Consider the following 288,358-nt stretch of genomic DNA (forward strand, 5'->3'; position numbering starts at 1 on the left):
TATGTTCCAGTAATATTATATCCATAATTTGTATTATTTAGCATGTTGGATAGTGGGTTCAGAGCAAGACAGAACCAGAAAGGACTTAATGAGTCTCCTTGGTATATTCCACGCTTAATCTTTATTGACTGTAGTGTGATATTATCTGAATTTATTTGGATATTAAGTGTGGTTTTCCAGTTTTTCATTACTATGTTTAGGAACTGTATCAATTCAGGATCTACTTTGTATATTTCCAATATCTGTAGTAACCATGAGTGGGGTACACTATCAAAAGATTTTTGGTAATCAATGTATGCGTAGTGTAGCGACCTTTGTTTAGTTTTAGCTTGATATGTCACCTCTGTATCTATTATCAGTTGCTCTTTACATCCTTGTGCTCCTTTGCAGCAGCCTTTTGTACTTCATTTATATATTTGATCTGTGTTGTATGTGTCATTAATTTCTGTGTAATGACTGAAGTTAATATTTTGTAGATTGTTGGTAGGCATGTTATGGGGCGATATTTAGCTGGGTTTGCTGTGTCTGCTTGATCTTTAGATTTCAGATAGGTTATTCCATGTGTAAGTGTATCAGGGAATGTGTATGGGTCTTCAATGTAATTGTTAAATAATTTAGTTAGATGTGAATTTGTTGAGGTGAACTTCTTTAGCCAGAAATTTGCTATTTTATCATTTCCAGGGGCTTTCCAATTGTGCGTAGAATTAATTGCTCGGGTGACTTCATGTTGCAAAATTATCACTTCAGGCATTTGTGGTATCATCTTGTATGAGTCTGTTTCTGCTTGTATCCACCGTGCATGCCTGTTATGTTGTACGGGGTTTGACCATATTTTGCTCCAGAAGTGTTCCAGGTCGGTTATGTTTGGTGGATTGTCTATTTTAATTTGTGTGTTATCTATTGTCTGGTAAAATTTCTTTTGGTTTGTGTTGAATGTTTGGTTTTGTTTCCTTCTATTTTCACTTTTTTTGTATCTTCTAAGTCGTTTGGCCAATGCTTGTAATTTCTGCTTCTTTTCATCTAATTGCTCTATTGCTTCGTATTGTGAGATTTTACCTAACCGTTTTTGTTATTTCATTTCTTATAAATTGTGTTAGCTGTCCGATGTCTTTTCTCAGTTTTTCTATTCTGATCTGTAACCTGTGTTGCCATGCTGGTTTTGTGGGTTTCTTCTGTGTTTTGGTTGGTTCTGATCTCTGCCTAGTGTGTATATTTAGTGTAGTGAGTGCTCCTACATAAACCAGTAGTTGTAACTCTTCCATAGTTGTATTTTCATTTATTTTGTTGTGTATGATTGTGTTGATAGTTGTTATTGTTGTTTCGACTTGTGGGTTATTTGGTGGTCTATGCAAGAGTGGTCTAATGTCTGTATTTGTGTCTTTGTATTCTATATATGTCAGCTGAAATTTCTCTTCTATATCTAACATGTGTGTCACTTCGTGTTCTATTTGTGCTTGTTCTGGTGGCTGTCTTAAGATTTCGTTTTCCTCTGATTGTTTAATTGACGCGTTTTGTTCTTTGTTTGTTTTCTCTGGGATGTTTGGGTCCATTACTGTATTTTCTTCTTCTTCTAATTGCACATTATTTTGTTCCAGTATTTGTTGTTTGATGTTTTCCAATTCTGTCTGGTTTATCCTGTTATTTTTGATTATTACACGGATCTGATCAGCTAATCGTTGCTATGTTAAAAATTTTAATTCGGGTTTCTGGTAATAAATGTTGTGTATACTTGTGGTCTGTATCCAGTTGTGTTGGTTCCTAGGTTTGTTTCTTGGTAATAACAGAACATGAGGTGTCGATTAACTTCATGTGACCATCTCATCCTCTGTCTTTGTTTTCCTTCTAGGGTGGTTGCAGGAAGCATATCCTGCAAAACACTTCTATTTGGATTTAAATCATTTTCCAGTTGGCTAGCAGTGTCGTTACCATTGTGGGTGGGCATAGGGTTCAAGCGTCGTCCCCGACCATGACGGCACTTGTCCGAGGCTCCTTTATTTCTGTCCTTAACCAAGTAACCACACTAAAAGGGGGGTTAGCCCTATTAGTGGTTTGTTCTTTTTGTCATCTTTTACGACTGGCAGAACATACCAGAGGCCTATTCTTTTCCCGGGCCTCCACGGGATTTATTATTATTATTATTATTGTTATTATTATTATTACTGAAACTTCCTGGCAGATTAAAACTGGGTGCCGAACCTAGACTCGAACTCGGGACCTACCATCTGAGCTACCCAAGCACGACTCACGCCCTGTCCTCACAGCTTTGCCAGTACCTCGTCTCCTACCTTCCAAACTTTACAGAAGCTCTCCTGCGAACCTATTATTGTTATTATTATTATTTCGTTGTTGTTCAGTTGTCTAAACGTGTGTGTAGCGTTGCCAGGTTACTTGCTACAGTAAAATTTTCTTTGTCTTTGCTACAGCCGTCTTTCAAGTTTGCAGGGGCCACCGCTAGTTGGCGCTATTGGACTGCGACATTACTGTTCTTTCAAAATGTGCCGTTTGTTACTCTTAAAACTAACAAGGAGAGCTCCCCAGCAGTGGGATCGACTTTTTGAAACCAAATAAGCGCTAGTGTAACTCAAGATCCCCCGTATCAGACCCTGCATCCAGGTGGGCCTCCGTTTGCAAGTAACTGACGGAAAAGATTTCGGAATTTTGCGTGATGCTACATAGCGTTAAGGAAGTCGTATTCCATAGTCTGGTTACGTGTCATAATGGTTAGGATAGAAGCTTAACTATGCCTCGTCAGGTGCAGTAATTTTTTTATTTTTAAATCTTTATCGAAATGACTTTGATGCCTATTTTTACTTAATTTATTGGTTTAAATGTAATTTCTTTCGTTGTATTCCTTTGTCACATCGTTTTAATCACAGTATGAACTTTTCCATTTGTTTAATTTTTCTTTATATCATTCTTCTTCCAATCTTAATTTTTGTGAATGTGTATTTTATTATACCTATCTGTTTGACTATTCAATTATTAACAAACTCCGATATATTGATTAAAAAACAAAAGACGAAATAATCTATTTATATTTATTGTTCATCAGTGCGAAAAATGTATTTTACATTACAAGACGTGCCGTTTTTGGATGGTAATCGACATACAAATATTTAAAACATAACCTAAATTCTTTGTGCACTATGGAAATAATAGTGTAGATGAAGATTTAAATGAGAGAAGGTTATGCGAGAAATCGATATAATGAACACAATAACGTAGACGGAAATACCGGCTCATAAAAACAGGGGAAATTAAATCGGAATTGATACATGAAGATAATTAAAAGGTCACGAACAAATATTTCCAGTGGAGAAGGGATGATAAGAAGAAAAATTAGACCAAATGAAGAAGTTCATATCACTATTGAATCACGTGACCGAGGAGTGTAAATAAAAAAATTATATTTACATTAATTGAATGAAAATGATTATCAATGTCACTTCGATTAGAACCTAAAGTAGATTTCATTCTCTGGTGAGATTTGAACCCACAACCTCATGCATGTGAAGGTAGTTAGTATACTTTCCATTACCCTCACAACCAACTTATGTCATTCGGCTTTCTTCATGCTATCGAGTCTCACACAAAATTCCGAATTTCTTTTTTCGTCAGTTCCTCGCAAACGTCGACCCACCAGGATGAATGGCTACAGTGTGTGATACTTGGGTGCTTAACCTACATAACCGTAGAGATGGTTTCAAAAAGTCGATCCTACTGCTGGAGAAATCTCCTTGTAAGACATAACGAAAGAGGGCCGCCGTTTCATTATATCTACTGATACGGTGGTAGACACACATTTAGTAGTGTAGGCATAGTAACACAAACGGTCTGAAACCTGCACGATCTAAGCAACCAGGAAAGACCTCGTACTTAGTCCAAAGGATAATCTACAGAATTACTAGAAAATTTATAGCCAATGCACCAAGTCCCCGGCAGTCATTTAGTCCGCGGCGACTGCTGTGAACCTTTAGACCATTCATTAGGTTTCGCACTCGACTACTTCGACGTTACACGTTCGGTGTCCTACTCTATGGAGCTGAGTCATGGACTGTATTAGGCATTTCAAATGCGGTCGTATCGAAAAATATTAAGGATACCATCGACAGATATAGTCAAAAATATGGCGGTAGGAAGACACAGAAATTCTCTACAGCGTCCAGAGAGCAAAACTCGATTGTTTTGGTAGCGCAATTCCTCAACAATAAATAAAACCTGTTGAAATTAATAATTCAAGGAAACATTAATGACCGGCCAGTGTTGACGAGCGGTTCTAGGCGCTTCAGTCTGGAACCGCGCGACCGCTACGGTCGCAGGTTCGAATCCTGCCTCGGGCATGGGTGTGTGTGTTGTCCTTAGATTAGTTAGATTTAAGTAGTTCTAACTTCTAGGAGACTGATGACCTCAGATGTTAAGTCCCATAGTGCTCAGAGCCATTTGAACCATTTTTTTGAAAGATTAATGGCATACGTGACCCACGACGCACGGGATTATCCTGGCTAAATAACTCAAGCCAGCAGTTTGGGTTCAGCACTGAATCGATGTTCTGAAAAACCATGGACGGACAACAGAACATGCTACCGATCGGCAGCGTTATTGGAGGACGAGGCAATACAGACAATGCTTAAAAATTACATAAATGTTCACCATTAAATCTAATACTCCTCCACTCATATAATCGCACTAGCTGCAAATAAAATTAATCTGCAACTGCCATACAGTTAAAATTTGTTGAACCTAGTACTGTTAACACGATTAATGTCAACACTTATTTTGATCAATGTACGTATTTTCTCAGACGTCCACTGTTCAGGACGTACTGAAAAATAATGTCGACAGATGTTTTATGTGAAAACTCGCAACGCTTCTTCAATAAAACAAACTTCATTAACATTGTGCATCTGTATTCTTCACGGCTATAAATTTATTTCTCAACACACTCACCCTGGGAAACGGCACAATTTCCCCAACTAGATACTATTTTGTTGATACCGTCACAGTATATTGTTTGACTATGTTAACAGAGCCACAACCTTACCTGTGCTAGCACCGCTTGAAGCAATTGAAGTGCTCGAAGGTTTTCTTAGTTTTGCACAAAGACGAAAATCGAGACTGTGTGTTGGATGATCGACGGCAGTGAACCAAGGACGTCGGCTTGCTGCAGATGCCGCAGCGCTCGTGTGTAGCTTGGCACTGCCGTGCTTAAGCAGAGTGCCCTCCACATGCGGACGAGGTCTTCGAATTCGTGCTTTTAGTTTTGTGAGCTCTTTCTCACCCACCAACATAGTCACGTTACACACCGCTATGTTACTCAAAATCGGAGGCCTCTAGCAGCAGAGGGCTGCAGATATCCGTAGTAAAGATGTAGAATGTTACTGACTTTATGAAATAAAACAGACCGAGTCATTATCTTCTCAGCACGCTGTCGTGTTATACGCACAAAAATTAGAACAGTTGTTCGCGAGCAAAGTATGCTGTATTTTTAAGTGAAGATCTTTGTAATGTACATCTGTAGTAAACGTTATGCTGGTGATTTATGGTGACAATTCGTATTTATATTTACAATGAAAAGAGATTGACCAGTGGGTAACAGACAACTAAAACGCAAGTTGCCAGATGGATATTAACTGCAATACCGCCCACGGTGCCACGGTAAGTAGGAGGTTTGGTTTCCCGATACATGCCTGTTTTCCGAAAGTTTAAAGAGCAGTTTCAAGATTTTCGACATTACGTCGCAAGTATGACGAATTATGAGAAAGACTGCACTGTGTAAGGGAAGCTACTAGATGTCCCATAACCATGGCACTAGTTCAGGGATTCAGCTGCGCGAAGAGATTTTGAAAGTGACTGAAGTTTTTTAGAAAATTGATGATAAATCTGTTCCCGACAAATGAATCCGGGTGATTAGTTACGAAGTTCGAAACAACTGAAGCAACTGTACAGCATTGCATATTGATAACTGAAGCACGGAAGACTAGCTTTTCTACCAGAGGAAAGCCGAAATAATTGTGAAATATTTTTTTCTGGACCGAGAAATGTCATAACTGGGTTGTCATTTAAAACTACTTTGCTTTACTTCGAAATGGCTGCAAATTAAGCTATGAAAACAGTGTTATCCGAGACATCTATTTCCCGTTGTAATTTTCATTTCAAGCAATGTCTCTGGAAGACATACAAGAACTGGAATTAGTGGAGAAATACAGGGATGAAGAAATAGTTCGATTGCCTTGCCTCATGTATGCTGCAGAGCACATCTTCCACCGGACTGCCTTGATGACGCATGGATGGTAACAACGTAGCAAATGCCCAGTGGCGAAAAGATCATGAATTCGTAGACTATATAGTCAGTCAATAGATGGAAAATCCTATTACACCATCTGAAATGTGGAATTGGTGAAGACAGACAGTCGACTGAAATTATTTCGAAATAAATTCACTCTTAACTTGGCTTCAGTTGCGTTAGGTAATACCTCGATACCTAACACAACTGTATCAAAGTTATCTGCGTTCAGAGAGTTTATTTCGAAGTGATTTTGGTAAGCTTTCTGCCGTCATCAATTCGATGCACAGGACCATGAATGCTGTCGAAGTTTGGCATAGCAAACGATACTCAATAAGGCAAAGGTATCTTAACCTACAATTTCTGATCAATACGCTAAAGGAGAATGCTATGAACTCAATATCTGAAATAAAAATAAAAAATAATCCGTTGGTCAGCCTCTTCAGTGAAAGAGGTAAAAGATACATATGTGTTGAGAAAGAGTTAAAAGATATTTTAAGAATACATAATCACTCGGTGGATTTAAGAAGTTTAAAATTTACGTCGTTCCTACCAAAAGTTCGTAAAATAAGACAGGAAGTAATGTTGTAGAATGGAAAAGGTAAAAAAAATATATATATATTTTAAAACACGGCTATGCACTATGTGCATAGACAGCCTTAAGCCTAGATAAAATGTGGAGGGGCGTTCTTATTACAAAACGACAGGTAGAGCCTCCCCATTGTCGCGGCTTCCTTTGCAGGTCGGAGAACCCGCAGCTAAAATGTATGTGGTCAGGAACACCGCGTTGACTCACGGATCGCCAAGTCCACGGCCACAGAAGCCCATGACACCCTTCAAGAGGCGGCGAGGCATCTCGTACAGCAGTTATTTGAGAGTGAATTTATTCCTCGCTCCTCATGAGACGTCATCAAACTGATCTTCCTGCTTCTGGAGTGTCTACAGCGAGTATGAGGGAATCCCGAAACGTTACATCTTATTTTTGTTCTGCTCTCTGTTCCACACCTTCAAGGACCCACTTCTTTTCTGTGGTACTCGAACACTTGTACTTCTTCGATGTCATTTTCGCGACGGATTTATGTACCGTGCTTATGCTTTATTGAGAAAACACGGGAATTTTTCGAAGTGTATAGGGGTGTAACGATCATCTTAATAACCTATAAAACAATTCCAGGTATCGAGTATTACGTACCGGCTAACACTTCATTACAAAATGTTTACGAGGTTGTCTGTTATGACAGTCGCTTCCGTTTATGGAATGTACCGAACACAGGTGGTTTCTTCGATAAACAGAAGTTCTTACATGGGTCTTGACAACACAATCGAATTACAGAGGTTCAAATAGTGAGACTCGACTGCGTGTAACTGCATAGGCAGATTTTCGGTCCCTGCAAATAATTGTAACGCAACTAAGGACATTATAGCGACACGAACGTCAGCCGCGTAAATAAGTCTTACACTAAGTGGACATCCAGCGGACGCAGGTAAACACGTCCTGTTATACCATGCCACTGCTGCCTCGGTGTAAACACGGACAGCAGGAAGCGCTCTACGACCACTAGCTGGACTCCAGAGCAGGAAACGGCCGGGGTCCTCGGTGGTCTAGTGGTAAGGGGTCTGGAACGTTCCAGCGCCTCGGCTGGGGCTATTCGCCCCAGCCGGGCCGTGGTTCTATCCCCGGCCGGCGCTGGAATTTTCAGATTTCCGAACACTAGCCTCCACCTCTGCCCTGGCATATGGCACCCCCGTGGGGTCCGTGCTTCGGATCCCATGTGGAGCTCACTCCCACACTACAAACTAAACCTGATTATGTTGCTGCAAACATTTTAATTCACACACTTTCTTCACCAGACTTCATCTACATATACACTCCTGGAAATGGAAAAAAGAACACATTGACACCGGTGTGTCAGACCCACCATACTTGCTCCGGACACTGCGAGAGGGCTGTACAAGCAATGATCACACGCACGGCACAGCGGACACACCAGGAACCGCGGTGTTGGCCGTCGAATGGCGCTAGCTGCGCAGCATTTGTGCACCGCCGCCGTCAGTGTCAGCCAGTTTGCCGTGGCATGCGGAGCTCCATCGCAGTCTTTAACACTGGTAGCATGCCGCGACAGCGTGGACGTGAACCGTATGTGCAGTTGACGGACTTTGAGCGAGGGCGTATAGTGGGCATGCGGGAGGCCGGGTGGACGTACCGCCGAATTGCTCAACACGTGGGGCGTGAGGTCTCCACAGTACATCGATGTTGTCGCCAGTGGTCGGCGGAAGGTGCACGTGCCCGTCGACCTGGGACCGGACCGCAGCGACGCACGGATGCACGCCAAGACCGTAGGATCCTACGCAGTGCCGTAGGGGACCGCACCGCCACTTCCCAGCAAATTAGGGACACTGTTGCTCCTGGGGTATCGGCGAGGACCATTCGCAACCGTCTCCATGAAGCTGGGCTACGGTCCCGCACACCGTTAGGCCGTCTTCCGCTCACGCCCCAACATCGTGCAGCCCGCCTCCAGTGGTGTCGCGACAGGCGTGAATGGAGGGACGAATGGAGACGTGTCGTCTTCAGCGATGAGAGTCGCTTCTGCCTTGGTGCCAATGATGGTCGTATGCGTGTTTGGCGCCGTGCAGGTGAGCGCCACAATCAGGACTGCAGACGACCGAGGCACACAGGGCCAACACCCGGCATCATGGTGTGGGGAGCGATCTCCTACACTGGCCGTACACCACTGGTGATCGTCGAGGGGACACTGAATAGTGCACGGTACATCCAAACCGTCATCGAACCCATCGTTCTACCATTCCTAGACCGGCAAGGGAACTTGCTGTTCCAACAGGACAATGCACGTCCGCATGTATCCCGTGCCACCCAACGTGCTCTAGAAGGTGTAAGTCAACTACCATGGCCAGCAAGATCTCCGGATCTGTCCCCCTTTGAGCATGTTTGGGACTGGATGAAGCGTCGTCTCACGCGGTCTGCACGTCCAGCACGAACCCTGGTCCAACTGAGGCGCCAGGTGGAAATGGCATGGCAAGCCGTTCCACAGGACTACATCCAGCATCTCTACGATCGTCTCCATGGGAGAATAGCAGCCTGCATTGCTGCGAAAGGTGGATATACACTGTACTAGTGCCGACATTGTGCATGCTCTGTTGCCTGTGTCTATGTGCCTGTGGTTCTGTCAGTGTGATCATGTGATGTATCTGACCCCAGGAATGTGTCAATAAAGTTTCCCCTTCCTGGGACAATGAATTCACGGTGTTCTTATTTCAATTTCCAGGAGTGTATTTTAAGGTACTTAATATATCTCACTATCAAAAGAAACTGCATGGTATCATTAATATTTGTATGAAATAAAAACCTTACAAAAAAAATAAATAAAAGATTTTGTTTTCCTTCGTGTACTGAATACTGCTGAGGTAAATACCCAAACATCTGCCATTTTCTTGTAGTTAACAGTCAATATTCGAAAAAAAAGTTTATCATACTGATTCATATATTACATACTGTATTTCACACATTATCAGTGCTGAAACAGCAGTAATTATTTCAAAGTCACAAGAAAATGCAAAATATTATATTAATAGCAAATCACAAGCCAACAATGTGTTCTTTTTAGTATCATGATTGACTATGTGATAAATAAATCCTGTATAAGAAATCGTTTCGTAACAGTTGACAATACCTTTTAAAAATACTTTTCACTAATTGCATTTTCAAAAACGAACACAGATCTTATTTTTTCTCAAATTATTCTAGCGTCAAAATGTGTTGTTTGATATGACACAGGTCACTAATGAGATAAACTCTTTTTTTTTTTGTATGCAAAACGATATTTCTCGTGGTTTTATGTGAAATGAATGCCGATTCAAACAGATAACACTTAACATTAGTAAGAGGTATTTCTTGGCGATTTTACTAACACGTCCATATATTTCATAGAATATTTCGATTAATAGTTATATGACAATCTCTCTGCCTCTACTTTTTGTAAAAGTATCTTGTGGATCAGAAAAGAAATTATATTACGACCTCGACAGGTTAGGTCTAGTTGAATGAAAGAGATTGTAAAAGCCGTAGCCGAAGATGCGGAATGTTATCTTCTCTGCAAGGCGTTTGCCATCAGTAATGAGCGAAACTGTAAAATAAGAAAAAGGGGTGACAAACGTCTATTATTGTTGTACTATTCTATCACAAACGTTGCATTGCAAGAGACTTACTTACAGTTGCCCTTGCTGTTCAAAATTCTTTAACCCACAATACCGAGCGATTACTTTGGTACCATTTAATGTAACAGTAGCCCCGACACCTCACTGCGCAGAGGAAATTGAACCTACATTTCGTATTTTTGTTAATGAGAGAGAGAGACTGTCTGCTAGTATGGCTGTTTCTTTTGCTATTAAATTCCGAGCCACATATCCATTTTTAATGCTTAAAAGTGTGGACAAAACTTTTAGTAATACTAAATTACAAAGAGGGAATGATGAATGTAAAATGCTGCGTACATTAATGTCGCTGGAGATGTAGTTTGCATTATATGTTACGAGAACAGAATTATTTTGTAACGTGTGAAATACACAAAAATACGGTAACAGACAAACCGAGCAGTGATGCCATAGTCTGTTTTGTAATAATAGTGTAAAGGAAGAAATAAATAGCAATTAGACATTTAAGTCACTCAATTTTCGCGGCCATTTTGCGGTTCATCACTTTGCTACTAGGTATCGCTACTAGTCCCTCACACACTCAGTTATCACTTCGCTGCTAGGTGTCGCTACTAGTCCCTCATACACTCAGTTGTCTATAGTGCAGGGCTTCGCTACCAGAGGGCTCTATCAGCACCGGCGAGGACTCACTCTGTCGGCGTTTGCTGCTTCACTTCTCAACATCTATGCTAGCTGACGTGACTGCTAAATATTCAAACGAAAAAAATAACACCTATACCAAATAAGGCAAATAGTGATAAGTGCGAATACTACCGAACCATCACTTTCATACGTCCTGGCTGAAAATACTGATCCAAAATATTTACAGAGGAATGCAACACATTAGAGAAGACGAGCTAGAGGAAAATCGATTTTGACAGAATACTCTAGCCACTAGAGATCAGTTGAAGAAATTCAACCTATATTTATAATATATATAGATGTAGAAAATAACTTTTGACAGTTTTGACCAGAATACACAGTTTTAATTTAAGATGCAACCAGGGATAAAATACAGTGAGCGGCATGTTATCTAGAGCTCTGCCAGAAATCAGACAGCAGTTGTAAGACTTAAAAGGAAGCTGGTAGTTGATAGTTGAGGAGAGAGAGAGAGAGAGAGAGAGAGAGAGAGAGAGTGAGAGAGAGAGAGTTCTAGCCCCTTCTTCTATGTTATTCAATTTGCATACAGAATGTTTCTCACGTCGTGCTACACACTTATCGAGTCTGTAGAGGGGACCTAGTTGATGAAGTTTTACATAGGAATCGATGTCTGGAAACGTCATCCAGCGACGCTACAGAGTATATAAGTTACAGGCGCTGGAGTCTGTAAAATATGTGTATACAGGGAGATCCAATGAAGATGTTAGCAATTTTCTATGATGATGGATAAATGTATCAATTTGAGGTTATGTCCCTATAACGGAAAATTAGAAGAGAAGACATTCCTCTTACGTGTGACAGTATGTACCGGTAGTGTTGTAGCTAAGATGTAGGGCAGGAAACTTTCAGAGGTGTTAGTATGGACCGAAAGAAGAAAACAATGTCCAGTGCACATGGGCTGTAAAATGCATACCTTAAGAGCTGTGAGGACTTGTTCATCTTCGCTAGCATAAAACATATCTCCACTATTGCTATTGAACAAGTGCTCATAGCTCCTGAGGTATGCATTTTGTAGCCCATGTTTACCGGACATTTTTTCTTACTTTGATCCATACTACCACCTTTGAAAGTTAGCAACAACACTATCAGTACTTGTATTCCACAGTCAGAGGTATGATAACGATTTTCCCTTTTAACTTTGGACTCATTCGTTACCGGAACTGGGGCCCTTACCTCAAATTGTTACATGATCACGGCATCACACTCTACTTACATACATTTGCCGGAGCTGGCGCCTGTATTTTTATGCTCTGTAGCCTCGTTAGATGACGTTTGCAGGCGTGAGTTACTAGGTAAAATTGCAAGCTCTAGAAATGTGAAACACCTTGTATAAAGAAAGCAACATACGAAACGAACGAGATATTCGGGAAATTAATCGAAGATAAGAGAGAAGAAATAGAAATTGTTTCCAAATCGAACTTTGATTTCGCTGCTGCTGATTTGAAATTTCGTGGCATTTATTCGCTCTGAAGAGGATCGTTCAAACGGTGGTCGAAATGTCGTTATTTTAGTTGTTTCACTGTTTTATAATGACATGGCCTAGTACCCAAAATGATTTTCTTCAAGTTATTTATAGGAATTCTATCGCTTCTCACCCATATTTTCAGTATGATACTAGTAATTTTTCCTACACCTAGCAACTATAATAGTGCTTGAAATGATGAAAATAGTACCTAATACTTTTTGATATGGAGACAGAAACGGTGCTTGGTTTTGATGATAACAATATACAGGAAAATTCAGCCATGTTTCTGCGAAGTTGCATACCGCCGAAATCCTGAAACACAACCGTATATTTCGAATGCGGTACAACAGCTGTAGGTAGGAGACGAAGTACTGGCAGAAGTAACGCTGTGTGGGCGAGGCGTGAGTCTTGCCTGGGTAGCTCAGATGGTAGAGCACTCGCCCACGAAAGGCAAAGATCCCGAGTTCGAGTCTCGATCGCGCACACAGTTTTAATCTGCCAAGAAGTTTCATATCAGCGCACACTCAGCTGCAGAGTGAACTAATTCTGGAAAGAGCTTTATAGTTACTGGAGAGATACATGATGTTCCAAAATTCCCGTTAAAAACTTCTAGGGAACTGAGTGACGATATTTTGAACTGGAAGCCATGTATGGAAACGTATATCCGTGCTACAGCCGTATAAATGCATCTTCGCTAATGTGGTATGCAACAGGGTAATCATCTCTGGAGGGGGGTTACTTACGTCGGATCGTATGATGTCATTTGACGGCTGTCCTACCTCTCTGAACCGGTTCGAGTCTCGTTCATGTGTCTGTGAGTGTTAGAGCAACATTGCTGACTACACTTTTGCCCAATTCACCGACACGAGTATTCTGTGTGGCCAAGCTCACAGTGCTGGAAGAGCTGCTGCTCGCCTTTATCGAGATCGTTGTCCACAACGTCTGACTCCTTCCCACACGCTTTTAGTTACCATTGCGCAACGTCTTCGAGAAAGGGTGCCTTCACCGTCAGCAGGTGCGACTGTGGTGCCCCGTGGAGTCGCAGCGCACGCGAATTGGAAAGGATGGGAAAGGAAGTCGGCCGTGCCCTTTCAAAGGAACCATCCCGGCATTTGCCTGGTGTGATCTAGGGAAATCACGGAAAACCTAAATCAGGATGGCAGGACGCGGTATTGAACTGTCGTCCTCCCGAATGCGAGTCCAGTGTGCTAACCACTGCGCCACCTCGCTTGGTGAAGCTGGTGGAGGCTCACGTCGTATGGCGTGTGCATTCGGAGTGATGTGGGACCCCTGATACGTCTAGATACAGCTCTGGCTGGTGACACGTGCGTGAGCATCCTGTCTGATCACCTGCATCCATTCATGTCCATTGTGCATTCCGACGGATGTGGGTAATTCCAGCAGGACAATGCGACACCCCAGACAACCACAATTGCTACAGAGTGGCTGCAGGAACACTTCCGAGGTTAAATACTTCCGGTGGCCACCAAACTCTCCAAACATCCTGTTCGTTTCCAGTAAACTGTATAGCATTATCGAGCATATCTGGGATGCCTTACAACGTGTGGATCAGAGGAGACCTCTACTCCCTCGTACTCTTACGGATTTATGGGCAGCTCTGCAGGATTCATGGTGTCAGTTCCCTCCTGCGCGACTTCAGCCATTAGTCGATTCCATGCCACGGCGTGTTGAGGCACTTCTGGGTGCTCGTGGTGGCCATAAACGATATTTCTTTGGCTCTTCAGTGTAACAAATTACTTGTCAAAGTGACAGCGTTACCAATATGTTTTCAAATGGTTCTAGTATACGGTACGTCTCCGGAGACGGGTTACAATTTAAAGTACGAGTATTATGTCCCCTGTACAAGTTCTAGCAGTTAGTGATGGGAATTTCAGAACATCCTGTACGTTTCCAGTAAATTTTATAGCCGTTGTCGTATTACAATTGGTATCTGCGAATACATTCCATAATTCGTGACAGATCGTGAGGCGCGACTGCAGACGTCCGCAGCGTTTACCCAGGGGGCGTCTCGGCTACGGCAGCTCTGACGGCCACGAGAATAACCGGAGGTAGAGAGCGCAGCACGGCTAGTTTGAAGGCCACTTTCAACTACTGTTGCCAGATGTGTCTCTTTCTAGAGATACGACGACTCGCCGCACGTAAGCTTTAAGCGGAAAGCCAAATGCTCCAACTTCTGGCCACTGCTAACATTTCGAAATACACTGTCCTATCAGTAAGTGTACAGACACCGATTAGTGGACATTAATATGCAGTGTGTCCACCCTTTGTCTCTATGGCGGCTTGAACACTGCGCGGGACACTAAGTGAGTTGCCTGCCGACAATTTACGCACCACACACGGAGATAGTATCTACGTGTTTGTTTTTGAACATGCCAGACAATACATTCTCAGCAAGATTGCCAAGTCTCTCACCAATTTTGAACGTTTGGAACCCTATGGGGAGCTTCTTTAAACCAGGTCGCGATTTTGACGATGTGACGAACCAACTGAACTGAATTTGGTACGATATCCGTCAGGAGGTCATCCACTAACTTTATCAATGTCACGCCGAATAACTGCCCGCGTAAAGCCCAGAGTTGGGCCAACACGTTATCGACTTATCAATTTGTGAAGCTCTTTCTCTTGAATTAATCATCCAGTTTTTCTGCAACTGTAATCATTCATTTGCCCCTACACGTACATGATGTGTATCGATTTCCATCGCACTGGTGTAATTCCTCCGGGATACGTTTATTTACCTTAGTGTGTAAATATATTTGGAGCAGGTCATTCAAAAACGTTTGAAACGAAATAGAGGGGAGCTGGTTGTTGTTAGGAGAACAGAATGTCTTAGACTCGCGGATCATATGGTGTTATTGGCAGAGAGCGAGAAAAGTATAACTGAAATGTTGAAAGAATTAAACAAGAGACGTGAGTAAATTGGAATGAGAAATAATAAGAAAAAGGCAAAATGTCAGGTGTTAAGTGCAAGAAAAGTAAGAACAACTATAATGTTAGGCAGGAAGATACAGAACAATTTAGTGTTTTTAGATAACTGCCGGCCGGAGTGGCCCTGCGGTTCTAGGCGCTTCAGTCTGGAACCGCGTGACCTCTACGGTCGCAGGTTCGAATCCTGCCTCGGGCATGGATGTGTGTTATGTCCTTAGGTTAGTTAGGTTTAAGTAGTTCTAGGTTCTAGGGGACTGATGACCACAGATGTTAAGTCCCAATGTGCTCAGAGCCATTTGAACCATTTAGATAACTGCGACGCGCTATTATGGACGACATTGGATGTAATAAGGAGGTGAAAACACGTATAGCAATTGCCAACGAGACGTTTCATAACAGGAGGCTTTCATGTGGGTGCGTTGATACGGGATAAAATAGGCAGGCACAGTGAGAAATTAAGTGGTGTTGAGTCGGAGAAGAAAGAGAAATTTTAAAGGTAGCAGGATGAGGAAACACAATTGGCATGGACACTGAAAGAGAAGAGATTGTTTATTGATGGATGGTATGGAGGAAATAGTGAATGGAAGAAGAAGAACAAGTAGAAGAAGAAGAAATCGCAGAACATGCCAAGTGGTGGACAGTGTAGGGACAGAAGATAGTTGGGAGGAAACAAGAGGGTAACAAATGATGGGACTGCATGGAGAGGCACATGTGAAGACCTGCCCTAGGGCAGAACACTCATTATGATGATGATGGTGGTGGTGGTGGTGGTGGTGGTGGTGGTGGTGAAGAGGAGGAGACTTATTTAGGACATTTTGCAAGACGCCCATTTTCTTGTAATCGAAATTTAAACAAAAAAAATAGGCAGCTTATAATCTGTACTCTACAAACGACTGTGAACTGCATGGCAGATGGAACTTGCCACTATACCAGTTATCAGGACTTATTGCCACTCCACTGACACGTATGGAGCGTGCGAAATTTGACTGCTTAAAAGCCTCTGTGCGTGCTGTGCTTTGTCTAATCTGGTCTTCATTGTGCCTGGGCTTTAAGCGACTCACCGGTCAGAATTTACAGAGCTGCCAACTACATCTCACACCGGGAATATTATTAGGCTTAGTTTGCATCGCAAATCGAACAAGCATTCGCAGTCATTCCTTCTATTGACTACCACTCGCCTATATTCAATATTTAAGGATTCCTCCGGAAATATTCCAAGTAGACTTTCTCTGGATATTTTACGTCAATTTCCAAGCGCCTGCCAGTTCAATTTCATCAGAAACTCTGTGACACTCTCCAACGGATCAAACAAACCTGTGCCCATTCGTGCTGCCCTTCTCTGTATACATTCAGTATCGCCTGGCAGTCGTATCTGATTAGGATCCAAGAATCTCGAGCAATATTGGGGGATGGGTCGCACGAGTATTTGTAAACAATTTCTTTTGTGCACAGATTGTATTTTCTTAGAATTCCACCAATAAATTGCAGCCTGCCACCGTCTTTCCCTAAGACTGCGACTATGTGGCGGTTCCATTTCAAATCTATAGAAATTTTTACACCCAGGTATTCGTGTGGGTTGAGCGATTGCGAATTTGACTCGTTGACACTATACTCGTAGGATAACCTGTTATTTCGTTTTGTGAACCGAACAATTTTATATTTCGGGAACATTTGAACCAAGTTGTCATGCTTTGCACTACACTGAAATCTTATGAGGGCGTGACTTCTTTCAGACAGTACTTCATTACAGACAACTGCATCATTTGCGGAAAGACTGAAGTTCCAAATAGACCGCGTAACCACCGCCCCCTTCCCCCCCCCCCCCCCCCCCCCCCAGTTGCTATCTGAAGACTGGAAGTCCCATATGTAAACCACTTTCAGAAGTTCGTTTACTTTCCGTATCAGTTAACGTGTTAAAAACTTGACCTGAAGAATCATATCCCTTTGCAGTTGAAGACGCTCTGTTTTAAGAGAAGCTAGTTTTTCGAAAACATCTCAATGTTTATGTACTGAACTAGGTATTGTACAATGCTATAATTTTCAGGTACATTCGGCGATGTATGTGGATACTGTCTGGCAAATGTGTTGCGAATAGAGTGAGTAGTAAAGAAGTAATAAATTCAAAATTCGTGACTGATGCTGACGCCTTACTGCATGAACAGCGAAAATGTAGGAGTGATAAAAGTCGTTTTTTCTTTCATCATTCTGTCAGGGATGTCAGAGGGAAAAAAAGTTTCACAAAGTTTCAAAATTAAGTGCGAAGTTTGTTGTAAGTCGCCAGGTGCTGCCATTCACTAATGCTCGGTGAATATAATCTGTATAATTTTCGCGCCATGAAATTATGCTACCTTAGACGAGTTCGAAGTTCTTAACTTTTAACGCCCGACTTACTGCGTTAAACCTATGGAGAAGGATTGTATTTCATGTGCCATCGATGTTGAGGTCATTAGAGACGGTGCAGGAGCTGGCACTCCGTCAAGGAAGGGTAGAAGTAGTCCGCCGTGCCCTTTCAAAAGAACCATCCCAGCATTTGCTTGGAGTGATTCAGGAAAATTACGGAAAACATATATCAGGATGGCCGGACGCGGATTTAAACCGTCGTCCTCCCGAATGTGAGTCTAGTGTACTAGTTGACAGCTCGTCGTCTAGAAGCTAGCGTTGCTGCTCTGGATCATGGGATCCACGGCAGGGTTGCGTTCTCCGCCAGGGAACTAGGTGTCTGTGTTGTCCTTATCATTTCGTCATCATTCGTGAAGGTGGCGAGATTGGACTGTGTAAAGATTAGGGCTTTGAACAGACGCTGATAACCGCGCAGTTCAGCGCCCAACAAACCAATCATCATTATCATCATCATCATCATCATACAATGTACTACCACTGCACCAGCTCGCTCGGTATAAATTTAAATGAGTAGATTATGTCAGCATTTTTAGTATTTACATTGACTTCATTCTTCAATGCATGAACTACGAGAAGACAAAGGAATTGGGATAACGAATTAGAAATACCTGAACGAAATATGCAATGAATACAACTTTAAAATTTCTAGTAATAAAACGTAAATAAGTGCACTCCGAGGAAAATATTCATTCAGATTAAAACTAGTTTTGGATAATCCTACTTTAGAACAGGTCTCTTAACCTTTTATTTAGGCTTCGCTGTAAGTTTTGATTTTTTCTCTGATACTGAAAACAAATTGTACAAATTCTTAGCTGTCTGTGGCACCGTAATCCGAACATTGGGCAATAAAGTACCGACAAAAACAGGTTGTCCCGAAATTCTATGAAGTGTTCGCGGTTCTTGTGTTATGTTATGAAAGATAAAGTATGGTTGGAACCAAAAAAATCGGACGGCAGAGATGAGGTTCCTAAGAAACACGAAGGGTTGCAGACCAAGGCATGATTAGAAATGAAGATAACAGAACGAAATTAAATATTTTCAACAGAAACTAAAAAATTCAAAAATATCGTGAAGACTGGTGAGAATGCTAAGTTCTGGACTTCCCCAAAAGATCCAGAACTACAAGCGGAATGGCAGAAAATATATTGAAACGCCTCGGAGTGGAAATAATTTCCTTTGAGGGACTACCCCGCGCGGCGACTAATGAAGTACTTACACATTATACAATTCTTAAGTTATACACCAAAATAAGTAAGTTTTTAACCTGGTTTATGTTCACTGATTTATAAAAAAAGCATTTTTGCTTTCTAAAGTGGGCTATGAACTTTCTCAGGGTTGAAACTGTCTCCATGCCAAATTTCAACGACATCTGTTAAGCGGTCTAGTCACGAAAACGAAATAGACTGTGTTCTAAAGAAGAAAAACAACTGAGAGAAAGAAGCGGCGTCAGTTTCTGCAGCACGCGGCCATCATTTTGCAGGACAATGTTCGGGCAGGCTTGGTTCAAGTCGTGACTGATTAGATCGGTATATGGGGATGGGAAGCGCCGCGCCACTCACCACACTCCCCGGACTTACGCCCTCGTGAGCTCAGCTTGGTTCCTAACGTGAAGGACGAACTTTGTGGTATTCGGTTCAGAGCTGTTACGGAGATTCGCCGGACAATCGACTGCTCCACTCCAACTACCTATACAACTGGCGTACCCAGGGGTATCCTGCTCTTTCGACGTAACTGGCGACGGGTTATATTAGGAGAGCTATTCAAAAAATATCCGAGCTTTTTTAATTGTAGAAATCAACACTGGTATCAGGGCGTGTCTGCGCTCTATGGTTGCAGGCATACGTAGCACACACACCCGATTTTTTTTTTCACTACTTCGGAAACAACCAGTCGCTGGATAGCCTTTGACAAGCGAACGCGTGTAAATGGTATTTGTCGGATTTAGTGTTGTGGACAAAATGACATTATTGCAGCAAACTTTGTTTTAAGTTTGGCTGTTCTCGAGTTGAAACAATCGACATGTGTCTGTGGACGAAGCAATGGGTACGACACAGCTATAGGAGTAATACAACCGGTTCAAAGGTGGCCGCTGATCAGTGAAGAGAAAAGCACGTTAAGGTGCGCCCTCAATATCCGCATATCAGGTGGTTATTGACCCCGCAAGGTCCCTGGTGAAGCGGAAATGACGAATCACAATCAGAGGAGTTGCAGACGAGGTTAAAATTAGTACTGGATCCATTTATTCCATTTTAAAGTAACATTTGGACCTCAGGATGGTCTCAGAAAATCTTGAGCCTAAGTTGCTAACAACTGAGCAGGAGCAACTCTGATCGCAGATCCCACAGGACATGCTGGATACTGGGAATACTAATCTAAATTTTCTTAACACAACGAACACTCGTGATTAGTGCTCGGTTAATGGGCAGGGGCCAGAAACAAATGTTCAAACATAACAATGGAAGCATCCATCATCCCATAAACCCAAAACAGCGAAGCAGGTCCGCAGAAATGAGAAAATCATGCTGACTGTGTTTATTTGAAGCGAATTGTGTCGTCCGTGACGCATACGTACCAGATGGTACTAATGTCAATACACAGTTGTGGTATGTTAGCCTCGATATTCCCCTGACCTAGCACTGAGTGACATCTGGCTTTTCTCCAAACTGAAAGAAACTCTGAAGGGGATCAGATTCCAGAACAGGGAAGACATTATGCAGAATTTCACGGAGCAGTTGCGCACAATACCAAAAGACTCTCCAGAGGTGCTTCCAGCAGTGGCAACAGCAGTACGGGAGTTGTGTCGAGGCTGAAGGGGACTACTTTGAAAGTGATTGGTACCAAACAATTGTATCTCAATAAAGATGATTTTATAAATAAAAGTCGGATTCTTTTACAACAACCGTCGTACAGTGCTGGTGACGGCTTTGGGGAGTGAAGCTTTGAATCCTGTATCTATTTTGTACAAGTTGTAAATAAATATTTAGAAAACATCCCAAAACTTAAATGTTATTAATGTAGAGTAATGAAATGACGCTAATACACTTGTCTAGATAATATATTTAAGTGATTAACATTGCAAAATCACCAGGTAACGCAAGTGCGAGATAAGCCATTCGAAATGTGAAATGCTGTTACACTAGTAGCCGTTGTAACAACCGGAATGTTGAACGCAAGCATCAATAAGTTAATGCATTGTGTTGTGCATGTGACAGATGTCAGTTTGTAGTATGGAGTTCCAAGTGTATGGTACTTGGGCGGTCAACACAGGGACGGTTAATGCTGTTTGCGGATAATACTGAGTTGTCTGATGATATCCCATACGTGCTCGACTGGAAACAGATCTGGTGATCGAGCAGGCCGAGGCGACATGTCGACACCGGTACGTGGGTGAGCCTTATCCTCTCAGAGAACAACCCCCGTAATGCCCAACAGCACAAGAGGTCGAGTCACCAAACTGACGTACACATTAGTAGAGTGCGTGGGATATAACCACAAGAGTGCTCCTGCTGTCCTATCAAATCGTACCCGGCACGGTAACTCCGGGTGTAGGTCCGGTTTATCTAGCATGCAGACTGGTCGGTGGCAAACCTCACCTGACCTCCCCCTAATACACACACGGCCGTCACTGGCGCTGAGGCAGAACCAGATTTCACCAGAGAACACAAGAGACCCCCACCCTGTCCTCCAATGAGCTCTCATTTGACGTCACTGAAGTCACAGTGGTGGTGGTGCGCGGTCAGTGGAATACACATTACCCAGGAGTCTGGCTCGGGGCTGTCGCTGAAGTAACCGATTTGTAACAGTTTGTGGTGCCAGCAGCTGCTGCAGGTGCAGCATGTTGCTCCACAGTCCTACGCTGAAAACGATGGTCCTCCCTCTCGGTAGCGCCACGTCGCTATTCGGAGCCCGGTCTTCTTCCGGCTGTACATTCTCGTGACCACTGCTGCCAGAAATCGTGTACAGTGGCCACATTTCTGCCAACTCTCTGCAGTGCTACAGAAGAAACATCCACCTTCTCGTAGCTCCATTACACGACCTCGTTGAAACTTAGTGAGGAGCTCGGAATGCCGTGTTTGTTCCCTTAAAGGCATTCTTGACTAACATCAGTTCACCACGAGCAATCTCAAAGGTCATTAACGCTCATGACTGTTACAGTGTATAAGTAAATTAAACTTTATTTCCACCCTCATAGTGACGCTACTAGCACCACTCTTATGCGACTGGCGCGAAATCTGAATAGACATCATCTTTCAGGTGTAGAAACACGCCCACCAACATTTGTTTATGTCACACAACTAGTCCACGGTGTTGCGACTTTTTCTCCCCCCTGCCGGGTTGTTGCCACTACCTTTGTATGTTGTTTAAAACCGGTTTCAGTGGAATCTGGAAACGAATCGACTTGGTCCTTCCATTATAAATCGACCATGACAGACGAAGAGACTCAAAGAGCGTCCCAGAAATTTCCAGGCTCCAGTGGCGCGACCCTGGAGCAGGCGTGGATCGCAGCGACAGAGCCCAGTCCCAACTTCCAAAACAACAGCACCGATCCGATCACGACCAAACAGGAAGTGCAGAGCATCTCCCAGAAGTAGCTCCGTGACGTAAACATGACAATAGCCATGGTGGTGTCCAGAACATATCAGTCGCTGTGCAGGCAGGAGCGAAACCAGTTCAAGCAGATGGAGAGGCTCGCGCTGCCCCACGAAGGGCTCACCGCCACTTCCTATGATTTGGTCCTGGCGCCTGTGGGGGCACTATACCGTCGGGTCGCCGCCCTCGCCAAGCCTTCCACCAGCGAAAGTGCCCCACAGGTAAAAATCTAATCACTTTGACAGGTGTATCCCAACAGCTGCGTGTTTGGAACTAAGCTGTTGTACAGGTTCCGGCAAGAAGACCGTCCCATATTTCAAACAGTAGTAACAAACAAGCAACAAACAACCAACCAAAGATTCAGAGAAAAAATTTTCTTTTCCCATAAATTTGCTATAAAGTTATAGGTAACTTTAAACATTTAAATTCTGATGAAGGCACTCTTCGACGAGTTGAGACCTGGTTAATAAGACTGAAAATTGTGAACGAGGGCTGATTTTGTTTCATCTTTATTCAGAGGAACAATATAAATACCATGCCAGTTTACATCGGCTGGTTTTAAAAATTATGTCTGGTAAATGGCCTCCTCCATTGTTGAGACACTGAAGAAACCTTTTCCAGAAGTTCTCCATGGTCCTTCAGTGGAATGACACACACTTCCTGGATGATTGCCTCCTTAAGTTCTCGCAGGTTTGAGGAGCGATATTTGTACACTTGACCCTTTAAGTGTTCCCAAAGAACAAAAATTACAAGGCGATAAATCGGGTGGCTTTGGGGGCCAGACGATATCTCCTCGCGAAGGCAGAACAAGTCCAGAAAACAACTCTGTAAATCATCGATGACGCACCGAAGTGTCACACGATGGCTGTGAAGTGGTCGTTGCTGAAGCTCCTGACGGTATTTTGCTGTGAGGAAGCGGGAATTTTATTTATTTGCCGTACCTGATAGTTGGAAGCAAACCTCAAGAGAACAAATCAAAACAGCGCCAGAGGCGATCATCTCAAGAATTCGCAGTCTCTCAATTCTAGGGTAACCATCATCATGGGAGTGCTAAACACTTTGGGGACTGCCCAACGGAGACGCGCGCGCGCGCGCGCGCACACACACACACACACACACACACACACACACACATTTTACAGAGTCATTAACAGTCCGAGGTCGGCCAGCAGTGCAGAACCTGATGGTTCAAAGTTTGACTCCAAAATCGAACAGCTTTTATGTCAGGAACAGAACCACGTTGGCCAAATTTGAATCGAATGTGAAACGCTCGATGAGTAATAATCACGAAAGGACCATTACGAATATATACACTATCCGATCAATTGTATCTGGACACACCCAAAAATATATGCTTTTCGTATTAGGTGCATTAGGTGCATTGTGCTGTCACCTGTTCCCAGATATTCCGTATCAATGACCTCAGTAGTCATTAGACACCGCGAGAGAGCAGAATGGGGCGCTCCGCGGAATTCAAGGACTTCGAATGTGGTCAGGTGACTGGGTGTCACTTGTGTCATACGTCTATACACGAGATTTCCACACTCCTAAACATCCCTAGGCACACAGTTTCCGATGTCATAGTGAAGTGGGTGGTCTAGGGGTAGCGTCTCTGATTCATAATCAAAAAGTCTTCGGTCCCGGGTTCGATCCCCGCCACTGCCTAAATTTTGATAAATAATCAGCATTGGCGGCCGAAGACTTCCAGCATAAGAAGTCAGCCTCATTCTGACAACGGCCTTGTCAAAGAGGGCAGAGGAGCGGATAGAGGTTCAGGGCACTCTCTTGTCCTAGGGGTGGTAAATTGCTCCTAAAGGCGGAAGAATCAGCAATGATCAACGACATGAGGATGCAGAAGGCAATGGAAACCACTGCATTAAAGACACGTAACGTTTATCCACAGGATATGTGGCCTGTATTTGAAGAAGTGTCATGATGATCTCTCCATTGGCAAAAGATTCCGGAATAGTCCCCCATTCGGATCTCCGGGAGGGGACTGCCAAGGGGGAGGTTACCATGAGAAAAAGATTGAATACTCAACGAAAGGATAAAGTTCTACGAGTCGGGGCGTGGAATGTCAGAAGCTTGAACGTGGTAGGGAAACTAGAAAATCTGAAAAGGGAAATGCAAAGGCTCAATCTAGATATAGTAGGGATCAGTGAAGTGAAGTGGAAGGAAGACAAAGATTTCTTGTCAGATGAGTATCGGGTAATATCAACAGCAGCAGAAAAGGGTATAACAGGTGTAGGATTCGTTATGAATAGGAAGGTAGGGCAGAGGGTGTGTTACTGTGAACAGTTCAGTGACTGGGTTGTTCTAATCAGAATCGACAGCAGACCAACACTGACAATGATAGTTCAGGTATACATGCCGACGTCGCAAGCTGAAGATGAACAGATAGAGAAAGTGTATGAGGATATTGAAAGGGTAATGCAGTATGTAAAGGGGGACGGAAATCTAATAGTCATGGGCGACTGGAATGCAGTTGTAGGGGAAGGAATAGAAGAAAAGGTTACAGGAGAATATGGGCTTGGGACAAGGAATGAAAAAGGAGAAAGACTGAGTTCTGTAACAAGTTTCAGCTAGTAATAGCGAATACCCTGTTCAAGAATCACAAGAGGAGGAGGTATACTTGGAAAAGGCCGGGAGATACAGGAAGATTTCAGTTAGATTACATCATGGTCAGACAGAGATTCCGAAATCACATACTGGATTGTAAGGCGTACCCAGGAGCAGATATAGACTCAGATCACAATATGGTAGTGATGAAGAGTAGGCTGAAGTTCATGACATTAGTCAGGAAGAATCAATACGCAAAGAAGTGGGATACGGAAGTACTAAGGAATGACGAGATACGTTTGAAGTTCTCTAACGCTATAGATACAGCAATAAGGAATAGCGCAGTAGGCAGTACAGTTGAAAAGGGCCATCACAGAAGTTGGGAAGGAAAACCTAGGTACAAAGAAGGTAGCTGCGAAGAAACCATGGGTAACAGAAGAAATACTTCAGTTGATTGATGAAAGGAGGAAGTACAAACATGTTCTGCGAAAATCAGGAATACAGAAATACAAGTCGCTGGAATGAAATAAATAGGAAGTGCAGGAAAGCTAAGACGAAATGGCTGCAGGAAAAATGTGAAGACATCGAAAAAGATATGATTGTCGGAAGGACAGACTCAGCATACAGGAAAGTCAAAACAACCTTTGGTGACATTAAAAGCAACGGTGGTAACAATAAGAGTGCAACGGTAATTCCACTGTTAAATGCAGAGGAGAGAGCAGATAGGTGGAAAGAATACATTGAAAGCCTCTATGAGGGTGAAGATTTGTCTGATGTGATAGAAGAAGAAACAGGAGTCGATTTAGAAGAGATAGGGGTTCCAGTATTAGAATCGGAATTTAAAAGAGCTTTGGAGGACTTAAGGTCAAATAAGGCAGAAGGGATAGATAACATTCCATCAGTATTTCTAAAATCATTGGGGGAAGTGACAACAAAACGACTATTCACGTTGGTGTGTAGAATACATGAGTCTGGCGATATACCATCTGACTTTCGGAAAATCATCATCCACACAATTCAGAAGACGGAAAGAGCTGACAAGTGCGAGAATTATCGCACAATCAGCTTAACAGCTCATGCATCGAAGCTGCTTACAAGAATAATATACAGAAGAATGGAAAAGAAAATTGAGAATGCGCTAGGTGCCGATCAGTTTGGCTTTAGGAAAAGTAAAGGGACGAGAGAAGCAATTCTGACGTTACGGCTAGTGATGGAAGCAAGGCTAAAGAAAAATCAAGACACTCGCATAGGATTTGTCGACTTGGAAAAAGCTTTCGACAATATAAAATGGTGCAAGCTGTTCGAGATTCTGAAAAAAGTAGGGGTAAGCTATAGGGAGAGACGGGTCATATACAATATGTACAACAACCAAGAAGGAATAATAAGAGTGGACGATCAAGAACGAAGTGCTCGTATTAAGAAGGGTGTAAGACAAGGCTGTAGCCTTTCGCCCCTACTCTTCAATCTGTACATCGAGGAAGCAATGATGGAAATAAAAGAAAGGTTCAGGAGTGTAATTAAAATACAAGGTGAAAGGATATCAATGATACGATTCGCTGATGACATTGCTATCGTGAGTGAAAGTGAAGAAGAATTAAATGATCTGCTGAACGGAATGAACAGTCTAATGAGTACACAGTATGGTTTGAGAGTAAATCGGAGAAAGACGAAGGTAATGAGAAGTAGTAGAAATGAGAACAGCGAGAAACTTAACATCAGGATTGATGATCACGAAGTCAATGAAGTTAAGGAATTCTGCTACCTAGGCAATAAAATAACCAATGACGGACGGAGCAAGGAGGACATCAAAAGCAGACTCGCTATGGCAAAAAAGACATTTCTGGCCAAGAGAAGTCTACTAATATCAAATACCGGCCTTAATTTGAGGAAGAAATTACTGAGGATGTACGTCTGGAGTACAGCATTGTATGGTAGTGAAACATGGACTGTGGGAAAACCGGAACAGAAGAGAATCGAAGCATTTGAGATGTGTTACTATAGACGAATGTTGAAAATTAGGTGGACTGATAAGGTAAGGAATGAGGAGGTTCTACGCAGAATCGGAGAGGAAAGGAATATGTGGAAAACACTGATAAGAAGAAGGGACAGGATGATAGGACATCTGCTAAGATATGAGGGAATGACTTCCATGGTACTAGAAGGAGCTGTAGAGGGCAAAAACTGTAGAGGAAGACAGATATTGGAATACGTCAAGCAAATAATTGAGGACGTAGGTTGCAAGTGTTACTCTGAGATGAAGAGGTTAACACAGGAAAGGAATTCGTGGCGGGCCGCATCAAACCAGTCAGTAGACTGATGACCAAAAAAAGAAAGTAAAGTGGAAATGTGAAGGGACACGTACAGCACAAAAGCGTACAGGCCGACCTCGTCTGTTGACTGACAGAGACTGCCGACAGTTGAAGACAGATATAATGTGGTACAGGCAGGCATCTATACAGACCATCACACAGGAATTCCAAACTGCATCAGGATCCACTGCTAGTATTATGGCAGTTAGGAAGGTGAGAAAACTTGGATTTCACAGTCGAGCAGTTGCTCATTAGCCACACATCACGCCAGTAAGGCCAAACGACGCCTCGCTTGATGTAAGAAGCGCAAACATTGAACAGTGGAAAAACGTTATCTGGAGTGACGAATCACGGTACACAATGTGGCGATCCGATGGCAGGGTGTGTGTATGGCGAATGCCTGGTGAACGTCATCTGCCAGCGAGTGTAGTGCCAAAAGTAAAATTCGGAGGCTCTGGTTTTATTGTGTGGTCGTGTTTTTCATGGAAGGGGCTTGACTCCTTGTTGTTTTGCGTGGCACTATCACACCACAGGCCTACATTTATGTTTTAAGCACCTTCATGCTTTCACTGTTGAAGAGCAATTCGGGGATGGCGATTGCATCTTTCAACACGATCGAGCACCTGTTCACAATGCATGGCCTGTGGCCGAGTGGTTACACGACACTAACATCCCTGAAATGGACTGGCCTGCACAGAGTCCTGGCCTGAATCCTTGGGATGCTTTGGAACGCCAATTTGGTGCCAGGCCTCACCGATCGACATCGATACCTCTCTTCAGTGCAGCACTCAGTGAAGAGTGGGCTGCCACTCCCCAAGAAACTTCCCAGCACCTGACTGAACATATGCCTGCGAGAGTGGAAGCTGTCATGAAGGCTAGGGGTGGGCCAACACCATATTGGAGTCCAGCATTACTGATGGAGGGCGCCACGAACTTCTAGGTCATTTTCAGCCAGGATACTTTTGACCACATAGTGTACAACAAACGTACTGTCCTCACCTAGTCAAGCCACTGCGCCTACTGAAAATGGGAGGCGTACCAGCATCGATCGATACCACCTCAACATTAGTACCCCCACTATAGCTCACAGAGTGTCCCCATCACGTACGGGAGGTCCTTTCGCAGGACCGTGTACGTTAATAACCTTGCAGACAGTATCAATACTATCCTCAGACACTGTTGAACACAACTAAAGGGTCACTTTTTCGAAGCCCCATAATTGTTTCCCACTGCAGAGTCGAAGTTAGAAGTTTGGCTCAAAGGTACCTGCAACCTTCCTGTGTAATAGTTCTGAAACGTGGCGCTCTGCGACTTCACACTCGGCGTCAGCGACGCTTCAAACTGCAAGGGTCAACACATGCCAGAGAAAGGCCAGAGCTCAAAAGTTCATGTGACATTTAAAATGGGTTAATGAAGTCACATTGGCAACAACTTTCACCATAATCCTGCCAAGCATCACCGCGGTCGTGTCACGCGAAAGGAAGGTCGGCACACCCCTGTTACCCACATACCACCCCTTCTTTTGACGCCTATGTCATAGAGGCCAAAACCGCGCACCCAGCGTTGGAATCACGCGGTTTTCGTATAGGTGACCGAGGACAACATTTGAGATGCACCGCTTCTCAGAATCAACATGCAACGATCTCAGGGAATGACATACAGGGTCTTCATAAAAATTAATGAGACTGATTCTCTGCTGACGCGACTGTACTTCACAGCGCGCGCTCACCGGGGGGCCGAAAACGTGCGGCGTGCCAGTCGAGTTGAGTGGACACGTCACAAAGTCGTCGGTTGTGGTGCAACAACAGTTTAGTGTGAAACTAGGAAAATATGGTACGGAAACGTTGGATATGTTTCGTCAAGCCTACGGCTATGATTGCCTGTCAAAAGTCCAGCTTTTCAGGTAGGTGAAGAACTTTAAATAGGGCGAGGAGAGCTGAGGACGAGAACCATTCCGGACGCCCTTCAACCAGCAAAACTGACGTTTACATCGGCCGTGTGAGCGTTTTATCGAACACGGACCGTCAGATGAGTGTCCAGATGATAGGAGACCACCTCGGACTTGCAAAATGACAGTGCACAACATCATTACCAAAGAATTGTCGACGAAGGAGATCTGCGCCAAGATGGTCCCGAAGATTTTCTGAGACATTCAAGCACGTATGGACGCTAGAAAATCTGCAGAGCCTTTAAGCTGATCCGGAATTTTTAGATAACTCACCGGAGACGAAACCAGGGTGTTTCAGTACGACCTGGAGACAAAGCGCAATAGTGCCGAATTGCACACTGCAGCAGCCCCAAGACCAAAAGAGGCTGGCACGAGCAAATCGAAGGTTAAAGCCATGCTGACGGTGTTTCGGTGTCAGGTGTTTTTTTTTGTGGTTTTAGGGCGCACAACTTCAATGGTCATTAGCGCCCATACTACGTTAAGAATGCACCGCGAGGCAGAAGTTTAAAACAACAACTAAAAGGAAAACACGATAAAAGACAGACTGACAGGCATAGGATTAAAAAAACAGCATAATCAAATGTCCTTAGAGAGGTTTGTCAAGTTGATAAAACGAAGAACGCGAGCAACTGCTCGTGGGTCATCCGCTAAAATGGCATCTAGAGTACATGGCAGGCCAAGATCAAGACGCAGTGTGTTAAAATCCGGACAGGACGTTAAAATGTGGCGGACCGTCAGCAATTGCCCACATGGGCAGAACGGCGCCGGCGTAGCCGTCAGCAGATGGCGATGGCTGAACCGGCAGTGTCCAATTCGTAATCGGGCCAAAACGACCTCCTACCGCCGAGAAGGGCGGGAGGACGACGTCCATGCCGCGGGAAGAGGTTTCAAGGCCCAAAGCTTGTTGTCCGTAAGTGGAGCCCAATCGGCATGCCACAGCGATAAAATGCGCCGACAAATGACCCTGCTACAATCCGACGAAGGGACACAACAAGAAGCTGTCCGAGGCTGGAGGACCGCAGCCTTGGCCGCGGCATCTGCATCTTCGTTCCCAGGGATACCGACATGGCCAGGAACCCACATAAAGCTAACCGGAGAACCGACGTCCACCAGCTGCTGAAGAGAGCGTTGGATCCGGTGCACGAAAGGGTGAACCGGATATGGATCACTGAGGCTCTGGATGGCGCTCAGGGAATCGGAGCAGATGACATAAGCAGAATGTCGGTGGCGGCAGATGTAAAGAACAGCCTGGTAGAGGGCAAAGAGCTCAGCTGTGAAGACCGAACAATGGCCATGGAGCCGGTATTTGAAACTTTGTGCCCCGACAATAAAGGAACACCCGACCCCGTCATTGGTCTCTGAGCCATCTGTATAAATGAAGGTCATATTAATGAACTTCGAACGAAGTTCGACAAAACGGGAGTGGTAGACCGAACCGGGGGTAACCTCTTTTGGGAGCGAGCTGAGGTCAAGGTGAACGCGAACCTGAGCCTGGAGCCAAGGTGGCGTGTGGCTCTCGCCCACTCGAAAGGTTGCAGGGAGTGAAAAATTAAGGTGTTGAAGGAGGCGACGAAAGCGAACTCCAGGGGGTAGCAGGGCAGAGACATACAACCCATATTGACGGTCGAGAGAGTCGTCAAAAAAGGAACGATAAGACGGGTGGTCGGGCATTGACAGTAGCCGACAGGCATACCGACAAAGCAGTACATCGCGCCGGTAGGTGAGTGGCAATTCGCCAGCGTCAGCATGAAGACTCTCGACGGGACTAGTATAAAACGCTCCGATCGCAAGTCGTAAACCCCGATGTTGTATGGAGTTGAGGCGGCGTAAGATGGATGGCCGTGCAGAGGAGTACACGAAGCTCCCATAATCCAGCTTGGAGCGGACGATCGACCGATATAGACGAAGTAGGCCGGTTCGATCCGCTCCCCACGACATACCACTGAGAACACGGAGGACATTTAAAGAACGGGTACAACGGGCAGCCAAATACACTCCTGGAAATTGAAATAAGAACACCGTGAATTCATTGTCCCAGGAAGGGGAAACTTTATTGACACATTCCTGGGGTCAGATACATCACATGATCACACTGACAGAACCACAGGCACATAGACACAGGCAACAGAGCATGCACAATGTCGGCACTAGTACAGTGTATATCCACCTTTCGCAGCAATGCAGGCAGCTATTCTCCCATGGAGACGATCGTATAGATGCTGGATGTAGTCCTGTGGAACGGCTTGCCATGCCATTTCCACCTGGCGCCTCAGTTGGACCAGCATTCGTGCTGGACGTGAAGACCGCGTGAGACGACGCTTCATCCAGTCCCAAACATGCTCAAAGGGGGACAGATCCGGAGATCTTGCTGGCCAGGGTAGTTGACTTACACCTTCTAGAGCACGTTGGGTGGCACGGGGTACATCTACATCTACATCTACATCCATACTCCGCAAGCCACCTGACGGTGTGTGGCGGAGGGTACCTTCAGTACCTCTATCGGTTCTCCCTTCTATTCCAGTCTCGTATTGTTCGTGGAAAGAAGGATTGTCGGTATGCCTCTGTGTGGGCTCTAATCTCTCTGATTTTATCCTCATGGTCTCTTCGCGAGATATACGTAGGAGGGAGCAATATACTGCTTGACTCTTCGGTGAAGGTATGTTCTCGAAACTTTGACAAAAGCCCGTACCGAGCTACTGAGCGTCTCTCCTGCAGAGTCTTCCACTGGAGTTTATCTATCATCTCCGCAACGCTTTCGCGATTACTAAATGATCCTGTAACGAAGCGCGCTGCTCTCCGTTGGATCTTCTCTATGTCTTGTATCAACCCTATCTGGTACGGATCCCACACTGCTGAGCAGTATTCAAGCAGTGGGCGAACAAGCGTACTGTAACCTACTTCCTTTGTTTTCGGATTGCATTTCCTTAGGATTCTTCCAATGAATCTCAGTCTAGCATCTGCTTTACCGACGATTAAGTTTATATGATCATTCCATTTTAAATCACTCCTAATGCGTACTCCCAGATAATTTGTGCAATTAACTGCTTCCAGCTGCTGACCTGCTATTTTGTAGCTAAATGATAAGGGATCTATCTTTCTATGCGGCACATTACACTTGTCTACATTGAGATTCAATTGCCATTCCCTGCACAATGCTTCAATTCGCTGCAGATCCTCCTGCATTTCAGTACAATTTTCCATTGTTACAACCTCTCGATACACCACAGCATCATCTGCAAAAAGCCTCAGTGAACTTCCGATGTCATCCACCAGGTCATTTATGTATATTGTGAATAGCAACGGTCCTATGACACTCCCCTGCGGCACACCTGAAATTACTCTTACTTCGGATGACTTCTCTCCATTGAGAATAACATGCTGCGTCCTGTTATCTAGGAACTCCTCAATCCAATCACACAATTGGTCTGATAGTCCATATGCTCTTACTTTGTTCAATAAACGACTGTGGGGAACTGTATCGAACGCCTTGCGGAAGTCAAGAAACACGGCATCTACCTGTGAACCCGTGTCTATGGCCCTCAGAGTCTCGTGGACGAATAGCGCGAGCTGGGTTTCACATGACCGTCTTTTTCGAAACCCATGCTGATTCCTACGGAGTAGATTTCTAGTCTCCAGAAAAGTCATTATACTCGAACACAATACGTGTTCCAAAATTCTACAACTGATCGACGTTAGAGATATAGGTCTATAGTTCTGCACATCTGTTCGACGTCCCTTCTTGAAAACGGGGATGACCTGTGCCCTTTTCCAATCCTTTGGAACGCTACGCTCTTCTAGAGACCTACGGTACACCGCTGCAAGAAGGGGGGCAAGTTCCTTCACGTACTCTGTGTAAAATTGAACTGGTATCCTATCAGGTCCAGAGGCCTTTCCTCTTTTGAGCGATTTTAATTGTTTCTCTATCCCTCTGTCGTCTATTTCGATATCTACCATTTTGTCATCTGTGCGACAATCTAGAGAAGGAACTACAGTGCAATCTTCCTCTGTGAAACAACTTTGGAAAAAGACATTTAGTATTTCGGCCTTTAGTCTGTCATCCTCTGTTTCAGTACCATTTTGGTCACAGAGTGTCTGGACATTTTGTTTTGATCCACCTACCGCTTTGACATAAGACCAAAATTTCTTATGATTTTCTGCCAAGTCAGTACATAGAACTTTACTTTCGAATTCATTGAACGCCTCTCGCATAGCTCTCTTCACACTACATTTCGCTTCGCGTAATTTTTGTTTGTCTGCAAGGCTTTGGCTATGTTTATGTTTGCTGTGAAGCTCCCTTTGCTTCCGCAGCAGTTTTCTAACTCGGTTGTTGAACCACGGTGGCTCTTTTCCATCTCTTACGATCTTGCTTGGCACATACTCATCTAACGCATATTGTACGATGGTTTTGAACTTTGTCCACTGATCCTCAACACTATCAGTACTTGAGACAAAACTTTTGTGTTGAGCCAGCAGGTACTCTGAAATCTGCTTTTTGTCACTTTTTCTAAACAGAAAAATCTTCCTACCCTTTTTAATATTCCTATTTACGGCTGAAATCATCGATGCCGTAACCGCTTTATGATCACTGATTCCCTGTTCTGCGTTAACTTTTTCAAATAGTTCGGGTCTGTTTGTCACCAGAAGGTCTAATATGTTATCGCCACGAGTCGGTTCTCTGTTTAATTGCTCAAGGTAGTTTTCAGATAAAGCACTTAAAAAAATTTCACTGGATTCTTTGTCCCTGCCACCCGTTATGAACGTCTGAGTCTCCCAGTCTATATCCGGCAAATTAAAATCTCCTCCCAGAACTATAACATGGTGGGGAAATCTACTCGAAATATTTTCCAAATTATCCTTCAGGTGCTCAGCCACAACAGCTGCTGAGCCAGGGGGCCTATAGAGACATCCAATTACCATGTCTGAGCCTGCTTTAACCGCGACCTTCACCCAAATCATTTCACATTTCGGATCTCCGTCAATTTCCTTCGATACTATTGCACTTCTTACCGCTATAAACACGCCTCCCCCTTTTCAGCCTGTCTCTGCGGTATACATTCCAATCTGAGTTTAGGATTTCGTTACTGTTTACGTCTGGTTTCAGCCAACTTTCTGTCCCTAGTACTATATGGGCGTTGTGATCGTTTATTAATGAGAGCAGTTCTGGGACCTTTCTATAGACGCTCCTGCAGTTTACTATTAGCACATTAATATTGTTATTCCCTGTTGCATTTTGCCTACTCCTATCTTGCCGCGTCTCAGGAGGCGTCTTGTCGGGCCTAGGGAGGGGATTCTCTAACCTAAAAAACCCCCATGTGCACTCCACACGTACTCCGCTACCCTTGTAGCCGCTTCCGGCGTGTAGTGCACGCCTGACCTATTCAGGGGGACCCTACATTTCTCCACCCGATAGCGGAGGTCGAGAAATTTGCACCCCAGATCTCCGCAGAATCGTCTGAGCCTCAGGTTTAAGCCTTCCACTCGGCTCCAAACCAGAGGACCGCGATCGGTTCTGGGAACGATACTACAAATAGTTAGCTCTGATTCCACCCCGCGAGCGAGGCTTTCCGCCTTCACCAATTCCGCCAACCGCCTGTACGAACTGAGGATGACCTCTGAACCCAGACGGCAGGAGTCATTGGTGCCGACATGAGCAACAATTTGCAGTCGGGTGCACCCAGTGCTCTCTATCGCCGCCGGTAGGGCCTCCTCCACATCTCGGATGAGACCCCCCGGCAAGCAGACAGAGTGAACACTGGCCTTCTTCCCCGACCTTCTCGCTATTTCCCTAAGGGGCTCCATCACCCGCCTAACGTTGGAGCTCCCAATAACTAATAAACCCCTCCCCCCGTGTGCCTGCTCGGACCTTGCTGAAGGAGCAGCCACATGTCCCCTCACAGGCGGAGCGGGCGATGCCACACGGCCAGCCTCCACATTGACCTTCCGCCTCGTGCGCCGCGAACGCCGCTGAACCCGCCACTCCCCTTGGGGAGAGGGTGGCCCAACCGCGCCCGGTACCCGCGAAGATGTCTCGACAGCAGGGACAGTGGGTGAAGCATGTAACACCTGGGGTGTACCTTGCGACGCACCAGACTCCCCACTGCCGCTACACTCCGACGCAGCAGCCTGAAGACGGCTGACCGCGGCCATCAACACGCTCAGCTGTTCGCGAACATTGGCCAGCTCCTCCTGCGTCCGTACACAGCAGTCACACATCCTATCCATCCTAAGGAAACAATTTACTGAAGAGAGTTAATCAACCTTTAACTAGACATGCCGACGTGCATTGTCCTGTTGGAACAGCAAGTTCCCTTGCCGGTCTAGGAATGGTAGAACGATGGGTTCGATGACGGTTTGGATGTACCGTGCACTATTCAGTGTCCCCTCGACGATCACCAGTGGTGTACGTCCAGTGTAGGAGATCGCTCCCCACACCATGATGCCGGGTGTTGGCCCTGTGTGCCTCGGTCGTATGCAGTCCTGATTGTGGCGCTCACCTGCACGGCGCCAAACACGCATACGACCATCATTGGCACCAAGGCAGAAGCGACTCTCATCGCTGAAGACGACACGTCTCCATTCGTCCCTCCATTCACGCCTGTCGCGACACCACTGGAGGCGGGCTGCACGATGTTGGGGCGTGAGCGGAAGACGGCCTAACGGTGTGCGGGACCGTAGCCCAGCTTCATGGAGACGGTTGCGAATGGTCCTCGCCGATACCCCAGGAGCAACAGTGTCCCTAATTTGCTGGGAAGTGGCGGTGCGGTCCCCTACGGCACTGCATAGGATCCTACGGTCTTGGCGTGCATCCGTGCGTTGCTGCGGTCCGGTCCCAGGTCGACGGGCACGTGCACCTTTCGCTGACCACTGGCGACAACATCGATGTACTGTGGAGACCTCACGCCCCACGTGTTGAGCAATTCGGCGGTACGTCCACCCGGCCTCCCGCATGCCCACTATACGCCCTCGCTCAAAGTCCGTCAACTGCACATACGGTTCACGTCCACGCTGTCGCGGCATGCTACCAGTGTTAAAGACTGCGATGGAGCTCCGTATGCCACGGCAAACTGGCTGACACTGACGGCGATGGTGCACAAATGCTGCGCAGCTAGCGCCATTCGACGGCCAACACCGCGGTTCCTGGTGTGTCCGCTGTGCCGTGCGTGTGATCATTGCTTGTACAGCCCTCTCGCAGTGTCCGGAGCAAGTATGGTGGGTCTGACACATCGGTGTCAATGTGTTCTTTTTTCCATTTCCAGGAGTGTATGACACATGTGGAGACCAGCTAAGTTTCCTGTCAAATGTAAGACCTAAAAATTTTGTTGTCTCCACGAATGAGAGAGCAACGGGACCGAGTCGTAAGGACGGTGAGAGAAACTCTTTGTAGCGCCAGAAGTTAATACAGACCGTCTTCTCGGCAGAAAAACGGAAGCCATTGGCGACACTCCAGGAGTAAAGACGGTCAAGAGAACGCTGAAGACAGCGCTCCAGGACACGTGTATGCTGCGCGCTGCAATAGATGGTAAAATCGTCCACGAAAAGGGAGCCTGATACATCAGCTGGGAGGCAATCTATTATTGGATTGATCGCTATGGCGAGCCCTGTGGCACCCCATTCTCCTGGTGAAAGGTGTCTGACAGGATAGAACTCACACGTACCCTGAACTGTCGATCCATTAAAAAGGAACGAATAAAAAGAGGGAGGCGACCGCGAAGACCCCATGTATGCATAGTGTGGAGAATGCCCGCCCTCCAACAGGTGTCGTAAGCCTTCTCCAAATCAAAGAACACAGCCGCAGTCGGGCGCTTCCGCAAGAAGTTATTCATAATGAAGGTCGACAAGGTAACCAGATGGTCAACAGCAGAGCGGCGCCTACGAAATCCACATTGTACATTGGTAAGTAGGTATCGAGACTCGAGCAGCCAAACCAAACGAGAGTTAACCATTCGCTCCATCACTTTACAGACACAGCTGGTAAGCGAGATGGGTCGATAACTGGAAGGCAAGTGCTTGTCCTTCCCCGGCTTAGGAATCGGGACAACAATAGACTCGCGCCAGCATGCGGGAACACGTCCCTCAGTCCAGATGCGATTGTAAGTACGAAGAAGAAAACCTTTACCCGCAGGAGAAAGGTTCTTCAGCATCTGAATATGAATAGAATCAGGCCCTGGAGCGGAGGACCGTGACCGGGCAAGTGCGTTTTCGAGTTCCCGCATGGTGAATGGGGCATTATAACTTTCACGATTCGAGGAGCGGAAGTTAGGTGGCCTAGCCTCCTCTGCCTGTTTGCGGGGGAGGAAGGCAGGGTGGTAATGAGCGGAGCTCGAAACCTCTGCGAAAAAGCGGCCGAAGGCATTGGAGACATCCTCCGGGGCCACAAGGACGTCATTCGCGACCATCAAGCCAGAAACTGGTGAGTGGACCTTAGTGCCAGATAGCCAGCGCAGGCTACCCCAGACAACAGAAGAAGGAGTAAAAGTGTTGAAGGTGCTTGTGAAAGCAGCCCAGCTGGCTTTCTTGCTTTCTTTAATAATACGACGACACTGTGCACGTAATCGTTTATAAGTGATACAATTCGCCACTGTAGGGTGGCGTTTAAAGGTGCGTAAAGTACGTCGACGAGCACGTAAAGCGTCTCTACATGCTGCGGTCCACCAGGGGACCGGTACGCGACGTGGAGAAGAAGTAGGGTGAGGGATGGAATATTCAGCAGCAGTGAGAATGACTTCCGTGAGGTGTGCGACCTGACGATCGCAGCTTGTGAAGGTTTGATCCTGAAAGGTCGCTTTGGAGATGTTCCAACTAGATGAGCACGGGGAGGGGGTATGCTGCAGGAGATGGATAACACACGGGAAGTGGTCGTTCGAATATGTATCAGAAAGTGCATACCACTCAAACCGGCGTGCAAGTTGGGGAGTACATATAGAGAGGTCTAAATGGGAATAGGTGTGAGATGTGTCCGTAAGAAAAGTAGGGGCGCCAGTATTGAGGCAGACAAGATTGAGCTGGTGAGCTGGTTGAATAGGTCTGCTAACAGGGAGCCCCTCGGGCAGGATGCCGGAGAGCCCCAAAGGGGATGGTGGGCATTGAAGTCTCCAGTTAACAAAAATGGGGCAGGTAGCTGAGCAATAAGCTGCATCATGTCTGCCCTGGTAACGGCAGATGACGATGGAATGTAAACGGTACAAATGGAAAATGTAAAAGTGGGGAGAGTAATGCGGATGGGAACTGCCTGCAGGCCAGTGTGCAATGTGATGGGATCATAGTAAATATCATCCCGGACCAGCAACATAACCCCTCCATGAGCCGGAATACCTACCACAGGGGGTAGGTCAAAACGCACAGAGGTGTAGTGTGCCAAGGCAATTTGATTGCATGGGCGTAGCATCGTTTCCTGGAGGGCTACGACGAGCGGACGGTGCAAGAGGAGCAGCAACTTCAAGTCCTCTCGGTTGGAGCGAATGCTGCGAATATTCCAGTGAATAAGTGCCATCATAAGAAGAAAAGGAAGATGAAAGAAGGGGTCACCTCGAAGGCCGAGCGAGCACTGCCGCCGCTGTCAGTAGGCGGACAGTCATCGTCCATTGGGTCTATAGGTTCATCGGCCATCTTGGTAAGATGGCCGGGAGGGGGAGGTTCCTCCGCTGGTGAACGGCCAGATGTTCGGCTACCAGCGGTGCGGCCAGGCGAAACGGATGACGGCCTGGGGCGGCAACCGCTGGGTGCCGCAGGAGAAGAAATGCGCTATGGCGGAGAAGGAGAACTGTGCTTCCTATGAGCCTTCTTGGAAGGTCGTTTGGTGGAAGCATCGGTCGAAGGCTGGGAGGTCGAGGTACATAGGAAGTCTGCACGGGATGGTTCCTTCTTGAAGGCCCGTGCATCTGACTTCTGGGTCTTCGTCTTAGCAGAAGCTGATGAAGGGGCTGGTGTCTGTGGGGTGATGGGAGGAAGAGGAGACGTCGACCGCGCGATCTTAGCACTGGCCGAACGGACGAACGTGGTGATGAAGGTCAGATCGCATGTCTGGGTTGCCACCTCCCTGGTAGTCCGAGGAGAGGCGAGGACAGTACTCTATTTCCCCGCTGGGAGCAGCGTGGGCATCCTACTAGCCAACAGCTTGCGAGCAGCCGAGGTGGACACTTTCTCTTTGACCCGAATTTCTTGGATACAGCGTTCTTCCTTATAGACAGGAAAGCCGCGGGAGGATGCGGCATGGTCACCCTGACAGTTCACACAACGAGGAGACGGAGGTGGACAGTCACCCTCATGGGCATCCCTGCCACAAGTGACACATTTAGCCGCATTGGAACAAGACTGTCGAGTGTGATTGAAACGCTGACACTGGTAGCAGCGCATAGGTGTCGGGACATAGGGGCGAACAGAAATAACCTCATAGCCCGCCTTGATGCGCGATGGCAGCTTAACACTATCAAAGGTCAAGAAAAGTGTCCGGGTCGGTACAAGGTCATTGATGACCTTTTTCATGACCCTATGGACAGCCGTCACGCCCTGCTCAGCGAGGAAAGATTGAATCCCCTCGTCAGTCAATCCGTCGAGGGATCTAGTATAGACCACACCACGAGACGAATTCAAAGTTCGGTGAGCCTCCACCCGGACAGGGAACGTGTACAGGACTGTTGCCCGAAGCAGTTTTTGTGCCTGAAAGGCACTCTCAGTTTCTAGTAATAAGGTACTGTTACGCAACCTGGAACAAGATTTGACAGATCCGGCTATGGCATCTACGCCCTTCTGGATAACGAAAGGGTTGACAGAGGAAAAATCCTTTCCATCCTCAGATCGAGAAACTGTGGGGCAGGCGGTAGTACTTTTGTCACTGGTGGCTGGTCAAGTTTCCGTTTTTGGCAGAAGTCGAGAGAGATGGAGTGAAATCCATTGCGGAGGAATCTCCCATGATTGCCAGCATCTCCGATGGCGCGCTCCTTCCTTGTGGGGACCCTCTCAGAGGACACTCCCGCCTTAGGTGAATGTTTATACCTCAGGACACACCTCCCAAGAAACTGACGGACTGACCAATTGGCATGGTCAGAAGGTACCAGCCCAGCCCAGCCCAGCCCAGCCCAGCCCAGCCCGGCCCGGCCCGGCCCAGCCCAGCCCAGCCCAGCCCAGCCCAGCCCATCCCAGCCCAGCCCGGCCCGGCCCAGCCCAGCCCAGCCCAGCCCAGCCCAGCCCAGCCCAGCCCAGCCCGGCCCGGCCCAGCCCAGCCCTGCCCAGCCCAGCCCAGCCCAGCCCGGCCCGGCCCGGCCCGGCCCGGCCCGGCCCGGCCCGGCCCGGCCCGGCCCGGCCCAGCCCTGCCCAGCCCAGCCCAGCCCAGCCCAGCCCAGCCCAGCCCGGCCCGGCCCGGCCCGGCCCAGCCCAGCCCAGCCCAGCCCAGCCCAGCCCAGCCCAGGTACCATAGGTGCAACCACAATGGAGGAGTACCACAAACGTGTGGTCCCTGAAGAGGGGCAGGAACCTTTTCAGTAGTTGCAGTTTGGCTGGCTGAATGACCTGGCCTTGTAACATAAACAAACCGGCCTTGCTCTGCTGGTGCTGCGAACAGCTGAAAGCAATGGGAAACTACGCCGTAATTTTTCCCAAGGGCATGCAGCTCTACTGTATGGTTAAATGATGATGGCATCATCTTGAGTAAAAATTCCGGAGTTGAAACAGTCCCCCATTCGGATCTGGGCTGGGCAGGGCTGGGCTGGGCTGGGCTGGGCTGGGCTGGGCTGGGCTGGGCTGGGCTGGGCTGGGCTGGGCTGGGCTGGGCTGGGCAGGGCTGGGCTGGGCTGGGCTGGGCTGTCGATGACGAAGAGACTGAAGAAATGTATAACGAGACAAAAGGAATTATTCAGGTAGTTAAAACTAGACTGAACTGAAACCGTCCGAGGAGGCCTTGGAAGGCCCAGCGGTATCGGCCGCCCGTCGTGTCATCCTCAGCCCACAGGTGTCACCGAATGCAGATATGGAGGGGTATATAGTCAGCACATCGCTCTCCCAGCCGTATGTCACTTTACGAGACCAGAGCGATTACTTCTCAATCAAGTAGCTCGTCAGTTTGCCTCACAAGGGCTGAGTGCACTCTGCTTGGCAACAGCGCTCGGCAGACCAGATGGTCTCCCATCCAAGCGCTAGCTCAGACCGACAGAGCTTAACTTCGGTATTCTGACTGGAACTGGTGTTACGACTGTGCGAAGGGTGTTAGCTCAGACAGTTAAGGGAAACGAAAATTTCATTGTCGTCGGGGACTGGGTTCGATAGTAGGAAAAGGAAGAAAGGAAAAGTAGTACGTGAATATGGACTGGGGATAAGGAATGAAAGAGGAAGCTGCCTAGTAGAATTTTGCACAGACATAATTTAATCACAGCTAACACTTGGTTTAAAAATAATGAAAATGATTGTATACGTGGAGGATACCTGGAGAGACCAGTAGGTTTCAGACTGATTGTATAATGGTAAAACAGAGATTTCGGACCAGGTTTAAAATCGTAAGACGTTTCCAGGGACAGATGCGGATTCTGATCACAGTTTATTGGTTGTAAACTGCAGATTAAACTGAAGAAACAGCAAAAATGCCGGATTTTAAGAGATGGGACCTGGATAAAATGAAAGAACCAGAGGTTGTAGAAAGTTTCAGAGGGAGCTTTAGGGAACGATTGACCAGAACAGGGAGAAGCAATACAGTAGAAGAAGAATGGGTAGCTTTGAGGGATGAAATAGTGAAGGCAGCAGAGGGTCAAGTAGATAAAAAGATGAGGGCTAGTAGAAATCCATGGGTAACACATGAGATATTGAATTAAATCGAGTAAGTTTCCAGTCCCTAAAAAATGAGACAGGAAGTGAATCTGAGGATAGCAAAGCAAAAGCTGAAATGCTTCACTCTGTTTTCAAATGTTCTTTACAAAGGAAACCCCAGGAGAACTGCCTCAGTACCATCGAAAAGATGAGTGAAATATGTATTGGTACCAGTGGTGTTGAGAAACAGCTGAAATCGTTAAAATTGAACAAAACTCCAGGGGCCGATAGTATTCATATCAGATTTTATCTTGAATTTTCGGCTGAGTTAGCCCCTCTTCCGACTAAAATTAATCGTAGATTCCTCGAGACAAAAGACCGTACCCGATAGAAGGGAGAAAGCGCAGGTCACACCCGTCTACAAGAAGGATACTAGAAGTGATCCGCAAAACTATCATACAGCATTCTTGTCACAGATTTTTTGTAGAATCTTAGAACACGTTCTGAGCACAAACATAATGAGGCTCGTCGAACAGAATGAACTACTCCATGCCAACCAACGTAGATTCAGAAAACGTCGATCATGTGAAACCCAGCCCATACTTTTGTTACGTGACGTATTGAAAGTTTTGGATCAAGGCAGAATGGTAGATGCAGTATTTGTCGAATTCCGAAAATCATTTGACTATTACCATACCTATGATTATTTGACAATAAGCCTATGTATGGTACTGCCAGTACTGCCAGAAGCTGGCTGTGTTCTGAACACGACTTCTTGCTCGTCAAGTGCTTCGTAGGTATGCACGTTCGACGGGTGTTGAATTTATCACCCCAGATCATATAAAGTAACAGATTACTACCATGAAGCTAATAGCCTTTTTGAAAACATCAGCTGCCCTATACACTGGAAAATGTTATTTTACAAGTTGCTGAAATTGTCAGGAGCCCCGTCTTTGCTTATGGTTGGAGGACCCGGGCGTTTCAGTAGAATAAATTACTTTACTGGTTTTTTAATTATAGAGTTTGATCTCGTAAAAGAATAGTTAATTCAAATAGCGTGTAAAAATTATTATGGATACAAGAACGTCGAAGTTAGAATAAATTTGTGTATGAATTTACATAATTGACGTAGAGCAATGATGATGAAATGAATGGTTGTTAGAGTCGCCACCGGCATGGTGCCGGACAATTACAACTCAGATGATGCCCAGACACATAAAGTACACGAATTTCATTTTCGACCGTGATTTTAAAATTATGTAATTACCCAAAAATATATGAATTCGAACAGAAACATACAACAGATCAATGAATAAAGCAAGATGCAGAAAGAAACGTCACTAGGCGGATGAGGTGCAACCAAATTAACTCCATTACGAAACAAAACAAGAATGGTTACGAAAAGAATCCCGTTTGAAGCAAGAGTTAGGTGGCAGAATAACTTCCACACACATGCGTGAAGCGCATAGATCACGTTCGGAAGACTAAAGAAATAGAAACCAGGAATCAACTCCTCTCCTCCCACTACATCGCGATTTCCGAAATCGGGGGTGTGCGCTGCAGATGTGATTTGCCCGTGATTGCCATTGAGGTGGCTGAACTTTGCCGCTGCTAGCTGTTGCTGGGCTGAGTCGATGTGATGTGCCTGCAAGTGGCGGATCTTATCGTATTACCCGCCGCGGACGCGAATGGCAGCTCAGAGTGAAACTTCGAAGACTTGGCAGACGGCCCAAGTCAAGGAAAACGTGTACAAGCACGGAGTACAGAGTAGCATCACCAAGTACAGATTCGAACCAGAAAACCCATACGAATCCCAATACCGACTCCGAATCTCTCTCTCAGTTTTTGGTAGTCTGTCTACATACCTTCCAAACACCCCAAACAGTATTTTCTAACCAATTCCAAAAAGGGCCTACGTGTTCGTCCAGTCATTGTTTGGAAATTTGCAGACACTTGAATGGCTATTTATTTTGCTTGACGATACGTGTCTGGAGACGGCAGCTGGACAGCTGAAAACTCCACCTATAGGTTAATAACAAATAGATGTCATCACTTCCACCAGTGGTTTCCTGCTCTGCTACAGAGGACATCAGTCTTCCATTCCACCACTTCTTGTCTGCGGAGGTTTTTTTTCTTTATTGGTTTTCGATTGTCCCCAGAGGGGCGCGGGCTTGCAGCAGCATAATACGCCGCTCGGCAGCCTACAGAAAAGTTAAAAAAAAACAGAAATAGAAGATATAACAATAAAACCAGGCGATAAAACGGTTACTGTTAAAAACTGAAATATGACGAAAAAGTTGCGAAGAAAATATAAAAAAAAGGATCCATGATGCTGATTAAAATACATAGTAAATTGTCAGGCACAATTAAAAAAACACGGTGTCTGTTCGCAACAGTTAAAAAAAACGCCTAGCGACAGTATGGTGGCTGTTCGCAACAATAACACACAACGCACAACACTGAACACTCAGAGAAACACTCCACTATAGAGTATGAAGGCATATGGGGGGGAGGACCTTGACAGAGGAGGAGAAAAAGGGCGGAGGAGAGGAAAGGCAAAAAAATAGGAGAGCCCATGGAGGGAGAGGACACAGGAAAGGGGTGGGGCAGGGCAGACGCGAGAAGGAGTTGGGAAGGCAGTGCAAGGGAAAGAAAAAGGGCTCGGGGGAGAGAAAGGAGTCAAAGAAAAGATAGGTGGGGAAAAACAGGATGGAAGGGGGAGAGGGAGCCCAGGAAAAGGACAGGGGGAGGGAGGGGGAGGTGAGGATCAGAGTTGATAGAAATGAAGGGAGAGAGGGCATCATTCGGGAAGAGGAATTGATGGAAGCCAACTTGGGAAAGGAGATGGAGGGTGGAGAGGTGGAGGTTAGGAGGCACAATGGTGAAGGAACAGCAGTGGGTGGCGGTTGAGAGGAGCAACTAGGGGATGGAGGGGATCAAGGTAGCGGGAGGTGTAAAGGACTCAGATATGTTCAAGGGTTTAGGAGCAGATGGGGAAAGGAATCAGGTCATAGAGGATCAGCTTGGGAAACAGGAGGCTTATAGAGAAGGCGAGGTGGAATTTGGGGGGGGGGGGGGAGCAGATATCCAGGCAGGACTGGCATATCAGAGGATGGGACAGATTAAGGATTTGTAGGTGTGGAGGATGGTAGAGGGGTTCAATCCCCATGTTAAAGAAGGCGGAGGCAATTGTGGGCTTTGGATTGTGTAGAGCGGAGATGAGGGATCCAGGTGAGGTGATGGTCAATGGTGAGTCCAAAGTAGGTGAGGGTGGGAGAGAGGCAGACAGGACAGACGAAGATGGTAAGGGAAAAATCAAAGAGTCAGAAGGAGCGAGTGGTGTGCCCTACAAGGAGTGCCTGGGTCTTGGAAGGATTGATTTTGATTAGCCATGGGTTACAACATGTGGCAAAAAGGTGAAGGTGATTTTGGAGAAGGTGTTGGGACCATTGAAGGGTAGGAGTGAGGGAAAGGAAGGTGGTGTCATTAGCATACTGCAGGAGGTGGACCATACGGGGGATTGGGGCATATTGGCTGTGTACAGGAGGTAGCGGAGAGGGGAGAGGACAGAGCCCTGAGGCACACCCCCAGAGGGAGAGAAGGTGTGGGAATCAGCGTTATCGATGGTAAAGTAGGAGGGATGGTGGGAGAGGAAAGAGGCAATCAGATGGACATAGTTGATAGAAAGGTCAGAGGTCTGGAGTTTAAATAGGAGTCTGGGATGGCATATGCGGTTGTAGGTCTTTTTGAGATCTAGGGAGATAAAAATGACAGAGCGACAGGCATTAAGCTGGAGGGAGAGGAGATAAGTGAGGTGTAGGTTTTGGTTGTTAGCAGAGAAGGAAGGTCAAAAGCCACATTGAGTGTGGGGAGGAGGTGGTGTTGGTGGATGTGGTGATGGATGCACCAGGTAAGGATGGATTCCAAGAGCTTGCTGAAGACTGAGGTGAGAAATATAGGGCGATAGGAAGAGGCATCAGATGGAGGCTTGTTTGGTTTGGAGAACATCAGGATATGGCAGGTTTTCCACAGGTCGAGGTACAAGCCGGTGGCAAGGATTACATTGTAGAGGGCGGCAAGGACTGCAAGGAAGGAGGGAGGGCAGTGTTAAAGAAAGGTGGGAGGCAATGTGGTTGGCCTTACTGAGATTGTCAGGAAAGGGACAGTCATCAACGAGGCGAGGGTACTGCAGGGTAGGGTGGTTCCCAGTAAGGCAGTGGAAAGGAGACCAATACTTGAAGAGTTTATTCAGAGTATGGCGTTGAGTTAAGAGCATGTATGTCACCAGGCACGGCGTTTCTTCGCAGTAAGTATGTTGTGGATGTATCGTCGTAATTGCCAGAGACAGGTGAGTGTGTCCTGGTCACGAGAATGGAGGAAGGATTGGTAGAGGCGATGGGATTCACGAAGGAGAGGGACAATCCATGGGGGCAGGGCTGGACAGTGAGGATGGATGGCTTTGTGGGGAAAGTTCTATGTACTGACTTGGCAGAAAATCCTAAGAAATTTTGGTCTTATGTCAAAGCGGTAGGTGGATCAAAACAAAATGTCCAGACACTCTGTACCAAAATGGTACTGAAACAGAGGATGACAGACTAAAAGCCGAACTACTAAATGTCTTTTTCCAAAGCTGTTTCACAGAGGAAGACTGCACTATAATTCCCTCTCTAGATTGTCGCACAGATGACAAAATGGTAGATATCGAAATAGGCGATAGAGGGATAGAGAAACAATTAAAATCGCTCAAAAGAGGAAAGGCGGCTGGACCTGATGGGATACCAGTTCGATTTTACACAGAGTACGCGAAGGAACTTGCCCCTTTTCTTGCAGCGGTGTACCATAGGTCTCTAGAAGAGCGTAGCGTTCCAAAGAATTGGAAAAGGGCACAGGTCAACCCCATTTTCAAGAAGGGACGTCGAACAGATGTGCAGAACTATAGACCTATATCTCTAACGTCGATCAGTTGTAGAATTTTGGAACACGTATTATGTTCGAGTATAATGACTTTTCTGGAGACTAGAAATCTACTCTGTAGGAATCAGCATGGGTTTCGAAAAAGTCGGACGTGTGAAACTCAGCTCGCGCGATTCGTCCATGAGACTCAGAGGGCCATTGACATGGGTTCCCAGGTAGATGCCATTTTTCTTGACTTCCGCAAGTCTTTAGATACTTTTCCCCACAGTGGTTTAATGAACAAAGTAAGAGCATATGGACTATCAGACCAATTGTGTGATTGGATTGAAGGGTTCCTAGATAACAGAATGCAGCATGTCATTCTCAATGGAGAGAAGTCTTCCGAAGTAAGAGTGATTTCAGGTGTGCCGCAGGCGAGTGTAGTAGGACCATTGTTATTCACAATATACATAAATGACCTTGTGGATAACATCAAAAGTTCACTGAGGCTTTTTGCAGATGATGCTGTGGTAAATCGAGAGGTTGTAACAACGAAAAATTGTACTGAAATGCAGAAGGATCTGCAACGAATTGACGTATGGTGCAGAGAATGGCAACTGAATCTCAATGTAGACAAGTGTAATGTGCTGCGTATACATAGAAAGAAAGATCCTTTATCATTTAGCTACAATATAGCAGGTCAGCAACTGGAAGCAGTTAATTCCATAAATTATCTGGGAGTGAGCATTAGGAGTGATTTAAAATGGAATGATCATATAAAGTTGATCGTCGGTAAAGCAGATGCCAGACTGAGATTCATTGGAAGAATCTTAAGGAAATGCAATCCTAAAACAAAGGAAGTAGGTCACAGTACACTTGTTCGCCCACTGCTGAATATTGGCCACAAGTGTGGGATCCGTACCAGATGGCGTTGATAGAAGAGATAGAGAAGATCCAACGGAGAGCAGCGTGCTTCGTTACAGGATCATTTAGTAATCACGAAAGCGTTACAGAGATGACAGATAAACTCCAGTGGAAGACTCTGCAGGAGAGACGCTCAGTAGCTCGGTACGGGCTTTTGTTGAAGTTTCGAGAACATACTTTCACCGAGGAGTCAAGCAGTATATTGCTCCCTCCTACGTATATCTCGCGAAGAGACCATGAGGATAAAATCAGAGAGATTAGAGCCCACACAGAGGTATACCGACAATCTTTCTTTCCATGAACAATAAGAGAGTGAAATAGAAGGGCGAACTGATAGAGGTACTCAGAGTACCCTCCGCCACACACCGTCAGGTGGCTTTCGGAGTATGGATATAGATGTAGATATGAGTGGCTATGGCGTCAGTCAAGGTCTGGTGGAGGAAGGTAACAGTACGGGAGATGTCATCAGAAGATCGAAATGTAAGGTCGTGGTGTCCGACCTGGCTATGTATGGAGTGCTGGTAGGCATCCCAGTCAGCATGGGAGTAATCGTGGACAAGTTTAGAAGGAATGTCAGGGTGAGGAACGGGGTGGGGATGGCGACCATCAGAGATAGTGAGGAGGACAGGGGCACGATCGCTGCCAATTCGGTCACGGACTTTCATGGTGATGGGCCCAAGGAGGTTGGGAGAGGCTAGAATCACATCAAGAGTGGTGTTGGATTCAGGTTGGGTGTGTTGGGGGAGGAGAACCCGGTCTCCCTGGAGGGTGGGGATAAACTGATATCACCACTGGAGTTTAGAAGGAGCACAACTGTGGATATTGAGGTCTGTGGCAATCACGTAGGTGGAGAAAGTGCGGTCAGTATGGGCCAGGAAATCGTACAGGATGGGGTACGAGGGCAGATGCAGATGGTGGTACATGTGGTAATAAGGGTGATGAAGGAAAGGCTGAGGGTATGATGCTCAGCAGGACGTTTGAGGAGAGGTTGGAGCTGAACAGAGAGGTGCTTGAGGTGGGCAATAGCAACCCTGCCACATGCCAGGGGGTGCAGGTTATAGGAGGGTGTAAGGGGCTATGGAGACAGATATATGGGGTTGGAGGAAGGTTTCATTTAGGATGAAGAAATCCACACAGTGTCGATAGAGGGTGTGGAGGAAGAGGAGTTTGTGGGTGAGCAGGGAGCAGATATTATGGTAAAGGATAGTGTAGTGTTGTCACATAATGGTTTGGGAGATTTATACGAGGGTGGTGAGGGGAGTGAAGGCGAAGTGGGCCTGGTTGTGGGAGTGGGTGGCATAGGTGGTGAGGTGGGAGACAGAATGGGCAGCGAGGGCGATTTGGGAAAGAATGTGGGGGCATTTGAAGGGGTGGATGTTTTGGAGGACAATGGTGACAAAGCAGACGATGTCCTCGGGAGTACGGGGAGGGCAGAGCGAGTTGTTGGGGTCATCGACAGGGTGGATGGGGATGATGAGCTCTGGGGTGAGAGGAGGAGGTTTTGCTTCACATTTAGAGGAGTAGTTTGAATGGGCTTCATTACAGGTATTACAGGAGGGGGACAGGCGAGTTTGGAGCCGTTCTTCAGGAAGTGGCATCCTTTTCAGTGGGGACAGGTAGAGGGGCTCTTGTAGGCGGCAGCATTAGGATTGGAGGCGGGTATGTCAGGGTCAACTTAGTGACGTCGATTATAGATTAGGGCTCCCTCTGTAAGGAGGCAGTCGATGGAGGGGGAGGATTCGATAAATAGACATGTGAGGTAAGTCGGCCCGGCATCATTAAAGATGCAACAGGATGATCGGATTCGAATGTCAGGATGGGAATTTAGTTCTGCCAACACCTCATCCTCCGTTACCACAGGGATAAGTTTCTTGATCATGGCAGTGAAGGTTGGTGGATGTTGGCTGAGGCTGTCAGGGAGAGGACGGGGTGTGGTAGGGGTAAGGCTGGCTTGTGGGCCAAATTGGATGTGGAATTTTGGAGAGGAGATCGGTGTGGAAGGAAGCATCGGGGGATTTAACGAGGACCAAGTCCTTTCGAGGAATGAAAAGGGAGATGGGGACAGTGGAGAAGTATTTACGGATGGCCAGGGTGAGGGTGTGGGTGTCGAGGAACTGAGGGTCAGGATTGGAGAGAACAAAGGTGTTGGTAGAAGGGGTTGAAGGGATGGGGGTCGGGGTCACAGCCATGGGGTCGGTTGCGTCACAGGGATCAGTGGATTTCTTTGTGGAAATGGTGGGGGCAAGGTCAACATTAGGGCCTTTAGAAGGTTTCTTCGACAGGACAGGGTGAGAAGGGGGCTGAGGAATGGGTTGGAGGGGGACGTGTCAGGGGGCAGATCCTCCCTGAGGGGCGGGGAATGCAGAGGGGGGGGGGGGCGTTGCAGAAACTGTGGTGCAGTGGGTGGAAAGCTGTGCTGGCTGGGAGCCTGTCAGAAGTGGTGCAGTGAGTTGTGGAGAATCTGAAGATGGCGATAGAATGAGAGCTAAGGGTGAGGGAGAGTCAGAGGAAGTGACAGCCGAAAACGGTGCAGGAGTGGGGCGGACAGGGAGGGAAGGTAGGATGGGGATGAGGTCTGTGGAAGAAATACCTGTGATGGTGGTTGGAGCAGCAGAGGGGGAGGTTACAATATTGGAGGTGGTAGGGTGGGACATGGTGATGGTGTGAAAGTGCGGGTTGAAGATGGTGATGGTGGAGGAGATGGCGACACCAAAGAGAAACAGCAGCGGCAACGAGGACAGTGACAGTGGCAAGGGACTGTGGCGATGGCTGCAGCAGCGGCGGCGGCGGTGGCGGCGACGAGGGAGACCTCAGGTAGAGGGGGGTGGTGGTGACTGTACCAGGACAGGGTGGCAGCCCCTCCAGCCAGCAGTGAAGGCAGTCTGACGAATCCCTCCATGCAGTGGCTGGACGACGATGACAACTGGGGTGACCCAGTATCCTCAGTGTGGAGGCTGAGCCAGGGGGATAATCTGTGAAAGGCCCACGTGACTATCCATGCAGTCTGCTAGTGTAAAAGCTGCCTTCTGGGTGACCGGAAGCTCTTCCAAAGCACACGAAATCTCCTCCTGTTTTACTTGGTTGCGTGTAACGGGAAAAACTATTCCGGCATATCAATGAGCGCTGGCATGGAGATGAAGAATGCAAGAGCAGAGAAGGCTGTGAGACGACGTCAGCCAATAGCACGCTGCCTAGGACGTTAGCACGACAGCACGACAGCACGGTCGGTAGTAGACTGGCACTAGCACATCCAGACAGTAGATGGACACTGGTGGAGCAGTTATTAGCGACCTATATAAACTGCTTACATGGACACTGTATATAGTCAAAAAGATTGATTATTTGGTTGTCACCCATTGCTTCAGACAACTCGTTGTAAATCCAAAGTTAAGTATTGTCAGTCTACTTTATTGTAATAAAAAACCATTAATGTGATTTGCTTGAATTGTTGTATAGCTATCGGAGAAAGCAGCATCCTTTAGGCACCCTATAAGAGACGAGTGGGAAGGACTCCACACTGGCGACGAGTTACACTACGTTCCCAGTGTCTCGCGGCCATGGAATTTTGCTAATCAGTGTTTTCAGGTGGGCATTGCTGCAATTTTCTTTGCTTTTGAATTTATTTTGCTTACTTGCCTTGTCTGTTTGCTGCATTTCTCTCTTCCAGAATGCCTGCCCCTACCTATCCCGCCCCCTTCTTGGGCGCCACAGCTGCAGGCGTTAGGTGCAACATAGCTAATTCAGATGTTTCAGTTCCAGATGCAGCACATATCTACTCTACTAAACATGGTGCAGCAGCTACTAGCCGACGCTGCGTGCCCGACGGAACAAGCACCACCTACAGCAATTCCTACTGCTAAAAGCCTACCCGGCGGTTTCCTTGAACAACAGGAGGAATGGTTCGAGTGGCTGCCGCAGTTAGAGACCCACCTACTAGCTCACAACGTATCAGGTACTGTGAAACTTCCGCATCTATTTATCCATGGAAGGAAGTGCGGTGTTCCAATTAATTTAGAAGTTGTTTCCTAATGCTACTCTGAGTGAACTCATGTACATAAAATTGGTACAGTCGCTAACTAACTGTTATGACCAACAAGTGCATGTAGTAGCAGCTAATTATCAGTTCTTTGATTTCAAAAAACGGTCGAAACAAACTTATCGCGAGTGGGTAACAGATTTTCAGGGCATGACAAGGAAAAGCGAATTCAAATGTGCTTGCGGTGCTTTACACATTTAGATGCTACGTTTCATGATGCAATCGTATACAGCGTGCCTGATGTCAAACTGAGACAACAGATTTTGTAACAGTTCGATCCATCATCTCAGCAGGTCGTACTAATCTTAGATCAGTACGATTCAGGTGCACTGACAGCCAATAACTTTGAGCAGCCAGCTATTTGCCGGGTTGAGTCCCTCGTTCGCGATCGCCCCATTCATCGGCAGCTGCCGCTAGCCAAGCCGAGTAAACAACTCCTCTCCACGCCGCAGTTCCCTAAACAGGCGGCTACGCAGGCGAACACAATTAAGTCTTGCCGTTGGTGTTATTCACGGCACAAACGGCAAGACTGCCCCTCCCGACAACCTCAGTGTTACCCTTCTGGTAGAAAAGGACATGTACAATCCGTATGTTTGCAACAGAACAAAAATAAGAATTCAGCCTACTCACAAAAATCTAGTCACAGGGCCCATGTCATTCATGCTGTATGTTTCAAGTCTCCAACAGTTAAAGCAAAAGCAGCAAGTGTACAGTTTCTTCAGTGATATGCCAGTCAAACAAACTTTTTGTTCATTTACTTATTTGTGCAAAAATTGTGAAATTTCAGTTGAACACGAGTGCCTCTGTAACACTGCTAAATCGTCACACATATGAATTGTAGGCTCCCCACGCCTGTCTAAAACTAGCAGGCAACTGACGGCTTATAATGGACAAGACATTCCCGTTCTTGGAAAGTGTGCTTTGCCTGCCATGTATCGCTCGCATACGCGAACAGTGACTTTTACAGTGCCACAATCACGCGAGAGGGAGAAAACATTTGGTCTTGATTCTTTTGATTTGTTTCACTTTATCATTCAGGACAATGTGTCGTCAGTGTCTGCATTCAATACAAAAGACAGTGTAGCTAGCTTGCTAAAAGAATTCCCAGAACTCTTTTTTGAAGGTTTAGGCAAGGCTAACAATTTTGTTGTACATAGTACTCTGAAAGACAACGCTCGGTCGAAATTTTGCTATGCTGGAACTGTTCCCATTGCGTTACAGGACAAAGTCGCTGCTGAACTTAAAGAATTGCAAGATAGCGGAGCTGTTGCGCCCGTATAAGCTGGGCAAGTCCTCCGCTTTTGTTCCCCAAACCTCCAGGTCGCATTCACCTCTGTGTTGACTGTAAGCCTAGAGTCAACCCGCAAACATCATCTTACACCGGAATAACATATTGCCAATTTAAGTACTTTGTTTCGTGTGTTGTCTGATCCAGTACTAAAGTGTAGACTGGACAAGTGTGATTTTTTTTTAACCTGGATTCCGGTATCTTGGTCATGTAATAAACAGTCAAGGTCTACATCCTCTTCAGTCGCATTTGTTAGCCATACGTGACTTGCCAGTTCCTCTCAATGTCACAGAATTGCAGTCAGTCTTAGGGAACATGAACTATTACATTCCTTTCAGACCGAATGCTGCGTAAATAGCAGCTCCATTGGACCGCTTACGTGGCAAGAATGTCCCCTTTGTTTGGATAGATGAATGCCAAGTAGCTTTTCAAAAACTTAAAGATGCAATACTCAGTGATCGATCCTTAGTTCACTTTGATGCTGATAAACAACTTGTGTTGCAAGTTGACGCTACCTCTTACAGCATCGGTGCACCATTGGTGATAATGACTGGCCTATTTCTTTCGCATCAAAAGTGTTGTCCAACGCTCAGGGTAACAGTTCACAAATTGAAAAAGAGGCTTTGGCTGTTGTGTATGGTGTCACCAAATTCCATCACTATTGCTATCGCAGAACTACTTAGTAGCGGGTCACAGGCCTTTGCAGTCCTTATTTTATCCAACGAAACCGATTCCTGTACGAACTGCCCAAAAATTGCAAAGACGGGCTTTGTCGTTGTCTCGGTGCCTGTACGAGGTTCTGTATCGTCCGACGGCTCAACATGGCAATGCAGATGCACTTTCACGTCTTGCAGTTGGCCCTGATAAGGACTTCGACGTTTCTGCCGTATCTTGTTGTCACATCGATGCCCAGGATTGTGGATTGCTTCGATCTTTTCCGCTGAACTACAGGAAAATTGCACAGGCCTCGGAAGCTTATTCGCATTTGAACATTTTGCTACAATTCATTCGCACATCTTGGCCTCGTTCCTTGCATATCATAAAGAACTCTGTAATGCGCTGATACTTTGCACGTCGGCATAACCTTCCTGTACAAAAAGGTTCAAAATGACAGTAGACAGTCACGTGTGTTGATGCCTAAAGCTTTGCAAAAAGAACTGTTTTAGTTACCTCACCAAGGACACTGGGGGATTGTTGGTACGAAACAGTTAGCGCGTCGAACTGTACTTGGCAAGGTATGGACACCCAAATAGAACAGATGACGGGACAATGTCAGACATGTGCGGAAAATCATTCCGCTCCGCCACAAAAATTCTCTGCTTGGCCTAAGTCGCAATCACCATGGCAATGTGTGTACATAAACTTTGTAGGACCTTTTTGGAACACTCGCTGGTTGATTGTGGTTGACTCTTATAGCAAGTTTCCTTTTGCTGTGCCAATGAACTCGACAACGTCACGTAGCACAATTCAGGTGTTGTCCTCTATTTTTTGCCTCGAATGTTTACCTGAAGTAATAGTATCAGACAATGGGCCTCAGCTCACTTCAAATGAATCTGACAGATTCTGTCACCGCAATGGCATACAGCACCTAAGTAGCGCACCGTTCCATACGCAGTCAAACGTCGAATCGGAACGTTTTGTCCGAAGCTTCAAGAAGCATATGGCCAAACTTCACTCTGCACACACCAGGGATCAAGCAATGCCACTGTTTCTTCCCTCCTATCGTTCGCACCCACGAGATGGACCACCACCGGCGGAATTGCTTCACTGTCGCCGCCATCGGACACTACTCCGTCCTCCTCAGCATCCGGGGCCGAATGAAGGCCGCAAGTATCGCTTCGTGCCGCCTGGTATCGTCTTTTACAGGGTTTTTAGCGGCCGCAGACGGTGGGCGCGAGGCGAGATCGTCCATCGACTTGGCGCTTGCATGTATCTTATTTCAGGTCCAGATGGCTTGCTTGCATCGCCTACATCACAATCAGCTTCGCCTCTGTCACGTGCACGATAATCTTTCAGTGTCTCTCCCCCAGATTCACGGATCCAGATGACACTGTGGGCGACCCCACGGAGATGGAGCCTTCGCCTCCTCCGCCCCCTTTCGTCCTACCGATGGAACTGGACCGGCCCACACCGCAGCAGTCGCCGTCTTCTTCATCTGGTTCACGGCAACAGGAGGTGCACGTGTACCCTTTGGTCGCTTTCTAGGGGACGTTTCCGCCAGAGCGAAGGCCGGATGGTGAGCTACGGCCGGAAGCTTGACGTCCCCTGCAGCCACAGCTTTCGGTCCTGCGATCCGCCCACATTCCTGCCTCCCCCGCAGTGGTCACACTCCCTACACGACGATCGTCCGTCGCTATGGTAGGGGGCGGGCGGGGGGGGGGGGGGAATATTCCGGCGTAACAACGAGCACCGGCACGAAGGTGAAGAACACAAGAGCAAAGAAGGCTGTGAGACGACGTCAGCGAATAACATGCTGCCTAGGACGCCACCACGACAGGAACGGCCTGTACAAGAAGAGACTATAAGCGCCCAGCCTCGTCCGGACAGTGGTAGATGGACACCAGTGGAGCAGTTATTAGTTATCTATATCAATGGCTTACATGGTCATTGTACATATTGATGGACACTGATTATTTGCTTGTCACCCATCGTTTGAGGCAACTCGTTGTAAATCCAAATTTAAGTATTGCCTATCTACTTTATTGTAATAAAAACCATTACTGTGATTTGTTTGATTTGTTGTATAGCTATCCGAGAAAGCAGCATCCTTAGGCATCTATAAGAGACGAGTGGGCAGGACCCTACAAGAACTACTACGAGATTGAAATGGCAGGTCGCTGCAAGTTACCTCTACCCACTCATCAGCGCTCAATACCTACGAAAGGTTGACGAGCAAATACTGAATCGGAAAGTAAGTGAAGCAACAGAGTCTCGTATGCGAATTAAGTATGCAATAGGATAAAATGTGTGGAGAGTGGCCTGAAACAGGTCACTCAAGTGCAATCATATAGGGTATCAAGTGAAATTTATGACTGGATTGAGGACTTATGGTAGGGAGGACTCCGTACGTTATGTTGGATGGAGAGTCATCGTCAAGTGTAGAAATAACTTCGGGTGTGGGCAGGGAAGTGCTGGGACCCTTGGTGTTCATGTTGTATATTAAAGACCTTGTGGACAATATTAATAGTAACCACAGAATTTTTCCTTTTAACTTTTTGAAGTTATCTGTAATGAAGCACTGTCTCAAAAAAGCTGCATAAACATTCAGCCAGATCTTGACAAGATTTCGAATTGGTGTCAAGTTTGACAACTTGCTTTCAGTGTTCAGAAATTGAGCATTTTACAAAATGAAAAAGTATTGTCCTATGAATATAATATCAATGAGTCACAGTGGAACTGGCCAACTCACACACATGCCTGAAGGTAACACTTCGTGTGGATATGATGTGGAATGATCACATAGTGCCAGTCGTGGGTAAATCAGATGGAAGATTTTGGTTTATTGGTAGAATACTGAGGAAGTTCAATCAGTCCACAAAGGAGATCGCTTACAAATCACATGTGGGACCCATTCTAGAATATTTCTCAAATGTGTGGCCCCTGTACCAAATAGGACTGACAGGGGATATTGAACATATACAGAGAACGCAGGACGAATTATGGCAGGTTTGTTTGACCCAAGGTAAAGTGTCACTGAGGTGCTGAAGAAACTAAACTGGAGGACTCTTGGAGAGAGACGTAAACTATCCTGAGATAATCTGTTAACAAAATTTCGGGAACTGACTTAAACGATGGCTCCAGGAATATACTACAACCCCCTACGTATCGCTCACATAGGGATCATGACAACAAGATAAGAATAAATACAGTACTCAGAGAGCCATTCAAAGAATCATTCGTCCCGTGCTCCATCCTTGAACGGAATGGGACGAATCCCTAGTAACTGGTATAACGAGACTTACCCTTTGCCATGCATTTCAATACGGTTTGCAGGGCATACATTTAGATGTAGTTGTACATATAGCAGTACCAGGTTTGCAGAGCATATATTTAGATGTAGTTGTACATGTAGAAGTACCATTAAAGATCATGCATCGCTTCTTCAGAGCATATCTGTCGATCCCATTAATCCAAAAGAGGAAGTGGACCACAAAAACAATACTCACGCTTTGTCGAACGAGGATTTTGGAAGAGATTCCCTCTTTAGTGTGCCAGTCAGTCTTCCTCAGAAGGCTTTCGTTTCAGACACCATTGTCAGTTTAATAACAGGGTCACCATTGAAAATTCTGAAAGAGTGTCGTATCACTTTTTCTTTGTTTCTTAATGAAGACCCATCTTTCTCTATTGTACACAATGAAGGTTACATGATTTTTGGCAGTATTGTTGCACATCGTGGCAAGAACTACTGGCAGAACGTACACGTTACAAGTGATTTATCTGGGCCTTCTCGACCCTTTAGTCCTTCAGTACATCCCAACGATAGATGGCAACGATTTATCGGTGTATTGGAAACATCGATAGTTTGTATAACTAACCGATATTTATGTCTACATCTGCCCTTCAATGATTGCTCTCGCATCAGTCTACAGACTGCCGTATAACGAACGTTCACTAAAACGCTAACCATCGTGTGCTTACAGGTTATGTGCACAGGATCCAGAGTCTCCTCCTGTGCATCTGGAGTTGTAGATCTTGGTCACCCCTCGCGAAATTGGCATCTGTAAAATTCTCATTACGACGGTGGAGACCTTCAGATGTCTTCCGATCTAGACGTCTTCACTGTGGGTACCTCGCTTGGTACAAAACGACAAGCCAGTGCAGCACTGCCGTCAACTTTACCATACATGAAAAGTATTTCTGTCAACTCCTGATGAGTATATGTCGAACCTTAAACACAATACTCAGTGTACCCTTCACCTTCGACTTAACCGTCCTGCTAACGCCTTCATTCGCGGCAAGTACCTGCTATGTAAACGAAATGTCCAAAAATTCGTCTCTTCAAGGCCTAGCTATTTCACATAAAAAATGTTGCCTTTGTGTGGTATCTGATTTTTAAAATGGTTCCTTCCAATAAAGTACTAAATTTACGACATTTCGAAAACAGCTGATATCAGGAAGACAAATTAGGTACCGAAAGGTTTATCTTTTCAGGGTCTAGCTATTTTGTCCATGAAAAATTAAATTGTGATCATGTTTAAATGTCACAATGGTTCCTTTCACATCAAGTACTAAATTCAGGACACTCACAGAAGAACCTAGGAAATGAAATGAAGTGTTTAAATGTCACAATGGTTCCCTTCGCATCAAGTATTAAATTCAAAACACTCAGAGAAGAACCTAGGACATCGAATGAAGTGTACGTAAGTTCATGATTCTTGAAAACAAAGCTTGAGAATTTTAAAAATTCAAAAAATTTGGTCAAATATTTTGTGAAATGATTTGTCTAAATGCAAGACATGACATAGATTAGATAAACAATTGATATCGTTTGAATGCTACATGGAAGTATGTATACCAATTGGTGTTCGACAAATATTTCTCTAATCTGTTTCATTTCTTACTTTTGGACAAATCACTTCAGAAAACTGTTAACTGAAATTTTTTAAGATTTTCATATTCTACTTGTGGGAACAGAGAGCTGAAGTTATGCCATTTGTTTTTGAAACACCCTGTATAAAGGGAGACAGACGAAAATCAGGCATGTACGTATTATTATATCTAGCTTACCAAGAACTCCAAATGAATGGAAAAAAATAAAGATGAAATGAATCGTCAGAAATTTATTTGATACTGTAAATACTTATAGGGACTTCGTGTTGCTATGCTTATTTGACACAAAGTGTGACAAACCAGTGTGAAATGTAAGTTAATGCAGAGGGGAAGGAAAAAAAATTCTGTAATGACGCACTAATACAGGTCGGTTGTAAGAAATGCGTATGATCGATGTCCTTTTATTCGGAGAATTATGGGAAATACAGGTTATCTATAAAAGAGACTGCGGACAGATCACTTGTCCGACCCAGTCTTAAGTGCTGATCGAGTGTCTGAGGCGCCCAACAGGTCGCTTTAAAGGAAGATATCGAAGCAGTTCAGACGCGTGTTGGTAGATTTAACGATAGGTTCGATCAACATGCGAGTGTAACGGAAATGCTCCGTGGGCTGAAAGGAAAATTCTCGAAGGGAGATTACGTAACTTTCACGAAAAACACTATTGAGAAAATTTAGAGAACCAGCACTTGTGACAGTTTGGGCTACAATCCTACTGGTAGAAACGTAAAAATCACGTAAGGACCAGGAAGACAAGTGAAATCAGGGGTCGTAAAGAAGCATAATATAATCGCTTTTCCTTGCACCATTTGCGAGTGGAACAGGAAAGAGAAGCACTATCAATGGTACAATATACCCTCCACCATGTATCGTATTGTGGTGTTTGTGGAGTATGTATGTATATGTAGATGAATTCCACCCGATTCCCAAGAATAGTGAACGTATATAAAAGCCAAAGATGACTGCGCGATTCCGACTGGTCGCCGTGTCATGCTCTCGCATATGGCGTCACTTTGTAATGTACATGTTACAGTCAAAATCCGTTTTTAGTTAGAACGCCTTTTTACAACTTAAAACTATATTTTACTGAGCCACGTTTTGTCTAGTTAAAACTAGTTTTAACTGACTTTCACTTTTGACCAGCAGTAAATTCTAGTTGTAACTAAGGCTATCAGTATCAACTAGTAAGAACGCGCTCTAGCTAAACTAGATAGAACTAGTTTTCACTAAATTTATTTAGGGGCAAATACTAAAATTAAGGGCAACTACTTGTTGATTGAAATAAAAAACAGCATTTTTGTATTGTGCAATGCAGTATTAATTGGAATATTGTTCATACATCCAAACACATTCCAGATAATGAAAACAAAAAGGCGCCGACACGAAAATGGTGAATGTTGCTGCAAACTGGATGACAACGGGAAAACATAAGAAGAGAAACGCGTGTGTATTGTGAAGAGTGCGATGTTGGATTGTGTGCAATACATGCTTTGAGCTTGGTTCAAGAATCATGAAAGAAGGTTGTATACATGGAAGAATCAGGGAGATACTAGAAGGTATCAAATAGATTATATAATGGTAAGACAGAGATTTAGGAACCAGGATTTAAATTGTAAGACATTTCCAGGGGCAGATGTGGACTCTGAGCACAATATTGGTTATGAACTGTAGATTAAAACTGAAGAAACTGCAAAAAAGGTGGGAATTTAAGGAGATGGGACCTGGATAAACTGACTAAATCAGAGGTTGTACAGAGTTTCAGGAAGAGCATAAGGGAACAATTGACAGGAATGGGGGAAAGAAGTACAGTAGAAGAAGAATGGGTAGCTCTGAGGGATGAAGTAGTGAACGCAGCAGAGGATCAAGTAGGTAAAAAGACGAGGGCTAGTAGAAATCCTTGGGTAACAGAAGAAATATTGAATTTAATTGATGAAAGGAGAAAACATAAAAATGCAGTAAATGAAGCAGGCAGAAAGGAATACAAATGTTTCAAAAAAGAGATCGACAGGAAGTGCAAAATGGCTAAGTAGGGATGGCTAGAGGACAAATGTAAGGATGTATAGTCTTATCTCACTAGGGGTAAGATAGATACTGCCTACAGGAAAATTAAAGAGACCTTTGGAGAACCACTTGTATGAATATCAAGAGCTCAGGTGGAAACCCAGTTCTAAGCAAAGAAGGGAAAGCAGAAAGGTGGAAGGAGTATATAGAGGGTCTATACAAGGGCGATGTACTTGAGGACAATATTATAGAAATGGAAGAGATTGTAGATGAAGATGAAATGGGAGATACGATACTGCGTGAAGAGTTTGACAGAGCACTGAAAGACCTGAGTCGAAACACGGCCCCGGGAGTAGACAACATTCCATTAGAACTACTGACAATCTTGGGAGAGACAGTCCTGACAAACTGTACCATCTGGTGAGCACGATGTATGAGACTGACGAAATACCCTCAGACTTCAAGAAGAGTATAATAATTCCAATCCCAAAGAAAGCAGGCGTTGACAGATGTGAAAATTACCGAACTATAAGTTTAATAAGTCACAGCTGCAAAATACTAAAACGAATTCTTTATAGACAAATGGAAAAACTGGTAGAAGTTGACCTCGGGGAAGATCAGTTTGGATTCCGTAGAAATGTTGGAACACGTGAGGCAATACTGACCTTACGACTTATCTTAGAAGAAAGATTAAGGAAAGGCAAACCTACGTTTCTAGAATTTGTAGACTTAGAGAAAGCTTTTGACAATGTTGAGTGGAATACTCTCTTTCAAATTCTAAAGGTGGCAGGGGTAAAATACAGGGAGCGAAAGGCTATTTACAATTTGTACAGAAACCAGTTGGCAGTTATAAGAGTCGAGGGGCATGAAAGGGAAGCAGTGGTTGGGAAGGGAGTGAGACAGGGTTGTAGCCTCTCCCCAATGTTATTCAATTTGTATATTGAGCAAGCAGTAAAGGAATCAAAAGAAAAATTCGGAGTAGGTATTAACATCTATGGAGAAGAAATAAAAACTTTGGGTTTCGCCGATTACATTGTAATTCTATCAGAGACATCAAAGGACTTGGAAGAGCAGTTGAACGGAATAGACTGTTTCTTGAAAGGGGGATATAAGATGAACATCAACAGAAGCAAAACGAGGATAATGGAATGTAGTCAAATTAAGTCGGGTGATGCCGAGGGAATTAGATTAGGAAATGAGACACTTGCCATTGCAAGGAAAGCGTTTCTGAAGAAGAGAAATTTGTTAACATCGAGTATAGATTTAAGTGTCAGGAAGTCGTTTCTGAAAGTATTTGTATGGAGTGTAGCCATGTATGGAAGTGAAACATGGACGATAAATAGTTTGGACAAGAAGAGAATAGAAGCTTTCGAAGTGTGGTGCTACAGAAGAATGATGAAGATTAGATGGGTAGATCACATAACTAATGAGGAGGTATTGAATAGGATTTGGGAGAAGAGAAGTTTGTGGCACAACTTGACCAGAAGAAGGGATCGGTTAGTAGGACATGTTCTGAGGTATCAAGGGATCACAAATTTAGCTTTGGAGGGCAGCGTGGAGGGTAAAAATCGTAGAGGGAGACCAAGAGATGAATACACTAAGCAGATTCAGAAGGATGTAGGTTGCAGTAAGTATTGGGAGATGAAGAAGCTTGCACGGGATAGGGTAGCATGGAGAGCTACATCAAACGAGTCTCAGGACTGAAGACCACAACAACAACAACATGCTTTGCGCTATACTATACAAAGAGTCATTTCCAATAAATAGTCTTCAAGAAACTATGTTTCCTTTAGATCTACCCATAGAACCCTTCCTCATTATATAAAAATTAATAATAAATAATTTTTAATTCTGCAGCGGCGTTATTGCTGTGAAAACCTTCGAATTGTTAGGTATTCAGTTGTTAGATAATCGCTTGCCCCCACAACAATCGCACATAAGCGTGTGAAATACGCGCCGCTACAATAAGCGCTAGAGGCGCCAAGACCTCCCGCCTGGACAACAAACAACACGGTCGAGGGGTTAAGCAGGTGCAGATCAGCTTGTACGAGTTTATCATGGCAGATCTAAATCAAGAAAGACGATGGAAAGAAGAATTTGTGAGAAAGATGTTACAGATTGATTGTTAACATCAAGTATAGATTTAAGAAAAGAGAAGAGACAAAAGAGAAAACCACTACAATGTTATGACAAAAGAATCTTACGATAAATTAGTGGACGAAATTGAGGAAGCACAATCAGCTGAGAAAAAGACACAGAAGCAGTACAGAAGATTAAATCGATTCAAGGTTATTAATATTTGTGGGACCAGGAGGTTAGTGACATGAAAAGAGCCTGTAAAGTACTACTTATGTGTCGAAGAAATTTTCGACGAAGCAGCTCATCAGGCCGTTGGTCATGGAGGTTGAGACAGATTAAACGTTGAACCATAACAGTGGAGATGATAAACATTTATCTGTCTATGTGTGAAACTTGTCAGCGGAAAAGGAGCATTAAGAAAAGGGGGCATGTTTCGAAACCTATACTCCATTCAGAAATGAACAGTCGTTGCCAAGTTGATCTGATCGACATGGAAACTCAAGATGTATATAAGTATATAGTGTGTAAGTATATATAATTATATAAGTATATAATGGTATATAATATTTGGTGCAGTTGTTATATTGGTTACTGCTGCTACAGTGGCAGGTTACAAGATTTAAGTGAGTTAGAAAGTTATAGTCAGCGCACGAGCGATGGGACATCATGGAAATATATCCATATTGTTAATATAGAGAATTGGTGGTGTAATAAAATTGTGCAGTTTACGAAACGGACGGATATAGAATCCCATGAGTGCAATATCAGTAAGTCACAAATCAGTCAACACATAGAAATAATCTAAATGTGAAAATTTGTAACGATATGAAATGGAAATGAGAAAATCTCGAAATTTATGATAAGGTCTTATGGTACCAAACTGCTGAGGTCATCGGTCCCAAACCTTACCCATTAGTTAATCTAACTTACGCTAAGGACATCACACACGCCCATGCCCAAGGGAGGACTCGAACAGAAATGAGCATATAGCTCAGACGTACTTAAAGCAAGTGGCATACTTCGGGTTCACTGGTCTGGGTCAAGTCTACAAAGACAGTTCTTGTAAAACACTCGTATGTCCCGTCCTAGATTATTGCTCTAACGTGTGGGGTCATACGAGATGGGACTAAAAGAAAACACTGAACTTACACCAAGGAGGGTAGTGAAGGGTTTTTGACCCAAGGGAGAGAGTCCCTGAAATGCTGAAAACCTGAACTGGGAGATACTGAAAGATACATGCACAACTATTTACAAAAGTTTAGAGAACAAGCCTGAAGTGAGGAATTTAGGAACGTACTGTAAACCCCCACGTATCGCCCCGGTAGGGTCCGGGTAGACTAGCTGAGACTAAGTACGACGTGTACAGAGGTGCTTAAGGAACCATTCTTGTCGCACTGTATACGCGTTTCGAACGGTGGAACCGGAAGAAACCCTGTTGAATAGTAAAGTGGGAAGTAACCTCGGCCTTGATCTTCACACAGGTTTGACGAGTAGTGATGTAGATGGAAACGTATAAATATCGATATTAGCCGCATACATTGTCGATATTTGCTGCATGTCGCTTAACCGATAGCAGCTATGGCTCGAAGTACTGGCCAAATCCCACGTGTTCCGATATGGTAGTGAAGGCTCTGACTTCTATATACAGCATAAATGGCAATGTCCCGACTGACCGACTCACTCATTGATCATCACCCAACCCAAACACAAAGGGCAGAAGCTTGAAATTTGCAGAAGGTGTGGATCAGACGTCGTTTATGAAGGGAGTTTTTGAAATTTCACCCCTCAGGGGTTGAAATATTTTTTCAAAATACTCAGCTATTAAGACAATTTTGAAACTAGAGCTACGAAAATTGGTATCTGTTTTCTCACTAAGAAGAAACGAAATACTTGTTTCAATATTTTTGGAAGGGGAGTGAAATAAGGGATGAAAAATTTTAAGGAAATATTACGTTATATATATAAGAAAAAAGCTAAATCCATGAGAACTGGTATTTCACTTTGAAAGGTCTCTGCTGGATTCCTTTCATGTTAATTTCTTAAATCTGTTGTCATTCACGGCATAAATTCCTCTTCTAAATTTACTGTGGCGTTTCTGACTATCTGGGAGGAGACTGAGTAGTGGAACGTGTTACTTTTACACATAAACAAGAACGATCTGTCACACTACTACACTTTAAAACACAGTTTATATGTAATTCATGTCACACAGTCTCATACGGAACCTACATCCGCTTTCTTTTATATACTGTATATGATAAGATACTGCCATCCCCCTTCCCTTCTGTGTGACAGGATGAATGAGCAAATATATTTCTAGGTGCATGCTTCAGGGTAGCAGACAAGCCTGTCTGCTAGAGAACAGTAGGACCAACGTCGGAACAGGTAGCTACGCTTTCTAAAAGCAAAGAGGTTTCTATCCTTAGTATGGTCCTGTCCGTCTCTTGTCATGTTGGTATAGGAAGCTGCCCCTCTGGCCACTTCCGTTTGTATTTGTGAGCCACCCTCAGAAAGGGACCAGGGCAGTCTGTCCGTGGCGAGCGTCTGAAGTGGTAAGATCTCCGGCTAAGCGCGTGTCTGCTAAGTCCGTAGGACAATGGATTTCTTAAGTTCAGCCTAAATGAAAATTTAATCACCTTTATTTCAGGTTTAGCTCTAAAATATCTAATCTTAAATTGCAGTGCAGTGTAATTCTCGTGTGAAGTTCAGAATATATTCCGGTAGTTTCTTTGTCACTACTTTGTGAGTAAAGTGGAACCACGTGTTGATCAGTAACTCTAACTAAGTTCATCAATCTTAAATGCGAATGTGCGTGAGATTATAACGTCTCGTCTTGACAATATTTTTCAATATGGCAACTTTTCTTTATGTTCAACCCACGTGGGGTGTACTTTGTGAAACCAGTACCATGTGCTTATACAATTGTTTGACTCATCAGGTTAATAGTAAGACGATAGTAACCAGTTCGAGGTTTTTCTTTTGTAAATTGCTTTTCGATCTAATTTATTTTAATTATCAAAATTGTTGTGGAGTGACACTCTTTGTGTAAACGAAGTTGACCACGTGAAGCATGTGGTGTAATCATCAAACTAGCCCTCAGCTATTCTTTTCGGGAAGATTTCACAAAGAGTTAATATGAATTTAGTATACCAGTGTGTGGTAATTACATGACGGACAGGATTGTGCTACGAACGTAACTTCTTTCGGTGAAAATTGAATCGGTTGGCTGTGGTTAATTGATTAATTTCCTCTTGCATATGTTTCAATGTTCTTCGTGTGTTATTTTATGAATGCAGTGTTGTATGCAGTCTCCCAATCTTGGCTCCATATTTGATGTGTTCCGTAAGATTACAAACTCACATTTTCACAGTCCTAAATAAGGCACCAGCTTAGTTATGACTCACGTTTAATATGCTGAAATTTCAATGATCAATGTTAAAATAAATTTCCAAATATAAACTGATTTATTTCTTTTTATTTAAATTCTCTTATATATATATATATATATATATATATATATATATATATATATATATATATATATATATATATATATATATATAACCAGTTGTCGTGTGACTATTAAAAGATTATAATTAATGTTAGTCTGGTTGGGAATTTGGTAAGCTAGACAGGATACCTGGTGAAACAGTTGCTCAGTAATGCAAGATTAACTTCGCCAGACAGCTCACAGCTTTTAAACCGCTTTCATTGGCTAGCAGTACCGTAACCAGAACAAAATAAAGCAACAACGTTACAACTTCTCGGTTAGATATAAAGAAATATGTGGTGGGGGATGGAAGTTTATATGGAAGTATCACGAAAAGAACCTTGGTCTCCAATTTCCAGAATCTCTTTTTGATCAGAATTATGTTTTGATCAGAATTTTGTTACCATGCTTTAGAAGCCTTAATTACCGTGAAAATTATAAAAGGCGTTGCAGTTTACGAAGTAAATCATAGAAACCTTATTAACCATCACTACGACAAATTATCTTTGTCAGAATTCAGTATAAGAATAAATGGCTCGTTAATATATTAATTATTCAGCGGACGTTATGCATATTTATAAAATTATATTTGGTGTAATTACTACCAAACACGAGAGAAACAGCGGGCGCTAAGCTAGTACATAAGTAAATGAGCACGTAAGGTCATTTAAGTCTTGCTAAAACTGCCAGTGAGGTAAGGTAACTTGCTGTTGTAATGGGTGCACTAAAGCAGAGTACGCCGTCAACCCAGGGGCCTCCAGCGCCCGCGCCTCGGTGGCCGGTAGGGAGGCCGAGGCGAGTACTTAAGCCGGAGGCGGCCGTCAGTCACTCGGGCGGCAGCAGCAGCAGCAGCAGCGGCAGCAGCAGCGACAACAGCATGCAGTTCGCGGCTCTCCTGATCAGCGTCTTGTGGGGGACTGCGCTGGCAGACCCCACGAGGAACGAAGAAGGTGGGTACGGCTGTCCAGTCTGCGCCCGCACTGGCGGACGTCAAATCGAGAACCGTAGGCCTACCACCCTACCAGTGTTCAATTTTTTTCTCTCTCTGGTTGTAATCTACATTTCCATCTACAGAATTACCTTGAACTTCATAATTGGGTGAATGTGAGAGGGTAAAGACGCCACTTTCAAACAGCACCTCTAGCATTATACTCTCGATTAGTACATAGAAAAGATGAACAACTAAATCTGGATTTCCAGAAGGCTTTTGACACTGTACCACACAAGCGGCTTATACTGAAACTGCGTGACTATGGATCATCGTCTCAGTTGTCTGATTGGATTTGTGACTTCCTGTCAGAGAAGTCACAGTTCATAGTAACTGACGGAAAATCGTCGAGTAAACCAATTAATTTCTGGCGTTCCCCAAGATAGTGTTATAGGCCCTTTGCTGTTCCTTATCCATATAAACGTTTTGGGAGACAATCTGAGCAGCCGTCTTAGGCTGTTTGCAGATGACGTTGTCGTCAACAGAAGACCAAAACAAATTGCAAAACGGTTTAGAAAAGATATCTGAATGGTCCGAAAATCTTGGCAGATGACCCTCAATAACGAAAAGTTTGAGGTCATTCTCATGAGTTCTGAAAGGAATCCGTTAAACTTCGTTTACACGATAAATCAGTCAAATGCAAAGGCCATAAATTCAACTAAATACCTAGGAATTACAATTACGAACAACATAAATTGGAAAGAACACACAGAAAATGTTGTGGGGAAGGCTAACCAAAGACTACGTTTTATTGGCAGGACACTCAGAAAATGTAACAGACCTACCAAGGAGACTGCCTACACTACGCTTGTCCCTCCTCTTTTAGAATACTGATGCGCGATGTGGGATTCTTACAAGATAGGACTGACGGAGTACATCGAAAAAGTTCGCCGCGCGGGGTAGCCGTGCGGTCTCAGCCGCCTTGCCACGGTTCTTGTGGCTCCCCCAGTCGCAGGTTCGAGTCCTCCCTCGGGCATGGGTGTGTGTGTGTCGTCCTTAGCGTGAGTTAGTTTAAGTTACATTAAGTAGTGTGTAAGTTTAGGGACCGATGACCTCAGCAGTATGGTCCCATAAGACCTTACCACAGATTTACAATTTTTCGAAAAGGGCAGCACGTTATGTACTGTCGTGAAATATTGGAAAGAGTCTCTCTGAAATGATACAGGATTTGGGCTGGACATCATTAAAAGAAAGGCGTTTTCCGTTCCGGCGGAATCTTCTCACGAAATTCCAATCACCAACTTTCTCCTCCGAATGCGAAAATATTTTGTTGACACTGACCTACATAGGGCGAAACGATCACCACGATAAAATAAGCGAAATCAGAGCTCGTACGGAAAGATGTAGGTGTTCGTTCTTTCCGCGCGCTATACGAGTTTGGAGTGATAGAGAATTGTGAAGGTGGTTCGATGAACCCTCTGCCAGGCACTTAAATATAATTTGCAGAATATCCAAGTAGATGCAGATGTATGCCGTGATTTATTTTCGCGACGATCTATCCTTCCCATTTAAATTCGACATGACAAATTACCTTGTCATTCGGAGGATAAAGTTGTTGACGAAATAGCATGGAAATATTTTGTAGGAATGAAAAACGCTTTTGTTTGAATGATTGCCTTTCCAATTGCCTTAACATATCCGTCGTACGCTAACCCGTATTTCGTGGTGAAGCAAAACGAACTGCTCTTCTTTGAAATTTTTTGACATCTTTTATCAGTTTCACCCGTTAATGATGAAATACTACACAGCAGTACTGCAGAAGATTAGGAAAACCGTAGTGTCAGTACTTTCTAAGTCTTCTGTTAATCAAACGCAATTTTTTGTTCGCCTTCACTATAAAATATTCTATACGGTTATTTCAATTTAAGCTGTTCTGGTTCTAATCAACAGATGGGTAGCTGAATCGACCACCCCCAAACTTGAATCGTTCGTAATACATTATGTGAAAATATTTATACACCTGAAAAGAGGACGTCAATTTTGATCCGACGACGGATTATGCTACCTGGAGGGTAGTAGATGTACTGCTAACGGTTTCAACGTCTTACGTGAACGGACAGCGTGGTGACATTGCTACCAGAGCGCCATCTGATTCTACCCTTCAGTATGGAATCGCCGCAGCAAGAAGGCTCAGTGCGGTGCAGTTGTGTGAAGCCAGCAGGCAATCATGCCACAGAGACGCACTTGTGCTTCCTGAAGCCTAGTAAGCGAGTTTCAAAGGGGTAACATTGTGGCCTTCCGAGTGGCGGGATGGTCAATCCAGAGAAATTCTAAATATGCTGGATGTGCTGCGTCGATTGCGCAACGATGTTGCAATCAGTGGTCACGTGAACATTCTCACACTCTTAGACCACGTTGTGGACATCCTCGCAGCACAGAGCCCTCCAGGATCATCGAACTGAAAGGCCAGCAGTGGTGGATCGTACAGCTACCACAATACAGATAAAAGGGCTTACGGGACTAGACGTGTCCACACGAACTGCGGCGAACTGGTTAATAGCAGTGGGACTACGGGCACCTCCGCTCATGTCGCAGCATCGACGTGTTCAGCTCGACTGGTGTTGTCAGAGCATGACTTGGAAGATGGAATGGCGCTGTTCAGCGATGAAAGCAGACTGTGCGTGCACGCAGGTGGAGGTCGTATGGGCGTACGACCAAGACCAGGTGAGCGCTGTCTCGTAGAGTGCGTTTGTCCAAGGTACCTTGGCCCCAACTCCGACCTTACGGTCTGGGGCAAGATAAGCTGCAACACCTGTTCACCGTTGGCGGTTCTGGAAGGGACGCTAACCAGCAGAATGTTGTTAGGTCGGTACTGTTGGCGTTCTTGAAACGGGAAGGTGATGTATTGCTCCTGCAGGGTAATCCTCACCCACACATTGCCCGTGAAATTCAACGTAGCAAATTCCCTGGCCAGCTCTATCTCTGAACTTGTCTCCAGTCGAGCACGTGTGGTGTGTAATGGGATGAGAAGTGATTTGTGAGGCTCACCAACCAACAGTTCTTATAGAACTTCATGAACAGGTCGAGCAGGCATGGCCTAACATTTCCCAGGTCCGCTATCCGTACAATCGTCTGGACGCCACAGACAGCGCCTGCATTGCAGCCAGTGGAAGCTACACCAACATGGATGATTCACCGTGGCTCGATACCCGGTTCTTCAGAACGGCTTGTGGTCTTGATCTAAACTGAAGATCCAAAAAAATTGGTACACCTTCCTAATATCGTATAGGGCCCCTGTAACACGACGTGGCATGGACTCGTCAAATATGTGAAGTAGTGGTGGAAGGAAATGACACCGTGAATTCGACAGAGCTATCCATAAATCCTTAAGAGTACGAAGGGGTGGATATCTTTTCCCAACAGCACGTTGCAAGCCAGAACACTTATGCTCAATCATGTTCATGTCTGGGGAGTATGGTGACCAGCGGAAGTGTTTAAACTCAGAAGAGAGTTCCTGGAGCCACTCTGTAGCAATTGTGGACATGTGGGGTGTCGTACTGTCCTGCTGGAATTGCCAAAGTCTGTCGGAATTCACAATGGACATGAATGGATGCAGGTGATCAGACAGGGTGCTTAAGTACATGTCACCTGTCAGAGTCGTATTAGACTTATCAGAGGTCCCATATCACTCCAACTGCACGCATCTCCACCAGCTTGAACAGTCCCCTGCTGACATGCAGTGTCCATGGATTCACGATGTTGTCCCCATACCCATACGCGTCCATCCGCTCGATACAAAATGAAACAAGAGTCATCCGTCCAGGCAACTTGTTTTGCAGTCATTAACAGTCCACTGTCGGGGTTGACGGGCCTAGGCGAGGTGTAAAGATTTGTCTTCTGCTGTCATCAAGGGGACACGAGTGGGCATTCGGCTCCGAAAGCCCATATCCCTGATGTTTCGTTGAACTGTTCGCACGCTGACACTTGTTGACGGCCCAGCATTGTAATCCGCAGCAATTTGCGGAAGGATTGCATTTCTGTCACGTTGGACGATTCTCTTCAACCGTGGTTGGTCCCATTCTTGCAGGATCTTTCTCCGTCCGCAACGGTGTCGGAGATTTGATGTTTTACCGGATTTCTGATCTACCTCGAAGAAGCTGTGTCCCATCGCTCGTGCGCTGACTATAACACCTCGGTCAAACCTACTTAAATGTTGATAACCTGCCATTGTAGCAGCAGTAACCGATCTAACAACTGCGCCAGATACTTGTTGTCTTACTTAGGCGTTGCCGACCGCAGCGCCGAATTATGTCTGCCTACATATCTGTGTATTTGAATACGCATGCCTATACCAGTTTCTTTGGCGCTTCAGTGTATAAATGTAATCATTTCGTGTATGCCATATGCACTGTTGCAACAATATATCTTTAGTGATTTGGGAGCCTATAAAAATGTGTACTAATTTTTTTTCCGGCAGTGTATAAAATAATTTCAACGGAATTCACTTTGTACTGGTGTCGAGGATCTCACACTCTATATTGCTCAATGTCAACTCAATGTCAACTCTTACTTTACACACAACAAGACATATCGTCTAACGAATTTGCAGTCCATTTTGATTATCTATTGATTTCACAAAATGGTGAAAAACGAATTAACCCAAAACTAGCTAAGCGGTCGGTTAACATTATGACCTAAGCCATGTGTTAACAAAAGAAATAAAACTGAATTTTCTTTGTGGTTTCGTCGTACATAGTTGCTAACAGCACCTAGTCAGTCAGATTTTGTGCAAGAACTGGTTGCAAACCACACTTTTATTACCTCATACGAAAAAAAGACGGAGTCACTTGGTTTCGTCAATGAATGCTGTGAGACATGCACATACCACATTGCCAGTGATAAGTACCAGAGTATTACTGTTTCTACAGCTTCACATTTGTGTCCAGTAAATTCAGGGCAAAATACGACCAAACATTAAAAGAGGATTGTTTACTTACAAATATCTTTTAATTGACGTAGCAAAATCTGGAAAAATGGGAATCATTTTTAGTGTTACATTTGAAGTATCATCTTACCATTTGCAGAAAATAATCAGTTGGTTTTGTTGGATCCTTGGCCTGGATATAACTATGCCTCTGTCCTTAGCAGGACGACGAAAAGACTAACATAATTCGGATTACACCCAGTACTAGTAGTGTGATTTCTTCCGTAGTTTCTTTCTTGTCGATCACATGGTGGAGAATTTCTCCCGGAATCGTAACTGCGCGCTGGACCGTTGCGTCTGAAGTTATTCTGTCTCCCTTGATAATAATTATTTTGGTTCCCATACTGTCTGTTCCTCTGATTGTCTATGTGATAGTCATTACTGCAGAGAGGTGATCTTTCGCTGTAATTATTACTACTCTGCCAACGGTTGTCATATGGGAGGTGTCTGTTTTGGTCACGATTTACGTTGTAAGAATTGCCTTGTCGTGCCCATTTATTATTTCTGTCATCGCGCAATTGTGATGGATGTGACCTGCAATTGTTGTGTTCCTGTTTTCGCGTTCCGCGATTGTCAGTGTCAATTTCTAATTCTTGTTAGAGTTCCTGAAAAGCTTCAATGTCGTCTTTGCAACGTCCTGCCAAAATAGTACGTCGTAAATGTTCAGGTAATTTGATTAAGCAAATGCGGATGAGTTCTGAGGGGCTGTATGGGTTTGACAGGTACTGATTCTTATGCAACATGTCTTCAAAATATTTCATAAGACTGGAAAATTCAGATTGTTCGAAACGTTTCATCATTATGATGCTATGTTTTACTCGGTCTTGTGTAGCTTGAGACCAATATGCTGAGAGAAAGGCATGGTAAAATTCTCCTTCACTGTGGCAATCGTGAATGACCGATCGCATTCTTACAGCTGGTTCATTCTCTAAATAGCCACACATAAATTCTAATCTGTGCTCTAATGACCAGTTGGGAGGAAAACAATGAGAGAATTGATGGAGCCACGCTTGTGGATGAATGTCGTTGCCGGAATTCTTAAACGTTTTGAATTTACGTGTAGTAATGAACTGCTTATAGTCAAAATCATCGTGTCGGCGAGTCGCATATCGGTCATTGTTACGTTGTGTCGGCGGTTCCATCTCAAAATTCGGTGCACCTTGCCAATTTCATTCATATTTTCCGAAATGCCCTGTGTTATTATTTTGTGGCTTTTCCGTATTTCTAAGTCCCTCTTCCCATGTTGGAGAGCGAGTGTCCCCTGAAATACGTAATTCTTGTATTACTTGTGCCAACTGATCTTGTACTTCCCGGATTTCTCTTTTGTGTTGTGTATTAATTTGATTCTGATTTTGTTTGAATTTCTTAATTTGTTCATACTCTTCTGTGTCAGTGATGGCTACAGGTCTTGTGTCATTCAGATCATCATCTACCTTTGCAGATAAGTTAGTGAACTGATCCGAAAGTTCGGCTACTTTCTCCGATAGTGAACTGATTTCCTCAGTGTGTTTTTCTGAACCAAGTTTCAGAGTGTCCATTTGTGTTAAAATCGTATCTACTGTGTCCTTTAAATTTTCCTGAGTTTTTGCAAGTTGCGTAACCGAATCGGTAGATGCAACTGAGTTAATTTTAGCTTACAACGTGACGTGATTTTCATGAACAATAGTTTGCAGTTCTTTTATGGCTGCTTCATGATTCTGTAATGCATTTTCATGACGCGAAAAATAGGTTGAAAATGCTCACAAATTGGTGTTTTACGTCATTACAGAGTTTTTGACATTTCGATTCGATTTTAAGTAACTCAGTAATTAAATCTTCACATGTTTGTTCAAGCGTGGTGTCTAACTTCCGAAGATTTTATTCCATTGTGTCTAACTTTTGAAGCTTTTGTTGTGTTTGTCTCTGATTTTGTTCCATTGTGTCTAACGTTTGAAGCTTTAGCTGTGTTTGTCTCTGATTTTGTTCCATTGTGTCTAACCGTTGCTGTGTTTGTCTCTGATTTTGTTTCATTTGTTGCATTAATTGCAATAATAATGTATTAGTGTCTGGAATCTGTTCCTCTATGCTTTTTGGCAGTGCATTTTCACCGGCAACATTCACATTTTGACAAGCAGAAAATGTGTCTTGACTCATTTGAGAAAACGGTGAGGACCCAAAACCTAAGTCTACAGTATTTGCAGTATTGTGTCCTGTCATTTCGGATTCCTGAGGCGAGCTGTTGCCGACCGATCGATCGATAATGCTTCCCTGTTCACTACCTGTTTCACTGTCTACACCATTGTTTGCAGCCCGCTCCATTTCCCTATGCACAATTACCAAATTACTTCTTTCAACATTAGTTAATTCGCGCTAACACACTGCTTTCGTCTTCACTGTCATTTCTCAGTTTACTTTGGAGCCTAGTATTACGTTTTTCACACGCCATTATTGTCACAATATTTCACACAACAACACAGAAAAACACAATTTGAAGAGCAAAATAAGAAAACACATTAACATAGCACTGAAAATAATATCTCGTTAATTTCAAGCGCAGCTGCGAAATACTTAATGCAAACCTACATGCATGCCACAACTGTTTTACGGTACAAGAATGAAAAACTACAACTACAAAGGAAATTCTCTCTAAAATTACGCACTAGTAATAAACAAAGGCTACACTAATCACACAAACTACAAGAAAAAATCATAAGATTCCAGTGAGGTATCCTCGGCTAAGGGTCGACATATGAAACGTCCCCTTAGAAAAATTGTACATGACTGTGCTTAAACTGACACACAATATTTTTAGCGCAACGCAATCTGACTTTCAAAAATCCATACAAAAGAATAGCCCTGACTAATATTAACCTATACGTTTCACAAATCACTTACCTCACAAAAATCTTCGTTACTCGAACTACTGCAATACAGCGAGCGCCACTACTGCCAGCTAAATAAAAGATTCAAACTACAGAAGGCACTAACTACTGATAGGCATAGTTAGCAAATGAAAGATTTTAATAGAGAACAAACAATGTATTTACCTTAATGGTCATAATATACACTCCTGGAAATGGAAAAAAGAACACATTGACACCGGTGTGTCAGACCCACCATACTTGCTCCGGACACTGCGAGAGGGCTGTACAAGCAATGATCACACGCACGGCACAGCGGACACACCAGGAACCGCGGTGTTGGCCGTCGAATGGCGCTAGCTGCGCAGCATTTGTGCACCGCCGCCGTCAGTGTCAGCCAGTTTGCCGTGGCATACGGAGCTCCATCGCAGTCTTTAACACTGGTAGCATGCCGCGACAGCGTGGACGTGAACCGTATGTGCAGTTGACGGACTTTGAGCGAGGGCGTATAGTGGGCATGCGGGAGGCCGGGTGGACGTACCGCCGAATTGCTCAACACGTGGGGCGTGAGGTCTCCACAGTACATCGATGTTGTCGCCAGTGGTCGGCGGAAGGTGCACGTGCCCGTCGACCTGGGACCGGACCGCAGCGACGCACGGATGCACGCCAAGACCGTAGGATCCTACGAAGTGCCGTAGGGGACCGCACCGCCACTTCCCAGCAAATTAGGGACACTGTTGCTCCTGGGGTATCGGCGAGGACCATTCGCAACCGTCTCCATGAAGCTGGGCTACGGTCCCGCACACCGTTAGGCCGTCTTCCGCTCACGCCCCAACATCGTGCAGCCCGCCTCCAGTGGTGTCGCGACAGGCGTGAATGAAGGGGCGAATGGAGACGTGTCGTCTTCAGCGATGAGAGTCGCTTCTGCCTTGGTGCCAATGATGGTCATATGCGTGTTTGGCGCCGTGCAGGTGAGCGCCACAATCAGGACTGCATACGACCGAGGCACACAGGGCCAACACCCAGCATCATGGTGTGGGGTGCGATCTCCTACACTGGCCGTACACCACTGGTGATCGTCGAGGGGACACTGAATAGTGCACGGTACATCCAAACCGTCATCGAACCCATCGTTCTACCATTCCTAGACCGGCAAGGGAACTTGCTGTTCCAACAGGACAATGCACGTCCGCATGTATCCCGTGCCACCCAACGTGCTCTAGAAGGTGTAAGTCAACTACCCTGGCCAGCAAGATCTCCGGATCTGTCCCCCATTGAGCATGTTTGGGACTGGATGAAGCGTCGTCTCACGCGGTCTGCACGTCCAGCACGAACGCTGGTCCAACTGAGGCGCAAGGTGGAAATGGCATGGCAAGCCGTTCCACAGGACTACATCCAGCATCTCTACGACCGTCTCCACGGGAGAATAGCAGCCTGCATTGCTGCGAAAGGTGGATATACACTGTACTAGTGCCGACATTGTGCATGCTCTGTTGCCTGTGTCTATGTGCCTGTGGTTCTGTCAGTGTGATCATGTGGTGTATCTGACCCCAGGAATGTGTTAATAAAGTTTCCCCTTCCTGGGACAATGAATTCACGGTGTTCTTATTTCAATTTCCAGGAGTGTATATAGCAGGTCATGACATCCATTCATACAAATGTACTGTTTCTGATGGACACGCCTCCAGATTATCCAGTCTCAAAAATCCGCCATCTCACTTCCCCACATCCACCACTGCTGACGGCTCACCTCCAACTGCGCAACGCTACGCGCTGTTAACATCCAGCTGCCCAACACTACAATGGCAGACAACAATGCAAACAAGCCACAGACTGCAGACAGAACAGCCAGTGATTTTCATACAGAGCGCTATGTGGCGTTACCAATATAAAAACCGAAAGAGCCTACTTACACAAGGACATCACCCCGAAGTACCTATCCAAGACGTTGCACTGTGACGCGATTAACGTCATTCAAGATAGCTGCTGTGATGATGATGATGAGCGTTTGGCGTCATTGGCCGGGAGGCCCCTCGCGGGGCAGGTCCGGCCGCCGTGGCGCAGGTCTTATTACATTCGGCGCCACATTGGGCGACCTGCACGCCGGATGGGGATGAAATGATGATGAACACAACACAACACCCAGTCCCTGAGCGGAGAAAATCTCCGACCCAGCCGGGAATCGAACCCGGGCCCGGAGGACGGCAATCCGTCACGCTGACCACTCAGCTACTGGGGCGGACATAGCTGCTGTGACAGCAGCTGATGACGCGATTGATGTCATTAATTAAGACGTTCTGATCCGTGGCCTCTCTCAGGCAACAAGGACATCATCCGAAAGTACAGTTATCCAAGACATCATAGATTGTATTATTAACATTAATTGAGCTATATTAACAACCATGTTAAGTAATAAAGTTATTGGTTAATCAGCTGCTAATGAACAACGTTTTTAAAATAAAAAAAAGTAAGATGTACAGAAAAGTTTTTGAGCTTCTGCAATTTTTACTTTCTATAGGACTTCTTTTCTTTTAGTGATGATGACTCCAGTTGATAATGGTTGTCTTTTGGTAGAATCCAATGGTTACAAGAACTAGCAATGCATGTGGTCTGCATAAGTTAATTTTTAGCACATTATCGTCATGATAATCAAAATTGAGAACCTCCCCCAACAGAATGGAAAGAAATGTGATTTAAACTGTTACTGTTCACTCTTAGATAAGATACTAATGAGGTATTACAGAGTGCCCAAACGGAGACACCTCTGCATGGCTCAGGATAGCAGTTGGGTACATGTGAAGCGTCACTGACGCTAGTAAAACATTGTCAAAATTCAATTATTTATTAGCCATATTTACAGTCGTCTTGTTCCACACCAGCCTTGTAGCCAACGCCTCATTCAGCTGCCAGGTGGATTCCTGCCGGTGGCTGCCGAGTCAGCTTATCGTCTGCAGACCTAGGCGAACAGTGAGTAGCCTCACGCTGCCGCCGCGGATGTGGTCCAGCACGAACAGTCTGCTACCAGCTGCTGGAGCGTGCTCGATCCGACTCCGAATTCTTTTTGACCCTTGATGACCCATCCACGATGCGGTGTTGTCGGAAGCTGTGTGGTCGGTCGATCTCCTTCCTACCGGCCAGGTAGGTTTCAGCACCCGGAGGCGCCAAAGTGTTGAGCAGGAAGATGGACCCCACGAGGCCCTGCTGCCGGTTTTCTGCTGGCAGCATTTCGCTATGTGGTATTGTCGGCAGACAGTCAGTTTCTCCATCAGATATGGTAGGAGGCGAGCAGTATGAAGTTCATCAGGCAAAGAGGTACATCTTCGGCTGTTTCGTAGACTGTTCTGGAGTATCTAGGACATAGATTCGCTTCAGGATCGTAATCATGAAATCGAGTGCTGTCACTGTGAACGCCATCGATCCCAATGACCAACTCCTTGAGACCTAGGGAGCTCGAGTATTTAAATGGAGCTAACGGGAGGCTACAGTGCGATGCTCTGTGTCATTATTCTGCCATATTCGCCAAACGGTCTATTAACTGCTGTAGCAAGCTGAATGAGTTTTAGTAAAATTTTCTATTTTTCAACCCCTTACAATTCCGTGCCATAACATTACGTCATATTTTTAAAATTTGGATGCCTATGGACACCCCATACCCTTATTCTGCTAAGCCCCAAATTACTTGCAGTTTAGTCTCTAGGAGGGGGGGGGGGGGGCATGCACGGCAAAGAAGAAATCAAATAAAAGTGTGACCCTAATGTAGATACGCTGCCTAACAGAAATACTGAAGCACGCACAACTGGAGAATGAATAGAAATGACAGTTTATGGGTTGGAAATAAAACTGATGTTATTTCAGTGATTACAATATCGAACTAAATGTACATATAGCTTGGCGCTAAGGGTCTACATACCTGTACCACATTGAAGCCACTCTGGCCTGGATGCGGGCACTGATTGGGTTTGGAAGGGTGTCACAAACAGTTGAATCCTGTGCTGATGCAAGCTGGTACAAAACTATTGTAATTGGTCGTTGATATCATGGATGCCGTCACTGGGACGGAATTGACATCCGAGCTGGTGGCTCTTCAGTTCCATATCAACAGTCTGTACAATCTGTCGATACCGCTATAGCCAAGATGAAAATGTTACGTTCTTATCACATCTACTAACACCTCTGGTAGCTAGGTCTCACACTTTCTATTGTTCACACTCCTCTTGAAGCAGGCTTCTCTCTTAATTGTATACATTAAGGCCATAATTCGTATACCCTTGTTATATTTGGTTGTAATTCTTGTGCCGTTACAATCTTTCTCCCATTAATCTGGATGCACACCTGTTCCCAGTTGACATCACTTCCATTAAGACGTCATCACTATACCGCAAATAAAAATCATCAGTGTCGTCTTGCTCTGGATCGCAGCAGATGTCGTCACCTATCTTCTTTTGTTTTCCTTTACAAAATCCAATCTCGAGGCCGTGATCTCGCATCAACATTGCGGAATACGTGGTGCCATACACAGTGAATCTGAGTTACTCTAGAAACGTCAGCACTTGTTGGCCGGTATGCAGGTACGTCTTCCTTCCCAAATGCAATATCTGAAACGCTTTGTGGCAACCACTTCTCACAGCACCTCTAATTTCGTTATGAAATATTGCGTCTCCCTATCTTGTAGTGATTGGCTGTGCCACATGCACACAGTCCTGAAACGCTTCCTTGGCCTTATTAAATGACCCCCCCCCCCCCTTGCTCTTCACCTCATGTACACTTACTCCCTGCTGGAGCAGCTCGCACAGAGAACCCAATAAATGTCCGTAATTTAGAACATGTCCTTGGCAAAAGGAACATAATCCTAAAAGCTGGGAAGTTCCCGTCGTCTCGACGGTTTTTTCTTGTTAAAAATTTAGTGACCTTCTCATTCGCTGGACAGATTCTCTTTGTGAGGCTTCAAATCCGTTTAATTTAATATGGGTTACGCATAGCTTTGCGTTATTTGGTCTCAGTGTGACCCCAAGTGCAGCAATAACTTCCAAGACCTTGTGAGCGTAGGCTTTCGCGTCCGTTTTCAGTGTCAATAAAATTGTTCAGCACGTCACCACACAGTGAATACATTGGATTCTCCAAAGTTTCGAGCAATGGTGCAAATGGCCTTCCTCGGGCTGTTGTGGTGACTACTGAACGAGAAAAACTTGATTTCTTATTTACAAGTGGAAGAAGCCGTTTTCGTAATCTGATAGTGTATTGGAGATGAGTAGGAAGACATCGTTTACTGGTGTTTATTTCTTCTCATTCGTGGAAATAGAAATATTTCATTTGTGTTTATGTATTTAATTGTTATTGGTGGAAACAGGCGAACGAGAAACAGGTGGCAGTTGCAACGCGACGCTGTCTATATGCTTCCTGGCACCGGCAGAGGCCTGCCAGCTCTCCGTGTGAGCACCACAGCTGTGGCCTCCTGCACGCCAGTGCCGATTCCTTTGAGAACGCCGTCGTCTCGTAGATCTGCTACTGCGGACAGCCAATTCCTTGCAAATCTGTAGTTACGTTGAAGGATGGCTTAATTTCTATCGCCTCTCTAATCTTCTTCCTGAAGGTAAGTGGCTGTTTCGTCAGTACGCGGTTCGTCGAAACATTATCGGTTTGCCGCGCTCATACTGATGTGCCACCACTGCTGACTCGGTCTGCTGTCTCAGATGGTTGATGTGTCTTCCATGTCCAGATATCCTTGTGCTACTCGGTCGTCGCGAGGCGGCTACATATGCTAGTCCACAAATGGTTCAAATGGCTCTGAGCACTATGGAACTTAACTTCTGAGGCCATCATTCCCCTAGAACTTAAAACTACTTACACCTAACTAACCTAAAGACATCACACTCATCCATGCAGGATTCGAACCTGCGACCGTAGCGGTCGCGCGCTTCCAGGCTGTAGCGCCTAGAACTGCTCGGCCCAAACGGCCTGCCCGCTACTCCACTCTCGCAGCCAATTTCGTAGACTTCATCAGTATGTTGATTGTCAACTTTGTCTTTCCTTCTATTCTTTCCTATTACCTTCACCGCATATCGCCATAGTTTTACCTGTCACCTTCATCCCATCACCAGTGGCTCCGAAGATGGACCTGAGGAATTGTGGTTCTGCCTCCAGATGATATTCATCGCTGATCACTGTGACCCTCATTGCTGAAATTGTAAGTAGGCCGTTTAGGTTTTTTTATTGGTAACGCCACGTAGCGCTCCATATGAAAATCACTGGCTGTGCTGTGTGCAGTCTGACGCTGGTCGGCATTGTTGCAATAGTCGCTATTGTAGTGTTGGGCAGTTGGCTGTTAACAGCGCGTAGCGTTGCGCAGTTGGAGGTGAGCCGCCAGCAGTGGTGGATGTGGGGAGAGAAATGGCGGAATTTTGAGAGCGGATGATCTGGACGTGTGTGTATCAGAAACAGTACGTTTGTAAGAATGGATGTCATGAACTGCTATGTATATTATGACTTTTGAACTCTTTTAAGGTAAATACATTGTTTGTTCTCCATCAAAATCTTTCATTTGCTAACTATGCCTATCAGTAGTTAGTGCCTTCAGTAGTTTGAATCTTTTACTTAGCTGGCAGTAGTGGCGCTCGCTGTATTGCAGTAGTTCGAGTAACGACGATTTTTGTGAGGTAAGTGATTTGTGAAAGGTATAGGTTAATGTTAGTCAGGGCCATTCTTTTGTAGAGATTATTGAAAGTCAGATTGCGTTGCGCTAAACAATATTGTGTGTCAGTTTAGTGTTGATCAGAATAGGTAAAGAGCGAAATGTCTGAGTACGTTCAGTTTTGCTCAGCTGTTTGAAAATCAAATAATGTAAGACATTTATCAGCACAGTAATTCAATAATTTTCTAAGGGAATGTTACAAAATGTGCAGGGCGGATATCTTTCCCTTTCTTCTCAGGGCACCGTGTGGATGGCCATTTGCAACACTCCCTGAAACTTTAGACAATACTACACGTTCACAATGGGGTCGCATTCGATGAAGAATGTTAGTAACAACGGACGCAGAGGCAATTAGATGCAAGATTACGACGTCGAGATTGGATTTTGTAAAAGGAAACAAAATAAGCTAACTGACTGGCTCTGCTGTGAACATGTGAAGGCCGGTGTTGACCAGTGCTTGCAGCTTAGTAATGACGTATTACTGGCAATGATAACACACTAGGACCAGGTATGCTTTACAAAATTGTTATGGAAGGAAGATTGTAATGGCACAAAAGTTACAGCTAAATAGAGCCAGAGTAAAGGACTTGATTCAGAACGAAGTAGGGGAGAGGATCCATGGACACGAAATATCTTCTTAATATACACAATTAAGAGAGGTACCTGTTTGAAGTAAAATGTGAACGATAGAATGTGGAGGTTTGGCTACCAGAAGTGTTAGTAAAGGACGTGATAAGAATGGAACGTTATTATCTTTGCCACGTCCGCCCCTGGTAGCTGAGTGGTCAGCGCATTGGAATGTCGTACCTAACGGTCCGGGTTCGATTCTCGTCTGGGTCGGAGATTTTCTCCGCTCAGGGACTGGGCGTTGTCTTGTACTTATCATCATCATTTCATCCCCATCGACACCCAAGTCACCGAAGTGGCGTCAACTCACAAGACTTGCACCAGGCGAACGGTCTACCCGACGGGAGGCCCTAGCCACACGGCATTTCGTCTTTGCCACAGCAGTACGGAAACAACTTACAGAACTGTTGGTCTGGAAGGAAGTGCAAGCCACTACGGAGGAGGATAAGAACAATAATATCGTGTTGTCATGAGCGTAATCCCACAAAACACTACTCCAAATTGTGGCGACCTTCAGGCTACAAAACCATGTGCATCAAATGAACGAGTTGCTCTGCCTGGATTTCTATCGACCGCTACCATAAGGGTGTTTTCGGAGACAATACGCCCTTGCATTGGTGGATGTGTTCACTAAATTAGTGCGTCCATATGCAACTAACTTTAGCTCAATGACGCAGTGTCTCTGGATCTTAATTAACAGTACACACTGTACCTGAATGCAGGAAGCCGAAACGTATTCTCTCAGGTCGCGCCACAGTATTCACTTTGCTGCAGTGGAAGAGCAGATTGCCAATGAATGGAGTACATGTTTCATTCTCATCGATTCGTAACCGTTAACAGATTATGATTCAAATATCTATGCACCAATTGGGCGTATACTTTAGTATATTAGTATCAGACACTCAGAATGGGTTAAATTTCTTCCTGAAATCGAGAGGTACGTCAATGCAGTGGTACAGGACAGCCAATATATACTTCGAAAAAGAAAAACTCGAACTGATATTTAAAATATTCTAAAAGGAAAATGAAAAATGAAGGAGAGAATTTGGTGGAGAGAAAAGGTGCGAAAGTCCATAATAGAAAACTCTGACAGAAAAGCAGTGTAACGTTCTTTTTCAATAAAATCTTTTGGATACTTATTAAAATTATTCTGCTGTATATAGAATACTTTGAATGACGTCAAGTGCATACCAATATTTAAATTGCCAGACCTCTAAAGCAGCATAAAGCAGCAACGGTGGACGCGATGTATTCTGGTCTCTCATTATATATATATATATATATATATATATATATATATATATATATATATATATATATATGCTACATTCAGACTCAGCGGTGTGAAATGCTGGCCGTAATACTTTGAAATCCTAATGAAATTTTTTTGGCGATAAATGAAGAAATCCAACGTCTTTGAAAAACGTACGACCTGGACAGAGAGGCAGTACTGATTGCGGTGAATTACTAACAGATTTTTTTGAAATGAAAATATATAGCAAGTATAGTTACATTGGTCAGAATAATATATCATATTTAGTGATTGATTCAGAAACAATGAGATTTATACAGCAAGTATTATCCAAACTCATTAAACCAGCATAAATGCAGATCATCAAAGTACATATAGCTCTGTTAACAAATCTTAGAAACATTACAAAAGTGATATATGTAACTAGCCTTTTCATCAATCAGTTTACGGACGTTCTGAGGTTACTCAACAACTACAAATTATCAGCCAATTTATCTATACTACCGCGCTGGCAAAACGAAAATCGTAATTATTTAACATCTTTACCTTGCTTGCACGAAGACTTCAGCTTTCATGTTCTCGTAATTCCTTTATTAATGTAGCAGTTGGTGGCTTCTCAGAGCACACCACAAAAACTACCTACGTTATCGTGTTTGCCCACAGACAGCTACCTACAGCTGTGTGCCCGGCGCTCTCTTCCTCCAACACGAGGTCTCAGGCCAGAGGTAGAATTTTTGCCTCTGCGGTCGTGCACAGTGAGCGATTCGCATTATAAAGCCTATCAGAGGCATGCATCGTTCATAAAATCATAGTTCCATTTTGGTTTGCATTAATAATACTGTCATATTGGGGTGCAACATGCAAGAGTACCCCAGTAGGCTCGTTTCAGAAGAAAGAGCAGGGGAAGAGCAGAATATTTTCACCGCGGGGGATAGGGTCCTCAGCGACTCTGATAAAGCATTTGATGCATGAGAAAAAAATAGCAACGTTTTTCTACTTGGGCATTCTACACTGGAATGCGGCAGCGATGTTATTGGTAGTGATGGTTTGTAAGTTGATGGTGTGAATATTATCTGTCTCCATTAACAAAGTATAGAGACCAATGAGGTTAGTACGTCGAGGATTGCTGATTAAAAAGAGACCAAGTTGGTAAAGCGCAAGCCTGTGGAACGTACAATGTGAAATAGTAAAAACGTAAAGTGAAAAACAAAATAGTGTAAACGACATTGTATGCGAAAGAGAGAGTTTTATGGATTGAAAACAACAAAAGAATTGTTACTTGTATCTCGAGCTCCTCTTCCAAGCCGTGAAGGCCCAAGGGCTGTCTACCGGTCGCCGTGTCGTCTTTTGCCTTGGCCGTTTTGCAGACCTCTCGGACCGTGGAGACGCTATTACTCTATCCAGTTGGTCCTCAATTGGAATTCTGAGGCTGAGTACACCCCATACCACGACTCCCACCGAGGAAAAATCCTTGGTAGTACTGGAAACCGAAGCCGGATCCTCCATCTATGTTGGCCACTCAACTTCTGCTTACAAACAATAAGATGCAACATACTGCAGTTGAAGAAACAATATCGTGAGTACTGTGGAACTGATTCTGTGTCGCTTCACTGTGCAAAAACAAAAGTGCAGATAGCCACCCCCAGCTGTATATGCTTATTACACATTTCTCAGTGTTCGAAAGCTGTTTCTACTCATGTCTCCAGTTAAATGAAATGGACAGCGTTTCAGAAGACGATCTTTTTTTAGTCGCTTGAAAGTAGATTACCAAATAGAAGACATGTTTCTGAAAGTCTTTAATAGCTGACGCCCACGTCAGCAATTGTCTATCCATAGTCTGTCTTTCTTTTTCAAATACGTTGTATTCCAATATGTTACAGGTATGTGGAATTTACACCTTTTATACGTTACTTGAATCCTACTGAATTCTTTCAGCTTCATTTCCATTGTAATGAGCTGAAATTTAATCAATCTCATAGTGACATGAAGATCAATTGGTAAAGTATACCAAGTAATCTTGATCCAGATATTAGAGAATATTAATACATGGCACTGTTTCTTCTCTTTAACTGTTTTATCTAGGAGTTAGCAAACATCGAGGAACTATAATACATCCAGATAAATTAAAACATTATGCTGACCTGTAATATTATTGTAATAATGACATATGCCTTTGACAGGTAGTGGTCTTATGATTGAGGTGTGTAGAGGTTCTAAAACGATTGAATTTCTCTTCCAATCAAACTGGGAACAACAGATTGCTTCACAAATACTTCATGACTTTGAAATGAATTATTTTCAAGAAAACTGTGTTAAAAAACTTCTAAAAGAGTTTCAGAATTTTATGGACAATCCCACTTGTACTTGTTACAGCAGATGTTATAGAATTGCGATTACACATGCGACTTTATAGAAATCACTACACAATGTCTTGCATTTTTGCAGTATAGTGCTGAGCGAAAGACATGAAATTCCTAATTTACATTTCTTCTTTGTTTCAGGTGTACACCAAGAAATGTTTCAATCACCTGAATCTAATATGAGACGTATGTACACATCAATCTTAGTATTTGGTTCTCACATAAGCAATAATTCTAATTTTTATTCAGCTATTTACATGTATCAAGTGCAAAATTAATAATTAGTAGTAAATTTGGTTGCATAAGAATTTTTTATTTAAATCTTATTTAAATATTCCTCGTATTATAGTTCCTTTTTAATTCATGTGTAAATATCTCTTCCTATTAGAGATTATTAGAAACTTTCCCTCCAATTAATACAGCATCAGATATACCACTAAATTATTTCCTATGCCTCATACATGACTCAGCAGATGATGGTTCCTTTCAGTCACAATCCAATACTGTCAAAAATACTTGGGGATTTATTGCGAGTTCTTAATAGGAAGCTAATACAATTAATTTTCTATTACTAACATGATCCTGCACCAGCTGATGGAAAAAATGTCAAAACTCAATAGTTAGTATTTTTAAAAATAAATGCAGCGTATTTCCCACAGAAAACAGAGCCTCATCTTTTTATGTGGAAATTTGTGTTGCACAGGCTCACACGAAAAAATTTAAACATGTTTATGTCAAAACTTCAGATTCCTGTTTTCTTAATCATGAATTGTCAACAATTAAAGAGCATCCTGGTCACAAAATTATCAAATATGAGCACAGGCAACATGAAGAGGAGATCTTCATTTTGTACTGTTACCTGCGTGACATGTTTAGTTAAAAGGAGTTATTACTGAGTCTATGTACATGCAGTTAGCAGTACAATCTGATAGGCTGGTTTTGACTCTAGGTGACCATCAAGTCTGAAGATGATCCCTCCGTGTATCAAGACCAGAAACAACTAAAAGAAAGTCGTCAGTCTTGCAGTATGCTTCTTTACAACTAAAACAGGATGAAGAGTTTGAGGTTATTAGTTGTAAAACATTGTAATGAAAATGGATTAAAAACAATTTATACCCAAAGTAACAATGGAAAGAGTTTATAATCAATATGATACAAAGAGATAAATAAATGGCACCTTTAGTATGTTGAAACCCGTCATCTAATAAACAGTGTTTAAGCGATCTTGGCTTCTGAATTATTTATACAGCAGAGTGATCGCCCCACAACACACTAGGTGTTCACTGCAAAATAACACTAAATTTGCAAGAAATGTACACATTAACATTTATGGAATACTATAAATATGAGTGTAGTGAAGAAACAATATATGACTAAGGAATTTATGTGAAAGGACATTGAAAATCGACTCATTATATTATAGATAATCAAAAGGAATGATACAGTCACTAAAATGCAAGAAAAATATGGTAACATTATAAGACCTAAACATAATTTTGCTGCTTCCAAAATTTTCAGTTTCAGTAGAAAAACTCATAATATAAGGGGACGTTAAATTTTTTTTAAAATTTTATGTGGAAACTCTTAAGGCTTTTGAAATGAAACAAACGTTATTAAAATTCTACTCCTTTATTCTTTCTGTGTACATATTTGCAGCCGCCTATGGTAGTACTATCAATGGAAAGTAACAAACGAGTCAGGTGGCGGGAGGGGGACGCGGAAAGCAGTGCAATCGTTTTCGTAATTCGGAAATGGAGCGATTTATTTGTCGTCCGAAAGGGAATGATCATTGGGTTTTGGGGCAAGGACTGAGCCATTTCCTAAACGACTAAGTCTGTAAAATGTTCACATGCCACCGTGGTTAAAGTATACCACGCATAGCAGACAGGTCCTACGAAACTGAGTTACACCATGGTCCATAGATGACAGTGATCAAGGATGGCTGTTGAGATGTGTATGGGTAAATAGACGTGCAGCTGTTCAGAGATGAGCCAAGCGGCTGTCAACTTTGCCTCCTCGACGACCATTCAGCGAACGTTGCTGCATATGGGCCCTTGCAGCAAGTACTCTTACACCCACGCTGACTGCGGTTCATTGGCGACGAAGGCTACAGTCTGCACTGCAGTGCCGCAGCTGGTCGTTCGACGAGTAGCGTCAGGTCGCCTATTGAGGCGAGGCACGTTCTGTGCTCCGTTGGACTGGAAAAAAACAGTCTGCAAGGACTATTGGAAGAGTCCAGGCTGGAGGAGTGAGCATTATGTTCTGGAGAATGTTTTTATGGTATTTCTCAGTTAATCTCAACACCAGTATACTTCTATCAAACAGGACCGTTTCCACCCCCACACGCAGTTTGTTTTTTATCAGCACAACGGCGTCTACCAGGGCAATGCAACCTGTCACACAGCTAGCACCACTTTGGGGACAAGTCCCCTGGCACCTCCAGATAATGAGAGCAAATGAGTGCATCGCTGTCTGCGATGTCATTATGTCCAGCTTAAATCCCCTATTTCAGAAGCCTCAATCGCAGTGTCTGGTCATCCCGACTGCGTATCTGATTCTGACAGAATGTTAGTCTCACTTGTTAGTTTATAAATTGGTTGGCGAATATGATGTGCTGCCTTCTGCCAGAGTGAAGACCTCGCCTCTGAGACTGCAGTCAGCCTGTTTTAGTGGACGTAGCCGCTGCAAGCTGCCACCGCGGACTGACTGATGATGCAGACTAGCCTGAGACTTACCGTGGTCACGGGCTGTAGCTTGTGAATGCAGACTATTGCACTCAATCTGGTGACTCAGGTACATAAGTACCACCTCCATTGCTGTACATTGTGTTGCTGATTTGGGTCCTGGGCTTTCACTTTCATGACACCCACCAATCGTGTGTGAGTGTGTGTGTTTGTGTGTGTTTGGGGCTTATGGGCACTCACTGGCGACAATATCAGTGCCCTTATATATAATAAGGAAACGAATGTGGGTAAATTGTCTAAAAATGTTTCCACACCAGGAGAAGTACACCTACAAAATAATATTCACTTATTCAATCAATCCTACATCACTCGCACTGATACACACAATCACTCCAGTCATTCCCTCCTCACTCACACTAACACAGTCACTCCACCTCACACTCTGTAAAACAAAGAAGAAGTAGTGAAAAATGTTATACCTGGGATGAAAACAGAACCAAAACCACAGAAGAGTGAAAACAACAGCATAGGGAAATATGACTGGATGATCACTTACAAAAAAAACGGGTCAGCAAGGCACCCTCTCGACACATTAAGAACATCTCACTAAAATTTATGGAAAGAAGTCGGTCATATCACAAAATCTTAAAACTGTAAGCACATTAATTTGAATGTCACTTAAAATCGAGGGTAGCTCTGCTGGCAAATCTGCCGCTGCCCTCTGGTCTGAAAATAAAGTACAGTTTAGTAAACTGTGACGCACAGATACTGTACACCACTGTAGAGTTTCCCATCGGAGCAACAACCCATGCAGCGGAGGACTGTAGCCTATGCAAGTAAGGACGACCTCATCCCATGAAAGGAGGTACGCCATAGCCGCATTGTGGACTTTACTACAGGCAGCTTATTATCTGTCATGTTCTGCAGTCACTCGTCTGTCCATCATTGCATGGTTCTGTACCTCAACAGGGAAGTGGTAGTGTGCAGGGGGATGGCACACTGAACCAACTGGAGATCATGCCACTCCTCCTCAGCTGCTACGTCCAACCTTTCTTTCTCTGCGATACTCATGCGACCTGGTACCTACAGAGAGCCATGTCTTTCCCCAGCCATTGCTGTTGGAAGACGACATCCTGGATACTCTGTAGTACTTTAGCTGCTTGGTACAGTGAAGGGCACTCAGGGAATCGGGACAGAAAAGGAGTTTAGCAATCGAAGCATATCTCATTGCTCCAGTGCCGACAATATCGCATATAATTCTGCATTGGAGACAGTAAAATCTCAAGGCAGTCAAATCTTGAGGACACGATAAGGGAAAATAGAGCACCCAACGGAGACCCTCTGTTTCGCTCCAGCCATAAAGACAGCTGTAGAGTTGTGGAGCTCAGTTAAAATGTCATAAAATAATGTATTAAAAACATATGCAGGAGTCCAATCTCTCCTGTACTCCACTAAATCAGAAATTGCTCTGGGGTTATGCAGAAACCAGGATGACAGGTGGTTAAAACCCTGGATTTTGGGTAGTATATGCTTCAAACCAAGTGAATCCGGCGCACACTTCATTCAGATCTAAAACATCTTAGCTGTTCGTGAACGATTGGAAAAATGCATTCCAGAGACAAATGAGCAACAGTGAAGTGTGCAGGTGGACTCCAAGCTGCAAGCAACTTACGTGCCTGATGCACTGTGAGTAGCTGCTGCCGGTCTGGGAATGGCGATTTCTCATCCTCAGGATAGAGACTGGGTATGAGGCTAGTCCCATAAGCACCTGTGGCCAGCCCCACCATCTGTGATAAGCTGTTGGCATTCACTTAACCGTATGTCCATGTTGAGGCTGCTGAGATTGGCCGAACAAGTTCCTGGTGAGCAACAAGAGGTTTGTGCCTACAGACTCCTGTTCCAACTACCAGCTTGAGATCATTGTTGGGTTCTGACAGTAGTGGGATAAAGCCGACACTAGGACAATTTATTAGTGTTGATAGCATACATCAGGAGCAAGTATACATTCATGGGCGAACCTACTGTTCTGTTCCATGTCAGCACTTAACCTATTGTTCTCTCTTGATTGACCTATTGATATATGCCACTATATATCTAATTGATATCAAATTAATTAATTAATCCTGTTACTCCGCCCCTCCACCCCTCGGGAAATCTCCCACCCTCTCCAATCACCCTCGCCGATACAAATACACTTTCAGGACTGCGTTATTCGAATAGCTCCCTCCCACTCCATCAGTTAGCAAATTGACAACAAATTAATAATGCAAATTAATTAAAGTGATCAATTAATTACACCCACTCCATCTACATCTACATGATTACTCTGCAATTCACATTTAAGTGCTTGGCAGAGGGTTCATCGAACCACTATCATACTATCTCTACCATTCCACTCCCGAACATTGCGCGGGAAAAACGAACACCTAAACCTTTCTTTCCGAGCTCTGATTTCTCTTATTTTATATTGATGATCATTCCTCCTATGTAGGTTGGGCTCAACAAAATATTTTCGAATTCGGAAGAGAAAGTTGGTGACTGAAATTTCGTAAATAGATCTCGCCGCGACGAAAAACGTCTTTGCTTTAATGACTTCCATCCTAACTCACGTATCATATCTGCCACACTCTCTCCGCTATTACGTGATAATAGAAAACGAGCTGCCCTTTCTTGCACCCTTTCGATGTCCTCCGTCAATCCCACCTGGTAAGGATCCCACACCGCGCAGCAATATTCTAACAGAGGACGAACGAGTATAGTGTAAGCTGTCTCTTTAGTGGACTTGTTGCATCTTCTAAGTGTCCTGCCATGAAACGCAACCTTTGGCTCGCCTTCCCCACAATATTATCTATGTGGTCTTTCCAACTGAAGTTGTTCGTAATTTTAGCACCCAGGTACTTAGTTGAATTGACAGCCTTGAGAATTGTACTATTTATCGAGTAATCGAATTCCAACGGATTTCTTTTGGAACTCATTTGGATCACCTCACACTTTTCGTTATTTAGCGTCAACTGCCACCTACCACACCATACAGCAATCTTTTCTAAATCGCTTTGCAACTGATACTGGTCTTCGGATGACCTTACTAGACGGTAAATTACAGCATCATCTGCGAACAACTTAAGAGAACTGCTCAGATTGTCACCCTGGTAATTTATATAGATCAGGAACAGCAGAGGTCCCAGGACGCTTCCCTGGGGAACACCTGATATCACTTCAATTTTACTCGATGACTTGCCGTCTATTACTACAAACTGCGACCTTCCTGACAGGAAATCACGAACCCAGTCGCACAACTGAAACAATACCCAATGGGCCCGCAGCTTGATTAGAAGTCGCTTGTGAGGAACGGTGTCAAAAGCTTTACGGAAATGTAGAAATACGGAATCAACTTGAGATCCCCTGTCGATAGCGGCCATTACTTCGTGCGGATAAAGAGCTAGCTGCGTTGCACAAGAACGATGTTTTCTGAAACCATGCTGATTACGTATCAATAGATCGTTCCTTTCGAAGTAATTCATAATGTTTGAATACAATATATGCTCCAAAACCCTACTGCAAACCGACGCCAATGATATAGGTCTGTAGTTCGATGGATTACTCCTACTACCCTTCTTAAACACTGGTGCGACCTGCGCAATTTTCCAATCTGTAGGTACAGATCTATCGGTGAGCGGGCGGTTGTATATGATTGCTAAGTAGGGAGCTATTGTATCAGCGTAATCTGAAAGGAACCTAATCGGTATACAATCTGGACCTGAAGACTTGCCCGTATCAAGCGATTTGAGTTGCTTCGCAACCCCTAAGGTATCTACTTCTAAGAAACTCATGCTAGCAGCTATTCGTGTTTCAAATTCTGGAATATTCCATTCGTCTTCCCTGGTGAAGGAATTTCGGAAAACTGCGTTCAGTAACTCCGCTCTAGCGGCACAGTCGTCGGTAACAGTCCCACCGGCACTGCGCAGCGAAGGTATTGTCTGCGTCTTGGCGCTTGTGTACTTTACATACGACCGGAACTTCTTCGGATTTTGTACCAAATTTCGAGACAATGTTTCGTTATGGAACCTATTAAAGGCATCTCGTATTGAAGTCCGCGGCAAATTTCGCGCGCCGGCCGCTACGGTGGCAGGTTCGAATCCTGCCTCGGGCATGGATGTGTGTGATGTCCTTAGATTAGTTAGGTTTAAGTAGTTCTAAGTTCTAGGGGACTGAGGACCTGAGATGTTCAGTCCCATAGTGCTCAGAGCCATTTGAACCATTTGAAATTTCGCGATTCTGTAAATTTTTGCCAATCTTCGGGATTTCGCGTTCTTCTGAACTTCGCATGCTTTTTCCGTTGCCTCTGTAACAGCGTTTGGACCTGTTTTGTGTACCATGGGGGATCAGTTCCATCTCTTACCTATTTATGAGGTATGAATCTCTCAATTGCTGTTGCTACAATACCTTTGAATTTTAGCCACATCTCGTCTACATTTGCATAGTCAGTTCGGAAGGAATGGAGATTGTCTCTTAGGAAGTCTTCTAGTGACACTTTATCCGCTTTTTTAAATAAAATTATTTTGCATTTGTTTCTGGTGGATTTGGAAGAAACAGTATTGAGCCTAGCTACAACGACCTTGTGATCACTAATCCCTGTATCAGTCATGATACTCTCTATTAGCTCTGGATTGTTTGTGGCTAAGAGGTCAAGTGTGTTTTCGCAACCATTTAAAATTCGCGTGGGTTCGTGGACCAACTGCTCGAAATAATTTTCTGAGAAAGCATTCAGGACAATCTTGGAAGACGTTTTCTGCCTACCACCGGTTCTGAACAAGTATTTTTGCCAACATATCGAGGGAAGGTTGAAGTCCCCACCCCATGAGTGGGGTATTTATTTGTTACGAGACTCATGTTTTCTCTGAACTGTTCAGCAACTATATCATCAGAGTCTGGGGGTCGGTAGAAGGAGCCAATTATTAACTTAGTTCGGCTGTTAAGTATAACCTCCACCCATACCAATTCGCACGGAGTATCTACTTCGACTTCACTACAAGATAAACCACTACTGACAGACACAGACACTCCACCACCAATTCTGCCTAATCTATCTTTCCTGAACACCGTCTGAGACTTCGTAAAAATTTCTGCAGAACTTATTTCAGGCTTTAGCCAGCTTTCTGTACCTATAACGATTTCAGCTTCTGTGCTTTCTATTAGCATTTGAAGCTCAGGGACTTTCCCAGCACAACTACAACAATTTACAACTACAATTCCGACTGTTCCTTGATCCAAGCACGTCCATGATGACATCACGGGTTTTCCCCAGCAGGCACGTGGGTCCCTTCCCCGACTGTCCCTCCGTCTACACCCCTAGTGGGAAATTGAAATTTTCGCGGTAAATTCAAATATATATAATTCAAATATATGGGAAGATCAAAATTTGTTTGTTCACATTAAGGTTTGGTGACCAACTGACCAACTTCATAATATTACCATCAGAGGGTCCTGTTGTCCATGTCCACCTCTATGTCCACGTCCACATCCATAAACACCCCTACCATTTCTCCCCCACTACCTCCCTTCCTCCTCCTCCTCCACCTCCTCCACTTGTGAGGGAGCTTCAGTGTGCGCTGAGGTTCACACGAGGACAGACATAAGTCTCTATTTTGTGTGCAATGCAGTACATTGTGTCTTTAAACAATTTCATTTGCCATTGAGTGAACACTAGACAGCAGCTCCATCAAATTTCATCAAGAACTGCTAGATGTAGAGTGGATATTTTCGCTTTAGCACTAGAGAGTTGCTCCAGCCAGTCTAGCCAATAGCTGTATATGGGAAGGATGGGCACACTGATAGGACAGAAAGCTATCACTGAAGTACAGGGGAATAATCTCCTGCCGATTTACAAATGAATAGCTGCTGCCGGGAGGAACATACGGATGTCTAACAATAATATTAGAGCAGCACCCACTGTCCTACTACACGTTTTTTTTCCTTTGTTGTAATTTCATACCTCTGCCTCATGTGGGAAGGGGTGGCCTGGTATCGGAAAAATCCATCGCTCTTCACGCAAGAGACTGTGTAAACAACTTAGGAGACTGATAAAAACAGATAATTGGGGTTAACAGAAGAATTTATCACATGATAAGGGGAAACAATTGGAGGTAAATATACAAAAAGGAGGAGTTTAACGAGGTTCTTCTGCATAAAGCCCACATATAAATAAAGTCACATGTGACTAAGATGTGGCACAGGAACACCGGCGACAGAGAGAACACGATAAAAAACGGTGTCCACAGTATTAAAAGTCACACCTGGCGACGACACTTGAAACACAATGCACGTAACTAACACATACGGCGGGCACAAAAATACGACGGAGAGTAAACTAGATTAATCTTGGAAGCCCATCTTCATCTTCTTTTTCATTTATACTCCGCAAGCCACCCAACGGTGTGTGGCGGAGGGCACTTTACGTGACATTGTCATTACCTCCCTTTCCTGTTCCAGTCGCATATGGTTCGCGGGAAGAACGACTGCCGGAAAGCCTCCGTGCGCTCTCGAATCTCTCTAATTTTACACTCGTAATCTCCTCTGGAGGTATAAGTAGGGGGAAGCAATATATTCGATACCTCATCGAGAAACGCACCCTCTCGAAACCTGGACAGCAAGCTACACCGCGATGCAGAGCGCCTCTCTTGCAGAGTCTGCCACTTGAGTTTGCTAAACATCTCCGTAACGCTATCACGCTTACCAAATAAACCTGTGACGAAACGCGCCGCTCTTCTTTGGATCTTCTCTATCTCCTCTGTCAACCCGACCTGGTACGGATCCCACACTGATGAGCAATACTCAAGTATAGGTCGAACGAGTGTTTTGTAAGCCACCTCCTTTGTTGATGGACTACATTTTCTAAGGACTCTCCGAATGAATCTCAACCTGGTACCCGCCCTACCAACAATTAATTTTATATGATCATTCCACTTCAAATCGTTCCGACAAAGGGGGAGAATCCAGAAAGGAATGAGGCGGGTATGGCAGGAAAGGGCAGAAGGGGGGAGCTGGAAGCACACCAAGGGTCAGGAGACAGGGAGGGTGGGGAAGGCAGCAATCCAGGAAGGAGCGCAAAGAGTGGGAAAGGAGAAGTGAGAAGTCAGGGGGTAGGAGGGAAGAAACAGTAAGGGGGTGGGGAAGAACAGGGAATCCTAGGAAGGAGGGAAGGAGAAGTAGAGCCAGAGCTGGAAGTTAAATAATAGGGTGAAGCTCATTATCTGGGTTGGAGAGACGCTGAAAGTTTCATTGGAAGACGAAGTGTCCAATGAGATGGAGGAGATGTGGGAAAGCGTTGAGGTCATAGAGGATCCTCATGGGGAATGGGAGGCAGATATGGAAGATGAGGTGGAAATCGTGGTGTTCAAGGATTTGGAGGGCCTTATAAAATTTAGGAGGGACAGAGATTCTGGTGACGCTGGCATAGCAAAGGGTGGGATGGATCAAGGATTTTTAGCTATGAAGGATGGTGGAAGCGTGCAATCTGCATGTCTGGCTGGACAGGAGTTTCACAAGATAGAGTCCGTTGTGGACTCTACATTTGATGGAAAGGAGTTGGGGAGTTCAGGTAAGGTGACAGTCGAGGGTGAGGTCCAGGTATTTCAAAGTGAGAGTAAGTTGGATATGATGGTCATAGATGGTTAGGTAGAAATCATGGAAGGAGGGGGTGGTACAACATATAAAGATTGCCTCTGATTTTGAAGGACTGATCCAAAGGAGCCACTGGTTACATCAAGTGACAGACGGGTGTAGGTGAGTTTGAAGAGAGCTCTGGGACCGTTGAAGGGGAACAGAGGGCAAGGAAGGCGGTGTCTCAGCATGTTGAAGGAGATGGATGGGTGGGTGTGGTTTGTGCATATCAGCGGTGCACAGGAGGTAGAGAGGAGAAAGGATGGAGCCTTGCGGCATGTCTGTGGAGGGTAGAAGGTATAGGAATTGGTATTATGGATGGTGACGTAGGAAGGATGGTGGGAGAGGAAGGATGCAATGAGATGGATGAAGCTGATAGGAAGGGCATAGGTCTGGAGCTTGAAAAGGAGCCCAGAATGCCATCCATGTTCATAGGCATTCTAGAAGTCGAGGGAAACAAAATCAGCAGAGCGATGGGAGTTAAGTTGGAGAGAGAAGAGGAGGGTAAGGTTAAGGAGCTCGTCATCAGTGGAGGAGGGGGTCCCAGAACCACACTGGGTAAGAGGGAGGAAGTGTTGTTCGGGTAGGTGGTGATGGATACAGCATGAAAGGCTGCATTCAGACAGTAGAACACAGATGTGAGGCATATGGGATGATAGGAGGAGGTGTCAGAAGGGGGTTTGTTGGGTTTAAGGAACAATATGGTGTGGAAGTCTTCTACAGTTCAGAGTAAAATCTCGTGGAGAGAATCGTGTGGCAAGGGTGGCGAGGAAGAAGAGAGGAAATTCCTTGAGTTGTCACTAGGCAATTGTGATCAGGGGCGGTGTTGCACTTGGAGCGGAGGATGAGTTTAATGTTGTGTGCTGTTATAGGGGTGTTTAATTCTGAGGGTGGTAATGGGCCCAAGTACTGCAAGCCAGGAACAAGTGTGGTCAAGGACGGTGGGGAACAGGGAGTAATCAGGTATGGAGAAGACTTCAGAGAGGTGGGAAGCAAAATGGTTAGTCTCACTAAGGTTGTCAGGGAAGGGACGGTTGTTATGGAAGAGTGGGTAATTGAGAGTGAGAGGCCACCAGTTAGGTGTTGGTAGGCAGACCAGTACTTGGGGGAGCTGACAGGGAGGATAGCTTCGAGTTGTGTGCATGTTTGGCCCCAGTCCTGGCCTTTCTTTACTGTCAGAAGGTTTCAAATATTTTGTAGTTACCAGTAGCAGAGGAGTGTGTCCCAGTCACAAGTGTGGAAGAAGGAACAGAAGGGCCTTCAGGATTCATAGACTAGTATGGCCTGTGGAGGAAGGATAGAATGGTGGGGGTGGGTAGGTTTAAAGGCAAGGTGGACCTCTGCAGTGGCAGCCACCTCGCACTAAGAGGAGCGGACTATTGGTATGGTGAAGGGCATAGGAGAGGTTGGAGGAAGGTTTCATTGAGGATGAAGGTGTCAAGCTGGTGTGGGGACATGGTACGTATGAATAGAGGCTTGTTTGCAGGGAAGGAGCGGTTGTTTGGTAAAGGAGATGATACCGTGATTGTACCACGATGGAAGTGGAAGGAGGGGGAAGAGAGTGGCTTAGGCGAAGGTGTTGAGGTGGGTAAAGACAAAGTGTGCTTGGTTGTAGGAGTAGGTGGCGTGCATGTTATGGTAAAAAATGGAGCAGGCAGGTAGGAAGATGTGCTGGTGGGTGTGTGGGCATTGGAAGTGGTTAATGTTCTGAAGCACTACTGCAAGGAAACGGATGGTCTTCAGCTGAGGGGGAGGGGCAGACAGAGAGAATTGTTCGGGGGGAGAGGCTGATCAATGGTACCAATACGGATCATAAGCTTGGGTTTAGTGGGAGGGAGTTTTGCTTTTCATTTATAGAAATAGGTTGAGTGGGCTTCATAACAGGTATTATATGAGGAAGGGGAGGCAAAGGTGGGACATTGTTTACAGAAGTAAGAGGCTTTACAGTGGGGGCAGGTGGGAGAATTTTTACTTTCAGAGGATAGGTGATTATTGTAAACCAGGAACTTTAGGCACTGCTGGGACTGGGGAAGGAAGCAGCGATGGTCAACAGGGTGGCAGCGGTTATAGATGAGATTTCTTTGTGTAAATATGTGGTCGATTCTGTGAAGACACTCATGAGAAAGGTGGGTGCAGAGTCATTATAAATGTGGCAGGGTGGGCGTTCAGTTCCACCAACACCTCTGTGACCACAGGGCTGAGCTTAATCATCACAATGGTGATGGTTGGAGGATGGCAAGGGGGTTGGAGTTGGTGGGGAGAGGAGGGGGTAAGGAAGGGTGTCAAGTTGGCATGGGAGACCTTTTCGAGTAAGTCAGTATGGAGGGAGGGATTGTGGGATTTTATGAGGATGGTGTCTTTGCAGGGGATGAGTTGGGAGGTGTGCATGGAGGGGGGTTTGGGATGTTGGAACAGGGGTGGTATCCATGAGGGGTAAGAAAGAATGGAGGTTGATGTTGGTGGGGGCAGGTGCGGTTGACACTGGGCCATTTAGGGTGTTTTGTGGTGAGGGAGGCCTGGGAGGAAGAGTGAGGGCAGGTTGGAATGGGATATCATTGGAGGCAGGCCCTTCTCAGGCTACAGTGGTGACAAAACGAGGTAGTGACAGTAATGCTTCTGCAGTGCTACTGTGGTCTGACAGACTGTGAACTGGGAGGGTGAAAAAGATGTGGTGGTTGTAGGCAAGTGGGAACTCCTTAGGACAGATGGTGGAGGTGGGAGTGGGAGGCTGGATGTGTGGAACAGGGCCAGAGGAGGAACTCCACGAATTGATGCTGATGACAGGGGAAGAGGGGGTGTATATGATGGTGGTGCTCAGGGTGTCAGTGATGAAAGGGAGATGAGCCTTGCAGTGATGGGTGTCGCCAAGGTAGGAAGCGAAATGATGAACAAGAAGACAAAACAGCAGACGAAGATGGAGAGGGAGAAACAGCACTAGGATGCTGACACATGATAGGCGACGACAGCGACAGTGAAGGCCAGCTGCAGGGACGGTAGTGGCAGTGACAGCAACGAGGGTCAGCGACATGACAGTGACAGCGATGGCGATAGCGACTGCGATTGCGATGGCGATGGTGGCAGGCAGCGGAGGTAGGCAACCAGCAGCTCTCCACGAAGTAGTGGGTGGCAGCAAACAGCAGCAATGTGCAGCGGCGATGTCGATGGAGGTGAAGAGACAGCACAGGGCAGGACCACTGATACTTCTTCCAATCGGTGAGTATGTTCTGAAGGTAGCCCAAACTACAAATTCTTCCATGTGGAAGGAGGAGTTTCAAACGTCTCATGCCACTAACCTGTACAATTCTGCCCCTGCACACAGGACTCCTGTAGAAACATCATCTGGAATTAAAACATACTTGTACCTATTAATAAGACGCAAGTCGCATCTTAGCTAACAGAAACATGAGAAATATATTATACAATATATTTCACAAATGTGGTGTTCATTCATTTACCATATGTATTGTGTACCTGAAGAGAGGGCCAGCTATGGACTTGAGCACAGCACAGATCAAGCTAATCTGTGACGTCCTGCTGGCCGAGCATTCATGCTGCTAGCTGCTGCACATTGCAAGACAAACAACTGCGGCTTGGATGTATACAGCAGTTCTAACGAATTCCACCGCCACATTGAACATGCCCCCCCCCCCACACACACACACACCTGTATAAAAGTCCACTTTACTCATTTTGAGACATGAATATTGTTGACCATGCACCTCGATTTTCTCACGCGAAATGTAAATTTTTTCGCTTTTATACGAATTATTTTTGAAGGCAGAAGAAATCTGCACACGCGTTTTCATATCACTTAAGTGTTGTTACTTGTGGGGAAAATACTGTAACAATACGGCATAGCACATATTTTCTCTAAGTATTCTCGCGTCATTAAAAAAAATCTGCTCTAATTGGCTTAATATCTGTTATATCTGGCATTACTTGGTCGTATCGACACGGACTTCCACGATCCCATTGAGAGTGAACATCTCCCCATTCTTCTCACCATCTCTTCCACCCAAGGCCCCCTTGAGCCTCCCTATCTTCTGCCCCTCCGAACTGCATCCTCGACTACTGCCACGCCGACTGGGACACCTACCGGGAATCCATTGCCTGACAGATCGAAAGCCACCCCTTTCACCGTTCCGATGACGTCCCCATGCCTCTTCCTTCCTCCAGACGACCATCACTGACGATGTAGAGGCCACCATTCCTACCAATCTCATCCACCATCACCGCCCATGCTCCCTCCACAGTCTGTCCTTCGTTAATCCCGCAGGCTCTACCACTCCTTCCTCCCCACCTGTGAACGGGATATACTCCTCCGTCACCTGCAATTACAACAACACGTCCAGAACATCCTCGCAGCAAAGTAACGCTGGGACTGGTGCCAAACATGTACATGCCTCAACCCTGCCCTCCCTGTCAACTCCTCCAAGTAGTGGTCTGCCTTCCACCGCCTTACTGGTAGTCATCCAGCCCCGCATTATCCTCTTCTCCACGACAATCCCACCTTTCCTGACAACCTCAGTAAGGCTAACCATTTTGCTTCGCACTGCTCTGAGGTTTCCTCCACTCCTGACGATCTCCATTTTGATTACTCCTTCCTCCCCACTGTCCTTATATGCACTGATATCCTGTAGTGCCACTCACCCTTAGTTTCTGGTACTTGGATCAGTTACCCCCTCAGACATAAACACTCCCATCACCATACACAACATCACACTCGTCCTCTGCTCCAAATGCAACACCACCCCTGGTCACGACAGTGTCACCTACTGCGACCTTAAGGAATCCCCCCTGTCCTTCCTGGCTGCCCTTGCTACCCTGCACAATTTCTCCTCTCCACTGGTTTTACCCTGTCCTGTGCAAGACTTCCCATGTATTTCTGTTCCCTAAAGCCAACAAATCCCCCTCAGACCTTTTTCTATCGTCCCATCTGCCTCACCTCCAAGTTCGGTAAGAAGTCCATCGTCTCCCTACATATTCATCACCATCTTAATCAGCACCACCTCCTCCCCCTTACCCAGTGTGGCTTCTCGCCCTCCTTCTCAGCCAGCACCCAACTCCTTAACCTTACCAATCTTCTTTCCCTCCAACTTGACTCCCATCACTCTGCTATCTTCGTTTCCCTCGACTTCCAGAAAGCCTACGACCATGTCTAGCATCCCGGCATCTTCTGCAAACTCCAAACCTATGCTCTCCCGATCGGTTTCGTCCATCTCCTTGATTCCTTCCCCTCCCATCGTCCCTCCTATGTCACTATCCACTAATCCAACTCCCTTACTTTCTGTCCCACTGCTGGCATGCCCCAAGGGTCCATCCTTTCCCCTCTCCTCTATCTCCTGTATACTGCAAATATACCCAAACCTCCCCCACCCGCTCCACCGCCTTCCTGGCCCCTTATCCTACCCTTCAACGGTCCCAACGTACCCTCAAAACCCACATTCACCAGCTCACCACTTGTTGCAACCCCTCCAAGACAAAGGCAATCATCATAGGGCGCACCACCAGTTCTTTCTGTGTTCAAGATTTCTACCTAAACATGTCTAGTAGTCATATTCACCTCAGTCCTACCCTGAAATACCTTGGCCTCACACTTCACTGTCACCTCGCCTGGAGTCCCCATCTCCTTACAGTCTCACACAAAGCCCACAATAGACCCTGGCTCCTTAAACTCCTGTCTGGCTGGACATGTGGACTTCAGCCTTCTACCATCCTTCGCAGCTATAAATCCGTGATCCTTCCGATCCTTTGTTATGCCAGCGTTACTTTGATTTTCACCTCTCCCAGATTATATAAAACCCACCAAGTCCTAGAAGGCCATACACTCCGCCTCGCCTTCCATATCTGTCTTCTGTTCCCCACACACATTCTCTACGATCTCATCCCCTTTCCCCACATTCTTCTTTTCCTTAAACACATCTGCACCCTGTATGTCGTCCACGAACTCAGTCCCCCCATCACCTAGTGTCCCTCTTCCTCTCCAGACCCAGCCTGTTGCCGCACCTTTACCATTGTGTCCCATACAGTTTCCATCTCCACACCCTCCGTCTCGTTTCCCAACCCAAGTTCCAGCATCTGCCCCTCCCATATGATGAGCTTTGCCCTGAAATCTACCCCTTCTACGAACTCCTCAGGGCTCCCTCTCTCCTCCTCTTCCCTTCCCCTGAGCAGTTTTTCTCCCTCCTACACCCACCTCCCTTTCCCATGCCCATTATGTGATTCTGAGTTCCCTCCTGCCTTGTCTTCCCTCTTTGTCTCCCACCCCACCCATCTCCTGCCTCTTGGTGTGCCCCCTGCCTCCCTTTTTCCTCTTCCTACCATCCCCCCAGCCCCCCTGCACCTTCCTCCCCTCTTTTTCCTCCCTCTCAGGCCTACTGTCCCTCAGCAGGCCCCTACCTGCGGTTTTTATTCTTTGTGTGTGCTCTGTCGTTTACAGTGGTGTTTTTATACTGTGACCGACTTTTTACATGTGTGTGACTAAAGTGTATTTTAAGTGCCCCACAAATTGCCAGCTGGGTTCTTTAACTTAATGTAGGCTTTTTTAACTGCCCCCCCGTTCCCAGTGAATGTCCCTATGCTAGTGTATATTTTAACTTCCATTATCTCTATTTACTGTGTTTTCATATCCCCCTTTCCTCGCCCTTTTTATGTATGCATTCCCCTTTTTTATATTTTTTTGTAAAGTCACTAGGCTTCAGAGTGGCGAACTTTGCCACTAGCAGCCCACCCCTGCCCATTGTGGCAAGAGCGTGAAATTACAATAAAGGGAAAAAAAGAAAGGTGTAGTCCGCAGAAGCTTTTATAAGACCCTCCAAACCCTAGAACACCATGTGCTCCACCTTGCCTTCCTCTATCCGCCTTCTGTCCCACACATGGCTCCTGTATGACCTCATCCCCTTCACCCACCTCCTCCTTTTCGTCCAACATATTCACTTCCTTTAAACTGTCCATAGCCTTGATCCCCCCCCCCACCTCCTGGTGTCCTCCTTTGTCTCCACTCCCCACACATTTCTGTGCATCTATCGCTGTATCCCCCCTCTCTCCACCTCCACACACTCCATCAGGGCAATTTCCAGCATCTCCCCTTCCCAGGTGATGAACTTCAGCATGATGCATCCTCTTCCTGCCAACTGTAGCCTGGCCTTGGCCCCCTACTCAGGTCACCGCTCGTCCTCTCTCCTCCTTCCCCCAGAGCGGTTTTTCCCCCTTCCCCCACTGAATCTCTGCACCCATTCTCAGCTGTTTCCATTTCCTGTCCTTCCCTCCCCAGATCGCTCCAGCGCACCCCCCGCCCCATCTCCCCTTCTCTCCCTCCCTCTACCACTGCCCATTCCCTCATTTCTTCCCTTCTCCCTCATATCCGTACCCCTGGCAGATCCTCCCAGTTTGTTCTTTGTCATCAGTGTGTCACATCACTGTTGTGTTCTGTGCTGTTCTACAGTGACATCAAGTGCTGTGATTTTATTCATGTGCTGGACTTGTACATAGCATTGCTGTTCGTGATTGTTCTATGATACACGGCCATTGCAACTTTTACACTCTGGCTGTGCTTTGCTTGTGTTCTTTTAATCGTCACAGTGTGTGGTTTTCTGTGTACACAACTTTTTTAGATTTTTACAGTCACCCCCTTTTGTATGTTCTCTTCCATTCTGTTCGCTCTTTTCATATCTCCATTTCGCCATATTTTCTCCTTTATGCTGTTTTAAATGTCTTCCTGTCATGTACTTTCTGTCTCTTGGCTGAAGAGCAGCACCTATGCTGATGCCAGCCTGCCTGAGACACCAGAATTGAAATTCAATAAAGAAAGAAAAAAGGGGCAGTTATCCACCATCGTCTATTCATTTGCCAGGGCTGCCCTGTGAAGTGATCTACGAGTCTGCTGCCTCGTCACTGTCACCATCGCCATCCTTGTGTCTGTGTTTGTCGTCTTCGTCTGCCTATCCTTCATCACTCCATCTCTCCCTGACCACTTTCTCCTCCACCACTCACCCTGCCGAGTTCCCCCTCTCCCCAAACAACCCCAACTCATGCATCCCCTGCCCAATCCCACGTCGCCACACCCAGTGATTCACTGCGACAACTACCTCATAGCGCCACCAATCTCCAGGGTCAGCACTGTCAAGCCCATCCCTCGACTTCCTTCCCATCTCACCCTCACCAGAAAGCCCGCCAAACGCCCCATTGTGGACCCTGCTCCTGCCACCTCCATTGAAAAGGCCCACTCCATCCCAACCATTCTAACCCCATGTCCACTACTCCTCGTCCCCCCTCAAAATCTCCTGCTGTGTACATCTTCTTTCTCTCTTGCCCTGACCCAAAGTTCCTTGAAGCCTGCTCCCTCATCCTTGAGATGAGAAAGTACATCCCCAACGCCCTTGCTGGCCCTCCATACTTCGCATCTACAACAATTCCAGCCATACCTTCCTTATGAGCGACCATACTGACTCCGCCTCCTCCGTTTACCTTCTCCTAGCTGAGGGAACCCTCATATACGACCACTGCCATAAACCTCACGTGTCCCAATCCTATCCCCAAACCTACCACTGCCATAAGCGTCTTGTCTACAATATCTACAATAACCATCTCATCTCTGTCGACAGAAATCTGCCCACCTGCGCTCACTGCTATGAAGACAACCTCACCTCCCCTCCTTCTTGGAATGTCTGCTATGAAGCTCACCCCACATACTTCTAGAAATGTAAAGATAAACCATCTTCCACCATACTCGAACTCACCGTCCCTGCCTGTCCTTAAACTAGCCAATCCACTCTGACAATTCTGTCTGCCGACCACTACTGCCGAAGACATTATCTATTTCCTCACCATGGTCTTCCAGACCGTCCACCCATTCCATCAGGCACACACCCTCCAGAATATTTCCCTTGCCACCCATTGCATCTTTCATCTTAACAATTATGACACCTTCTCCCAAAACCAAGCATGCCTCATCTTCACTCACCTCAAACCCTCGTCATTCTCATTTCCCTCCCTCATCCTCCTTCACTACACGACAGCAGTACAGTATCATTAACTACAACATGCTCCCCTTCCTTGCTATGAAGCCCCTCTTCATTCACACCTGGTCCCACCATCATGTAGACACCTTCATCCTCAATGAAACCTTTCTTTAACCTTACCACACTGTCTGCACCTCTCCTTTGTTCTATATAGTACCAAAAACCCCCGACCATTAGCGTGAGATGGGGTTGCTATTGGCCACCTGAAGCATATCCCTGTCTGGCCACAACCCCCTGCTTCATGACTTTACTGAACACTTTATTCTCATAGTCTTTCTTCCCACCCTGACTATAATCTGCACCATCATCTATGTTCTCCCCGCTACTCTCATCCCATACTACATCCTGGCACCTACTGATTGCACCTTCTCTACCTATGTGACTACTGCATGCCTTAACATGCTTCCCCATGACCCCACATACCTCTACTGACTTCATCCAAGGTGACCTTCTTCTCCTCCTCCTCCAGCACACAAATCCTGATGTAACACCACCTCTGATGTCGTCCTCGCCTCCTTCAACCTCCTTGGTCACATACCGCCGAAGTCCTCGATCTCATTATCATTGATCACCTCGCAGCTCTCCTTATCATCTCCCTCACCCCTCGTCCTCCATCACCCCCTGCCCAAAGTTATTCACAGTTACCCCTGGGCCGACTGGAATGCTTACCAGGACTTCATTACCACCTAGGTCAGAATTCACCCCCTCACATTCCAACATACTGGTGACATCACCCACACTTCATCCATCCTCCAGAAAATCCAGTCTGATACTGTGGCAGCCAACATTCCTGTCAAAGCGATCCATCAACATCGCCCTCCCCTGCCCCCCCCCCCCCCCCGCAGGACCATACACCTTCTCTGTGAGACCCATCCGCTCTACTGTTCCCACCTACACACTCGTGACTGGGATGCACTCCTCTGTCACGAACAATTTCAGAGACTCATCTGCAGCGACTGACAGCAAAGAAACGCCGGAAGTGGCGCCATACTTGTGCACGCCTCAACACCACTCTCCCTATCAACTCCTCCAAGTACTGGTCCATCTTACGTCTCCCCACTGGCAGCAACGTTGCCCCACATTATCCACTCCTATATGACAACCACCCCTTTTGTGATAACCTCAGTAAGGCTAATCATTTTGCATCCTATCTCTCTGACGTCTTCTCCATACCTGACGATCCCCACGTTGACAACATCATCTTCCCCAAGGTCCATGAACATACTGACACCACTGTCCTAGCTTCCAGTTTCAAACATTTACCCGGCTCATACGATAGTAGTTGGTGGTGACTTCAATTTAACCTCGATATGTTGGCGAAAATACATGTTTAATTCCGGAGGTACGCATAAAATGTCATCCGAAATTGTGCTAAACACATTCTCTGAAAATTATTTCGAGCAGTTAGTTCATGGGCCAAAGCGAACAGTTAACGGTTGTGAAAACAAACTTGACCTCTTAGCAACAAATAATACTCACTTAATAAGGAACATCAAAACTAATATAGGGATTAGTGAACACAGGGTTGTCGTAGCGAGATTGAATATTGTAATCCCCAAATCCTCGAAAAATAAGCGAAAAATATACCTATTCAAAAAAGAAGATAAAAATTCACTTCACTCCTTCATGAGAGACAATCTCCACTCATTCCAAATTAATAACATATGTGTATACCAGATGTGACTTAAATTCAGAGAAATAGTATCGGCAGCGATTGAGAGATTTATGCCAAATAAACTAACAAACGACGGAGCTGATCCTCCTTCATACACAAAACGGGTTAGAACACTGTTGCAGAAAGAACGAAACAAACATGCCAAATTTAAACAGACTCAAAATCCCCAAGATTGGCGATCCTTTACCGAAGCTCGGAATTTAGCGCGGAGTTCGACGCGAGACGCCTATAATAGTTTCCAAAACAAAACTTTGTCTGGAAACCTGACAGAAAATCCAAAGAGATTCTGCTCGTATGTGAAGTATGTTAGCGGCAAGAAACAGTCAATGCCTTCTCTGCGCGATAACAATGGACATACTATCGAAGACAGTGATGCCAAAGCAGAGTTACTAAACACAGCCTTCCGAAATGCCTTCACAAAAGAAAACTCTAGAAAAGGAAAGCCACCTAGACGCAGAAAAAACCAAAACTGATGGAAACAACATACAAACTAAATACAACAACAAAGTTAAACCAGAGGGAACGACAATATACAGAAGTCCTCTGCTCCAGCAACAAAATCAGTTACAAGTCCAAATCAATGCACATGAGCAACATAATAAAACCCGAAATCAGGTTAATGAACTAGAGGAACCGACTTGGAGTACTGTGGCATGGAGGAGCTGGTACAGAAGAAACCAGAGTAATTATAAAACCATAATGGGTATCAAAAAAGACGAAGAAATGCAAGCAGCAGAAACAACAGCGTGGCTATACATCGGTAACTTAAAGAGAACCACCACAACTGCTACAGTAGTGAAATTCCTTAACAAGAACGGAATACTGGGACAACTAGAATGTGAAGAACTGCGCACGCTGGGCGACAAAAAAGCTTTCAAAGTAGGCATTCCGTTTGAAAAGCTACAAATCACACAAGAACCAGAATTCTGGCCGGAAAACATAAAAGTACGTCGATTTCGTTTCCCAAGACGATCAACGGAAGAGGGAGCAGAGCTCAACTAAACTAAGAAGAAAACCAGAAGAGCAAGAAGTAAAAGCAGTCTTGTGGAATACAGAGGGAGTAAAAAGTGCTCTTAACCTAACACCAACAGACATTCTGCAAAACTCGGATCTTGCAATTCTAACAGAAACCTTCCTGATAGACAGCTGGCAACATAAAGATTTCTATAATTATCACCTAATGGCAAAGAAGGGAGAAAGAGGACGACCCATGGGAGGAATATCTATCCTACTGAAACCCTGGATGACGCCCACCAAAAAAGTCATAAAGCAAGAAAATAGTATGCTAATAGAAGCGGCAAATATAAATATAATTGCAGCCTATTTTAAACCGCACACAAATGCTGTAGAAATAATTGACGAAATAGTCACACTCATCAAACAATGCGACAGCAAACAACCATTATTGCAGGCGATCTCAACTGCAGAATAGACACAGAAAACTATAAAACAAAACTAGTCGTTGAAACCCTAGAAGAAGATTGTTTCACCCTACTTAATGATAGACAGATACCTACATACATATGCCACAATGGGAAGAGCCCCATTGATATCGCATTAACAAGAGGAGACATAGAAGGAAGTATTCAACCAATATGGCATGACTCCATTACTCCTATACGAAAGCACATTCCAATGAAGATAAAAATAAATATCGTCACGTCACCGCCAGCAAGAAAGACCCACCAAATCACACAAAGAAAAATTGATATAGAAAAATTAACAAACGAGCAAGAACAATTAACAGAAATAGAAACTTTCATAGAGGAAGGAGACCTTGAAAAAGCAACAGACCAAATAGAAGACGTCCTAAAAAATTCAGTCATATAAACAATACCCAAAACAAGGACGGCCAAAAGATGGTTCGATGCTGAATGCTACAGCAAAAGGAACACTGTTCTAAGAATCCTCCACAGACTAAAAAACCAGCATGACGAGGAAACATACAAACTGTACGCAGAAGAGAGGAGAATCTACAAAAAACTAATAGAAGAGAAGAAAAAAGAATACATAGACAGTGAAGCAAAAAGAGAAGCGGATGAAGCAGAGAAAGACCCATACATAGCGGCAAGACCAAGAAAAATGGCTCATACACCAAATATAGACCTGAAGGAATGGGAAGACCACTTCAGTAAGATACTGAACAAACGAGGACTCAAAACACCCCCAAAGAAAGAGAAACAACATCAAACTAAGGAAAAAGACAATACATGGGAACCCCTAAATGAAGAAGATGTGAAAGGAGTAATAAAAGCACTGAAGAACAAGAAAGCAGCAGGACCTGATAATATATATAATGAACATATAAAAGATGCAAAAGAGGCCCTCCAACGCATATGAACCAAACTGTTTAACAAATACCTGCTTGGAAGAATTCCGACACAATGGAGACACTCGACAATAAAAGTTCTCTACAAAGATAGAGGAGACCCAATGGACCCAAACAAGTACAGAGGCATAGCCCTGGAAAATACTCAATTCAAGATGTTTTCAAAGATAATAACTCAAAAAATCCAAGCCTCTGTGGACAGTCATCTCCCAGAACGACAAATGGGTTTCAGATCTGGAAGATCAACACTTACAGCAGTCAGGCTTCTTCTAAACAACATCGATGATGCTCTACAAAAGAAACAAATGTTCTACACAGTGTTCATAGACTTTACAAAGCCTTTGACCTATTGGAAAGAGAGCTCATAGTCCGAAAACTGGAAAACACAGTGGGAGAAGATAGCGTGTTGTTGTTGTTGTGGTCTTCAGTCCTGAGACTGGTTTGATGCAGCTCTCCATGCTACTCTATCCTGTGCAAGCTTCTTCATCTCCCAGAACCTACTGCAACCTACATCCTTCTGAATCTGCTTAGTGTATTGATCTCTTGGTCTCCCTCTACGATTTTTACCCTCCACGCTGCCCTCCAATGCTAAATTTGTGATCCCTCGATGCCTCAGAACATGTCCTACCAACCGATCCCTTCTTCTAGTCAAGTTGTGCCACAAACTTCTCTTCTCCCCAATCCTATTCAATACCCCCTCATTAGTTACGTGATCTACCCACCTTATCTTCAGCATTCTTCTGTAGCACCACATTTCGAAAGCTTCTATTCTCTTCTTGTCCAAACTAGTTATCGTCCATGTCTCACTTCCATACATGGCTACACTCCATACAAATACTTTCAGAAACGACTTCCTGACACCTAAATCTATATTCGATGTTAACAAATTTCTCTTCTTGAGAAACGCTTTCCTTGCCATTGCCAGCCTACATTTTATATCCTCTCTACTTCGACCATCATCGGTTATTTTACTCCCTAAATAGCAAAACTCCTTTACTACTTTAAGTGTCTCATTTCCTAATCTAATTCCCTCAGCATCACCCGACTTAATTTGACTACATTCCATTATCCTCGTTTTGCTTTTGTTGATGTTCATCTTATATCCTCCTTTCAAGACACTGTCCATTCCGTTCAACTGCTCTTCCAAGTCCTTTGCTGTCTCTGACAGAATTACAATGTCATCGGCGAACCTCAAAGTTTTTACTTCTTCTCCATGTATTTTAATACCTACTCCGAATTTTTCTTTTGTTTCCTTTACTGCTTGCTCAATATACAGATTGAATAACATCGGGGAGAGGCTACAACCCTGTCTCACTCCTTTCCCAACCACTGCTTGCCTTTCATGCACCTCGACTCTTATAACTGCCATCTGGTTTCTGTACAAATTGTAAATAGCCTTTCGCTCCCTGTATTTTACCCCTGCCACCTTCAGAATTTGAAAGAGAGTATTCCAGTCAACATTGTCAAAAGCTTTCTCTAAGTCTACAAATGCTAGAAACGTAGGTTTGCCTTTTCTTAATCTTTCTTCCAAGATAAGTCGTAAGGTCAGTATTGCCTCATGTGTTCCAACATTTCTACGGAATCCAAACTGATCTTCCCCGAGGTCGGCTTCTACCAGTTTTTCCATTCGTCTGTAAAGAATTCGCGTTAGTATTTTGCAGCTGTGACTTATTAAACTGATAGTTCGGTAACTTTCACATCTGTCAACACCTGCTTTCTTTGGGATTGGAATTATTATATTCTTCTTAAAGTCTGAGGGTATTTCGCCTGTCTCACACATCGTGCTCACCAGATGGTAGAGTTTTGTCATGACTGGCTCTCCTGAGGCCATCAGTAGTTCTAATGGAATGTTGTCTACTCCCAGGGCCTTGTTTTGACTCAGGTCTTTCAGTGCTCTGTCAAACTCTTCACGCAGTATCTTATCTCCCATTTCATCTTCATCTACATCCTCTTCCATTTCCATAATATTGTCCTCAAGTACATCGCCCTTGTATAAACCCTCTATATACTCCTTCCACCTTTCTGCTTTCCCTTCTTTGCTTAGAACTGGGTTGCCATCTGAGCTCTTGATATTCATACAAGTGGTTCTCTTCTCTCCAAAGGTCTCTTTAATTTTCCTGTAGGCAATATCTATCTTACCCCTAGTGAGACAAGCCTCTACATCCTTACATTTGTCCGCTAGCCATCCCTGCTTAGCCATTTTGCACTTCCTATCGATTTCATTTTTGAGACGTTTATATTCCTTTTTGCCTGCTTCATTTACTGCATTTTTATATTTTCTCCTTTCATCAATTAAATTCAATATTTCTTCTGTTACCCAAGGATTTCTATTAGCCCGCGTCTTTTTACCTACTTGATCGTCTGCTGCCTTCACCACTTCATCCCTCAGAGCTACCCATTCTTCTTCTACTGTATTTCTTTCCCCCATTCCTGTCAATTGTTCCCTAATGCTCTCCCTGAAACTCTCTACAACCTCTGGTTCTTTCAGTTTATCCAGGTCCCATCTCCTTAAATTCCCACCTTTTTGCAGTTTCTTCAGTTTCAATCTGCAGTTCATAACCAATAGATTGTGGTCAGAATCTACATCTGCCCCAGGAAATGTCTTACAATTTAATACCTGGTTCCTAAATCTCTGTCTTACCATTATGTAATCTATCTGAAACCTGTCAGTATCTCCAGGCTTCTTCCATGTATACAGCCTCCTTTCATGATTCTTGAACCAAGTGTTAGCTATGATTAAGTTATGCTCTGTGCAAAATTCTACAAGGCGGCTTCCTCTTTCATTCCTTCCCCCCAATCCATATTCACCTACTATGTTTCCTTCTCTCCCTTTTCCTACTGACGAATTCCAGTCACCCATGACTATTAAATTTTCGTCTCCCTTCACTACCTGAATAATTTCTTTTATCTCGTCATACATTTCATCTATTTCTTCATCATCTGCAGAGCTAGTTGGCATATAAACTTGTACTACTGTAGTAGGCATGGGCTTTGTGTCTATCTTGCCCACAATAATGCGTTCACTATGCTGTTTGTAGTAGCTAACCCGCACTCCTATTTTTTTATTCATTATTAAACCTACTCCTGCATTACCCCTATTTGATTTTGTATTTATAACCCTGTAATCACCTGACCAAAAGTCTTGTTCCTCCTGCCACCGAACTTCACTAATTCCCACTATATCTAACTTTAACCTATCCATCTCCCTTTTTAAATTTTCTAACCTACCTGCCCGATTAAGTGATCTGACATTCCACGCTCCGATCCGTAGAACGCCAGTTTTCTTTCTCCTGATAACGACGTCCTCTTGAGTAGTCCCCGCCCGGAGATCCGAATGGGGGACTATTTTACCTCCGGAATATTTTACCCAAGAGGACGCCATCATCATTTAATCATACAGTAGAGCTGCATGTCCTCGGGAAAAATTACGGCTGTAGTTTCCCCTTGCTTTCAGCCGTTCGCAGTACCAGCACAGCAAGGCCGTTTTGGTTAATGTTACAAGGCCAGATCAGTCAATCATCCAGACTGTTGCCCCTGCAACTACTGAAAAGGCTGCTGCCCCTCTTCAGGAACCACATGTTTGTCTGGCCTCTCAACAGATACCCCTCCGTTGTGGTTGCACCTACGGTACGGCCATCTGTATCGCTGAGGCACGCAAGCCTCCCCACCAACGGCAAGGTCCATGATAGCGTATGGGCAAGAATAATCAAATCAATCCTCGAATACAACTTAATTACAATATCAGACAACCTCTCTTTTTCGAACCCCATTCTGCAATCGAATGGAGTCTTACAGGGTGATCCAATGAGCCCTTTGCTGTACATTCTTGTCACTGAAGAAGTACTCCGAATTGGAGAAAATGAAGAAGATGTGAATGTATATGCATACGCTGACGACATAGCCATAGGTTCAACAGATATACAGAAGCTGCAGAGAATCATTGAGAAAATAGACACATGGTGCAGCGAACACAAACTACACATAAACATAACAAAGACAGAAATGGTAATTTTCAGAAAAGGAGGCAAAACACCCAAGAATGCGGAAGTCAGTATCAGAGGACAAAAAATAAAAATCTCATCAGACTTTAAATACCTAGGAGTGACATTGCAACCAACAGCCAAATGCTTCACAAAACATACAACAGAACGTGCAGCCCAAGCAATAATAGCAATACAGGACATCAAAAACATCCGCCTACTCAGTCTAGAAACAGCCATGAAATTATTCAACACAAAATCCTGGGCTATGGGATGGAGGTTATATGGGACCACCTGACATAAAGAAATCTAGAAACACTAGAAAAGGTAAAATCGACCTATCTAAAAAGAGCACTAGGTCTCTCAAAGACAACAAGATCTAGACTAGTGTACCTGCTAGCGAGAGAGACATTCCTAATTGAAGACATCAGACTTCGATATATGATGCCACACACCAGGGCTTCCAGAAAGCAACTGAAGATCATGGAGGAAAAACGATAAAAAATATGGCCGGAGTTTTATGGCACCGAAGCAATGACGAACCGCTCATGGACAGCACCAAACTTCGAACAGCGATATGTCGTAACTAGACTTTCTATTCACGGCTTTCATCATCTAATCTGCAAAAACAAAATTTATTACGACCCAACCGCAACATGTGTATGTGAACTGTGTAACGAAGCCTGTGAACGATATCACATAGAACTGTGCAGTAAAAGAGTGAAATCGATAAATGAATATGCAAAAATGTAAAATGTAAATGTAAAATGTTAAGCAAAGTAACTGTATATGGCTATATGGCTGCAATTTTATTAAATAAAAAAAGAAGACGAAGTAAATATTCCAGGATTCGAATCGAGAACAGCTGCCAACATGAGTAACGTAGAAGTAAATATCCTCGGAGCAGTGAAGCAAATTAAATCACTTAATAAAAGCAAGTCTTCTATTCTAGACTGTATACCAATTAGGTTCCTTTCCGAGTATGCTGATGCATTAGCTCCATACTTAACAATCATATACAACCGTTCGCTCGACGAAAGATCCATACCCAAAGATTGGAAAGTTGCTCAGGTCACACCAATATTCAAGAAAGGTAGTAGAGGTAATCCACTAAATTATAGGCCCATATCGTTAACATCGATATGCAGTAGGATTTTAGAACATATATTACGCTAGAACATTATGAATTATCTCGATGGAAACGGTCTATTGACACACAGTCAACATGGATTTAGAAAACATCGTTCCTGTGAAACACAACTAGCTCTTTATTCACATGAAGTGCTGAGTCCTATTGTCAAGGGATTTCAGATCAATTCCGTATTCCTGGATTTCCGGAAGGCTTTTGATACTGTACCACACAAGCGGCTCGTATTGAAATTGCATGCTTATGGAATATCGTCGCAGTTATGTGACTGGATTTGCGATTTACTGTCAGAGAGGTCACAGTTCGTAGTAATTGAGGGAAAGTCATCGAGTAAAACAGAAGTGATTTCAGGCGTTCCCCAAGGTAGTGTTATAGGACCTTTGCTGTTCCTTATCTATATAAACGATTTGGGAGACAATCTGAGCAGCCGTCTTCGGTTGTTTGGAGAAGACGCTGTCGTTTATCGACTAATAAAGTGATCAGAAGATCAAAACATACTGAAAAACGATTTAGAAAAAATATCTGAATGGTGCGAAAAGTGACACTTGACCCTAAATAACGAAAAGTGTGAGTTTATCCACATGACTGCTAAAAGGAACTCGTTAAACTTCGGTCACACGACATATCAGTCTAATCTAAAAGCCGTAAATTCCGCTAAATACTTGGGTATTACAATTACAAACAACTTAAATCGGAAAGAACACATAGAAAATGTTGTGGGGAAGGCTAAAGAAAGGCTGCGTTTTATTGGAAGGACACTTAGAAAACGTAACAGACCTACTAAGGAGACTGCCTACACTACGCTTGTCCTTCCTCTTTTAGAATACTGCTGCGCGGTGTGGGATTTTCACCAGATAGGACTGACGGAGTACATCGAAAATTTTCAAAGAAGGGCAGCACGTTTTGTATTATCGCGAAATATGGGAGACAGTGTCACAGAAATGATACAGAATTTGGGCAGGAAATCATTAAAAGAAAGGCGTTTTTCGTTGCGACGGAATCTTCTCACGAAATTCCAATCACCAATTTGCTCCTCCGAATCCGAAAATATTTTGTTGACACCGACCTACATAGGGAGGAACAATCACCACGATAAAATATGGGGAATCAGAGCTCGTACGGAAAGATACAGGTGTTCATTCTTTCCGCGCTATGCGAGATTGAAATAATAGAGAATTGTGAAGGTGGTTCGATGAACCCTCTGCCAGGCACTTAAATGTGATTTGCAGAGTATCCATGTATATGTAAATGTAGATGTAGACCTAGATGTGGATGTATAACCCTACCACTACTATTGCAATTTAGTGTGCCTTTACATAAAAAAAAGAAAATTTTGTCTCTACGTTGCCATGTATAACTCCGTTACTAAATTTGGTTTAGTTTCCAAATAAAGTACGCTATGAGAGGATAGTCCTGTTAATAGGAAAAGCTAATCAACCGAGTTACCCTTTTTACAGGATTTGACCGTATGTTGTGTCTAATGGATAAGTAAATCAGATTATTCAATTCTTTTCCTAAGATCTTACCCAGCGGTTGGTTAGAACGAAATTCGTTATAAATAGTATTATATTGAAGCTAGGACAACTCAGTTCCAACTTCAGTTAGTGGTTTGAAACACGTACTAATGGTCGCCAGTCTTTCTTGGCAATGAAACAGTGAAGTATTGGAAACGCAGGAGTATGAATTTTACCTACTTTCTTGCCACTGTTTAATTTCGTTCTTCAAATAAATATTACTCCACTTATACAATGTTGGGCTGCACCCTTATACACTACATTTTTAAAAGAGAAAAGGCCCAGTCGATAACTTCAAGGAAACTAAAAAAAAGTTTGGCCAGGGGGGACCTTTAGAAAAGTATTTTATATAATCAACAAACTTAAATACTAAAATACATAGATACTAAAGCACACACTTTTTATAGTGAGCACTTCAAGAAAACCTCTTTCTTACTGGAATTTACTTTCAAAAGCTATTGTTCTTTGAACTAAGTCTGTATAGTCATTTAACAGATTCTAATAACTTGGACACATTCTGATTGAATTTTACTTAAGCAAACCTTTACTATACACTTTGCAATTGTTAAAAAAAGACAAAAACAATTTAAATGGTGCCTCTTTATATTAACTTTGCACTTCACAAGTCTGTAACACAGGATACTCGGATTAATCAAACACCAGGAAGTAACCCTACATAGGTGTATGATTAGGATGAAATAAAAGGGGGAACCAGTTTCTTCAAAATGCAAGAATGATTATTAAAACACAGTTTAAATTAATGATTCACGCTGTACAAAAGTAAAAAAAAAATTTATCTGGTGGCTGTAGGCTTGGGTGTGGCGAACAGTCATGACTGCTACACTACCCACAGTACAGCCTGCAAGTATCTTGCTGTATGGGCTCAAATTCTCTTCTTGGCATCGTTCAATTTTACATACAGTATCCCAACAACTCACAGGAATGCCATAAGCCGCTTGCAGTCTTCATCTGAGGCATTTTTGTTCGTATTTGCAGGCAAAGCTTCTCCTGCTCCACAAAGTTGTTGCCTCAGTCACTGCTGGCAGCAGACTGTGTGACTGACTTCCCGTGCTTGCCCTAGGTAGCACGTCAATTCGCCCTTGCCACCTTTTCTACCCCCTCATTTCCCTATTCTTCTCCCTCCTTCTGCCCTCCCCTCCTTTGTCAGTTCTTCCCAGTTTAGCTTGTGTAGTGCTCCTTGATTTCTGTAAATGTCCTGCTACAAGTACAATGTTTTAAATTATTTTCCAGCTTTGTGGGTTTTAATGCTGTGATCTACGTTTTCATTGTTTTATAAGTGCCGCCAGTGTTTCTAAAACAACTTCATCCAGTGAGGTTTTCCTTTATGCTCTCTGTGGTTTTCACTTGTGACAATGTCTCCCATTCACATTTTTCTTGTTTTATATATTCCTTTCATATTATATCTCCTTGTCCTTTTTAAAATCTCTCTGTTTTACAACTGTATGTTCCGCTCGGCTGTAAAGCGGCATCAGAGGGAAGCTCCCGGCGCGCCCCCTCCCACATGAGTCAGTGGGTTGAAATTATAATAAAGGAAAAAAAGGAAAGGAAATACAGACGCAGTGGGCCAGGTAGTCACTGTTCTAATATTATTATTACCCATCCTTATTTTCCTCGGCAGCAGCTTTTCACTTGTGGATCAGCAGGAGGGGCTACTCCCACGTACCTCAGTGATAGCTTGCCGTCCTTTCATTATTACCCATCCTTCCCGTATAGGGCTATTGGCTAGACTGGCTGGAGCAACACTCTAGTGGTGCACTAAGCGAAAATATCCTCTCCACACCAGCAGGTATGCACTTGTAGACCGGCAGGAGGCTACTCCCCTGTATTTCAGTGATAGCTTGCTGCCCTGCTATTATTATCAACCCATACTAACACATAGGGCTACTGGATAGATGGAATAGGGCAACTGCCCAATGATAGACTAATAGCGAAAATATCCACTCCACATCTGACAGTTATTGACGAAACTGGATGGAGCCACTGCCTAGTGTTCGATCAATCGCAGCTCAAATTGTTTAAATAAACAATATACTGTACCGCATTGAAAATAAAGGCTTACATCTGTCATCTCAGCCAGCTCTGCACAGACTGAAGCTCCCTCCCAAGTGGAGCAGGAGGGTGTGAGGGTGCAGCAAAGGGGGAGGGGTGGGGTGTTGGTGTGGAGGGGTGGACAGCAGCGTCCTCTCGTAGTGACGTTATAGAGTATATAAGTCGGTCTCCAAACCTCAAGGTGAGCACACAATATTTGATATTTCCTACAATAAATTTTAATTTCTCGCCACGTTTTGAATTTTCTGCCAAAATTTCAATGTCCCGTCATTTCCAGAGGTGAATGGGGAGAGGAGTGTTGGAGGAAGTGATGCACGTTCCAGATGGGGAAAACCTATGTCCTCATCAGTGGATGGGGGTAATCAATTGATCATTTTAATTATTTTGTATAATTAATTTGATATCAGTTTGATCATTGATAGACTGTGAGGGGACTATGCGAGTAACTCAAGTCTGATATTATTACTCTGTTGGCGAAGGGGTGCAGGGGGTTGGAGTTTTCTTGAGGGGTAAGGTGAGATGATCATGGAGGGGAGGGGTGGGGGTAATTAATTAATTAACTTGATATCAATTTGATATAAAATGTGGTATAACGATATGTTAAGGATCTGTCAATCATAAGAGAACATATGTTGAGGGCTGACACGGATCAGAACAATAAGTTTTGCCCATGTATGTATGCTTACCCCTGATGTAGGCAACCCACCGTAAGAAACTGTCCTCATGCGGGCTTTATCCCACTTCTGACAAAGGCATTTGACAGCTGCAGCGAACATTCCTCTTCACACTAGAGTGAGCGATTCACTGTGCCTCCCACCTTGCTGGTGAAGACTGTCCACACCATAAAATCGCAAGTAATAAATGTGTTTCCAGACAATGCTGTTTAACTAACACTTTAGGGAATCCGACAGCAACCCACACCCGCTCCCGAATTCGCCTTCCTGCACCTGTTGCGTCACCACCTCAGACGCTCACATAGCACGTCCACTAAAAATCCTGACCCAATGGATAATTGCTACAATTTTTTGGCTTCTGGCTTTCTGATATGTACCATTGTTACGGAAACTGGAGATTCGCCATGGTACAGTTTGTTGCATTCAGATGCATACGTTTAGGGACACATCCACCAAAACATGGATGTATTGTCTCCCAAATTGCCCTTTGAGTAGCGCTCAACAGAAATTCACACACAGAAAATAGTTCAGTGTGGGTGGTTTTATAACCTGAACCTCACCTTGAGCTTGAATGTTCTCGCGCTTTACCCTCTGTCACAAGTCACAGCTCTTTATGATTGCTGCAGTTCCTTTCAGTAGTGGTTCCCCTGCACTAGGAACATCAACAGTTCTGTTCAATGTTTTGGTATAGCCGTGGCCAAGATGATTATGGTACATTCTTATCACGTCTTCTATTAACCCTCACATTACCAAGGGACCGCAGGGTATTTTATGCCCAGCTATTCAAAATATCTACTCGTGTGCACCATACTTAAAAATTTTGAGAAAAATTGTTATTATTTTACCAGATTCTATAACTGATTTAAATATTTCAGTGAAACTCAACACAAAAATTTAAGTGTTAGTAGTGGATGTGGCTTTTCGCACCCATGTCATATTAATATTTTCACGTTGAAGACTTTTCTTGCAAAACTCAGTGAGAATGAAATTTGTACCTCCTTAATTTTTTTGTGGTCGTCATAAAGTATTGCCCCTTGGCTACGGGACGGGGGACTGTTCTAAGAGACATTTTCAGATTCTGGACCTTATTTAAACATCAGCAACTGTTTAAAAAGTGGTTTGTTAGGAAACGTTAACACGTAATTAACTCTCGCTTTGGTAGTACACGTTACAGAAAATATATTGGTATTGCTAGGGTGAACTACTCTGGTAGCCAACCATTCCACCCACTGTCCTTCACTTTCCACGTGAGGCATATGAGTCTCTTAGTTGAGCGCCTGAAAGCCTTTTATTCTTGTTGGGTTTGGCTGTATGTCTTTTTCCACTAATGTCTTCCTTCAATAGTTCTGTATGAATGCCCGATCCCAGCGTCCCGTCAGTGCCACATCATAGCCCAGCCAATCAACTACTTGGTCTGTTTAGATTTTAAGAGTCGGATCTAGGGGTCGTATTTGGAATCAGTATTGCCCAACACATGACGCACTTGCTCGTGAATCTTACTGATGCTAGGAACATTAGCGCTTGGTGGTCAGCGCGCACGTACATCTTCTTTCGCACGTGCACTCGAGTGACAGAAGTCACGGGATTCCTCCTAACATCGTGCCGGTCCTCCTTTCTCCCGGAGTAATGCAGCAACTCGTGAGGCATGGACTCAGTAAGCCGTTGGAAGTCCCGTGCAGAAAAGCTGAGCCGTGCCACCTCTATAGCCGTCGGTAATTGCAAAAGTTTTATCGGTGCAGGATTTTGTGCTCGAACTGACCTCTCCAATGTGTCCCACAAATTTTCATTGGGACTCATGTCGGGCGATCCCTGTGGGCAAGGCGGCCGGAGTGGCAGAGTGGTTCTAGGCGCTACAGTCTGGAACCGCGCGATTTGCAGTGAATCACACAGCAAAAGACATGAGTTTCATTGCGTTATTTTTATTGTTTATTTCAGGAGTAACGGCAGAAGAGAGTAGATCAGCTGCATCTTATAAGACAGGTGGGTAAACGTTAATCTGAATATTTGGAATTCACATAGCCAATAAGAGTAGTTTTTTAACTACAAATCTCTATTAAATGGAAAATATTAAAAAAGAAAAAAGTATGTTTATATCTTAGTTTTAATTACACCTTATTTATTTGTTCATGGTATAGTTTTTCTAAAACTTATGTACAAATTATTTTCCTATAAGAGAGTACCAAGAACTTTATCTGTCATTAATACAATATGGAAAAGGAAAAATATGTATTTTGAATCTAATACAGTTGAACATGACGGACCATATATGGTTCCTCCTGATCACAACTTTTCCAATGTTGTCGAAAACCTCTGGTCATAATTGCTATTCCTTAGTACGATGTTAGTACAATAATTATTAATGTTACATTATTAATAAAATTCGGGCCCAGTTAACGGAAAAAAGTGTAACAAAACGACAGTTACTATTTTTAAAAATAAATGCTGTTTTTTTCTTTCGTGGAGAAAACTGAGCATCACCTCTTTAGAGGAATTTGTACGCCCAGTCTCGCATGAGAAAATATCAATATTTCTATGTGAATGTAACTGAGTATTGTTTTCTTCATAATGAATTATGAACAATGAAATATCATCTTGGTTAGAAAGTCATTTTGCTTCTGGTTTCATTTCAAGCAATGATAATGTGGCCAGCAAAAGCTCCCAAGCGACAAGAAAGAAGTGTAGATGGTTTCTGTATATACTGGTAAGAAAGGTGAAACAAAGGGCCTCCAGAATTACGCAGATGAATATCCTGAACATCGGTTTATGTAAAATTCTTGAACATATTCTCAGATCAAATATGATACATTTCCTGAGAAGGAATGGCTTCTGTTCACGAATCAGGACGGTTTCAAAAAGGATCACTGACGTGAAACTCAGCTGCTCTTTTATCGTACGATATACTGCCAACTTCCACCCCCCCCCCCCCCCCCCACTCATGAACGTTGGACCTAGCCGTTGGTGGGGAGACTTGCGTGCCTCAGCGATAGAGATAGCCGTACTGTAGGTGCAACCACAACGGAGGGGTATCTGTTAAGAGGGCAGACAAACGTGAGGTTTCTGAAAAGGGGCAGCAGCCTTTTCATTAGTTGCAGGGGCAACAGTCTGGATGATTGACTTCTTGGGCTTGTGGCATCAACCAAATGGCCTTGCTGTGTTGGTACTGCCAATGGCTGAAAGCAATGGGAAAATACAGCCGTACTTTTTCCCGAGGGCATGCAGCTCTACTGTGTGATTAAATGATGATGGCATCATCTTGGGTAAAACCCTAAATAGGGCAGGTAGATTAGAAAATTTAAAAAGGGAGGCTAAAGTTAGATGTAGTGGGAATTAGTTTAGTTCCTTGCCAATAGGAACATGACTTCTGGCCAGGTGAATACGGACTTATAAATTTAAAATTAAAGAGTGGTAATGCAGGAGTGGATTTAACAATGTATTAAGAAAATAGAGCACGGATAAGCTACTGCGAATAGCATAGTGAAGGCATTATTGTAGCCTAGACATACGCAAAGCCCACACCCACCACAGTAGACAGTAGTACAAGATTATATGCCAACTAGCTCTGCAGATGAGGAGATTGAGGAAATGTATGATGAGATAAAATAAGTTATTGAAAATTTAAGGGAGACGAAAATTTAATAGTCATGGGAGACTAGAATTAAAGTGGAGGAAAAGGAAGAGAAGGGAAAGTAATAGGTGAATAGGGACTGAAAAAGAATAGAAGGCAAAGCAGTAGGTGAATACAGACAGGGGAAAAGGAATGGAAGAGGAAGCTACTGCTTTGTACAGGGCATAATTTAATCATAGCCAACACTTGATTTAACAATCATAAAAGAAGGCTGTATACGTGGAAGAAGCCTGGAGACACCGGAAGGCTTTAGTCTGACTATATAATGGCAAAACAGAGATTTCGGATACACCTTTTAAATTGTAAGACTTTACCACGGACAGATGTGGACTCTGACCACAAATTACTGATTATGAACTACACATTAAGACTGAAGAAACGACAAAAGGACAGTAATTTAAAGAGATGGGACACAGATAACCAGTCAGAACCAGAGATGTAGAGAGTTTTAGAGAGAGCTTTAGGGAACAAATGACTAGAACAAGGGGAAAGGAATACATTATAAGAAGAATGGGTAGCTTTAAGAGATGAAATAGTGAAGGCAGCATGGGATCAATTAGGTAAAAGGGCGAGAGCTAGTAGAAATTCTTGGGTCACACAAGAGGTATTGAATTTAATCGATGAAAGGAGAAAACATAAAAATGCAATAAATGAAACAGACGAAAGGGAACACAAACATCTAAAAAATTAGGAACTGCAAAATGACTAAGCAGGAATGGCTAGAGGACAAATGTAATGATGTAGAAGCATATATCACTAGGGGTAAGATAGATGCTGCCTACAGGAAAATTAAAGAGACATTTGGAGAAAAGAGAACTACCTGTATGAATACTCAGAGCTCAAATGGGAAACCAGTCCCAAGCAAAGTAGGGAAAGCAGAAAGGCGGAAGGAGAATATAGAGGATCTATACAAGGTAGATGTACTTGAGGGCAATATCATGAAAATGTAAGACGACGTAGAAGAAGGTAAGAAGGGAGATATGACGCTACGTGAAGAATTTCACAAAGCATTGAAACATTGAAGTCTAAACTAGGCCCCGGGAGTGGACAATATTCCGTTAGGACTACTGATAGCCTTCAGAGAGCTCTTCCGTCTGGTGAACAAGATGTATGAGACAGGCGGTATACGCTCAGACTTCAAGAAGAATGTGATAATTCCAATTCCAAGGAAAGCAGGTGCCGACAGGTGTGAAACTTACCGAATTATCAGTTTAATAAGTCACAGCTGCAAAATACTAACACGAATTCTTTAAAACCAATTGGAAAAACTGGTAGAAGAAGACCTCAGGGAAGATCAGTTTGAATTCCATAGAAATGTTGGAACACACGAGGCAATACTGACCCCAAGAGGTCCCATAGAAGAGAAGTCAAGGAAAGGCAAACCTACGTTTGTAGCAACTGTAGACCTAGAGAAAGATTTTGACGATGTTTACTGGAATACCCTCATTCAAATTCTAGAGGTGGCAGGGGTAAAATACAGGGAGGGAAAGGCTATTTACAATTTGTACAAAAACCAGATGGCAGTTATAAGAGTCCAGGGGCATGAAAGGGAAGCAGTGGTTGAGAAGGGAGTGAGACAGGGTTGTAGCCTATAACCGATGTTATTCGATCTGTATATTGAGCAAGCTGCAACGAAAAAAAAGGAAAACTTTTAAAAGGAATTAAAGTCGAGGAGAAAAAAATAAAATCTTTGAGATTTGCCGATGACATTGTAATTCTGTCAGAGACATCAACGGACTTGGAGGAGCAGTTGAACTGAATGGACAGTGTTTTGAAAGGAACATATAAGATGAACATCAACAAAAGCAAAACGAGGATACTGGAATGTAGTCGAATTAAATCAGGGGATACTGAGGGAATTACATTAAGAAATGAGACACTTAAAGTAGTAGATGAGTTTTTTATTTGGAAATAAAAGTAACAGATAATGGTCGAAGCAGGGAGGATATAAAATGTAGACTGGAAACGGGAGGAAAAGCTTTCCCGAAGAAGAGAAATTTGTTAACATCTAGTATAGATTGAAGTTTTAGGAAGTCCTTTCTGAAAGTATTTTTATGGAGTGTAACCATGCATGGAAGTGAAACATGGACGATAAACCATTTAGACAAGAAGAGAATAGAAGATTTTGAAATGTGGTGCTACAGAGGAATGCTGAAGATTTGATGCATAGATCATGTAACTAATGAGGAGGTAATGAATAGAGTTGTGGAGAAGAGAAATTTGTGGTACAGCTGATCAGCTCTTCAGACAGATTCAGAGGCATCAAGAGATCACAGATTTAGTACTAGCCATTCAGGTATTATTTGTAAAACTTAGCCATAAAAATCGATTAATGAAATTCCATGCACAATGTAACGATGAAAAGTGTTTATAATAAACATGATATCATGAAATAAGTAACTTAAGGTTTGAAGGAATATATTCATGAATACTTTATAAAACGCTATTAATGTGAGTACAGTCCAAAGGTAACCAATGGTAATGAAAATTATATGGAACGACATTTACAATCAATTCACTGTAACGTGGAAACTCTGTAAGAATGATCCAGTTACTAAAATGTAAGGGAAAAATAAGAACATTATGAAGAGCTGAAAAAAAATTTTCTTACTCCCAAAACATTCTTTTACAAGACATAAGTACAAAATATATATAAACATTATGAAAGTAAACTTGGAATTGAACGACATAAAATACAAAACAATATGTACCTATGAAAGGAAACTGTGTTTGTGGTATTCGTAGCTAGGTCTTTATGATTTTTAAAACTTTGGGTAATTTCCTTATGCTACCGATCAGTCTGGTCCCATTTCATATTAATGAGCTAGGTGAGACCAATGTTCATTAGGTACAAGAAAGTTTGTCTCTGGGCGTGTAAAGTCGGAAATTCCAGACTCTTTTTCCAAATTTTGCTTCTACACTATAATTTCATTCATAGACAGGTGGTTTATTTCAGTTTCGTTGATAGTATACGTTCTCAGTTTTGTATTCACTACGGCCGGGTCAAAGTTAGTGGACTGCAAAGTGAGTCAAACTTGTTCTTTTTACGACCCAACTTCGATTATCCCCAGCTGTGTTTCACTTCTGAGGGAAGATACAGTTGTAGCACTTACTCGCATTTAGTCCATTTGAGGGATAAAATTTATTGTACCATGCAATAATTTCGTAATATTTTTCAAACTGTAAATATCCGATTTCGATTGAGATCTCTCATGTTAATTTACAGAAACTGAAAAACAATCATTTATGATACCCATTACGTCGTCTGTCACCTTGGTCATCTTTGATACTAATGGGTGTTGTGAATCGTAAAACAGAGCTGTAAAATGAAAATATTAATCGGTTTCAAGAGATTGCATCCAAGATATAATTAACAAGGGGAGTGAATAAATTGTGAATGTGCTTGCAGACTTTCTTAGAGTATTCCAATAATAAAATCCTCTAAGTTGATGAACCGAGTGGTGTCGCCATCTAGTCGCAACATTTCAGTAAGTTTCGTACTTGTAATCTTCACGGGATTCCGTGTTCTGTGTATCTGTATAACCGATGGAATCACTGACCACTTCTTCAGGTAGGCCAATCACGCTCGTGCAGAAGAGGGTGCTCGCTGGTGGTGGGGGAACGCGGCACAGCCGCTGGTGGGGTAACCCCCTGTTGCAGGTCTCAAATCCTGCTGTCTGTCCAAGCTGTTAGCCGAAGTCACTGCCTTCAGAACGGAGCACTCCTGTCACATTTTTGCAACTGCGGAATCTCATGCTGTACTGAGGTGAAATACGCTGTTCCTTTTGTGAAGTGGCCACATGTGAGAGAAAACCTATAGGAGCTCCTATATCCTCTCAGTGGCATACCATACACCAGAGATAAAAGGGAACACAGGCGTATCCTCCTTGGGCATGTTGATCAAGAGAAATCCGGATGTCACATTAGTACATTCAGTCGACTGTGGGCCTGGCCGAATTTGCACTCCTGGAGTGTACTTGCACTCTATAAGTGCAAGGGAGTCTGCTCAACGCTCTGGCTCCCCACCCCAACCCACGCCCCCCCCCCCCCCCCCACTGCTCTTATCCGAGCATGTGTGCGAGTTAGACAACAATACGCCAAAGGTTACACATACAGGAATCTTAGAAAGACGTTCTTGCAACACAGTGCAAGTAGCTGTAAAAGACGAAAGTTGCAGCATTCTTTTATAAGCAGAATATTATCACAGGTTTTTATTTTCAGCGTTTCTTCTTTCTGCTAAAGCAATAACTTTTCTTACTTCATTGTATGAGTGTATTAGATAGAGCTAACACAGTGAGCAGAACTGCAAAAATATTTACATACAGGTATTTAATATTAAGTTGCAATGTTACGAATTTATACACACATAGATTTTAGAATGTGTAATATATATTGGTGTATGGTTCGTGATACAGTCAGACACATGGAATTACTGAGATTAAAATGTTAAAAAAATGGTTCAAATGGCTCTGAGCACTATGGGACTCAACTGCTGTGGTCATAGGTCCCCTAGAACTTAGAACTACTTAAACCTAACTAACCTAAGGACAGCACACAACACCCAGCCATCACGAGGCAGAGAAAATCCCTGACCCCGCCGGGAATCGAACCCGGGAACCCGGGCGTGGGAAGCGAGAACACTACCGCACGACCACGAGATGCGGGCTTAAAATGTTAAACCCAAGCGTTTGTGGCACTCAATTTCATAAGAGAAAAAAAAAAAAGTTTGCACACGTGTGTTGAACCGAAAACTGAAATAATTCTAGTGCCCTTTCTGTGCAGTGAAGATCATATAGTTCATGGGGTAACATTCTGCAGAAGTCTTGTACATTCCTGGATTACTCAAACAGCTTGTTGAGATATCAGCTCAAGCTGGACGTAATGAGGCCCATTAGCACTCAAAAACGAGAACAGTCCGACAAATAAACGGAAATCCGTCTTCAGTCGTGCAATGTCTTAGAATTGCTTTGAGAACTCATGACGAAACGCTTTAGTTATTGAAACATAGCCAATAATGTGTCCTTCATAAATAAGTGCCTTGAGTTACGCAAAATGTTCCATGTCAATGTCATGAACCTGAAGCTGATTTTTCCACAGAGTTAATTTTTGTTTGATAGCATCAGTGCTGTCCCCCATTCCTGTTGCCAAATAATTCTTCCCTGGCGTTAACACACTTGATGAACTCAGATACTTGGCGATGTTGACCAAAAAAGATTTGGTCAACATTCTAATTACCACTAAGTTTCCGTATTGGCCGCTTTCAGTTCAGCCATCATTCTCAGTCGTTCGTCAGAAGAGAAGTACATGACATTGTCTTCATGACTGGTGTTGTAATGAAGTTCCAATAAGACGTGTTTATCTAACTCATTGATCAGCGATGGCGTATCAGTCGACCTTCGTGGCTTTCAAACTGTATAAAACATAAACCAATTCCAATTCAGCGTTGAATGATGTAATGTCTTCAGTTTCTCTTGTTGGGATAAGTTATATAAATGGCTTAGCATTCCTGAAGCAGAATATACATCTAATTTTACACAAATAGTAGTGCTAGCAAACCACTTGGTTTGTGACAAGGCGATTCCTTTGGTCTGGCAGTGTCCGGTTGGAAATTCCATTTTCCTCCTCCTCCTTACCCAGCCGCAGTCGCCGATGCGCATGGAGAGAGAGCCAAGGGCGCGGATGGAATGGTCGCTCTCGCGGAGCGCTGTTTGGCCAGGCCTGATCTGCAGCAAGAAGACGCACGTGGACCTGCAGCTTAATGTCCGGAGTAGCCACTGCCCAGTGCAGCACATCTCAGTTCTAAACATCGTAGTACAAAGAGCCAGGTCCATCTGTTAACAAGAGCTTGCCAACTACACTCCTGGAAATGGAAAAAAGAACACATTGACACCGGTGTGTCAGACCCACCATACTTGCTCCGGACACTGCGAGAGGGCTGTACAAGCAATGATCACACGCACGGCACAGCGGACTCACCAGGAACCGCGGTGTTGGCCGTCGAATGGCGCTAGCTGTGCAGCATTTGTGCACCGCCGCCGTCAGTGTCAGCCAGTTTGCCGTGGCATACGGAGCTCCATCGCAGTCTTTAACACTGGTAGCATGCCGCGACAGCGTGGACATGAACCGTATGTGCAGTTGACGGACTTTGAGCGAGGGCGTATAGTGGGCATGCGGGAGGCCGGGTGGACGTACCGCCGAATTGCTCAACACGTGGGGCGTGAGGTCTACACAGTACATCGATGTTGTCGCCAGTGGTCGGCGGAAGGTGCACGTGCCCGTCGACCTGGGACCGGACCGCAGCGACGCACGGATGCACGCCAAGACCGTAGGATCCTACACAGTGCCGTAGGGGACCGCACCGTTACTTCCCAGTAAATTAGGGACACTGTTGCTCCTGGGGTATCGGCGAGGACCATTCGCAACCGTCTCCGTGAAGCTGGGCTACGGTCCCGCACACCGTTAGGCCGTCTTCCGCTCACGCCCCAACATCGTGCAGCCCGCCTCCAGTGGTGTCGCGACAGGCGTGAATGGAGGGACGAATGGAGACGTGTCGCCTTCAGCGATGAGAGTCGCTTTTGCCTTGGTGCCAATGATGGTCGTATGCGTGTTTGGCGCCGTGCAGGTGAGCGCCACAATCAGGACTGCATACGACCGAGGCACACAGGGCCAACACCCGGCATCATGGTGTGGGGAGCGATCTCCTACACTGGCTGTACACCACTGGTGATCGTCGAGGGGACACTGAATAGTGCACGGTACATCCAAATCGTCATCGAACCCATCGTTCTACCATTCCTAGACCGGCAAGGGAACTTGCTGTTCCAACAGGACAATGCACGTCCGCATGTATCCCGTGCCACCCAACGTGCTCTAGAAGGTGTAAGTCAACTACCCTGGCCAGCAAGATCTCCGGATCTGTCCCCCATTGAGCATGTTTGGGACTGGATGAAGCGTCGTCTCACGCGGTCTGCACGTCCAGCACGAACGCTGGTCCAACTGAGGCGCCAGGTGGAAATGGCATGGCAAGCCGTTCCACAGGACTACATCCAGCATCTCTACGATCGTCTCCATGGGAGAATAGCAGCCTGCATTGCTGCGAAAGGTGGATATACACTGTACTAGTGCCGACATTGTGCATGCTCTGTTGCCTGTGTCTATGTGCCTGTGGTTCTGTCAGTGTGATCATGTGATGTATCTGACCCCAGGAATGTGTCAATAAAGTTTCCCCTTCCTGGGACAATGAATTCACGGTGTTCTTATTTCAATTTCCAGGAGTGTATATCATAGCATCGTAGGAAATTTCTGCAGAAACGGTTACAACGAAACGCAAATGAAACGCACCTTACAGACTATCTAATGACCCTCCCTTGGCCACTAGAAAAATTATTAAGTATTCCTGATAAGAGCAAAAAGAACAAATAGGCTGGCAGCCTCGAAACTCTTAGCTGCAAAATTAATTGTAACTACTGTTCCCTACTCTTACCAGGTCCTGTTTCCTTCCTAGTATTAAATGATTTAAATAAATCTGTCCTTTGGTGTTACTTTTTAGTTTGAAAATTGAAATTGACTTTTTCATCATAAATAAAATATTTCATGCTGTGTATCTTAATTAGTGCCTTCTTGGCTGTAAAATAGTAAATTATTAATATTTCAGTAATGCGTGGCGTCTGCGGAGTGCAGTCGAGCGCAATCGAGGTTAAAGTTCTTCTTAGCAGCCAGCATAAGAAACAGCTTTTCAAGATCTGCGCCGTAATGTAGCTCTCAAAAATTCTTGACGCTATTATTGAAGAGCAAGTCAGACGGATACGATTCTGAACAACTATGATAGTCTGTATCGGTAGGGCAAGTCCACAAATTTTCGCTTTTCATAAAAGAGAATTTGTTCATTCCAAAACACCGTGATACTAACAGGGATCACATAGTACTAGCATTCAAAACCCTAAGCCTTCTGATTGCATGCACTTTGTATCGTAATTACTATTAGAGGAAAGATGAGCATAATATTCACTTCAAAAATGAGAAAAATTTTACCTCATAAGATAAAAATTATTATTTCATAAAACGTTCTTCTCAGTGCTCAGCTATTATATTCATCTTCTTGCAAGAGCGTATACTGACAAAAACTAATATTTTCTTATATATCGCAGCAATGGCGGCTGTCGTTTCTTTTTTAACAATAGAAGTACATCTCCTCCGAAAATACGTCCTTCCGTAGTCAAATCTACTATCATTAGCAAGGTCACGGAACACACAAGCGTGTTAAAAATCACCGAACGCTTACAAGCCAACGATGTTATTTACAATGCTGCGCTCTCGCAAGCGAAAACGGTAATTCAGGCTATAAATTGATACTGAACTACCGCGTATGGTTATCGGTCGTATCAAAGCATAGCCATAATTAGCAACACGCCTTACGGTAATCCACGCTGATCAAAGCGTAGCATTGATAAGCAACGTATCTTAAGGTAGTCCACGCCGAGGGTCCTGCAACTCGGGTGTCTTAAGAGGCGCAAGGTATTAACCTGCACAACAAATTAACGCGAATAGTGAATTTCAACTGAGCACAGAGTGGGATTCCGCATTTAAGTACATGGAACACGGCATCCTGACAGTCAAGTGATTACGGATACAAAACTCATTGAAATGCAGCAGGAGCAACCTCTATTTGGCCCTGGGGCACCAGACTGTGAAACTACAAGGATTGCATGTTTCAGCTGCTCTGTAATTACGATTACACAAAGCACTTAACTACAACTTGGTGCAGGCAAGCTTTCACACATGAAATAATTAATTATAATTTGAACATGAAGAGGGCAGGACTATCTGCTCTGATCATTGTTTCCTAACTCCGAGGTACCTGTTGGTGGTACAGAAACACAAGTGGAAGACGTTAACTGAAGTGTCTGAAACTACGTGCATCTGTACTCACAAACTAGGTTGACGCACAAAACATGTCAGAATGAACAGTAACAGAATAACAAATTTTCAGTGATTAATTATATTATTAACTCGCATTGCTCTGAAGGCACAATGCTCACTGAGTTTGACAGTCGTTTATTGTAAGTGTAACGATTCCACTGGAGTTTATTCACCATAGTGGCTGTATTGCTTAATAGTGACTCAGGCACTTTGCCTTTTGAATATGTTTCGTTGCATATTTAACAGCCATTTGACACATGTGCTACTGGAAGTTAGTTTATTATTTAGACGGATCTGTTGCATTGGTTGAAAGTCAATTTATTATTTAGATGGATCTGTTGTATTACTCGATTTTAAAACATATTAACTCTAGATTGTACCAACTTTCTTTTGTAACTGCTGAATATGAGAGAACTTTAACGACATGGAACACTGGACTGTGATGCACTCACTACTCACATAATGAAACATGTCAGACTAGTTGCAGTGACTTAACAGCTAATTGTGCAAATGAAAGCTCCATACTAGAGAGAGAGATTGACTTGACAGAAATAGAAACTTAATTTCGCATAGCGGCTTCCTGAGAATATGTCCACTGGTTGCACAATACGAGTAATAAGAATTACTTATCTCTATAGTTACTTCAATGGGCAGTTAATATGCCTCTGTTGTTGAATCGATGTAAGGTGGCTAGGTCCTTCGTACAAATAGGTAGCCACCATTAACAAGCTGTATTATGACGTCCGTTCCATCAGTGGAAAGCTGTCTTTTAACAGTGGCAGATATAGAGCCAACATATTCCATCACACTGGGGAACAACTCATAATAATTTTCAGTTCCATAAGCAGCATTTACAGAGTTTATCTGAGGTTTATTCCTTGTCTGCTCAAAACGCTCTCATAAACAGTTCTTCAAAAAGGCAAGCAAAGACTGACTTTGACATTCCAATCAGAAGGCTAGATCATATCGAGATCTTTGTACAACGATAAATCCCGTAAGTGTCGTAATATTTATTTCTCTACAGCAGTTACTTTCTCGTTAATTACATATATACATCGACAATACGTTTTAACTGTTTGTTTTGTGTACAACATAATTTAAGTACTAAACATCTTAATCTTTAACAAAAATTTGGTAAAACAAAACAAAGAATGCGTTAAATTAATTACAATTAACATTACAATATAGTATCAGCTCGTCCCGTCGCACTCTATTAACTCTCACCATTGCCGCTAGACACAATGAGCTTGCACATACCTTATAGCCGTACTGGCACCTGCACTGTAACAGTTTACCTACACTATGGACATTTCTTGGAAATGCAAAAAGCAAAAGTTGAGTCTGAAAAACTTATATCCATGGTAATATATGCATCGTTACTCATGCCCCTTCGTTTCATCACCGGTTCTCAAAACTAACATGAGACGAAGTACCACAGTGTCATGTGTATTTGTTGCACTGTGTAGAAGTGTAACCATTTGTGCAGGGGTTTGAAGTTAAACTCACAAACATCGTAACCATGTTGTACTTGAAACTTCCTGGCAGATTAAAACTGTGTGCCCGACCGAGACTCGAACTCGGGACCTTGGCCTTTCGTGGGCAAGTGCTCAACCATCTGAGCTACCGAAGCACGACTCACGGCCGGTTCTCACAGCTTTCCTTCTGCCAGTATCTCGTCTCCTACCTTCCACACTTTACAGAAGCTCTCCTGCGAACCTTGCAGAACTAGCACTCCTGAAAGAAGGATACTGCGGAGACATGGCTTAACCACAGCCTGGGGGATGTTTCCAGAATGAAATTCTGAATTCTCGGTCGGGCACACAGTTTTAATCTGCCAGGAAGTTTCATATCAGCGCACACTCCGCTGCAGAGTGAAAATCTCATTCTCATTCAGTTTACAAACAAATCATAATTTTTAAGGGTATTTTCGTTAATTTTAGTTTTTCTATCAGACTTTTAAGGAGATATTTTATATAGTTTTGCAAATAACGCACAGACACAGATATTGATGAAAATTCGTCCACATAACATAAGATAAACATATTTTAGAATAGCAAAAATATGCAAATACTTATGTAAGTAATTATTATAGAAAATTATTCTGTTCAATCTTTTTCTCTACATTTAGGTGCATGTATTTTCAATTATTATAAACAATATTTCATACATAGGAAACATTCATAACCATCACAGTCCTATACTAAGAAACTGAAATACAAAAGACTTTCATGTTTGACTAATTCAAAATGGTTCTCATGTAAAATCAGTAAACAATGGAATGGTGACATGCTATTAGTCTAAATACAATAAATATTATTTAGGTTCTAGCCAAAACACAATCCATAAATTAACATTTTCTTTTAACAGTTTTTTGCAGTTTGAAACACATGCTGTCCATATTTACTTTTAATCAACTCATCAAATTTTTGGTACTGAAAATAAGTGATAATTAAAACTTTGTCATTGTACACACACAGTTCACTTTCTGGTAGACTGACTGTAATTTTTACTGGATATTTGCACAGTCCTTTATCTACTACGTTTCTGCTCTACATAACTAATTATGTTCGAAAAATTATATTTACCTGTCACTCACTCATGCGTTCGTTTCTTATACACTTTTAGGTTCTCTATATTTCTAACTCCATATTTCTTTTTAGATTTTGGAAATACCAGGTATTAGGCATTCAGATGAGGTAAGTCAGGCACCTTAAAGGGATGTTCCACACAAAGTAAGATAGAATTGAAGAAAATAGTTTATTTTACAAAATACATTCACAGCTCTTCAATACAATCTCCGTTCTTGTTTACGACAGCTTCCCAAAGTTTTGGTAACTTGTGTATTTCGGGTAGAGCACCTTCATTGTATCTCTGGTTACTCAGTTCACCTCAATGGAAATGTCATCAGTTGTATCAAAATGCTTTCCACAGAGACGTTTCTAGACTTTGGGAAACAAATCAAAATCCAGTAGATCCATATCATGAATGTATGATGGCTGGGGAAATAGTTCCCATCCATCTTTGTCGAGCGTTTCTCTCACTATTAGGGCAATATGCGGCATTGCGTTATCGAAAAGAATGAGAACACCAGTTGTAAGCATGTGAGGACTTCATTGACGAACTGTCTAGCTCACAATATTTTACAGAAACAGCTTACAGTACACGCCCGTCACAGGCTCACTTGGGGTACTCCATTTGTATGGTTATGATAGTGATGTCGATGAAATGCTGCCGCAAATTTCACGTAATATCTGTAACAATAAACAAAACACTTAACGTAGAAACCCCTAATTATTCTTAATTGTGTGTTTCTGTGCAGTTAGAGTGGTTCTATTGTAAAATGCATCGCTATTCTCTTCTCTGCTTTATCATACAGACAAAGAAAGTGAATCGCTGCTTGCTGTGTTTTCTGTTTTTCCAGTTATCCTTTCCGTTATAATGTTTCTTTTCTCTCCTGTCTTTCTTTTGGAAGCTGTCTTTATGTGTCACTATGAGAAAGCGTCCTTTGAGAAGTATCGAACTCCAAATAACCACTGCATGCAGTTTGCTTTCCAGTGCCCGTTAAGGAACTGTTTGAGACGGGCCTGAATTCACTTACAGGGACAATTCCAGTCTTGTTTGAAACCAACTGCATTTCCATATCGCGTCAGTCGTCTACAGCCACTGTTGGTTAGGATTTTTAGTGACCTCTGTTCATATCATATTACATGGCTGCTAGTGGTTACAATTCCTTGAAAACGCGTTTGACACCTACAAAAGGGGCTAGATCAGATATGTGGTCATCGGCAAGTCCAGCACAAATACCTCCTCTTCCCCAGGGGACTCATGGCTCTTCCATGAGTTTGTATGTGGCGCACATGGGGCCCCAAGCTACTGCTGCCTTTTCTTCTTTTCTGTGCTGCATTCCCCTCCCCTGAGCCCTTCCTCCCTGTCACTGAGCATTCCCCTCTGCTCCTTCCCTTTCCTCTCTCTGTGTCCTTGCTTACACTGACCGTGCTACCCTCCTGGTTTCTGCTCTCCCTTACAATGTTGTTCCTCTTGTTTCTCATTCTCACCTTTCCTTGTCAGCGGTTTTAATCCTCTTTGGTTTTTGACTTCCGCTTCTACATTTTGTCCCCAGAGTTCGAGTCAACTGGGGAAGGCCATCTTAATTAGCGTCTTTAGGGTGTGACCTTACCGGCTCTTCAATCTTTTTGCTCAGATCCATTGACCTTCATTGCTGTACAGCCAGCCCAATAGCCAGTCCATGTGGTGAGGTCGTTATGTACCCTTTTGATAGAGCCCAGTGCCAACACAGGGATTACACTACTGATGCCTGAGCTGCTATCTTCCAGTGTATGTCTAGGAGAGGTTGTGTGTCATTTTGCTGCATCAGAACTCACAGCAATGGCCGCCGTGACAGACAGCCATTGCTGTGGCCTGGTGGCGCCCATGGGGAGAGCCCTTGCTTGGGGTGGGTGGTATCATAGGGACACTTTGTGTATGACATGTATTAAGCTCATACAACTGGCCGTTCTTCTATGGCCGTGTCTTAAGTTAGGAATGGATCCTTTAATGCTTATTATTATGATCCAGCAGCCTTCCCTTCCCTGGCTACACCTTCGGAGGAGGGCCAGTCTTACTGGCTTGGGGTGAAACCCTTTGCCTGCTACCTCATCAATGCAAGGACTGACAGGAATACTTTCACTACTTTTAAGCCGTTATTTTTTCGTGGAAAATATCAAAGACAAGTTTGGCAAAGAGGACTCCCTAAGTAAGTTGTAGTCGGGTTCACTGTCGATCACTGCAGTGATGATTTGTAATATCGATCTCCCTCCTGACAGGCCACCTGCGCCCACAGCCCTAAAAGCCCCCTTCAGCAACCCCCTCCCCCCTCGACGGGCGTCTTTCATCACCTGTAGGTCCTGTGGTGGTGCATGGTCACTTCCATAATAATCTGTGTTCGCTGGCGAGATTTTCAAGACCTTAAGTGGCACCCAACCTCAGCCAGTGTTATTACCTTTAAGTACCTTCGTCACGAAACATGTTACATAATGAAACATAGTAAGTGGGTATGTTGAGAATACTTTGTCTTCTCCTTACGTTCTTCTGTCCCATCGTCATGAGTGTGGGATATATTCTACCTCTCCAAGTTTCCAGTGGCTGTCTTCCATCCCAGGTTGTTCTGAGTTTTGGTTGGCACCATTCCCAATCTCTGTGGACTCAGAAGTATGGCGTTCCATTGGATTCTGTATTATGTGTCCTTTTCGTCACTACTGCTAATGGACTTGTGGCCTCCATCGGACTGTCATTCACCCCTGCTGTGTATGTGGACGGTTTCTGTATCTGGGCTAGTTCCCACTCAGTGCCCTCTGTGGGATGAAAGCCCCTGGGTTCCATCCAGCCCACTCCTGTGTGAACTCTCTTACACAGTCCTCACTTTTCTACACTTAAATCGCACATGGTGCATGTCTGTCGCTGAGCTATGGTAGATCTTGATCCGTAGCTCTACCTCAACATCCAACGCCTGACCATGATCCCTCAGTTCTGTTTCTTGGGTCTTGTTTTTGACCAAAAGCTTACTTGACGGCCCCACATCAGTCTTTTGAAGCTTAGCTGTTTCCTTAATCATACATCTTTCCTGTGGATCGCTCAACTCTTCTCCGCCTTTATCAGGCCTCAATTCAGTCTCATCTGGACTATGATGTTCAGGTTTATGGCTCAGCAGTCCCTTACATAATGCTCCTCTTGAACCCAGTCCATCATTGTGGTATCCATTTGGCTAACAGTGTGTTTCACACTAGCCCTGACGACAGTCTTCTTGCTGACCCAAGGATCGCTTCACCTTTTCAGTTGAGCAGTCACAGTTCCTGGTTTGCTAAATTCTCGGTATCTGCTCTTTTGTAGCTCAATCCTACTATTCTATTCTTTTCGTGGTTTTGGGACATCACTGCCCCTTTGACGTCACTTGGGTGGGTTTTCTGGTTAGGTTCCACCTCGCTTCTCTCCACCATGATTCCATCTTTCATTTCTTGTTGTGTTTCACATGTGCTCTCTTGAACACCCACCCCCACCCACCCCCATCCCCACCCCACACACACACACACACACACACACACACACACACACACACACACACACACACACTTCATTAGTTTCTCCTTCCTGGATTAGGATGGATCTGTCCAAGGGTCCAAAAGCCTCCATTACTCTATTGGTGCTCTGTGGTTGATTCTGCCTGCTCTTACAGGGATTTCAGGATGCCACTTCTTTTTACGACGGTGGCTTTAAATCTGCTGATCTTGTGGGATATGCCTTCATGTCTTCTGTTGGAATGGAACACTATTTCTTGCCTGCCACGTGTAGGATGCTGGGCCCTCTGATTTATTAAATTGTTCTCCCTCGCTCAAGTTTTATTATGTATGGATTCGAATAGTGGACATCAGGCTATAGCCCACTGTTTTAACCGAGACCCCTTTGTCTCTACCATCCACAACCTATTCGCTGATTTTGGCCATGCTGTTTATGTGGCTAATTTCCTTTGGGCTCCTGGCCATGTGGGTATCCTAGGTAATGAACTAGCCAGTCATCTGGCTAGGGGCAGCAGCAATCTACCCCCCCCCCCCCAACCCCATTCTCCTTAACTCCTATGTCGGTGGATTTGTGGCTTCACATCAAACTCCGTTTTGCTCAGTCATAGGCCAACTCTTGGTGGCCATCCTCGTGTCTAACAAACTTCGTGCAATTGAGGGAATGCCCGCCATGTGCACTCTTCCTTCCATCTCTCCTGGTGGAATCTACCATCCTCTGCCATCAGGTGTAGCGCTCCTGGGAAATCACCTGCTGTCGTCCCTCCACATCTTTCCCCGCCTAGTGTTTTTTACTCCTCCTGCCCTCCGAATGTTCCTTCTGCCTCTTTGTTTGCCCTATCGACAGGACTACGTGGTTGATGACCTTTCTCCCTTAGTTTCAGCTACCAGGGATTGTGGGACGGATGACCTCTCTGCCGCCAGCCCCAATCAGCACAGCAACGAAATCTACTGCCTGGCATTCTGTGACGTCTACCGAAATCTACTGCCTGGCATTCTGTGACGTCTACACGTCTGCATGTCGACCTATAATAGGTACTGTCTCCGTACAACTCACTGGCACATAGTGCAAGGACTTCACTGCCACCACTTACATGAAGGGTGGAGTAGTCACACGACTACATGGTAGAAGCATTACACATCTACATTATTCAAAGTGACCTGTGTGTTCTTTTAGGGGGGGAGACATCACTAAAACCTTGTCTGGTGAGCGTATATACGGAGCAGACAGTTTGACAGCAATTTGGGACATTAGATCACTTACTTATAGTGTCTCAGGTTGACATCAAAATTCCTTGATACTCACATCTATTGTGACAGTTGACAAATTCTCCAACAAGCTCCCATCAGGAAATATTTTAGTCTCCCATATTTTGTGCTGGCATCAGCCAACTCAGGGTTTCTATCACATACTGCAACTGCTCTCTTTGCTGGTAACTGGCAATGCCCGCCATATTCCGTGGATCGACTTTCCTTTATGATGTTATTTTTGTTTTGTACCTACAGGGACCAACTGTACCCCAGGAGCAACGTTTATTCTTGGTTGTAACGTCTGCAGATGTGGTTCTGATGGTATCAACTTTTTGTGCACAATGATACCAAAGTGTTGATAATATATAATGTAAGTACTGAAGTCTGAAAGTTTTCTATTGGATTATATTTTTCTTATAGCATTTGCCACGTTCACTAAAGTGTTCTACAAATGGACTGATACAAATTGTCCATAGTACTAAGTGGACACTTAAATCCCAATTTTTGCAAATTGGGCTAGAGTGTGTGTACTAGCACTATGATGACAACGCTATGTGTAATGGGAAATTGACTACACAGATCAGCCAGAAAATCATGACCACAGACCTACTATCGATATAAACACCCTCCAGGCGGTAACGGTAGCGTCACCTGGCGAGGAATGATTCCTAGTCAGACACATGCACGGTGTATGTAGTATCAGTGGGTGTGCTGTCCAGGTATACAACTGAGAATGCACGCAATGTATCTGAGTTTGACCAATGGCAGATTGTCTGCCCACAGACCTGACACTAGCATTTTAGGTGTGGTGAGTGTCTTCAGGACATGGCGAAAGCAAGGTGAAACCATGTCCAGACGTCGTCGACTTAGGAGGTCACCCCTCACCACAGATGTTGGATGTCCTAGGCTGGGCAGTGTGGTAAACCAGGACAGGCGGTGAACTGTGGCGGACCCAACGTCGGACATTAATGTTGGGTTGAGTACAATTGTGTTGAACCCACAGTGCACCCGACACTCCTAACGATGGGCCTCAGCAGCCGATGATCCATTCGTGTGACAATGATAACAACACGACGGCGCCAACTACCTATGAAATGGGCACGTGAGCATTGGCACTGGACTTCTGAGCAGTGGCAGAGCGTTTCATGATCTGATGAATCCAGATACCATCTTCATTATGTCGATGGGAATGCACGAATCTGTCGTCTTCCAGGAGAACAGCTTCTTGACACCTGTATTGCAGGGCAGAAACAAGCTGCCAGCCACTCCATTATTCTCTGGGGAACATTCAAGTCTGCATCCGTGCATTCAGTGGAGCTCGTGAAAGGCACCGTGACGACCGAGGATACTGTACACTGGTTGCAGACCGCGCACACCCCTTCATGACGATCACGTTCCCTGACGGTAGTGGCATTTTTCAGCGCTATAGTGCGCCATGTCACACGGCTAGTAGTGTGATGGAGTGGTTGGAGGAACACAGGAGGAACACAGTGGCGATTTCCGGTTGATGTGCTGCTGGCCCCAACTCGCCAAATCTTAACCTGATGGAGCGTATCTAGCACGTGATTGAACGTGGCATCAGAGCTCAGCGACCCCTCGCTGCAATTTGCGGGAATCAGGTGACTTGTGCGTGTAGATGCGGTACCAACTCCCTCCAGCGACCTACGCCAAGGCCTCATTGCTTCCATGTCACGACGTGTCTACTCTGTTATCCGTGCCGAAGGTGGAAGTACGAGCTATTAGGTAGGTGGTCATGATGTTCTCTCTGATCAGTGTACTTTCTGTAAGGAAACCAATGCCTGCAAATACGTGACTTGTCTCAGTACACTTTGTACTGACAATTTCTGATGTTTAATTATTTGACATTAATTTGACAATCATAAAGCCTTCTCACGTACTTCACAGTTACCATTATGGTTTGCCACATGTAAAACAAAATCACCACCATGAGACCACTCTCTTTCTTACACAAACAGCCCACCGATCCTCCCGAGCAAACTCACTCATTACAACTCTTAATGTTGCACCTCTTACGTGTAAGTCGACAGGCCAAAAAATGTTTCTTTTTTCGCGATTCAGTCACCCACTGTCTGCAGTAAGAGCGATCAGTAGTAGTTTGACACAGACGTCGGTGGTAGACAGAAGAAGGTTTCTCAAATTCCAAGTTCAGCAACCGACAAAGTGGAATGTCCAGTGCGTGTTTTTGTTGCTGACCGACGATCACAACGTGGTATAGGTCCTCTAGCTCTCACATTCATAGTACGGTGAAGTCTACATTGGAAGTTGGATGTAAAAGACTTGTAAGACGTTCATGATTAAAAGACAGGCGTGTCACTGTTACACAAATCATTTTAACACTTCTCGTTTATTATACCACTGAAATGCAGACGTTTATGTGTGCACCTCAGCATAAGAATTTCCTCTGGCGCCACAAGATATTTTCCGTTCACAGTATAATTTCGGAGATGCGTAAGGAATGGTAGACAGAAAGAGAACTGGCTGACCGTAATGCCTATAACGAAAACGAATCTCTTTTCTTTAGGAAATTTAAAGCTCCTCCGTTTTAAGTGAAAAGGATAGTAACTCGTACCTTTCACTTCGTTCATTGAACTCACTTTCTAACAATGGCTAGACTCATACTCATATTAACAGATAAATTTAGTTCCACTTTCACACTAGAGTTTCTTATTGCTGTACTGTTTTTTTTCAGTCCAACCAATTATGCTAAAACGGTTCGTGGTAGCTTTAATAACTGCTTAAATAATACTGTAGCCCGCCAACGGATGCTACTAACCAAGAGTAAGATTGACGATATGACTTGTGCTTCATTACTAGGGCTCGGATTTGTATATTTTAACATTATAGAGCCCGAAAGGGGTTAAATGATACAAAAAGGCCTAAAAGGGTCTAAAGAGGACTTTCCAGGGGCGACTCGTGCTGCTGTGCTGGCTATATGTTAAAAGTGGGAGCAACACTGAAATAATCACATGTCAGTACGATCCACTGCACCCGCATTGCCAAGGCCTGTGCCATCTGGCAGAGGAAGTCAGAAAGTCTGAAGTGGCCCAGCCAGCTGGGCGCGCGGTCTGCCGCGCTGCTTCCCGAGCAGCAAGGCGCGCCGGCTCCCCGGCACGAACACACCCGCCGGATTGGTGTCTAGGTTCGGTGTGCCGGCAAGCCTGTCGATGGTTTTTAAGCCGGTTTTCCATCTGCCTCGGCGAATGTGGACTGGTTCCCCTTACTCCGCCTCAATTACTCTGTGTCGGCGATTGCTGCACAAACACCGTTTCCATGTGCATACACACCACCATTACTTCACCACGCAAACATTTAGGGTTACACTCGTCTGGTATGAGACGTTCCTGGGGAGGAGGGGGAGAGTCCACTGGGGGCCGAACCATACACTAACACTGGGTTCCGTGTGGGGCGGCGGTGGGGTCATTTTCTGTGACAAGAAAGTATTTCTTAGAGCTCCTCTCCGCATTCAGTTGTTTAAGGAAATAGCTCCAAACATCTTCCTTCCACCAGAACCAATACTTACACATTTGTGGACCTGGCTGATTTATATTATGCCGAATACTACCAGAAAGTCAAAGAGGTAGTAGACACAACCGACTCTAGTGAATCAGCTTTCACTAAAAAAACCCTAGACTGCCTTTAAGAACATTAATAATGTTGCATCCTTGACATATTTAAGAGCTCACTTGCAACATCTATCTGTTGCAGTTCAATGCCTTGCGTCCGCACCCAAGCAGTAAATGTAATCTCCGAGATGGAGATGTAGCTGGAGGAAATACCTGGTCCAGAGGGAATAATATGCGTCACTAAATTAAGGAATATACTTCTGACGAATCCCGGATATGAAGAAAGTGTCCTCTATTACGTGGGGGCGGGGGGGAGGGGGAGGAGTTGTAAGGAAGCTGTCCTCAAAGTCTGTGATGATGATGATGTTTGGTTTGTGGGGCGCTCAACTGCGTGGTTATCAGCGCCCGTACAATTACCCAATCTTTGCTCAGTCCAATTTTGCCACTTTCCTGGATGATGATGAAATGATGAGGACAACACAAACACCCAGTCATCTCGAGGCAGGTGAAAATCCCTGACCCCGCCGGGAATCGAACCCGGGACCCTGTGCTCGGGAAGCGAGAACGCTACCGCGAGACCACGAGCGGCGGACCCTCAAAGTCTGTAAAGAGAATTTAGCCACACGCTATAGATACATGATTCCAATGTACTTCTGTGTGAGTGACACATAAAAACTTTCAGTGAAACTACTATGACAACCACTTTTTATTAAAATGGTACAAAGAAAAAATAATTGTAGCGCGCGTAAATATCTCAATTATCTCAATTTTTATGCATTTTTTTTAGTGCCCTTGTAGGAAGTATTTAATTGTTTATTTTCTACAAAGAAATAAAACTATAGAAACATTTTCTATGTTAAAATTAGCGTTCATTGTACTTTTGATTAAAAGATCCTAAAAACGGGGAGATAGTTTGTTTCAACCTAATATGGGGTATTCCAAGAAAATAAGGCGTTAAAATCCGTTTTATAAAAACCTAAAAATCCGATCCTAATTTCGCACAGTCGCCGTAAATAAAGCGATTAGTCAGTGACTGTTTCCTTTACTCTGTGACCAGAACCTTCGAACCTCTTATCTTATCCAAATCTGCAAACTGTTCATATACTTGTGGTGTGACTCGACTGCATTTGACTATTCCACACGAAACCTGAACAACTGTTTCACATAAAGGTGCATGAGCGGTAGCGCCTAGGCATCGTTGAACGAAACAGTAATAGACGAAGCCTTCTGTGACGGCCTAATCTTGTTGTTGTTGTTGTGGTCTTCAGTCCTGAGACTGGTTTGATGCAGCTCTCCATGCTACTCTATCCTGTGCAAGCTTCTTCATCTCCCAGTACCTACTGCATCCTACATCCTTCTGAATCTGCTTAGTGTGTTAATCTCTTGGTCTCCCTCTAAGATGTTTACCCTCCACACTGCCCTCCAATGCTAAATTTGTGATCCCTTGATGCCTCAAAACATGTCCTACCAACCGATCCCTTCTTCTAGTCAAGTTGTGCCACAAACTTCTCTTCTCCCCAATCCTATTCAATACCCCCTCATTAGTTACGTGATCTACCCACCTTATCTTCAGCATTCTTCTGTAGCACCACATTTCGAAAGCTTCTATTCTCTTCTTGTCCAAACTAGTTATCGTCCATGTTTCACTTCCATACATGGCTACACTCCATACAAATACTTTCAGAAACGACTTCCTGACACTTAAATCTATACTCGATGTTAACAAATTCCTCTTCTTGAGAAACGCTTTCCCTGCCATTGCCAGTCTACATTTTATATCCTCTCTACTTCGACCATCATCGTTTATTTTACTCCCTAAATAGCAAAACTCCTTTACTACTTTAAGTGTCTCATTTCCTAATCTAATTCCCTCAGCATCACCCGACTTAATTTGACTACATTCCATTATCCTCGTTTTGCTTTTGTTGATGTTCATCTTATATCCTCCTTTCAAGACACTGTCCATTCCGTTCAACTGCTCTTCCAAGTCCCCTGCCGTCTCTGACAGAATTACAATGTCATCGGCGAACCTCAAAGTTTTTACTTCTTCTCCATGAATTTTAATACCTACTCCGAATTTTTCTTTTGTTTCCTTTACTGCTTGCTATATATACAGATTGAATAACATCGGGGAGAGGCTACAACCCTGTCTTACTCCTTTCCCAACCACTGCTTCCCTTTCATGCCCCTCGACTCTTATAACTGCCATCTGGTTTCTGTACAAATTGTAAATAGCCTTTCGCTCCCTGTATTTTACCCCTGCCACCTTCAGAATTTGAAAGAGAGTATTCCAGTCAACATTGTCAAAAGCTTTCTCTAAGTCTACAAATGCTAGAAACGTAGGTTTGCCTTTTCTTAATCTTTCTTCTAAGATAAGTCGTAAGGTCAGTATTGCCTCACGTGTTCCAACATTTCTACGGAATCCAAACTGATCTTCCCCGAGGTCAACTTCTACCAGTTTTTCCATTCGTCTGTAAAGAATTCGCGTTAGTATTTTGCAGCTGTGACTTTTTAAACTGATAGTTCGGTAATTTTCACATCTGTCAACACCTGCTTTCTTTGGGATTGGAATTATTATATTCTTCTTGAAGTCTGAGGGAATTTCGCCTGTCTCATACATCGTGCTCACCAGATGGTAGAGTTTTGTCATGACTAGCTCTCCCGAGGCCATCAGTAGTTCAAATGGAATGTTGTCTACTCCCGGGGCCTTGTTTCGACTCACGTTTTTCAGTGCTCTGTCAAACTCTTCACGCAGTATCTTATCTCCCATTTCGTCTTCATCTACATCCTCTTCCATTTCCATAATATTGTCCTCAAGTACATCGCCCTTGTATAAACCCTCTATATACTCCTTCCACCTTTCTGCCTTCCCTTCTTTGCTTAGAACTGGGTTGCCATCTGAGCTCTTGATGTTCATACAAGTGGTTCTCTTCTCTCCAAAGGTCTCTTTAATTTTCCTGTAGGCAGTATCTATCTTACCCCTAGTGAGACAAGCCTCTTCATCCTTACTTTTGTCCTCTAGCCATCCCTGCTTAGCCATTTTGCACTTCCTGTCGATATCATTTTTGAGACGTTTGTATTCCTTTTTGCCTGCTTCATTTACTGCATTTTTATATTTTCTCCTTTCATCATTTAAATTCAATATTTCTTCTGTTACCCAAGGATTTCTATTAGCCCGCGTCTTTTTACCTACTTGATCCTCTGCTGCCTTCACTACTTCATCCCTCAGAGCTACCCATTCTTCTTCTACTGTATTTCTTTCCCCATTCCTGTCAATTGTTCCCTTATGCTCTCCCTGAAACTCTCTACAACCTCTGGTTCTTTCAGTTTATCCACGTCCCATCTCCTTAAATTCCCACCTTTTTGCAGTTTCTTTAGTTTCAATCTGCAGTTCATAACCAATAGATTGTGGTCAGAATCCACATCTGCCCCAGGAAATGTCTTACAATTTAAAACCTGGTTCCTAAATCTCTGTCTTACCATTATATAATCTATCTGATACCTTTTAGTATCTCCAGGATTCTTCCAGGTATACAACCTTCTTTTATGATTCTTGAACCAAGTGTTGGCTATGATTAAGTTATTCTCTGTGCAAAATTCTACAAGGCGACTTCCTCTTTCATTCCTTCCCCCCAATCCATATTCACCTACTATGTTTCCTTCTCTCCCTTTTCCTACTGACGAATTCCAGTCACCCATGACTATTAAATTTTCGTCTCCCTTCACTACCTGAATAATTTCTTTTATCTCGTCATACATTTCATCTATTTCTTCATCATCTGCAGAGGTAGTTGGCATATAAACTTGTATTACTGTAGTAGGCATGGGCTTTGTGTCTATCTTGGCCACAATAATGCGTTCACTATGTTGTTTGTAGTAGCTAACCCGCACTCCTATTTTTTTATTCATTATTAAACCTACTCCTGCATTACCCCTATTTGATTTTGTATTTATAACCCTGTAGTCACCTGACCAAAAGTCTTGTTCCTCCTGCCACCGAACTTCACTAATTCCCACTATATCTAACTTTAACCTATCCATTTTCCTTTTCAAATTTTCTAACCTACCTGCCCGATTAAGGGATCTGACATTCCACGCTCCGATCCGTAGAACGCCAGTTTTCTTTCTCCTGATAACGACGTCCTCCTGAGTAGTCCCCGCCCGGAGATCCGAATGGGGGACTATTTTACCTCCGGAATATTTTACCCAAGAGGACGCCATCATCATTTAATCATACAGTAGAGCTGCATGTCCTCGGGAAAAATTACGGCTGTAGTTTCCCCTTGCTTTCAACCGTTCGCAGTACCAGCACAGCAAGACCGTTTTGGTTAGTATTACAAGGCCAGATCAGTCAATCATCCAGACTGTTGCCCCTGCAACTACTGAAAAGGCTACTGCCCCTCTTCAGGGACCACATGTTTGTCTGGCCTCTCAACAGATACCCCTCCGTTGTGGTTGCACCTACGGTACGGCCATCTGTATCGCTGTGGCACGCAAGCCTCCCCACCAACGGCAAGGTCCATGATTCATTGGGGGGGGGGGGGGGGGGCTAATCTTAAACTTGCCAAAATAATTGCCTGAAAACAAATAATATAGGCATATAGGAAATTAAAATTTAGACGGAGTTTATTTTTCATTAAACTCAAACCAAGTTTGCAAACATGGCCAAACAAATCAGCAAAACTCCAAAAACCGGTTTTTCTTAACTAACTGAAAAACTGTTTCTGACTTTTCGAGAAATATTGAAAAAAACCCGCTAAAAATCGAGTTCTGTACAACGCATTAACAATCATGTTTCCATAGTTGCTATTTACTGTAAATATAGCCCTTGGTAAGTAAAAAAAATACTTGTTTGAGAAATCAGAATATATTAATTATTCTTCGAGATACATAGACTTTTGAGACAAACGCGCTCTCGATAACTGGCGCTACAGTTACGGTTTTAGACTTAATTTTTTGGCGAAGAGTTGTGCTACCATGCTATTAAAGAACTTTTACGATTTTATTAATTGTAAGGATCATAAATGGCTTCGAAGAACTGGCACTTTGGTCAGTTGTTTTTTGTGCTAACTATCTCACTTTTTAATTTATGAAAATAAGTTTAGATGAAGTTAAGGAATTCTGTTACTTTGGTAGAAAAATAACTTATGACGGACGTGTTGTGAACTCAGGGGTTCTACTTTCATGAAAATCTCGCTGCTGTTGAAAAAGAGTAATAAAGTGGTCTTAGTAAGGCGGGTGCGTGGATTCAAGGGCAGCACACACTCAGTATCCCACAACAGTGAATACCAAAATTTATCACTCAACTTTGGTAACGCTGGTTACAGCTGTTGTAGAATGCAAGTTTAGCCAATCTGTCCTGCGTTGACTACAGCTCCATGAACACAAACTAAATAATGTATTCTAAACTCAGGTCCGCAGAAGACATCTTCTGCACTGAGGTACTGCTCGAAGAACAGTTCCAAACTAACAGTACTCAGTTAAAACTCAAGGTAGGCGGCCTCTGTCCATACACGGTAATTCTGTTCACTGTTCTGTTCCTGCTGAAGGCTAACCACTGTCTGTCTATTGGCCACGATTTCTATCTAACTCGACGACTCAAAGACTGAAAACACGACAAACGGTCTGTAGGAACTCCCTAGCAAGGCTCGGACTGATTTACATCTTGCAATTGGCAACATTTTTTTGTGGTACGTTAGGGTGCAGCGTCACCGATTGATCTCGGTCTCACTATCTTGGTGTAAGGGTAAAATTTTTATGTCTACAATGACATCATTCCAGTGAGGTAATTGGAGTGTGCGTTGAAGGTGTGGTGGTGGAATTTTAAGCCCTGTACCACCCTCCGACGATGGAATTTAAGGCAGCAGGCAACAAGGAACACAACTACGTGGTACTGAAATCGGCGGTCGTAATATGGGCGTCACTGGTCGTAGCCACTTTATTAGTGGCCGTAACAGGGCTATCGTTAGCCACGGTCCAGATTCCTCGAGGACGGTAAGAGGAACAGGGTGGCGGTGCCAGTGCCGGGGAGTCGTGCTGCCAATGTGGTTTAAGCCAGTGAACATGTCGCGCAGCGCATCTACTTTATCACAGAGTTGCCTTGTCTTATCTCGAATGGACGTCTTTAGAGTTACCACGTTTGTTTCCTCATGGAGGGTGACAACCGTCGTGAGGGGAGGGGCATGCAGGCTCCACCAAAGCACTTTGTTCTGCAGGTTCTGGAGGGTCTGCGTCCGGGAAGCACCATCGTGGCCCACAATGGAGGTGCCATAAGTGGGGGAAGGGTGGACAATCGACCAGTAATCTGAACTTGGTGTCTAAGTTCACTTTCCTGCTGTTGAAGAATGTGTACATAGCTTTTATCAGCTTTTGTCCTTTTTAGGTGTTGTATTCTCCATGGCGATGGAAGAGCAGCTTTGTAACCATCGAATCACATAGATACCTGGTATGGGACCTGGACGCCTCTAATAGTGATGTTGTGTAATGTTATAGGGCTCTGTTTGGTGAAATAGACTGCCGTAGTCTTGGTGGCATTAAGGGAAATCTTATCTGAACGACACCAGGTGACAGTCAGATCCATCTACTTCTTGAGACGAGCGATGAGCTGGTGTGTGTTAAGATCGGTCGTGTAAAGCGCCGTATCATCGGAGTACTGGGTCAGGTTGCAGTGTGGGATAACTGGCATATCATTAACATAAATGTTAATGAGGCTGGGAGACAACACAGAGCCTTGATGGGTATCCATGGACATGTGACATAGGCTCGAGCGTTTTCCTTGGTGAGTAACGAAGAAGGTTCTGTCGTGGAGAAAATCATCTACGATCTTGATATAGATGACTGGTATGGTCTTCTGTATCAGCATTTTGGGCACAAGATTATACTGCCGTATCTTGTCATGCGCGTTTTGCAGATCCAGGAAAACCACTGCCATCGACATGGTGCGGTTAAAGCTCTTGCTGACATGTTCCGTTATCTTAGGAACTTGGAGTTTGCCAGCAGGTGGGAAGCGAATTCGAATTTTTTGCGGACGGATTGTCTCAGCCGCCGCCAGAGGCTGGGAAATGTGGTGGAGGATGAAAGATTCTAGGACCATTACCATGGTATTCAGAAGGCTAATTTGTTTGTTGTTAGAATGCACCCTAGGATCTTTTGAGGGCTTGGGATGGCAATCAGTTTGACCTGCTTCTGCTGTGGGGGGGGGGGGGGGGAAGGACGGCTGTGAGACAGCAGTTCAGGATGCTGGTAAATAAGGCCAATGGCTTCTACAGGAGCCGACGGAGGTGTTCGTTTAAGATGCCATTCAAACCTCGAGCTGACTGCCCACACTTCTACCGGAGGATCCACTAGACTTCTGCCAGGGCCTCCACAATATGGCGTTCATCCTGGAGTTCATCGAGCGTAAGGTCCAGGATGTGCAATTGGTTCTGGGCCCCAGAGGCATCAGCCAGAGTTTCTACCACTTGGAGATCATCTTCAGTTAAGCCATCTACCGTGTGGATAGCGTGGTTGGTCCTCAGTGCAGAGCGCCATAGGGCTGTCACAACAAACCAAGGCAGTCATCTTGTCCTCCCATTGTTCTGTTTTACAATAAGCGAGGTGGTAGTAGAATTCACATTGGAAACTCCTTATGTGACACTTATCCTGAGGGACACGAAACTGCTTCCACCACCTGCAGTAGCCGTTCTTCCGGATTTTTGGTTTTCACAGGAGGAGGGGCAAGTCATTCAGTGGGGTTAAAGACCATGGGACAATGGAAGTAGAGGCCGTCCTTGCCTTCCGGATTTTCGTGGTTACCAGTGTTAACCAGATTGGCAGATGTTGTCAGATTGAGATTTTGCCAGGTGGTATTGTTGAGGATCCTGGAAAATTTGTCCCAGTCAGTGATGGCTGGGTCAGAGGCCAGTTCAGAAAGTCCAGCTGGCAGTTGGAATGAACTGAGTGTGGAGAGAAGGCAAGGAAGAAGAGAAAGTGACGCATTTGTGTTGAGGGGAAGCGATCGCCGAAATTGCGGACCAGTTATGAGAGGGACTTCTGTCCGTTGATGTAGAAGAGCTGATTACCGCCGAGAGTCACGTGTGTATAAAGAAAGAGCAGGTTCACAGCGCTTCCTAAGGAATGAAGAGCATTGGGGCATATAGTCGGTATTGTAAAGTTACTGTGGCTTACATTGTGTAGGGTTTGTGTATAATGGATATTAAAGTTAGTATTGCTTATGTTATGGGATGAGTAGAAAGGATGACCGTGTGTGTGTGTGTGTGTGTGTGTGTGTGTGTGTGCATTGAGGGGGCTGTGGAGGTAATTTAGCGATCTCTGTAAAAGTAAGCACAGAAAGCCGCAGAAAGAAAAGCAGGATGGTACTTCGATAACGGGTCCTTAGGAAATTAGGCCTGTAAATTCGATAAAAAGGAATAAGAATGATTAATCGGTTGTTCTGGGATATGGGAGGGTTGAGGACTTTTGCGTATGTTGAGAGCTGGAAGGGGCTGAGGTTAGGAGCGCAATCTGTATTATTTTCATGAACAATTTCTGTTAGGGTAAGAGTTTGAAATTACAAATAAGCTGAGAAAACACGAAAGCGAGCGTTAACTATTTCGGGGGGGGGGGGGGGGCACTATACAATTTTGGAGAGGTTTTTAAATACACTCCTGGAAATTGAAATAAGAACACCGTGAATTCATTGTCCCAGGAAGGGGAAACTTTATTGACACATTCCTGGGGTCAGATACATCACATGATCACACTGACAGAACCACAGGCACATAGACACAGGCAACAGAGCATGCACAATGTCGGCACTAGTACAATGTATATCCACCTTTCGCAGCAATGCAGGCTGCTATTCTCCCATGGAGACGATCGTAGAGATGATGGATGTAGTCCTGTGGAACGGCTTGCCATGCCATTTCTACCTGGCGCCTCAGTTGGACCAGCGTTCGTGCTGGACGTGCAGACTGCGTGAGACGACGCTTCATCCAGTCCCAAACATGCTCAATGGGGGACAGATCCGGAGATCTTGCTGGCCAGGGTAGTTGACTTACACCTTCTAGAGCACGTTGGGTGGCACGGGATACATGCGGACGTGCATTGTCCTGTTGGAACAGCAAGTTCCCTTGCCGGTCTAGGAATGGTAGAACGATGGGTTCGATGACGGTTTGGATGTACCGTGCACTATTCAGTGTCCCCTCGACGATCAGCAGTGGTGTACGGCCAGTGTAGGAGATCGCTCCCCACACCATGATGCCGGGTGTTGGCCCTGTGTGCCTCGATCGTATGCAGTCCTGATTGTGGCGCTCACCTGCACGGCGCCAAACACGCATACGACCATCATTGGCACCAAGGCAGAAGCGACTCTCATCGCTGAAGACGACACGTCTCCATTCGTCCCTCCATTCACGCCTGTCGCGACACCACTGGAGGCGGGCTGCACGATGTTGGGGCGTGAGCGGAAGACGGCCTAACGGTGTGCGGGACCGTAGCCCAGCTTCATGGAGACGGTTGCGAATGGTCCTCGCCGATACCCCAGGAGCAACAGTGTTCCTAATTTGCTGGGAAGTGGCGGTGCGGTCCCCTACGGCACTGCGTAGGATCCTACGGTCTTGGCATGCATCCGTGCGTCGCTGCGGTCCGGTCCCAGGTCGACGGGCACGTGCACCTTCCGCCGACCACTGGCGACAACATCGATGTACTGTGGAGACCTCACGCCCCACGTGTTGAGCAATTCGGCGGTACGTCCACCCGGCCTCCCGCATGCCCACTATACGCCCTCGCTCAAAGTCCGTCAACTGCACATACGGTTCACGTCCACGCTGTCGCGGCATGCTACCAGTGTTAAAGACTGCGATGGAGCTCCGTATGCCACGGCAAACTGGCTGACACTGACGGCGGCGGTGCACAAATGCTGCGGAGCTAGCGCCATTCGACGGCCAACACCGCGGTTCCTGGTGAGTCCGCTGTGCCGTGCGTGTGATCATTGCTTGTACAGCCCTCTCGCAGTGTCCGGAGCAAGTATGGTGGGTCTGACACACCGGTGTCAATGTGTTCTTGCCGGCCGCGGTGGTCTAGCGGTTCTGGCGCTGCAGTCCGGAACCGCGGGACTGCTATGGTCGCAGGTTCGAATCCTGCCTCGGGCATGGGTATGTGTGATGTCCTTAGGTTAGTTAGGTTTGAGTAGTTCTAAGTTCTAGGGGACTTATGACCTAAGATGTTGAGTCCCATAGTCCTCAGAGCCATTTTTGAATGTGTTCTTTTTTCCATTTCCAGGAGTGTAGTATGATTGTAAGGGGAGGGCAGCACTGAAATGTGCGTGTGTACCCGCTCTCGGCTCTTCTGACAACAGACGCAAAGGTGGAGATGTGTCGCAAATAGGCCGGCAAGCAAAGGAATGCGGCCTTTACATGTGTGTTGGACCGCACTGAGTTAGGACGGTGGCAGACGACGCGCGCTGCCTGGCTTGGATAGTCATGTTCGGCGTCCAGGTGATAAAAATTTCTCAGGTGTTTGGTGTGAATGCGGCTGTCATCAGGTCATGTTTGAGGGGTCGAAAAGAGACTTTTGAGTGAATTGAGAGCTGTCGGACGTGTGACTTAGTGTGGGACAGGTTGATTGCGCGCGTCTGTTGAGATATTTTGCTGTGCGTTATATGGACAGATTACGAGTACTGATGATGTTTAGAGTTATGTGAAGTGCTTTATTTAGGAGCAGTTTGATATTGTGCACTGAAATTAGGAGCTGTTTGCGTGTCTGCCGACTGTGCGACATGACAGCAGGTCCGTCAGGGCGAGTGTTTTTTGTTTGAAAGTGATAGATATCCTCGATGCCTAAATAAAATGTACGTTAAGTATTTGTGGGACGATATAGAATATGAGAGAGTTCGAGTTCGTTATTATTTTTTGTACTTGGAGGTTTTGTTAGATCGAATTGCTGAGGCAAGTAGCTACGAGAGCGCGAGGGATGTGATTGCAGCATATCTCCGCCTTTCAGCGGTTAACTACAGGTGGGGCGAGCGATGTTCTCGGCTTAGGTACTGGGCGTGTGCTCTGGCCATGTCCTAGACCGTGTGGATTGAACAACAGTATTCGGGCCATAGTTCAGCTACAATATTTACAGAGGAGTATGTCCGACGCGAGTGTAAAGGTCCAGGCTGTGAAAAGGGGCGGTCTCGCGGTCGTGGTGTGTGAGAGAGGCAAAGCAGACGATTTTGAATCATCACAGGTTAGTGGCTTCGTTTGGCCCAATTTTCTTGTGTTGGTAGCGAAACACGAACTGACCATCAGAATTCAAACTTGGCTTATTTGTATAGAAAAAATGTGATATACGTTAATGTAGGTTGGTGCACGTTAGTAAACGGCAGTACACATTAGCACATGTTGGCCGGCGAACATGGGTCGGTAAGGGGCCGCGGTGGTCGCTAGGGATTTCATTCCAAGTCGAGGTGGGGGTGGCACTGGTGAAAATTGATTCCCGGTCTAGGTGGACGTGGAAGTTTTCCGCATCAGAGAGGTTAATTAATTGATCAATTTAATTAAGTAGTCATGGGAACTTTGTTACATTCACTTGCGGAGGTACTAAGCTCGGCGCGCACGAAGGCTCACGTGTACGGGCGTGTGTTTTCGCGATGATCATCGATTATGTGAGTGCAGAATGTGGACTGAACAATGAGAGTGGGTTGATCAATTAACTTGGCGAGGGACGTCGTGGCGAGCGTATGTGCTGGACCACTTGTGGCGTCATGGAAGATTCCACTCTCGAGCAAACTTTGGCGCCAAACGTGCGGCAGGGCATTCTTTTTCAACCAGGTGCTGGATCAACCGACCGACCGCTATGAAGGCTGCATCGGCAGGTTCCAACCTGTCCACCGAACAGCTTTGGCGCCAACTGGTCGGTGGGGGGGGGGGGGGGGGGGGCGGACTCCACTGTCCACGAAAACATGTTTACATCGCTGGACCAACGCGGGCCTGCTGCGAAGCCAGGCCAGCCGGCGGCAGCAGGCTGCGACGTGAGCTGCCGCTGGACCGGCAGCCGGCAGCGGGCACGTGACGCACCAGACGGCCGCCGCGTGGGGCGACCGCTCGCTTGCCGGTGGCGCGCGGTGCGGTGCGGGTCGGCGGCGACCGTACGAACTAGTTCAGTTGGACTGGGGACCTCGTGGCGGTTGGACTGCGACCTCTTGAATGTGTACTAACTCTGTTGGACAAGTGATGACGGTGCTGTCTGAAATGAAGACTTCAGTCCTTTTCCCACGAATTCACAGGAGGTGACTTACGTGCACTTTATTGTTATTTAACGCGATTTTCATACCTTAGGAGTGAAACAATAAGTGACAGCGAAAAATTCAAACTTCGTAGGATGAGGTGGACTTAGGTTAATGCACATGGCCCAGTTGGTCTGTTTTTTTTTTTTTTTCTTAGGTGTGGCAGATTATCGTGTTTGAATTTGAATTTGTGAGGGATTTTTTGTTATGGAAGTAAATTGGCTTTCTTGCCGCAAAAATCGACCATCTTGAATAAATAATAATAAATGCTAATAAATAATAGTAAATGGTAATAATAATAAATAGAAGTACGGTTTTCCAGAGATTATGGAGTGTGAATTAGAACATGGAGCGATTTTCTATGTTAGTGGAGGTAGGCCAATAATAATAAATGATAGTTACTAATTATAAATAATAAATGATAATAAATAATGATAATGAATAATAATAAATACAAGTATGATTTTGAAGCCATTACTATATTCGAATTTGGGGTGAATTTTCTCGTGGAGGTGGGCCAATAATAATAAATAATAATAAATGATAATGAATGATAATGAATGATAATAAATGATAATCAATAGTCGCAGGTTCGAATCCTGCCTTGGGTATGGATGTGCGTGATGTCCTTCGGTTAGTTAGGTTTAAGTAGTTCTAAGTTCTAGGGGACTGATGACCTAAGATGTTAAGTCCCATAGTGCTCACAGCCATTTGAACCATTTCTTTGATAATCAATTATAATGAATAATAATAAAGACATGTACGGTTTTGCATGTATTATCCTGTTGGAGTTCAAACTTCCCGCCTATTTTTTCTGGAGGCTGAGGTTAGTGAATGTAGCCCAATTCGTCTATTTTCCCGCCAAAATTCAAAATTCCCGCCATTTTTTCTGCAGGTTAGGGTGTAGTGCACTACTGGAGTTCAGAAGCTGCCTTATGTCAGCCTTACATATCGAAACCTATGAGAAGTAAAAGTTTCAAAAAGATAAGTCCCAAATAAATAAAGTACACTCGTTCCTCCTTCCATCAGCCTATGCACTGAAATTATTGCGGAAACTTAGCAGTTGTTTGGCTATTTGGACGTAAATGTTTTGCATTATTTACGAGCGGTTCGCATGTCTGTAGGCTGGGCTACGAGTTATTTTTAACTGTTTACAATTAGCAAGCGTGTGTCTATGTAGGAGTGTTTTGCAGGTCTGTACGGTGTGGAACATGTCGGTGTGATACATATACTCCATTCCTAAATAAAGTAAATTGGGTCCTCCATCCACGAGCCTAGTGCAGGGTGAGTCCTTTTACCCAAAACGTGTACAAAGAGGTTGAGTGCTGGTGGCTTAGTTTAGTGGTGATGAGCTTGGTTTGCAACAATTTTCTTAGGTTGGTGGCGGGAGCGCAAGTGAGCTTTGTTTACTGGCAGATTTCAAACTTGGCACTGGTTCCTACGAGGACGTGGCGGTCGGGTTGCTGAGGTTAGTACAAGTGCCCTTTATTTATAACAATTTTGTTAGGTTGGGAGAGAAAGCAGAAGTGACCTTTCTTTACTGCCAGAATTCAAACTCGGCGCTGGTTGCTAGGAAGAGGTGGCTGTCTGGTCCTAGAAAAGTAGTTGAAATTAGGTAGTTGATCACCTTTGCACACGTATAAGAAATTGTAAAGTGAATTATTTAATATGATTAAAAACGAAATGGAATTAAGTACTTAGGTATTTACAGAAGACTAGGTACGTCGCATGTACGGAGGGTGTATGACGTAAGCGGGGCGGCAGCACAGCAATTGTACAGTTATTACGCACACACGAGAGAGAGTCAATTAGCGAGCATTCTAGTGCGGTCCAAACATGCTGTTATATAGTCATGGCGGATTCCACTGTCGAGCAAACTTTGCCACCAAAAGTGTAGCACTGCGTTCTCGCTCTCACAGGGACACGTGGTGGACGGTGAGCGGTCGGCATCGACAGGTTTGAACATGCCCAGGAAAACAAATTTGCCGCCAAAAGTGTAGCAGGGAACAGCCGACTGTTGTGTGATGCAGCTCCAAGGCAAACAATTTTGGCGGGAAATGTGCGGAGGCGACGAATACACGTCGTGAGCGGATAAGGGACCGCTGTGACGTCAAACTCGGCAAGTTCCAGCGCGTCCAGCGAAAACATGTTTACGACGTGGGAGTGATCGCTGGGCTCTCGCCCCCAGCGTACCATCAGTCCAGCGCGGACGGCCGCCGCACGTGACAGGCGTCGGCAGTGTCTCCGTGCGCTGGCCAGGGGGTGGCGAGGATTTGAACTAATTCAGTTGGAGCGCGGACGTCGTGGTGACTGCACTGCGATATCAAAGATGTGCGTGCTGACTGTGTTGGAGAACAAATGATGACCGTACTGCTTGAAATAAAGTCTTCAGTCCCTTCCCCCCTGCAAAATCGAAGGATGTGACTTACGTTGCTACAAGTGCAGTTTATTATTTGACGTGATTATGATAGGCTACCAGTGAAAAAAGATGGAGAAAGCTCGTACATGTGATCAAGTATTTTGTTGGGATTTGAACTTCTGATAGATTTATGTTATGGATGGAAGTAAAATGGATTTCTCGCCGAGAAAATCGGACATCTTGAATAAATAATAAATGACAATAATAAATAGAAGTACAGTTTTCGAGAGAATATCGTGTTGGTATTTGAATTTGGTGCAATTTTCTAATGGAGGTAGGCCTATAATAATAAATTATAATGAATGATAATAAATGACAATGAATGATAATGAATATTAATAAATGATAATCAATAATAATAAAGACAAGTACGGTTTTTTGCATGCATTATCCTGTTGGAATTCAAACTTCCCGCCATTTTTTCTTCTGGGGGTTAGGTTAGTGGATGTAGCACAATTGGCCTATTTTCCCCTCCAAAAGCTGCCATCTTGGATGACGTCATGCGATGTTGCCAACTCTACATACCGCCATCTTGGATGGCGTCATCGCCGCCATCTTGAATAAATTTGGCAACAACGCAGCTTGTCTTGGCACATAGGTTGCCGCACTACTATCGATGTACATACGGTTGTTAGTTCCTCTGTATCAGATGCCACATATGATGGGTTATAAGCTCGGAAACCGTTTTTGGGAAATAAGACATTTCTAGTGCAGCTCATGGTGTATAGAGGACGTCTTTTAATAAATATCTAGAAACTGCTGCTCACCAAGCATTCAAGATATTTACTTCTAATACACTGCTGGAGTAGGGGGACTGCCCCTCTGCTTAGAGGCCTCCCTTCGGAGTTCTCTTGCATAGCAGGCACGTTGAATTATGAATTCGCACAGAGTTAGCAACAACGTTCTCACACCAGGCCTGATACAAACGTGTGACCATTAGAGGTCCCTCAGCCGGGCTTCTGACATAGTCATCTCTAAGGAGGGATTTGTACTGTGCGATATTCATAGGAGCTGCATCTGCTTTGAAACTGTATGTCCATCGGGTCAGCTAGTGCTTCTGATTTCACCTCTTGGTTTCTCTATGTTAACATTGGCTGCTGTAACTGTAGAGCACGACACTTCCATAAAGGCGGGCGAGACTAGTTCTTTCTTTTCAATCAAATACGAGGTGTGTGAGAAATGAAAAAGAATGATTTTTATCTGTCAAGGTGTTCTTTTTTTTTCAAACAGCAATACTGTCCCCATCAAAGTAGCTCCCTCCTGCAGCTATACACCCGCTTACTCGTTGTTCCCAGTCTTCACAGCAGCGCCGAGAAGCTTCAACTGGTGGGGCTTCCACCACGTCTGTCACATTCTTTCGAATATTCTCCAGAGTCAATTTTTGGAAAAGAAAAGTGTCACAAGGACTCACATTAGGTCAATAGGGGGACTGTGAAACGAGAGGAATGCCTTTTGAGGTCAAAAATTCCGTGATGGAACTAATCGTGTGCAATGGGACGTTGTCACGACGCAGCATTCACTTGTCTGCAATGTCCGGCCTCACTCGATTCGATCTTTTCCTGAGCCTTTCAAGCACATCTTAGTAAAGCACTTGGTGACAATTTGTGCTGGACGAACAAATTCTTTATGTACAATACACCTACTGTCAAAAAAGAAAATCACTATTTTTTTTACCTTTGATTCGCTCAGTCGATCTTTTTTTCGGTTGCAGGCAGGGATGTCTCAGTATGGCACACCTCATTGTGCCGCTTTGTCTCAGGACCGTACTGAAAAATCGTTCATACCCTAACCTGTGGTCGCACTGCTGATCCAGTCGTGGTCGTCGGCAGTCGCCTCAAGATGATCAACGCACTCGTTTCATCGATTGTTCTCCTGCTCAGTTGGGAGGTTTTTGGCACCGTTTTGGCACAAACCTTACCATGTGCAAAACTTCGGACAAAATATGATGTACGGTGAAACTGTTTAACAGGTCATCAATTATTCTTATTGTTAAACGTCTGTCTTATCTCATAAGAACGCGCATAAGAACATGTTTCGGCTAGTTTTTGAAAAGAAAATTATCTGCACCAGCGAAAACCTTGTGTTCTGCAAAAGTAATGTTCCCTTCAGGCCTGTTTGAACTTTTCAGCTCACGAATTATCCGAGTTTAACACAAAACTTTATGGTATATAGTTGCTCTAAATCCCGCTGTTCAATTTCCGTAACACAAAACAAAAACACAACTCCACTGATGGCGCTCTCAAAACCCACTTGATGGCTGTACGGAGCTGAAACTCTGACTGGGAATCTGGAATACAGGAACACACCGGTCTACACAAGAGGAATAACACAGCGCTGCCGTTTCGCTTGTAGTGTTGTCATCTCACTACTTTTGTTAAACACTTCGTATGCCAGCAGGCTTCGACTTGCACAAAGGGATTTCTAATGAGGGGAAATTGGAATGATATTCCAGTTCTGGCAATCGCCACATAACCAAAGGGAACTTCCAGAAAGCCTTGAACGGGACTGGGGGAATGAACATATTCTATCCATTCCTGGGACAATGTTGGCCATTGTATTACGTAAGCCAAAAGTTAAAGATCTGTGTGCATCTCTTTGATGTGTGTATGAGGATGTTGTGTATGTCGCACGGTCGAAGTGCAGTTGCATGTGAACAGTTACATTTATTTAATACTAGTGTTTCAAATCTCGCGGTGTGATATTAAACCTAATGAAAAGCAGTCTTCACATCTGCGCAGACTATTAAGTTTGGTGCTTTCATTCACAAACGACTGTAATATTAATACAACTATAATACTAATTTTACGCTATGATTCTCTGGCCTGTGTAATACAAAGATATACGAGGGATGGAACTTAAATAGTGGCAACTCGTTATTTACAATCAATAGAAAAGAGTTGCATCTTTGCACCTGTTAGTATCCTTCAAAGTAGTCACCAGCATTGTGTAGAACCCTTTGCCAGCGATGTGGAAGGCGTAGTATATCGTTAGCAGAGACTGTTCTGTTGATGGTAGAATGGAGCGGTCTAAATTTACGGTGATTCTCGTGTACGACTGTGATGGTGTTGTCGTAACGCATTGCGACCCTCCACGGCAGACCGTCAATGCACAGTATTACTGTTCGTTTTTGGAGCATCACCTGCGACCAGCTTTGCGAAAGAAGCGGCGACACTTTCTGGCAACCCACCCATCATGTTGCACGACAATGCGCGGGCGCATACAGCACAAGCTGTGGCTGCTCTGTTCGGTCGATAGGACTGGGAAGTACTGTACCATCCACCATACTCCCCGGACTTAAGCCCTTGTGACTTTGATTTGATTCCGAAGATGAAGGAACCACTTCGTGGCATTCGCTTCAGAACTGTTCGAGAGATTCGACAGGCAGTAGACCGTTCAATTCGCACCATCAACAGAACGGACTCTGCTAACGGTATACTACCCCTTCCACATCGCTGGCAACGGGTTCTACACAACGCTGAGGACTACTTTGAAGGACGGTAACAGGTGAAAACATGTAACTCTTTTGTATCGGTTGTGAATAAACAGTTGGCACTATTTAAGTTCCAACCTTCGTAAAATGTGCGCAATAGGAGTGTAATTTGAAAGTGTTGCAACGGTTTGGGTACGAGGCTATCAAATTCTGGCGCGTGTCTGTTTTCATAACACTGCCTTGTGTATGTTTTAAGTACGACGTGTTTCTTATGTGTCTGGTCAATTTTAGTAAAATACTGTAATTGTCTGCAGGTGCTGTTCGGGAAGATGTCCTAAAGAAGGCAGTGGAAACAGCGGCACGACTTTATGAGTGGGCACTCTAGAGCATCATCCTAGCTGTATGTCGCACTGTCCTTATGACGACTTAATGTACTGTTGTTCTGCTGATACGGATCTCTCATTCAATAAAACCACATTTCATCAAATCGCATAATGATACCTCAAGTCCCATCACAATTCCTAGAAATATACAAAAGGAATTGTGGGATACCGGGCGCAAAACTTTGACTTGATATTTACGATAAAACTATGTGAAGCCACACAGCTATCCAACAGCGTTCAGTCAACCAGATGTAGCAGCAACCGCCATACCAACAGGGACTGAGGCTGATACCACCAACATAACAGCACCCTTCTATGACTGAATTCACACGTGTTTGGATACTGTCGCTGCAGCATGTGCAACACAGAGCGACAGCCACTTGTTTTCTTGGCAAAGCAGTGGAGTGGATACAACGACAGCTATGAATTACTGAACATCCGATTTTAAGAAAACTATTTGGTGAAAAAATTTGATTCTTCCGCAACCTATAGCTTGATATCCATAAATGATAAAGGTCAGAATTTATTTTCGTTATCCGTCATTGTTACTGTGCTGCACGAAATTGAGTACATGGCTGCAGAAATTTTTAAGAATTTGCAGAGGTAATATCACATTATGTAGAGATCCCGTATAGTTCACTTACGGCCATACATTATTCTGTATGAAATGTAACCAATATATCTAAATTGTATTTAAAGTTGAGACCGGAACGATATCTCTTTTCATTCTTGAGATATTGATTGTTATATCCGCAGACGGGTCGCTCACGGCGCGTCCGAACCCTTCCTGCACTTCCGGAATCAAGTGGTCGTAAAAATCGTCGTATCGCATAGAAGGTTCAAGGTATCGAAACGACAAATTTTGGAAATGACATCACGCAGAAAGAACTATTTTATCATATGTTTAACACTTGATACGTTTTTGTGAACGCGTGAGTGGAGCAAAAACAAGACTCCCTATAACTTACACCATAAGGTTTTGTCCAAATTTTCTTAGCCAAACAAAGGGAGAGAAACAGGTAAACAGGTTATCAAAGTGACCAGCATGAGGTCTAGTTCGGCATGAAAATATTTAACTGCTTGAAAGTAATCAGGGTAATGAATGAAAACTTAATTAATAAACCAAGGAAAAATTGAAAAATTTCACGAAAAGCTGCTGTAAATGAAGTGTCAAAAATTTCATCTGTTCAAGACCTAGGTATTTTGCACATAAAAGATACATTGGTATGGTATTTAACTGTCAAAAAGGCTTGCTTCGAATCAAGTACGTTAGGAAGGCAAACGAGGAGTCAGTAAGATCATGCTTTCTGAATAAAACTTGAAATTCAAAAATGGGAGAAATCAGTCAAATATTTTATGAAATTATTTGTGTAAAATAAATAAGTAGATCAGAGAAACGTTCTACGTGCCTCTGAATGATGCTCAAAATCATGAACAGAAAATGAGGTGCACCAAACGTTTCCCTAATATTTTTTATTTCATACTTTTAGACAAATCATTAAACAAAACATTTGACGTTCTTTTAAAAAGATTTGAAAGCTTTACTTTTACAGACTATTTAGAGTAATTGAAACATTTAGTCTTAACACTGACTGCTGATGAATTACGTTCGGGACATCAAAAATCTGTAAAATTTCATGATTCATTGTAATTTATTAGGAATTAAATGTGTGTGATATATTGGGATAGGTGTGAAGATAAAGTTCTTTGGCAAGACCTTAAAAATATTCTTAGCGATGCAGTGTAAACAATACACATAAAACTTAGTATACAGACTCGTAACTGAGTCAGTAAAAATATAAGAATTCTGGTATCGAACCCAGGACCTTTTCCTAACACGTAATTACGACGTGTATATGCCACCCCTACACCACAGGTAACTAGTGGTCAATGACATCAGTCTGTGTGCTTATCTTTCTATTTATCATAGTCAGTCATTCCTCCGCATTTACTGGCTGTTAAAAGTTCTTGATCATGTAAACAAACATTCGTATTCTAATTATTGATGATACAGTCGAATGCCTTTCAGCGTTCAGTCTGGAGCATAGCCCCCCTTATACAGTTCCTCCATGATCCCCTATGCAGTGCTAACATTGGTGCCTCTTCTGATGTTAAACCTATTACTTCAAAATCATTCTTAACCGAATCCAGGTACCTTCTCGTCGGTCTGCCCCGACTCCTCCTATCCTCTACTGCCGAGTCCATGAGTCTCTTGGGTAACCTTGCTTCTCCCATGCGTGTAACATGACCCCACCATCTTAGCCTGTTCGCCCTGACTGCTACATCTATAGAGTTCATTCCCAGTTTTTCTTTGATTTCCTCATTGTGGACACCCTCCTGCCATTGTTCCCATCTACTAGTACCTGCAATCATCCTAGCTATTTTCATATCTGTAACCTCAACCTTGTTGATAAGGTAACCTGAATCCACCCAGCTTTCGCTCCCATACAACAAAGTTGGTCGAAAGATTGAACGGTGCACAGATAACTTAGTCTTGGTACTGACTTCCTTCTTGCAGAAGAGAGTAGATCGTAGTTGAGCGCTCACTGCATTAGCTTTGCTACACCTCGCTTCCAGTTCTTTCACAATGTTGCCATCCTGTGAGAATATGCATCCTAAGTACTTGAAACCGTCCACCTGTTCTAACTTTGTTCCTCCTATTTGGCATTCAATCCGTTTATATTTCTTTTCCACTGACATTACTTTCGTTTTGGAGATGCTAATCTTCATACCATAGTCCTCACATTTCTGATCTAGCTCTGAAATATTACTTCGCAAACTTTCAATCGAATCTGCCATCACAGCTAAGTCATCCTCCTACATATGGACCTGACCACCTGCGCTTTCGGCCTCACAATCCCAATTTCACTGCAGATTAAATAATGATCAGTGTCATCGAAGAATCCCCTGAATACACGTGTGTCCCTCACAGCCTTCCTGAATTCCTGATCTGTTATTATATAGTCAATGACAGATCTGGTTCCCCTGCCTTCCCAAGTATACCGGTAAATGTTCTTATGTTTAAAAAAGGAGTTTGTGATTACTAAGCCCATACTGGCACAGAAATCCAAGAGTTGTTTCCCTTTCCTGTTGGCCTCCATATCCACTCCAAACTTACCCATAACCTTTTCATACCCTTCTGTTCGATTTCCAATCCTGGCGTTAAAATCACGTATGAGCTCAACACTGTCCTTGTCCTTTACTCTAACAACTACATTACTGAGTGCCTCATGAAAACCATCCATCTTATCTTGATCTGTCCCTTCACAATGCGAATATACTGACACATCCTAATTTTCTTGCTAGACACTGTCAAATCTATCCACATCAGTCGTTCGTTTACATACCTTATTGCAACTACGCTGGGTTCCATTTCTTTCCTGATGTAAAGCCCTACACCCCATTGTGCTATTCCTGCTTTGACTCCTGACAGGTAGACCTTGTATTCTCCCACTTCCTCTTCTTTCTCACCCCTTACCCGAATGTCACTAACAGCTAAAACGTCCAGCCCCATCTTACTTGCAGCCTCTGCCAGCTCTACCTTCTTATAGAGTAGCCCCCATTGATATTAATAGCTCCCCATCTCATTACCATTTGTTTGCCAAGTAGTATCTTAGGAGTCCCTGGTTTGTCAGTTAGAGGTGGGACTCCGTCACCTCCAAAGGTCCGAGGCATTTTGCTCTGATTCTTGCCAGCATCATATTTAAAGTACCAGGGAAGCAGGTTGCTAGCCTTACTTGCCCTGAGTCCCATTGGGTTTTACCCCTAACGGCTGAGGGACTAACCGGTGGAATTGGTAGTCTTTGCCGTATGAGCACAAAGGTGACCACAACTTAGAATATGTCCGAGATGCCCAGCCTTATTCCAAAGTAACTGGTATCCCGACTGTTGGGACCACTTACTTGGCCACTCATACGTTGCCCGTGGTTCATGAACTAGGACATGACTACAGGAACCCACACCATGAACCACAAATGTTTTAATAAACATTAATATTACCAGCTGTTAGCGCAGTTCTTCGTAGAATCACAATTTTATCTGAACTCTCAGAGAACTTTAAATGGACTGCACTGCATTTCAAAAAGCTTAATTATAGTATTTTCTTAACGTTTCTTCCTGGGAGGTCGACGCCCTTCTAGGACGGCAGCATCTTTCGTGGGTCTTCTATATTCGCTTCCGAACAGCAATTTCGTCTGGGCGCGATGTCTTGTAAAAGCATACAAATGTTCTGCTTTGTCCAGACTGGAGCTGCAGGAAACATCACACTAGCACAGTCTCTCCTTAGCATAACGTGATCTCTGGCTTACCAATTCTTTCAAAGAAATTTCGTTCTGTAAGCCGTTAACGTTACGTTCTTTAAACATCTGTGACTGCACACATTATCTACTGAGATGTGAAACTCGACAATAATGTTTGGCTTTCATTTTGAGAATCTCATTTTCCCATTTACTGTGTCAGAAGACTAAGTATGTAGTAACTCAGAAAGAGGGAGAAATATGTTTCATTATTATGCAGCTATCCCTTACTCGCTCTCATACCACTGCTCTGTGTTATCTCAAGTGTTACGACCACATGAAACTACAATCGTCCAGTCATAACTGTGGGTTCTTTGATAGTCCTGGGAGACGGCTTATCTTAACTGCAACACATAAAATGTTAGTTCACTTCATTACATGAACGATAAAAAGATTTACTTAACTCTACCAGGCAGCTGAATGTGATTTGCAGAGTATCCATGTAGATGTAGAACTTGATACAATCATTTGCTGCAGGAGTACTTGAAAATTTACAGCTGTCATTGACTATTAAAGTATCACTTTATGTACTAATTAACAAACTCTTCTCTTAAAGTGTAATATTCAACATATAAAAAAGCACATGTCCATCTCAGACTTGACTAACACTGATCCCATTCGATGATGTTGACTGCATCGGCTGAGGTCACTAACTGGGCAGAGAGCTTTCATGCTTGGTTCTATATTGACCTCCATGCGAGGGCACTGTTGTGCTGAGACAAATGTGTGTGTCTTTTTAACCTCTCCTATTCGTCGTTGCCGATTGTAGCAAGACGTAAGACATCGCTAATGTCTGTGGTACTAGTGTGTGTTGCCAACTTTAGCGTGCTGCAGCGATATTTTTGGGATGTCGCATAAAGTAAACTTTCTTAGTGTACAGAGTGTTAACTAACATGGTAGAAACCTCTGGGGAATGGATAGAGGGCTTAAAAAGAAGCAAAAAATATTAAGCGTCGGTTCTATTGGTTTTTGTTTTAAATTTTTATTTTGGAAGTGTTTAGACAATACCTTCTTACGTTTGTGTTAGTTTGCATGGCACTATTCTCCGTAAGGCGAAAAAAGAGTCCTGATACGTGATGCAGCCTTGGCGCACATCCTTCGCGCATACACAACGGTCAATCAGATTCTGAGCTTTTGTTTACATTACTGTGGCAATGCCCCAGTGTTGCCATAGTTTTGCGTGATCGCTGCTTCCAGTCAGTTGTGCCACATGCTACGTTCAAGTGTGTGTATACTTATGCATTCCGCTACTTCTGTGAGTTGCTTGCCGTGTGTATAAGTGGAAAAGTGTGTATAAATGGAAAATGGATGCCTGTAGTGCAGAGAAGAGGGCTTTTGGGAAGGAGCTACGCTGAAATCCCAAGCACGTGAATTTATGTACTGATTGCGTGTTTACTTTGGAAGGGAAAGGGACAATGGTGGACCTTTGATATCAGTGAATAAAGTGATTGACTGAGTGGCAGAAGCATTGAACATGCCTACAGCGACAGTGAAGAGAGTCACAAATGAAAAGAGGCTGCCAATTCAGCCGCGAATCCTGTTACTGAGAGGCCTGGAAATCCAAGGGAGAGACTGTAGTGTGACTGAAGCGGACAACTTCGACGAAAGTGCTATCAGGCAACACATATACGCGTACTACAGCAGGAAGCAGTATCCCACACTTAAAATGTTGATGGCATCGCTGTCGGACAGTGGTTTGTTCACATCCATTGTTTTGAAAAAAATTGTCATACGTTGGAAAAAGTTCTCAGGACGGAAGGTATTAATGGAATGCGGAGACACTGTAGCATGGAGACGACGTTTCCTGCGCAAGTTGCTAGCAGTGAACCCGGAAAATGTAATATGGCTTGACGAAACATGGGTCAACGTGCGTCATGTACGTTCCGTCGCACGGACAGACGACACGCGCCACAGAAGGATGCGCCATCTGGTAAGGGAGAGCGACTAACTGTATTTCATTCTGGCTCTATGAACAGTTTTGTGTCTGGTGCTGTGATGATGTTTCAGTCAAAAACAACTGTCGACTACCACGAGCAGATGAATGCAGATACATTGAAAGACTGGGTAGTTACTCGTTTGCCACCAAACGTCAGTTCTGGTAGTGTTTTTGTAATGGACAATGCGCCGCACCATTCTGTACAATTAAGTAAGGTACCAACGACTGCTACAAGGAGAGACGAAATAGTCAGCCGGTTGAAAGATAATAAAATAGACTTTGAACAGAATATGCAGAAAGCAGAACTTTGGTATTAGTGTAACAATGCAAGCCACAGAAGACTCATTATGTGATTGGTACATCAGCAGAGAACCACGGCCACAAAGTTATACGTGTTCCACCGTACCACGGCCATTACAACGCAACTGAACTCACCTGTGCTCAAAGAAAAGCAGATGTTGCGGAGCGAAACAGAACTTGCACGTTGCGAGACACAAAGAGGCGCCGCGCGGTCTGAAGTGCCTGGTCACGGTCCGTGCGGCTTCCCCCGTCGGAGGTTCGAGTCCTCCCTCGGGCATCAGTGTGTGTGTTGTCCACAGTGTAATTTCGTTTAAGTTAGATTAAGTAGTGTGTAGGCTTAGGCTCAGATGACCTCTGCAGTTTGCTCCCATAAGATCTTACCACAAATTTTGCACAGAGAGGCTGGTAAATGGGGCTGTCACATGAATAACGCCAGAAAATTAGAAGAACGTCGTGAACCAAGTGTGAAAAGAGATTAAAACGTCAAACATCGAAGAAGGTGTAAGAGGAGAATCCGTTCATAGTATTGTAATTCCTTTATCAGACGATGAGGACAGCAGCAGCGAAGATACAGAAGACTAAGTGGTAGTGACGAGAGATGACCAATCAGATGACGATGATCTTGGGATTTCCGTTCTCCCACACGAAAAGTAGAGGTAACGTCTCTAGCCTATATTTCACATGTAACATTTGTGCGATTTGCTCTACCTTCTTAATATTGAAAATCTGGTTGTGTGTAATTTTTATTTTGGCTGTAATCATAGTCACGGTAATTTTTTAATGATGTTACCGCCGTTTGAAGGTAATAATTTTTATTTTATTGTTATACGATCCAGAGTTCGGCCTCAACTTATTCATATGTCAAAAGATATCAGACTGGTACGAAATACATCGAAATCTGAACTGTATAACAATAAAATAAAAACTGTTGCAGTCAAATGGCTGCAACATAGTTAAAGGAAACATTTATGTGTGTGTTGTGTAAGGTGACAAACACTGGTAGCGCATGTGAAAAAATATTCCATCAAGGAACACATCGGACAGCAGAATGCTGCCCCTACTGGAATGCTGCAATGAACGACGCGGCATTGTCACGTTCTGAAGGAGCAGGGTGTTGCGCGGGCCGAGGGGTGGGACGGGAAGGGAAGGGGAGATCTGCCAACCCGCTCCGCCCGGCGATGGCTCGCTGACCGTCCGATTCGAATGCTGGCAACTGCGCTGCCAGCTGCCAGACATATTCCTCTCTCGACGTACAGAGTACAGTGTGTACACAGATAGTTTTAGTTTTAGGAGTACAGTCAGTAGTGGAAGTTTACTCTACAGTTCTTGTTGGACTAGTGTTCAGTGTTATTTCCGAGAGGGGCGGCAGTGAACGAACATGCGTTAGCGACCTCAGCTAGACAACGAATTATTGTGTCTGACTTCTCGTCACAGGTGTGACGCCTGCTTGGTGGTATTTTTACTGGACGAGTCTCTCCTGTAAATTTCTGGCTAAAATATTTTCTAATCTGAACATGGTATACGTGTACCTGATATAAGGTCTTGCAAACTGCAAAGTGCCTGAAGCCAGATGTTTGTATTTACATTAGATTAGGTGCACTTTTTGTTTCGATTCCTCCATACTGAGGAGGTCCTGCAGGATATAGAACATGTAAGTAGAACAAGAACACACAATAAATATTGAAAGAAGTATACTAGGGCACATTTGTTTGTGGCATCCGAATGCGATTTTTGTAAACGATGTATGTCTTTGATAGGCTTTATATCGCAGACCCAGAGATACTGCTTGGGGCACAGTTGTAGGTAGCTGTCTGTGAGAGAAAGACGATGGCGTAGGCAGTCTTTGTGGTGCACTGTGTGAAGCCACCAAGTGTTAGATTAATGAAGGTATGGCAATATTGTTGAACATGGGAGCAGAAGTCTTCATGCAACCAAGGTAAAGCTATTAAGTAATTATTATTTCTGTTTTTGCCAGTGTGTTAGTATAGATGAGTCGGCTGATAATTTGTAATTGTTGAATAACCCCAGAATATATGTAAAGTGATTTGATAAAAACTGCAGTCAGATATTTCACTTCTTTAATGTTGGTAAGATTTATTAACAGAGATATATGTAATCTGATGATCTGCATTTATGTTGGATTAGTGAAGTTAGATGATACTTGCTGTTTAAATCTCATTGTTTGTGAATCAATTGTGTTTAATGTAACTGCAATTGTCAGATGTTTTTAAAAGCCAAACTAGCGATATAATTTTGCTTCTAACAAAAACTCAGTGTTAGTAATTCACCATAATCAGTACCACCTACCTGTCCAGGTCATATATTTTTTAAAGAAGTCGGATTTTCTTAAAGTCTTCTTTATCAGCCAAAAGAATTTCTGTGCATTTTCAATATTATGGTCAGTATTGCACACTGCTGAGCCTGTAGACAGAATATTTTGTTCTTCATGAGAGACTACAATATATCGCGTTTCTCCGTTGCTGCTTTGTAGGTAAGACAATTTAATTTATTTGTTATGTGTACAGGGACCAGTTTTGAACAGGCCCAGATGATTCAGTGCGTAAGGCGCTGAAGGTTTTTTGCAGTGACTGTTCCTCTTTATTGGCATTGGGAGCTCCATTGCCCAATCAATATCGTGTAAAGTTTTGTTGATAATAACACAGAGTAAGCACACCACTTGCACTTACAACACGCTACGCGACAATTCGAGTTAAGTACTCATTCCACATATCAGACATTCATTCAACGTAATCTTAAAGTTTATTACTTCAGTTTTTTAAAGAAAGCTACACTTGGTGACAGATCTGCCAGTCGTTCGCTTTGAGAAATCTTTGATATTAAAATAGTCAGATATATATATATTCTGTTCTCTGAACCACTGTGTAGCAATAATAACAGTTAGATATTTTTTGGTGCAACGCGATATACTAACTTGTATAAAATTTTTTCACAGTTCATTGGCCTTGTTTTCCACTGATTGTATCGTTCAATATTTTTCTCTTTCGATTTGCGCCCTGTATTTTATACGATGCCGCGTAAAAGTGTCAAGGTTCCGGCGCGTAATCTGACAAAGTTGTCGAGATGGACAGTTTTCCGATTATCGGCAACATTGTGGAGAATTATAGTGACAACTCTGCGGTGCAACAGTTGCAAAGCACCACAGAAAACATGAGTTCCGTTTCCAAATATAATTTACAGTTTCGTGACCCTATAATTTCACCCACTAATTTGATGCTAGATTCTGGTATTCCGGACGCCACTGATCTGGAGATGGCGGATGGGCACAATTCAAAACTTGATTGTTTACCGAATGAGGTCAGTGAGTTACCAAATTTTCACACAATTAATCAGATTGCCAATAGTATGTCAGAGGAAACAATAGTGAAAAGTACTCAGTCTGTTCTTAAAAAATCCATCAGATTTAATTAACGGTAATTGTGCAGATAATGCAACTAAACGAGACGTCCATGTTGTAGATGATGTCTCCACACCATAAAACACAAGTGACGCCCGACGCATCACTTGAAAATAATACAGAAGCGACGCTTCAAAATTTCATGCTAATCATTGTCAAACAGTTTACTTAGTTTAACGAATGGTTTACTAAGAATGATGAACGCTTTACCATCACATGACAAGAAATAGCAGAAATACGAATTCACACCACCACTCAGTTCAATGAACAATTTTCCACCATACGTGACGAGGTTAAATCGCACACAGAAACGACTGATAACTGTTTGAAACAGGTAGATATACACATTAAGGCCAGTGGAAAACGTCTTTGCGATAAAATTGGAGCCACAGCCAGGCAATGCGCAGACGGTACCAAACTTGTGAGAGCTGACATTAATGCTTTAAGACATCAACGTAGTGAAACCTATAAAAAGCTTATAAATGAAATTCAGTCAGTTAATGACAGAATAGATCAACAAGACACTTGGTTAGATGCATTTCCCAAAAGTCCATGTTGACGCCTGTATAGATTCCATTACAGACGTTCCCATGTCGCAAACCCCACATTCTATTGAAAATTCCGTCTACAATACAGAGCAATATTTTACTGAGAAATTAACCATGATCTCTGTTAAACAGGATGAAATTGTCGGTTCTTCCTCCAACGCTACGGTCAGCAACAGCAGTTTGATGCTCTCTGAAAACAATAATGAACCAATTGTGCCTACTGAATCTGATAACAAAGCTAAGTTTCCCACGTCAGATATTTCCGGAGCGACGCACATGACCGCTCTGTTCAGCCACACACGCAGTCTGAAACAGTTAATAGTGAACTCGTCAAGCCCCCTTATCCCCTTCAGTCCTGAATTATTTTAAAAATAGGAAATTTTTTTCACTTTATCGTGTCTATATGGACCTATTTATTGCATATTCGAACAAAATTTCAGTATGTCATACTTGGTTTAAAAAATGAAATATCCAATAAATTGGACATTGGGTCTCGGAGGTGCTGGTAATGTTAAATAAGAAGTCAGTAGTTACAAATTATACAGCAATATTTATTGTGCAAAATCTTTTCAAGAGTGGATTTTTTTTTTACAAAATACAGGAATCTATACGTTATATCAATAATTTTAACTACTGGTATTATGATTTACAGAACAGTTAATAAGTTGAACACTTACAAAAGACAGTTGTCTTTACATCCATTTTGTATGAAAGGCCACAAAGCAATTTGCATCTTTTTTTAGGCAAAGGTGAACATCACATTTTGAACAGATTATTTTTGATTTCCCTTGACATGGTGTGTTTTTGCATTTATCTCCATCTTTTCGTTGATCTACCACTGGGAGATGGTTAATACCATCATATTGTACATCTGATTGAGGTCGTCTCTCTGCTCTGGATCTTTTCTGTTGGGTCTCTTTTCCAGCTTCTTCGCTGCTTGGCCTACCTCTTCTTCTCTCTGTTTGTCCTTGCTCTCACAAGACTTTCAGCTACACTCAGTCGAAAATACAGTAAGTCAAGTACTTTTCGTCTTGAATTTTTTTCACTGAACAGTGTTTTCGATATTCTAACCAGCTGTTGACCAAAGCAAAATCAACAGCATGCATCAGAGTTCTTAGAGTCCATTTCTGGATGTAATAAAGATTCTGTACCGTTCAATCAGCTGATCAAACAAGTCTACTCCACCCACTGATTCATTGTACAATTTAACAACTTCAGGGCGCCTGATTTTTAAATATGATCTTGAAGTTTTGTCCCATCGTTCAAAAGTGTCTTCTCTACCTATTCCAACAAAATTTGAACCCAATACCACAGTTCTGTTATCAAACCACGTTGTCATGACTACATTATTGTCTCTACTTACAACGTCAGAAAATCCTCTCTCCTTCTTTCTAATATCTTTGTCATTTATCAACGTAGAAGAAAAAAACCTGTTTACTCGAACTGTTCCAGCAGCAACCATTTTTCTGTATTATAGTAAAGACGATAAGAAGAGAAGTAATTGTCAAAATATAGCTTGTGTCCTTCACTTTCTATTCTATCACACAAATGGAGAACAACAGACACACCTAAACCGAATAGTTTCTTGTTCTGTTCATCAAGCTCAGTCGCACTACCCTGATATATTTGGAAGTCATAAGCAACACCAGGTCTTCCAGCCAAAACAAATATTTTAATTCCCCAAGGACACAGCTTGTCTTTCACTTACTGCTTGATTGAAAGCTGACCTTTCAATGGAACCATCTGTTCATCAGTACACAAAGATTCTTCAAGGGAGAGCTCTAAACATCTTCTTCTCATGGCATTCTACAAAGGTCAAACTTTATACAATTTGTCACTTGAGTTTGCAGGGCGTTCCAAATTGTTGACAATATGCAGAGCATTTTGCACCTGGAAAAACCTATCTCTAGTCATAGAACCTAAGAATAAACCTATTCCAAGAAACTTGTCCCATTAAAGTCTCACTTGAGGAAATTTCAAGTTTCCTATCGCTATATGCAGGCCAATGAGAGCTTTTGTTTCATCTGGGTTAGTTGTTTTGAAATTTGTAGAACCAGACTGTAATGCATATATATTTGTGTTTCTGGAAAACATTTCCCATTCTTGTTCAGTAACGTATTTCATAAAGTAAGAGACAGGTTCTTCTTCAGTCTCTTGATCAGTATAACACTGATTCTCAAAATGAATAGGAGGAGGTGACCAAGGGTGACGTCTGTACTTTATTTCTTCTTTCGCAGTGAGATAGTCATATTCTGTCTGGTTCACTACTACATACAGTCCCTGCAGGTGCGGATAGCTCATGTGGCTCTTCGTCACCTTCTAGATCATTATGAACTGATGCTACCTCCACTGCATCTTCTGTGAATTCAAATTGTGTCACTAACAAATCATCTTTCGCCGTCGTTTTCTCACTTCCCATCCTTGGAGTTGTGGAAACAGCGCCTGGAATATTTTCAAGATGATATTGGTCATCTGAAATATCGATATCGATATCAGAAACATCTCCTGCTGCTAAGAGATCCAGGATCTCCTTGATTTGGTCTGGATTTGTTGTGTCGTATACCTTCCCGTGATCTACAAACAAAAACCGAGTTTTAGCAAACTACCATGTATGTTACAGATGAAGTCATAAAATACAAAGCTAACTACTGGGTACCACAGATAAAATAATTTATTAGCTAATATGTTATACTATGAATCCAAAGAGATACGCAACATTAATTGAAATAACGTTATAAGACAGTAGTAGGTTGAAAACAACCATTATATCAATACCTTCACTGCAGCTAATGAGGAAAAAAATATTACCATCGAATCCTGATGTCCAGAATTTTGGACGACGTAATTTTGTGCCATAATAGCTCAATTATGTTCATACTCTCACATCTCTTACGTTAAACGCAATCTCTACAGATGGCTCTTACTCAATATATTTGTTTCAGCACCAGAAAATGAGTATATTACAGTATTCAACACGTATATATAACTTACCTGGAGCATTTCGCAACTGGTCCGCCATCTTGATTGTTTTTCGATGTAGTACACAGTTCCAGCAACAGAGGGCAGCAAGATGCATGGAACTTAACGCGAGAGATGTCCAGTTAACAGGTAACTGGGTTTCAATAGTGATGAAATCGTTTACTGTTATAAAATGTGTATAAATATCAGTGTCCAATATATAGGTATGAAAGGGTTATTAAGCATGATGCGACTAACAGGAAAGAAGTTTTCTATCAACAAAAAAATGGTACACACAACGCCGCCTTTTGTCATGCAAACGTTCCGTTCACACCACAGCTTTCCGCTTCATCATCTGCAAACACGTCTGCTTCAGTCAACCTTTGTGTTGATAAATGCTATTCTCCAGCGATCGATTTGCAGACCAGATTCATACAGCAAAATCAGTCCTCAACAAATAACTTTTATTTCCCTCAGGTCAATGATGCGGATAATCAAACATCAGACGCCACCTTCTGTCTCAACACAGAACAGAGTTTCTTTCCCTCCGTGACGCATACCAGAAATTTCAGATGGTCACTGCGTCACAACGATAAATTTTTTGAAGAACAAGACGATTTCCCTCACATTGAATCTTTGAATTGTGCAATAAATACTGCCAAAAAGCAAACTACGTATATCCCTCACAGCCCACTGACATAATTAGCAGCTCATTCTGAGAAGCAAAGTTTTTCTAACAACACTCCTGTTCGCTTTACTGTTGTTACGGTTTCCTCTGAAACCACGCAATGTATCATCATTCCGATTATCTCTTTCAGAGCAGCTATGTATAATCATGACAACCTACAGTCAGAACCCACCACTAACATCTTCAAGAAGACGATGTCGATTACTACAGAAAGTAAAACACAGCAGCTTCCTGGAAGTCACTTTCAAAATACCAGCACGCATACAGATGTTATTTTAAGCAAACAAAGTTTTATTATCGACGATAAGCCAGCCCAATCTGACGTCACAGCTTGTAAGAATGATGGCTACAACATTTCGAATTTATTTCAACAGCCCACTTCTAATTCTAACGAACAGCATGGTCACTCTGATTACGTTAGAGAACTTCACTTGACAGCTGCTTTCATAAAAAAATTATCTTCTGACACAGTTGACTATCATTGTCAAGCAACATTGTAAGTAAATGTCAGGATTTTACTGTCTATGATCAATCAGTTCCGTCTAACGAGGCGGCTAGTCAAGATAATGCCAAAAACAGTTCCAGTCAAAGCTACCTCCTTTTACTCGCGATGACCATATGATTTAACAGCAGTGCATAGATCCTATGAAATTAATCACAAAGTCATTAGCAAGAAATCAGTTAACAGTAGAATAGCCATAGATCAGTAACACCGCCAATACACTGTCTATTATATTTATTTGAAAACATCGATTTCCAAAACTAATCACATCTACGTTCATCCCAAAAATATTATGCCAAGCCAAACACAAAGACGGATCAATTACATAGCGCTACGTAACTACAACGTAGCATATTCTGCCATCACACAAATTACTTTTTATACGATTTTGCTTTCCCGGACTGCGACGTTAGACACAATTTTGACACTGATACACTGAATTTGCCAAAAATTTTTTACGTCTTTTGTCGCAATACCTGAATATGTACTAAATTTCAGTTTCCGTCCTATAGCAATAATGAGAAATTACTGAAATACCAATAAGCTAAGTTTTAGCGCCCAGAATACGACTACGATTATGAACAAATTATAAGCAGTCATCATTTGAAAAGAAAGTTCTATGGCATTGATTCTAGGAAATTTATGTAACCAGCTGCTTTATATACGTCACAGATATGCACCAGTCTTGACAACATAAATTATTTCTTCAGTTCTGCTTCTTGCATTCTGAAGACATTACACTACTGTTATTAATGTATATATTTTTAACACTTTTTCAGCTTTTTATAAAATTTTTTTGCTAAGTTTCAGAAACTATGAAATTTGAAGTAGTCTTGGCAGAAGTCGTTACTTACATTACCAGTAAATCACTTATGCTTATTTTAGTTATACTTGCGAGTCCACATACCTATAAAACAAACCAGAACTTTTACTTGACACATTTTCTATGCTTATACAAATTCTATTGGTGCCTTGTTTTCACGAGTCCTCGACTGTTCAGCATTTCAAGAGGTAATGACGTGCCTGGCAGGGAGAATCTTGCAGGTCGGTTCTCTTACCAAAAGTATTGGCCTTGCATTTTTCTATTTTTATACGCTTGTGCATGAAAACAACAATTGAAAGAGACACCATTATTTATTTTGACGTGTGCCCCCCAATCACATCTCTTGGGTGGTCTGACCACTGTAACTCAAAACATATTTTTTATATAATAAGAATTTGTGTACCTTTTTTTTATTTATGAATTTGGCCAGCAATGGACCGCATACAACTTAAGACTTATAGTGTTTCTTTTTCTTCCATTCTTCCCAGTACTTCTTCACTTTCTTGCCAACTGCTCGTCTCTGCTCATCTGTCCACACTTTCTTGGGTCGAGGTTTTGGCTCATCTTCTTCACAGTTTGCGTTTTCTATCAGCAGCCTGAAGTGATTCCTGTAACATACTATTTCTTCTGTAACATCTATTTTGTTGGCGTCTTCCTTTACTGCTTCTTGCCATCCTACAGTTTTTTCAGCTTCCTAACGTAATTAAATTTTTTTTTTGTAATCTGTGTTTCTTCCATTTTTTTTTAAATGTCCATAAAATTTTAGCCGTCTCTTCCTCATTGTATATGTGACCTTTTCTGTATTTTTGTATAAGTCTTCATTTCTCCTTTTAATTCACCTATTTTCTTTGTTTTTCTCAGTACCTAGAATTTTTCTTAGTATTTCTCTCCCTCTTTTCTCTAGTTCTCTTAATTCGCCTTTCCTATTCAGTGTTAGGCACTCTGATACATATGTTGCTTATGTCCTAATAACTGAATTATAATGTTAAATCTTCGCTTGTATGGATATTGATTTCTTATTGTGGTAGTTTTGTGTTAATTTATATGCAAATTCTAACTTTTTCATTCTTTATTTATTTGTTGTGTTATCCAGTCCATTGGCTTGGATCCATTCCCCAGCTATTTGAATCTATCTCCTCTTTTAATTTTTCCGTACTTTGTTTTCATAAAATTTTCTGCGTTAGGTTTGTGTTCTATATACTCGGTTTTTTCACAGGGTATTTTTAGCTCAGTTTTTTCAGCAATCTCGTGTAACAGATCAAGCATTACTGTTGTGTCTGTTCGGTTTTCAGTTATCAATACCGTATCATCCACAAAGGCTAAACATTTCAATTCAAATTTGTTCTTTCCTTGGCCCGTGCTTATACCTTTTGTGCCTCTCTTTTTTAATGTGCTTTCCCATTTTTTTACTCTTTTATCTAAAACCAAGTTAAAGAGAATTGGAGACAGGCTATCTCCTTGTCAAACTCCTGTTTTGATTTTGGATGGTTTAGAAATTTCGCCTTGAAACTTAATTACTGATGTTGTATGTGTGAACGTTTGTTCAGCAAGTCTTCTTCTGTTTTCATCTATCCCCAATTCATAAAGTATCTCGAATAGTGTTTGTCTGTCAACTGGGTCGTAGGCCTTCTTGAAGTCTACGAAACTACTGTATTTTTATTTTGTATAGCTCTCACTCTCAAGATTGTTTATAAATTAAGAATCTGTTCTGCACATGTCTACCTTTTCTAAATCCTGCTTGATAGTCTCCTATATTAGGTCCTGCTTGTTCCTCTATTCTATTTAAAAGTGCTTTAGAAAGTATTTTGTATGTCACTGGTAACAAGGATATGCCCCTGTAGTGGTTGGTGTCTGTTTTATCTTCTTTTTTATGGAGAGGATGGATCAATGCTTGTTTCCAGTCACTGTGTATGATTCCTTTTGTCCAAATGTCTTTAATTACTTTGTGAATTTTCTGCCATGCAGATAAGCCCCCTAGTTTCCACATTTCTGCTACTATTCCATCCTCACCTGGTGCTTTGTTATTCTTCAATGCTTCGATAATCTTTCCTATTTCTTCTGCTGTAGGTGGTTCCGATGGTGGATTTTCATGTTGTGGTTTTTGAAATTGTAATCTGTCATTAGGCTCTTCACAACTTAATAGATTTTCAAAGTATTCAGCTATAATATGGCAGTTCTCTTTATTGCTTAAAACCATTTTCCATTATTATCTTTAAAATGTAAACTTGGTGACTGGAATCCTGTTAAAACTTTTCTGAAATTCTTATAGAAGTCTCTAGTGTTGTTCCTTTTAAAGCCGGAACCCATTTCTTCTGATCTGTCTTTGTCATATTTTCTTTTCACTGATCTGATGATTTTTGCTGTCTTTTTCCTTTCTTCTTTAAACTCTTCCCAGTATTTGTGTGTCTTATTACTGTTCCATTTTTTCCATGCCTTTAGTCGATTGTCAATTGCTTCATCACACAGCTCGTTCTACCATCTGTGTTTTGGTATTGTTCATGGTTGTCCCATTTCTTTAACTAGAATTGTTTCTTTAATTTCTCCCCAATCGCCCATTTTTCTTGTGTTTTAATATATCACAGAATTTGTCCTGATTCTGCATGAGAAATTTAGTGTTTACTCTTGCAAATCTTCTTGGTTCTGGTTTAGGATTGTTTGGTTGGGACATTATCTTTATTTCAGTCAGATAATGGTCTGAGTCTATGTTTAGGGCCTTCCTCACTCTGACATCCAAGATTTCCTTGTACCCGTGAGTCGTTATTGCCACATGGTCCAAATGATATTCACCTTGATTTGGATTAGGTGATACCCACGTTTTTTTCTTTATTAGAAGTTTCCTGAAACATGTCGACATTAGTTTTAGATTAAATTGTTTACAAAAATCTATGAGTCTTTCCCCATTTCTGTTGGTTCTTGCATGTGCTGGAAAATCTCCAACTACTGATTTAAATTTTATTTCTTTGTCAATTTGTGCATTAAAGTCCCCCACTAAAATGTTTATATGATCTTTTGGTAATATGGATGTGTCATGTTCTAGCATTTCCCAAAAATCTCCCACTTTGGCAACATTTGTTCTGTTATGTTGGTTCATAGGTGCATGTGCATTTATAATAGTGTAACGTTTATTGCCTGACTTGAACGTCAGAAACGAAATTTGCCCTGATGTGGAGCTAAAATTAGTTATTGAGTCCGTACATTGCTGTTTGACCATAAATGAGATCCCTAATATAGTCGTATTATTGGAATTCTTAATGGCTGGTTTTCCTTTGTAGATCCTGTATCCACCTGACTCAAAGGCATTTTCATCCAGATACCTTGTTTCTTGAAGTGCTAATATAATTATGATGTGTTGATTGAGAGTGTCTGTTAGGTGTTTTAGTTTTCCAACTTTCGTAAGTGTGTTGATGTTCAGTGTCCCCAGTAGATGTTTTTCCTTGTGTCTTATCTTTGAAGAAGTACTAGGACGCTCCGACTCTTTCTTAAATGATGTTCTAGGCTCTCCAGAATCCAAAGGCCTAGTTGCACCACAATTAATAGCGATGGAAGATTGGTTACTTCCTGTAGTAGTTTTCCTTTTGAAATTTACCATCATGTCTTAGGTTAAAGTTTAGTTTGGGGTAAGTTAGTTGAACCTTTCGATGATAAAAATTCAAGCATTTAGCTTAGAATTATAAGCAATCGTCACCAAAGTTAATTTGTCGGTAAAGAGGGAGGAAAGGGTTATATCTAAATGAAAGGAAAAATGCTAATGAAACAGGTGGAAATTAATTTTGAAAAGCGGTAAAGTTAATAAAGAAAGTAAATGTGCGGCCGTTACGTTAACAATTAACTAGCAGTAATTAGATATTTGAGATTTGGGGGGAAATTACGGTCGCCAGTCCTAACGACAATTACTATAGTAACTGAAAAAGAAAGGTTATTACACATATAATTAGCACTAGAAGCGTGTCAACTGAAGGTTGACACGTGCAGTGTGAAAACTGAGAGTTTGTCAGAAGTAATAAATTTCGCTACGCTTTGACTTAATTTAGCAAAAGAATTAATAAAACCGTAAAATCGAAAGTTAATTTAGTGACTGAAGTTAATAGTGAGCTTTCTTTCTGAAGCACATCGAAATTCAGTAAAATACGGTTAGTCTTGGACTACCTCAACAATCATTTCAAAAGCTACTTGAATCTATGCAATTTAGAAATAAGAGATTTAACTTTGAACTTGAATTAAATGATTCTGAACAATTAACAATAGTAAAATTTAGTACGTACCAAGCTGAGCTGCAGTCACAGGTAAGCTAAAATACGGTAACAAAACTCGCACTCTTAATTTGTGCTTGTGTAATCTAAATATTGTAGCCAGCTATGAATACTTTAACTGAACTTTGAAATTAAAGCAGTGGAATCGGATTATATTACTTTAATGCTGGCGTTTGAATTTCAACGACAATCGGGTTCATTTCGGAAAAGGAAGGGACCCTGCTTAGTAATGCAATTGGGACAATGAGCAACAAACGTTCATGCTAAGTTGCTGTAATTTTGTGATGCAACAATTTTAAAAGTTTGAAAAGCTGAGGACTGTCATACAGTACTAAAACTGTACGTGCTTCCAGTCTTCCTTGTTGGCTGATTGAAGGTTTGAAGCCGTCGATAGAGGAGGTGGCGACAGTCACTCATTGTCGGCCGTCGCTGTTGCAGAAGCTGGATGTTGGCGCGCCTTCTTCTCGACACGGTCACCAGGCGAAACGGGCTCTTGATGTGCGCCAGCTAATGCTTCCCGTCCGCGACACCGTGTCAGAAACTATCATGGCAAGTCGAGCGCAATTACATGCTGCCCAACCCCGAAAGCGCGGCAACTCGCGGGAGTGTCACACAACACACCTGCTCCACTGCACCACTGCACAAATGCTGCGCAGCTAGCGCCATTCGACGGCCAACACCGCGGTTCCTGGTGTGTCCGCTGTGCCGTGCGTGTGATCATTGCTTGTACAGCCCTCTCGCAGTGTCCGGAGCAAGTATGGTGGGTCTGACACTCCGGTGTCAATGTGTTCTTTTTTCCATTTCCAGGAGTGTATATACAAACAGTAAAATAATTACAATATATAAAGAGACAGAAATGTCATATCTTCAGGTGACAAAATAAGGAAAAAAATTTGCAGTGCAATAGATGGAAATGGGAGGATATGCATTTCCGGCGTTACAAGCTATCCGTGGCCATACAAAAGGATTTGGACAAATCCGGATGTACAAGCAGAGGAGATGATATCAGCGCCTTTTAAACTTTCAAATTCCCGTTGCGCAGCATCACTCCACTTCCATACCGTGTTTTTTCCCGTCAGGGCATACAAACAAGGTATCGAGATTCCTTTAATTTTGATAAATCTTTTATAGAAATTAATGATCTCACGATACGCCCGCTACTGTCTCTTGCTCTGGACTGGATACTCTTTGATTGCCCGCAGTTTTTCCGGGTCTGGGCGAATCCCGTCAGTGGTTACTATATGCCCAAGAAACTTGATCTCGCATCGTCCTAATTCAGATTTCTGTAAATTTATTGTCATGTCCATTATAATTGTCCGGGCTGTTATGCCGTGGTCAGTTGATGAATTCTGTGTCGATTCCCAACGTTTCGTCTCCGACTGCGGGAGACATCTTCAAGGGGGTCCGTAGCTCAATGGAAGGTCCAACACACCCACTGGCTCGCTACAGTACAGACGAAACGTTGGGAATCGACACAGAATTCATCAACCGACCACGGCATAACAGTCCGGACAATTATAATGGACATGATATTTCCGGCCGTGAAAGTCTACATTTTAGTAAATTTATTGTCACCACACATCGTCCAAAAGCCTGTAAATCTTGATTCAGGACATCATTGTGGTAGTACCACGTCTTCTCCGCAATCAGTATGTCGTCCACGTAAAGTATAATCCTACGCTGCAACGAGTTGGGAAACACTGTACCTACCGCCCGGATAAATGCGGCGGAAGACACATTGAGTCCGAATGGGAGTTTCCGGTAAACATAACATCGCCCACACCATAAGAATGCCGTATATTTTCTACAGGATTCATCCATCTCCACTTGCCAGTAAGTCGACCTCATGTCAAGGGAGCTGAGAACGGATACGCCATGAAACTTCTGCAACAGCTCATCTAGCGTCTCAGGCCTATCCCTTTCAGTGTCGATGATAGTATTTATTTGGCGTGAATCAAGGACTAGCCTTACTGAGCCATTGTTCTTGAGGATGCATAAAATCGGGCTGTTATAGGAACTAACACCCGGTTCTTTAGCTCCTTGTTGTAACATTGACTCTATCTCACGTGACACTTTCTCTCTGTACGCAAGCGGCACGACCCACGGTCGTACGAAAAATGGTTTATGGGGTTTAACGCCGAACTTGTAGGTAAAACCTCTTATAGTGCCTGTGTGTCCCAAAAACACACCGCTGTTCCTTTGCAAAATACCTTTCACGTTGTTACAGATCCCATCATCTTTAATGTAATACACTTTCTCGTTCATTACAGACTCCAAATCTATCGCATCTGGTTCTTTGTTATTCTGTGTTCCTAGTTTGATCCTCGCATTGCCATGGCCCAAATGTCTTGTGTCCACTGACAGTCTAAGAGACTCGACTATCTGCGTGTCTACTTGTATAGCGTCATCGAATTCCATCCTAATTTCTTAGTCACCAATTTTTATGGTGGCAAATCCACATTGCAGATCCAAGGTGGCTTAGGACCAGCCGAGAAAATCTATGCCTAATATGGCCTCAACCGTCATTCTTTCTACAACCAAGAACACAACACTAATAGTTTTCTCTTTGTACACACACTCAACTTGACTTTGCTTTTTAACTTCGATGCTTTTCCCAGGGACAGCACCTCGCACCTTCGTACGCTGTAGTGGCAACGTCGGCCACTTCACATCTCCCCCACAACAATTAAATACGTCTTCCCTTATAACAGACGCTTGACTCCCTGACTCTAAGATACAAGGAATTATTACGTTATTTACATCCACGCTGACAATTGGTAATTTAAATCCCGAAAACTCCTCCGGTTCCTCCAAAAGAACTTCCCTCATCTCACCATAATCTATGTACATATCTAACTTATTATCCCCTTTATCATTATACTCAGGAACCGCGCTTGCCTGTCAAGTTGTTCCGCTCGCCACTACTGCCACATCGTTCTCCTTAATATCCCGTCGTGGATCTGCTGGCCTTATCTCGACATCAGGAGATGCCGAGTAGCCAGTATGGCTCGCTCCATTACCATGATGGTCCCGCCTCCGTTGGTTTCGTCCCCGGTTATTTGAATAGCCAACTTCTCCCACGTCCGTTACCATTTTGCGGATATGGCACATAATGTACGTTCCTGTTGTACCTTTGCTGATAGCCGTTATGCTCAAGGCGTTCAGGCTCATTTCTCCGCACTTCTTGCGCTATCGCCTCCCTGTGTGGGCGATTGATATCTTCCTGTGCCTGACGGAAACTCATTAACGACTGCACTTCCTCACTATCTTTTACTACATTATGCGCCTGTAGCGCATCTAGTCGCTTACCGAATTCGTTTACTTTCTTTTCGACACTAGTCGTCGTTACAACGCCCTCTGCAATCACGCCTTCTATGCTTTCGTTCACTGCCTCGGATCTTTCGTTAACTGTCCTGTCATTCCCTTCGACCCTCTTGTAGTGAATCTATTATAATTTTTTGTTCCTGAAATTGCCTATTACGTTCTTCCCTCAAATCGCCAAACCGCCTGTCTATCTCTTCAAACCTCTGTCCTTCTTCAAATCTCTGGCCAGACTTCTTATCTATCTCTTCAAACCTCTGTCCTACTTCTTCAAACCTCTGGCTAGACTTCTTATCTATCTCTTCAAACCTGTGTCCTATTTCTTTCAGAAGAACGCTCATCCGAGCTGGCACATCACTGGCATGAGTCTCGCTTGGAACGTCACGATTTGTGGCACCTGTGCCTGGCGAGGCGCGTCCCCCTGTCTCGCGCTCTCCGGCAGCGCCTTCGCCTAACGGTAAACTCGGCCGACCCCTCTGAGGCCATTGTCCACCCTCCCCAGGACAAACCGGATCGCTGCCAGCGTTGGGACAACGACCTGCGCTCGGAGAGGGAAAGTCGCCAATGGCGGCCATTTCCTGTTCGCCTACATCACGTAACTCGACTATATTTTCTGCCTCCATGTTCGCGTTACTCTTTGCCTGTGACCTGGTTATTACGCTCATTACCCTGTAGCAACCATAAAATTAGCAACCTAAACTTGCTCTACCTCTCTAATATCTCCCCTACAACTTTCACAAAATCAATGACAAATAAAAATCAACAGTATTGAATATCTCTACACACTCGTTTCGGACAACGCTGAGTACGAGCAAAACAACGCTGATCAATCTTCAACAAAGCAACATAGAACAGTTCCTGAAAATAAAATGATTAATTATGCTAATCTACACCAATTCCTAAAACAAAAAGGATAATTATTTTATATGCTTGTTTTAGAGAAGTGCCTAGGATTCGGCGATTAAATAATCTATCCTGGCAGGATTCGCCAGATGAAAGTTTCCCGTCTAACCTCCTTGCCTAGAGACGTCAGATGAAAGTTGAAGTCGTCAAGCTCTGAATGAAAATTGCGCAACGGATAACTGGGGGAGGGTAGCTTGAGAGCGCTACCTAGAGAGCGTGCCCTTTCTGTACGATACTAGGCGAGGGGCTGGAGGGCTCACACACTGATGTGTGGGTCCCTGCTTCTATATATTTTATTTTAAATGAATTCCTTTAACTTGACTTCTTTGTGATTTTTTAGGTATGACAATTGATTACCTATTTATTTTAAACATTGTCACTCGATTTTACAGCGATTGCAGCAATTGCTCCAGTTTACAGATATTACAATTTTACAACTTATACCTCGAGTATATTATATACTAAACTGCACGCACATTTCTACGGGCAAGACGGAATTGCGTTGGCCAAATGTATACCACTAAAGTCTCCCAATATTTTAAATAGGACATCCACTATGTGAGGAGGTTAGCAGGCAAACTGGGGACCAGATACATTAACACATGGGGTCAAATTTCGAAAATTAAACGAGAACATCATTTCCTTACACAATCCAAAGCTGGAAATAAAAGAATTAGTACAAATATTCAGATACCTCTCTTCCATGCGTGAACATTGAGACAGACGCACTGAGGGCACGTCTGCTCACTTATCCATCTTCTCTAACACTCCTCGAATATGGCGGGCACCCGGAGGTCTTCCTCTTCTCCAGTGGAGCCGCGGTCGAACCACTTCGCCGTGACCAACCTCTCCACCCCAAATCTTGTGACACTGGAACGTCTTTGACTTTTACCTGCCTGTGATGTGTCTCTGATCCCCCACCCAGGAGTGAGGTTGGCACTATTATACTACAGAACTACTTCCCAACTAAGATATGGCCACGCCTTACTGAAAGGTGTGAGGAGGATTAGGAAAGTACATGTGCAGATTCACATTCACGTACAAGAAATGCATAATGCATGTCTCATATAAATACGTATTATGAAGCCTGACACATTTCTTTCCACCCGTCCACATGGGGTTCTGTTGCACCCGCGGCCGGCCGCGTCGTGCAATAAAATTGGCGGCGGTGCCGCCTCTGTTTGTATTTCCCCGTGCGAGCGAGCAGCGAAACCTGCTGCTCATAGAGCGGAAAGTGCTGAACGGTTTCAGATGTGGGTCTGAATGCAAGTATTGAACCTTTTCCGTCCTCCTCTAATTACGACTCTGATTCTAAATTAAGAGATTCTGTTGTGAATCGTGTAGCGTTTCACAAGCAACCGAACGTAGTTACTAGGCAACAGCAGTGATATAGATATCTTACATCAATGTGTTAGGAAATAAATTATTTAGTTTCAAGTCTTACCCAGTTTTCCCCACGTTATGTCTTCTTTACCTACGTCATTCACCTTGTAGTTTCCTTGCTAGCCCATACATAGCGTTTCCATTTGCACAGGTCCAATAATTAGAGTTCCCTTTTTATTTAAAACAAATTCTTTAGAATAGATCTTGTTTTCAGGAATCTTGCTGCAAGCTGCTCTTATTCATAGTGTTCACACACTCTTTACTTTATTTTAAAATTTGATTCATGTGAATAATCCCTGGATCATGTTATTAATTACATCCCATTTTTTATGAGTGACATTACAATGAATGTTGTTTTATGAGTTTTTTCTGATTATTTTCCTACTCAGTCGAACCTCCTGTCTGTCATGTGGCTAGAGTTGGTGGCGACCCAATCTTTTACTTTGATTTTAATGTCAGATAGCGTTTTCTTTTGCGTGTTGCTCTTTTAGGCATCAAGATATAGCTCAGGGCTCCACTCATTTCATAAACACCACTTAAGTGCACGTCGCTTTGTAACGCCGGAAATGCATATCCTCCTATTTCCATCTATTGTAATATAATTTTTTTTCCTTGTTTTGTTACCTCAAGATATGACATTTCTGTCCCTTTATATATTGTAATTGTTTTACTGTTTGTATATATATATTTATGCATTTATGTTGGTTTGTTTTGTGAATATTATTTGTATTTATACGCTCGGTCTTGCCTAGGGAAAACTATGCCATCAAACGAATACATCGATAGGTCGTGTGGAGAACCAAAGTGTTGAGGATCTTTGGTAGTGTTAACTCGGTCGCGTGGAGCGCGGGCAGAGGGAGAGTCTGGCTGGGGTGGTGCAGTGGAGCAGGTGTGTTGTGTGAAGCTCCCGCGAGTTGCCGCGCTTTCGGGGTTTGGCAGCATGTAATTGCGCTCGATTTCCCATGATAGTTTCTGACACGGTGTCGCGGACGGGAAGCATTAGCTGGTGCACATTAAGAGCCCGTTTCGTCTGGTGACCGTGTCGAGAAGAAGGCGCGCCAACATCCAGCTTCTGCAACAGCGACGGCCGACCTCCTCGATCGACGGCTTCAAACCTTCAATCAAGGAAGACTGGAAGCACGTAAAGTTTTAGAACTGTATAGCAGACCTCAGTTTTTCAAACTTTTAAAATTGTTGCATCACAAAATTACAGCAACTTACCATGAACCTTTGTTCCTCATTGTCCCATTTGCATTGCCAAGCAGGGTCCCTTCCTTTTCCGAAATGAACCCGAGTGTCGTTGAAATTCAAACGCCAACATTAAAGTAATATAATACGATTCCACTGCTTTAATTTCAAAGTTCAGTTAAAGTATTCATAGCTGGCTACAATATTTAGATTACACAAGGGCAAATTAAGAGTGCGAGTTTTGTTACCGTATTTTAGCTTACCGGTGACTGCAGCTCAGCTTGGTATGTACTAAATTTTACTATTGTTAATTGTTCAGAATCATTTAATTCAAGTTCAAAGTTAAATCTCTTATTTCTAAATTGCGTAGATTCAAGTAGCTTTTGAAATGATTGTTGAGGTAGTCCAAGACTAACCGTATTTTACTGAATTTCGATGTGCTGCAGAAAGAAAGCTCACTATTAACTTCAGTCACTAAATCAACTTTCGATTTTCCAGTTTTATTAATTCTTTTCCTAAATTAAGTCAGAGTGTAGCGAAATTTTTTACTTCTGACAAACTCTCAGTTTTCACACTGCATGTGTCAACTTTCAGTTGACACGCTTCTAGTGCTAATTATATGTTTAATAACCTTTCTTTTTCAGTTACTATAGTAATTGTCCTTAGGACTGGCGACCGTAATTTTCCCCAAATCTCAAATATCTAATTACCGCTAGTTGATTGTTAATGTAACGGCCGCACATTTACTTTCTTTATTAACTTTACCGCTTTTCATAATTAATTTCCACCTGTTTCATTAGCATTTTTCCTTTCACTTAGATGTAACACTTTCCTCCCTCTTTACCGACAAATTAACTTCGGTGACGATTGCTTTTCCCAAATTTCCATTAGGTACACGCGGTTTAAATTTTCACTGTCATTAAGGTCGATAAGTGAGGGGGAGGCTACACGTGGCGACGTGGTGACAGGACAATCTTCAGATTTGAGATTGTTCTGCACACGAATTTTGCATTGTGCAAATCTCGTAACAAAGCACTGGTTACGAAATGGTCGATACGTCAGCGAGAATATTAGTGGGAGGAATCCTAATTAGATTTGAGATTTGGCATTTATATTGAAAATTATTAAAATGAGTGAAGGCAACAATTGCCAAAATTTGGTAGACTAGGATACGGAACAATCGGTCGAACAGTGGGAAACGCGCACCGCGGTACCCATTGTTCAGGGCAGGCGGCTAGCATGAAAGACGCGACCGCCGAACGCAACAAAGAGCAGAAATGGAATTCCAAACTTTAGAAAATGTTTCGGAATCGGAAGTGAAAACCAAATGTGAATCCCTTGATGACGAATACGGGGAGACAATTAAAGAGGAAGGCGCTACGGAAGTAAAACCGGTAGTTTCCGGGAATTTAACTGATTTATTGAATGTTTTGATTAACGAAATCAAGAGTCAATCGGCAGAAATTAAAGCTCTGCCTGCCAAGCAAGAAGATTAGGCTGCCAAGCCAGAAGCTCAGGCTGCCAAGCAAGAAGCTCAGACTGCCAAGCAAGAAACTCAGGCTGAAAAAATTGAACGAAAGCTAGGCAATCAGAACAAAGCTATTAATGTTGTTAACAACAATGTTGGAGTTGTTAACACAAAAGTTGATAAAATCAAAGAAGATATTGTTGTGATTAATACCGAAATCGGTAATCTTAAACAGGAAATGATAGGCGTTCAGGCGGAAATTGCGAGCATAAATACTCGTTTTTATTCCGAAATTGGCAGAATCCAGAAAAGTGTAGGAGAAGCAGTTGCTCCGATCATCGAGAGTAAGGTGACGGAACAAATTCAATTAGTGAAAAAAGAGGATCAACAGAAGGTGGAAACTTTAAAGGCTTTAGTATCCGAAGGAGATACCAAAGTGATGAAGCAGGCTAATACCTACGAAGAAAAAAAAAGGGAAGTAGAAACGCTTGCGACAACCACTTGCCAAGTAATTACGAGAGTGTCGGAATTAGAAAAGAAACTTGACGAAAAACAGAGCTATGTGCCAATCTGTGCACATAGTTCGGAATTGTTGACGAAAGCGGAGCGGTTCGACCCTTTGAAAAAAGGCGGTATACACCCGACGGATTTCATTAAAAATTGTGAAAGAGTTTTACCCAGATCATGGACTAATGAGAGAAAAATTAATGCGGTTATTGATGTGCTGGCTGGTGATGCCAAGCGTTGGGGCTTAAACCTCAACATTACGAACCTGATTTTTGACGGGTTTAAAAATTTGTTTGTGGCTGAATACTGGTCAGAGCAAAAACAGCAAAGTGTCTGGCGCGAATTTGTCGTATCGAGGCCTTTCTATGCGAATTCGCGAGGCTCGATGAAGGAGTTTTGTCAGGGCTGGATCCGCAAGTTGGAATATTTGCGTGATCGCCGCACGGAATCCGAAATAGTCTGGGAACTCTACAGGAAGCTTCCAGATGACACAAAACGCTACGTAGGAAGCAATTACAGGACAATCAATGATTTCCTGGAAAGAGTTGAGGACGAGGACAACTGGCGCAATAATCGTGATAGTGGTAGAGGCCGTGGTAACAACAACGGATACCACAGCAACCACAACAACGATAACCGTGGGAATAATGCATACCGCAAAAATGGCAGCAATAACAACAATGGTTCGGACCGTAATAACAATCGGTACAATGCAAATAATAACAGGAATGACGGAAACCAGTATCATACTAACGTGATACGGGCCTCACAGGATAGTAATAACGCCAGAGGGTGTGATCAGCCGCCTCAGCAGCATCCGGGGAGCGTATCTGCTGGGACGAGACAGGGAAACCATTAGCCGCGCCGGTGAGGGGCCGACCGGGCGTGGAGAAATTTTGGAGGCCCAATAACAAGAGAAAACCCAGGTTTCGTCGTTATGAAAATTCCGTATGAAATAATCAACGGCGATAGAGTGTGCCAGTGTTAAGAGAAAGGAGTGCGCCCACAAGTATTAGATCAGCTGTATACACGGCCGTAGAAAATACATTCACCGTCAGTGAGAACAATTTAAGTAGTGTTCCGGAAATCGATTATAAAGTGGCAGTTGTAATACCCACAGCGGAACTGGAGATTGAGTTTAAGAATGATTCGCAAGTGTTGAGAGAAGATCAGATGTCGGATAACACGTCCGTCATCGAGCGAGGGGATGCAGAGAGGGATGAGGTCTGGTTAAGGCAGTTCGGTCGCTTATACGCCGAACTAAGAGATTATAGGGGTCTGTATGGGAGAAGTGTTTATGGGGAGCGCGGGCAGGATTTGCCGCGTCTCGTCCCACAGGAAGATAGTATTTGTGAAGTGATAGAAATTTCTGGCCCTGACCGGCAGACTTTACTAGAAATAGTTGATGTTAATGGGGGGCACGAGCAAGATTCGTCGTGTTTCGTCCCGCAGGAGTTGGATGTTGAAGTAGTAACGGAAAGTTCTGACCCTAACCGGCAGACTTTACCGAAAGTCCGTGTGTATTTGCTTTTAGAAAGCTTTAATTGTCTGGTGCTATTAATAGTGTTCCGTAGATTTCGTGTTTGTTTTTTTGTTTTGAATACAGTCAGAGAGAGTCCCTTTAGTCAGCCATAGTCAGTGTCAGTGTCGTCGTAACTGCCGTCTGCTTCACGTCTGCTGTGCAGCGAGCTACCTTAATTTAAGTATTAACTGTATTTTTCTTACTTGTCACTTTTTCCGGGTGTGTTTTTTTGCTTTTAGGAAGCTTTAATTGTCTGGTGCTATTAATAGTGTTCAATAGATTTCGTGTTTGTTTTGAATATAGTCAGAGTCCCTTTAGTCAACCATAGTGCCAGTAGTGCTAGTGTTTGTTTTCAATACAGTCCAGAGACAGGTAGTGCAATTTTCATTGTTTTCTACAAGAAGTGGCTAGCAACCCCAGTTTAGTGAATAAACAGCCGCTTTTAGTGAATTAGCAGTCTAGTTAAAGGTTGAACAACTCGCTTCAGTAAATTGATTCCTTAGGGTGGATAGGATGTGTGACTGCTGTGTACGGACGCAGGAGGAGCTGGCCACTGTTCGCGAACAGCTGAGCGTGTTGATGGCCGCGGTCAGCCGTCTTCAGGCTGCTGCCTCGGAGTGTAGCGGCAGTGGGGAGTCTGGTGCGTCGCAGGGTACACCCCAGGTGTTACATGCTTCACACACTGTCCCTGCTATCGAGACATCTTCGCGGGTACCGGGCGCGGTTGGGCCACCCTCTCCCCAAGGGGAGTGGCGGGTTCAGCGGCGTTCGCGGCGCACGAGGCGGAGGGTCAATGTGGAGGCTGGCCGTGTGGCATCGCCCGCTCTGCCTGTGAGTGGACATGTGGCTGCTCCTTCAGCAAGGTCCGAGCAGGCACACGGGGGGAGGGGTTTATTAGTTATTGGGAGCTCCAACGTTAGGCGGGTGATGGAGCCCCTTAGGGAAATAGCGGGAAGGTCGGGGAAGAAGGCCAGTGTTCACTCTGTCTGCTTGCCGGGGGGCCTCATCCGAGATGTGGAGGAGGCCCTACCGGCGGCGATAGAGAGCACTGGGTGCACCCGACTGCAAATTGTTGCTCATGTCGGCACCAATGACTCCTGCCGTCTGGGTTCAGAGGTCATCCTCAGTTCGTACAGGCGGTTGGCGGAATTGGTGAAGGCGGAAAGCCTCGCTCGCGGGGTGGAATCAGAGCTAACAATTTGTAGTATCGTTCCCAGAACCGATCGCGGTCCTCTGGTTTGGAGCCGAGTGGAAGGCTTAAACCAGAGACTCAGACGATTCTGCGGAGATCTGGGGTGCAAATTTCTCGACCTCCGCTATCGGGTGGAGAAATGTAGGGTCCCCCTGAATAGGTCAGGCGTGCACTACACGCCGGAAGCGGCTACAAGGGTAGCGGAGTACGTGTGGAGTTCACATGGGGGTTTTTTAGGTTAGAGAATCCCCTCCCTAGGCCCGACAAGACGCCTCCTGAGACGCGGCAAGGTAGGAGTAGGCAAAATGCAACAGGGAATAACAATATTAATGTGCTAATAGTAAACTGCAGGAGCGTCTATAGAAAGGTCCCAGAACTGCTCTCATTAACAAACGGTCACAATGCCCATATAGTACTAGGGACAGAAAGTTGGCTGAAACCAGACGTAAACAGTAATGAAATCCTAAACTCAGATTGGAATGTATACCGTAGAGACAGGCTGAACAGTGAAGGGGGAGGCGTGTTTATAGCGATAAGAAGTGCAATAGTATCGAAGGAAATTGACGGAGATCCGAAATGTGAAATGATTTGGGTGAAGGTCACGGTTAAAGCAGGCTCAGACATGGTAATTGGATGTCTCTATAGGCCCCCTGGCTCAACAGCTGTTGTGGCTGAGCACCTGAAGGATAATTTGGAAAATATTTCGAGTAGATTTTAATTTGCCAGATATAGACTGGGAGACTCAAATGTTCATAACGGGTGGCAGGGACAAAGAATCCTGTGAAATTTTTTTAATTGCTCTATCTGAAAACTACCTTGAGCAGTTAAACAGAGAACCGACTCGTGGGGATAACATATTAGACCTTCTGGTGACAAACAGACCCGAACTATTTGAAAAAGTTAACGCAGAACAGGGAATCAGCGATCATAAAGTGGTTACGGCATCGATGATTTCAGCCGTAAATAGGAATATTAAAAAGGGTAGGAAGATTTTTCTGTTTAGAAAAAGTGACAAAAAGCAGATTTCAGAATACCTGTTGGCTCAACACAAAAGTTTTGTCTCAAGTACAGATAGTGTTGAGGATCAGTGGACAAAGTTCAAAACCGTCGTACATTATGCGTTAGATGAGTATGTGCCAAGCAAGATCGTAAGAGATGGAAAAGAGCCACCGTGGTACAACAACCGAGTTAGAAAACTGCTGCGGAAGCAAAGGGAACTTCACAGCAAGCATAAACATAGCCAAAGCCTTGCAGACAAACAAAAATTACGCGAAGCGAAATGTAGTGTGAGGAGGGCTATGCGAGAGGCGTTCAATGAATTCGAAAGTATAGTTCTATGTACTGACTTGGCAGAAAATCCTAAGTAATTTTGGTCTTATGTCAAAGCGGTAGGTGGATCAAAACAAACTGTCCAGACACTCTGTGACCAAAATGGTACTGAAACAGAGGATGACAGACTAAAGGCCGAAATACTAAATGTCTTTTTCCAAAGTTGTTTCACAGAGGAAGATTGCACTGTAGTTCCTTCTCTAGATTGTCGCACAGATGACAAAATGGTAGATATCGAAATAGACGACAGAGGGATAGAGAAACAATTAAAATCGCTCAAAAGAGGAAAGGCCTCTGGACCTGATGGGATACCAGTTCAATTTTACACAGAGTACGCGAAGGAACTTGCCCCCCTTCTTGCAGCGGTGTACCGTAGGTCTCTAGAAGAGCGTAGCGTTCCAAAGGATTGGAAAAGGGCACAGGTCATCCCCGTTTTCAAGAAGGGACGTCGAACAGATGTGCAGAACTATAGACCTATATCTCTAACGTCGATCAGTTGCAGAATTTTGGAACACGTATTGTGTTCGAGTATAATGACTTTTCTGGAGACTAGAAATCTACTCTGTAGGAATCAGCATGGGTTTCGAAAAAGACGGTCATGTGAAACCCAGCTCGCGCTATTCGTCCACGAGACTCAGAGAGCCATAGACACGGGTTCACAGGTAGATGCCGTGTTTCTTGACTTCCGCAAGGCGTTCGATACAGTTCCCCACAGTCGTTTAATGAACAAAGTAAGAGCATATGGACTATCAGACCAATTGTGTGATTGGATTGAGGAGTTCCTAGATAACAGGACGCAGCATGTTATTCTCAATGGAGAGAAGTCTTCCGAAGTAAGAGTGATTTCAGGTGTGCCGCAGGGGAGTGTCATAGGACCGTTGCTATTCACAATATACATAAATGACCTGGTGGATGACATCGGAAGTTCACTGAGGCTTTTTGCAGATGATGCTGTGGTGTACCGAGAGGTTGTAACAATGGAAAATTGTACTGAAATGCAGGAGGATCTGCAGCGAATTGACGAATGGTGCAGGCAATGGCAATTGAATCTCAATGTAGACAAGTGTAATGTGCTGCGAATATACAGAAAGATAGATCCTTTATCATTTAGCTACAAAATAGCAGGTCAGCAACTGGAAGCAGTTAATACCATAAATTATCTGGGAGTACGCATTAGGAGTGATTTAAAATGGAATGATCATATAATGTTGATCGTCGGTAAAGCAGACGCCAGACTGAGATTCATTGGAAGAATCCTAAGGAAATGCAATCCGAAAACAAAGGAAGTAGGTTACAGTACGCTTGTTCGCCCACTGCTTGAATACTGCTCAGCAGTGTGGGATCCGTACCAGATAGGGTTGATACAAGACATAGAGAAGATCCAATGGAGAGCAGCGCGCTTCGTTTCAGGATCATTTAGTAATCACGAAAGCGTTACGGAGATGATAGATAAACTCCAGTGGAAGACTCTGCAGGAGAGACGCTCAGTAGCTCGGTACGGGCTTTTATTGAAGTTTCGAGAACATACCTTCACCGAAGAGTCAAGCAGTATATTGCTCCCTCCTACGTATATCTCGCGAAGAGACCATGAGGATAAAATCAGAGAGATTAGAGCCCACACAGAGGCATACCGACAATCCTTCTTTCCACGAACAATACGAGACTGGAATAGAAGGGAGAACCGATAGAGGTACTGAAGGTACCCTCCGCCACACACCGTCAGGTGGCTTGCGGAGTATGGATGTAGATGTAGATGTAGAAAGTTATAGTTGTAGTAGTAGCCGACCCATCCGACGCCAACCTCCAGTTTAAACATTGCGAGAGTATTAAGGAGAAAGATTACGAAAATTTTAGTGATAGCCGGACACGATTGGTAGAAAAGCACGTAGATTACAGCGTGTATGAGGTTAGAGCTGACGTTATACGGACAGACGGTAGCAGTGTGGGTTGCGCAGATCCAGAGGAAGTAATTGCAGATACTACTGGGCACATTCCTCCAGATAGATTGGCAGATGAGATCTACCTGACCAAAGAGAAATCAACGAAGGTGACAATTAATGAATTGATAGCAAAGCAACGCGCACTAGTTGACGAGTTACAGGAAAAGGTTTCGGTATTGGAGGCGAAGCTACAGACTAAGCCTCAGGACAACCGTGTTGAAATTAAAACTGTATGTGAACAGAGGCTGAAAAGGCCGCCAGATAAGCCGGATTTAGGATCAAAGCCGGATGGTTTTTTCTGGAATGACCTGGATATAGACGAGGATTTACTGTGGGAAAATAAAGAAACAGTCGAGGACAAGTGTAGACAGATAGTAGTGTCTATTAATATGCACGACCTACAACTAAACGTGTTGATTGACACCGGTGCAGAATTGAGTGCTGTATCTGGGAAAATATTTGAGTTACTGAAAGAGTTATGCCAGTAACAGGAGTGAAAATTATCGGTGCTACTGGGAATGCCAGTAAACCAGTCACAAAACAGATTTTTGTCAACTTCAAGTTATGTGGGCCACGATTTGAACAATAGTTTGTCGTCGTGCCAGACTTAACTACGGAAGTAATTATCGGGTTAGATTGGCTATTAAAGTACCGTACAGTGATTAATTGCGAAAGCAAAACTTTGACATGTACGTCCCAAGATAAAACAATAGTAGTTAGTTTTGACGAGGCAGGAGATGGTGTGCATAGGCAATACCAGCCTATACACATTGTTAACTGTCCGGATGCCATTGACATAGGTATGAATTTGAACTACTGTAACGTGAGGAATCTCGACATTGACAATAGTGTAGAACGTGAATTGGAAAGTATTGTAGACGGTATGTCAAACGTAACACACGAACAAAGACGAGGCCGATTTTGCCGTACCTATTGCCATCACAACCATAGGGCATGGGGCAGATATGTAGCAGAATTTGAGAGAATTATGAACACCTTGAGACATGAGTCTACGGGATTTTCGCCAGAGGAAATCCTGTTAGACAACAGAAGTAAAGTTTAGTGGAAGAGATAATCAAATTCCCTCCTCGGATTGACATTAGTATTGGTGTGAAAAAAGATCGTTTGCGTGAAGTAATGACGTTAAAAGCCGATGCTCGCATACGTCGTCATGACGCTAAAGCGCGTTTTGCTAAGTTTGCAATCGAAGGCTTAGTACTTGCAAAAGCTCATGAGAAATCGAGCGAGATAGACAATGAAATCTCTAAATTTAAGTTTGTTTATAATGGACCATATAAAGTCATTGGTATACCTCACACCAATCCTTATTGCTTAGAGTATCCAAGCTCTGGAAAACTATTAGGTATACAGAACATTGTAGACTTGAAATCGTACCAACCTAGGATCGATTAATACCACACAATGGGTAATTTGTACAGTATGTAAATATAGAGTGTAAGATTTAAGGTTTGCTAGATTGCCATGCTTTTGCCTGACCAAGAGGACATTAAAGAAGTTGTAATTAATAAGTACTTAATTTTGACTGAATGATTTAAGAGGAATTGATTAATAATCATTTGAAAAATCCAAGCTGCTAGTTAAAGTGTTCAGCTGAGTCACTGTAGATTAAGGAATGTAAATATGATTTTGTAACTAGCTGTAAGATTTCATGAATGTGTGTTTTACTAGTCATTGCCGATGTACTTACACACAGTTTTAAGTTTCAGGCTAGTACATGCGTATGATGATGGACAGTGTTGAGTTATCCACTGTGATAGTATTAATGGACTCCTTGAGATTACTCGGGAGTGAGTTTTCCCGAAAGAATTAAGTGAAACGGACGTTCTGGAAATGCCGTTACACAGGCGAGTGAGATCAAGCGTGCCGCACAGGCGGGCGCAACAATACTAGCGAGGCGGGGCCGCTGTCCGCTCTTGTGCTGCTTTCGGCTCTTGTGCCTCTGTCGGCTCTTGTGCCGCTGTCGGCATTCTTTGTACTTGCGGGTACGGAAGGCGGAGTTGTTTTTCTTCCCGGACAGATGATGTGAAAGAATTCTGTTGTCAATATTTACGGTTTTTTCGATCTGCTGAATATTATTTTCTTGTTTAGGGTTAATTGGACTCTCATGACGAGAATATTAATTATGAAAAGGTTACATAAAAATATGTATAATATGTAATTAATAATTAATTTGCGTATTTTGATCTACCTGTTTTTATGTACTCTTATTTATTTTGTAAATAGTATTTCTTGATAGTGTTACGAATTTTGACGATTTGGAATAACTAAACCATTTTCTATGTTTTCTATGAATTTTAATATGTTGTCAACCTGTTTTATTTTGTGAAAGATGACAGAGTGGAATAAGATTAGGAGTGTCTCCACTCAATTATTATGGTCTAAAAATTGATTTATGGTTAATTAGATTATTTCAGGAAGCCATAGAAAATGACACTACTGTTCAGAAAACCATTGCTTTTGCTAGCCGAGTGCTAACAAAATCTGAAAAAAATTATTCCATTACTGAATTAGAAGCTTTAGCTATCGTTTGGGCATTTAACAAATTCCGTTCCTTTCTCTCTGGTAATGCACGTAAAAGTATACAGTGATCATCGTGCATTACAATTTCTTATATCTTCAAAATTAAATCGTGACAGGTTAAAACGTTGGGCATTGTTTCTGCAAGGATTCCACTTCACAATAGTCTACATTCCCGGCAAGGAGAACATTGTTGTGAACGCACTGTCACACGCACCGGCTGCGCTTGAGAAAAGTAACACAGAAGGCAACCTCGAGAAAAATTTCAGTATTCTTTACATTCAGAAAGTCGCCTTTGAAAACTTCATCAACACATCTTTAAAGGACATTGGTCATGAACAAGATAAAGATCCGATTCGGAAAGACATAAAAAGTAAATGGCATGAAAAGACACACACACACACACAGATTCGGCATTATTATCTGGTTAGAAACAACATACTCTTCAAACGCTGCACTGTGGATGACAAGCTATGGGTACTTTGCATTCCAGACGATTTTGTTAATAAGCTCATTTGGTACATTCATTTCAGCTACGCACATTTTGGTCCACGAAAATATTATCATATTCTTTGGACGACTTGTTATTTTAACAATATGGAAAAGAGAATTGGAAGAGTCTTGTCTGTTTGTAAACTTTGTCAAAAAGCTAAACCATCTACCATATCACATCGTGCTCCGTTGTTTCCTATCATTCCTTCTAAATTAAAAGAATTTGCTGCTGTTGATCTCTTGGGACCCCTTGTTAGAACATCGAATCGATTTTCGTACGTTCTAGTCGCTGTTGAACTTACTTCAAAATTCGTTTCTTTCACACCGTTACGTAAAGCCACTGGCCGGTCTGTATCCAACGCCTTAGTTAAAAATTTCTTATGTGAAGTTGGACACGTTAGTAAAGTCATTTCAGATAACGGACCGCAATTCAGATCTGCTGTTTGGTCACGCATGCTTCGGAATCATAAAATCAAACCTGTTTTTATTTCATTATACTCACCACATTGTAACCTGTCTGAAAACATTATGAAAGAAATCAATAAGCTTTGCAGACTTCATTGTCACAGAAAGCATCAGTACTGGGACAGATATTTACACTTATTTCGAAACGAGCTGAATGAAATGCCTCATGACTCCACTGCTTTAACACCTATTCTTGTACTAAAGAATGAAGAACCACCGAACAGAATCAGAAAACTCGTACCTTTTCCGAATACACGTAAACTTCGACACAAAGACATAATTGATTTGGCTATTAAAAATATAAATTCTGTTGCAGACAAAAGGACAAAACTACACGGTAAAGCAAATGAAAAGAAACTGTATATTGGTCAGAAAGTTGTCCTTAAAGCTCATTCATTGTCACATAAGAATAAACACTTTAGTCATATATTCTTTCTGGTTTACAATAGACCTTACAGAATCCGACATCTACCACATGATAATTGCGTTGAAATTGAAACTCTGCGTACTAAGAAGAGTAAAGGTTTACACCATATTTCACATGTAAAACCGTTTATTATAAGATAATCTGCTTTTTCACTTCATGTTACTAGTACGCTTTGTCAGAAATAGAAACTGTTAACATGCAACAATGTTTGAAGTTAATTATCCAATCAAGTACCAAAGAGAACTTATTTAAACAGTAATTACGAATGCATTGTTATAGTGAACAGACGGCACAGTGTTGTTATTTGTACATTCTTGCTTGTTAGTTGCACGATTACGTAACGAATATATGGCTGACATACTTAGAACATATACTGCAAATGAGATTTTAATGCAACATTTTGGTTTACTTGAAAAGACGTTCTTTATGTGAAGTACTTCCTGTGAGATTAAAGATGACTTAGCATTTGGTTTCTTTGACAGCTACACGATTATATCACAACGCTACTAATGTGTGACACAATTTATATTGTTGCTTTTGCGGTGTATCTGTTTTATATGTGCACAGTTTTTGTGTATTATTCTAGAAAGTAAAACACGTTTTAGCAGTAACTTTGTGGTATAGCTACTATGAGACAGCTTTTTCCATAGCACAACAATACGTTACAGTACAGTACTTATGTCATCACGGCAATAAGCGTAATACTACGATATCTATACGGAAAGCATTTCACTTTTGTTTATGATGAGGTAAGTACATTGACTTCGGCAGAACTTAGCTTATGGAAACTATGACACTTCCTCAGAATTATCTTATAACAAGACGCACAGTTCAGCGCTACAGTACACGTATTTGAGTGATTAATTTTGTACTTAAAACATTTATTTTTAAAGATTTTTGAAATACAAAGATACAAAGGTTTTCCGTGATACATTTCATTCCATTGCTGTAATCTGTAACACCTGAGGGTACAATTACATTAATCCTCAGGGGGTACACGCCTACTTTGTGTGTTAAGCGTGTAGCGAGCGCTAGGAACCCTAGCTAATACGGTATTTGCTTATACAACTTTACACATCGGTACCATATTTCTCTATCACATAATGACACAGCTATCTGATCATTTAACTGAGAGAGACAAGCATTTTCTTACTATGTCAGTGTCACATGTTTACGCAATTACACAGTTGGATAACTTCACACTTATCTAATTGTATTTTGTCTGTGCTTTTTGAACTGTTCATTTTTTTTTTTTGGAACCATTGTGATGCTATGAGAGCTTTGAATGATGTATTTGGTATGGGATCATGATTTTTAAAAGACGTTTGAGGTAGATGACACTATTGAAATGAGCAGAGAATTTTCTTTAGATTTTGAAATTATTGCAGAAAGCTACGACGTTTCTGAGATTTGGCTGAGATTTTATGATGTTATTATTACGATGACGATGTGTGTTATGCTGTTGAGGTATGTTTATGATCAATACGATGATGCTACCGTATATGAGGAATGTGATTACGTGTTTATATGTATATGAATAATGAATAGAAGTTAGGGACTCTGGTTTGTGAAAAAGGATGTTGGAAACCAAGAATCGTAGTTTAAGAGTTATGACTTGTGTGTGCATGTGTGAATGTATCACAACACTGCTATTCATGAGATTTAATTTCTACTGTAATTTTTCGATCTGTGAAATTTTTTTATATGAGACTGTCATTGTAGTGCAAACTGCTGTCGTAAATATTTCGGCAAGAAAGCTAAGTGATCTTGATGTAATGCGATTTGGGCGCTCAGCTGAGCCAGAAGCCTGGAGAAAAAGCCGTTAGTTAGAGAAAAAAGAGGCCATTAACCTCGCTATTGACATTCCTTGGTAGAAAGCATCGCAAATATGACACGCTATTACGTGTAAAAGTATGATTGTACTATGGAGCACGTACTTTGTGCTACGTACTGAAATGCTTATGAATTGATGGGAAATATTCTTACGTCTGATTATGACAAGTGTCTTTCTATTAGAGTTGAGAGACTTTCTACTGACTTATGAAATGCCACATGGCTATTGAATGATGTTTTTATGCTTTATTACATTTGATATCTGGTTTCTAGCTGTGCTGCAGCATTGGTTTCATAAAATAAAATTAAATGCATTTGCTAATGTGAACACTTTCTGTCAAAAGATATGTTAAATAATAATTTTATGATCCACATTCTTCAAAAAAGGAGCACTTGGAAAGGAAAGATCAATAAGAAGGGACTAATAACAGTAACTGCATACATAATTTTCTTTTCAAGTACTTGGTAATTTTTTTGTAGAATAAGTTGTTGTGGTGCACCACTTTAATGACATAGACATTAAGATGTGAATAGACATTTCCATTATCTGCATTGTTGTTTTAGTGTGCTATTTTTTCTGCTTGTGGGTTTGTCATGTTTAGATATAAGTTATTGCATTTGCTGCTGCTGTTTGCCAGGCATAGTGCTACTGAATTTCACTTTGTATTACTCTGTTAAGCCAGTTTTGCTACTGATTTATTTTTCTTGTTTGCTGCTCAGTGCCGTATATTAGTTGTAATATTGCAATTGCTTTGCTAATTTAGATATACTGCTGTTTGCTTTGCCAATTTGCATTTTTTTGTCATTGCTGTTTGTGTTAATTTGTTATTTGCTGCTGCATTGCCTCGTCCCTTGGTATATATATCTGAGCTCACTGGATTTAAGTTAGCTTAAGAGGGGGTAGACTATATAAGAAAGTAACTATGAAGAGTAGGGAAAGAATGCATTGAGAAGTTACATGAAAAAGATTTGGGCAAAAATGGCTATTGTACAATGAGAAATATTTATTTTGAAAGAGGATACAAACAAAACAGTAGGGTTTAGGGACAACAGGGTTAGATAGGACTTTTTTTGCAGGAAAGATCTATGGAATGAAGTTTTGGGTTGGACTGCAGTACCAAATGTTACACTGAAAACGAACCATGTTCTTTCCTTTTGTGTTATTCCGCTATGTGTTTGTGTATTCTTGTGTATTTGTGTTTTTCCTGTCTTTATGTGTTTAGCTAATAAGATTAATGTTGTAGAATTTTTCTAGTACTAAGCTACATTCACTATGATGAGGAATACTTATTCTCAAATATAATTTTCATTTATAATACGTTATTTATTCTGTAAAGATGTTTAGACATTATTTTCGAAAGCTATTCTGATCTTTTATGTATTTACTTATGTCATAATTCCTGTGACACTGATGTACAGGTTCATTTCTATTCTTTTGTAAAGCCTGTGTTACTAGTAATTTTATCTGTACTATTATGTCCTTTAATAACGTATTTTGTACGTTTGTAATTGTATTCTTATGTTGTAAATTTATAATTGTATAGACACCTGTTCTTCAAATTAAGTTAAATTTCACTGCACACGTTTCTGTTGGTCATAGTATATGCACAATAGATGAGAAGTTGGGACTGTTAGTGTTTGCACATGTGTTGGTAATTCAGCAAGGGACTGGTTAATAGCATTACTGGTTTTGAGGACATACCAAAAAGTTTTTGAGTGCACAAATGTCGGTTTATGAACTTGCTATATTGTCTGCAAGACTCTTCGATGGTGATTGTGCACCTGCATAGTCGCAACAGATGGCTGCTGGCCGTCTCTACAAGGACTACAGTGCGTCTGCACCTTTGATGACTCACCATTACCATTATTTCTACAAGGACTGCAGTGGGTCTGCACCTCTGGTGGCCCACAAATGCCATAATCTCTACCAGGACTACAGTGGGACTACACTGTGATGACCTACCTACCAATATCCTTCAAAACTTCGATTGACTCTGCTGTGGGTTTGCTCTGTTGTGGCCCATTACCTGTCTGCATGTTAAGAGTCAGCACTGTCTTCCCGTTGGAAAGACAATACTACTTCTTCAAGACTGCAAAACGAGAATAATGGATTTTAGTCGAATTAAGTCAGGTGATGCTGAGCGAATTAGATTACAAAGGTACAAAATACATCATTAAAGAACATAACAGTACAGATAACATTTGTAGTAACATAGACTTGACAAAAGAATAGAAATAAATATACGAGGGCAGTTCAATAATTAATGCAACACATTTTTTTTCTCGGCTAATTTAGGTTGAAAAAACCGGAAATTTCTTGTGGAATATTTTCAAACATTCCCGCTTCGTCTCGTATAGTTTCATTGACTTCCGACAGGTGGCAGCCCTGTACAGAGCTGTTAAAATGGCGTCTGTAACGGATGTGCGTTGCAAACAACGGGCAGTGATCGAGTTTCTTTTGGCGGAAAACCAGGGCATCTCAGATATTCATAGGCGCTTGCAGAATGTCTACGGTGATCTGGCAGTGGACAAAAGCACGGTGAGTCGTTGGGCAAAGCGTGTGTCATCATCGCCGCAAGGTCAAGCAAGACTGTCTGATCTCCCGCGTGCAGGCCGGCCGTGCACAGCTGTGACTCCTGCAATGGCGGAGTGTGCGAACACACTCGTTCGAGATGATCGACGGATCACCATCACACAACTCAGTGTTCAACTTGATATCTCTGTTGGTAGTGCTGTCACAATTGTTCACCAGTTGGGATATTGAAAGGTTTGTTCCCGCTGGGTCCCTCGTTGTCTAACCGAACACCATAAAGAGCAAAGGAGAACCATCTGTGCGGAATTGCTTGCTCGTCATGTGGCTGAGGGTGACAATTTCTTGTCAAAGATTGTTACAGGCGATGAAACATGGGTTCATCACTTCTAATCTGAAACAAAACGGCAATCAATGGAGTGGCGCCACACCCACTCCCCTACCAAGAAAAAGTTTAAAGACATACCCTCAGCCGGTAAAGTCATGGTTACAGTCATCTGGGACGCTGAAGGGGTTATTCTGTTCGATGTCCTTCCCCATGGTCAAACGATCAACTCTGAAGTGTATTGTGCTACTCTTCAGAAATTGAAGAAACGACTTCAGCGTGTTCGTAGGCACAAAAATCTGAACGAACTTCTCCTTCTTCATGACAACGCAAGACCTCACACAAGTCTTCGCACCCGAGAGGAGCTCACAAAACTTCAGTGGACTGTTCTTCCTCATGCTCCCTACAGCCCCGATCTCGCACCGTCGGATTTCCATATGTTTGGCCCAATGAAGGACGCAATTCGTGGAAGGCACTACGCAGATGATGAAGAAGTTATTGATGCAATACGACGTTGGCTCCGACATCGACCAGTGGAATGGTCGATGGAATGGAGGCATACAGGCCCTCATTTCAAGGTGGCGTAAGGTCATAGCATTGAATGGAGATTACGTTGAAAAATAGTGTTGTGTAGCTAAAAGATTGGGGAATAACCTGGTGTATTTCAATGCTGAATAAAACAACCCCTGTTTCAGAAAAAAAATGTGTTGCATTACTTATTGAACTGCCCTCGTATACATCAGTGTTACAGGAAATATGAAATAAGTAAATATATAAAATAATGAGAATAGTTTTCGAAACATTAATTTCACATATGAGCACTGAAACAGAACAGAATAAATAATGTCTAAGCATATTTACAAGGTAAATAACATATTATCAGAAAAATTCTACAACATAAATCTTATTAGCTAGACACATACAGACAGGAAAAACACAAATACACAAGGGAACACAAACAAATAGAGGCATAACACAAAAGGAAAGGACAGGGTTCGTTTTACTGCAGTATTTTGCATGGAGATCTCCTTTCGTTCATCATTATTCCCAAAAAGTCATATCTAAGCCTGCTTTCTGTATTCTGTTCACATCCTCTTTCAAAAATAGCTTTTCTCCACTGTACACTATTTTTTTTTGCCAAACCATTTTCTTATAGCTTCTCAATGCATTTCTTTCTATTCATCACAACTTGTTCTCTTATATAGCCTACCCCATCTTAAGCTAACTTAAATCTACTGAGCTCAGATGCTTAAACTAAGGGACGAGGCAATGCAGCAGCACAAAACAAGTAATACAAACAGCAATGACAAAAGAAATGGAAATTGGCGAAGAAAGCAGCATTATAGAAATTAGCAAAGCAATTGCAATTTACAACTAATATAAGGCAATGTGCAGCAAACAATAAAAATAAATCAGTAGTAAAACTGGCTTAACAGAGTAATACAAAGTCAAATTCAGTAAAATTATGCCTGGCAGAGAGCAGCAGCAAATGCAATAACTTATATCTAAACATGACAAAGCTCAAGCAGAAAAAATATTACAGTAAAGATGGCCATGTCTAATACCTACGTCACATCTTACTATCTATGTAATTAAAGTGGTGCACCACAACAACTTATTGTAAAAAAAATTATTACAATGTACTTGAAAAGAAAATTATGTATACAGTTACTGTTACTAGTCCCTTCTTATTATTCTTTCCTTTCCAAGTGCTCCTTGTTTGAAGAATGTGGATTACAAAATTATTATTTAATAGATCTGTTCACATTAACAAATGCGTTTTATTTTATTTTATAAAACCAATGCTGCAACACAGCTGGAAACTAGATATCAAATGAAATAAGCAACTATGAAAACCAAAGCATAAAAATATCATTCAATAGTCATGTGAGGTTTCATAAGTTAGTAGAAATTTTCTCAAATCTTGTAGAAAGACGCTTGTCATAATCAGGTGTGCAGATGTAAGTATCTTTCCAAGTAATGAGCATGTCATATTTGCGATGCTTTCTCTACAAGGAATGTCAATGTCGAGGATAATGGCCTCTTTTGTTCTCCACTTAATGGCTTTCTTTTGTCAGACGACTACCTCTCAGCTGGGCGCCCAAAACGCATTACGTCAAGGTCACTTCTTACTGAAATATTTATGACAGCAGTTTCTGCTACAGTGGCAGTCTCATATAAAAAGTTTCACAGGTCGAGAATTTGCGTTACAAATGTGTAGTAACAAAATCCTATTGAATAACAGTGTCCAAAAAATTTTCGTCGGCATTGTAATACATTCACACATTTACATACATTTCATAAATCTTAAAGTACAGTTCTTGGTTTCCAACAATCTTTTTCACAAACCAGAGTCGCTAACCACTACTCATTATTCCTTACCTTATTACACATATGCATATTCGTCGACACTTCTTCAATATTTCATCATAACAGATACGTAGCATAATCAAATAACTCATATAGCATCAGCTTATTAATAATAAACATACCTCAACAGCATAATACACATCGTCGTCGTAATAATAACATCATAACACCTCAGCCAAATCTCAAAAATGTCGTAGCTTTCTGCAATAATTACAAAACCTAAAGAAAATTCTCTGCTCATTTCAATAGTGTCATCTACCTCAAAAGTACTTTAAAATCATGCTCCCTAACCAAATATATCGTTCAAAGCTCTCATAGTATCACAATGGTTCCGAAAAAATTTGAACGGTTCACACAGTACAGACAAAATACAGTTTCATAAGTGTGAAGTTATCCAACTGTGGTGTAATTGTGTAAACATATGTCACTGATGTAGTAAAAAAAAATGTTTATCTCTCAGTTAAATGATCAGATAGCTGTGTAATTATGTGTTAGAGAAATATGGTACCAATGTGTAAAGTTGTGTAAGCAAATACCATATTAGCTAGGGCTCCTTGTGCTTGCCAAACACATGGTCCACAAAGTAGGCACGTACCCCCTGAGGATTAATATAATTATACCCTCAGGTGTTACAGATTACAGCAATGGAATGAAATGTATCATGGAAAACCTTTGTACCATTGTACTTCAAATATCTTTAAAAATAAATGTTTTAAGTACAAAATTAATCACTCAAATACGTGTACTGTAGCGATAAACTGTGCGTCTTGTTGTAAGATAATCTCTGTGGAAGTGTCGTAGTTATCGTCCTCCGAAAGCTAAGTTCTGCAGAATTCAATGTACTTACCTCAGGATAAACAAAAGTGAAATGCTTTGCGTATAGATATCTTAGTTATTACGCCTATTGCCATGATGAAGAAAGTACTGTACTGTAACGTATTGTTGTGCTATGGAAAAGGCAGTCTCATTGTAGCTACACCACAAAAGTTACTACTAAAACATGTTTTACTTTCCAGAAGAATTCAGAAAAACTGTGCAGATATAAAACAGAAACACTGCAAAAGCAACATTGTAAATTGTCACTCATTAGTAGTGTCGTGATAAAATCGTGTAGCTGTCACATAAACTAACCACTGTGTCGTCTGGTATCTCACTGAAAGGACTTTAAATCCAGAATGTATTTTCAAGTAAACCAAAATGTTGCATTAAAATCTCATTTGCAGTACCGGTGCATGTTCTGTCAGCCTTATAGTCGTTATGTAATCGTGCAACTAACAAGCAAGAATGTACACATTCAATAACATTGTATCGTCTGTTCACAATAACAATGCACTCGTAAATACTGTCTAAATACGTTCCCTAGGTTCTAGACTGGATAGTGAATTTCAAAACAATGTTGCATGTTAACAGTTTCTAAGTCTGGCAAAGCATACTAGTAATGTAAAGTGAAAAGTTATATGGCAAAGACAAAGTTAAAAGGCAGATTATCTCTCAATAAACGGTTTTACATGTGAAATGTGGTGTAAACCTTTACTCTTCCTAGTACACAGAGTTTCAACTTGAACACAATTATCATATGGTATACATTGGTAAAGAATACTGGAATTTTTCTCAATGTTAGCGTCTATGTTATTTTTCTCTGAGCCAGCCGGCGCACGTGGCTGCCTGCGGTGCGAGTCATTGTCTGCTATCTCTTTGTTGGCGTGCGTCGTTATTGGGATTAGGAGACCTAACTTCTACAAATTCACCTTGATAAGAAGGCCCTGCCCTGTTTGAAGCTCGCCAGTTCTGATTCAATTCGGGTCTGTCGTTACGATTATATCGTCTGTCGTCATGTCGGTAGATTCCATAGTTTCTTTCTTGTCGGTCACGTGGCGGAGAATTTCTCCCTGAATCGTAACTGCACGCTGGACCGTTGCATCTGAAGTTATTCTGTCTCCCTTGGTTCCCATATTGTCTGTTTCTCTGATTGTCTATGTAATAGTCATTACCGCGGAGAGGTGATCTTTCCCTGTAATTATTACTACTCTGCCAACGGTTGTCATACGGGTGGTGTCTGTTTTGATAACGATTTACGTTATAAGAATAGCCTTGTCGTGTATTATTTCTGTCATTGCAGAATTGTGACAGATGTGACCTTTAATTGTTGTGCTCCTGTTTTCGCGTTCCGCGATGGTCAGTGTCAATTTCCAGTTCTTGTAACAGTCCCTGAAAAGCTTCAATGTCGTCTTTGCAACGTCCTGCTAAAATAATATGTCGTAATGTTCAGGCAGTTTGATTAAGCAAATGCGGATGAGTTCTGAGGGACTGTATGGGTTTGAAAGACACTGATTCTTATGTGACATGTCTTCAAAATATTTCATAAGACTGGAAAATTCAGATTGTTCGAAATGTTTCATCATTATGATGCTATGTTTTACTCGGTCTTGTGTAGCTTGAGACCAATATGCTGAGAGGAGGGCATGATAAAATTCTCCTTCACTGTGACAATCATGAATGACCGATCGCATTCTTACAGCTGGTTCATTCTCTAAATAGCCACACATAAATTCTAATCTGTGCTGCAGTGACCAGTTGGGAGGAAAAGAGTGAGAGAATTGATGAAGCCACGCTTGTGGATGAATGTCGTTGCCGGAATTCTTAAATGTTTTGAATTTACGTGTAGTAATGAACTGCTTATAGTCAATATCATGTTGTCGGCAAGTCGCAATTCGGTCTTTGTTACTTCGTTTCAGCGGTTCCATCTCAAAATTCGGTGTACCTTACCAATTTCTTTCATAATTTCCGAAGTGCCTCGTGTTATTATTTTGTGGCTGTTTCGTAATTCTATGTCCCTCTTCCCATATTGGTGCATGAGTGTCCTCTGAAATATGTAATTCTTGTATTACCTGCGTCAACTGATCTTGTACTTCCCGGATTTCTCTTTTGTACTGTGTATTGATTTGATTTTGTTTGAATTTTCTACTTTGTTCATACTCTTCTGTGTCAGTGAAGGCTACGGGTCTTGTGTCATTCAGATCATCATCTACCTTTGTAGATAAGTTAGTGAACTGATCCGAAAGTTCGGCTACTTTCTCCAATAGTGAACACATTTCCTCAGTGTGTTTCTGTGAACCAAGTTTCAGAGTGTCCATTTGTGTTGAAATCGAATCTACTGTATCCTTTAAGTTTTCCTGAATTTTTGCAAGTTGCATAACCGAATCGGTAGATGCAACTGAGTCAATTTTAGCTTGCAAGGTGTCGTGATTTTCATGAACAATGGTTTGCAGTTCTTTTATGGCTGCTTCGTGATTCTGCAATGCAATATCATGACGCAAAAAAATAGGTTGGAAATGCTCACAAATTTGTGTTTTTACGTCATTACAGACTTTATGACATTTCGATTCAATGTTATGTAACTCATTAGTTAAATCTTTACGTGTTTGTTCAAGTGTGGTGTCTAACGTCCAAAGATTTTGTTCCATTGTGTCTAACTGTTGCTGTGTTTGTCTCTGGTGTTGTTCCATTGTGTCTAACTTTTGAAGATTGTGTTCCATTGTGTCTAACGTTTTAAGATTTTGTTCCACTGTGTCTAACTTTCGAAGATTTTGTTCCATTGTGTCTAACTTTTGAAGGTTTTGCTGTGTTTGTCCCATTTCTTGTATTAATTGTAATAACAATGCACTGGTGTCTGAAACATGTTCCTCAGTGCTTTCCAGCAGTGAATTTGCACCAGCAACATTCACATTTTGACAAACAGAAAATGTGTCTTGACTTATTAATGCTTCCCTGTTCACTAATTGTTTCACTGCCTACACCATTATTTGCAGCCCGCTCCATTTCCCTGTGCACAATTACCAAATTACTACTTTGAACATTAGTTAATTCATTACATGGTGGCGCTAACACAATGCTTTCGTCTTCACTGTCATTTCTCAGTTTACTTTGGAGCATAGTATTACGTTTTTCACACGCCATTATTGTCTCAATATTTCACACGACAACACAGAAAAACACAATTTGAAGACCAAAAATAAGAGAACACATTAACATAGCACTGAAAATAGTATCTAGTTAATTGCAAGCGCAGCTGCGAAATACTTGGTGCAAATCTACATGCATGTCACAACTGTTTTACTGTACAAGAATGAAAGACTGCAGCTACAAAGGAGATTCTCTCTACAACTACGCGCTAGCAATAAACAAAAGCTACACTAATTACACAAACTACAAGAAAAAAAATCAGAAGATTCCAGTGAGGTATCCTCCGCTAAGGGTCGACATATGAAACGTCCCCTTAGAAAAATTGTACATGACTGTGCTTAAACTGACACACAATATTTTTAGCGAAACGCAATCTGACTTTCAAAAATCCCTACAAAAGAATGGCCCTGACTAACATTAACCTATACCTTTTACAAATCACTTACCTCACCAAATATCTTCGTTACTCGAACTACTGCAATACAGCGAGCGCCACTACTGCCAGCTAAATAAAAGATTAAAACTACTGAAGGCACTAACTATTGATAGGCATAGTTAGCAAATGAAAGATTCTGATAGAGAACAAACAATGTATTTACCTCAATAGTGTCCAAAAGTCATAACGTATGTAGCAGTTCATGACATCCAGTCTTACAAATTTCAAAATTCCGCAATTTCCCTCCCCACATCCACCACTGCTGGCGGCTCACCACTAACTGCGCAACGCTACGCGCTGTTAACAGCCAACTGCCCAACACTACAATGGCAGACAACAATGCAAACTAGCCACAGACTGCACACAGCACAGCCAGTGATTTTCATCAGAGCGCTACGTGGCGTTACTAATATAAAAAACCTAAACAGCCTACTTACGAGAGTAGCTCATCTACAAAGGAGACTGCTGATAGAACAATATTGCGACCCATTCTTAAATACTGCTTGAGTATTTGGTACCCCTATCAGTTTGTACTAAAGGAAGACATCAAAATTGTTCAGAGACACACTGGTAGATCTGTTACCACTAGCTTCGATCAGCTAGCATTACAGAGCAGCTTCGTGAACTCAAATGGGAACGCATGGAGAGAAAACAACGGTTTCTTCATGAGGCAACTTTGCATAAATTTTGGGCTCCAGTATTTGTGGTCGTCTGCAGATCGATTCTATGATTCTGCTGTTGCCAATGTACATTTCACATGAGGGACACGAAGATAAAATGATAGAAATTAGAGCTCATACGGAAGCTTATAAATAGTCGTTTGTCCCTCGCTCCATTTGCAAGAGGAACAAAGAAAGATATGTCTAGTAGTGGTACGTGGTAGCCCCCCCCCCCCCATGCAACGCACGCTGGTTTGGGGAGTATGTATACAGATGCACCTGCATGTAGATGCAGAATAAAAGTCTGCTTGATTGTTACTGAGTGTCAAAACTAAGAGTACTCCACATTTATGTGAAAAAGGTTAGCCTCTACATGATTTACCACTACTTTGTTTTCTGAACGTTTATGTTCATTTAATAACATGTTTGTAAATTAATATTTGTAAGGAAGTTACTGGAACAATCTAGTGCAAAACCAGCAATTTAGAATAAACTGGAATATTTGATTGGCGATTCCTGTCCAGTTCTGTGATCTATAACTTAAAGCTAGTCATATGGCAGTATTTGACTGTATTAAAATGGTTCAGAAGTACATGATGTATATATTTTGAATATATCTGTAGTAGTGGGACAAAGTTCATTCAGCCCACTCTGCATTGTTGCCAAATTTATTGAATATGGTGGAACAAAGATAGCAGCAATAGATACAGCAACATCACAATGATGTTATGGCGGGAAGTACAAATTTTGGCGGGAAAATAGGTAAGCTGCGCTAACTCCACCAACCTAACCGCATCCCCTCCCCGCTCCCCTCCCCCAGAAAATGGTGTAAGATTACAAATTGCAGCAGAACAATGCAACACATCACGGCTACCTCCACTAACCTAAGAAAATGGCTGGAAAATAGGTCACTTGGGCTACCTCCACTAACGAAAGTCATCCCACCACCACCTCTTCCTAGGAATTGGCGGGGAAAGGACTCAGGTTGTGCTGGATAGGATGGACATAAGTCTTTATTTTCATTCTTTATTTAAACAATTTGAGGCAGCAGCTCCATCCAGTGTGTTCACCATGTGGTCAGGAGTCCAACTGACTTAGTACACAGTACTGCTACCAGAGGGGCCTGTCATCCCTTGTGTGATGTAATCCAAGATGGTGGTCCAGGGGCAGAAATAGTGGGGAAAGGACTTCGTTTGTGCTGGGCTGCTGGAGAGAGGAAGGAGTGTACTTTATTTATTTTGGAACAGTTTACGAGGGGACGGATTTCACGTAGTTCTTTTATCACATTGATACAAAATACTTGCTCTGACGTGATTGGGGTGATAATACACAGCCTACAGACCTGCATACTACTGGCAACTCACCGAAATAATGTGGAACACTGGTGTACAGCCATGCAAACAACTCGTAGATCACCAAACTAATGCATGTAAAACGCTCTGCGGACACGCACACTGACAGTATAATGCATTGGGCAGCGCTCGTAAATCACCAGAATAATGCAGTACACTGATGTGCAGACACGAAACCACCTCGTAAATTATAAAAATAAGGCTTGTAAAACGCTCACTAATCCTAAACTGTCCAAATAATGCAATATGTAGCACAGACCTGCAAAATACTCATCAGTCACCGAAATAATGCATATAAAACGCTCTGCCAGCACGCTCACAACGCTTAAACAGCCGAAAACAATGTAGTGCACAAACACTCAGTGCATGCAAAAAACGCTTTCGCACAATCATCAGTGGCAACGTATCAGAGGCTGCAACAGGCGTACATGCCGACGCCTCCGCGAGTCTCCGTCGGACAGACGAGTGCAGGGGCACAAGCCGCTGCTCTCAGGCCACTATCGCCCACAGCCAGCAGGTGAAAGTCACGTCAATTTTCGGGTATACAGTTGCAGTTATTCGAGTGGTATACTGACGTCACATGTCTATGTAAATAAGAGCCAAGTCACCCCCTTGGCTGTGCCCATGTGTTAACCACTGCTGGTGCGATTTCTCTCTACCTGTGGATACTGACGTCACAGGTCGTGCTATGGACGTCTATCCCAATGCTTCCCAGAATAGCACAGGGTGCATTGATACTAGCGATCCTACTGGGACATGTTAGACGCCTCCGGCCAGGTACGTGTATACTATGACTGACATGTACCTGCATGTCCAGTGTCAAGCCACAGACGACTGCATAACGGCTCATCCACGCAGGTGCATCTAAAAGGTTCTCAGTATTATACTGATGTCACGTGGCTATGTAAATTAGAGCCAAGTTGACCTCTCGGAAATTGTAAAGTCTCGCAGAAATAGTTAACGGTCGCTTTTGTAGGAGCTTTCGTGATGTCTCAGGTTGTCTGTATGTAAATTCTTGTCCTAACAGAAACTGTTTATGAAAATAGCCCAGAATAACGCCGACTGCTACCATCCTGATGATGTTGACATGGCACCCCGTTAAGTCGTGCTTTCAACAAAAATCTCTGAAACACAAACGTTCTAACTGCTATATAGAGGCTCCTATGCCCCGACGCAAAGGATGTCTTATGAATGAATGGAGCATTATGTCGGCTCTTACTGAATTTAACCGCCAAATTACTAATGCTGATAGTGTTGGAGCAATGTCCGCCTTTTTCTTTCTGCAGACGAGACTATCAGCGGCAAAACAATTTTGAACAGATCGCCATATTGCAGTGACAATTAAACAGTGTAAAAGTGGCCTACAGATCGTCAAATATGGAAAGACTCTCACTCAATACACTGCTCTGCCACTGAGGACGGGAGTTTGAATATTAGAGTGTGAAACCTGGCAATATATCACCGCATACCATGTCGATGTAATAAACTTACAACTCGTGTCGTGCACCATACAATATCGTCCCTTTTGCATCATTCATACAGCTATGGACCGCCAGGCACTCATACATATACCGCTAAGACACACAGCACCGTATATACTCCTCATAGCACTAGATATTGCCCACGAAGTCGGGCTGTTGCAAGTCATCCACTCCTGATGCATGACCAGAGCGCCCCCAGCAGACCGAAGTCACTCTCAAAACCGTTGTACAAAGACAGTCTCCTTTCCCTCGGTTCAAAGGCGTTACGGCTTCTGACCACGACCTGCATACTTGCTTGCTTTCTACACCATCTCCAGACTCTGGGCTTACAAGAAAACATGTAATTTCACATCGTTTACCGGAATATCATACCATTTACACTGTATTTTTCGATATCAAGCATATAGCAATATCACTTGCGTAGCTGCAGTATCGCTCGCACGGTATAATTCCGAAGATATAGACTGGAAATTATTTCTTATAAACCCGAAACTTGAGCGAGTTTGTAACCTCCCCCTCACTTATCGACCTTAATGACCGTGAAAAATTAAACCGCGTGTACCTAATGGAAATTTGGGAAAAGCAATCGTCGCCGAAGTTAACCTGTCGGTAAAGAGGGAGGAAAGGGTTACATCTAAATGAAAGGAAAAATGCTAATGAAACTGGTGGAAATTAATTTTGAAATAGGGGTAAAGTTAATAAAGAAAGTAAATGTGCGGCCGTTACGTCAACAATCAACTAGCGGTAATTAGATATTCGAGATTTGGGGGAAATTACGGTCGCCAGTCCTAAGGACAATTACTATAGTAACTGAAAAAGAAAGATTATTACACATATAATTAGCACTAGAAGCGTGGCAACTGAAGGTTGACACGTGCAGTGTGAAAACTGAAAGTTTGTCAGAAGTAATAAATTTCGCTACACTCTGACTTAATTTAGCAAAAGAATTAATAAAACAGGAAAAATCGAAAGTTAATTCAGTGACTGAAGTTAATAGTGAGCTTTCTTTCTGAAGCACATCGAAATTCAGTAAAACACGGTTAGTCTTGGACTACCTCAACAATCATTTCAAAAGCTACTTGAGTCTACGCAATTCAAAAATAAGAGATTTAACTTTGAACTTGAATTAAATGATTCTGAACAATAGTAAAATTTAGTACGTACCAAGCTGACCTGCAGTCACAGGTAAGCTAAAATATGGTAACAAAACTCGCACTCTTAATTTGTGCTTGTGTAATCTGAATATTGTAGCCAGCTATGAATACTTTAACTGAACTTTGAAATTAAAGTAGTGAAGTGGAATGATGCTGGCGTTTGAATTTCAACGACACTCGGGTTCATTCCGGAAAAGGAAGGGACCCTGCTTGGTAATGCAATTGGGACAATGAGCAACAAATGTTCACGCTAAGTTGCTGTAATTATAGTTACGAAAATGGTACAGTTTGAAAAGCTGAGGTCTGCCATACAGTTCTAAAACTTTATGTGCTTCCAGTCTTCCTTGTTGGTTGATTGAAGGTTTGAAGCCGTCGATCGAGGAGGTGGCGACAGTCACTCATTGTCGGCCGTCGCTGTTGCAGAAGCTGGATGTCGGCGCGCCTTCTTCTCGACACGGTCACCAGGCGAAACGGGCTCTTGATGTGCGCCAGCTAATGCTTCCCGTCCGCGACACCATGACAGAAACTATCATCGTGAGTCGAGCGCAGTTACATGCTGCCAAACGCCGAAAGCGCGGCAACTCGCGGGAGCGTCACACAACACACCTGCTCCACTCGCTACTCCAGCCAGACTCTGTCTCTCAGTCCGCGCTCCACGCGGCAGAGTTAACGCTACCAAAGATCGTAAACACTTTCGTTCTTCACACGACCTATCGATGTAATCGTTCGATAGCAGTTTTCCCTAGGCAAGACCCAGCGTAAAAATACAAATAATATTTACGAAACAAACCAATTATACATCGACATAAATGCATAAATATATATATACATACAAATAGTAAAACAATTACAATATTTAAAGACACAGAAATGTCATATATTCAGGTAACAAAAATAAGGAAAACAAATTTATAGTACAATAGATGGAAATAGGAGAATATGCATTTCCGGCGTTACAAGTTGTAGCGTGCTGTAAACCACTGAGAAACTATAAACTTATCCCGTCTGTGAAGACCTTTACGTGTGAACTCGAAAATAGAAAACTGATATTTCAACTCGCAATTACCGATGTTGGTGATGTAACAGATTCATAATAATTGTTATAATTCAGATAGTCAACTACGGGTTTTATCGCGTCTAGAGAACCAAAAAATGTGTCTTCTACCTGTCTTTCGCGTGCTAGGTGTGCACACCGCAGTCGATGTTCTCTCAACTAAATAAAGGCGCGAAGTGTATAGAAGCAGTCAGTCGAACAGTTTACATGGGAGGGAATAATGATCCAGCACAAGCACACGTTTGCATTGAATCATATCAAATTTCCATGCAATCACTAAAGATGTCCAACACATACCAAGCATTAATTCGCTATTCATCCGTCTAGAGGACGAAACGGTTAATTCAGCCACATTCCCGGATCTCAACAGGCCTCTCCATTTGGACAGCTCCTACCGTTAGCCAGAAACGTGAATCATTGCCGCCACAGGTCACCGGCACTGCACACTATGCACGCATAGAGAGATTCATCCTAGGAAACCGGCCATATATATGTTTTATCACTGTACTTACAATTAAATATTACGATCGTGGTCTCAATTGTACGACATTCGACAATGAGCGAAACAATGGAAATATAGCCTGCTAAGGGCTATGGTTCTGGACATAGAAATATCAGTACCATTCTTATGACTTGATATACTCTTACCTTTGCTGTCACTGTATTCCAAGTCAAATCCATACCATCCTTATGGCTGTACATAGTCATTTCCTTTGCACATGTCAGAACACACACTCACACATAATTTATAAGCCTGATGCTCAAGGCGAATCTATCACGGATCCTCTACTACTAAGTATAATACTTCGCCAATAACTGATTGCTGGCAATACGTAATAATACTGAGAGAAAATCAGCAATGGGTGGACATGTGTCGTAAGTTTTTCTTGCGAGTGGTGTCTTAGAAAGAGAGGTGTAATCGTCTCACAAACCGCCAGGTGTTAAAAACACGCGATCGCAACGACCACATTGCTACCACAGTCGGTCGTGGTTCTGCAGGTGCACACAAGTATCCATGTTAAAAGTTATACTGGCTTTATAAATCAAGGTATGGCGTTACCTGCAAATGGAATGGTTTTTCCAGACAAATACTGCGACACTGAATATAGACGGTGACCTCTGGAGTGTATATTGTCAGACCAACAGTGCGGTTTACACGTCACTGACGGTGCAACCTTGTCATAAAATCACCGAATTTAGAAAGTGATTCGGCTAAGGAACATGGTATGAAGCTGGTATTTGCAACTCCCTCACGCCGCCGCTAGATATTTCTCCAGTATTTGTAATGCCTTGTGTCTCAATATCACATCGGAGGTTCGGTGATATATGGACTGGGCTATAGGCGATGGTTGATTGAGAAGGATCACAAACAATACATCTACTTTACATATATACTCTGCTAGCCACCAAGCAGTGTGTGGCGGAGGGCACTATTCGCGCCAAAGTCACATTTCCCTCCCTCTGTTCCACTCACGGATCGCGCGAGGGATAAACGACTGCCTGTACGCCTCAGTACGAGCTCTACTTTCCCTTATCTTTGAATGGTGATCATTGCGCGATTTGAAAGTTTGTGGTAATAATGTATGCTCTACATCCTCGGTAAAGATCGGATTTCGGAATTTAGTGAGCAGCGTTTTCCGTTTAGCGCGCCATCTATCTGCAAGTGTTTCCCACTTCAAACTTTCTATGAGATTTGTAACGCTCTCACGATTGGTAAATTTATCAGTCACGAATCTTGCCGCTCTTCTTTGAACCTTCTCAATCTCTTGTATCAGACCCATCTGGTAAGCGTCCCATACAGACGAACAATACTCTAAGACTGGACGAACAAGTATTGTCAGCTATTTCCTTTGTTACGCTGTCCTGGGGCACACCAGAAGTTACGCTTGTTTCTGTTGAAGTCACCCCATTCAGGACGACATACTGCTCTCTGTCTGTTACAAAACTTTCTATCCAACCGCATATGTCATCCGACAGACGGTAAGCGCGCACTTTTTGGAGCAAGCGCCAAGTGTGGAACTGAGTCGAACACCTTTCGAAAGTCGAGAAATATGGCATCAACCTGTGAGCCGGTATTTAGCGCTCGTTGTATATCATGCACAAAGAGGGCCAGCTGTGTCTCGCATGACCGCTGTTTCCTAAAACCATGCTGGTTTCTGCAGATCAGCTTCTCAGAGTCTAGAAAGGTCATTATGTCATCATCATCATCATCATCATCATTTAAGACTGATTATGCCTTTCAGCTTTCAGTCTGGAGCATAGCCCCCTTATAAAATTCCTCCACGAACCCATATTCAGTGCTAACATTGGTGCCTCTTCTGATGTTAAACCTATTACTTCAAAATCATTCTTAACCGAATCCAGGTACCTTCTCCTTGGTCTGCCCCGACTCCTCCTACCCTCTACTGCTGAACCCATGAGTCTCTTGGGTAACCTTGCTTCTCCCATGCGTGTAACATGACCCCACCATCTAAGCCTGTTCGCCCTGACTGCTACATCTATAGAGTTCATTCCCAGTTTTTCTTTGATTTCCTCATTGTGGACACCCTCCTGCCATTGTTCCCATCTACTAGTACCTGCAATCATCCTAGCTACTTTCATATCCGTAACCTCAGCCTTGTTAATAAGGTAACCTGAATCCACCCAGCTTTCGCTCCCATACAACAAAGTTGGTCGAAAGATTGAACGGTGCACAGATAACTTAGTCTTGGTACTGACTTCCTTCTTGCAGAAGAGAGTAGATCGTAGTTGAGCGCTCACTGCATTAGCTTTGCTACACCTCGCTTCCAGTTCTTTCACTATGTTGCCATCCTGTGAGAATATGCATCCTAAATACTTTAAACCGTCCACCTGTTCTAACTTTGTTCCTCCTATTTGGCACTCAATCCGTTTATATTTCTTTTCCACTGACATTACTTTCGTTTTGGAGATGCTAATCTTCATACCATAGTCCTTACATTTCTGATCTAGCTCTGAAATATTACTTTGCAAACTTTCAATCGAATCTGCCATCACAGCTAAGTCATCTGTATATGCAAGACTGCTTATTTTGTGTTCACATATCTTAATCTCACCCAGCCAGTCTATTGTTTTCAACATATGATCCATAAATAATATGAACAACAGTGGCGACAGGTTGCAGCCTTGTCTTACCCTTGAAACTACTCTGAACCATGAACTCAATTTACTGTCAACTCTAACTGCTGCCTGACTATCCATGTAAAGACCTTTAATTGCTTGCAAAAGTTTGCCTCCTATTCCATAATCTCGTAGAACAGACAATAACTTCCTCCTAGGAACCCGGTCATATGCCTTTTCTAGATCTATAAAGCATAGATACAATTCCCTGTTCCACTCATAACACTTCTCCATTATTTGCCGTAAGATAAAGATCTGGTCCTGACAACCTCTAAGAGGCCTAAACCCACACTGATTTTCATCCAATTGGTCCTCAACTAATACTCGCACTTTCCTTTCAACATTACCTGAGAAGATTTTACCCACAACGCTGATTAAAGAGATACCTCTGTAGTTGTTACAATCTTTTCTGTTTCCATGTTTAAAGATTGATGTGATTACTGCTTTTGTCCAGTCTGATGGAACCTGTCCCGACTCCCAGGCCATTTCAGTTATGCTGTGTAGCCATTTAAGACCTGACATTCCATTGTATTTGATGAGTTCCGACTTAATTTCATCCACCCCAGCTGCTTTATTGCACTGCAATCTATTGACCATTTTCTCCTCTTCCTCAAATGTGATCCTATTTCCATCATCATTCCTATCCCATTCTACCTCGAAATCTGAAGCATTACTGATCGTATTTTCACCTGCATTGAGCAACTCTTCAAAATATTTCCTCCATCTGCCCAAGGCATCCACAGGATTCACCAGCAGTTTTCCTGACCTGTCCAAAATACTTGTCATTTCCTTCTTACCTCCCTTTCGAAGACTGCTTATTACACTCTAGAATGGTTTTCCAGCAGCTTGACCCATAGTCTCCAACCTGTTTCCAAAGTCTTCCCAAGATTTCTTCTTGGATGCTGCAGTTATCTGTTTGGCTTTGTTTCTTTCTTCAACATAACTTTCTCTGTCTACCTGAGTTCTAGTATGTAGCCATTTTTGATACGCCTTCTTTTTCCTTTTACAGGCTGCCTTGACTGTGTCATTCCACCAAGCTGTTTGCTTCATCCAACTTTTACACACTACTGTTCCAAGACATTCTTTAGCCACTTCTAGTACTGTGTCCCTGTACCTTGTCCATTACTTTTCCAATGACTGTAATTGACTACATTCAACTAACTGGTACCTTTCTGAGATCGCTGTTATGTACTTGTGCCTGATTTCCTTACCCTGAAGTTTCTCCACTTTTATCCTCCTAAATATGGACCTGACCACCAGCACTTTCGGCCTCACAATCCCAATTTCACTGAAGATTAAATAATGATCAGTGTCATCGAAGAATCCCCTGAATACACGTGTGTCCCTCACAGCCTTCCTGAATTCCTGATCTGTTATTATATAGTCAATGACAGATCTGGTTCCCCTGCCTTCCCAAGTATACCGGTAAATGTTCTTATATTTAAAAAAGGGGTTTGTGATTACTAAGCCTATACTGGCACAGAAATCCAAGAGTTGTTTCCCTTTCCTGTTGGCCTCCATATCCGCTCCTTACCCATAACCTTTTCATACCCATCTGTTCGATTTCCAATCCTGGCGTTAAAATCACGCATGAGCAGAACACTGTCCCTGTCCTTTACTCTAACAACTACATCACTGAGTGCCTCATAAAAACCATCCATCTTATCTTGATCTGTCCCTTCACAATGCGAATATACTGACATAATCCTAATTTTCTTGCTAGACACTGTCAAATCTATCCACATCAGTCGTTCGTTTACATAATTTATTGCAACTACGCTGGGTTCCATTTCTTTCCTGATGTAAAGCCCTACACCCCATTGTGCTATTCCTGATTTGACTCCTGACAGGTAGACCTTGTATTCTCCCACTTCCTCTTCTTTCTCACCCCTTACCCGAATGTCACTAACAGCTAAAACGTCCAGCCCCATCTTGCTTGCAGCCTCTTCCAGCTCTACCTTCTTCCCAGAGTAGCCCCCATTGATATTAATAGCTCCCCATCTCATCACCATTTGTTTGCCAAGTCGTATCTTAGGAGTCCCTGGTTTGTCAGTTAGAGGTGGGACTCCGTCACCTCAAAAGGTCCGAGGCATTTTGCTCTGATTGTTGCCAGCATCATATTTAAAGTACCAGGGAAGCAGGTTGCTAGTCTTACTTGCCCCGAGTCCCATTGGGTATTAACCCTAACGGTTGAGGGACTAACCGGTGGGTTTGGTAGTCTTTGCCATATGAGCACAAAGGTGACCACGACTCAGAATATGTCCGAGATGCCCTGCCTTATTCCAAAGTAACTGGTATCCCGACTGTTGGGACCACTTACTTGGCCACTCATATGTTGCCCATGGTTCATGAACTTGGACATGACTACAGAAACCCTCACCATGAATGAACGCAAAATATGTTCCATGATTCTACAACAAATCGATGTCAGTGAAATTGGCCGGAACCATGGACCTTGTCATTGGTGGTTTGATGCAGCTCTCCATGCTACTCTATCCTGTGCAAGCTTCTTCATCTCCCAATACCAACTGCAACCTACATCCTTCTGAATCTGCTTGGTGTATTCATCTCTTGGTCTTCCTCTACGAATTTTACCCTCCATGCTGCCCTCCAATACTAAATTGGTGATCCCTTGATGCCTCAGAACATGTCCTACCAACCGATCCCTTCTTCTAGTCAAGTTGTGCCACAAACTTCTCCCCAATCCTATTCAACACCTCCTCATTAGTTATATGATCTACCCATCTAATCTTCAGCATTCTTCTGTAGCACCACATTTCGAAAGCTTCTATTCTCTTCTCATCTAAACTATTTATCGTCCATGTTTCACTTCCATACATGGCTACACTCCATACAAATACTTTCAGAAACGACTTCCTGACGCTTAAATCAATACTCGATGTTAACAAATTACTCTTCTTCAGAAACGCTTTCCTTCCCATTGCCAGTCTACATTTTATATCCTCTCTAATTCGAACATCATCAGTTATTTTGCTCCACAAATAACAAAACTCCTTTACTACTTTAAGTGTCTCATTTCATAATACAATACCTTCAACATCACCCGACTTAATTCGACTACATTATCCTCCTTTTTTCATATCATATCCTCCCTTCAAGACACTATCCATTCCATTCAACTGCTCTTCCTAGCCCTTTGCTGTCTCTGACAGAATTACAATGTCATCGGCGAACCTCAAAGTTTTTATTTCTTCTCCATGGATTTTAATACCTACTCCAAATTTTTCTTTTGTTTCCTTCACTGCATGCTCAATATACAGATTGAATAACATCGGGGAGAGGCTACAACCCCGTCTCACTCCCTTCCCAGCCACTCCTTCCCTTTCATGTCCCTCGACTCTTATAACTGCCATCTGGTTTCTGTACAAATTGTAAACAGCCTTTCGCTCCCAATATTTTACCCCTGCCACCTTCAAAAATTGAAAGAGAGTATTCCAGTCAACATTGTCAAAAGCTTTCTCTAAGTCTACAAATGCTAGAAACGTAGGTTTGCCTTTCCTTAGTCTAGCTTCTAAGATAAGCCGTAGGGTCACTATTGCCTCACGTGCTCCAATATTTCTATAGAATCCAAACTGATCTTCCCCAAGGTCGGCTTCTACTAGTTTTTCCATTCGTCTGTAAAGAATTCGAGTTAGTATTTTGCAGCCGTGACTTATTAAACTGATAGTTCTGTAATTTTCATATCTGTCAACACCCACTTTCTTTGGGATTGGAATTCCTATATTGTTCTTTAAGTCTGAGGGTATTTCACCTCTCTCATACATCTTGCTCACCAGATGGTAGAGTTTTGTCAGGACTGGCTCTCCCAAGGCCGTCAGAAGTTCTAATGGAATGTTGTCTACTCCGAGGGCCTTGTTTCGACTCAGGTCTTTGAGTGCTCTGTCAAACTCTTCACGCAGAATCATATCTCCCATTTCATCTTCATCTACATCCTCTTCCATTTCCAGAATGTTGTCCTCAAGTACATCGCCCTTGTACAGACCCTCTATATACTCCTTCCACCTTTCTGCTTTCTCTTCTTTGCTTAGAACTGGGTTTCCATCTGAGCTCTTGATGTTCATACAAGTGGTTCTCTTATCTCCAAAGGTCTCTTTAATTTTCCTGTAGGCAGTATCTATCTTACCCCTAGTGAGATAAGCCTGTACATCCTTACATTTGTCCTCTAGCCATGTCTGCTTAGCCATTTTGCACTTCCTGTCGATCTCATTTTTGAGACGTTTGTACTCCTTTTTGCCTGCTTCTTTTACTTCATTTTTATATTTTCTCCTTTCATCAATTAAATTCAATATTTCTTCTGTTACCCAAGGATTTCTACTAGCCCTCGTCTTTTTACCTACTTGATCCTCTGCTGCCTTCACTACTTCATCCCTCAAAGCTACCCATTCTTCTTCTACTGTATTTCTTTCCCCCATTCCTGTCATTTGTTCCCTTACGCTCTCCCTGAAACTCTGTACAACCTCTGGTTTAGTCAGTTTATCCAGATCCCATCTCCTTAAATTCCCACCTTTTTGCAGTTTCTTCAGTTTTAATCTACAGTTCATAACCAATAGATTGTGGTCAGAGTCCACATTTGTCCTGGAAATATCTTACAATTTAAAACCTGGTTTCTAAATCTCTGTCTTACCATTATATAATCTATCTGATACCTTTAAGTATCTCCAGGGTTCTTCCATGTATACAACCTACTATCATGATTCTTAAACCAAGTGTTAGCTATGATTAAGTTGTGCTCTGTGCAAAATTCTACCAGCCGGCTTCCTCTTTCATTTCTTACCCCCAATCCATATTCACCTACTACGTTTCCTTCTCTCCCTTTTCCTACACTCGAATTCCAGTCACCCATGACTATTAAATTTTCGTCTCCCTTCACTATCTGAATAATTTCTTTTATTTCATCATACATTTCTTCAATTTCTTCGTCATCTGCAGAGCTAGTTGGCATATAAACTTGTACTACTTAGTAGGTGTGGGCTTCGTATCTATCTTTGCCACAATAATGCGTTCACTATACTGTTTGTAGTAGCTTACCCGCATTCCTATTTTTATTCATTATTAAACCTACTCCTGCATTACCCCTATTTGACTTTGTGTTTATATCCCTGTATTCGCCCGACCAAAAGTCTTGTTCCTCCTGCCACCGAACTTCACTAATTCCCTCTATATCTAACTTTAACCTATCCATTTCCCTTTTTAAATTTTCTAACCTACCTGCCCGATTAAGGGATCTGACATTCCACGCTCCGATCCGTAGAACGCCAGTTTTCTTTCTCCTGATAACGACGTCGTCTTGAGTAGTCCCTGCCCGGAGATCCGAATGGGGGACTATTTTACCTCCGGAATATTTTACCCAAGAGGACGCCATCATCATTAACCTGCATGCTCTTGGCAAATATTACGGCTGTAGTTTCCCCTTGCGTTCAACCATTCGCAGTACCAGCACAGCAAGGCCGTTTTGATTAGTGTTACAAGGCCAGATTAGTCAATCATCCAGACTGTTGCCCCTTCAACTACTGAAAAGGCTGCTGCCCCTCTTCAGGAACCACACATTTGTATGGCCTCTCAACAGATACCCCTCCATTGTGGTTGCACCTACGGTACAGCTATCTGTATCGCTGAGGCACGCAAGCCTCCCCACCAATGGCAAGGTCCATGGTTCATGGGGGGGCAGCCGAGGATACCTCACTGGAATCATCTGATTTTTTTTTTCTTGTAGTTTCTGTGATTAGTGTAGATATTGTTTATTGCTAGCGCTTAATTATAGAGAGAATTTCCTTTGTAGTTGTAGTTTATCATTGTTGTACAGCAAAACAGTTGTGGCATGCATGTAGATTTGTACCAAGTATTTCGCAGCTGCAGTTGCAATTAACTAGATATTATTTTCAGTGCTATGTTAATGTGTTTTCTTCTTCAAATTGTGCTTTTCTGTGTTGTCGTGTGAAACATTGTGACAATAATGGCGAGTGAAAAACGTAACACTAGGCTCCAAGGTAAACTAAGAAATAATTGTGACGACGAGCGAAGCTTATCACCACCACTGTGTAACGAATTAACAGATATTCAAAGTGGTAATTTGGTAATTGTGCATAGGGAAATGGAGCGGACGGCATATAATGGTGTAGACAGCGAAACAATTAGTGGACAGGGAAGCATTATCGATCGATCGGCCAGCAACAGCTCGCCTCAGGAATCCGAAATAACAGGACACAATCTGGCAAATACTGTAGATTCAGGTTTTGGGTCCTCACCGTTTCCTCAAACAAGTCAAGACACATTTTCTGCTTGTCAAAATGTGAATGTTGGCGGTGCAAATGCACTGCAGAAAAGCATAGAGGAACAGATTCCAGACGCAAATACATTATTAGTGCTATTAATGCAACAAATGAAACAAAATCAGAGACCAACACAGCAACAGTTAGACACAATAGAACAAAATCTTCAAAAGTTAGACACAACGGAACAAAATCTTAAAAAGTTAGACACGATGGAACAAAATCTTCCAAAGTTAGACACAATAGAAGAAAATCCTCAAAGGTTAGACACCACGCTTGAAGAAACACGTGAAGATTTAACTACTGAGTTACATAAAATCGAATCGAAATGTCAAAAAGTATGTAATGACGTAAAAACAAATTTGTGAGCAGTTTCAACCTATTTTTTCGCAGCATGAAAATGCATTACAGAATCACGAAGCAGCCATAAAAGAACTGCAAACTACTATTCATGAAAATCACGAGACCTTGTGGGCTAAAATTGACTCAGTTGCATCTACCGATTCGGTTACTCTACTTGCAAAAACTCAGGAAAGCTTAAGGGACTAGATACTCTGAAAATTGGTTCAGAAAGGCAAATGGAGGCAATGAGCTCATCAGGTAAAGTAGTCGAACTTTCGGATCAGCTAAATAATTTATCTACAAAGGTAGATGATGATCTGAATGACACAAGACCCTTAGCCTTCACTGACACAGAAGTGTAAGAACAAATTAGAAAATTCAAACAAAATCGAAATCAAATCAATACACAGTACAAAAGAGAAATCAGGGAAGTACAAGATCAGTTGACACAGGTAATACAAGAATTACATATTTCAGAGGACACTCGCGCTCCAACACGGGAAGAGAGACTTAGAAATACGGAACAGCCACAAAATAATTACACAGGGCACTTCGGAAATGATGAAATAAATTGGCAAGGTACACCGAATTTTGAGATGGAACCGCCGAAAAGAAGTAACAATGACCGATGTGCGAATCGCCGACATGATGGTTTCGACTATAAGCTGTTTATTACTACACATAAATTCAAAACATTTAAGAATTCTGGCAACGACATTCATCCACAAGCATGGCTCCATCAATTCTCTCATTGTTTTCCTCCCAACTGGTCATTGGAGCACAGGTTAGAATTTATGTGTGGCTACTTAGAGAATGAACCAGCTGTAAGAATGCGATCGGTCATTCACGATTGTCACAGTGAAGTAGAAATTTTATCATGCCTTCCTCTCAGCATATTGGTCTCAAGCTACTCAAGACCGAGTAAAACTTAGCATCATAATGATGAAACATTTCGAACAATCAGAATTTTCCAGTCTTGTCAAATATTTCGAAGGCATGTTACATAAGAATCAGTATCTTTCAAACCCATACAGCCCCTGAGAACTCATCCGCATTTGCTTAATCAAATTGCCTGAACATTTACGACATATTATTTTGGCAGGACGTTGCAAAGACGACATTGAAGACTTTCAGAGACTCTTAAAGGAATTAGAAATTGACACAGACAGTCGCGGGATACGAAAACAGGAAAACAATCATTACAGGTCTCATCCGTCACAATTCCGCGATGACAGAAATAATAACTGGACATGACAAGGCTATTCTTACAACGTAAATCGTGACCAAAACAGACACCACCTGTATGACAACTGTTGGTAGAGTAGTAATAATTACAGGGAAAGATCACCTCTCCGCAGTAATGACTATCACAGAGACAATCAGAATAACAGACAATATGGGAACCAAAATAATTGTTATCAAGGGAGACAGAATAACTTCAGACGCAACGGTCTAGTGCGCAGTTATGGTTCAGGGAGAAATTCTACACCACGTGACCGACAAGAAAGAAACTATGGAATCTACCGACATGACGACAGACGATATAATCATAACGACAGACCTGAATTGCATCAGAACTGGCGGGATTCAAACAGGGCAGGACCTTCTCGACAAGGTGAATTTGTAGAAGTTAGGTCTCCTAATCCCAAAAACGACGCGCGCCAACAAAGAGATAAACAATGACACGCACTGCAACCAGTGACGTGCACCGGCTGGCTCAGAGAAAAATAACATAGACGCTAACCTTGAGAAAAATTTTAGCATTCCTTACCGACGTATACAACATGATAATTGCTATGAAGTTGAAACTCTTCCCACTAGAAAGGGTAAAAGATTGCACCACATTTCACATGTAAAATCGTTTATTGAGAGAGAATCTGTTTTTTAACTTAGTATTTGCTGTAAATTTTTTTACTTCACCTTACTAGTACTGTTTGTCACACTTAGAAACTGTTAACATGCAACTATGTTTTAAAGTTCACTATCCAGTCAAGAACCTAGGCAACTTATTTAGACAGTAATTACGAATGCATATTTATAGTGAACAGACGACACAGTGTTATCGTGTGTACATTCTTGCTTGTTAGTTGCATGATTATGTAACGACTATAAGGCTCACAAACTTAGAACATATACTGATACTGCTAATGAGATTTTAATGCAACATTTTGGTTTACTTGAAAAGACATTCCCTATTTGAAGTAGTTTCTGTGAGACTAAAGATGACTTAGTATTCGGCTTCTTTAACAGCTACATGATTATACCACGACACTACTAATGTGTGACACAATTTACATTGTTGCTTTTGTGCTGTATCTGCTTTATATCAGTACAGTTTTTCTGAATTCGTCTGGAAAGTAAAACATGTTTTAGTAGTAACTTTTGTGGTATAGCTACAATGAGACAGCTTTTTTTGTAGCACAACAATATGTAACAGTGTAGTACTTTCTTGATCGCAGTACTGTACGTAATAACTACGATATCTATACGCAGAGCATTTCACTTTTGTTTATTACGAGGTAAGTACATTGGCTTCCACAGAACTTTGCTTATGGACGATGATAATTACGACACTTGGCACATTTCTTATCCTTAAGTAATGACAGAGTTTGTCTTACAACAAGACGCACAGTTTAGCGCTACAGTACATGTATTTGAGTAATTAATTTTGTACTTAAAACATTTATTTTTAAAGATTTTTTAATTACAATGATACAAAGTTTTCCGTGATACATTTCATTCTATTGCTGTAATCTGTAACACCTGAGGGTATAATTACATTAGTCCTCAGGGGGGTACACGCTTACTTTGTGTACCATGTGTTTGGCAAGCACAAGGAGCCTTAGCTAATATGGTATTTGCTTATACAATTTTACACATCGGTACCATATTTCTCTAACACGGAATTACACAGATATCTGATTATTTGACAGAGAAACAAACATTCTTTTTAATACGTCAGTGACACATGTTTACGCAATTACACAGTTGGATAACTTCACACTTATGAAATTGTATTTTATCTGCACTGTATGAACTGTTCATACTTTTTTGGAACCATTGTGATACTATGAGAGCTTTGAATGTAGTATTTGGTAAGGGAGCATGATTTTTGAAGTACGTTTGACGTAGATGACTTTATTGAATGTCTTGAAATTATTGAAAGAAGCTGCGACGATTTTGAGATGTGATTGATCTGTTATGATGTTATTTTTACGACGACGATGTGTATTATGCTGTTGAGGTATGTTTATGATCAATAAGCTGATGCTATATGCGGAATTTGATTGTGCTACATACTTATAATGATGAAATATTGAAGAATGTCGACGAATATGTATATGTGTAATAAGGTAAGGAATAATGAGTAGTGGTTAGGGACGCTGATTTGTGAAAAAGGATGTTGGAAACCAAGAATCGTACTTTAAGAGTTATGAAATGTGTGTAAATGCGTGAATGTATTACAATGCCGACGAAAATTTTTTGGACACTGTTATATTTATAGGATTTTGTTTATACACATTTGTAACGCAAATTCTCGACCTGTGAAATTTTTCAATTAGACTGTCACTGTAGTGGAAACTGCTGTCGTAAATATTTCGGTAAGAAAGGTAAGTGACCTAGACGTAATGCGTTTTGGGCACCCAGCTGAGAGATAGTTGTCTGAAAACTGAAAGCAATTAGGTGGAAAAAAAGAGGCCATTAACCTCGCTATTGACATTCCTTTACAGAAAGCATCGCAAATACGACACGCTCATTACTTGTAAACATATGAGTATATTGTGGAGCGCGTACTTTGTGCTACTTGCTGAAATGCCTATGAATTGATGGGAAATATCTGCACACCTGATTATGACAAGTGCCTTTCTACGAGAGTTGAGAGAATTTCTAATTATTTATGAAATGCCACATGGCTATTGAATGATGTTTTTATGCTTTGCTTTACATAGTGGGTTATTTCATTTGATATCTGGTTTCCAGCTGTGTTGCAGCATTGGTTTTATAAAATAAAATTAAATGCATTTGCTAATGTGAACACTTTCTGTCAACAGATCTATTAAATAATAATTTTATGATCCACATTCTTCAAAAAGGGAGCACTTGGAAAGGAAAGACCAATAAAAAGGGACTAATAACAGTCACTGCATACATAATTTTCTTTTCTAGTACTCGGTAATTTTTTTGTTAGAATAACTTGCTGTGGTGCACCACTTTAATTGCAAAGACATTAAGATGTGAATATACATTTCCCTTATCTGCATTGTTGTCTTTAGTGTACCATTTTTTCTGCTTGTGGGTTTGTCATGTTTAGATATAAGTTATTGCATTTGCTGCTGCTGTTTGCCGGGTATAGTGCTACTGAATTTCACTTTGTGTTACTCTGTTAAGCCAGTTTTACTACTGATTTATTTTTCTTATTTTCTGCACATTCCCTTATATTAGTTGTAATGTTGCATTTGCTTTGCTAATTTAGATATACTGCTGTTGGCTTTGACAATTTGCAATTTTTGTCATTGCTGTTTGTGATAATTGTTTTGTACTGCTGCATTACCTCGTCCCTTAGTTTAGCATCTGAGCTCAGTAGATTTAAGTTAACTTAAGAGGGAGTAGACTATATAAGGGAGTGAGTTGTGAGGAATTGGAAGAAATGCATTGACAAAGTATTAAGAAAAAGAGGAAACATCTGTGAAATAAAGTTTTGGGTTGGACTGCAGTACCAAATGTCACACTGAAAACAAAGCCTGACCTGTCCTTTGTGTTATTCCACTATGTGTCTGTGTAACTTGTGTATTTGTGTTCTTCCTGTCTTTATGTGTTTATCTGATAAGACCTATGTTGTAGAATTTTTCTAATACTCAGCTACATTCGCTATGATGAGGAATACTGTTATCATCAAATATAATTTGCGTTTATAATATGTCAGTTACTTTGTAAAGATGTTTAGACATGACTTATTCTGTTTTGCTTTAATGCTCACGTGTGAAGTTGATGTTTCGAAAGTTATTCAGACCTTTTACGTATTTACTGTAACACTGATGTATATGTTTATTTCTATTCTTTTGTAAAGCCCCTATTACTACAAATGTTATCTGTTTTGTTATGTTCTTTAATGATGTATTTTGTACCTTTGTAATTGTATTCTTATGTTGTAAATTTATAATTGTATAGACACCAGTTCTTCAAATTAAGTTACATTTCACTGCACACGTTTCTGTTAGTCATAGTATATGCACAATAAATGAGAAGTTGTGACTGTCAGTGTTTGCACGTGTGTTAATAATTCAGCAAGGGACTGATTAACAGCATTGCTGGTTCTAAGGACAATTCCAAAAACTTTGTCAGTGCACAAATGGTGGTTTATGAACTTCCTATTTTGTCCGCAAGACTCTTCGATGGTGATTATGCACCTGCATAGTCGCAACAGATGGCTGCTGGCCGTCTCTACAGGGACTGCAGTGGGTATGAATCGTTGATGGCCCACCAATACCATTATTTCTACAAGGACTGCAGTGGGTCTGCACCTCTGGTGGCCCACGAATGCCACAATCTCTACCAGGACTACAGTGGGACTACTCTGTGATGACCTGCCTACCAATATTCTTCAAAATTTCGACTGACTCTGCTGTGAGTTTGCTCTGTGGTGGCCCATTACCTGTCTGCATGTCGAGAGTCAGCACTGTCTTTCCGTTGGAAGGACAACACTACTTCTTCAAGACTGAATGGAAATCCACTACTTCCATGTGCATTCTCTTTTACTGCTCAGACTTTGAGAAAAAACAAAACACTGCAATTTTACTGTGATGAATTATCAGGACTGTCTTTATGGACTGTGAGAAAATTTTTGCTTTTGACGATCATTGTATCAATAAGTGTGTGCATTTGATATCTTTGTAATTGTAATTATGAAAAAAAATTTCAAATCTGTATTGGCCATGGCACAAAACTATTTGTAAAATTTTTTGTGAGGAGCATGGGGGCTATGTAAGTAGGCTGTATAGGTTTTTTATTGTTAACGCCACATAGCGCTCTGTATGAAAAATCACTGGCTGTGCTGTGTGCAGTCTGTGGGTGGTTTGCATTGTTGTTGGCTATTGTTGTGTTGGGCAGCTGGATGTTAAGAGTGCGTAGCGTTGCACAGTTGGAGGTGAGCCGCCAGCAGTGTTGGATGTGGGGAGAGAGATGGCGGAATTTTGAGAGCGGGCGATCTGGACATGTGTCCATTAGAAAGAGTAAATTTGTAATATTGGATATCATGGACTGATATATATATTATGACTTTTGAACACTATTAAGGTAAATACATTGCTTGTTCTCTATCAAAATGTTTCATTTGCTAACGATGCCTGTCAGTAGTTAGTGCCTTCAGTAGTTAGAATCTCTTATTGAGCTAGCAGTATTGGCGCTCGCTGTGTTGCAGTAGTTCGAATAACGAAGATTTTTGTGAGGTAAGTGATTTGTGAAACGTATAGGTTAATGTTAGTCAGGGCCATTCTTTTGTAGGGATTTTTGAAAGTCAGATTGCGTTGCGCTAAAAATATTCTGTGTCAGTTTAAGCACAGTCATTCACTAATTTTTCTGAGGGGACGTTTCACGTTGTCCTTTAATGACTACAGCCTATAGTGAATCACATTTCTAGTACTCTCATATCTCTAAATAAGTCACCTTTTTCGAACCTATTTGCTACAGTAAAATTTCAGATAGTCCCTATGACTCTTGCAACTGCTACCATTTCTGCAGCTTTGCGCATGTGATCGTTCAAATTTAAGTTGGAACTGAGCAGAAGTTGGAGAGAGCTATATCCACCACCTTCTGCAACATGTGTAGAAACAGAGTGACCTGAGTTAGTGCGACAGGACCGTGTTTTGACATTCAGTGGAAATGGGAACAAGTTGTCGGAGCTCCGTCAACAGTGTACGACGTGTAAGGTCATCACCAAGTGAAGCCTGCTCCTGCAGCGCGAGAGAGTATAAAAAACAGTATGGGAAATGGGAGAAGGACGAGGATTTTGCTACTGCATTGTGGTGCCTCCTTAAACTATATACAGATACTGCAGTCCAAAGCAGATTCGCGTCCCGCAGATCTCAATCACGCCTATCACCCCAACATGCTGTCATCATTATTCTGTATCATCCAACAGAGAAAAACTACGAACTATAAAAGTTCTACTAACTTCTACCGATAGAGAACTCCGTAAGATTTTTACTGCATCCCTCTCTTCCCATATAACAAAAACAAATACTGTCTGAGTGCAGGTATCGAGCACATGTGGCGATCCTATTAAACATGCAGGTTTTGATCCATTGTACAGACCCGTGTAAAGTTGCATTGCCTGTACTGTAAGAGGATGACCGCATCCCACAAGCTACACTGTAACTCACAAGAGACGCTCCCTGTGACCCTGTATTGTTGTTTGAAACATTGTTTTTTCTGCTGTAACACACGTTGTACACTGCAATAGATTTGTTTTTCCCGGCCACGACTTCGAGGTCTGTGTCAGGCTCTAAACTGACATTAACACGTTCTGATCCACTGCTTCTCACAGAAAACTAGACGTCGCATGTTGTTACTGGTGCTACCGTGACACACCACACACATTGGACGATTTTACATAAAAGACAGTTACAATTTGAGGAAACTGGACGAGTTTTATGGTGCTTTGGAGCGTTTCCAAACTGCAGTCCGAAGGTGATTGACGACCTCTACATTTAAACTCATCTGTCACAGTGATGGAACAGTTGATAGCTGTGGTTTCCATTTCAACTGTTTCCTCATATTGCAGTCATGTATGTGATCACTGTTTTGGTGCTAGCCATCCCCAGAAGGTGTTGCCTCTCCACCAAAACGCTTTCCCCATCTCATAAAAACAATGTCAGTCAATTATTATGTGGTAACCAATACCATACCAGTGAGCAGATGGGATGGATAAAACACTGTCGATGTACTGCAATAATAAGCATCACAGTTGATAGTGTGAACAATTTTAGCAATTTTATAGTAATTTCAACACCAACCAATGATGCAACAGCATGTTTCTCAATTTCAGTATCGTCATTAACCCCCCCCCCCTTCCCTACTTTGAGAGTATAATTGTGAATGTAGATCGATGACTGTGGAGTGCGTCCATTCATTGTTGATTCTCAAACATACACATCAACAAAGTATATATTCCTAGCACCTCGAGAATAGTGTTTAATTTACGATCCATCTCTTTGTGGATGGGCGCCATAGACCATTCTAGCAGTCTTAGGATAAAATTAGAGACTGAAAGATACCCTCGCATTTCCAGCGCATGACATACATCCTTCTTACAGGTTTCTCTACGATAAACTATGGTAACAAACTGTAAAACGAAAAAACTACTTCCTTAAAACATTGTCTCTGAGTGATACATGCACAATATAGCTTTCCAGAGGTGTATAGCGTCCACTGTTCACATCCGATCACGGTTCAGAAATTATACTATGTCCACATCAGTCTTATATAACATGATCATTAGTAATGGAGAATACCTCTTACAAGGAAACAAATAAACGCATAGCAGCAGCGTCCGAAATGTGAAATTCCAAGTCATGCCGCCACTAACTCTGCAAACAGGATTGTCAAGCAGATGTATACACAGGGATTGCAGTGTCTCACAAACACATATCGCTAACTTAGAATCATCTTAGTTATGAAGCTGAAGTCTCGATTTTACACCCAAGATGCGACAGGGGGATGGAGTACGTCGCATAAATCTTCGTTCGTTTAGAGGAATGTCACGTTTCATCACACATAAGATGGAAGTCCTCTGATGACCGAGAGGTTTGCCGTTAACGATAGCAAGTAGGCAGTGCTGTAAATCACATACAGAATGTGTGATTGTATACGAGTTGAACGCAGTCCACGTCATGCGACTGATGCATCCTGACAGAATAGGAGGAAAAATGGTCAAATGACCTGCAACAGTATCTCCCTCTCTACAATTCATCATCAGTCTGCCATTATATCGTACTTCGTTACAGTTCCATCTCAATCACCCCTTCCACTCTCTGTTATCCTTTAACCAAGATGCTTTTAAGTTTAGTGGCAGATGGTTCTCTGTCTTCCTCAAAAGCGTCAAATACAGTAGTCAACTCACATGTATCTCTGTTGCCTCAATAGGCATGCAGCAGAATGCTGCCTCGATGGAAAAACAGTGACTTTCCCTGGTTCTCTTCGCTTCCACGTTGGCGTTTCCTCGGATTCCTCTTGCTGTCGCATACTTGTTCTCATTTACAAATCGCTCTGCGAGAACCAGAAGAGATGCAAGTACTTCCTCAATTTACCGGCATTTCAGTGTATATTCCTTCAATTTATACTATTCTCCCGTTATTTTTCGCAATTCTATCTATTTTATGTCAGCTATACCCATGAAATCATGACATAACCTCTCGTTCAAGTTTTCTACAATTGATTCCAAACGTAGTACAGCTGCCAACATCAAGAGCAAATGCGCTATTTTTCTGATCCGAAAGCACAGTATAGCACTGTACTCGCGTTCTCACGTAAAGATCTTCGCAGACGGGATGAGTTTCTAGTTACCCAGTGGTTTACAGCACGCTACACCTCGCTCAGGTTTCGGGTTTATAAGAAATAATTTCCAGTCTACATCTTCGGAATTATACTGTGCGAGCGATACTGCAGCTACGCAAGTGATATTGCTATATGCTTGATATCGAAAAGTACCGCGTAAATGGTATGATATTCCGGTAAACGATGTGAAATTACATGTTTTCTTGTAAGCCCAGAGCCTGGAGATGGTGTAGAAAGCAAGCAAGTATGCAGGTCGTGGTCAGAAGCCGTAACGCCTTTGAACCGAGGGAAAAGGAGACTGTCTTTGTACAACGGTTTGGAGAGTGACTTCGGTCTGCTGGGGGCGCTCTGGTCATGCACCAGGAGTGCCTGTATGAGTGCCTGGCGGTCCATAGCTGTATGAATGATGCAAAAGGGACGATTTTGTATGGTGCACGACACGAGTTGTAAGTTTATTACATCGACATGGTATGCGGTGATATATTGCCAGGTTTCACACTCTAATATTCAAACTCCCGTCCTCAGTGGCAGAGCAGTGTAATTGAGTGAGAGTCTTTCCATATTTGACGATCTGTAGGCCACTTTTACACTGTTTAATTGTCACTGCAATACGGCAATCTGTTCAAAATTGTTTTGCCGCTGATAGTCTCGTCTGAAGAAAGAAAAAGGCGGACATTGCTCCAACACTATCAGCATTAGTAATTTGGCTGTTAAATTCAGTAAGAGCCGACATAATGCTCCATTCATTCATAAGACATCCTTTGCGTCGGGGCATAGGAGCCTCTATATAGCAGTTAGAACGTTTGTGTTTCAGAGATTTTTGTTGAAAGCACGACTTAACGATTTCCAGGAAGGGTAACACGTGATGGACGGGGTGCCATGTCAAGATCATCAGGATGGTAGCAGTCGGCGTTATTCTGGGCTATTTTCATAAACAGGTTCTGTTAGGACAAAAATTTCCATACAGACAACCTGAGACATCACGAAAGCTCCTACAATAGCGAGAGTTAACTATTTCTGTGAGACTTATTTACATAGCCATGTGACGTCAGTATAACACTGAGAACGTCTCAGATGCATCTGCATGGGTGAGCCACTATGCTGACACCTCTCGCTTGGCACTTGACTTACAGTAAACACGTGCATGGCCAGAGGCATCTCACATGTCCCTTTAGGAACAGATTTCTACAGCGCAACCTGTGACCTCAGAATCCACAGGTAAAGTCCCACCAGCAGTGGTAAATATGTGCGCTCAGCCAAGAGGGTGACTCGGCTCTTATTTACAGATACATGTGTCATCAGTATATTACTTGAAGAACTGTAACTGTATACCGGAAAATAGACGCAGCTTTCACTTGCTGGTTGTAGGCGATAGCGGCCTGCATTATTTCGGTGACTTACGAGTATTCAGGTCTGTAGGCTGTGTATTGTGACCCCAAGCATGTCAGAGCGAGTTTTTTGTATCCATGTAGTAAATAAACTACGTGAAATCCGTCCCTAAATAAATTGTTCCAAAATAATTACACCCTTTCCTCCCTCCAGCAGTCCAGCACAGGCTGAGTCCTTTTCTCGCCATTTCCCCCCACCCCTCCCCATAGACCACCACCTTGGATTACATTATGGAAGGGAAGACAGTTGGCAGTACTGTGTACTAGGTCTGTTGGACTCTGGACCTCATGGTGAACACACTGAATGGAGCTACTGCCTCAAATTGTTTAAATAAACATTGAAAATACTTACATCCATCGTATCCATTACAGGCTGAGCCCTATCCCCGCCAATTCCTAGGAAGATGTGGCAGTGTGATTACTTAGGCTAGAGGGAGTAGCCCAAGTGACCTATTTTCCTGCCATTTTCTTTGGCTAGTGGAGGTAGCCGTGTTGTGTAGCATTGATCTGCTGGAATTGGAACTTTCTGCCATTTTGTTGGGGGGGGGGGGGGTGGGGGGGGAGGAGTGGAGAGGAAGGGGCTATGTTAGTGGAGGTAGCCCATTTGACCTATTTTCCTGCCAAAATTTGAACCTCCCACTACGACGCCACTGCCCTGCCATCTTTGATCCGGAATCTTGAATAAATTTGGCAACAATACAGAGTGGGGTGACACAAACTTTGGTCCACTATTACAATGTTTATCTGAGCCTCAAATCAGATATTTGGAAGTGAATTGATGAGGAGATTAATGGTGTGCATTAATCTTATGTACGCTTATACTTCACACATAGTATGACAACTTATATATATATATATATATATATATATATATATATATATATATATATATATATAAGCTCAACTTAGCAGATATATTCACTGGTTAACTCGGTATTTCTTTAAGTCTGCGTGATGAAACAATCCTGTTATTCGTCCAGATACAGGGTCAGCTAATAGATAGCAACCAATGTACGGTTTTATTAGTATAATAAATGGTCCTTCATACAAGTGCTGCCACTTGCGATTCTTGTGATGAATCAAAGACGGTTTGAAGTGGGTCTTTAATAGCACTCGTTGATTTATACGATACGATAAGACTTTGCTAATGTCTTTGTCATGCGCCTTTTTTCTTAGGTTGGCATGAGTGGTTTAAGATATGAGAGCTTGTCTTAACTTGTCGTCTAAGGTTACTTCAGGCTGCTGTAATTTCGGAATGGGATCTACCCATTCATTTCTTTCTAGTCGTTTAGAAACTAGTTCTGATGGTGTGAGACCAATTGATGCGTGAGGTAAATTATTAACAATCTCTTCAAAGGGTGTGACGAAATCAATCCACGGTGTGTGCTGGTTTGGAATATAAGTTCGTATAAAACGATTGAACTCTTTGAGTACTCATCCTGTGGGATTATTCTGTGGTCGGTACTGGGATATCAAAATTTGTCTTATGTTGTTGGTTGCAAGAAAATGTCTCCACCGTTTCCCTACAAAAGTTGATGCGTTATCAGATAATATGGCTTCAGGTTTGCCAAAGCGAGGAAAATAGTCCTTCTCAATTCGCCTGATGAGTGGAAGTATATTAAGATGACTTCATTGCATAGAGTCTTACATGTTTGGTAAAAAGATCTAACAATACAACCAGATATATCACACCCCCTCTTCCCTGAGGAAGTGGACCTGCCTAATCCAAACTGATGATTTGGTTTGGTCTTTCTGTACGTATCGGGTTTAAAGGTAAGGCATTTGATAGGTTGAAAGGTTTTGCCTTTTGACAAATGGAACAATTTCTTAATAGTTGGTGAACCTTCTTGTGAATATTAGGAACGTCGCCGACATGTTAAGACCTACTGCACAGCACTGCTACAAATTGTATTTTTATTTTGTGTAAAAACTATGTGAAACGACGAACAAACATTTCAGTAACTCGGGTGAAGATATAATGTACTTACACGCACGCAAGGACACTTAAATTTTAAGAAGGAACGGACTGTCAGAGCAGCGATTATTCGACTGCGCCATTCACAAAAGAAATATTAGATGTAAGTCAGGCATTTATTGTGTATTTGTCAATGTCTAGTAGTTTAAAGCCAATTTGTTCAAAATATATATATATGGTATGATGCAGTAATTTTCTTCTAATTCTTTTCTTTCACTAACCAAAAATGATGTTCAAATTGTATATGAGCTTTGTTACAGGTTCGCTCTTTACTGCGGTGTCTCGATTGTATCTGAGAGACCACTAATGTGTTCAACTTCCAGCTCGTTGTCTGTCCTTTTCTTTAGTGACAAATATGTCACATGCAAAGTAGCTGAAAAAATGGTTCAAATGGCTCTGAGCACTATGGGATTTAACTGCTGAGGTCATCAGTCGCCTAGAACTTACAACTAATTAAACCTAACTAACCTAAGGACATCACACACATCCATGCCCGAGGCAGGATATGAACATGCGACCGTAGCGGTCACTCGGTTGCAGACTGTAGCGCCTAGAACCGCCACGGCCGCTCCGGCTGGCAAAGAAGCTGAAATCCAATAATATTAAAACCTCTGATATTGTATCGAGACAGAATACGTTACTAGTACCATAGAAATATCTAGATGGGGTGTTGTGAGGGAGTTGCAAATACTTCTTACATACCACGTCCCTTAGCAGAATCACTTTCAAATTTCAGCGATTTTAGAACGAGATTGCATCGTGGGCTACGTGCAACTGGAGTTCTGGTCTGATAATATACACTCCAGCGATCACCGTCAAGGTATTAGACTGGACAGAAAAACCACCTCATTCAGAGGTAATGTCCTACCTCGATTTATAAATCGAGTATAGCTTTTAACATGGATACTTGTGTGCACCTGTAGAGCCATGACTGCTTGTGACAGTAACATACAGTAGTTGTTGGGATCGGGTCTTTTTAACATCTGGCCTATTATGTTTCTCTTTCTAGGACACGGTGGTAGCACTCACCACCCATGGTTGATTTTCTCTCAGTATTATTTCGTATCGCCAGCTCTCAGTTACTGACGAAGTATTATGCTTAGTAGTAGGGGCTGCGTGATAGGTTCGCCTTGAGCATCACGCTTATAAAGTATGTGTTTGTGTTCCAACTTATGAAAAGGAAATGGCTATGTCCAGTAGTAAGGAAGGTATGCATTTGACTTGGAGTACCGTGATAGCATGGGAAGAGTATGTCAAGTAATAAGAATGGTACTGATATTTCTATTTCCAGATCCACAGCTGTCAACAGAGTGTATTTTCGATACTTTGCTCATTGACGAATGTCGTTCAACTGAGACCGCGATCGTAACAATTAGTTGTAAGTAGAGAGATAATATATATATATGACCGATTTCTTAGGATAAACACTCTACCTGTGCATGCGCGGCGTGCAGAGCTGTTGACCTGTGCATGTGTGATTCACGTTTCCCATTAACAGTAGGAGCTGTCAGACTGGAGATGCCTGTTGAAGTGTAGGAATGTAGATGAATTAACCGTGTTGTCCTCTAGACGAACAAATAGCGAACTAATACTTAGTAGCCCTATGTGTTGGATAGCTTTCGTGATTGCGTTGAAATCTGAGAATATTGAATATGGAGGTGCGTTTGTGCTGGATCGTTCTTCCCTCCCATGTAAATTGTTTGGTTGACTGCATCTGCACATTTCGCACCTTTATTTAGCTGAGGGAATATCGATTGTGGTGTGTGCATCTAGTATGTGGAAGACACATTTGCCAGTTCTCTAGACATGAGAAACACTTTGGTTGACCTTGTATATTATAGGGATGATTTAGAATCTTTTACATCACCGACACTGGTATTCAAGAGTGGAAATATCAGTTTCCTCTATTTGTTTCGAGTTACCGAAAAAATTTCTTTGCATTCGTGACAGGTTTTTAGTTAGTCAGTGGTTTACTGCAATCCCCACCTAGCTAAAGTTTCGGGTTTGTATAGAAATAATTCCCAGACTATATCTTCAGAATTATGTTGCCTGAGCCATCAGTAAGATATTGCTGTGTGTTAGATATGTTTTTGTAATGCCAGAGTCTGGAGACAGGTATGGACCAGAAACAGTAACGTTCTTGTACCGAGGGGGGAAATGAGCCAGTCTTTGCATAACAGTTCTGAGAGTGACTTCGATCCACTGACGGCTTTCTGATTCAGAAGGGATGATTTTGTATAGCGGATGATATGAATTGTATGTTAACTACATCCACATGGTACATGGTGATATATTGCTGTGTTGGAGATCAGCTTCATGCTCCAATATTCAAGCTCGTGTCCTCAGTGGGAGAGCAGTGTAATTGAGTAACAGTCGTTCCGTATTTGACGATATGTACGGTACTTTGCGAGATTTAGTTGTCAGTACAATATGGTGATCATTGTAAAATAGTTTTTTTGCCACTGAAAGTAATGTCTGTAGAAAGAAGTAAAAGGCAGACAGTGTTTCCCTAGGACTGAGGAGAATCGTGAGATATAGCTGGTGTGAGTGTGGCATACCATAATTTTTTTGGGTGCTGTACAGATATAAAAGATAACTGCACTGTTCGTGTAAAATGTGTATATATTGCGTTGTAAAGTTAGTGTGGCTTATGCTGTGTAAAATGTGTATATATTATCATTGTAACATTACTTAGGTTTATGTTGTGTCGTGACTAGAGAAGATGACTGTGTGTCCTACCGTGAGGGACATACAGATTGAGCACACTGACAACCACTAGGGTGTGAGGGAGACTTTTTACGTGGAAAATTATGTGCGCTACAGATGCTCCGATTCGTTCCAGAAGCACGGCCGTCACGAGGAGACATTACCTGCACATCGATTGGTGTCAGACTGTAGCAGCAATCGTAATATTTAATTCTAGTTACACTGGTAAATTTGTTCCTGGCTTCCACTATTCTCATTGTGAGTCTCATATGTATTCGATGATCTGTAGACAACTTTGTGGGTTTAACTATCACTGCAATTTAGCGATCTGTGCAAAATAATTTTACCACTGAAAGTCTCGTCTGCAGAAAGAAAGAAAAGGTGCATAATGCTTCAACGGCATCAGTAATTCGGCGGGTAAATTCGATAAGAGCCAATCATAATACTCAATTCATTCACATTCTTTTTTCTGCAATAGAGGAGTCTCTACATAGCGCTGAGGACGTTTGCATATGTTGAGAGCAGGAAGGGTAACATGTGATGGACGGGGTTATTATATGCGATTTTTGTAAAAAGGTTCTGTTAGGGCAAGAATTTTCATGTATGCAAGCTGAGACATCACGAAAGGGGCATGTTAAGTATTTCTGGGATACTAAGCAATTTACTAGAGTTCTAGTTGGTTCTTATTTTAGATAGCCATGTGGCTTTAGTATAACATTGAGAATATTGTGAGATACCCTCGTAGCTATGCGTGACGATGCGTCAGCCACGCATCATGCACGGTCCATTAGAATCGCTACTCTGTCATCAATGATAAAGACATGTTCTCCTTGCAGGTGTCTCACATGTGAGACCGACCTGAGCGTATCTTGGAATTCTGTGACGTCAGTATAACACTGACTGTATATCCTAATACAGAGGCAAGTTTTACCTATGTCTGGTGGCAGCTAGCGGCTGTGAGGGCGCGCACCCCTCAAGTGTCTGCAACGGTGGTGAACACGTATTTCGAGCGGAATTTCTCGGGTATCAAGTATGAAAGGGATGTCGCCGCCTGATGCATGCAGGGATCTGTGCATGGTTTGACAGCTGATGGCCACATCAGTTCGCTGGGGCTGCCTGTAGCCTCCTGTGCAGTCTACGCTACTGCATTATGTAGGAGGAGTCTGCATGACTGTACTTCAATTATTTCGGTAAATTAAGAGTTGTTTACATGTCTGGAGAGCTTTGTTTAGAGGTAGTTTACAGGTCTGCAAACTATGTTTTTTGACCCCTAGCATGTATTTATATCAGTGTGATAAATATAGTCCATCCCTAAATAAAATGTTTCAAAATAAATAGAGTACATTCCTTCCTCACTCTCCCTAGCAGCCCAGCGCAGGCCGAGTCATTTTCGCGCCATTTTCCCCCTCCAGGCCACCATCTTGGATTATGTCACAGGAGGATGACAGCACTTTCTGATGGCAGTACTGTGTACTAGATCAGTTGGACTCTAGATCTCATGGTGGAGAGACTGCTTGCAAAATAAAGACTCATGTGAAGCACAGCAGATTCCTTTTCCTGCCATTTTCCCCCACCTCAGACCACAATCTTGGGTTACATCACAGAACAGACTACAGCGCCCTCTGGTAGCAGTACTGTGTACTATCTCTTGGTGGAGACACTGTCTGTCATCATTTTTCCCACCATCTTGGATTACGTCACAGATGAAAGCGCCCTCTGGTGGTACTGTGTACTAGGTCAGTTGGATTCCAGAACCTTTTTCGACCACACTGGGTGGTGGTAGTACCTCTGATTGTTTAAATAAAGACTGGTGATTGCGAAATAATAGAGGCTTATGTCCAGCACTGGTGGAGTCATTTTCCCATGAATCCTTAGGAAGAGGTGGCAGTTGGGTGACTTAGGTTAATGGAGGTAACCTTTCTTTCCCACTGTTTTCTTAGCTTAGTAGAGATACGCGAACTGACCTTTCTTTACCACCAAAATTCAAACTTGGCACCATTTCCTAAGAAGAAGTGGCAGTCGGATGACTTAGGTAAGTGGAGGTAGCCCAAGTGACCTATCTTCCCGCGATTTTCTTAGGTTATTAGAGATAACCGTGGTGTGATGCATTATCCAGATGGAATTTGAACTTCCCGCCGTTTTTCTGGGGAGAGGGCGTTAGGTTAGTGGAGGTAGCCCAATTACCCCATCTTCCCACCAAAATTCAAACTTCCTGTCAAAATCCGCTATTGATGCCATCTTGGTGATGTCAGCTGCTGTTGCCAAGTCTACACGCCGCCATCTTGGATGACGTCATGGCCGCCATCTTCGATACATTTGGAAACAATGCAGAGTGTGCCAGAATATAGGTTGTCCCAGTACTAATGTCCATCCAAACGTGTGTAGGTAAGTATATCCTGTATCTACAAACCACTTGAGCTAAGAAATTTTGCAGTATGAAAACTCTTGGGCATAACTGTAGACTGTTTATGTATTTCTCATATTTGGTAGTTCAAAAATTTTGCAGTTCCTTATTATGTAAACCTGAACTAATATGCTGTTTGTGTAATACAACGTACATAGCTGGAATGAGAGTAAACTCTCAAGTTATCTGAATGAAAGTGGAGGCAGAGGCAAGTTGAATGACGCTTTGTAAATCTGAGTGTGTGCGTACTGTCATGTAAGCGAGTTTTTGAAGGAGTTAAAAACAGAAGTGGGTGAAAACGTGTATGTCTAGCTTGATTAAAATTGTTTTTGTGGGTAGAAATTAGCTCACTGGCTTATTTATTTTGGTAAATGTATCTGTGGGACCTGCAGCTCAGTCTGACACTTTTAGGTGCCATTGTTAGTGAGGTTTCTAATATGAATTGTGTTTAGTAAAGCATAAATTGAGAAGCTGATTGTATACTGAACATTACATTCATAAATAAAAGCTTAATTGTGGATATAAATATGTTTGATAGAGTAGTGGCCTTGCATGTGTGCATTTATACTTGTAGTCTTAATTAGCAGCAATTGAAAACAATGAATAGTGAACATGTCAGGATTTAAGTTCGAGTATAATGACTTTTCTGGAGACTAGAAATCTACTCTGTAGGAATCAGCATGGGTTTCGAAAAAGACGGTCATGTGAAACCCAGCTCGCGCTATTCGTCCACGAGACTCAGAGGGCCATAGACACGGGTTCACAGGTAGATGCCGTGTTTCTTGACTTCCGCAAGGCGTTCGATACAGTTCCCCACAGTCGTTTAATGAACAAAGTAAGAGCATATGGACTATCAGACCAATTGTGTGATTGGATTGAGGAGTTCCTAGATAACAGGACGCAGCATGTTATTCTCAATGGAGAGAAGTCTTCCGAAGTAAGAGTAGTTTCGGGTGTGCCGCAGGGGAGTGTCATAGGACCGTTGCTATTCTCAATATACATAAATGACCTGGTGGATGACATCGGAAGTTCACTGAGGCTTTTTGCAGATGATGCTGTGGTGTATCGAGAGGTCGTAACAATGGAAAATTGTACTGAAATGCAGGAGGATCTGCAGCGAATTGACGCATGGTGCAGGGAATGGCAACTGAATCTCAATGTAGACAAGTGTAATGTGCTGCGAATACACAGAAAGATAGATCCTTTATCATTTAGCTACAATATAGCAGGTCAGCAACTGGAAGCAGTTAATACCATAAATTATCTGGGAGTACGCATTAGGAGTGATTTAAAACGGAATGATCATATAATGTTGATTGTCGGTAAAGCAGATGCCAGACTGAGATTCATTGGAAGAATCCTAAGGAAATGCAATCCGAAAACAAAGGAAGTAGGTTACAGTACGCTTGTTCGCCCACTGCTTGAATACTGCTCAGCAGTGTGGGATCCGTACCAGATAGGGTTGATACAAGACATAGAGAAGATCCAACGGAGAGCAGCGCGCTTCGTTACAGGATCATTTAGTAATCGCGAAAGCGTTACGGAGATGATAGATAAACTCCAGTGGAAGACTCTGCAGGAGAGACGCTCAGTAGCTCGGTACGGGCTTTTGTCAAAGTTTCGAGAACATACCTTCACCGAAGAGTCAAGCAGTATATTGCTCCCTCCTACGTATATCTCGCGAAGAGACCATGAGGATAAAATCAGAGAGATTAGAGCCCACACAGAGGCATACCGACAATCCTTCTTTCCACGAACAATACGAGACTGGAATAGAAGGGAGAACCGATAGAGGTACTGAAGGTAACCTCCGCCACACACCGTCAGGTGGCTTGCGGAGTATGGATGTAGATGTAGATGTAAGGAAGGGTTCAAATGGCCTGATTACTGGGCATCATAAATCTGCTTATCTAGCAATTGATTTATTTACAAAATTTAATGTATTTTATCAAATGGTTTGGGTGGCGATAGATGCTCTGCACTGCTAGCAGTCTATACATATGCAAGGTGAATCATATAAAATTTCTACCATATATTTTGCCGAAATGGAAAGCGCAATTGATATGCGGTTTTCACAGAACCCCTGTATTCTTAATTAATAAACAGATTGTAATAGCACTTATAAAGTGTATTTTTGCGCAAACATACACTTATTTAAATGGAAAAGTGCCTGTTGATATTAAGAGATTATAAGTAGGGTAAATTAGAATATTGGTGGTGTATGTTGCAGAACTCTAGTGGGAGTCGTTTAAGAGATATCATGTTTTGAAAAGTTTCCACCTCAGTAACTGTTTCTGCCATTCAACATGTGTAGTTGCTGATTTCACGTTGTTATGTTCATTTAAAGTGTGCTTGTGTGTTTCTTAAGGGCACTGCAGCTTGCTAGGCAGTTAGTACGTGACAGTTCAAGCCGTGGGTCGTGAGTGGGTGTGGGATGGAAAAAGCTGACGAGCTCATGGTGTATGGAGAGTGCAGGAAGAATTCAATTCGTTCTTGTCCAGTATATGCGGCAAGATACCAAAAATGGTTGAAATGGCTCTGAGCACTATGGGACTCAGCTTCTGAGGTCATCAGTCCCCTAGAAAGTAGAACTACTTAAACCTAACTAACCTAAGGACATCACAATCATCCATGCCCGAGGCAGGATTCGAACCTGCGACAGTAGCCGTCGCGCGGGGTCCAGACTGTAGCTCCTAGAACCGCTCGGCCACCCTGGCCGGCAGGTAAGATACCCAATAGAAGTCTGTAATACCGACAGTTGTTTACCGACCTCTTCAACCAGTTACATGAAAGCGGTAATATATAGCAGCGTGACAGAAGGAAAAAACTGACAGCAGAAGAAAGGGTAATTATTGTTCTTGCTGCTATTTCAGTTGACGCGCACTTTAGCTACCGTGCAATCGCACAAGGAAGTGGAATGACTCAGGCAAGTGTCCTACACATTTTTCATCGACATTGGTTCCATCCCTATCACTTCTATCTCCAACAAAAGTTGGACGGAAACGATTGCGAGAACTGGGTCAGGTTCTGTACATGGGCATTACGACAGGATACTCCAGATGTAGCGTGTATCTTGTTTAGTGATGAAGAGACATTTACCAACCACGGACAGGTAAACCGCCGAAACAGGCACTACTGGACTGCTGAAAATCCACGTTGGTTTCGTCATGTGGACCGTGGCGTCCATGGAGTGTAAACGTGTGGTGTAGGATAATGAACCATCAGCTCATAGGCTAATTTTTCATAGATGTAACATTGAATGTGCGCAAGTATTGCAGCCTCCTAACAGACCATCTTCCACAGATCCTAGACGAAGTTCCTCTGCAGACTAGGAGGGACCTATGGTACCAACTGAGGGCTCTCCAATTCATAGTGCACCAAATACTACAGCATGTCTTCACGAATTGTCTCCAAATAGTTGGATTGGACCCAGAGGACCTGCAGCTTGGCTGGCCCCATACTAGGATTTGACACCTGTAGACTTTTGTATGGGGCAAGCTGAAAGACGCTGTGTACAAGGACGTGCCAACTACACCCGATGACACGCATCGATGTATTACCGCAGCCTGCTCGGACATCTTCTCTAAAATGCTAGTATGCGTGCAGCAGTCGTTCCATACCAGACTGCAAGTGAGTACTGAAGCCGCCAATGGCCATCTTGGACATAATTATGACGGTCAGTTGTCTCATTACTGGACAGAATCAATTTAACTAATGTATTCACTTCTGTTGTTCTTTTGAGTGTGCCAACACAGGTATTGTAAAAGTGTCGGTGTGCCAACTTTTGAAAATACGATATCTCGTAAATGGCTCGCACTAGAGTCCTGCAATAAACACCTGTGACATTCTAATTTAACCTACTTTTAGTTTTTTAATGTCAAAGGTCACTGTTCCATTTAAAAGTATGTATTTTGCACAAAAAATACACATTCTAAATACTGTTACAAACCGTAGATTGGCTGACAATAGGAGCCCCTGACTACCAGTCCACTCTGTGAAACTACGTCAACAGCACTTTCTATTTCCTCAGTATTTGCGAAGTAAATTTTAGGTTATTCATCCTGCATAGTTGGAACAGTGACTGCTGTACAACTGGGCTAGAACATGGCTGTCTCTACTCGAAGAAAGTAACATATACACATCAAAAAATCGTTTTGCATCACCTCGGTTCCGAGAGTTCTGGGACCCGTATAGGAAACTGGAATAGAAATCAATATAAACATCATCTCCGCTCTTTGTACAGGAAACTGGAATGGAAATCAATATAAACATCATCTCCGCTCTTTTTATTGCTCATGAAAAGCACACATGTTGTATCACCATACAGCGCGACCTTCAGAGGTGGTGATCCAGATTGCTGTACACACCGATACCTCTATTACCTACTAGCACGTCCTCTTGCATTGATACATGCCTCCATTAGTCGTAGCATACTACCCACTCCTCAACGGCAATTCGGCGTAGATCCCTCAGAGTGGTTGGTGGTTCACAGCCATTTTCAGTCTATCCCAGGCGTGTTCGATAGGGTTCATGTCTGGAGAACATGCTGGCCACTCTAGTCGAACAATGTCGTTATCCTGAAGGAAGACATTCACAAGATGCGCACGACGGAGGCGCGAATTGTCGTCCATGAAGAGGAATGCCTCGCCAAAATGCTGCCGATATGGTTGCGCTATCGGTCGGAGGATGGAATTTACGTATCGTACAGCCGGTAAAGCACCTTCAATGACCACCGGCGGCGTACGTCGGCCCCAAATAATCCCACCCAAAAACAGCTGGTAACCTCCACCTCGCTACCCTCTCTGGACAGGCGTTCATCCTGACCGGGTTGCCTCCAACCACGTCTCCGACGATTGTCTGGTTGAAGGCATACGCGACACTCATCGGTGTAAAGGACGTGATGCCAATCCTGAGCGGTTCATTCGGCATGTTGTAGGGCCCATCTGTACCGCGCTGCTTGGTGTTGTGGTTGCAAAGATGGACGCCGGGAGAGAAGTTGCGCATCACGCAGCCTACTGCGCTCAGTCTGAGTCGTAACACGGCGTCCCGTGGCTGGGCGGAGAGCTTTACTGAACGTGGTGGCGTTGCTGTCAGCGTCCCTCCCAGCCATAATTGGAAGGTAGCGGTCATCCATTGCAGTAGTGCCCTTGGGCAGCTTGAGCAAAGCATGTCGTCTACAGTTCCTGTCTCTCTGTATCTCCTCCATGTCCGAACAACATCGATTTGGATCACTCTGAGACGCCTGGACACTTCCCTGGTTGAGAACCCTTCCTGGCACAAAGTAACAATGCGGACGCGATCGAACCGCGGTATTGACCATGTAGGCATGGTTGAAGTACAGACAACACGAGCCTTGTACCTCTTTTCTGGTGGAATGACTTGAACTGATCGGCTGTCGGACGCCCCCCCCCCCCCCCACCCCCAACCTAATAGGTGCTGGTTGTGCATGGTTGTTTACATGTTTGGGCGGGTTTAGTGACAGCTCTGAACAGTTAAAGATGCTGTGTCTGTGATGCAATATCCACAGTCAATATCTGTGTTCAGGAGTTCTGGGTAGCGGGGTGATTTTTGTAAGTGATAGCCATCCTACCTAATCCACTATCATAATTACTACAGATGTATCGGCACAGTAAAAAAAAGAGAGAGAGATGAGGCATCTTAAAGAAACGACATGTACTTATTGGCTGAGTGACATGTAGCAGTCGCCGGCCGCGGTGGTCTAGCGGTTCTAGGCGCTCAGTCCGGAACCGCGCGACCGCTACGGTCGCAGGTTCGAATCCTGCCTCGGGCATGGATGTGTTTGATGTCCTTAGGTTAGTTAGGTTTAAGTAGTTCTAAGTTCTAGGGGACTGATGACCACAGATGTTTGGTCCCATAGTGCTCAGAGCCATTTGAACCATTTTTGAACATGTAGCAGTTACTATGACACATAGTGGAGGAGGGGTGACGTTACAATCAGTGGGTATTATACATTACCTTTTCAAAGAATGGAAGATTTGGCTGTCGCGGTGCAGTGGCCGGTAGTTAGGGTGGAGCTGTCCAGTGGTCCAAAGGGGCCACAGTGAAGCGAGCGAGGAGGTGGGAATGTCTCTAGTGAGCCACTAAGCGGAAGCCACCGGATTTCCGGAAGGGAAGTGAGGCTATTCAGGGTATTCGAAAATTCCCGTTTGAAAGTACTAGGTCTTGTAGAGGGGAGTGAGTACATAATAGCAATGAATTGGAACCCATGTCCAAAAACGTTACGTTTCGGTTCTATGACAGTTTCAGTTCAAATGTTTACCTCTTCCACTTCAGTTTGAGGAACTAAATTAGGCATGACATAGTACAGTTATTAGGTAACAATTCGAAAGGAGACATTGCGAAACATCCATTTTCGTGATGACTGGGTGTTGTGTGATGTCCTTAGGTTAGTTAGGTTTAAGTAGTTCTAAGTTCTAGGCGACTGATGACCATAGATGTTAAGTCCCATAGTGCTCAGTAGAGCCATTTGAACCATTTTTGAAACATCCATTTTCACTTAAACACATTTGTTTCTATTAGCACTTAAACATTACGTGTTTACGCTATTCCAAAAGAAAAAAGAACCCAGCATACTGTACGCACAGAACAGCACCGATGCATTACAACAGCGGCTCGATGTGGCGACCACCAACGTCATCATAAACGTTGTACCTAGGAAGCATGTTCTGGTACACTCTCTGTATCCCACCTGGTGTGTCTTCAGTTTCTAGTGCAGCGGCCAGAACTCATGCCGGTAGATCTCCTTCTGACTCTACAGGAGTGTCATAAATTAAACTTTGCATGCTACCCCAGTAGAAGTAGTCCATAGGAGTTTAATCCGACGATCGCGGTGGCTCGACGGTTGGACCACCTCCGCCTATCCATCTTTTCCATGTCGCCTGCTGAAATGTCTCCGAATCGCACGTGAGACGTGAGGTTGTGCACCATGCTTAAACCACTTTCCCTGACGAACATTTAGTGGTACAGTTTGCAAGCACGGGTCCTATACGTTGCGTAGTACGCAGGACCAGTCCACCCAGTGGCAGGACGTATGGGCAACTCACGTGACCATTCCGAATACCTGCACAAGCGTTAATACCAAACCGATGCTGAAATCCCTGAACATGCGCGGCACTAGGGTTTTTATATGCCCAAACATCGCTGTTTCGCGAATTCAGAACAGAGTCTTTAGTGGACTTACATTCATCAGTGAGCATAACTCGATGTGGAAACAGGGGAGTGTCGATGCTACCGTACAAGAGCCACGTGCAGTAGGCAAAGCGTTGCGGAAAATCGGCTGGACCCACAGCGTTTCAAAATGTTCAAAAGGGTGTGAAATCTTATGGGAGTTGACTGCTAAGGTCATCAGTCCCTAAGCTTACACACGACTTAACCTAAATTATCCAAAGGACAAACACACACACCCATGCCCGAGGGAGGACTCGAACCTCCGCCGGGACCAGCCGCACAGTCCATGACTGCAGCGCTCCAGACCGCTCGGCTAATCCCGCGCGGCCCCACAGCGTTTGCCCTTACTTACGCGGTACGTATGCAGCTGTTGCTCCCGCAGAACGTCCTAGACGATACTGTGACCAACACCTATTGCACGCGCAACTCTTCGTGTACTCGTTGACGGGTTCTCTACAGCGCGACATAGTGCATGTTTAAATTGGGGCGTGCGGCGTTGCCGTGGAGCACCGCAGCCCTGCCTCCTCGTGCTGAAGGTGCCTGTTCGGAGCGGCTGCGTAACTTGGTCAAGAACAGGGGCGGGCAGGAATCCTGCACGTGTGCGGTGCACTTGCACGCGTGCAGTCAACAGGTGTTCTGCGTGCACACAGGGGCAAGCTGGCCACCCGCTTATCTCCCCTCCCCACCATACCCTCTGTCCGCTCCCATCTTCTGCAATGCGTTTTGTTTCCTAGCTTGCTTTATTGAATGTAGGAATAAGATTAGTAGTAGTAGTGCTTGAAATATATCGTGGTTTGAAAGAGTACCTATTACCTACGATACGTTTCATTTAATTATCACAGGTGGAGTGGAACAAAATTTCTACGTACAGACAAACGCAAGCAGTTACTTAAATTTTCATCACTGAAGTTTGCTCTTAACCGACACTTACTAATTCAGCAAATGGTTTTCCAGCTCTCGGTATATTAAGCTCGTACCACTGGGCTATTATTGTTGTCGTCCTGAAAAACTGAAAACGGTGCTCCATAAAATGTTAAATCAGTTACATGAGAGACATGACGAAAGGAAGTCGCAGATCTCTCGTGACCACAGCAACTACGAGAGATTCATCTAGTATCGTCAGATCGCTCTTCTTAAGCTCAGTCAATTTCCCCATCCGCTCAGAATCCGACAATAAATTGTACTCGTCCTTGTGAAATTTGTTATAATGGCCTTCAATACTAAACTTCCGCTGACCAGCGAGAATACTGCCACATATTAAACATTTTGAATTTTCACGTTTTTGCACAAAGAAAAAATGATTCTCCCATTACTTTTTAAAAGATAGCAAATCTCCACTTCTCCGTTTCCTTGTTTCACTCTGCATTTTCCGGTTCTTGAAATACAACGTTGACTACGTGTGTGGTCGCTACGCATCAACGTCGGCAGCTTAGCCTGGCACTACACTGCCGCAACCTGCCGGCTGTCGCCACTGCCCCAGTCGACGATCGCACGCGAGCAGCACACGTGCAGCGCTGTGCGCTCACGAGCCGCGTGCAACGTTTGCCCGCCCCTGGCCAAGAAGTTTGCGCGATGGCGTGCTAAGTTTCGTGAAACGTTCAAGATACAGCCGACTGGCACTTCTTCCGTTGCTTCGAGCTTCGCCATGCACAAGAAGTATGTCTGTGTATTCCGAAAACGTATACCGAATCATGTTTACTGTGGCAGAAACGTACTGGCACTGAAAACGTCTCGCAGCAAGGCGTTCGTTAAGTGACATCAGGTGACCGTCTGACTCAGTACACGTCATCCTGTCTACACTATTGCATTGCAGAACAAGCAACTCTGAGACTTTTCTCCTTCCCTCAGGAGACTTTGACGTGTTACACGTATGAATTGAGACAGTTGTAGAATGGAAACGGTACGTTTCCAGACATGGGTTCCTCTCCAGAATATTATGTACTCAACCAATCCTGGAAGTTGTAACGGGAATTTCCCCGTAACCGAGTCACCGCGTGATTATGGATGCTATGCAACATGGCGAGATTCTCACTGTCAGAAACTAAAGTTCATAGCTTCACTTAAAACACTAAAATCGCCTGCAGTAAAGTTACAAACAAGTCTAATGACACAGCGTTCGGATTGGCTGTTCGAATGCCTGTCTGTTACAGAGCGTGTTAAGTTGCAAAGTTTGTTTACCTTATTGGTTTAGAACAACAAGTCATTTCTTTCAAGACATTACAGTATTTACACTTTTCAAAACTTACTCTAATTTTTGCGTTTCACATTATTGGATGAGTAGCCACTCATTCTTTCATAAGTTACATTTGTGGACTTTACAGTTTTTTGTGAGGGGAGAGAAGTTATTTTAGTGTGTGTGTGTGATAGTGACTGTGTGTGAAGGGGCAGCTAGAGCACTAACATACAAATGTATACCTTTCTTGTATGACAGATTCCTTTTGCATTTCACAATCGAATGGTAGCAGCTGCTCTTCTAGACGTCAGGGTTCTCTTGCCAAATGAAGCAGGGGTCACCTTCTGTACCTGCTGCTTTTGGAAGACAGCTGCATTCTGTATCAAGGTGGAACGGTGGTCACATAGAATTTTAAATGGAGGTATGTCCACTGATTGGCAGTTACGTGGTGTGTCCATGCTGAAATTGAATCGATTAACAACCTGATGAAGGGAATCAGTGACTCCTCACTCCTCTACAACGACACTACGACGAAATCACTGCATCACTGTTTGGCCACTTAAAAGCATTAAGCAAGGAGAACACAGCTGGGACTCACTTTATTGTAGAGATATAGGCCTATATGAGTGAAGAGGAGTGATTCATTGAGTTCGTCATGTTGTTATCTCACATACATTTGCCAGTCGTAACTATCGCTGGCGCCAACGGCCTTGCCGCAGTGGTGACACCGGTTCCCGCCAGACTGGACTGGGCCGGCGCTCGGATGGCTGACCGTCCGGTCTGTTGAGCGCTGTTGGCGAGCGGGCTGCACTCAGCGCTTGTGAGGCAACCTGAGGAGCTGCTCGACTGAGAAGTAGCGGCTCCGGTCTCGTAAACTGACATACGGCCGGGAGAGCGGTGTGCTGACCACATGCCCTCCATATCCGCATCCAGTGACGCCTGTGGGCTCAGGATGACACGGTGGCCGGTAGTTACCATTGGGCCTTCCAAGGCCTGTATGGATGGAGTTTAGTTTGATTAACGCTGGAATTGGAATTTTTAGTAGTATGTTGAAACTATAGCTTTCGTAACAAATATAACAAACAATAAATTCACTACATCTCTCCAAAAATTGCCACTGGTTTTATTGTTATTCTTCTTAATAGATTTTTTTAAGTGATGACGACTTGCCTGCTACGTACTTCAATTTAACTAATAATTCAGCAACATTGCACTGCTGTGACTAACAATCATGTACAACCTTACCTTTTTGACGCATCTTTACCGGCAGCAAATATTGGATCTGTAGGAGGAGGAGGAGACTAGAGTTTAACGTCACGTCGGCAACGAGGTCATTAGAGATTGTAAGTAGGCTGTTTAGGTTCTTATATGTAGGCTGTTTAGGTTCTTATATTGGTAACGCCGCCGCCACGTAGCGCTCTCTGTATGAAAATCACTGGCTGTGCTGTGTGCAGTCTGTGGCTAGTTTGCGTTGTTGTCTGCCACTGTAGTGTTGGGCAGCTGGACGTGAACAGCGCGTAGCGTTGCACAGTTGGAGGTGAGCCGCCAGCAGTGGTGGATGTGGGGAGAGAAATGACGGAGACTTGAAATTTGTAAGACTGGATGGCATATATATTATGATTATTAAGGTAAATACATTGTTTGTTCTCCATTAAAATCTTTCATTTGCTAACTATGCCTATCAGTAGTTAGTGCCTTCAGTAGTTTGAATCTTTTATTTAGCTGGCAGTAGTGGCGCTCACTGTATTGCAGTAGTTCGAGTAACGAAGATTTTTGGTGAGGTAAGTGATTTGTGAAAGGTACAGGTTAATGTTAGTCAGGGCCATTCCTTTGTAGGGATTTCTGAAAGTCAGATTGCGTTGCGCTAAAAAATATTGTGAGTCAGTTTAAGCTCAGTCCTGTATAAATGTTCAAAGGGGACGTTTCATATGTCGACCCTTAGCCGAGAATACCTCACTGGAATCTTCTGGTTTTTTCTTCTAATTTGTGTAATTAGTGTAGATTTTGTTTATTGCTATTGCGTAATTGTAGAGAGAATCTCCTTTGTAGTTGCAGTCTTTCATTGTTGTACAGTAAAACAGTTGTGGCATGCAGGTAGATTTGCAAGTATTTCACAGCTGCGCTTGCAATTAACTAGATATTATTTTCAGTGCTATGTTAATGTGTTCCCCTATTTTTGCTCTTCAAATTGTGTTTTTCTGCGTTGTCGTGTGAAATATTGTGACAATAATGGCGTGTGAAAAACGTAACACTAGGCTCCAAAGTAAACTGAGAAATGACAGTGAAGACGAAAGCAGTGTGTTAACGCCACCATGTAATGAATTAACTAATATTCAAAGTAGTAATTTGGTAACTGTGCATAGGGAAATGGAGCGGGCGTCAAATAATGGTGTAGACAGTGAAACAGTTAGTAAACAGGGAAGCATTATCGATCGATCGGTCGGCAACAGCTCGCCTCAGGAATTGGGAATGACAGAACACAATATTGCAAATACTGTAGAGTCAGGTTTTGGGTTCTCACCGTTTTCTCAAATGAGTCAAGCCACATTTTCCGCTTGTCAAAATGTGAAGGTTGCCGGTGCAAATTCACTGCCGAAAAGCACTGAGGAAAAGGTTAAGACACCAGTGCATTGTTATTACAATTAATGCAACAAATGGGACAAAAGCTTCAAAAGTTAGACACAATGGAACAAAATCAGAGACAAACACAGCAACAGTTACACACAATGGTACAAAATCTTCAAAAGTTAGACACAATGGAACAAAAGCTTCAAAAGTTAGACTCAGTGGAACATAAGCTTGAACAAACACGTGAAGATGTAACTACTGAGTTACATAACATTGAATCGAAATGTCAAAAAGTCTGTAATGATGTAAAAACACAAATTTGTGAGCATTTTCAACCTATTTTTTCGCGGCATGAAAATGCATTACAGAATCACGAATCAGCCATAAAAGAACTCCAAACTATTGTTCATGAAAATCACGACACTTTGCAAGGTAAAATTGACTCAGTTGCATCTGCCGATTCGGTTACGCGACTTGCAAAAACTCAAGAAAACTTAAAGGACACAGTAGATACTATTTCAACACCAATGGACACTCTGAAACGTGGTTCAGAAAAACACACTGAGGAAATAAGTACACTATCGGAGAAAGTAGCCGAACTTTCGGATCAGTTCACTAACTTATCTGCAAAGGTAGATGATGATCTGAATGACACAAGACCTGTAGCCATCACTGACACAGAAGAGTGCGAACAAATTAGGAAATTCAAACAAAATCAGAATCAAATTAATACGCAACACCAAAGAGAAATCCGGGAAGTACAAGATCAGCTGACACAGGTAATACAAGAATTACGTATTTCAGAGGCCACTCGCGCTCCAATACGGGAAGAGGGACATAGAAATACGGAAGAGCCACAAAATAATAACTCAGGGCACTTCGGAAATTATGAAAGAAATTGGCAAGGTACACCGAATTTTGGGATGGAACCGCCGACACGACTTAACAATGACCGATATGCTACTCGCCGACACTATGATTTTGACTATAAGCTGTTCTTTACTACACGTAAATTCAAAACGTTTAAGAATTCTGCCAACGACATTCATCCACAAGCGTGGCTCCATCAATTCTCTCATTGTTTTCCTCCCAACAGGTCATTGGAGCACAGGTTAGAATTTATGTGTGGCTACTTGGAGAATGAACCAGCTGTAAGAATGCGATCGGTCATTCACGATTGTCACAGTGAAGGAGAATTTTACCATGCATTCCTCTCAGCATATTGGTCTCAAGCTACACAAGACCGAGTAAAACATAGCATCATAATGATGAAACATTTCGAACAATCTGAATTTTCCAGTCTTGTGAAATATTTTGAAGACATGTTGCACAAGAATCAGTACCTGTCAAAGCCATACAGTCCCTCAGAACTCATCCGCATTTGCTTAATCAAATTACCTGAACATTTACAGCATATTATTTTGGCAGGACGTTGCAAAGACGACATTGAAGCTTTTCAGGGACTGTTACAAGAACTGGAAATTGACACTGACAATCGCGGAACGCGAAAATAGGAGCACAACAATTACAGATCACATCCGTCACAATTCCGCGATGACAGAGATAATATATGACAAGGCTATTCTTTCAATGTAAATCGTGACCGAAACAGACGCCACCCGTATGACAACCATTGGCAGAGTAGTAATAATTACAGGGAAAGCTCACCTCTCCGCAGTAATGAATATCACAGAGACAATCAGAGAAACAGACAATATGGGAACCAAAATAATTATTATCAAGGGAGACAGAATAACTATAGATGCAACGGTCCAGCACGCAGTTACGACTCAGGGAGAAATTCTCCACCACGTGACCGACAAGAAAGAAACTATGGAATCTACCGACATGACGACAGACGATATGATCGTAACGACAGACCTGAACTGCATCAGAATTAGCGGGATTTAAACAGGGCAGGGCCCTCTCGTCACGGTGAATTTGTAGAAGTTAGCTCTCCAAATCCCAATAACGACGGGCGCCAACAAAGAGACAATAGGCAATGACTCACACCGCTGGCAGCCACAAAACGTACTTATGACACAGTGTTGTTGTGTGGGTGCATTCTTGCTTCTTAGTTGCACGATTACGTAACGACTATAAGGCTCACATACTTAGAACATTTACCAGTACTGCTAATGAGATTTTAATGCAACATTTTGGTTTACTTGAAAATACATTCTGAATTAAAGTACTTTCTGAGAGATACCAGATGACACAGTGGTTAGTTTATGTGACAGCTACACGATTATATCACGACGTTACTAATGTGTGACAATTTAACATGTTGCTTTTGCGGTGTTTCTGTTTTATATCTGCACAGTTTTTCTGAATTATTCTGGAAAGTAAAACATGTTTTAGTAGTAACTTTTGTGGTATAGCTACAGTGAGACAGCCTCTTTCGTAGCACAACAATACGTTACAGCACAGTACTTTCTTCATCACAACAATAAGCGTAATAACTAAGATATCTACACGCAAAGCATTTCACTTTTGTTTATCATGAGGTAAGTACATTGACTTCTGCAGAACTTAGCTTTCGGAGGACGATAACTACGAGACTTCCACAGAGATTATCTTACAACATGACGCACAGTTTAACGCTACAGGACACGCACTTCAGTGATTAATTTTGTGCTTAAAACATTTATTTTTTAAGATTTTTGAAATACAAAGAAAGTTTTCCGTGATTTCATTCCATTGTTGTAATCTGTAACACCTGAGGGTATAATTACATTGATCCTCAGGGGGTACACGCTTACTTTGTGTATCATGTGTTTGGCAAGCACAAGGAGCCCTAGCTAATATGGTATTTGCTTATACAACTTTACACATCAGTACCATATTCCTCTAACACATAAATTACATAGATATCTGGTCATTTAACTGAGAGAGACAAACTTTTTTACTACGGCAGTGACAGATGTTTACATAATTACACCGTTGGATAACTTCACACTTACGAAATTGTATTTTGCCTGTACTTCGTGAACTGTTCATATTTTTTGGACCCATTGTGATATTATGAGAGCTTTGAATGATATATTAGGTATGGGATCACGATTTTTAAAGTACGTTTGAGGCAGATGACACTTCTGACATGAGCGGAGAAATTTTTTAGGTTTTGAAATTATTGGAGGAAGCTACGACGATTTTGAGAGTTGACTGACGTGTTATGATGTTATTATTACGATGACTATGTGTATTATGCTGTTGCGGTATGTTTATGAACAATAAGCTGATGCTATATGAGGAATTTGATTATGCTATGTATTTATTATGATGAAATATTGTAGTGTCGTCGCAAGATTGACGTGTCGACGAATATGTATATGTGTAATAAGGTAAGGAATAATGAGTAGTGGTTAGGGACTTTGACTTGTGATAAAGGTCGTTGGAAACCAAGAATCGTACTTTAAGAGTTATGAAATGTGTGTGTATATGCGTGAATGTATCACAATGCCGGCGAAAATTCTTTGGACACTGTTATATTCATAAGATTTTGTTTCTACACATTTGCAATGCAAATTCTTGACCTGTGAAATATTTTTATATGAGACTGTCACTGTAGCGGAAACTGTTGTCGTAAATATTTCCGTAAGAAAGTTAAGTGACCACCTGCACGTAATGCGTCGTGGGCACCCAGCTTCGTCAGATGCCTGGAGAAAAAGCCATTAGTGTGTGCGTTTTCAGAGGCACAGGTAGAAAAGGAAAAAAAAAGGGAGGCCATTATCCTCGCTATTGACATTCCTTTATAGACAGCACTGCAAATACGACATGCTCATTACTTGGAAACATTCTTACATCTGCACACCTGATTATGACAAGTATCTTTCTACGAGAATTGAGAGATTTTTTTACTATCTTATGAAATGCCATATGGCTAATGAACGATGTTTCATGCCTTCCTTTGTACATATTTGTTCATTTTCTTTAATATCTAGTTCCTAGCTGCACTGCAGCATTGGTTAAAATAAAATTTTATAGATGTACTAATATAAATATTTTATGCCTACAGACCCAGTAAAGAATAACTTTGATGTACTTAAAAGAACGAAGGAGCACAAAAACACATTTCCCTTCACAGGAATTGCTTACAGAATTTTCTTTTCAAGTACTTGGTAATTTATTTTGTAGAATAAATTGTGATGCATCACTGTAGTGTTATGATGTGACATAGTTATTAAACATGACCATTTTTACTATAATATTTTTTCTGCTTGAGCTTTGTCATGTTTAGTTACAAGTTATTGCATTTGCTGCTGCTGTTTGCTAGGCGTAGTGTTACTGAATTTGACTTTGTGTTACTCTGCTAAGCCAGTTTATTACTGATTTATTTTTGTTGTTTGCTGCACATTGCCTTATATTAGTTGTAATATTGCAATTGCTTTGCTAATTTCTATAATGCTGCGTGCTTCACAAATCTGCATTTTTTTTATTGCTGTTTGCGTTAATTGTTTCGTGCTGCTGCATTGCCTCGTCCCTTAGTATATATATCTGAGCTCAGTAGATTTAAGTTAGCTTAAGAGGGGGTAGCCTATAAGAGAATGAGTTGCGATGAATTTGAAGAAATGCACTGAGAGGTTATACGAGAAAAATACAGAAAGCATGCTTGAATAGGATTTTTTTGGTGGAAGCAAAGGTTGAAATAAGACGAAAGATCTATGGAATGAAGTTTTGGGTTGGACTGCAGTACCAAATGTTACACTGAAAACAAACCCTGTCCTTTCCTTTTGTGTTATCCCACTATGTGTTTGTGTACCCTTGTGTATTTGTTTTCTTCCTGTCTCTGTGTAGTTTCATAGAATTTTTTCTTCTTCTAATACTAAGCTACATTCACTATGATGAGGAATACTGTTATCCTCAAATATAATTGGCATTAATAATATGTTATTTACCTTGTAAATACGCTTAGACATTATTTATTCTGTTTTGTTTTAATGCTCATGTGTAAAGTTGATGTTTCAAAAGTTATTCTGATCTTTCATGTATGTACTCATGTCATAATTCCTGTAACCCTGATGTATATGTCATTTCGATTCTTTTGTAAAGCTTGTACTACAAATGTTATCTGTATTGTTATGTTTTTAATGATGTATTTTGTATCTTTGTAATTGTATTCTTATGTTATAAAATTGTAATTGTATAGACACCAGTTCTTCAAATTAAGTATCATTTCACTGCACACGTTTCTGTTGGTCATAGTATATGGACAATATGTGAGAAGTAGGGACTGATAGTGTTTGCACGTGTGTTAATAATTCAGCAAGGGACTGGTTAACAGCATTGCTGGTTCTAAGTATAAAAAAAAATTGTGAGTGCACAAGTGGTGGTTTATGGACTTGCTATATTCTCCGCAAGACTCTTCGATGGTGAATGTGCACCTGCACAGTAGCAACAGATGGCTGCTGGCCATCTCTACATGGACTACAGTGGGTCTGCATCTTTGATGGCCCACCAATACCATTATTTCTACAAGGACTACAGTGGGTCTACACCTTTGATGGCCCACCAATACCATTATTTCTACAAGAACTACAGTGGGTCTACACCTTTGATGGCCCACCAATACCATTATTTCTACAAGGACTACAGTGGGTCTGCGTCTTTGATGTCCCACCAATACCATTATTTCTACAAGGACTGCAGTGGGTCTGCGCCTCTGGTGGCCCACCAATACCGTAATCTCTACCAGGACTACAGTGGGTCTGCTCTGTGATGACCTACCTACCAATCTTCTTCAAAACGTCGAATGACTCTGCTGTGGGTTTGCTCTGTTGTGGCCCATTACCTGTCAGCATGTCAAGAGTCAGCACTGTCTTTCCGTTGGAAGGACAACACCACTTCTTCAACACTGCATGGTAATCCACTACTTCTGTGTGCAATTTCTTTTACTAAAGAGACTTTGTGAAAAATAATCTGTAATTCCTATTATTATGAATGATCAGGACTATCTTTATGGACTGTGAGAAAATTTTAGCTTTTGACCAACATTGTATCAATAAGTGTGTGCATTTGATTTCTTTGTTATTGTAATTACGATTATGAAAAATTTTAACAAATATGTATTGCCCAGTGCCCAAAACAATTTGTAAAATTTTTTGTGGGGAGCATGGGGGCTATGTAAGTAGGCTGTTTAAGTTCTTATATGTAGGCTGTTTAGGTTCTTATATTGGTAACGCCGCCGCCACGTAGCCCTCTCTGTATGAAAATCACTGGCTGTGCTGTGTGCAGTCTGTTGCTAGTTTGCATTGTTGTCTGCCATTGTAGTGTTGGGCAGCTGGACGTGAACAGCGCGTAGCGTTGCGCAGTTGGAGGTGAGCCGCCAGCAGTGGTGGATGTGGGGAGAGAAATGGCGGAGACTTGAAATTTGTAAGACTGGATGGCATATAAATTATGATTATTAAGGTAAATACATTGTTTGTTCTCTATTAAAATCTTTCATTTGCTAACTATGCTTATCAGTAGTTAGTGCCATCAGTAGTTTGAATCTTTTATTTAGCTGGCAGTAGTGGCGCTCGCTGTATTGCAGTAGTTCGAGTAACGAAGATTTTTGGTGAGGTAAGTGATTTGTGAAAGGTACAGGTTAATGTTAGTCAGGGCCATTCCTTTGTATGGATTTCTGAAAGTCAGATTGCGTTGCGCTAAAAAATATTGTGTGTCAGTTTAAGCTCAGTCCTGTATAAATGTTCAAAGGGGACGTTTCAAGATGAAGCACAAGCTCGTATTAGGGAAGGCTGGGGAAGGGAAGCGGCCATGCCCTTTGAAGGCATTTGCCTTAAGCGATTTCGGGAAATCATGGAATGTCTAAATCAGGATTACTGGACGTAGGTTTGAACTGTCGTCCTGCCAAATGCAGGTCTAGTGTGGTAACCACTGCTGGGTAACATTGGATCTTATCGTGTGAATTTGTCAGGGGCAAGTGTATGGGGCAACCACATCCCTTTGCTCGAGCAATAGATCCTTCCTGTCCCTGAGTTGAAAGGAGTTTGCCCATGTATTTTGAAGGTCCTCTAAAATTACTGTATTTAGACAAGTAGAATGAAGACAAGTCCAGAGAAATCACAATAAGTGCCACGATACTGGAGTAGAAGACTCATATACAATGTCCACATATTCTGTACAGAATAGAAAGAAATATACATCAGCAGTCCACTACCGGAAGCTTGTGAGACAAACAGTATAAAATACTGGGACGACTCAGTATAAATCTCTCAGAATGATACACTGTGAGATAAACAGTATGAAGTACTGGAACAATTTAATCTAAATCTCCCAGAATTATACAGGGTGTTTGAAAAAGAACTCCCTAGTTTTAATGTGTCCTAGAATCTGTACAAACTGACATATGCTATTCTAGTTTGTGGTGTCTGATTCATCACCTCTTCAAGTTTCGCTCTCCTGCAGTTGGCAGGTATGCATGACCTTGAGACGGCACCAGTGCTGTTTTTTTCCTCTGTTCCATCATCTCAGTCCAGGCATGCGTGCAGCGCAGTGCAGAGCAACTCAGCAACAATGTGTATTCCACAACAGAAAGTGCAGTGTGCTATTTGGCTTGTGGAAACTGAGTAAATTTTAACGGTGGAGTGTAATTTTATACATCGGTATGGTGGTGAACCATACTATCCGTCATTGGCTAAAGGAAACCTGTAGTGTTTTAAAAGCAAAATCACCTGGTAGACCAAGAACTTCTGAAGATATTGTTGAACAGATCTGTGTTTCGTGAGTTCGGAGACCGAAGAAGTCATTGGCCAGACATAGTCTACAATTAGGGGTGCCTAAAGCTACTGTGTATGATGTTGTGTGTAAAAAACTTAACTTACATGCCTACAAACTGCAATTGTTACACGAAATAAAACCTGCTGATAAAATCTAAAGGTACGACTTTTCTGTTGACCTTTACACAGAATTGATGACGATGTCAATTTTTAAAAAAATGATTCTCTTTTCAATGATGAGGCTACATTTCATGTCAGTGAAACACTTAATCGTCATAAATGCAGAATTTGGGTGGGGTGACAGACCATCCACATGAAGTTATTCAGCATCAACATGACTCTCCCAGCTGGCCGGGGTGGCCGAGCGTTTCTAGGCACTACAGTCTGGAACCGCACGACCGCTACGGTCGCAGGTTCGAATCTTGCCTAGGGCATGGATGTGTGTGATGTCCTTAGGTTAGTTAGGTTTAAGTAGTTCTAAGTTCTAGGGGACTGATGACCTCAGAAGTTGAGTCCCATAGTGCTCAGAGCCATTTGAACCATTTGAACCATGACTCTCCCAAAGTTATTGTCCAGTGCAGTTTGATGGAAAATCGTGTGATTGGTCCTTCCAGTTTTGTAGAAAAAACAATAAATGGGGACATTTACTGTGACGTGTTAACAGAGTACGATACTGAGGCGAAAATGGGGTTTGTGTTTTTCCAAAAAGATAGCGCCCCACCTCATTACAGTAACCATGTGCGTGCGGCTCTTGCCAATCACTTTCCAGCTAGGGGACCAATACCTTGGCCACCACGAAGCCCAGACTTAACCCCACTGGACTTTTTCTTTCGGGACCACATAAGTGCCGGTGTGTGCATTGAAAAGATCAGAGACGTCAATATTTATAGGAAAGAATCGTTGCGGCGGATCGGTCAGTTACACCTGAAATGTTGGTGAATACGTGGTGAGAAGTGGAATATCGTCTCGACATGTGCAGGGCAGCTAATGGATCCCACTTTGCAGTCTACTGTCATTAAACAAAACTTCAAGGATTTCTCTTTCATGATGTGTACTCATTGCTGTATTTTTTTTTTAAACAAGTGAGTTCTTTTTCAAACAGCCTGTACATTACGAGACAAACAGTATGATGTACTGGTACGACATGGTCCAAATATCACAGCATGATATGTTGTGAGACAAGCAGTATGAAGTACTGGATTAACTTATCGTATATCTCCCTGAATGATACATTGTGAGACAAACTATATGTCGACAATGATACATTGTGAGACAAACAGTATAAAGTACTGAAATGACGTAGTCTAAGTCTCCCAGACTGATTCTTGGGAAAGTATCAAATCACATAGTTGATGAATATAAGCCTGAAACCTTGCTTCCCGCAAGGGAACTGCATTAAGATGTTTGATATCTCAGTGGTTGCACACATGACCAGGGAGATCTTTCACAAATTTTAAGGCCAATAAACCTGACAATGAGGACATGATTTTAAAACAAAAAGGGTTTTCTGTTCTACTATTAAATCCCTATCAAGAAGATCTAAGCCCAGTTAACCTGATTTGGAACATAACTCTAAGATATTAATAAGGTCTAGAGTATTCTGTCGAAAATTTTAGGTTACTGATACAAAGGTGTACAAAAGATATAACTATAGATGATAGAGTGAAAGTGTTGGACTGGGTGTTGTGTGATGTCCTTAGGTTAGTTAGGTTTAGGTAGTTCTAAGTTCTATGGGACTGATGACCATAGATGTTAAGTCCCATAGTGCTCAGAGCCATTTGAACCATTTGAAAGTGTGGGCACATGTCAGGACATTTAAAAGGAACATTGACAAGGTAATCCTTTATTGAACAAAGAACTTCCGAGGGTTCTAATGGATTGGTAGATACGAGAGTTGGGACTTTAATAGTGGCAACTATTTATTTACAGCTCATATAACATAGATGGGTTTCTCAAAGTTTTAATGACCTTCAAAGTAGTCACCAGCATTGTGTATAACCCATTGCCAGAGATGTGGAAGTCGTAGGATAATCTTAGCAGTGCCAGTTGAGTTGACAGTTCGAGCGGCGCGGTCTATTGCCCGACGAATTTGTAGCAATTCTGAAGCGAATGCCTTGAAGTGTTTCCTTCAGTTTAGAAATCGATTTGAACACACGAGGGCTTAAGTCAGGGGAGTGCAATAGGTGGTATAGCACTTAGCAGCCCTATCAGTCAAACAAATCAGTAACAGCTTGCACTGTATATGTTTGAGTATTGTCCTGCGAAATGATGGTCAGGTCCTGCAGAATGTATCAACACTTCGTACTCTATCCTGTTCATTTTTGGAACTCAATCTACGACCAGCTTAGTTAGATGCAGAAGTGATGACATTTTTATCGCTACATTGCTTTACTACACACAGTTCTATTGGAGGCAGTGTGCCCTCGATTTACCTTTGAAATGATTTACATAGCCAGTTAGTGGGGGACCATCAGTGTAATGGAGACTCTAAACAGTGGTACTGCTTAGGATTCTTCACACGTAGGCCGGCCGGTGTGGCCGAGCGGTTCTAGGCGCTTCAGTCTGGAACCGCGCGACCGCCACAGTCGCAGGTTCGAATCCTGCCTCGGGCATGGATGTGTGTGATGTCCTTAGGTTAGTTAGGTTTAAGTAGTTCTAAGTTCTAGGGGACTGATGACCTCAGATGTTAAGTCCCATAGTGCTCAGAGCCATTTGAACCATTTTGAACTTCACACCTAAACACCATTGCTGCAGGTGATGGAAGTGATAGTAGATGGAAAGGGAAGCAATGCCGATGATATCCGTGTGTGTGTATGTGTGTGTGTGTGTGTGTGTTTGTGTGTGTGTGTGCGAGTGTGTGTGCGCGCGCGTGTGTGTACTTGTGGGTGTGGTCTTTAGACGTTCAACGACGAGAGTCTCAGCGCCCTTACTAAAATAAGTCTACATCTACATCTACATTTATAGTCCGCAAGCCACCCAACGGCGTGTGGCGGAGGGCACTTTACTTGCCACTGTTATTACCTCCCTTTCCTGTTCCAGTCGCGTATGCTTCGCGGGAAGAACGACTGCCGGAAAGCTTCCGTGCGCGCACAAATCTCTCTAATTTTACATTCGTGATCTCCTCGGGAGGTATAAGTAGGGGGAAGCAATATATTCGATACCTCATCTAGAAACGCACCCTCTCGAAACCTGGACAGCAAGCTACACCGCTATGCAGAGCGCCTCTCTTGCAGAGTCTGCCACTTGAGTTTGCTAAACATCTCCGTAACGCTATCACGATTACCAAATAACCCTGTGACGAAACGCGCCGCTCTTCTTTGGATCTTCTCTTTTTCATCTGTCAACCCGACCTGGTACGGATCCCACTCTGATGAGCGATACTCAAGTATAGGTCGAACGAGTGTTTTGTAAGCCACCTCCTTTGTTGATGGACTGCATCTTCTAAGGACTCTCCAAATGAATCTCAACCTGGCACCCGCCTTACCAACATTTAGTTTTATATGATCATTCTACTTCAAATCGTTCCGCACGCATACTCCCAGATATTTTACAGAAGTAATTGCTACCAGTGTTTGTTCCGCTATCATGTAATCATACAATAAAGGATCCTTCATGTATTCGCAATACATTAAATTTGTCTATGTTAAGGGACAGTTGCCACTCCCTGCACCAAGTGGCTATCCGCTGCAGATCTTCCTCCATTTCGCTCTAATTTTCTAATGCTGCAACTTCTCTGTATACTACAGCATCATCCGCAAAAAGCCGCATGGAACTTCCGACACTATCTACTAGGTCATTTATATATATTGTGAAAAGCAATGGTCCCATAACACTCCCCTGTGGCACGCCAGAGGTTACTTTAACATCTGTAGACATCTCTCCATTGAGAACAACATGCTGTGTTCTGTTTGCTAAAAACTCTTCAATCCAGACCCACAACTGGTCTGATATTCCGTAGGCTCTTTGTTTATCAGGTGACAGTGCGGAACTGTATCGAACGCCTTCCGGGAATGGGATAAAAATGTCTAAAATATTAAAATGAAGTAAAAGACAATCTTCTCCCAGCCGCTCTCTTGGTCACACACAGAAGCACACTATTAAGCATTTAGGATTATTCGAGTATGCAGATTTTTTGTCGAACCACTAAGTAACTGTTCTTTATTTCAGTTCCACGAAAAGGCTACCAACTACAAAAATCAATGTTAGCTAAACGAATCTGCCTAGTTCGTTGGTAGCAGAGCAGGTAGCTCTTACAAGGGTAGTTCCAGGGTTGGGAAATGAAGTTCGGAGTGGGACGGCGCGTGTTCGCAGCACTACCCCATAGTGTTGCAACGCCCCAGCCACACGGCCGGATGGCCAGCCATTCACGAGAAAAACGCTCCGAAACTTTCAGTCCTACACCCATGCGTCCGCTCACTGAACCGAATGGAGCGGTGGCCGATGCAATATTGGTAACAATTCGTGCTTCGTATTTTCAAAGTATCTATTTGCTTTTCCGTATTGAAAAAATGCAATGACAGTGCAGTTTCGGAATTTCTCGTCATTGAAAATTCAAGACAAATGGATTATTGAATTTTCCAACATTTTAAACTAAGGACGAGAGGACTTTTGAATATCGCTCCATTTTGAACTTGGAGCAAGTGGACTGGATCCTCTGTCTTTTATTCTGTACTTATCACGAGTGGCCTACTTCTGCTGTGCCGTTATAAGATTGAGGAAAACCAATGAGTTTTCAATTTACCGTCATTTTAACCTATGACAAGTGGCCACCTCGGATTTGACATATGGCCAACTTGGGTTCTAAACTTAGCACAGGTCACCTGGAAAACATGTATGCTGTGGCACTGAGTTCAGTAAGACACGTGGGCTATGTCCATCGCCTAGGATTTTGAATTTCCTGCTCTTTTATAATTAGGACAATACAGATTTTTAACTATACGCGTCTTTGCGTAAGAGACTCCTCTGCGACACATGACTATTGGCTCCAGCGAGAGAATTCTCAAATGTGTGGTACAACACATTTTAGTTGACTGTGTTTCATACTGCAGAGGATATACCAGCCGATTTGTGCACTATGGCGAATGTGGCACGATTTTTTAGATTCTGTGTAGTATCTGGCTTGCTGCATAAAATATTAGGGGACAGTTTTCAGTGTGTTATCATCATGGTGGCTGGCTCATCTACGTTTTTTGTAAGTGATCAGGCAGCCAGTAACTCTTTACAGTTATTTTAGCGTATTTTGTATTATACTTGTCTTAACAGAACATTATAAAATATTTGAGTAAATTTTCAGCACGTTAAAGGATGCTTAATAGTGTGTGACCATGAGAGCAGTTGGGAGAAGATTGTCTTTTTTCTCCTTTTAACATTTTAAACATTTTTATCCCATTCGCTTTCACTTCTGGATCGCTGATACTCTCGCCGTTGAACACCTATAGACCACACACACACTCACACACACACACACACACACACACACACAAGATTCACGCACAAGGTTATCATCGGTATAGCTTCCCTTTCCTATTTACTAATTTACTATCACTTCCATCACCTGCAGCAATGATTTTTACGTGTGAAGAACGCTAAGCGGTACCGCAGTTTAGAGTCTCCATTACACTGATGGTCTCCCACTAACTGGCTATGTAAATCATTTCGAAGGTAAATCGAGGGCATACTGCCTCCAATAGAACTGTGTGTAGTAAAGCAATGTGGCGATAAAAGTATTTGTACTGCGAACAGCTTTAGTTTTGCATCTCGTTCACTAACTTTTCCCTGTTATTTATCTCTGTATCTAACTGTAATCAGCATGTTTTGCAGTGTTTCTCTTTATGCATTGGTGTGATGCCTCTCCCTTAGTACTTATAATTATTCTTATTTCACAGGAATGGTATATTGTCAGACATGTCAAGAGAACTGAGACACTCATTACCATAACTATATTCAGTATTGTTATTATCATTATCTGTAACTCATTTTCTATTTAACTGTAGCGTGAAAAATAGCCTCTGTGCTGGTTGGATATAGTGAAAGTGGAAAGAAGATCTTTTCGATATCTCATAAAACAATGCACAAATAAAAAATTCATTCCTGATCATGGTGGCTGTTGGATTATTACATTGGCATTACTGGTATTGCTCTATTGAAACAGTTCTAAGAAAATAAAATGAATGAAGTGTGCCACCAAATTTTGACACAACATAAATGAACTGACATTTTCATTAAAAATAATTACACATTTCATAAGACAGTACAGTAATCCATTCAAACAACACTGGTCAAATAGCAATGAAGTTACACATAAAAATAAGGAGCTGTAATACAGCGTTACATTCATGCTCACAGTTGTGTACCATGGCTTTTCATTTGGTGGATATAGTACAAGAGATGAAAATAAAATAAGAATATTTCTCATATCATTACTTTACTGTGAGGAAGTGAAGGCGCTGGTGTTCGTAGCACAGCCTTTGTGGGAGGGAGGCGGCTGCAGATAACTCAGTTCCGAAGTACTGTAGACACTGGGGAAGTATTAGTGCATGTATTTCGTACTCTTAAGTAATAAAAACATACATATCACTTACCAGTATGTAGAGCAGTGTGTACTACATCTTAAGTCCCGTATTTATTTCATCGACTGTATCAGAGTTTGTTACAATATCGGTAGAACTTAATTTCCATCAGCGATCACTACTCTTATGTACAAATCCATTAGCACCCGTGCAAGTTCCTGTTCAATAAAGAATTACCTTGCCAATGTTCCTTTTAAATGTCTTAACTTGCGCCCAACTTTCACTCTGTCATCTATAGTTACACCTTTCTATCAGTCACTTAAAATGTTCGACAGAATATTGTAGACCTTGATAATATCTTAGAGTTACGTTCCAAATCAGGTCGACTAGGTTTAGGTCTTCGTGATAGGGATTTAATAGTGGAACACAATACTAGGGTTTTAAATGTAGAACAGCAAACCCTTTTTGTTTTAAAATCATATCCTCATTATTAGGTTTATTTGCCTTCAAGTTTGTGATAGATCTTCCTGTTCATATTTGCAACCACTGAGATATCAAATATCTTAATGCAGTACCTTGTGGGAAGCAAGGTTTCAGCCTTATATTCATCAACTGTGTGATTTGTTACTTTCCCAAGTATCATTCTGGGAACTTAGACTACGTCATTTCAGTGCTTTACACTGTTTGTCTTAGAATATATCATTGTGGGGGCGTTATTTGTCTCACAATGTATCATTCAGGGAGATATAGACTAAGTTATATGACATACACACCGCTGCTTGAGGTGATATAATGGTTTTTAAAAAATTTACACTGAAAATTCTTAGCAAAGAAGGAGTGAATTAGCAGACAACAGTTTTTACATCTACAGTCATGTGAATGCGTCACTATGGTAACTTTACTATCTCATCAAATGGCTCTGAGCACTATGGGGCTTAACATCTATGGTCATCAGTCCCCTAGAACTTAGAACTACTTAAACCTAACTAACCTAAGGACACCACACAACTCCCAGTCATCACGAGGCAGAGAAAATCCCTGACCCCATCGGGAATCGAACCCGGGAACCCGGGCGCGGGAAGCGAGTACGCTACCGCACGACCACGAGCTGCGGACTATCTCATCAGACTTGAGCAACATATGTAGTAGTTATTACATCTTTAGCGAAATATTTCCTACGAATAGCAGGAACAAAATCTATGATACTTGCTGCCTGAACTAGCGAGGTGATGATATTTAAAATCTACAGGGCGCTTATGGGTAAACATTACTTTGTTCCATAGTCATATGCTTTTAGTGGTAGTTAAATAATATGGAAGTATGGCTGATTAACATGCAGTCAAGGTCAGAGTGCACATTTCAAGAGTTTCAATGTTCTGCGTTGAAACTGGCAGTTGCAGAAAAGACGAGAATGTTGCAGTAATGTCATCGCTGATCGTACTGCAACGAACCGAATTCGCCAGTTGACGTAGGATCCTTCTTGTGGTGCATATTATTTCCATACAAAGGCTGTACTTAGTGCTTGCAAAAAGTACTTGGTGATGAAACTTTCGAGTTTCTGAATGTTTCGAGAACAGTACTGTCTTCTGAGGTCGAACATCAGGAGGACCTATAAGCCAAAAAGCTCTGGGTCACTCTAAGGGAGATCAGCATAACCACTTTACGAATAGACTTCGCAATACTAGGTATGCAGGATTGTCTTCGTTAGGACAGTGGAACCATTCAGATGGAGATGTGGTGTTCACGATTTCGGTCACTCGGTTCAGGACAAATGTTTCCAGCGATTTGGATCGCTCTATATCCTACCTAAAGCAGTCGCTGAATGGGACCACCAAGTCGCCTTTCTAAGGCCGCAGTTTGTTGCTTGACAAAAGTAGCATGTAAGCCTTGTGCCTACGAGTGCTGCAGATGGTTGTAGTCGTGTTAGAGAAAATCCTTTTCGTTGGCGGAAGTTTTGCATTGCGGCATAGTACACTCCTGGAAATGGAAAAAAGAACACATTGACACCGGTGTGTCAGACCCACTATACTTGCTCCGGACACTGCGAGAGGGCTGTACAAGCAATGATCACACGCACGGCACAGCGGACACACCAGGAACCACGGTGTTGGCCGTCGAATGGCGCTAGCTGCGCAGCATTTGTGCACCGCCGCCGTCAGTGTCAGCCAGTTTGCCGTGGCATACGGAGCTCCATCGCAGTCTTTAACACTGGTAGCATGCCGCGACAGCGTGGACGTGAACCGTATGTGCAGTTGACGGACTTTGAGCGAGGGCGTATAGTGGGCATGCGGGAGGCCGGGTGGACGTACCGTCGAATTGCTCAACACGTGGGGCGTGAGGTCTCCACAGTACATCGATGTTGTCGCCAGTGGTCGGCGGAAGGTGCACGTGCCCGTCGACCTGGGACCGGACCGCAGCGACGCACGGATGCACGCCAAGACCGTAGGATCCTACGCAGTGCCGTAGGGGACCGCACCGCCACTTCCCATCAAATTAGGGACACTGTTGCTCCTGGGGTATCGGCGAGGACCATTCGCAACCGTCTCCATGAAGCTGGGCTACGGTCCCGCACACCGTTAGGCCGTCTTCCGCTCACGCCCCAACATCGTGCAGCCCGCCTCCAGTGGTATCGCGACAGGCGTGAATGGAGGGACGAATGGAGACGTGTCGTCTTCAGCGATGAGAGTCGCTTCTGCCTTGGTGCCAATGATGGTCGTATGCGTGTTTGGCGCCGTGCAGGTGAGCGCCACAATCAGGACTGCATACGACCGAGGCACACAGGGCCAACACCCGGCATCATGGTGTGGGGAGCGATCTCCTACACTGGCCGTACACCACTGGTGATCGTCGAGGGGACACTGAATAGTGCACGGTACATCCAAACCGTCATCGAACCCATCGTTCTACCATTCCTAGACCGGCAAGGGAACTTGCTGTTCCAACAGGACAATGCACGTCCGCATGTATCCCGTGCCACCCAACGTGGTCTAGAAGGTGTAAGTCAACTACCCTGGCCAGCAAGATCTCCGGATCTGTCCCCCATTGAGCATGTTTGGGACTGGATGAAGCGTCGTCTCACGCGGTCTGCACGTCCAGCACGAACGCTGGCCCAACTGAGGCGCCAGGTGGAAATGGCATGGCAAGCCGTTCCACAGGACTACATCCAGCATCTCTACGATCGTCTCCATGGGAGAATAGCAGCCTGCATTGCTGCGAAAGGTGGATATACACTGTACTAGTGCCGACATTGTGCATGCTCTGTTGCCTGTGTCTATGTGCCTGTGGTTCTGTCAGTGTGATCATGTGATGTATCTGACCCCATGAATGTGTCAATAAAGTTTCCCCTTCCTGAGACAATGAATTCACGCTGTTCTTATTTCAATTTCCAGGAGTGCAGATGAACGATGACAAGTGTCGCAGGTTTACCATCGAAAATGTAAGGCAGCGCCATATGCCCATTCAGAAGCATCACAGCAGGCTGCAGCTATGTTATTTTGAGGTAGCAGATCGATGATGCCCATCGAGGTGTGAGTATGCCATGGGAAAACCTCAAGGCCAGCACGTCAGAGCGATCAGCTACGCTTTGTGTCGAAAAGCAAACGGTTGATGAGGACGTCTTCTGTCTATGGATGTGTGTGGTCGAACTGGGGATGTGCTACCGTTCGTTAGACTAACAGTCCTCGTATAGGATCATTATAGACGTGAGAGCGATTGTCATTTTGACAACGGAATGGAATCCTGAGCAGATAAACCTATGACTGAAAAATGTTATGGTGTAGACTGAAAGAACCAAACGATTTACCAAACGGGATAAGCATAAATATCAGAATGTTCGGCGACGATGCTGCTGCGTAAAAGAAAGCGTCATCGTTGGACAACCGTGCAGCGACTGGACATACTAATAACGAAGGAGGCACATTGTACACTATTCATTCGGTACACAGGTTGAATCATCTAACACTTGCACCGCAAATATAACGGGCAGTGCTATTCATGTGCAGTTTCCAGAGAATGGATTGGTAGTCAGGGATTCGTAATTTTAGCCAGTAAACGGATTTTAATAATACTTAGAAAGTGAAATTTGTGCACACGTACACTTCTTTAAATGGGACAATACCTGTAGACATTTACAAGCTAAAGGCAGGAGAAATTAGAATGTCAGTGGTGTATGTTGGAGGATTTTAGCGCAAATCGTTTACGAGATATCTTATATTTACAAAAGTTCTCACAGTGACACTTCTGCAATACCTGCAGTAGCACACTCTAAAGAATAACACAACCGCATACACTAGTTACGTAGATCCTGGCCAGTAACGAGACAATCGGCTATTTTACAATGTTAAAAATATGGTTCGCATTGTTAATATTCTGATTGATCATAACATTCAAGTATTATTTACGGTCAATATTCTCACAAAAGATTTTATTTTTATTTAATTAAGACTCAAATATCATTAAATATCAATATTTGGTCACGTGATCGAAAACGCTCTGTTATTGGCAGAAGCTCTAGTGATGTCACAGATAGGAATAAGACGAAGCTATACGTGTGTTACAGGAGTGTTAGCTGAAGTTCTTAGGTTTTTACGTAGTTTTTCTGCAACCAGATTAGCTATTTAGCGACAGTAAACGCAATTAAAAGTTTTAAGTAACGATAAAAAGGAATTTTGTGAACGCTGATGGTGGAAACCTTCCGAAAATTAATCCGTTTATGCTCTACCCATTTTGAGCGGTGATATATGCAACGACGGACATTCTTTTCTCTGTTCCCTGCAACATCAATAGACTCCCTCAAAACTAAGGAACTGTTCACCTTTCGCATATCGATCCCTGTCTTATAACTATATTGTCGACTGTCAGTCATGAACTACGACCCAACGCACAATAAAATTATCCTTGGCAAATCTTAGTTCTAATTTTCCCTGTGTAAGATATTCGGCAAGGAGAAAACCCCCCAGCAGGCTTTCTGTGGAGCAATGTGAAGTGCGTTACACTACACATCAAGTGGACAGAGGTTGGAATGCTGGTAGGGTCACACATTTTTATGTTTTACACAAAATACGAAAGCAGCATTACCAAGAACTCATTCTGGCAGTTGTTTAAATGGTGGGATGTATTAAATATAGATTCAAATTAATCTCAGTCCGGCCAGTGGATAGCTGAGGATAAATGTATTTACTTTGCGTACAAACAATTCATTTTTTTCGAAAACATTGCTACGGGTGAAGATATCACCATACCCCCACCGTACAGTTAGGTGTTGGATGCTGATGTTTGGTGTACAGAGAGACATAAAGCATGTACAACATGCAAGAAACAGAAACGTAAGGACTGTGATGTTTGTAAGTGTCTGAAGCAGATTACCTCCTCTCTTCACTTAAGGTGATGGAAATTCAAAAGTTTAAACAATAAGGATCCTAGCTGGACTGTACGAAAAAAAAACATTGTTCCTAACAAAGTAAAACGTGCGTTGTTACATTAACTAAAAAATATCTTTTTTTAACGTGACGTGTGTGAACAGCTATGGAAGCACATCTGAACGGCAAGGTAAACAAAATCGTATTCTGTTTCTGATCGGGGTGGTGAAGTTTTGTAATTGGGATTTGGTTTTCATATGAGACAGCTGTCGATTCGATTCACAAATAAGTTAAAAATTGTTTTGGGGTCGATTCGAACCAGCGATGGAAGGATATAATCCACAATTCGATGGTATGTCGCTCAGACAACTAAGCTTCCGAACAGTGTACTTGAATTGGGTAGTTTGGTCCCTTCAACACCCACAAACCAACCAACTTGAATTGGGTAAAACGACAATTTTCACCAAGAGTGTAATTTCGTTCAATGACGCAATACCTCCTTGTAACACTGGGAAAGTACACCTCAGAGGTAAAGTAATCTTAACTTAGAATGCAAGACATTTGTAATTAAATTAGGGAACTTGTGCGTCGACGTGGTGGCATTTTACTGGTGCAGTGCAACCACATTCTATGTATTTTCTCATTCTTTGGAACACTCATAAGCAATTTTTCAGGAATTTTTTACAGACGTATTTGTAAAGTATGCAACCCACTTTCCGGTACGCAAATTCCAGAACAAGACATCACTGTGAATCAACTTTATGACAATGGGAGCCACAAGCTAGCTAGTGACGCCATAGGCGTCAGTATTGGGACAAGGGGGATTCTGCCCCGAAATATTGTTATCCAAGATGGCGGCGATGACGTCATCCAAGTAGGCGGCGATGAAGACATCCAAGATGGCGACCGTGACGTCATTCAAGATGACAGATTTTGCCAGGAAGTTTGAATTTTGGCCAGAAGATAGAGCAATTGAGCAACCTCCAACAACCGAACCCCTCCCCCCACTCTCCCAGAAACTTGGTGGGAAATTCAAATTCCAACAGGATAATGCATCACACCTCTGCTAACCTAAGAAAATCGCAGGAAGATAAGTCACTTGGGCTACTTCCACTAACCTAAGTCACCTAACCGCCACCTCCTCCTAGGGATTCGTGGGAAAAGGACTCAGCCTGCACTGGGCTGCTAGAGACAGGAAGGAGTGTACTTTATTTATTTTGTGACAATTTACTTAGGGATGGAGTATATCTATTACAATGATACAGAACACACGCACTGACGTGCCACACAGCATACGGACCTGGAAACTACTCCTAAATAACTCATGAATAATGCTCTACACACGTGAATATTAATTGTAAACTGTCAAAATAATGCATTGTACAGCCTACAGACATGCAAATCACTCGTAAATAATGCATTACATTTACTTCCAGAAACCCACGCAACTCGAAAATTGTCAAAATAATAATCCATCTCAAATACTCTGCAAACATGCTTGCTAATTGTCAACTGTCAAAACCATTGCAACAGAGTTTATTTAAACAATTAGAGCTGTAGATATAGGAAGTATGCAGCAGACCTCAGCAGTTACGGTGGCTAGGACAGTTGCAAAGTCGAAGGGAAAGAATAAGGTTCTGCTGTTAGGTAGTTCTCATGGCAGAGGGGTAGGCCACCAGTTGCAGGAAGTGTTGGGGAGTGAGTACCTGGTCACCAGTATTGTGAAGCCTAATGCAGGATTGTCTCGGGTGACTGTTAACATAGGGGGGTTAGGTAGGGATTTTACTAAAGAGGATCAGGTAGTGATTGTGGGTGGGGCAGGTAATAGTATTGATAGGGATGGGGAGTATGACATAGATGGTGACCTGTAAAAGATAGCCACTCAGACTGGCAACACGAATGTGCATTTTGGGGAACTGTTTCAGCATCACGATCGGCCTCACCAGGTGTAATAACATGAGACTTGAGGGTGCACTGATGACGGAAGGCATGGGTCACATTTCAGTATTGTCGGTGGAGTCTATCACCAGGACGGGTTTCACTAGACATGGTCTGCACCTCAACAGCAATGGGAATGGTAGGTTGGCAAAGCTTATAGGAGACAGCATAGGTGGGGGTGGTGGGATCACTCATGGGAAAATTCCTGAAGTAGTGGGTGTTAGAGCTGCATCTTTTTTAGACTGAAGTCAGCTGATAGGTATTCCTGCTTAAGGGAAGTCTCTCTAACAAAGGAACCACTTTCGACAAAGCTTAGGTATTCGAGTAATGAGGGAACTAGTATGTTGTTGTTGTTGTTGTGGTCTTCAGTCCTGAGACTGGTTTGATGCAGCTCTCCATGCTACTCTATCCTGTGCAAGCTTCTTCATCTCCCAGTACCTACTGCAACCTACATCCTTCTGAATCTGCTTAATGTATTCATCTCTTGGTCTCCCCCTACGATTTTTACCCTCCAAGCTGCCCTCCAATACTAAATTGGTGATCCCTTGCCGCCTCAGAACATGTCCTACCAGCCGATCCCTTCTTCTGGTCAAGTTGTACCGGTGTGGGGGAGTAGCCACGTATGAGAAAAACGGCATCCCATTGGAGTCAATTGATGTTTCAAAGTACTGCAATGAAAAGGTGTTTGAATGTTGTGCAGGTGTGGTTAAATTTATTGGAGCTCAACTTCTAACTGTTGTTATTTATAGATGCCCAGACTCCAATTTCACAACATTTTTGGAAAAGCTAGAGTAGATTCTTGGTTCACTTTATAGGAAATACAAAAAGTTAGTTATATGTGGTGACATCAATATTAATTGCATAAGTGATTGTGCAAGGAAAAGGATGCTGGTAGACCTCCTTAATTCATATAATCTTATGCAAACCATATTCTTTCCAACGAAAGTGCAAGGGAACAGTAGAACATCCATAGACGACATTTTTGTTCATTCCTCTCATTACTAGAAGGGCATTCTGTTAGCAAAAAGGTGAATGGCCTTTCAGATCATGAGGCTCAAATTTTAACTCTAAAAGATTTTTGTGCTGCAACACATGTTAAATCCAGTTGCTGTAGAGATCTTTGTAAACCTTATCAAGGAACAAGAGTGGCAAGATGTTTGTAGTGCTGATACAGTAGACGATAAATATAATGCTTTCCTCAAGACTTTTCTCGTGCTCTTTGAAAGTTGCTTTCCGTTAGAACGTTCAAAACAGGGTACTAGCCTGGGTGGCTGACTAGAGGGATAAGAATATCTTGTAGAACAAAGTGGCAGTTATATCAAAACGTTAGAAACAGTCAAAATCTAAATGCAGCAGCCCATTACAAACACTATTGTAAGGTGCTTCAAAATATTATTAGGAAGGCAGAAAGTATGTGGTATGCAGATAGAATAGCTAAGTCTCAGGATAAAATTAAAACCATATGGTCGGTCGTAAAGGAAGTGGCTGGTCTGCAGAGACAGGAAGAATCAGTGCGTAGTGGGAATGTCCGTGTTACTAATAAGTGACATATATGTACAGTATTTAATAATCAATTTCTGAATATAGCAGGTGAACTAAATAGAAATCTAGTCCCAACAGGGAATCATATAGCGCTCTTAGAAAAAAGTGTTCCGAGACTCTAATGGATATGACGGGGTATCTAGCAGAATACTGAAGTATTGTCCTATGTATGTTAGCCCAGTACTTAGCCATATCTGTAACTTTTCCTTTAGAAGTGGTCGGTTTCCTGACCGGTTAAACTACTCGGTAGTGAAGCCACTTTATAAAAAGGGAGACAGGGATAATGTTGACAATTTTAGACCTATTTCTATGCCATCGGTGTTTGCTAAAGTTATCGAGAGGGTTGTATATACAAGGTCACTGGAGCATTTAAATTCACATAATTTGCTGTCAAATGTACAGTTTGCTTTTAGAAATGGTTTAACAACTGAAAATGCAATATTCTCTTTTCTCTGTGAGGTTTTGGACGGATTAAATAAAAGGTTGCGACCGCTAGGTGTTTTCTTTGATTTAACGAAGGCTTTTGACTGTGTTGACCACAAAATATTACTGCATAAGTTGGACCACTTTGGAGTAAGGGGAGTAGCTTACAATTGGTTCGCCTCTTACTTTAAGAACAGAAAGCAGAAAGGAATACTCCGCAATAATGAGAGTGGTAGTGACGTTCAGTCCCAATGGGGCACTGTTAAGTGGGGCGTTCCCCAAGAGTCGGTGCTGGGGCCACTGCTGTTTCTTATTTATCTAAATGATATGCCTTCTAGTATTACAGGTGATTCAAAAATATTTCTGTTTGCTGATGACACCAGCTTGGTAATGAAGGATCTTGTGTGTAATATTGAAACAGTATCAAATAATGTAGTCCATGAAATAAGTTCGTGGCTTGTGGAAAATAATTTGACGCTAAATCTCAGTAAGACTCAGTTTTTAGAGTTTCTAACTCACAATTCTACAAGAACCGATATTTTGATTGGACAGAATGGGCATATTATAAGCGAGATGGAACAGTTCAAGTTCCTAGGCGTTGGGATAGATAGTAAGCTGTTGTGGAAAGCCCATGTTCAGGATCTTGTTCAGAAACTAAATGCTGCTTTATTTACCATTAGAACAGTATCTGAACTATGTGACAGTTTAACATGAAAAGTAGTCTACTTTGCATAGTTCCATAGGCTTATGTCGTAACGTATTATTTTTTGGGGTAATTCTTCTAATTCGAAAAGGGTATTTTTGGCTCAAAAATGGGCAGTTTGAGCTATATGTGGTGTAAGTTCGAGAACCTCTTGTTGACAGCTATTCAATAGTCTGGGAATTCTGACATTGCCCTCACAGTATATATTTTCTTTAATGTCGTTTGTTGTTAGCAATATTAGCTTATTCCCGAGAGTTAGCAGCTTTCACTTAATTAATACTAGGCAGAAATCAAAACTGCATGTGGAATTAACTTGCTTGACTCTTGTGCAGAAAGGAGTGCAGTATTCTGCTGCATCCATTTTCAATAGGCTACCACAAGAAGTCAAAAATCTTAGCAGTAGCCCAAACACTTTTAAGTCTAAACTGAAGAGTTTCCTCATGGCTCACTCCTTCTATTCTGTCGAGGAGCTCCTGGAAGAGCTGAAAAATTAAACAAAATCCAGTGTTACATTGTTGATTTTCTTTATTTAAACTTACGACTTGTCGCCTGAATACGTTTCTTATATTTCATTTTATCTGTTTCTAATATCGTGTTATAATTTCATGTATTGACTTGTTCCATGACCATGGAGATGTCTCCTTAATTTGGTCCCACAGAACAATAAATAAATAAAATAAAATAAAAGACACCACCAGCTTCCAGTGTGTTCGCCAGGAGGTCCGCTCCCCAATAACCTAGCACACAGTACTACCATCAGAAGGCGCTGTCGTCCGTTCCGTGACATAATCCAAGATGGCAGCCATGATGTCAGCTGATGCCGCATGTACCGTTGTCGAAGATGGCGGCAAACAGTGTGTGCACCACGAAGTCTAGACCTAGTACACAGTAACACCACCAGAGAGCGCTGTCGTCCATTCAGTGACATAATCCAAGATGGTGGGGGAAATGCCGCGAAAACGACTGTCTGTGCTGGACATATGTTTTTATATTGCAGGCAATGCCCCCACCAGGAGGTATAGACTCCAATGGACCTAGTACACAATACTGACAATACTGCCACCAGAGGGTACAGTCATCCCTCCTGTGATGTAATACCAGATGGTGGTCTGGAGGGGGAAAATGGCGCGAAAGTGACTCAAACTGCACTGAGCTTTTGGATATAGTAAGGAAGGAGTGTACTTTATTCATTTTGGAACAATTTATTTAGGGGTGGAGTATATTTATCACACTGGTACAAAATTCATGCTGGGGTCACGCCACACAGCCTACAGACCTGTACACTACTCCTAAATAACGCTCTGCAGACACGTAAACACCTCCTAATTTACCAAAATAATTTCAGTACAGACCTGCAAACTGCTCCTAAATAATGCAGTATACTGATGTGTAGGCTCGAAATCGTAAGCTGTCCAAATAACACATAGCACAGCCTGCAGATCTGCTTGCAAAATAATGCAACAGACACGCAATCAACACGCGCAAGCACAGCCCACCACACCCTGTCCGCTGGACCACACAGGAGGTTAGCGGCACCCCCGCAAAGTGACGTGTTTGTTAGCTGTCAAACCACGCACAGATGCCTGTATGCATAAGGCGGCGGCATCGCCTGAGGAAGCTCCTCTCGAAGTACGCGTTCACCCGGGCGCTGCTGCTGACACGACCAGGCGGGGGCGCGGACGCTCCAGAGGCGCGCGCGCCGTCACAGCCAGAATCTGCCGCCAGTGCAGGTGAAAGTCACCTCTGTTTCTGGGTACACAGTCAGTGTTATACTGACGTCACAGGACTCCAAGGCGCACTCACGCTGCTCCCATATGCGAGACACCTCCAGGCAGCATGTGTCTTTACCGTTGATGACAGAGTGGCACAGGGAACATTCTTCCTAGCGCGACATGACAGACACATCTAACAGTGCTTCACTGCAAATAGCGCAGAATAGCATTGAATGCACTCTTCTCAGGATTTTGCATAGATCGCTAAAGTGCATTGATAGTTAAACCCACAAAGTTGTCTACAGATCATCAAATACATACGGGACTAACAAGAATATTGGAAGCCAGGAACATATTTACCACTGTAAATACAATTAAATATTACAAATACTGCTACTGTCCAACACTGATGTACAGCTAAAGTCTCCTCTTGACTGCTGTGCTTCTGGAACGATTCTCTGTATATATAACGCACATAATTTTCCAAGTAAAAAATCTCACTCACAGGCTCGCAGTTATCGATGTGCTGAATCTATACGTCCCTCACAATAGGACACACAATCATCCTCTCTAGTAACTTTACAATGTAATATATACACATTTTACACAACATAAACAATGCAATATATACATGATTTACACAAACAGTGCAGTTACCTTTTATATCTTTACAGCACCCGGAAAAATTATGGTATGCTTACACTCACACCAGCTATATGTCATGATGCTCCTCAGTCCGAAGGAAGCACTTTACGTCTTTTTTTTCTTTCTGCAGACGTGACATTCACTGGCAGAAATACTATTTTACACTGGTCGCCATATTGTAGCGACAACTTAACCTCGCAAAGTGCCATACATATCGTCAAATACAGAAAGACTCTTACTCAATTACACTGCTCTCTCACTGAGGACACGAGCTTGAAATTTAGAGTGAAAAACCGATCTCCAGAACAGCAATATATCACCGCGTACTGTATTGATGTAGTAAACATACAATTCGTATCCTACACAATACAAAACCATCTCTTTTACATCCGATAAAAGTCACTCTCAGAACAGTTGTGCAAATACTGGCTCATTTCTCCCCCTAAATTCAAACGTGTTACTGTTTCTGGTCCGGACCTCCTGCTTACTCGGATTTTTACACCCATCCCCAGACTCTGGGATTAGAAGAACATACCTAAAAATGGTTCAAATGGCTCTGAGCACTATGGGACTTAACAGCTGAGGTCATCATTCCCCTAGATCTTAGAACGACTTAAACCTAACTAACCTAAGGACATCACACACATCCATGCCCGAGGCAGGATTGGAACCTGCGACCATAGCAGTCGTGCGGTTCCAGACTGTAGAGCCTAGAACCGCTCGACCACACCCGCCGGCAACATACCTAATTTTGCATGGTTCGCACACAGAAGTATCCTACCGATTGCTCACGCAACGTAATTCTGAAGATATAGACTGTGAATTATTTCTGTACAAACCCGAAACTTAAGCTAGGTGGAGCATGCTACAGACCACTGAGTAACTAGAAACAAACAGACGAAATACGATATTTCCAACCTTGTGCACTTGGATGGGCGAGGACTCGGTGAGCTCCACTCATTCACAAGAGGTGGAATGCAGCGGCCTATTTCTGGCCGGATGCGGACTAAATTGGTAGCGGTGCTGCAGGGTGAGTGGTCAATGGCAGTGCGAGAGGGTCTTTCACCATCTAACTTTACCTTAAGAGAGTGAGAATGCTCTGTGACTCTCATCAGGATAAATTATGAACTATGCTCGGGATGTTAGAAATATGTAAGCGTTGTCTGATATACGTTGATGATGTTTGTGCTCGACAATTAACATTGAATGGACGTACTGCACAATCATATATCTACATTAGCAATGATACTCGTAAAGTGGAGAAGGGTCCTTTAGCTATGATACTGAAACTGTGAAATATGCTGTCACATCATTGGCCATGTTAAAATTAGTGTAAAATTGCTTAATTTGTTCGCACTATCAACTGTGATGTTTATTATTAGAGTACATCGATGTTTACATCGATTGGTTACCACATAATGATTGACTGACATCGCTTGTTTGAGATGGAGAGAGAGTTTTGGCTTCTGCGCTATACCTTCTGGGGTGGATAGCAACAAAACTGTGATTTAATTTTTTTTATTTATTTATTTATTGTTCCGTGGGACCAAATTAAGGAGAAGTCTCCATGGTCATGGAACAAGTCAATACATGAAATTATAACACGATATTAGAAACAGATAAAATGAAATATAAAAAAAAAACATATTCAGGTGACAAGTTGTAAGTTTAAATGAAGACAATCAACTATGTAACACTGGAATTTGCTTAATTTTTTAGCTCTTCCAGGAGCTCCTCGACAGAATAGAAGGAGTGAGCCATGAGGAAACTCTTCAGTTTAGACTTAAAAGAGATTGGGCTACTGCTAAGATTTTTGAGTTCTTGTGGTAGCTTATTGAAAATGGATGCAGAAGAATACTGCACTCCTTTCTGCACAAGAGTCAAGGAAGTGCATTCCACATGCAGATTTGGTTTCAGCCTAGTATTAACTGAGTGAAAGCTGCTAACTCTTGGGAATAGGCTAATATTGCTAACAACAAACGACATTAAAGAAAATATATACTGTGAGGGCAATGTTAGAACTCCCAGATTTTTTAATAGGGGTCGACAAGAGGTTCTCGAACTTACACCACATATAGCTCGAACAGCCCGTTTTTGAACCAAAAATACCCTTTTTGAATCAGAAGAATTACCCCAAAAAATAATACCATACGACGTATGCGTATGAAAATATGCGAAGTAGACTACTTTTCGTGTTGAAGTGTCACTTATTGCAGATACTATTCTAATGGTAAATAAAGCAGCATTTAGCTTCTGAACAAGATCCTGGACATGGGCTTTCCACAACAGCTTACTATCTATCCGAACGCCTAGGAATTTGAACTGTTCCGTCTCGCCTATAATATGCCCATTCTGTCTGATCAAAATATCGGTTCTTGTTGAATTGTGAGTTAGAAACTGTAAAAACTGAGTCTTACTGTGATTTAGCATCAAATTATTTTCCACAAGCCACGAACTTATTTCATGAACTACATTATTTGTTACTGTTTCAATATTACACACAAGATCCTTCACTATCAAGCTGGTGTCATCAGCAAACAGAAATATTTTTGAATCACCTGTAATACTAGAAGGCATATCATCTATATAAATCAGAAACAGCAGTGGCCCCAGCACCGACCCTAGGGGAACGCCCCACTTAACAGTGCCCCATTGGAACTGAACATCACTACCACTCTCAATATTACGGAGAATTACCTTCTGCTTTCTGTTCTTAAAGTAAGAGGCGAACCAATTGTAAGCTACTCCCCTCACTCCATAATGGTCCACTGATGTGATCGCGTACGTGACTGCAATATGAGGAATCAGTCGAAACGGAACGTAGAGCTATCAGCTATTCCATCAGTGTGAGAAACGAGTCTAAATGTAGAGTTCGTGAATCACCTTCGGACTGTAGTTTGGAAACTCTACACAATGCGAGCAAACTCTTCCCTGATGTTGTACTTCTATTTTCTTTATAATCAGCCGATGTGTGGGGTGTTGTGGTATCTGCCATTAGAACATAATTTACACTGTGCAATGTCTAGTTTGCTGCGAAAGATTGTGGATCAGAACTTCTTATTGTCAGTTTAGAAACTGGCACAGGCCTCGAAGTAGTGTCAGAAAAACGAAATGTTTGGCATTGTGCAAAAGCGCGTTAGAAAACAGCGTTTCAAACAACTAAACAGGATCAGAGCGAGCATCTATTGTGGCTTAGTATAGTCTGTGGGATGCGATAATTCGCCCAGAGTGAGGTTGATCATCTTTAAAGTGGCCTCTGCAGTGCCACACAGGCAGCAGTAGCAGCAGCAGTTCAGGTGTGAGTTCCGTGAGGGCTGCGCGCTGCGCTGCGCTATTCTGGGGAGCCTTGGGAAATCTCCATCTCCGTGTTGGAGCCCCACCACAGTTTTGCGTTATAGCACGAGCACTGGAGCGTAGGTGACTTCTATATTGGTTGAAATTACTGGAGCTTCTGTAGTTCTTAATTTTTCTCTGTTTAGGGGTAGAGAATAACGATAATAGCATGTTGGGCTAGTAGATTTGAATAGACGCGGATCTGTAGAACTTGTATGTAGTTTGGGGACGCACCACAACGCGCGAATTTCCACTAAATGGTCAAAAGATGCTCCTCTCGCACTAACTCAGGTCGCACTGTTTCTATACTGGTTGCAGAATGTGGTGGATATGGTTTTCTCCGACTTCTGCTCCAATCCGACTTAAAATGGAACTATCACATGCACAAAGCTGTAAAAATGTGTGCAGTTGCAAAATGCTTAGGGACTGCCTAAACAAGGTTGTAATTTTACTGTAGGAGACAGGTTCGCAGAAGGTGACTCGTTGCAAGATATGAGAGTGCTAGAAATATGATTCACTTGTGGCTGTGATCCAGCACAGGTACGTGGTTGAATGAGAGGACTTGATTCAAAGTCGCAAACAGAATTTCTAGCGGATAGTGTAACACTAGAGAGCTGAAAAGCTAGGGTACATTTTCTTATGACCTCAATCAGCGCATCATCTACTACTACTGTTTGTGTTCCTTCTCAATCAGGTGCCGCCTATATCTCAGTGGATATATTGCAGAACCTCTGATATGGTATTGAGACAGATTACGTTACACATACTGGATAAATATATAGCGGTATGAGGGCGTATGAGGAAGCGGTATGAGGAAGAAAGATTAAGGAAAGGCAAACCTACGTTCCTAGCATTTGTAGACTTAGAGAAAGCTTTTGACAATGTTGACTGGAATACTCTCTTTCAAATTCTAAAGGTGGCAGGGGTAAAATACAGGGAGCGAAAGGCTATTTACAATTTGTATAGAAACCAGATGGCAGTTATAAGAGTCGAGGGGCATGAAAGAGAAGCACTGGTTGGGAAGGGAGTAAGACAGGGTTGTAGCCTCTCCCCGATGCTATTCAATCTGTATATTGAGCAAGCAGTGAAGGAAACAAAAGAAAAATTTGGAGTAGGTATTAAAATCCACGGAGAAGAAATAAAAACTCTGAGGTTCGCCGATGACATTGTAATTCTGTCAGAGACAGCAAAGGACTTGGAAGAGCAGTTGAACGGAATGGATAGTGTCTTGAAGGGAGGATATAAGATGAACATCAACAAAAGCAAAACGAGGATAATGGAATGTGACACTTAAAGTAGTAAAGGAGTTTTGCTATTTGGGGAGCAAATAAAGTGATGATGGTCGAAGTAGAGAGGATATAAAATGTAGACTGGCAATGGCAAGGAAAGCGTTTCTGAATAAGAGAAATTTGTTAACATCGAGTATTGATTTAAGTGTCAGGAAATCATTTCTGAAAGTATTTGTATGGAGTGTAGCCATGTATGGAAGCGAAACATGGACGGTAAATAGTTTGGACAAGAAGAGAATAGAAGCTTTCGAAATGTGGTGCTACAGAAGAATGCTGAAGATTAGATGGGTAGATCACATAACTAATGAGGAAGTATTGAATAGGATTGGGGAGAAGAGAAGTTTGTGGCACAACTTGACCAGAAGAAGGGATCGGTTGGTAGGACATGTTCTGAGGCATCAAGGGATCACCAATTTAGTATTGGAGGGCAGCGTGGAGGGTAAAAATCGTAGGGGGAGACCAAGAGATGAATACACTAAGCAGATTCAGAAAAATGTAAGTTGCAGTAGGTACTGGGAGACGAAGAAGCTTGCACAGGATAGAGTAGCATGGAGAGATGCATCAAACCAGTCTCAGGACTGAAACCACAACAACAACAACAACAATGAGGGCGTCGCAAACACCAGTTTTATACTACGTTCCTTAGCCGAATAACTTTCAAAATTCAGTGATTTTATCATGAGGTTGCATCGTGGACTGCGTGTAAGCGTGCTGCTGGTCTGATGATCTACACTCCAGCGATCACCATCTCGATATTTGTCCGGACAGAAAAAAACACCTCATTCAGAGGGAATGTCGTACCTTGATTTATAAAGCCAGTATAGCTTTTAATATGGATACTTGTGTGCACCTGTAGAACCATGACAGTAACATGCAGTAGTTGTTGGGATCAAATTTTTTTAACATCTGGTTGGTTATGTCTCTCTTTCTAGGACAAAGTGGTAGCACTCACCACCCATGGTTGAATCTCTCTCAGTATTATTTCGTATACCGAGAGATCAGTTATTGATAAAGTATTATACTTAGTAGTAGGGGGTGCATCAGGCTTGCAAAGTTGAAACGTCCCCTTAGAACAATTATACATGACTGTGCTTAAACTAACACACAATATTTTTTTTTAGCGCAACGCAATCTGACTTTCAAAAGTCCCTTCAAAAGAATGGCCCTGGCTAACATTAACCTATACCTTTTACAAA

The 288,358-nt window shown here is 42.9% G+C and overlaps 1 long non-coding RNA gene across 1 annotated transcript; it reads left to right on the plus strand.

Annotated features, from left to right (window-relative positions):
* The first annotated feature begins 154,373 nt into the window (after positions 1-154,373).
* On the plus strand, positions 154,374-160,826 carry LOC126101099 (uncharacterized). Its single transcript, XR_007522261.1, has 2 exons — positions 154,374-154,493; positions 160,654-160,826. It is a non-coding gene; the product is annotated as an uncharacterized LOC126101099 (long non-coding RNA).
* The last annotated feature ends 127,532 nt before the right edge of the window (positions 160,827-288,358 follow it).

The sequence above is a fragment of the Schistocerca cancellata genome, chromosome 9, assembly GCF_023864275.1.
Source record: "Schistocerca cancellata isolate TAMUIC-IGC-003103 chromosome 9, iqSchCanc2.1, whole genome shotgun sequence".
In the NCBI taxonomy this organism is placed as follows: Eukaryota; Metazoa; Arthropoda; class Insecta; order Orthoptera; family Acrididae; genus Schistocerca; species Schistocerca cancellata.